This window comes from Myotis myotis, unplaced genomic scaffold (genome assembly GCF_014108235.1).
Source record: "Myotis myotis isolate mMyoMyo1 unplaced genomic scaffold, mMyoMyo1.p scaffold_m19_p_6, whole genome shotgun sequence".
NCBI classification, from domain to species: Eukaryota; Metazoa; Chordata; class Mammalia; order Chiroptera; family Vespertilionidae; genus Myotis; species Myotis myotis.
The window spans coordinates 99,655,016-99,941,453 of record NW_023416368.1 but is presented as its reverse complement, the minus strand read 5'-3'; the positions used below and the strand labels follow the sequence as shown (position 1 = coordinate 99,941,453).

The window sequence follows — 286,438 nt, the reverse complement described above, 5'->3', positions numbered from 1 at the left end:
ACAGCCTGCATTTTACTGTAATTGGCTGTTTCTTCCCATCTCAAATAAGAATAGATATAGATAGATATACTTGTAGATAGGAATAGAGATAGAGATAGAGATAGAGAGATAGACATATCTATACTAATAAAAGAGAAACATGCAAATTAACCACTCCATTACGCCGCCACTCTGCTACACCCACCAGCCAATAAGAACGACTATGCAAATTAACCCAACAAAGATGTTGGTTAATTTGCATACACAGGCAGGGAGTGAAGACTGAAAATGACTTTTTTTTTTTAATATATTTTATTGATTTTTTTACAGAGAGGAAGGGAGAGGGAGAGAGAGTTAGAAACATCGATGAGCGAGAAACATCAATCATCTGCCTCCTGCATGCCACCTACTGGGGATGTGCCCGCAGTCAAGATACATGCCCTTGACCGGAATCGAACCTGGGACCCTTGAGTCTGCAGGCCGACGGTCTATCCACTGAGCCAAACCGGTTAGGGCCTGAAGATTACTGAAGATGGTGGCGGCCATGGAGCTGGAGTGAGCAGGAGGCTTGGGTTGCTCCTGGCAATGGAGGAAGCCACGCTTCCCTCTGGCCCTGGACTCTGCTCAAGAAGCCAGCTCTGGCCTCTGCTGGAGGAGCTGGGGGGGGGGGGGCGCCACCTGGGAGCAGCTGGAGAGGAGAAGCCAAGTCTCGCTGCTGCGGCCCAACCAAAGGCCTGGGTCCCAGGTGCCAGAGGAAAACCGGTGCCGGCAGCCAGGGGAAGGAAGGCCTATTGTGCGAATCTTCGTGCAAAGGGCCACTAGTATCTATATATTATCGTACCCTTAGTTCAGTGAAATTCAAGAAGGACGTAACACAAAAATATTAATCACAGTTACCACTGGGATTATAATGAATTTTATCTCTTCTGTCATATCTGTATCTATTGTCTAGTTTTTCCCCTGTGAGTCTGTATTAATTTTGTCAAGATATTTTTAACTCTTCCCTGAATTGGTGAATCATCAAATAATAGTATTTTCATGTCATCTGTGGACCGTAATCATTTGTATTTTAAATTCTAGTCCCATCCTAATTGTAATTTACTTGCACAGGCTTCAAAATGAAGGGCTCACATATATAGGAAGCCAAGAAGCTGGTTAAATCCATAATATATTTTATAAAACTGTTCACATTGGACAATGTGGTAAATGGTTATTTCAAAAGGAGAGTTGCACACTAAAATGTTAGCAGCAGCTAGTTCTGATTGCTATCACTTCGAGTGAGTTTTATATCTACACTAGAGGCCCAGTGCACAGATTTGTGCACTGGTGGGATCTCTTGGCCTGGCCTGCACCCTCTCGCAATCCGGGACCCCTCGGGGGATGTTGGATAGCCGGTTTGGCCTAATCCCCACAGGCACAATCCAGATAGGAGGGAGCCCCATCCCCACAGGCCTAATCCAGACAGGAGGGAGCCTGATCCTGTGTGTTGAGCTTCTGTCCTCTGGTGGTCAGTACACATCATAGCAACCGGTCATTCGGTCACTTAGGCTTTTATATATAGAGATATTTCTATTTTTTTATTTTATTATCTTTCAAACGTGCTACCCTTACAATCCTTTCAAAAGCAGAAGACAATGAAACATTAGTGATATTATAATGTGCTCTTATTCCATGGAATTCTGGAGATGCAGAGTAAACAGGACGGCCTGGGCCAGGGCCCCCCGACAGCCCTTCTCCCACAGAGCTACCCAATGACCCACACTAACAGTCTCAGAGCCAAAGGCTGCACAGTAAATGCAACTCAAATGCAAACCACTGAGAGCAGGGACCACGCCTTAGCCCAGCCGTGGGCAAACTACGGTCCGAGGGCAGGATCCAGCCAGTTTGAAATGAATAAGACTATTGAAAAAAAAGACCGTACCCTTTTATGTAATGATGTTTACTTTGAATTTATATTAGTTCACACAAACACTCCATCCATGCTTTTGTTCCGGCCCTCTGGTCCAGTTTAAGAACCCATTGTGGCCCTCGAGTCAAAAAGTTTGCCCACCCATCTGCACCCAGAAAGTGCTCTGCATGGGGCAGGGACACAGGATTTTTGTTGCAAGTCATAATGAAGATCTCCACACTTAGAAGTTGCAGGAGACTGACAGTCACTGCATCCACATCAACAATCCCTGATGCATTGCTTCTCCCTTCCTGTCCTTACCCGTCTCAGTTCACAGAACAGGTGTCCAGCCCCCGGTAAGTCACCCAGTTCCTACCCAACCTGCACAGAGGGGGCTCAGCCCTCTGTCTCCAATATATGGTTGGGGCCTGCCTCCTTCCGGAGGACTCCATGACCTTTCACAAAGCATAAACCTCCCAAGTTCCAGAACTTGACCTCAACTTACGGGACCTGCAGGTGCAGTTTCATATGTAGCAGGTGTGGACTAAAGGGGACACATGTTGACCTGACAAGCTCAGGGGAGGCCTGCGTGGGGTCTTGCAAACTCAGAGACCTAAAGTAACCACAAGTGGTGGTCTGAAATTAGACTTTAACTAAAAGCAGTTGTGGTGGGTAGTCACCTCCTAGGCCAGTATCTACACTGACAAGGTCAACCTTTACCTTAACTGAGCCTATCTGTCTTTTTGCACCTATAATAACAGTAGAGGCCCAGTGCACAAATTTGTGCATGGGTAGGGTCCCTCGGTCTGGCCAGCTATCGGGGCTGATCAGGGCCATCTTGCCCAGTCCCAATCAGGCCAATCAGGGCCGGTCGGCCAGGGGGAAGGACCAACGGGAGGTTGGCCAGCTGGGGGGAAGGACCGCGGGAGGTTGGCTGGCCGTGGGAAGTTGGCTGTGGGAACACACTGACCACCAGGGGGCAGCTCCTGCATTGAGTGTCTCTCCCCTGGTGGTCAGTGCGTGTCATAGCTACTGGCCGGTCATCCAGTTTTAACGATTGCTTAGGCTTTTATATATATAGATACCCTTAAAATGCCTGGGAAACTTGTAACTTCCCTTTTACTGGACCCAGATTTAGTAGTCTTCTATAAGTGATAACAGCTGTTCTTAAACATTATGAAATTTTCGGACATTCTCTGTAAGAGGTCAGACTCTGTGGCCACTGTGAAAAAGGCCTGGTTGGCAGAAATAACACCCGAAATAAAATGGCAAGACAGGAAAAGAGCCAGAGAAGAGGATGCAGAGAAAGTAAATAGTAACACTTTTAATTCAAATATTCAATACCAGAGGTCATGTCCAAGGGAGAAAAGATCAGCATTGACATAACAAAAACCTGAGATCGGAGGGAGAGGACAGGTTTGAGATATTCTCAAAGCACAAGGAAACATGATAAAGAAATGAAAACCAAGGAGGACAAAGAAAAGAGACGCAACCTCCAAATTATATATTTTCCTCAGGAAGAGCAGAAAACATTCAAACCTATAATTACCAATTGTCTAAATTTTAAAAAGAGTCTCAGGTTCAGAGATTAAAACAGTTCATCTCATTCCAAGTAAAACCAACAAAAATAAATTCATAATTAGACACATCCTGATAAATTTTTCAATTAAAATAATAAAGGGAAAAAATCTCATAAACTTGGAGGCTGATGAGATGAAGGGGGGAGGGTTACACAGACTGGCCTCCGCCTTTTATTTCTACTAGCGCTAAGTGAAAAAGAAACATCCTCAGCTTTTGATGAAAGCAAATTTTATAAACAACCACATTGTTTTGCAGGGAGTAGACAACAAAATTATGTTCACAAATACCCTTTTTCCTATGCCAGCCATGAATAAGGTGAGTCAAAATAATAAACAGTCATATCAGAAAACCATACATGAAAGCCTGGGGAGTCCTTGCTGGTCAGGAACTGAGTTGGCTGACCTGCACTGGAGTGGATTCTGCCCCCTAGAGGTAGAGCCTGGAACTTCACTCTATGATTTCCTCTTCATTCACCTATATAATGTTATTAACCAACTAGAGGCCTGGTGCATGAATTCATGCACCAGTGGGGTCCCTCAGCCAGGTCTGCAGGATCGGGCCAAAACCAGCTCTCTGACATCCCTCAAGGGGTCCCAGATTGTGAGAGGGCACAGGCCAGGCCGAATTGTGAGAGGGACCCCACCAGTGCACCGTTGGGGCCAGGGAGGGACCATGGGAGGGCTCCAGGGTATGTCTGGCCCATCTTGCTTAGTCCCAATTGGCCGGATCCCAGCAGCAAGCTAACCTACCAGTCAGAGCATCTGCCCCCTGATAGTCAGTGCATGTCATAGTGATGGTCAACTGGTCGACTGTCTTCCCCGTGGTGGTCAATGCACATCATAGCAAGCGGTTGAGCAGCCTTAGCATATCATTAGCATATTATACTTTGATAGGTTGAATGGATGACTGGACGACTGGACACTTAGCATATTAGGATTTTATTATATAGGATGTTGCCTCCAATGAATTCAATTTAAAAATATAATTAAAAAAGAGCAACGATGTGTAAGCACCTCCTTTGTCCCAGGCACTGTGTTGGGCCCTGGGGATAGCAGTAAATCACATCATTGTAATCACTTCCCTAGAAGAGCTGGCATAGGAAAGCTAATTCTTGGGTCACATTCTTCACCCCACATTTAGCAAGGACCTCTTCTCAAATAGGCTGCCCACTTAAAACAATAACGGTGTTACTATGCCCCAGCACTCTCAGCGATTAAAGTGTCTATGGTCAGGACACAGCACGGGGAGATTTGTCCTGCAAAAGGTCCTCTGTTTCCCCTGCAGGACAGCAGAATTACACAAAGCGAAATAAGAGACTCAAGCCACAACTGTCTGTCTCTTTAACGATCCTACGTAATGAATAGGCTTTGGACTTTCCGGCTGGAAAACACTGCTATTATCTGTCACCAGCACATTGACATACCTGCTTCCAGCCAAGATTCGGCTGTCTGTGTGCTGACTACACAGTGGACATGAACCCTGGCAGCAAATTAGCACCTGACAGTGTCCGAGGGCTCACAGAGGGGCTATCTGGACCCTGCCCCCTCCTGGCACCTTCCCCCGTCACACCCGAGCCTGCTCCCAAGCCTGGGGTAGTGTCACCCACACTCTCCCTCTCTCCATAGCGTGCATTCCAGGGATTCCGGCTCTAATCAGACAATGCAGAAATGCCGAAACAGGGCACCAGAGAGTGTTCTGATACCTGCATAAAATCAACACTGAGGACCTAGCTGGTTTAGCTCAGTGGATAGAACATTGGCCTGGGGACTGAAGGGTCCCAGGTTTGATTCCAGTCAAGGGCACATGCCTGGGTTGCAGGCTTGATCCCCAGTAGGGGGTGTGCAGGAGGCAGCCTCTCAATGATTCTCTCTCATCATTGATGTTTCTCTCTCCCTCTCTCTCTCTCTCCTCTCTCTCTCTCTCTCTCTCTCTCTCTCTCCCTCCCTCCCTCCCCTTCCTCTCTGAAATCAATAACAATATATTCAATTAAAAAAAATTAACACTGAGATGGAGGGGAGCTCCACCTCCTCTTCCACTTCACAAATCTCTCTTCTTCTTAGAACCGTTAGACTGATTGCCCAAATAGATTTTGTGCCAAACATGTAGGCCTGTGGATGGTGCCTACCACCCCAGCGCAGTGCAGATGATGTTTACTCAAACCTGGAGGGCAGGAGCCCGAGGAGGCAGCTTGGCCCGCGTGAGGCAGGAGGAATTATTGATCAGGTTTGATCAGAGAAGCAGACCCACTACAGTGCTGTAGGGAGCGCCTTCGAGAGGCCCCTGAGCTGATTGTCTGAATCCAGTGGCGCCCGCAGAGCCACGCCCTGGAAACATACCTTGCCAGAGGCAGGTGTGTTGTCAGCCTGACCTTCAGCTCAGGTGCCAAGGGGTGGATTTCAATATCTAAATCCAGCCAGGCACCAGCAACAAACACAATTATCCAGGCTCAGCCAGGAGTGAGGATTACAAAGAAGTCACAAGAATGCACATATTTTCTTTATCTTAAACTTTAGTAAAACTTCCTGGTATCTTATTGTATAAAATAAACGCACTGTATCGGCTCTGGGTCCCTGTCTCTCCATCAGAGGACAACTGTCCCACCGGTCCCAGCTTTCCCTCCTGTCTTTGTGTCTGTCTCTTTCATTTTCTCAATGCCCCGTCACCCCTACTCAGGATTCCTGTCCGCTCTCTAGCTGTGCTGGTCACAAAAAAGAGAGAAATATTTATGCATTGTGACAGGTATTTATGGGGAAGGGGGTCCCAACAGCCGTGGGATCTGGTGAACCATGGAGGGGGGGCTGTGGTGTCCGTGTCTGGTGCCTCAGGTCCACAGGGCCACCGTCAGGAGGGACCACGAACACCAGGTGGGAGAAGGGGCAGAAGCGCCGATCCACTCGGATCGGAAGCTCCCACCGCACTAGTAAGTCAGCCTGTTACTGTTCAGGTTCCGGCAGAAGACACGGACCCTGTGCCCGAGACACAGCTCTCTGTTGCTCACAGCACAGGGGGCACACAGCATCCCCTTTGTCTCGGGTCCCTCCTCCTGGAGCCCCCGGGGCCGCCCTGCAGCGCGTTGGCACACAGCTGAGAAGCAGGTCTGGAAAATAGCCACAGGACACGCGTGGCGAGAGTGAGTGGCCTGTCCTCCGGCCACGAGAGTGAGCGGCCTGTCCCCGGCCACGAGAGTGAGCAGCCTGTCCTCCGGCCACGGAGAGTGAGCAGCCTGTCCTCCGGCCACGGAGAGTGAGCAGCCTGTCCTCCGGCCACGGAGAGTGAGCAGCCTGTCCCCGGCCACGGAGAGTGAGCAGCCTGTCCTCCGGCCACGGAGAGTGAGCAGCCTGTCCCCGGCCACGGAGAGTGAGCAGCCTGTCCTCCGGCCACGGAGGCGTCGGGGGCCGCAGCTGACGGAGCAAGAGGGCGTGTGGAATGGCCTAGCGTGGCCCCTTCAACCAGTGCCCAGCAGGGCCATGTGTTCACATCCGGAGGGCATGTTCCCGGCTCCCTGTCTGCCTTCATAATAGCATACACGGCAGCAGCCAGCTCTGAAGGAGGAAATGGTCTGAGTACAGTTGGAGCTACAGGTTTACAAAGCGATGTCTGTCATCAAAGGCGGACCCGCTCGGTCCTCCTGCTGTGACCGTGGCCCATAGGAAGCCGCCGAACCAACCGACATGCTTCTCGCCCACCGAGAGGCAGAGGTTCACGCTGGCCTCCATCTCAGACCCAATTAAATCTGCATCTGATTGCCCAGCTTCCACACAGGCAAGAATTTCCAATCGCATTGTTACTCTACCCACTGGAGGGCACATGAGAAACTAGGGGGATGGGGGGGGGGGGGCGCGGTTACACAACTCACAACACAAAGAGAAAATGGCTTCAGCTTCGGTGAGCATTCGCCTAGTTCTCCAGGACACAAATTTGGGGGCTCCTCTGAAGGGCAGCTCCAGGTCTCCTCCCTCTGCCAGCTGCCCCCGCTCCTCATGGGACCGGGACAGGAGTGGGGGACAAGCCCAGCCGCTCAGGAACCCCTGTCCCCCTCCCTGTGGCCCCTCCCTCACCAAAGCCTGCCCTCCACTCAGGGTTGAGCCCACCTTTGTGCCCGCCTCCCATGGAGACAAGCAGACCCCGAGGGGCCACCCCCACCCCAGGCCGCAGGGGAGGCCAGGTCTTCACCGCCTCAGGTGAGCCTCCAGCTGCAGCAGCGACAGGGGGAGTGAGGACGAGCAAGCATCCCCGTCACACACACTCAGAGGCAGGACCCAGCACAGACCCCACTAGCCTATGGCCACTCATTTCACCTGAGATCTCCGCTCCCTACAGAGTGGCGGGGTCAGGGCCACATCACTGTGCCAGCTCCCCTCTCAGGCCCAGCTCCTCGTCTCCCCACCCACCCTGTTCAGCAGACACTCACCACACCTTCCCACCTGCCAGCCAGTCACCCCCCCACCTCCCAGCCCCACCCCCACCGACCAGCCACCCCCCACACCTGCCAGCCTTACCCCCACCTGCCAGCCATCCCCCCAACACCCCCCCACACCTGCCAGCCAGACCCACCCCCACCTCCCGGCCCCACCCCCACCTCCCAGCCACCCCCCCACATCTGCCAGCCAGCCCCACCCCCACCTGCCAGCCAGCCCCAGGGGATAAACTCTGGTGCTCAGCATGGACTCTGCCCAGCGCACCTTTACTTAAATGAAGTACACACGCATCCTTGCTTTAGACACGAGGAAACTGAGTCAGGAGAACCAGTGCAGCGTCGAGCGCTGGTGGCTGGTGGAGGAGGGGTTCCGCTGGGCAGGCGGGCTCGGCAAGCCTCTCCCTGAGTCCCGAGATGGCAGGTGTCTCCCCAAGGCAGCACCCCAGCAGCAATGGGTGCAGAGCCTCATGGCCTCCCCGCTGTCCTGGGCCCCGGCAGCCCCAGCCCTCCTCCAGGCCCATGGACCTGAGGCCAGCCCTCCTCCAGGCTCCCCACCTGAAGGCCCCGCTCTTCACTCCCCCCGCAGCCCGGACATTTCCACCCAGCAAGTGCTGAAAACAGAAGCGTGTGCCTCAGAGATGACACCGTGCTTAGCCGCGCTGAGGAAGTCCTCTTGTTCTAAACTGGCAGGTACACAAGTTCATTGGTGTTGAGTGGCTATTCCCTCCCCTTTCCCTCTCCTCCCCCCTCTCTTGTCTGTTCTCTTCCTCACTCCCGACTCCCTCTCCCTGGCACCTTAATGAGCTTAGTCTTCAGGTGGGTAATCCAGTCCAGCCCAGCCTCAAAGGCGGGTCGGGTCGGTCGGACATGCTCACCCGCCAGGGACCCCCCATCGGACTGTAAACCCTCCTCAGCAGAGAAGAACGCTTCCCACAGGCAGGCGATCCTGGGCAGCTACGCTGAGTCCTAGACCATAAAGCGACTATGGTCTCTACAGCTCCGTGTGGCTCTACCCGTCAACGCCAGCTCAGCTGTGGCCATTTTTAAACAAAGAGAAATGAGGACGCCATAGCCTGTGGCTCCTGGACTCTTGGTTTCTGTCTGCCCCCCGCCCCCCCGTGCACAAATTTCATGCACTGGGCCTGTAGTGATAACAATGTTAAGGCTTGTGACACCCACCCCCAGGGGCATGGGGAAGTGAGAGGATAGGACTTCTATTCCTTACACTTTCATGCTATTTGATGTTTTACACTGGTGTCGTTATTGCTTTGATAAAAACAAGGAATTTTTCTTTAATAAAATGAAGTCATTTATTGTAGTCCAAATAAGGTCATTCCAGACACAGGCCCACAGCGGGAACGGAAAGGAGGGGCAGGTGGGACAGATATAATGAGGGAAGATGGTCTGGACTTGGTCATTAACAGAAAGGACAAAGGGAGGGGGGCTATGAAAACAATCCCAAAGCTTTGAAACTGATGAGGGGGGAGGAGAGGGAAAGGGGAGGATAGTAGAGCCACTACCAGAAACAGGAGGTTTGGGTGGGCACCATGCCTGTGGGTTTCAGGATGGAAGTAGCTTTAGACATCTGTAACAGCGGTTCTCAACCTGCAGGTCGCGACCCCTTTGGGGGTCGAACGACCCTTTCACAGGGGTCGCCTAAGACCATCGGAAAACACATATATAATTACATATTGTTTTTGTGATTAATCACTGTGCTTTAATTATGTTCAATTTGTAACAATGAAAATACATCCTGCATATCAGATATTTACATTAAGATTCATAACAGTAACAAAATTACAGTGATGAAGTAGCAACGAAAATAATTTTATGGTTGGGGGTCACCACAACATGAGGAACTGTATTAAAGGGCCACGGCATTAGGAAGGTTGAGAACCGCTGGAAGATAACAGGGAGAAAATGAATTTAAATGTTTTAAACATTCCTTCATTTCAAATATCAAAACCCAGGAGGCACACCCATTCTGCGAGGGGGATTTTCCCTACGGGCACGTCTGGCTGCTGTGTAATTGTTAGCAGGTTTTAAAAGAAGGAGAACGTAGACAAACCCCAAGACTTGGCCAGGGAAGGAGACGTGCCCGCCTGCTCCACACTCCACGGACGGGTGGGGAGCGGGAGGGCAGGTGGGAATTGATCCGACTATAAAACATCCTGGGGAAACAAGCCAGGGCTTTCAGGCCACGACTGACTACCCTAACCAGGGTCACGGGTGAGTGACCAAGTCGGGGATTAAAGCGGAGATTTCCTTTCTGTCCGGGGGTTGGGCTGAGTCAGATGGTGTAAGAATCTGGACACCGTGGTGCTGAAAATGTTTCAAGTTTCAATGTAAACACAGGTGCAGTTTGAATGTCATGGAAGTGAGTTTATGCCAACAGCACCACCTACTGGGCACGAGAGGCACTGCCGCCCACTTGATGGGCTGCCAGTATCATTACCACTAGGTATAAGCACAAACTCAAGTGATGGAACGGTTTTTCCCCATTCCCGCCAAATTAACTAGCTAGGGGCGTACGGTTTGGAAGTTCCCCTGACACCTCGGATGGAGAGCATCACTCCCACCCCAACAAGGAGAAAATGCTGTGCATACCACAAAGGCGCTTTCTCAACACCGCCTGGCGTAGGCAGAAAAATGCCTCGCTTCCCCCCCAGCACCAAAAGAAAGATGCCCACGTCTTAATCCCCGGCATCTGTGAATGCGTGGCCTCACGTGGCAACAGGGAGTTTGCATCCGTGACCCTCACATGCAGAGGGCACCTGGCTTATGCAGGTGGGCATCAGCAGGGTCCTTAAGAGGGAGCGTGCCAGGCCGAAGAGAGGGGAGGCCGGAAGGGGAGCTGGTGTGACCCGCGGGCCAGCTGGGTGGGGAGGAGGGGCTGGGAGCTGCGGGTGCAGAGCCTCCAGCCACGGGGACAGACAGGAGCCGCCTGCCCACACCTTCACTCCAGCCCCGAGGTGAGGCGGGCTTTGGACTCTGACCTCCAGAACGCTGAGATAACAATTTGTGTTATGTTAAGCCAATGAGTCTGTGATCGATGAATGTATACCTGATATCTATATGTTTTAAAGTGTGTATGTAATGTCCCAAAAATGTATATACACTTCAAATAATTATTAATTCCCATAGGTTAAATCTGAAAAGAAAGAAACATCAATTGAGCTATAAACTGTTAAAGTGTGGTTCTGGGGGGAAAAATGAAAAAAAAAGTGTGTTTTGAGGAACACCCAGCGTGTGTGTGTGTGTGTGTGTGTGTGTGTGTGTGTGTTTTAAATTGTAGTTTAAGGAGCTGCTGCACACACACACACACACACACACACACACACACACAACTGACTTCATGAGCAAATCTACCAAACACATAAGGAAATTTTCATGCCAAGTTGATAGAGACTCATGCACAGGATAGAACAAGAAGAAATACTGTTATGGGGTCAATTCATTTTATGCGGCCAGCATTACTCTGATGCCAGAGCTGAACAAAATATTTCAAGAAAAAAAATAACAACTGCAGACCAATATCCCTCATGAACATAGAAACGATAGTTTTCAAAAATATATCAGAAGTCATATCCAGCAACATACAGAAATGATACCACATCATGACAAAGTGCAGCTGTCCTGGGAACGCAACGTTGTGCCACATTTGAAAATCAACGGACGTGGCCCAGCCGGTGTGGCTCAGTGGTTGAGCATCATCCATACACCAGGAGGTCACGGCTTGATTCCCGGTCTGGGCACATGCCCGGGTTGTGGGCTTGATCCCCAGTGGGGGCCGTGCAGGAGGCAGCCAATCAATGATTCTCTCATTGATGTTTCTCTCCCTCTCCCTTCCGCTCTCTCTCTAAAATCAATAAAAATGTATTTTTTTAAAAAAAAAAATTTAAAGAAAATCAACTGATGTAATTCACCTTATCAGTAGGAAAAGAAGAAACGCAGAGTCCGGTTCAAGACGGAGACGCACGAGGACCTTGAACTCACCTCCTTCCCCGGCCGCACGGCCGCACAGCGAGTGCAGACACTTTCTTCTAAAATAAACTGCACCCCACGCCAGCGAGACACCCCCTACATTGACTCGGCGGGAAAGACACCTCACCATCAACTCCCCCAGCGCAGTGGTCCTCAGCATCTCCCTGAGGAGTGAAGGGCCTGAACCCCACACCTGGCGCCCCAACTTGTAAAACCTACACCTGAGATACAAGCCCCATAATATCTAGCTTTCAAATCCAGCAGGGCTGGCGTCCACGAGACCCCCAAGGCTCTGGCGAACTGAGAACAACTTAAAGGGCCGGCACAGACTCCCCGACCGGGGGGCCCAGCACAGAGGCAGCCCCTGAAAAGCGCCCCCACTGCCAGGAGGAGGGGCTTCTACGCTTATCTTTTTGTTTGTTTTAATCCTCACCCAAGGATATTTTTTCCATTAATTTTTTTTAAGGGAGTGGAGGGGAGGAAGGAACAGGAGAGGGGGTGAGAGGGGGAGAAAGCGCGAAACATCAATGTGCGAGACATCGATTGGTTGCCTCCCACATGCACCCCAACTGGGGCCAGGGATGGAGCCGGGCACACGCCCTTGCCCAGGAATCGAACCCATGACCCTTCAGTCTGTACGCCGACACTCTATCCACTGAACCGAACCAGCTAGGGCTTGTATGTTTATCTTTTTTTTTTTAATTGATTTCAGAGAGGAGGGGAGAGGGAGCAAGAGATATAAACATAGATGAGAGAGAGCACATTGATTGGCTATTTCCTGCACACACACACTGGGGATGGAGCCCGCAACCTGGGCATGTGCCCTGACTGGGAATCAAACCGTGATCGCCTGGTTCATAGGTCGAGGCCCCACCACTGAGCCACACCAGCGGACTTGTATGCTTATCCTGACGAGCCAGCACGAGGGCAGCTTCTCGTGGACACAGTCCCGGCCTCCGGAAACCCCCTGCAAGGCGGAGGCCACACTCAGCCGCTGGGCCTCCGGAAAGGAGCTGTACACCCTCTGCCGCCCTGCCTTTGGGACCCAGGAGACACCTGTCCTTTGCCTGCTCTGGGGCCGCGGGCGCATGCTCACGGGTCCCAGGAAACTGGACGGATGGAAGCGTTCCTGGCCGCCACCACCCCACAGTGGAGAGGCACCCAGTGTCCCGTATCTTCAGAGCAGTGGCCCAACACACGAAACACACCTGGAGGGCTGCCCGGAAGAGGCAGCATGGCCACGCTCTTCCCGCCATGCCCTCCCCGCCACATCCTCCCCGCCACGCCCAAGCGCCCCTCTCTGGGAGGGAGCCTGCCATGCACCTGGTGCCCCACTTGGTGGCTGCTACCCAGGGCCCTCCCGGCCCCCTGGCTGTGGAGGCCAGTGCAGCTTGGTTCCCAGGGCCCATGGGACACACCAAACCAGCAGTTCCTGGCAGAAGCCACCACGGGGACACTGCACAGAGACGGAACCAGTCCTCGTGGCATCCCTCCGGGAGAGTGGCCTACTGGCTTACTTGGGACGTTTACAGGGGACCCCCAGGGCGCCATCTGGGGATGGAGGGGGCGCCCCTCCGCCCTCTGCCTCCGCCTCCTGCAGGCGCCCAGGCCTGCACCTCCAGCAGCTCGTGTGCCTGTGTGGCAGAATTTCTGCACCTGCTGCCCAGGTACCCCTTCCTTCACCAGCTCAGCTGCCACCAGGCTGTGCTCCTGGCCCCGCGGGACTGGACCATTACAGGCAAGGACAGTTCTTCCCCACGCCCCGCCCCCCGCCCCCCCGTCCCCCAGGGCACAGCAGAGACCACACACAGAGACGCACCCATCTTCCTGGGAAAGGGCTACCGGCTTATCTTGATAGCTGCTGTTAATTAAACTAAACATGGAGGGGCTGCCTGCAGGCCTCTACAGGGACCAGGGGGGTTGGGGGTGCCATCGCCACGCTGCCCCGCCCCCCTGCCCACGGTGCCTGTGTCTCTGTGACTGAGAGGAGCCTGTGCACACGTCTGGGCCCCGGCTTTGGTGGCCGCCAGCAGAGGACACATCGTGACAGCCTGGCTCTAGCGGCCAATGGGAGGTCACAGGTTCAGCGAAATGCACACAAAGAAGCAGTTCTTCACTGGCCTTCACCCCAAGCTCAGCGCAGAGGGCGCAGCCCATCTCCCAGCCTTCCCCTCGAAGAGGTACACTTCATCCTTTAAAAGCTGCTGCCCGCCCTGGCTGGTTTGGCTCAGTGGATAGAGCATTGGCCTGCGGACTGAAGGGTCTCGGGTTCAATCCCAGTCAAGGGCACATGCCCGGGTTGCAGGCTCGATCCCCAGTAGGGGGCGTGCAGGAGGCAGCCGATCCATGATTCTCTCTCATCATTGATGTTTCTCTCTCTCTCCCTCTCCCTTCCTCTCTGAAATCAATAAAATTATATTTTTTAAAAATAAACAAAAGTCTAATCACTATGCTATACAGTTGAAACTAATATAATATTGAATGTCAGGTGTAATTGAAAATGTTTAAGTAAATAAATAGACTAGAAAAAAAGAAAATAGCAAACATGCGTGAATGATAGAAGAAAACTAGCTCTCTGAATGTTTCGGTGAAGTTTCAGCGTTTCTACGAAGCATCGTAAGCCTCGCGGAAATGGTGCCACAGGGACGCGCTGCCCGTGGGCCGAGACCTGGCCGCGAGCTCGGCTCCCGCTGCAGGGGACGTGGTTGGCCAGCTGCGTGTGGGCGTCTCACCCCCAGGCCCGCGGCACACCCCTCACCGTCAAACATGTTACATTCCCCAACACACACACCCACAGGCCGGGGAGGACATGTTTATTGCGCGGACCCTCTGAAGGCACCACACGATTCCCAGGTGTCACTCGGTGGCCCAGCGGCCGACGAGCCTCCAGGTTCCCAACTTGCAGCTGGGCGTCCAGTCCGGCCGCCTCTTCCAGGGACACGCGGGAGGCAGCTTTGGTCTGAGTGAGGGAGTGGCTTGAGGGGAGTCAGAGAGGAAGGATGAGCAAGAAGCCCCGTGCCCGCCTGCGTCTGCGACACGCGTGGGCCATGGGCGTGGGGACAAGGGCGGCGGGCAGGGGTAAGGCAGCGAGTGGCCTCGGGCAGCGGAGCGGCGAGCGGTGCTGAGGGCGGTGGCGGCACGGGCGGGCACAGCGGGGTCCCTGGTGGCACCTCAGTCATCTTCACCCCCGCAGAGCAGCAGGAGGGCTCTCTTGTAGTCCCCGGACGTGTCGCTCTGAAACCCAAAGGCTCTCCGTGAGCGACCCCCGCAGCGGCCGCGGGGAACAGAGAGAACCAGCCGGCAGGGAATTTCACCGGGACTTTTCCCCGAAGCGGTGACCCGACTGTCACACCGGGGATGTCACGGGGTTTCCTGCCGACACAGCCTCTCGCTCCCGGCTCTCCCCGCCACGGGTGCGCGTGGTCTGCGTGGATTTCTACACGGAGCATCGAGCAAGGCCCTCACCTTAATCATGGAGTAGAGCGAGGTGGCGAAGTTCTTCCGGAACTCCTTCCTGATGTTGAACAGGTCCACCTCGCTCCGGGACACGATGACCCTGATGAGGGTGTGGTCGTCGGTGCCGGCGCCCTGGAGAAGGACAGGCAGGCCCCGTTTACAGACCCGCACTCCCGAGCGGGGCGCACCCGCTGAGCAAAGCCAGGTAGTGACATGCAGCTACGAGCTTTAAGGAGAGAGGAAAGTCCCCAAGGCCACCGCCTAAACCGCAATCGCGGTCGCAGGGGGAGAAAGGACCAGAGAGAAGCGAGTGAGGGGGACTTGCCTTCATCGCGTAGTAGAGCGTTTCGGCCAGGTAGGCGGGGATGCTGCGGATGCACTTCACTAGGAGAGCAAGAACATCAGGTCAGAGGCTAATCTGGTAAGAAAGGGACCAAGAAGCCCTGGCTGGTTTGGCTCAGTGGGTAGAGCGTCGGCCTGCGGACTGAAGGGTTCCGGGTTCGATTCCCAGCGTGGGGAGTGCGGAAGGCAGCCGATCAATGATTCTCGCTCATCATGGATGTTTCTATCCCTCTCTCCCTCTCCCTTCCTCTCTGAGATCAATAAAAATATATTTATTTTTAAAAAGGGACTAATTAGAAGTCCCAGGCTGCCTCGCACGGAAGGCTGTCTATTCCCGAGGACAGAGCGACCTCCTGGGAGCTGAGCTGCAAGTATTTCCCCAGACGGGGACTCCCTCAGGCCCCGCTTCCCCAGCAGGGGGCGCAGCGCCGGGGGTGGGTCTGAGGCCACTGTTCCCAGCACCCTCCCTTCTGGCAGTTTCAGTAGCGTGGTTGTTATGGCACAACCTTCATCAGCCCCGAGAAAGTCTACAAGCATCCTGGAGGTCTCCTTCCAGTCTATGCCAGCCAGTAACACGGATTTCTCTTCTCCCTGACTGTCCCCCGCCATCATAACTGAGGTGTTCGGTCTGCACCCTGCACACCTGGGTGCCCAGGGACAGGGCCCAGTTCAGAAGGAACCAGGTAAACATGTGGCAGAAAAGGGCACCTCCCCTGGACGGGCACCTGCCCCCCCATCTCCTGGGGCGGCCGCTCGGCCCCCAGGCTGCTGCGCTGCAGAGCGCTTACATGAAAATCCCTCACGATACAAAAATCACCCTCCACGGGGCGGGGTAACTTTTCCAATGCTTAGAAAAAGCCCAGCCACCAGCGACTACACCCGTCACAATGCTCACGTGCAGCGGGCGCGCCACTCGAACCCGCGGGAAACTGGGCCGGGGCCCGGCCTCCTCGGCCTGCCCCGGATTTGGAGAACATGAGATACTGCAAGGAACTGCACCCACTCAGTTCCCCCCTTTTTCCGGATTATCCTGAATGTGCAGCTAAAACGAAATTCCAGTCATTTATCTGAAAACGACCGTGGTCACAGCTCCCGGTTCATCTAAGACACTTTTCCTACATCGGGCGCCGCGTCTCAGCCGCCACGGAGCCGGGAGGACAGTGCCGGGAGAGCATGGCGTCCCGCAGGCATCGGCCGTAACGGGGACCAGCCTCCAGGTGATGCCCACTTTCGGGGTGATCGGGGAACAGTAGGACTTTTAATGCCGCTTCAAAATGGTTTTTAGACAATTCCCTTTATGATCCCACAGGAGCTAACGAGATCATCAAGAATTTCCAACATCAGAGCAGGCATCCCATTGGACACGTAGGCGTTGGCGTCCTACAAGTTCTTCTTTTCCTAAGAAATCGGTGTTGATGTTCAGACACAGCCTGAGCTGAATGAACTCCGGAGCTCTCGATACCACGCGTGTCACGTACGCCGTACAGGTGCCTACCCACAGCCAGGAGCAGCTGCTCCAAGTTGCCCGAAGTCTCCCGGTCGATGGTCTCCTCGATCTGGAACCCCGAAATGGTCATGTACTTGTCAAACACTGAAGGAGAGAAAGATGAGCTCAACACCGGGGCTCACTCTCCACAGAGAAGGCCCTTCCCTCCCCGGCACTGCCCTTCCGGACGCAAAGCCCCCTTCTCCTTCCTGACGGAGCCCGACTGCGTCCGAGCCTCGAAGGGCCCCAAACACCTGCTGACAACGGTCCTGCTCCCTGATCCCCCGGCCCTGAGCTACGGGACCGACGGGGAAATCCGGAAGATTCGGAGACGCCTTCCTTTCCTTATAAAAGTCACGGAAGCGCGTTTCCATCTTCCTTTTCTTCTCGCTGTGAAAACGGTCGCTACGTTTGGGGCTACAGCCGCCATCCTGTGACATGGGACGGAGCGCGAGGGAGCGAGCCAAGCGCTGAGGACAGCGGAACAGAGATCAGGGGCCATGCTGCCGGCCACTGCGGCACGGTTTCCCGTCACCGGCCCCTGAACTCATTCCCGCCTGGCACCGTGGGTAACGGGGAGTATCCAACCTAATAAACTGTGGACAACTTATTAAAACCCGGAGAAGCAACCGAGCGCCGACCTATCCAGAGAAGAGGGGTGGTGACCGCTGTCCGGAGGGAATGCCTGCAGGGCCCACAGCTCAGGTCAGTGACTGAGCACGACAACCCAGAGCCTGCCTCTCCCTCGCAGAGCGAGAGTGGACAAGGAGCTCTCGCTTTTAAAAAGCTACGACAGCCGCGAAGAGAGCGATGCGAGTCCTCTGGGTCCCCAAGAAGCGAGTAGACGCGGACCCGCCCGCAGGTGCGCCCGCCGGCAGCCGAGGGCCTCCCCGCACCGCGTCCCCGCACTCACCCCTCCGCAGGTGGGACACGCTCCGCGTCCCGAAGATGGTGATGAACTTCTCCTCGTCCGTGCCCCACTTCAGCTCTCCCGCCTGGAACAGCGTCTGCGGAGAGTTCCACCCAGTCAGCCCCGCTCCGGCCTCTCGCTGGCATCACACCCGGCTCCACTCCCCGAACCGGAACCCGCCCAGTGCATCGTCGGACCCTTTTCCACCCTCATGGTTCCTATCCTGACCTCCGACCTGAGTCTGGGGCTACTTGGGGCCCCGAGGATGAACTGCCATGGAAGACGGGTGGGTCAGAGCTAAACGCAGCTCTGGCCCCGGGTGAGTGTCCCCAGTGTGGCCGTGACCGGTCTCTCCGGGGCCCCGGGGTGTGGGCCAAGTTCTGAGCGGCCACGCACAGGCTGGGAGGGAGTGGCCTGACCAGGGGCTGCGTCCTCTGCCTTTTCTGTTTTCCTGCTCTGGGTTCGCCTGGTAGAAAGTAGCTTCCTGTTTTCTCTTCACACCTGACAGTGAGCCCGAGCAAGCCTCAGACCGTCCTCGCGTGGCTCGGTCCTCGTGTGGCTGCGAGATGGGCCTCTGACAGGCCCTCCCGTGACTGACAGCTCAGTTCCACATGTGCCTTTTCACAGGGAAGGGATGTGTGCCCTCCGGTGCCCATGTAATTACGGGGGGCACGAAAGTATATGGACATCAGCACTCAACCGGAGGCCCCCTACTGCAATGTGGACGATTTACTGGAACCCAGAGGCGCAATCCTCACAATGTCTGTGCTACCCTTTCAGTTCCGCACTTCACGGCCAGCACGCCCAGGACGCCAAGGGGAAGGCAAGTGGCTGAGGCTGCGGCTGGGAGCCGCCCCGTCCCCCCAGTGGCAAACCAAACGGGGCCAGGCGGCGGTCGCGGCACATGGGCACGTGGGTGCGTGGGCATTTCAGCCACGCTGCGTTCAAGAATAGAGACTGCAGTTCATTTCCAGAACACGAGACAACGAGTTCCATCTTTACACTCAATTCTGAAATTATTTTAACGATAAAAATAAAAAGCATCAATCCTGGTCCTGTGAGCATGTGCTTTAACATGGGGAAGATCCGCCAGCCGGCGTGGCTCAGTGGTCGAGCGCCGACCTATGAACCTTGAGGCCACGGTTCGATCCCCAGTGTGGGGCTGGCAGGAGGGAGCTGATCCATGATTCTCTCTCATCACTGATGTTTCTATCTCTCCCTCTCCCTTTCTCTCTGAAATCAATAAAAAATATATATTAATTTTTAAAAAGTGAAGGAAATGTACACAGGCCTTGTGCTTTGAGAGAACAGACAGGCGCCATTGCAACACGGCACGGAGAACGCCATGAGCACGGACTCTCTTCGCTCGGGTGTCATACGCAGCCGCCACACACGGGGCCACTCACCTGGGCGTCCTGTTCAACCTGCGCCTCGTTGATCCCGGCGTCGGGGTCCCTATTCGCCTGCGAGAGAGAACAGACACCCCCAGCTACAGCGGTGTTTCCCCGGGAAAGGAAGCGGCGCCACCTGCTGGCTGTGCGCAGAAAGCTTTTCTCTCGGGAATAACGTACTTTTATTAAGATCCTATCAGTGTTTCCCCTTATTGCACAGCGCGGTCCAACCCCGACCCGATCCTCTTGGTTTTAAATTCTATGAGTAAAAGAGGACAGCGACACCCCAGAAAGCTGCCAGTCAGCTACGAGGCGTCCGCTCAGACCCGAGACAGACGGCCCCCACACAGCCAGCACCGAGCGGGCACCAGAAATGACTGACAGAATCGCGAGTGGCCTCGCTTCACGGGTCAGGCCAGTCTGGCTTGGGTTTCCTTTCGCACTGCCACGCCCACCCGGTACCTGCAGGAGGACCACCAGCATCCTCTGGTAGAACCCCGAGGTGTCCCCCACCACGTCGTCCTCCAGGCTCGAGCCGTATTCTGCAACAGAACAAGGTGAGACGTAGTCACAGCTCCGGCAGCGAGAAGAGACCCCGCCCCCTTCGCCAGCGGAGGACACAGAGGGAGAAGCTCCGCTCAGCCCAGCTGGCGGGACCCGTGAGCCAGGAGGTCGCGGTTCGACTCCCCGTCAGCGTCAGGGCACACGCCCGGTGGCGGCTCCATCCCCAGGACCACAGGAGCCCGCAGCCCTTGTTACTAACTTGCAGCCGCCACTGAAGGAAGGAGGTGCCTCCAAGGCATTTAAATATTTCATCGCTATTGGAAGGCAGACAGCATTTAAAAGCCTGAGACATCGGTTGGGATTGGCGTGCAGGAGGCAGACCATCAATGATTCGCTCATCACTGGTGTTTCTCTCTCTCTTTCCCTCTCCCTTCCTCTCTCTGAAATCAAGAACATTTTTTAAAAATTGATCTTAACTTTAAAAAAGAAGTATCTGATTGGCATAAACGTTCTCTGCTCTGAGTGCCCCAGAGTGTGACGCCAAGGCTCCGAGTGAGCGGCTGGACCGAGAGGCATTCGGTTCCCCAGCAGCACTGGGTCCCCGCCCGAACCGGGACTCAGCCGCTCACAAGCGCTCGGGCCAATGACACTGCGAGCCTGCGTGCACGGCGGCACGGGGACCCCAGCGCAGGCGCTCCCGGGCTGACTGCCTCCTCCTTCCAGATGTGTGCAGCACGGCCCCAAGGTCTCCCGCCCTCCGGACCAGCGACCTTCAACCTCTCCCATCTCACGGCATAAACGAACCACTGAACTCCTGCACGCCAGCACATAGGGTACTTTTTGCCAATGACACACACACAAAATGAGGCATCATTTTGATTCGTTCACACCAGACGGCTACTGTTGTGTTGGCTGCTGTCACTTTTTCCTTTGACAATCTAAGGCAGCGGTTCTCAACCTGTGGGTCGCGAACCGTTGGGGGGCCTGAACGACCCTTTCACAGGGGTTGCCTAAGACCATCCTGCATATCAGATATTTACATGACGATTCATAACAGTAGCAACATGACAGTTATGAAGTAGCAACGAAAATAATTTTATGGTTGGGTCACAACATGAGGAACTGTATTTAAAGGGCCAGAAGGTTGAGCACCACTGATCTAAGGGGAAAGGTCGGCGCCCCTGACTCAGCAGTCAGGGGCTGCATGTTTTAAACATTCATGCGGCACACCAGATGAAAACTGAGGCTCTGACAGTCTCAGTTGTCTTTCTTGGGGAACGGCCATCCTTCCACTAAAAGGGTCCTTTTCCTCCGCAGCAAATGCAGTTCACGCTGAGGGCAGCAGTGGCAGCTTAAACCAGGCCGCTGCCCGCCACACATTTCAGCTCTTCCTCCGCGGCCGAGGCAGGGAGACCAGACCGCAGGAGCCCGCAGCGCCGCCGAACGAAGGCGGCCGACCCAAGGCATTTAAATATTTCATCGTTATTTGAGAGCAGCCAACACTTACAAGCCTGAAACTTCTACAGTGGGGCCTTGACTTATGAGTGTCCTGACTAACGAGGTTTTTTTTGAGATACGAGCCGTCTCTTGGCCGATTTTTTGCTTTGAGTTGCAGCTCAAAAAAATTCGGGTTACGAGCCAGCTTCAGATACCCCACCACTAGTTGGCGCAGCGAACGTCACAGTGATTTGACAGACGAGTAATTTGAGTTATGAGCTCCGTCACAGAACGAATTAAACTCGTAAGTCAAGGCCCCACTGTATTTAAAAAGGTCCAAGAGCGTTGTATGTTTATTTCAATCAGTTACCCAAATACAAACCCTGAAGGAACCCTTCCTCGCTCCCTCCACTCAACACCTTTCACACGTGTCTCCTGCACGATTCATTCTGCGCACCTGCCACCCACCTGGACGGTCGGACCTGCCTGGCTTACCTCCCGCCCACACGCGGGCACCTGATCCGCCATTGATGCAGATCCTTCCTCCTGGTCCTTCAACACCCCTCGCCCACCGGGAAGCGCTGTGCCTTTAACCAAGGCCGACCTGCTGACCCGCCATGCGGATCCCCTGTGCCGGCCTAACTCGCCTGCTCAGGTTCTCGCCACCCGGACACACGCGTTTCCTCCCCACGGTCGGGCTCTGTCCCCTCCATACACTTTCCCCAGCCCGGTCTCCGTGGCTGCAGGCCGTGGGTGGGCGACCCAACTGCCTTCCTTCTCCCCCGACCCACCCCCTACTCCCCACCCGCCACCCCTGTCTCAAAACCCTGCTCAGCGCCTGACTATACCATGAAGACCCTCCCAACACCCAAAGCCTCTCTTCTCTGAGCGAATTCCTGCATAAAGGCTGTGGGTAATTGGCTTCAGTTTGAGGTTTCCGGTCCTGTAATTACTGCCGCTTCTCTAAGTCCCGTCACCCCTGAGTAGGCAGCAAATGCCCTGAGGGCACAAACCAGGCCTGGTGCATCTTCCCTGTCACTCATGACAGCCCACACGCTGCCCCTGCAGGGACCACACGCAGGCACCCGGCAGCCACCGGGGCACACTGGCTCACTCTTCCAGGTCAGAATGGGATACCTGACTGTGACCTGGGCACGGCTCTCAGGTGACCACAGGCCTCTGAGATGCACGTCCCACCTCTGCCTCGCGGTTGGGGCTGTCCAGCCGTAACAGCAGAAGCAGGCAGGAGTGTTACAGGGCCCCAGGGCAGGAGGACTAGGGAAACTGAGGCAGGGGAGTTAAAACAAGGCCAAACAGTGCAGCCAGCTTGTAACTAGCAAGCCATTATCTTCCCAGCCACAAACATGAGAGCAAATGGTGAAAAACCTTCGGAATGAGAGAATGCAGAGAGGAAGGGGGAGGAGAAAGGGGAAAAGGCAGTTCTACTCCCTTAGCAGGGAAGCCTGCAGTCTCAGGCTGGGCAAGATAAAGTTGCAGGTGCTTCTCATGAATTCTGGGAAGGTCACAACAAAGGAAAAAAAGGGCCTTGCACCAAATCACTCTGCACCAAAACAGCCAGCAGGGGAGTGTAGAAGCCTATGGACAGGAGGGTATATGACGCCTCAGACCCCACCCAACTCGCTCTTCAGTGAGCTGAAAGCCCGTCTGCACTTCATGGGCCAGATGCCTAGGTTTGCTGGCTTTGCTTTTGCTTCTTTCAATCGAGATGCAGCTTTAATTGCTTTAATAAATTGGCTTTTCACAAGGCAGTCAAGGTCCCTCGTATAAATCTACAATAATAAGAGCGTAATATGCTAATTAGACCGGACAGCCGAACAGCGGAACGACCCGGCTGCGAGGGCCGAGCCCCTCGCCTGAATTTCGTGCATCGGGCCTCTAGTTCATTTATAGGAGAAGATGAGGATGGAGGTTGGGGACAGCCTCTCCCCCTGGCGCAGGGGGCTGTCCTGTCCGGGAACCCCGCTCTGGTGTCAGTGAGAGGGGCCTATGACAGAGAGACCAGCACTTGGGAAGGTAGCTGTTCAGCTGCTGTAAACCCCACACTGTTCTGACTTGCTGGGTCCCAGCGGACATTCCTAAGATTAACAAACGAATGCTCCTGGCTGAGAGCAGCGGGCCTGGCGGCCTGAGGACTGGCCGCCATCCGGAGGACGGCTGGTCCCTCCGCCAGGCAGGGCGAGGCTGGTACAGGACATCTGACGGGGAAACTCTCTACTACCTTTACTTTTATTTTCATTTTCCTGGTTCCATTCACAGAATATGCTTCAGACCGGCAGACTTTTTTTCACAGGAAAAGTAAGGCCCGCCAGAAAGAGGAGCCAGCATGGAGCCCTCACACGCTGCCGTCGCCGAATGGCATGCCTGGCCGCGGACGCTCAGCCGGGTGAAATGTCTTTTTACCTTAGATAATTCTCAACTTTGCTAACAGAAAACTGAACTTTTATAAGGTCGAACAAACCCCTACATCTTTCCCTTTTGCTAATCCTCACCCAAGGATATATCTTTTTTTTAACACTGCTTTTACGGAGAGCGGGAGGGGGAGAGAGAGCAAAACACTGATGTGAGAGAAAACATCGACTGGTTGCCTCCTGCACGCACCCGACCAGGGGTTAGGGAGTGAACCCGCAACCCAGGTAAATGCCCTCGCAAGGAATCTAACCCTCACCCTCTGGTGCACAGGCTCACCCCCTAACCACTGAGCCACGCTGGCAGGGCCTGCTTACATCTTAAAGTGAATATGAAAGAAAGACCCACTGTGTATCCCTACGCTAGTGGCAGATCCTATCTAAACAGGAATGCCGTCTTCATCCAAAGCTCCTTATAAAACTAAAAGTTACCCACAAATAACTACATTAGCTATGGGTAAGGGGGTCGGGGGGAGAAAAGCAACTTGAATGGTTTCTCACTTATTCCCTCACGCATTCGTCCAGCAGTCACACGTGGCCTGCCTCCTGCAACCACGGACCTGCCTTCGCTCTAGAGCAGCGGTTCTCAACCTGTGGGTCGCGACCCCTCTGGCGGCCGAACGACCTTTTCACAGGGGTCGCCTAAGACCATCCTGCATATCAGATATTTACATGACGATTCATCACAGTAGCAACATGACAGCTATGAAGTAGCAACGACAATAATTTTATGGTTGGGTCACATGAGGAACTGTATTTAAAGGGCCAGAAGGTGGAGAACCACTGCTCGAGAGAAATGGAGGAGGGACGGGGGGGACGAGAAACGCAGGTTGAGCCTGTACCTTCCTCGTAGATGTTCTTTATGGCCGTGAGCTCCTCGGGGGTCCTGGAAGCAATGATCTCCGTTAGGACTTTCTCGTCCGTCCCCGCTCCCTGTGGAGATTAATTTTCAATAAAAAGGACATGTCAACAGACTAAAAAGGAAGCGATCCTCCTAGAACAGACGTTACCCAAATTGCAGGATCATACAAAGAGTGCCCAACATGACAGTCCCTTCTTTGCATGTGCGTCCCGTTAGTTACAGGAATAAGAAACTGCAAATTAAGACAATTTTACCCCTTGTTGTCTAATGAAAAACAATGTCCATTGTAAGTGTGCATACAGAGACAGCAGGTTATACAAACCTGTAATTTTATCAGCTTAATTCTAAATAGTTTAAAAGTAAAGCATTTTAATGAAACATGGAAAAATAAAAGAGGCTGAAATAGTGCAAATGTAACTCTAAATATGGATTTATATAGAGAAGCACTGACACTTAAACAATCGACCCAAAACATCAGCCCTGCCCCCACCTCAGGTCTCCGTGGGCGCACGGGGGCATCTGAGCAGAGGTGACAGGCAGTGTGGCTCAGTGAGCAGGAACTGAATCAGTCAAAGGATTGGGACCTGCTTTCTGGAGTTTTGAAAAATAATTGTAATCAGCCCTAACCGGTTTGGCTCAGTGGATAGAGCATCGGCCTGCGGACTCAAGGGTCCCCGGTTCGATTCCGGTCAGGGGCATGTACCTTGGTTGCGGGGACATCCCCAGTAGGGAGTGTGAAGGAGGCAGCTGATTGATGTTTCTCTCTCATCGATGTTTCTAACTCTCTATCCCTCTCCCTTCCTCTCTGTAAAAAAAAAATCAATAAAATATTTTTTTTTAAAAAAAGAAAAATACTTGTAATCAGTTTTCCTTTTATTGATGATAAAAGTCACAGCGACACTGATAAATTAGAAGATACAAGCAACGATATAACCTACCTCAAGTTTAAAAGGTAGTATGTGTAAGCATTATTCTCTTCATATCTCTGTTTCTTTACCCAAAATCAAGCCCTTGGAAGGCCTGGATGTACGCTCTGGCAGGACCTTAGCTGCTACCACTTCACAGCACGCCACCAAGACACCCCGTCTCCGGTGCCCTAAGACAGTGTTTGCTCCCAAAGAGTCGCTGTAGGAAAATGCAGGGCGTAGGCCCAGGAAGGCCCCTAACTTGGTACCCCTCCTCCCCCCACTCCCACGAGGAATCCCTGGGCCACATCATCTCTTTGTTATTCTATCTGTTTCCTTTTCCTCCGAACTCAAAACTGCTACTGAATGAAGTTTCCAGCGCCGTAGGTCCAACCACCGTTTCAGTGTCGCCAGACTTACACAGAAGTTCCAGCACCCGTGGGGGACACGCCGTTAGTTATCGGCTACAAGGAAAGTGTGACGAGTTCACCGGACTCTCCCAGGGAAGGGTGCAACAACACCACTCTGATCTGAAAATTCCCCGAAGCTTTATTGTTTAACCGCTAATGATTAACCATACTATTTTCCCCAACTCGCCAACTTCCTATTTTAGAAGATAAAACACCTAACCTGTAACATTTTAAAGACACATCTCAAAATTAGAAACAGGCTTAAAAGATCTAAAAGGCTGTAAAAAATGTTAAAAAATTTAAATAGCGCCCAGCTGGCGTAGCTCAGTGGTTGAACATCGACCTATGAACCAGGAGGTCGTGGTTCGATTCCCGGTCAGGGCACAGGCCTGGGGTGTGGGCTCCATCCCCGGTGTGGGGCGTGCAGGGGGCAGCCGATCAATGATTCTCTCATTGTTGATGTTTCTATCTCTCTCCCTCCCCCTTCCTCTCTGAAATCAATATATGTATGTGTGTATATATATATATACACACACACATATATATGGGTATATATATATGTATATATGCATATATGTATATATATGTGTATATATATGCATATGTGTGTGTGTGTGTGTGTGTGTGTGTGTGTGTGTGTGTGTGTGTATATATATATAGTAAATAGCCACTATTACTGAGTAAACTATACAAGAAGGATTAAATGATTAAATGACACGCCTGTAACTGCCTCCGCCTCTCCCCTGATTGCCCCCCACAGTTCTGCTCTCCAGGAAACCCTCGCAGGAATAACAGTATTTTTACGATGAAGGAGGGGAGGTCACGAGCACAGACCCACATGGGGAGGCGGGGCGCCCTGTACCTTGAGGGCGTGCTTCAGCTCGTAGGCGTCGTAGAGCCAGGAGGGCTTCATCAGGGCCACGATCAGCTTCTCGAACTTCCCCGTCAGCTCTGACTTCAGGTCGTCCAGCAGGTCCTGCTCAGAGAACACAGGCGCGTCACCAGGCGCACACGCCATCTTCGCCGGGAACGGCAGCCCTCGCTCTGAAGGGCACCCCTCGCTCTGAAGGGCGCCCCTCGCTCTGAAGGGCTCCCCTCGCTCTGAAGGGCTCCCCCGCAGGAGGCGCGGAGCGAAGCCAAAGCCAAAGCCAAAGCCGCGGCTCTGAGCGCTGCGCACGCCCCGGCCTGGGCTCGAGGGGAAGCAAGGCCTCCCTCCCTGTCAAGGTCGCTGTTCCAGAGATGTTTCTCTTCCTTCAGGAATTAAAAAAATGAAAACTTCAAAAGGACACAAAAAAATCTGTCTTACAAATACTGCTCTGAGAAACCTGTAGCTTTAAAAAAAAACTTCCCCCCAAAAAATCGTAAGTGTATGTTGACAAAGGGTAAAAACTGGCCCATCCTCTCTTTCCTCTGTGTCACGGAGGACGCGCTGTGCCCGACGGGGCCTGCACCGTGGAAAACGTGCTCGCGGGTGAGAAGGAGAGCGGATGCCCAGCCCCTCCACTGAGCCTCCTGACAGCTGGAAACTGGGTTGGAAGTGCCTGCTGCTGCTGCTGCTTCTTTTTTTTTTGCTTTGCATTTATTTCTAAATGAAAGGGCAAATGAAAATTTGCAGAATGATGGAATGACACCCAAGTTTTTATGGAGGCGCCCATTCATTTCGTAACAAATTTAATTTCCGTTTGAATTGTCAAAACACCCTCCCCATCTAGACTGTGCCTGTGTCCTGACGACACGCACCGTGGCCCAGGCCAACAGCTGGGAAACAGAAGCCGGGACCCCTAGGACACCCTGGGGAGGCCGGGACCCCATGGGACACCATGGGGAGGCCGAACCCCATGGGACACCCTGGGGAGGCTGGGACCCCGTGGGACACCCTGGGGAGGCCAGAGCCTGTGGGACACCCTGGGGAGGCCGGGACACCTGGGGAGGCACAGCAGGGCGGGGTCCAGCCTCACGCAGGAAGGGCAATGTGTGGGGACAAGCGGGTGAGCACTGTTCACCGACAGCTGCTAATTAAGCAAATGCGGGTCGGGGAGGAGGAAAGCTGGAATCGTTAAATACACGATTTCTGCCAAAATTTCAAACACATCTTAAACTCGCAGCTGCCGCAGTCGACGGGCGCGTCTTACCCGGCCAAACAGCGTCTTGAAGGCGGCCACGATCTCCTGGCGCTGCGCGTTGCTGCGGGCCGTCAGCAGCGTCAGGATGCTCTCCTCGTCGGTGCCTGCGGGGGGCGCTCGGTCAGGCCTGGCTGCACACCCACCGCCGCTCACCTCTGCAGCGGGGGCCCTCGGGGCCTCACCCCACACAACATGTCATGTTAGGAAACGCATTAAGCTAGAACGTGACCACATGCCCGATGTGGCACTGCCAGCACATCCACAGCCGCTGCTGCTCCGGGAAGCAGGCGGGAAGCCCTCCTGGCTTTCACACTGAGGGCACCGGTGTCCTCGCAGCAAACGGGGCTGTTCCCACGCACGAAGCCGTGGGGTTTCCAAGTAACGAGAGGGACAAAGAGGGAGACCTGGTTTCAAGTGGCAGACTGTTTAGGGAAAAAATACAGACACACACCACCCTGAGCTACGGCAGAACCGACAGGGCCCACGGGCGACCCAGGCACTAAGTGGGGCCCCAAGGAGGTTCTCGAAGTGAGAGGAGGTGGACGGGGTTTGGGAAAAGGTGCAGCCGTCAGTCTTGAAGGAACAAAGGCCAAGCAGAAAGAGGACGGGCTTTTGTTGGGATGAGAGGAAAGGGCAGCAGAGGGAACGCCAGGCGTTTGTGAACAGCAGGGACAGGGTGGCTCAGAAACCGGGGGGGAGTCAGACAGGCGGGCTGGGGTACCACGGAGGCCTGGCCAAGCCAGAGCCCCCCACTAGGAACCCTCCCCAAGGGCAGCCATGTCTGAGAAAGGTGGGTCCTAATACGGGGCCTGGGACAGGGGAGCACCTGGCGGAGGGGTCTGGGGAAGGGGAGCACCTGGTGCTGGGCCTGGGGAAGGGGAGCACCTGATGTTGGGCCTGGGGAAGGGGAGCACCTGGTGCAGGGTCTGGGGAAGGGGAGCACCTGGTGCAGGGCCTGGGGAAGGGGAGCACCTGGTGCTGGGCCTGGGGAAGGGGTGCACCTGGTGCTGGGCCTGGGAAAGGGGAGCCCCTGGTGCTGGGCCTGGGGAAGGGGAGCACCTGGTGCTGGGCCTGGGAAAGGGGAGCACCTGGTGCAGGGCCTGGGGAAGGGGAGCACCTGTTGCAGGGGCCTGGGGAAGGGGAGCACCTGGTGCAGGGCCTGGGGAAGGGGAGCACCTGGTGCTGGGCCTGGGGAAGGGGAGCACCTGGTGCAGGGTCTGGCGAAGGGGATCACCTGGTGCAGGGCCTGGGGGTGGGGAGCACCTGGTGCAGGGCTTGGAGGCTGGGAACAGTGTATGTGGAAATCCTCGAGGACAGAGGCTGCTAAGTGGCTGGGAAGGAGGCTGGGACAGAGGATACAGGCGTGGAGGAGGCGTGAAGCGGGTGTTGCTGGCAAGGACAGCAGAGACTGCAGACGGGGGCCCGGGAAGGTCTGCTCCCCTGGCCATCACCCGCCACAGGAATGGCCGACAGGCGGCTGCAGACCCAGGCTGGTCAGTCCAGACCCTGAGCCCTGGGTGGTCAGGCGATGATTCCATCATCTCAGTGCACCTCTCTCTCCAAATCAAAATATCCCAAAATTAGTCCTCCTGTGAATCAATGACGTTTTGTTTGGAAAAACAATGATCCCGTTTCTTTAGAACAAAACGCAGGGGGCCTTACCCAGGCCCTTCATGGCCTTCCGGAGGGTCTCCGCATCCGCCCGCTCGTCAAACCCGGGGAAGTCGGTTACGGTGCCTCTGAGAGCCTGAGGCAGGAACAGGGGCATTATTCACAGTGTGACTACCACACACACAGAGCACGCACATACACGCACACACAGCACGCACGTAACATGCACACACAGCACGCACATAACACACACAGCACGCACACAACACACGCAGCACGCACACAACATACACAGCACGCACGTAACATGCACACACAGCACGCACATAACACACACAGCACGCACACAACACACACAGCACGCACACAACATACACAGCACGCACGTAACATGCACACACAGCACGCACATACACACAGCATGCACATAACACGCACACACAGCACGCACATCAACAGTGAGCCCGGCTCTATCACATCCCGGCGCAAATCAGCTCCCCGTGATAAGCTGAGTCACCCTATTGAAATGGGTGGATCAGCAAGACCATTCAGTGCACGGACTACAAGCCCCTGCAGCACCTCTGGGACTCAGTGGGAGACCCGCTGGGGGGGCGGCCCTCTTCCCTCCGGCATGGCCTCTGTGAGGACCCCCCACCCCCACCCCCACCTCCTGACTCTCTTCCTCCCCGACCTTCTTCGCGGGAAGCCTCTGGCCCCTGGTCCAGGAGCCCTCGGAGCCCACGTTCTAGCTCAGGGGTGGGCAAACTTTTTGGCTCGAGGGCCACAATGGGTTCTTAAACTGGACCGGAGGCCGGAACAAAAGCATGGATGGAGTGTTTGTGTGAACTAATATAAATTCAAAGTTAACATCATTACATAAAAGGGTACGGTCTTTTTTTTTTTTAGTTTTATTCATTTCAAACGGGCCGGCCCGCGGGCCGTAGTTTGCCCACGGCTGTTGGAAGCCCTAACCCAGGTGCGCTATGCTCTCGTTCTTTGACTTTGCGTGTAGCCCTATTTCCGTTTGCTTATTAGTAACTGTACGGTAACCTGACAACATCTGGGAGGTATTGGAAATGTGTGCGCCAGGAGAAGACGATCTTTGAATGACAACGGTGCATTGTGGGAGATTCTCTCTACATTTCCTGCTACCCACCCTTTGATCACACACACAGCACTTACAGCATCAACACATTTCATGCTCGCAACTTCTTTAGATCTTTAGCTGAAGAAGGCTCCCAATACTGAGCCAAACATTTATCTCTGATAAAGGGGGCTGCCAGCATTTCCTTCCACCCACAAATGTCTTCAAAGCCCCTCCAAACTCCCGTTAGGATTCCATCTGAAACTGAGGGACCCTAAGGGGGGGGAGGATCCTGGCGGGTGTGCAGTCATGCGTGTTGGATTATGAACGCATGCAAGCCCGGTCACCGACGCCCCACCCTGCCTCCGACTGCAGCACTGGCCAGCAGCATCCGGCCACCAGCCAGACCAAAACAGATGCCAAGAGCAGCCACAGGACAGGCTTCCACAGGACACAGCGCCACGGCCAGCTGGCGGCTCTCCTCGGGGCCCTGAGCTGCGCCCCCTGAAAGAGCAGCACACGGATCCTTGACCCCCTTCAGGCAGCTCCTCTGAGCCCCTTAAGGGCGAGGCCTGGTCCCCCCCAGACCTGCGGGGTCAGCTGAGGGAGAGCCCCGCCCTCCACATCGGTCTGGTCCTCACGCCCCCCTCTGAGGAGTAAGTCGTGGGCTGCCTCCAGCAAGAACCCTCCTGGGCCAGGTTAGCGAGACCCCCTGCCCTGGATGTCCCCTCTCAGTAATTTCCACCCGCTGACCCCTCCCCTACTGATCCCCAGTGTCTTCGCTGTATTCAGACTTGAACCCACTCTCTCCCCATTGCAATCGTCGTGAATGAAGTCTTCCTCACCACCGTAACCGAGTCAGGATAACTCTCTCCTGTCCCTCCTCTCACTCAAGGAAAGAAGCAAGGCCCCTCGTCCTCCCTCGGAAAAGGAGTCACCCTGAGAGACCCTGAGAGGACCTCAGTGCTGTGCTCCTGGGCCCAAAGAACACAGCCCAGGAGGAAGGGCTGTTTCCCACGTGATTGCTCAGGGCCCTGTAGGCTGGCAGCAGCTCCTTCCTCTTCCCTGAGCTAAAGAAAGGGTGTGGTCAGCTAGGGAAGGGGAGGGGCAGCCCCATGCCCCCTGGTCTCATCCAGAGACCAGGAAGCTAAGTCAAAGCTCTCCGCTCCCCCCACCCTGCTCCCCCCACCCTGCTCCCCCCACCCTGCTCTCCCCACCCCGCTCGGGGAAATGCGCCCCCGCCAGGAGGTTGCCCCACCTGCCTCTAACACAGCAGATGCACGAAGAGCCACAGGCCCCTCCCCTGGTTCCACAGCTTGAGCCATGAGGACCAGGCGGCTGATACAGGCAACGTCCGGCGGTCCTACATCGTTACAGGGAGCACCGCTTGGGAGATAAGCTGGGAAGGTTGGGAAGATGGCCCGTCCGAACTGGGAGGAAAAGTGCTGCCTCTGGGGCCACATGCAGCCGACGCTTAGTGGGGCTTCTTCAAACCCTCTGCCGACGCCGCCAGCATCATCATAACAATGAGGAAACACACGCGTTCTCGCAGTGTGAGAACCTGGGGCCCACAGCTGCTGTAGTTTGCCAGTCTGTTTATTCATTCATTCGACAACCATTTTTCTTTTATATATTACTAGAGGCCCAGTGCATGAAATTCGTTCACTCAGGGGTGGGGGTCCCTCAGCTCGGCCTGTGCCCTCTCACTGTCCAGGACCCCTCAGGGAATGTCCACCTGCCAGCTTAGGCCCGATCCTTCCAGGGATATGGCCTAAGCTGACAGTCAGACATCCCTCTCGAAGTCCGGGACTCTAGCAATCTGGGACCCCTCCCTCCTTACCACCCACCTGCAGCAGAGGCAGGAGAGGCTCCCGCCACCGCCGCTGTGCTCACCAGCCATGAGCCTGGCTTCTGGCTGAGCAGTGCTCCCCCTGTGGAGAGCACTGACCTCCAGGGGGCAGCTCCTGCATTGAGCATCTGCCCCCTGGTGATTAGTGTGGGTCACAGCGATCGGTCGTTCTGCTGTTTGGTCGATTTGCATATTAGGCTTTTATTACATAGGATATATACTTTATATCAGAGAGGAAGGAAGAGGGAGAGATAGAAACATCAATGATGAGAGAGAATCATTGATCAGCTGCCTCCTGCTCACCCACACTGGGGGCCGAGCCCACAGCCAGGGCATGTGCCCTGACCGGGAATCGAACCCTGACCTCCTGGTTTGTAGGTCAATGCTCAACCACTGAGCCACATCTGCTGAGCAGCAACCATTTCTGAATGCGTCCCACATGCCAGGCACTGTACTCTCACTAGGAAAACGCCGAGACCTCGACCGCCAAGAGGGCACGGCTGCTGTGTAAGTGGAGGCCGGACGTGTGTACGTGTGTAGGGCACACACAGAGGGTTCTCCGGGGTGACATGAGCACTCGGGGGGGGGGGGGGGGGGACTGAGTGGGAAGAGTGGGAAGAAATGGGAAAAACTTCCCCGAAATGTCTTGAAAGTGGCCTGTGACGTCGCCAGGCAGGTTCTGGAAAGTGGAGAAGTGCAGAGAGGCGTGTCAGAAGCATAAACCCGGGAAGAATGCGGCTCTGGTGAAGGGTGAGTGTTTCAGCAGCCAGGGCGGTCCCGTGGGGGGCGCTAAAAGGTCAGCTCAGGAATGCTGGCCTCCTCCAGGCTCCAGGCCAGCCCTCAGGGCCACGGGAGGGGCAGCCACTCTGCACCCAGTTACCAGGGCAGCGGCGGAGACCACAAATCGGGCCCTGAAAACCTGGGAAGACTGCAGAGCTACCAGCACAGAAAGGTGCAAGACTCCAGGTCAGGAGCAGCTGAGGCGGAAAGGAACAGGCAGACAGGGTCAGGTCGGACAGACAGGGTCAGGGCCGGACAGACAGGGTCAGATCGGACAGATGGGGTCAGGTCGGACAGACGGGGTCAGGTCGGACAGACGGGGTCAAAGCCAGACAGACGGGGTCAAAGCCGGACAGACGGGGTCAGGTCGGACAGACGGGGTCAGATAGGACAGACGGGGTCAGATCGGACAGACGGGGTCAGGTCGGACAGACGGGGTCAGGGCCAGACAGACGGGGTCAGGGCCGGACAGACGGGGTCAGGTCGGACAGTTGGGGTCAGGGCCGACAGTCGGGGTCAGGGCCGGACAGATGGGGGCAGGGCGGACAGTCGGGGTCAGGGCTGGACAGACGGGGTCAGGGCTGGACAGAGGGGGTCAGGGCAGGACAGACGGGGTCAAGGACAGACAGACGGGGTCAGGTCGGACAGACGGGGTCAGGTCGGACAGATGGGATCAGACCTGGACAGACAGGGTCAGGTCGGACAGAAGGGGTCAGGGCTGGACAGACGGGGTCAGGGCCGGCAGAAGGAAGCAGGAGGCCAGCTCCTTGTTGGCAGGGGAACGGGTGGGCGGCTGCTTTCCTTTCCCCACAGCAGGCCTGTGAGTGGAAATTGGAGCCGGGAGGAGGCGGTCACCAAGGGCAGACACCGGAGATTGGGGTCGGAAACCAGAGCCAGAGGGCAGGGAGGTCACCTGCCCTTGGACGGCCGCCAGCACCTGCACCGGCTCACCAGGGCCCTGGCTCGGAGGCCGGAGGGAAACGTGTTCCGGAGGGAAGGAGGCAGGGGGAGTCCAAAACCAGGGGAAGGAAAGGAGGGGGGCTGGGGGAACAGGGCCCTGGGTTTGGAGGCTGGGTCCTGGCGGCGGAACAATGGGACTGGAGACACTGAGCAGTGAAGGGGGGGGACATCTCTGGGAACCCCCACCTTACAAACGGCGGTTTATTAAAGCTTCTAAGAACAGACCCGGGCCCTGGCCGGGTAGCTCAGCTGGCTGGAGCATCGTCCTAAGAAGTCGAGGTGGCAGGTTAGATGCCCTGTCAGGGCACATTCAAGAAGCAACCAATGAATGCATCAGTAAGTGGAACAGATCAATTCTCTCTCTCTCTCTCTCTCTCTCTCTCTCTCTCTCTCTCTCTCTCTCTCTCCTCCCTCCCTCTCATCAACAAGTAAGTAAAACATTAAAACACACTTAAAAAACACTTCTAGCCGTTTTGCAGGCTAGGGAGGAGCTGCCAACAGACGGAAAAGCAGGGGTGAGGTGAACAGCAGAGGAGACACAGAGATTTGCCTTAAAGAGAAGAGAACTGTGCCCCTGAGATGAAGGAAACCGGGCGAAAGCTGGAGAGCAGCGTCCTCAGAACCGCAGCCACCGCCTCTGAAGAGGGAATAAGTGCTGGCTGGAGAGCTTTCTAGAAATTGGAAAGTACTTGCTACATTCCATACGGCCAGAGTCACCGTCCCCGCTAGCAAAGCCCCGCGGGGACCAGACGTGAGTCACAGGCGTGAGTCAGAGGCCACAGCCCTCGTGTGGACATCCTGCCCACACCCGCCCGCCCACACGGAGGGGGCCGCGCTGGGCAGGGTGACTTCCCGTGATTCAGACAGGGCTTCCCTCGTCCTGTGCTCCCGCCCGCCCGGCCACGCATGGCGCCCCCTTCCCCCCCCCCCCCCCCCAGGGAGAATTCCACTGCACCAGGTGCTGTCACCCTCAGTCACCCTCGTCCCCTGCCACAATGCCTTCACAGGGAATTACACCTATTCTCAGGCAACACCTGGCCAAACATATAATCCACTCTAAACGCTCACCTTCAAAATTACCCACTCCTCCAGCTCTATCATTTTGTTGGCTTTTTTGGTTTGTTTGGACTAACTGAAGAAGTTCTTTACCTTCGAAGACCAGGCATGCCAATAAAATGGGTAAAATTAACCCAAAGAGCAAGAGAAGTGTTGCTCTTCTCTACACAGAATTTAAAGACACAGAAAGGCTGGGTCCGAAAACCACATAAAGCAAAGAAAGGTCTCAGGAATCCTCATTTATATTTTTAAATCAACGGCTGTGTTTGTAAAGTTTTAGAAAAGTATTCAGGCCATCCTATATAATAAAACCCAAATATGCACACTGACCGGTGGAACGACCGGTCGCTATGACGCACACTGACCACCAGGGGTCAGCTCCTGAATTGAGCGTCTGCCCCCTGGTGGTCAGTGTGCACCCAAAGCGGGAGTGCTGCTTAGCCAGAAGCCAGGCTCACAGCTGGTGAACGCAGCAGAGATGGTGGGAGCCTTTCCGGCCTTCAAAGCAGCGCTAAGGACCCCTTGGGGGTCCCAGACTGCGAGAGAGCATAGGCCGGGCTGAGGGACCCACCCCCACCCCCAGTGCATCAATGTCGTGCACCGGGCCTCTAGTAGGAATAGAATTTACTGCAGGAATGGATCTATGATGTAAAAATGCTGTGACATTTCTACCACATTAAACTTCTAAGTCGCTAAGAGAAGACACGGCCAACTGCCACCTCTAACTCGCCCGCCACGGGGCAGGTCTCCCAGGGCAGGAGCTGCCAGGAGGGAAGGGCAGACTGCCAGTGGACTCAGGGGCTTGCAACGCAGCCAAGCCCTTTTGGATCCAGTTCTTCCACAGGATCCAAAACAAAGACAAGAGTCAAAGGAACCGGGCCCTGAGTGAGGCTAGCCGGAAGCAGCACAGGCCAGGGGTATCGGGTAACCCTGACCTGAGACCCGAGGGGAAATCCCTCGCCACTGAGAGATCCGACCTCGGGTGCAGGGCCTGGACAGTGTACCAGATGGGGCACCGCCTCTGGACTGAGCCTGGTCGCAGCTTCACCGCTCACACTGACGCTGCCCCTGCCCCTGCCCCTGCCCCTGCGCCTGTGCCAGACCTTCGTAAATTACCCCGTAAATTACAGCTCAGGGACTGCAAACCAACCCCAGATTTCCTAATCCAACCTTCAGGTCAGGAGGTAACTCCTCCGATGTGCATGAAGTTTCTGGTGAAAAATTGTGGAGCCTGATTTTGCCTCGATGACATTCCTGCTGCCCCGAATGTGTTCACTCTTTATAAACAACCTTATAAATGAAACTAAGCTCAGGCGGCCCCAGGATGATATTTTCAGCTCCATCACCTTAAAGAAAATCCTATATAATAAAAGGCTAATATGCACATTGTCCCCTCGACCAGGAGTTCGACCAGGGGGCGAAGCCGGCCCGCCAACCTCCCTCGGCCCCTCCCCAGCCGGCCCAATCGGCCCTGATAGAGGCGGGCTGGCCACACCCCACCCATGCACAAATTCGTGCACCAGGCCTCTAGTTAAAGGTAAAAGCCTTACATTGAATGAAAATGTGTTAAATAGATCATTCATCTATGAAATACAGCCAAATCTTGATTTTTTTCCCCCCAAACCAAGAGTGCGGAATGTATTTAAAGTAACTTAGACTATCTGTGGAAAAAGTTGGCTCTAGCTAACGAGTGAGATGGAAAACCCATGGGAGCAAGTCGGGAGGTTCCCACGTTAAGTAGAAAGAGAAGACACTGGTACGGAAGACAGTTCATAAACATGAAAAATTGCCGCTGTGAGTGCCGGAATGCTTGAGCGTCAACCTACGGACCAGGAAGTCATGGTTCAATTCCAGGTCAGGGCACACGGCCTGGTTTCGGGCTCAATCCCTAGTGTGGGGTGTGCAGGAGGCAGCCGATTGATGGATGATTCTTTCTCACCGTTGATGTTTCTCTCTCTCTCTCTCTCCCTCTCCCTTCCTCTCTGAATGAATGTTTTAAAAAACTGCCACTGTGGAAGGCTACATATTAATTTTTCAATAGGAGGCACGGATTTTTAATAATACATTTTAAATTGCTAAATGTGCACTTGGAAGAGACTCAGGAATCTGATCGCGTGAGTCTACAGGTGGCCACAGAGTGAGGTCTCTGGTCCCCACACCCACAGGTCAACAGGAGGATCCGCCCTGGAATCCATCTGAACCTGACACGGACGCCCCTCCAGGTGCCCGGGGGGCCAGAGGACATGCAGACAGGAAGGTCAGTTCCATAACAGAAGTACAGACAAAGTCCATCGCAATATTAGATATTTCACCAAAATGTTTTGCTGGAATGGCTTCCAAGGATAACTAATGACAAAGCCAGTGCAAATTCAACATCGAATCTTTAACAGCTGTAACTTTCATGAAAACTAAAAACTGGCTTTGATTGGAAACAGGCCTGGTGTTATGGTGGCATAGAAATCACATACATAATCTTATAATACAAACCAGCATTCTCCCTTGTTCTGTACAGATAAGGGCCCTGACACTAGTTCCCTTCTTTGAAGGTATTAATGTCCGCACCGGAAAAAATTCCCTCACTGATGCTCTCTTGGGTCAAGTGTCTACATGATTAAAAGGCATTGATTGAAAAACTTCAGGCATCGCTGGGAAAACACACGGGAGAGATTCAAGAAACAGCCAAATGAGCCAGGATAAAGAAAATGATTCTTTGAAACTTGCTCACTCATCATTTACATCACCACACCAGCATATCAAGATAGGACACATTATTCTCAGGAAAGTTAATTCCACATAAAAGTATCCCTTCCAGGGGGAAGAACCTAAACCAAAGTTTCCACTGGAAGTAACATAAGAATCGGTTCATTGTAAGATTTCTCAAGAGCAAAAGAGGAAGTAAGAATGGAGCGCTGTCTGAATTTAATAGTTACCAACCCATCTTAATCCCCCACTTTCTCTTGGAAAGGACTGGGAAACCTTACTCAATTTTGATAAGTTAATCTGATAAAAAAGAACTCTCGGTGAGAAAGGGCATTGTTTGAGTAGTGAAAACCCTTGTTTAAAAAAATGACCTGGACCCTGACAAGCCATTTAGAAGGATAAGGTCTGTAAAATTAGTTCTGGGTGGAGCTGCCAGGCAGCGATGTTTAATTCACAAAGGACTGGATGTTTTATTCACAAAAGACTGCGCAACATGGTCCATGTTTACAGACTGCTCTGTAAATCACACCATTTTCTTTCCTGCATTTTTGATTAATGCTAAGGAGACAGCGAAAGCCAGTATTAGGCCATCCGGTTCTGAAACAGACCCAAGCGAAATTCAACTCAGAACTCGTTCCGCCACTTCATTGCTTAAGCGGCTTTTCTGTTTCATGTTTTGCATGAAAAGAAAAAAAGAAAAAAATCAGTGCCTAGGACGAACCATTCCTTTGAGTAAAACTGGGTTGAGCAACTGGGGAAAGCCGCGCGAGTTGCTCAGCGGAGAAAGCCGCCGCCCATCCACGGCATTAAAATGCAGGAAACCAGGCGGAAAAAAACGAAGGAAGCCAGAAAAAAGAAAAAAGTGCGTTCCCCTCACATGACCGCGCCGGGCTGTTCCTGCTCTGGTTCTAATTTTAGCGGCTCTTCGGATTTGGGGGAGGCCCCTTCTCCACGTTCACTCGCGACCAGGCAGAGCGCAAAGCCCGGCCACGTCACCTGGGCCGCGCCCGCAGGGCCGGGCAGGGCCGGGACACGCGCGAGGGGGCCCCGAGGGACCGGCGGGGGGCCGGGGACCGGCACATTCCCCGGGGCAGAGCCTCTTTGCTCCGAAACTTTCCCGGCTCAGACACGTCCTAGAGCCGCCCGGGCGCCGCTGACCGAGGCGCTGAACGGGGCGCACGGCCTTACCTGCGCCATGGCGACTGCTCAGGTCCGGAGAAGAGACCGAGGGGCGGGGGCCTGCAAGACAGGGGCCAGCGCTGGTTCCCGGAGGCAGACCCGCCCTCCCCGCGCCCGGGATCGCCCTCCTCCCCGGTCTGTGCCCCCCTCGCCCCCTCGGAGGGCCCCTCCCGGGCCAGGCGCGCACTCACCGAAGAGAGGGACTAGGAGCCGGAGCCTCCGGGAGAGCGGCGGGTGCGGGCGCGCAGCGAGGCGACAGGGATGCCAGCAGGGCGCTCGGACCGCTGCTCCAGCTCCAGGCAACGGAAACACCCGTCCGGCCCGCCCCCCCACCCCCCTGCCCCGCCCCGGCCCGCCCCGCCCCCGGCCTCCGTGCGCCTGCGTGGGGCGCGGCCAGGCAGCGGGTGGGGCCGGGGTTGCGGCTGCGGCTGCGGTGGCACCCAGGTGGGGCGCCACTCCCGAGGCGGGACGGGCGTGGGGAGCCGACCGGGACTCCCTGGCCTCCGCGGCCGCGGAACCGGGGGCCCCAGCCGGCTGCTCGGGCGCCGCCGCGCGTGGGTGTCTCTGCAGGGACAGCCGGTCACTGCGCCAGGGACACTTTGACCTTGGAATAGACAAAGTGTGAGGCTTGGAGGGCCGCTTCCCAACTTGTTTTTAAGTTATGAGTCTTTTCTTTTTCTTTTTCTAAGTGCCACTAGCCCGCTCTTAAATGTAGCGCCTTCGGTGGCTTAGGAGGGAAATTTCAAAACCTCTGCGCGGTCCGTTTCCTTTCCAGAACCAGCCGACGACTGTAATATCATTTAAACTTGATGGCTGTCCCCCATGAAGTCAACATGCCATGTGAGCACAGATGAGACAGACGAGGGGATGCCGTGGGAGGCGAGGCTGGCGTAGAAGGCAGAGCTGGGGAGGCAGCGCCAACTCAGACTCCGGTGCGGGGGAGGCACAGGGTGTGGCCACGCGCCGGGGACAGAAGCCTGCAAGGCCGCTAGGGGAGACGAGACGGATGCCCTGTGATCAGGAAACGCTGCGCGTCAGAGACAAGACTCTGCCTGGGGGGATACGGAAGGGGTTTGCCATCTTGAATGGAGAACTGGTGTGGTCCTTCGCCTGCAAGTTCTCCTTTGCTTGCGCGTGTGAGCACAGGCTCCAGGAGGCCGCGTGAGGGCCTGCGGCTCGCACCCCGCCCAGGTCGCCTCTCCAGTTCCCACCCGACCTCTTCTCACCAGCCCTGCCTCTGCCTCCTGCTGCGTGTCCTTTAAGTCCCGGGAGGTAGCGGCGTCCTACCTGCTCTTTAGATTTAAGTGGCTATAGAGCCCTTGGGGGAAATGGGTCCAGATTTCGTTCAGAACCTCCTCCTGCGCCAACAGTGCTGAACTACAGGGAGGCAACCTCCCCTTCCCGGGACCTCTGTGCCCACCAGAAATTACCTAAAAGCAGGCTCCTCGGGCTTTAGCTTTAGATGTCCTTCCCCTGTTTCTATTCGAAACAATATTTGCATTTATCCAGCGAAACATGAGCCATCCTCCCTAGCAGGTGGCGGACTGTGGGTCTTGGGTAAATAATCAGGAAGAAAGATTCTCCCAGGGCTCTTCAGGGCGGAATGTTCTGAGCCTGATGAAGATTCTGGGGCTGTGAGTGGAAGGAGCCACGGAAGTCCTCAGCCCTCGCACAGGCCGCGTGGGTCTGGCCTGTTGCTGCCTCCCCTGCCCGCCCCTGCCCGCCTGGTGCGGAGGCCAAGTCGCTGCCCCCTGAGTGTTTTAAATGGAAGAGCGAGGGGCGAACGCATCCACTGGGGTTGGTGCGCGGTTTTCATTTCGAACAGTGGCTGCTGTTAACTGCAAACCCCTGATCCTCAGAGCTGAGGAAGATACGCCAGCGGGTCCAAGGAAGCCCTGTGGGGAGCATGGCACCGGGGGGACAGACGCGCGTGCGCAGACAGGGCCTCGTGCTGGAGAGGACTCGTTCTGGGGGAGTAAAGTTTGCTTTATGGTCTGGCCAGCCTGCGGCCTGGACAGTGATCTGCTTTTTCCTGCTCCGGGTGGCGGTGGGGACTGCATGAGCTCACTTGTTTAAGGCCTAGAAATAACAGGAATGCTGGTCTCAATTGCTCATCCCGATAATTTCTCCGTCCAAACACTCTCACCACCAAACCCCACCCTCGATTCCATGCTGAGGATTCAGCCCCACCCACCCACTCAAACACCAGAAAGCAGGTCTGTGACCCCAGGGGCCATGCCACAGGCCTGCTTCCCAGCCCTGCCTCCCAGCCCTCACCCCCCCACCCCCCCCACCCCCCGCCCCGGGCCAGGCATGGTTCTCTGAGCACTGCTTCTTGACCTGGCACTTCTGCAGTCACTCAACAGCTTTATTGTGTCAGACCTGTGACCGCCACTGAGGACACAAAATAAAAAAGGTGCACATACTCTGCCCAGGAGGGCACCCAGCCTGCAGACTCAGTGGGTGTCAGCAGAGTCCTGGGAATTTATGTAAGGACTAGAGGCCTGGTGCACGAAATTCGTGCACTCAGGGGGGGGTCCCTCAGCCCAGCCTGCACCCTCTCACAGTCCAGGAGCCAGCAGTCACACATCCTTAGCGCTGCCACAGAGGTGGGAGAGGCTTCCGCCACCACCACTGTGCTCACCAAACATCAGCCTGGCTTCTGGCTGAGCAGCACGCCCCCTGTGGGAGCGCGCTGACCACCAGGGGGCAGCTCCTGCGTTGAGCGTCTGCTCCATGGTGTCAGTGCACCTCATAGCGAGTGGTTGAGCGGCCTTAGCATATCATTAGCATATTACGCTTCGATTGGTTGAATGGACGACCGGACGACCAGACACTTAGCATATTAGGCTTTTATTATATAGGATTCCTCATGGAGCCACAGCTCCAGCTCCGGTGTCACAGGGTCACCCAGCCTGCAGCAGGCCTGGCCATCGCAAAGGACAGCCCACTTCCCCTCCACTCAGACCCAGGCTCACTGCTCCCGCCCCGCTGCTCAGGTCTCAGCCAGGACACCCACAGTCAGCTGCACCCAGGACACCCACAGCCAGCTGCACCCAGGACACCCACAGCCAGCTGCACCCAGCGTGCTGAGCCTGCCCATCGTTTGGGCGCTAAGACCAGCGGCAACCATTGGACGTCCATATGCAAAGGATGAAAGACAACAATTGGACACAGACTCACACATTTCACAAAGTTAACTCACATTGGGGCACAGGAGGTGGAGCGCAACCCCTTATCCCTTGAGTGTGGGGTACAGAGTGACTTTGTCTCCCACATCACCGTCCTGGTTAAGCATCACGGTTAATGTGTGGCTCCTGCAGTCCCTACAGTCCCTGGTTCCCTCGGTTTCCCTCGCAGCCCCGCCCACCACGTGGAAGGGGAAGGTGGCAGATTCTAACAACGGGCTCCTGCCTTGCACTGGCCCCGGCTGGCCCACCTGCCAGGCACAGTCTGCCACCAGCCTCTTCGTTTCTCCTCCCTCTAACTTATCTTCACACCTGATTGTGTTACTCTGTGCTTATAATCAATAGATTTGTATGTTCGGCTCAATCTAAAAAAGACACTTAAAAAAATAGTGCATGCTGCCAAAACCAAGTTAGGTTTCCCGCTTGGAAGGATGGATAACTCCCTTTTAGAAGATGTAACAGGGGATTCAGGACACCAAACTGGAAGAGCTTTCACATCACACAAGCGAAACAGTATTTCCCAATATTTTCCAAGAACTACTTGAGAAAGTGCCCCTCGGCCCCTGAGCCCGATCATTACCCTCTGATTCTTAGCACAAGCAGCGCCCTTTCTCCATCTGGATTTGTGGGGGGAAACCACATTCGACTGTCCCCACACACACACCCACACACACACAGGGAGAGGCCAGGCAGCAGGCGAGGAGTCCAGGGCAGTGGGCAGAGGGCTCCGTGACTCAGGGTCTGGGAATCCCATGGGATGGAGGAGGAGGGGTTAAGAATAGAAAGAAGAGGAAAGGGAAAAACTTGACAAGGCCTCACAGCTGTGAGCCGGGGCCGCTCGGGGACAAGGACCAAGGGGGCAGAGGTTTGGCCCTACAGCAGGTAACCCAGGCACTCCCGCTGCGCAGGGAAGGCAGAAAAGGGAAAGCTGTGGCTCGAGGCCAAGGCATCCTGTGGGGAGAAACCTATACGTACAGAATTCAAGCTGCTACCAGTTAAATACAGACACGGAGGCCCAGACGGGAGGGACACGTGTGTAGGGTTCACTCTCTCCCCAGCTCACATCAGCAGTCCCTCCTCAGGGAATTTTAGCTCCACACCCTGGCCACCCGCAGCCGACCCGGGCCAAGGGTCCCTCGGGGTGTCGCCGGGATGCGATTGCCTTTCCGGGTGCACCGCCCTCTATCAGGGGCTTTCCATGGTCCCCAGGACCACGCGCCTTCCTCTGGGCAAGCCTTCCCTTCGTGTATGCAGCTGCCTGTCGATTTTTTTTTTTTGACTGTGGAACATCTTAAACTAGAGAAAAGTGAAAAAGATACTTTGTTACTAATTAAGTCTTCTTATAATTAATACCTCATTAAACAGATTTTAAAATAAATAGATAAGATGTTTCAGACACAGAATAGTATTATCAGTATTCCTCCTTAATAAGTTATTTATGTATCTAATAAAAAGCAATAGATACAGCATTGCTTGGCATGTTTCAAATTTCATATAATTAGTGAGGTACTATTCAGACTCTTTAGCAATTCTTTCACTCTACATTGTGTTTTGGTGTTATATTAATGAGGATATTAAGATCACTAACACATTTGACTACATTAAAATTAAAAAGTTATGATGATAAAATATTACATAAATGAAGCTAAAATACAATCTGCTGACTGTAGTTTATCTTTTTTTTCATTGATTTTAGAGAGAGAGTAAGGGGGAAAGAGAAACATTGATGTGAGGGAAACATCGATCAGCTGCCTCCTGTACAACCCCCAATCGAGATTGAACCCACAATCTAGGTATGTGCCCTGATGGGGAACTGAACCTGTGACCCTTTGGTAACAGATGACACCCCAACCAACGGAGCCACACTGGCCAGGACTGTAATTACTTCTTTTAAAAATATACTAGAGGCCCAGTGCACGACATTCGTGCACTGGGGAGGGTCCCTCAGCCTGACCCGAGCCCTCTCGCAGTCCAGGACCCCTCAAACGATGTCCGCCTGCCAGCTTAGGCCCACCATTTGGTTGATTTGCATACTAGGGTTTTATTATACAGGACTAGAGGCCCCATGCACGAAATTTGTGCACGGGGGGGGGGGGGGGTGGTTGTCCCTCAGCCCAGCCTGTGCCATCTTGTAATCTGAGACCCCTCAGGGGATGTCCGACTGCTGGTTTAGGCTAAACCAGCAGTCGGACATCCCTCTCACAATTTGGGACCCCTCACTCCTTACTGCCCACCTGCTCACTCCTTACTGCTTGGCTCACTACTCCTTAGTGCTGCCGCAGAGGCAGGAGAGGCTCCCACCACCGCCACTGCCCTAGCAAGCTGTGAGCCCAGCTTCTGGCTGAGCGGCACTCCCACTGTGGGAGCGCACGAACCACCAGGGGGCAGCTCCTGGTTTGAGCATCTGCCCCCTGGTGGTCAGGGTGCATCATAGCAACCAGTCATTCTGGTTATTCTGCGGTAATGGTCACTGGGCTTTCATATATATAGATAGATTATTCTTTCAAAGATGTTCTTGTTCACAATTTTAATAGTCAAGTTTTTCTAATATGTTTATCAATTTTAAAAGTCTCTTGTTGCCCTGGCTGGTTTGGCTCAGTGGATAGAGCGTCTCCCTGTGGACTGAAGGGTCCTGGGTTCAATTCCGGCCAAGGGCACATGCCTGGGTTGTGGGCTCAAGCCCCAGTAGGGGGTGTTCAGGAGGCAGCTGATCAATGATTCTCTCTCATCATTGATGTTTCTGTCTCTCTCTCCCTCTCCCTTCCTCTCTAAAATCAATAAAAATATATTTAAAATAAAAAAAAATTAAATTATAAAAAATAAATTAAAAAGTCTCTTGTCTTACTTGGTTCCAGTATTAATTTCAATTCTCCAGGTAGATTTTCTCAACTTTTTAAAAAATATTTTTTATTGATTTCAGAGGAAGGGAGAGAGAGAGAGGGAAAAAAAAATCAATGATGAGAGAGAATCATTGATCGGCCACCTCTTGCATGCCCCACACTGGGGATCGAGCCCGAAATCCAGACATGTATCCTGACCAGGAATCAAACTGTGACCTCCTGGTTCACAGGTCAACACTCAACTACTGAACCCCACTGGCTGGGTGACTTTCTCAACTTTTTAAACTTTTTTTTTTCTGGAATTGGCGTCCATGTTTTTAAATATCATCCTCTTTTTTTTCTCGTTAGGATAGCACCTATTGCCTCCATCCTGTGGGAGAAATGACTCATGATAATGGCCTGTGAGCTTTCTTCACAGGCTCCCTCTCCCCATGTCAGCTGCTCTCATTTCTGTGTGGAGCAATGCTCAGTGCTCACATGACCAGCACGTGGACAGTCACTCACGAAGGGCCACGTGGGGCCACTGTGCTCTGACCTCACTCTCCTCTATGGCTTGGTTCCCCCTGTCTTCCCACTACCCTCACTGGTTTCATCAACTGTGTGCCTACAACTCTTTGTCGTGAAACTCTCCCCCAAAACTCACCAGGAAACACACACACATAAACACACATGCACAGACGTGTGTGTGTATGTGTGTGTGTGTGTGTGTGTGTGTGTGTTCCCCTGGACGGATTTCCCAGGCCTCCCTCTGGCGCACTCTCTCCCTGTCTGGTCCAGTTGTTCTATATCTGCGGCCAGCTCTCCACGTGGGGGTCCCCTCGCTGCCATCCTGGTCACAGGGCGACCGATTCATCCCACTTGCCAGGGGTGGGCCCAGCTGCAACGCTGACAGCCCCACCTCTGGCCCCGCGGGCCCAGGCGGACTGGAACAACTGGTCCACCCACCAGGACGCCCTTCTCCGCATTCCGGTTTTAGGTCCCATTTCCTGGGTCCTCTTTTTTCTTGGCTCATCTCCGTATTTTGTGGATCCCTTTCTCCAGTGTTTTCCTGAAAAGGGGGTAAGGGCATTTTTAATTGTGTGTCGGGCGTGTCTTTGATTGGCTTTCACACTTGTCAGAAAACGTGACAGAGAACCGAGACCAAGGCCTGAAATCATTCTCCATCTGAACGGCTAAGGGACTGCGGCCTCGAGCTCCCATGGGGCTGCAGGGTGAGAAGCCTGGTGCCTCTGGCCTGGAGCTCAGGCCCTGACCTCTGGGAGTGCGGGACCTTCATCCCCGAGGCTCTGGCATGCCACATGCATGCCCTGGGGCGCTGTCTCTCTCTGCAGGCATGTGCAGGGCGCTGAGCGAGCTCTCCATGATAGACGCGCTCCTGCCGCTCAGGGAAACCATTCTTCAGAAATCCGGTGCCTCTCTGCCTGCCTTCCCTGGTTCTGGAGCTCCGGCTTATCAGGGTGTTGGGCCTCCTGCACGCTAACAGGGTCCTTTATCTTTGATTGGCTCTCTGGGAGAATTCCGCCAATATCTCCCCACTGGCTTGGGGGTCTCTCTGTTGCATGAAACCTGACTCTGAGTGTTCCACTCTGTAGCCTTCGCTGGTCCTTTCCCAGGTGGGTCTCTTCTTACGCGTGAGGACACCCACAGGGTGGCTTTGTCTGCACGTTTCCTTCTGCTCCGTAGGTCCTTCTAGCCTCCAACTGTTGGCTAGATTTGCCTCTGTCTGTCCTGGCACAGACTCTCTCCTTAGTGGCTGGCAACCCTTGGCTCGTATTTTAAAACAAAGCAATTTAAAAAGTGACTGGGACAGATGGGTACACGTGCCTGTAGGGCAGCGATTTCCAACTCATGTAGCACATAGACTAATTACTAAGATCCTGCTGCCCTCGGGCCGTCTGGCTGGGTTTTCCGCTGTTTCTTGCATCTTTGCTTCTGCTTTTCGCCAGCTCCCCACAGAGCAGGCCTCCGCCACACTCGCCTGGAAGCGAACTTTGGCCGCCTCGCCTCTCCTTACAGGCCTGAAGCTACTGCACCACCCGCCCCTGATGTTTCTAAATATCTCCCAGACCGTAGCTCGGTTGGGCCCTGCTGCAGCCTGCTGGTTCCGCTGTGAAGTCAGTTTGGCTGCCAGTCATCCGCCTCCCAGTTCCCAACATTCCGGGGCTGCCACAGCCTCTACTCATGAGTATCCCATTGTTTCCCCTGAAAAACCCTTTGCTGCCACTTGAATGTAGTTTGGGCGGGAGGCTAACTGGCGTGTTCGCTCTGCCCTATTTAACAGAAGCCTGGCCTCGCCTCCGTGTGTGTGTGTGTGTGTTCCCTGTTGCTCAGGAGGCGGCGAGGGGAGGACGGCCCCTGGGGTGACTGTCGGGGCCTCGCACGCTGCCTGGCACACACGCGGGGCTAATACGTCAGCGAGGGGTTTCGAACGGATGCTCACACGTAGACGGTCATTTTGTGAAATACTGTCAGTGTTTTGCTTCCTGTTTCCCTCCAGCATTTCACCATCCCCTTTGCAGTGAGGTTAACCTGCGACCACTGCTTCAGGGGACGCCTGGGACAACAGAAAGCAAACGACGCCAGGATTTTGTTTCAGAATCTTACTTCTTTAGTAACATTGACAGGGCTTGTGGCATAAGCAGAATATCGGGGCAGAAGCACTGACGCCCACATCTGCTGCCCCCGCACCCGGACGGCTGACCCTAAAGAGTTAGAGCTCAGCTCAGGGAAGCAGCAACATTTCAGAGAAGAACTAGTGGCCCGGTGCATGAAATTTCTGCACATTAAAAGGGGATTAATTAGAGGAAATATTTTAATATTGCTATTTGCCCTTTCTCTATAATAGAAGTGTCGGAGATGAAAGAAAATTAGTAAAATGTATATAAAAATCTTCCTCCTGTCAGAGTCTGGGGCGCATCACGGAACCCAGAGTCAAGTCCCCACCCACCCACATGCGCCTTGAAATTGCGTGAGACCCAGACCCGGAAAGCCCCACCCCCATTGGGCTAGATCAGTGATGGCGAACCTATGACAAGCTTGTCAGAGGTGACACGCAAACTCATTGTTTTGATTGATTTTTCTTTGTTAAATGGCATTTAAATATATAAAATAAATATCAAAAATATAAGTCTTTGTGTTACTATGGTTGCAAATATCAAAAAATTTCTATATGTGACATGGCACCAGAGTTAAGTTAGGGTTTTTCAAAATGCTAACACGCCGAGCTCAAAAGGTTCACCATCACTGGGCTAGATCCAGACCCAGCCAGTCCCAACCTTGTCAAGTCCTGCTGGGCGGGGTTGCAAGCCTCAGGTCCCCTGGCCTGGCACTGGGTGGGGGGCAGGGACTGAGGCCCCCCTTTCAAACCCTGCCAGGTGGGGGCAGGCTGAGGTCCACTGTCCAGCCCCACGGAGCGGGGGGGGGGGGGGGGGGGGTTGGGAGGGGCGCAGCCTCAGGTCCCTGCTGATTGCAGTTAAGGCTTTGTTATGGGAACTTGGCCTCTGCTGTGAGTGCAACCATCTTGTGTTACAGAAACTCCGCCTCCGATGTGGGTGCAGCCATCTTTGTGGTGAAGTGACGGTCAATTTGCATATTATTGTATAGGATAGAGCATGTGTCCCAGCACCATTTCAACTACAGGGATGGCTGGGAAGCACCGGAAAGCCTCCTTTGCATTCAAGAATGGGGATGTGGGACACGGATAGAACGGTGGGTCTAACGTGGCCTTGAGGGTAAGAATGAAGGTCAGGAGATGCCAGGCTGGGCCCCGGGTGGGAGACAGCACGAAGCCCCGTCGGCGGGTGCATCACAGACAGGGGACATTGAGCGTGATCCCTCCCCACCCTGACGCTTTGCACCACGTAAGCCCCTCGTTACTTACACACAGCTCTCAGGAGACCCCCCCAGACTGGTTGAGCTTAAGTTTCTGCCACTTAAGTAAAGGGGAGCTGAAGATTGAAGTTAAGGTGAGTTATAAAAAAATAAAATTAGCCAGGCTGGTGTGGCTCAGTGGTTGAGCATCAACCTATGAACCAGGAGGTCACGGTTCAATTCCCGGTCAGGGAACAGGCCCGGGTTGCGGGCTCCATCCCCAGTGTGGGGCGTGCAGGAGGCGGCCGATCCACGATTCCTTCTCAGCATTGATGCTTCTATCTCTCTCTCCCTCTTCCTTCCTCTCTGAAATCATTAAAATATTTTGTAAAAAAATAAATAAAATTACATTTCCCCAATGCCTCGGTTGGCTGGTTGAAAATCATATAAAGCAGATTGTATGAGCAGATAGTGATGTTAAATCTTATAAGCGATTCCTAAGTTTTACCAAAGATGACCGTGTGCTCACGGTGCTAGTGCATGGAAACGGCCCGGCCCGTGGAGAGACAGCAGGTGGGCGCTCGGCTGACGGCACCATTTGCTCATCTCAGCAGAACAAACGAGGAAAACACGTGTGGGGAGCGCCTGGCCGGACCTGTCTCCTTGGAGGCGAAGGCCAGGCCCTCACTGACGCTGGAGAAGCCGGATGAAGTGCACAAAACAGCATGAGGCTGCTGGGAGGGGATTGAGCAACAGGCCTGGGGGGAGCGCTGGGGGGTGGGCGCTCTGCAGGGACTTCTCCCTGGGGCTCTGGCCATCCACTCCTGGGCCGGAGCCCCGAACCCAGGCCGCAGATCTGGGCAGGAGGTCACTGAGGCAGAGGCAGCAGAATTCTGGGCAGTTTGGGGGGCTGGAGAGGAAAAGTGGAATCTGTGAGGCTGGGACGCCAGGGAAGGGGGTGCAAACCCGCGCCTGGCCCCTCCCTCCCCGCCCCCTTCCTGCCCCCCCAGTTCTCCCCAGTCCCAGGGCTGCGGAGCACGGTGTTAGAGGCTGAGGGGGGAGGGGGTCTGCATGGGGAGCTGGGAGTTTGGGGCTCAGACTCCCCTGGAAGGAGGGGAGCAGGCCGTCCTGGGAGGCTGGGAGTCCAAGGTCAGCGTGAGGCCCGGGCCTGGGAGGGCGCTCCCTGGTCGTGGGTGGCCGTGTCCCTGCTGTGTCCCCACCTGAGGGGAGGGGAAGGGAGCTCGGGGCCTCTGTTATCGGGGCACTGATCCACCCACGAGGACTCCTCCTGCTGACCCCGCGCCTCCCAGGGGCCTCACCTCTACATACCTCACACCAGGGGGCAGGGTTTCAAAGGGTGCATTTGGGGGGAACACAAGCATCTGGTCGGAATGGAAGGCTACCCCCTCGGATTGGGGAGGGTCCCACAGAAACGGCCTCAGGAAGACTGCGTGCACCGCGGACCTGCACCTGCGGACAGGCAGGGCCCTGGGACAGTGAGGTCAGTGTGGCTGGCACTGGGGGGGGGGGGGGGGAGCACGGGGTGCGGCATGTCTGCCCCTGGGGGGAGGGCAGTGGGGGGGGGACGGGGGGAGGCTGAGGGGGGGGGTGTTGAGGAGGAGCGGGGCTGTGGTGGGCTGGTGAGGGCCACACAGGACTCTACTTCCTGCTCACTGTTTCTGTGAACTTCAAGCTGCTCTAAAAAATAAAGGAAAAACAAAAGCCCTGCAATCAGCCCGGCCGGTGTGGCGCAGTAGTTGAGCATCAACCTATGAACCAGGAGGTCACAGTCCGATTCCTGGTCAGACCACATGCCCGGGTTGTGGGTTTCATCCCCAGCAGGGGGTGTGCAGGAGGCGGCCCATCAATGATCCTCTCTCATCATTGATGTTTCTATTTCTCTCTCTCCCTTATTCTCTGAAATCAATTTTAAAAATAAATAAATAAATAAATAAATAAATAAATAAACAATAAAAACCCTGCAATCCGCCTACAGTGCTCCATCTCCAACAGGATTGGGGTGACCAGCCCCCTGGCGGAGGAGGGGGTACAGCCCCTGGAGGAAGATTTCACCCCAAAGCCTCTATACATTTTGAACCACAATGTCTGGCATTGGTTCAACATCTACCAGGCACTCCAGGAGACAGGCACAATTACTAAGAACCCTAAAGAAAAAATATAAGCGGGTACATTGATACAGATGGTTAAGTTATTAGAAAACATTCACCCATGGTTAAGGTGCTCAGGAAAAATAGACGGAAAGAACGTATCAGCTAAGACTAAATGCAGGCATGAGCCCTGGAGTGCAGCGTGTATCAAAAAGGCCCTGCTAACCGCATTCCACGCTTACTGAACGCTGATTTGGGGCCAGGCAGGCATCGTTCCAGGTGATCATTTGATTTCTCACAACAATTCTGTGAAGGAAGGAGGATGATTGCCCTCCTCCCGCTGCACAAATGAGGAGAAACTTGTGCAGGAGGGTTAAGGACTCAAATACCTACTAAACGGCAGAGCGGGAATCTGAGCTCAGGTCCGCAACGCAGAGCCCTCGCTTCTAACGCTGCGCTTCTCGCCGACTGCCACAGCAGAGGCTCCTGGTGCCGTGGTCACCGGGACACGGGCCCCAGGCTGTTCAGATTATTTAGGTCACCACGGTGTTTGCTGTTTTCTCACAAGAGAAAGAGTTCCTTTCAGCCTAAGCTGTGCTCTTGACTGCACGCTGCCCAGTGTTTGCGGAAGGGGCCGAAGACCGAGAAGAGGGTGTGATTTTCAGCAGGCTGAAATAGAAATAGAAACAAGCATGTGACATTTGACCAAAACCATGCTCAGTACTGGCCGCGTCTAAGCTCTGCTCTGTACACTTCGGCCTGAACGCTGCGAGTATTAAAGCTGCCGCCTCACCTCTGAACTCCTGGCTGCAGCACCAACAGCTCATTCATTCACTATTCCGCCCCCGGGGGGGGGCGGGGGGGGTCACTGGCAGAAAGTTCCACCAGCGCTCCCAGAATAGCCCTCTCCACCCGAACACCCACTGTTCTTCGGGCGGCCATGCACGCCTGCTCCGCCATCTAGCCAGGCGCCTCCTGAGGGGGGTACTGAAAGGACAGGGGAGCCCGGCCGCCGTGGCTCAGTGGTTGAGTGTGGACCTATGAGCCAGGAGGTCCTGGCTCGATTCCTGGTCAGGGCACATGCCCTGTTGCAGGCTGGATCCCCAGTGTGGGGTGTGCAGGAGGCAGCGGATCCATGAGTCTCTCTCATCACTGATGTCTCTCTTTCGCTCTCCCTCCATCTCTGAAATCAATAAAAATATTTTTTTAAAAAGAAAGGACAGTGGTGTCCGCAGCAGGAAGCCCCCGTGTCTCCCACACCCCCTTTCCCAGCGACACCTGCTCACTGTCAGAAAAACCTACCTTCGGTTTCCCTTCTCCAAGCCCCTCTATAGGGAGAAAGCAAACACGGGCCATCATCCTTACCTCAGTGTGAGCTGATGCAAGACCACGTCTCTCGGGCAGCTCCCTGTGATCAGGGACATTGGTGGGGATGGGAAAAAAAGGCCACATGCTAACCCGACAAGCTCAGGGAAGGCCTGCATGGCGGTCTTGGACACTTAAAGACCTAAGGTAACCGCCAAGGATGCTCTGAAATTAAACTTTCACTAAAAGCAACTATGGTGGGTAGTCAGTCCTAGGCCCGTAGTTTCCCTGAGGGCAATTGTTTGCCTTAACTGAGCCTATTGTCTGTTTGCATCTAAGACAGTGGTTCTCAACCTTCCTAATGCCGCGACCCTTTAATACAGTTCCTCATGTTGTGGTGACCCCCAACCATAAAATTATTTTTGTTGCTACTTCATAACTGTAATTTTGCTACTGTTATGAATCATAATGTAAATATCTGATATGCTATATGTGTTTTCTGATGGTCTCGACCCACAGGTTGAGAACTGCTGATCTAAGATAACATACCTATGAAATGTAATGTCTCTTTTCCCCCCACCCCTGGGGCACAGCCACATGCCCTGGGCACCAGGACAGAGACCATAAATTCCTTCATTGTTATTGTTATCATGTGAATTGTTGACTGTTGACTATCCTGCACCCGCTTAAGTATGTGCCCATCATTTTACTTTTTATCCAATCCCAGGGATCCCCCGCTTTGCTTTCTCCCACCTCCCTAATCTATCACCAGTGGATTTCCGGTGGCCCGCCTCCATCCCCTCCTTCGACTGCAATGTATAAAACTAGATGAGAAAGGCCACCCTCTGGAGCTTTATCCCAGTCCACTGAGATTCTGCTCCCCGGCAGTTGTCGGCAGTTTGGCTCAAATAAACTCAAACATTCTTTACAGGTTTGGACGTCTTTCCGTTAGCACTGGGAGCTTGACGTTTTGACTGAGGTGCGGTAAGCACAAGTCATGACAATTTTTGAACATAAACCACAGGGTTGTTGCTTTCTTAATCACTACAAAGTGAAAACGATTATGTAGCCTACCTCGGAGGATTGCTGTGGAGATTGCGTGAGGATTACGAGCATAAAAATGCGAAGGATAATATCAGGCACGCCGCAGGTGCTAATAAATGAGCTGACTTCATAATGCACTGCAGTGGCTTTGGCAGTAATGGCGAAATTAAAGGGAATCAAATGCATTTGAAAAGAACCGGCAGGATGGTGATGGCGGTAGGTCCGAATAAAGTTGGTAAAAGAAAAAAATTAGCCCCTCAGCTCCCAGAGCTAGATTTCATCAGCACCTCTGCTGCTTCAGGCGATTTGGGAGCATCCTGTGAGCCGACTGTCTTGCCCGCAGGCCTAACTATTCACAATCGTACAAACCTACTTAGTGCATTAAGAAATCTGGTGAAAAAAAAAAAAAAAAAAAAAAGAAACCTGGTGGAATCGGAATGTCAAGTGTGTGGTTAAAATCTCTCTCCATTTCCTGAGCGATCCACAATCTCTGTCTATTTACTTGAGAACAAAGCAACCCCCTGGCACCATGCCCAGCACAGGGTTGGGTCTTTCTCAGATGAAACCCATCCTCCTGGCTCAGTGTCAGTAGGATGTGCCCACGGAGCAACTTTTTACAATAACCGCAGTGGGTTGTACATATAACCCAGCACTTTCTCACCGAGTTTCTTTTGTGACCAGAGTAAACCTTTCCAAGCTGGTGAAGAGGTTTTACAGGAACAGTCTGGCTATCGTTCAAAACTAAGGGCATTGGCTCCTGGGACGTGAGAACTCGGGAGTTGGCCTCATGAGTGCCCTGCTCTTGGCACTCTGATTCCCCTGGGGCTGGTTTTCTGCTCAGCCCTGTGGATGACACAGCACTCAGTCACCCCAGAAGGCTGGCAGCTCCAAGCTAGTGTGGCTGAGAGATCTAAAAGGGCAGGAGCTCTGTTTAAACTAGAGGCCACGTGGAGTGACACAGCCGGCTGGATTCCCCGGTGAGCACTGGCACCGAGCAGTGTGCCTGTCACTTACCTGGTGTGTGGCCTTGAGCAAGTCCCTCGCGTGCCCTGCCTTTTCTCTCAGGATGAGCAGTATGAACAGAGGAGGGCTTCGAATGCCCATCCTCACCCTGGTGTCTATTACTCTTGCCTTTGGTAGAAGAAAGTGAAGACTTTGTTTCTTACTGTTCCAGTTCAATTTTCAAGTTTGAATTTCTGATACAATTTGTCGAGAATGCTTTACCTCTGTGGTCTTCCTCCAAGAACCCATAAACCCAGTCTATCCACAAGGGTAAAATCAGGCAGTTCGCTCTGAGAGACAAAACCCGTGACCAATAATTCTCAAAGTGGTCACGGTCATAAAAAACGAGAAAAGGCTTTGAGACAGCATGGAGGGACCTGGAGAGCATCACGCTAAGTGAAACAAATCAGTCAGAGAAAGACAAGTACCACATGATCGCACTCAGATGTGGAATCTAAGTAACAAAATAAGTGCCACTTCTAACGGCTGAGATGACAGCTACATATGGAGATAGAAAACATTAATGAAATTGACTACACAAACTAGTGCAAGCAAAATCAAAGTCAACTAATTCTCTCAGGAATCACTCTCAGATGTACCCTCAATGTCAAATGAACTGCCCAAGCAAACATAGGGGACTGATTTTTACAAAGGCACAAAGGCAAGTTGATGGAGAAAGGGCAGTCTTTAAACGGAGCTGCAGCAATTGCACATCCGAATGCAAAAATAAATAAAATCAGACACAGACTTCACACATTTCACAAAAGGAACTCAAAGTGGGTCATGGGATCACCATAGGATCACCTGACGTATGGGCTACAGGTAGCGGCTTTCTCCTAAAGAATGCAGTATGGAAAGGGGGGAAGAGTAGCTTTATGGAGCAACTTGACAAACACAACCTCAGCTAGGTGCTCAAGGTCAACGTCAACAGTTGTAGTGAAGCACAGTAACCTCCATCTTGTATAAAAATTGCTGTTTGAAATTCTCTGCTATTGTTAGATAGTCCCTTGTTCTGTAAACTCTGTCATTTTTAGACAGTCTCTTATTCTATAAAATAACTGTTTTAGTTTGAATAATAGAAAAAGATAAAAACTTAACTGTCTGACCCAAGCTAGCCATCTAACGTAATGGACTAATACTGATAATAATTCCCATATTCTAATGCCAAATGTTTGTTCTTTATGTATCCAAGATTACAAACTGTCTGTAACAATAACTCACACAGAGCTTTGTAAAACCTGCAGACAAAGAAGCTCAAAAGGTATAAATACGGGAAACTTCCTCTGTGTCTTCGCTCAGAGATTTGGAAGAAACACCTCCCTCTAGGCCGCACACAATAAACAACTCCTAATTAATCGGCTCATTAAGGCGTCTTGTATCTCACTCCCTGATTTACGACACAACAGTAGGTCATGGAGATAGCATCGCTTTGAAAGGAGTTTTTAGGGGTAAGTTAGACAGGTTTAGGAAATTTTAGGAATGAAGGGGTCCATGAGAAAATCACAGGGCTGCAAAGCAGGGAGCTGCCAGAAGGTACACATTTACAGAATAAAGTTCCTCTCGTGAACTTTCCCTGTCTCTGTGTGTTCTTTCTCCTTCCTCTCCTGAACTTTCCCTGTCTCTCTGTGTTCTTTCTCCATTCCTCTCCTGAACTTTCCCTGTCTGTGTTCTTTCTCCATTCCTCTCCTGAACTTTCCCTGTCTGTGTTCTTTCTCCATTCCTCTCCTGAACTTTCCCTGTCTGTGTTCTTTCTCCATTCCTGTCCTGAACTTTCCCTGTCTCTGTGTGTTCTGTCTCCATTCCTGTCCTGAACTTTCCCTGTCTCTCTGTGTTCTGTCTCCTTCCTCTCCTGAACTTTCCCTGTCTCTGTGTGTGCTTTCTCTGTTCCTCTCCTGAACTTTCCCTGTCTCTCTGTGTTCTGTCTCCATTCCTCTCCTGAACTTTCCCTGTCTGTGTATTCTCCATTCCTGTCCTGAACTTTCCCTGTCTCTGTGTGTTCTGTCTCCATTCCTGTCCTGAACTTTCCCTGTCTCTCTGTGTTCTGTCTCCTTCCTCTCCTGAACTTTCCCTGTCTCTGTGGGTGCTTTCTCTGTTCCTCTCCTGAACTTTCCCTGTCTCTCTGTGTTCTGTCTCCATTCCTCTCCTGAACTTTCCCTGTTTCTGTGTTCTTTCTCCTTCCTCTCCTGAACTTTCCCTGTCTCTGTGTTCATACATCTTGTTCACCGCAGGCCCTCCCGTGGTTCCCATGCCTCCCTCCTTGAGTCCAGGAAGTTGATTATTCCTGCTTGGTTGGTTCCTGTGGTCAGGCTGCTCCAACTGCCCCCTCTGCCTGGCCTCTGCCTCACCTGCCTTTGTTCCCAGGGGACCCTGCCCTGTCTGCCTGTGTTTCATGCTAAACCTCTCGCTGTCATTATGGAAAGACTTACAACCTGGTGTCTGACACAATCTAGTCCCGGAGGCAACCGCCTTTGCAGCCCCCAGCGCCTCATTCTCCATTCACTCCCCTGGGACTGGGAAAACCGGTCTGGCTGCAGGGTAGCATTAAAATGAATGGTGCATTAACCAGTCAAACCTCCCCATTGTGCATTTTACAGTGGGGCCAGGTTACATTGCAAAAGATTAGCCTTTTTCTTGCGGGGACCCCGAGTCAAAGTTCTCCCAGCTGGAGAGTATGTACCCCCAGAAAGGGGACTCTCGAGGCACCGCGGCCTGGTTCCCCATCTGCAGAGACAGGGGCAGTGAGCCTAGAGTGAGAGGCGCCTCTGCCAGCCTCTGGCTCTTGGGCCATTCTGATGGGGCGGCCCCCACTGAGCAGTCTCTCAGGCTCTCCTGGAAGTTAATCGTGCAGAAACGGTGGTTAGCAAACCTTCGGTCAGCCTCAAAGTTAGTTTCCTCATGGGAGGTTCCCCTTTTAAAACCATCATTTTCCCTTTTGGTTCAGTATCTGGTTCATTTAGTTCTAATTACATATTATCCTTCTGGAAAAAAATGTTTGTGGGTGTGTGTGTGTGTGTGCATCAGTGATTAAAAAAACCAAAACCCTCTTCCTATCAAGTGAATTGGGGCCGATTTGACCAGTAAAATATCTGTTGTCCATAACATGCCCCAGCTGAAAGGTGACAGGTTCTGATTTTAAAACAGCATCGGTTGCTTAGATACCTCACCATTTGTACAGAAGCTTCACTCCGTGGACGAACGGGGGGCCGCAGGCTGACCTGACAAGCTCAGGGGAGGCCTGCATGGCAGTCTTGCAAACTCAGAGACCTAAAGTCACCACAAAGGATGGTCTGAAATTAAACTTTAACTAAAAGCAGTGATGGGGGGCAGTTACGTCCTAGGCCGGTATCTTCACTGACAAGGTCAACCTTTACCTTAACTGAGCCTATCTGTCTTTTTGCATCTATGATAACATACCCTTGAAATGTCTGGGTAACTTGTAACTTCCCTTTTTCTGGAGCCCCTGGGGCACAACCAAATGTGCTGGGCCCCAGGACAGATGCCACAAATTCCGTCATCATCATGTTAACTGATCCTGAACCCACCTAAGTGTGTGTCCATCATTTCACTTTTTATCCAATCCCAGGGGTTTCCCTGCTTTGCTTTCTCCCACCTCCTTAATCTATCACCAATGAATTTCATGTAACCCACCTACATCCCTCCTTTGATTCCAATGTATAAATACAGATGTAACCCGCCATTCTCCGGAGCATTATCTCAATTCATTGAGGTTCTGCTTCCCGACGTCGACAGTTTGGCTCAAATAAACTCACAAAAATTCTTTACGGGTTTCAGTGGTTTTTTACATTAACAACTCTGAGGGAGAGGGACCCTTAGGTGGGTATGGTTAATAACAGATAAAGTGTCTACAAGGGCCTTATTTACTTACCTTTTTATGATAAATTTCAATAAGCAAGGAGAAGGGAAAATACCTTCTCATAGTCCTGGAGCAGCCCTATGTTTGCTTCTGTTTTCTCTTTGTAAGTCACATTTCAGTTTTTCTACAATCTTTCTTATGGTGACCTGGCTTTTTACAGCAAAAGGCTCCGCTACAGGTGCACACAGGCCTTCCTGAGTATCTGCGGCCTTGCTCTCAGAAACCTGGAGGTGTATTCATTGGAACAGGTCAGAATAGCCAGGATCACATGTCCTAACAGTTACATTGTGTGAATCCATCAGGGATCGGGATAAAGTCGGGAGCAATTGCTGGTTCCCCTCTCGCTGAGACCAGCTTTTCCCAAAGGGAGCTGTTGGAATCCCTCTTCTCATTTTCCCTCAAGTTGGTGGTGGTAGAGGAGGCGGAAGGGGAGGGAAGAAGGGAGGGGAAAGGGCCAGTGTGGACAAGGAGCTCAGAGAGCAAAGGACATAGTGGAGGAGCCATAGAAGGGGGATGGGGTGTAGGCCTTCATTAGCTTCAGAACAGTCCCGAGACAGTCTCTAAAAACTCTTATTAACTTCCTTTTTTAAAAAATAACTTTTTCCTATGCTTCTCCTTGGAAGCTGTAATTTCCTACTTATTCACTCGGTTTCATTTTAGAGCAGGCATCTCTCTGGTTTCTGCAGGCAAAATATGAACGCAGGCGCCCAAAGACAGCTGCATTTGGGCCATTTTTTAAAGTTGATATTTCCTAGTTAAATCTTCCCATTTCTGTATAGCGCTTGCAAGTCGAGGCTTCCTATCAGGAGTATCGAATGAGGGCTGGGTTTGGGAGTTTCCGGCCTCACAGGCACAATGTCCCATGCTAATTTTTTTTTTTTTTTTTTTTGGATAGCTGCAGTCTGAGAACGTTTCCTAGGGATGTTACGTGGTGGGTTGAAGTGTGCTGCGCATGTGTTGAGCTCCACCAGGCTCTCACCCGTCAGTTCACATTCAACTCTTTCACGTGCCTCAGTTTCTCCCCCTGCTGTCTAAAACCCCTGGAAGGGCTCGGGGCCCCAGCAGACCAAGCCGTACGGGCCCCCGGAGCCAGCCAGCTAATTACAGTGGCATTGGGATTTCCCTATGGGGCTCCTGCACGTCGTTAGGAATGACCTATGACACTTCCACAGAGACTCTGAGTTGCCTAAGAACACCCGGGAATGGGCTGGCGGGAGGACGTGCCCCTTTATCTCTGGAGCTAAACGAGTGCAGCTCTCATTTATTCAGCAAAGGTGTTGTTATGGGGGTTTTTTGTTTGTCTTTATATTTGTTTTGCTCAGACTCTCGGAAAGCAATTCTAATTGAAAAGCCAAAATCAAATCCAGCCACCCATTTTTTTCCTCCACTCTCTTCTTAGTCTGGGTTCTGTCAGCCCTTAACCTTGCTTCTGTCAACCCTTAACCTTAGTTCCATCTCGAGGATTTTAAAATATAGCTCAGCCCAGCTTTTGTGAATCAGTGGTTGAGCTTCGACCTATGAACCAGGAGGGCATGATTCAATTCCCAGTCAGGGCACAAGCCTGGGTTGTGGGTTTGACCCCCAGTGTGGGGCATGCAGGGGGCGGGCAATCAATGGTTCTCGCTCATCATTGATATTTCTGTCTCTCTCTCTCTCTCTCCTTCCCTCTCTGAAATCAATTTTAAAAATACAGCTCAGATAGTCAGACCCTCTACCAAAAAGCAAGGGAAGGTCCTGGATCCAAGAAACAACTCAACAAAGTTCACCCAATGTGTGGAGAACCAGCGGGCTCAATGGACCCCTTGCTGGATCCTAGCACCGGGTTTGGGTCTGTGGGATGGTCCTGGGTGAGCTTCTTTGGAATCCTGCTGACTATGCCAAGTAATCTATATATAAAAAACCTAATATGCAAATAGACCAAACGGCAGAATAACAGAACTGAACAACTGGTCGCTATGATGTGCGTTGTCCACCAGGGGCACCCGCAGAACACGGTGGATGTTGGCCACAGCAGGATGGTGGAGCAAGTGAGAGGGGGCGCCAGACCAAGGCGGGGCACTGGTCACTGTCATTGGGGTGAGCCTCTAGTGGTTGCTGAAAATTCTTTCCTCCCATGCGCTGTGGTCCTGCCCGGCACTTACCTGCTGCCAACACCAGCCCTGCTCACACCACTGCCGGCATCTGTGCCGGCCCTGATCATTTGGTACCGTCAGCTGGTGTAAGCTGCAGCTGCTGGCCCCGATCGCCCCTGAGGGCTTCTCCACCTCCCCCTGCTCCTGAGGGGAAATCAGGGCTGGCAGCCACCTCTCGCACCCACTGCTGGCGCTGGCCCTGCTTGCACCTGCCAGTTCCGGAGCCACTGCTCACACCCGCTGCCGGCACCCGGCGCCAGTCCCAATCACTCGGCGCCATCAGTGGGTGTGAGCGGTGGCTGCGGGCTGATAGCCCCTGAGGGCGTCTCCACCTCTCTGTGCTCCTGAGGGGCGATCAGGGTAACAGCCGCAGCTCATGCCCACTGACAGCACCGGCCCCACTCGCACCTGCTGCTGGTGCCAGCCCCAATCACTCTGCACCGTTAGCGAGTGCGAGCGGGGCTGGCGCCATCAGCACCTGGGAGTGGCGGCGGGAGCTGGGCTGCCAGCAGACAGGAAACCGGGCTGAGGAGGGAGGGGCCGGGCAGGGGCTCGGAGGATGGGCCGAGACTCGCCCCTGTGCCCACTGCAGCCTCAAGGCCCATAGTTCCTTTCCAGGTGCATGAATTCATGTACTGGGCCCCTAGTGTTAACATAAAAACATTCAAACTTGTAAAGAATTTTTGTGAGTTTATTTGAGCCAAACTGTCAACAATTGCTGGGAAGCAGAATCTCAAGGTATTGAGATAATGCTCCGGAGAATGGCAGTTTTTTTACCTTGTTTTATAGATTACAATCAAAGGAGGAGCCGTAAGTGGGTTCCATGAAATCCATTGGTGATAGATTAGGGAGGTGGGAAAAAGCAAAGCAGGGAAACCTCTGGGATTGGATAGAGAGTAAAATGATAGACACCTGCTTCTTTTACACAGGTGGGTGCAGGGTAGTTAAGTCAACAATTAACATGATAACAATAACAATGAGGGAATTTGTGGTCCCCACCCTGGCGCCTCCGCCCTGGCACCCAGGCACATTGGTTGTGCCCTGAGGGGTCCAGAAAAAGGGAAGTTACAAGTGACCCTGACATTCCAACAGTATGTTATCATAGATGCAAAAAACAACAGACAGGCTCAGTTAAGGTAATGGTTCACTTTCCTCAGGGAAGACACTGACCTAGGACATGACTAGCCACCATAGGCTGCTTTTCAATTAAAAAGCTTTCATTTCAGCCCATCCTTGTGGTCACTGTAGGTCTCTGAGTTTGCAAGGTTGCTATGCAGGCCTCCCCTAAGCTAGTCAGGTTAGCATGTGGCCCCTTTTCGCCCACAAGGGGGACCTGCTCCAAATTGTTAACGTAAAAACCATTGAAACCTGTAAAGAATATTTGTGAGTTTATTTGAGCCAAATTGTCGACATATGCCGGGAAGCAGAACCTCAACAAATTGAGCTAATGCTTCGGAGAATGGCGGTTACATCTGTATTTATACATTTGCAATCAAAGGAGGGACGTAGGTGGGTTACATGAAATTCATTGGTGATAGACTAGAGAGGCGGGGGGGGGGGGGGGAGCAAAGGGGGTGGGTGGGGCGGGAAACCCCTGGGATTGGATAAAAAGTAAAGTGATAGACACATACCTAGGTGGGTGCAGGAACCATTAACATGATAATGAAGGAATTTGTGGTCTCTGTCCTGGCGCCCAGCACATTAGATTATGCCCCAAGGAGTCCAGAAAAAGGGAAGTTACAAGTTACCTAGACATGTCAAAGGGTATGTTATCTTATCATAGCTGCAAAAAGACAGACAGGCTCAGTTAAGGTAAAGGTTGACCTTGTTAGTGTAGATACCGGCCTAGGAGGTGACTACCCACCATCACTGCTCTTAGTTAAAGTTTAATTTCAGACCATCCACTTTAGGTCTCTGAGTTTGCAAGACTGCCATGCAGGCCTCCCCTGAGCTTGTCAGGTCAGCGTGTGGCCCCTTCGGTCCACAGAATATTTTTTTTTTTTTTTAATATTTGAAGAACCACCGTATGGGAAGGGAGAGCAGACAGGCCCTGGGAAATCCCAGAGGACAGGCCACTAGATATGCGGGAAGGTCCTCCTGTGAGCCAGCGTCCCCTGAGGGGTGGCCTCGGTCACAGGCGTCCCAACGGGAGTGGCCCAGGACAGTGGTGACTCCTGCTGGCTGAGGAGGTGAGTCCTGCTCACCTGGCAGGGCTGCTTCTGAGGGACGCTGCCCTGCCTCCCTTCCTCACCCCTTCCTTCTCTGCTCCCTCCTCTCCCCCTCCCCGCCTCCCAGGTTCCTGAAAGCTGGCCCTGCAACAGCTTCCACAACAAACATCCTGTGTCTGTCTGGGGCAGAGGGAAGAACAGGTGGCGCTGATCTGGATGCTGTCAAAGCCCTCGCAGTGCCAGGGTCTGTGAGGACGACAGGAAGTCCCGGCTTCCACAGTCCTCCTGTGCCCACAGCCCCGCTTCCAGTCTCACATCCCACCCGTGCACCGCCTCCTCTCACAACACTCCATACGGAGGCGATTGGGGCTTGCTGGGGTGGCTTTTCTAAATGCTTCAAACTCGCCTGGCCAGGGTGGCTCAGGGGTTGAGCATCAACCTATGAACCAGGAGGTCACAGTTCAGTTCCTGATCAGGGCACATGCCGGGGTTGTGGGCTCAATTCCCCGGTGTGGGGCGCGCAGGAGGCAGCCGATCCATAATTCTCTTATCATTGATGCTTCTCTCACTCTCCCTTCCTCTCTGGAATCAATAAAAATATATATATTTAAAAAAATAATAACATAAAATGCTTCAAATCCGCCGACACATTTTTTTTTTCAATTTTAAAGGACTCAGTTTATTAACTGACCAGATTATAAAAATAACCATGGTAGATACCTTAGCTCAGTGGTTCTCAACCTTCTAGCCCTTTAAATACAGTTCCTCATGTTGTGACCCAACCATAAAATTATTGTCGTTGCTACTTCATAACTGTCATGTTGATACTGTTGTGAATCGTCATGTAAATATCTGATCTGCAGGATGGTCTTAGGCAACCCCTGTGAAAGGGTCATTCGACCGCCAAAGGGGTCGCGACCCACAGGTTGAGAACCGCTGCTCGGCTCATCCTTCTAATCAGCCTATTGATCTGGTCCCCCTGTTCCCAGCATCTCCCCCTTCTACACAGTGGGTGGCCTCCTTCCTCCCCTCGTGGAGGAGAGAACTGGAAGGGCCACAGGAAGTTGTTCCCTCCTTTGAAGCGCTTTCCCACAGTGTGGGTCTCATGGATCAGAGCTTCCGTGCAGATGGTGCCATATTTACCAAGAGATCGAGCAATCAGTTATCTGGCAGGGCGATTCGTTTGTTGTTGATTTTGCCATAACCACGCTTGTAGATCAATTCGTTGACTGACTCCTGGTTTGGGTACCCCCATGCAATGCATGGCTGCACAGCCCGCAGCCTGCTCATGGAAGCCTTGTTGAGCCTAACCAAGGTGCCGTTGAAGATCTGGCGAAGGCAAAGAAGCGGCAGCACCTTTCGGACCCTTGGACTCACACCATCAATACCTCTGATCCTGAACAAATGCCAATTGGGTTCGGCAGGTAGGTAGACGTGGCCAGCTTTTCTTGCGGTCCAGGCCATTCGAATCCCCGTTCTGTATGTATCCCCGTTCTGTACGTCTGCCTGTGTTCCTTGGGATGGTGCTTAGCTTTCTCAGAGATGAGCTTCCTTGTTGCCTTTCGAAGCATCTTTTGGGCAAACTTCTCTCTCAAGCGCTTGATTGTCAGCTCTGCGCTGGCCATTCTTTCGCTTTTCCTTGAGGGTTTCTGGCACCGTAGGAACCTCCTTCTCTCCTGCACCCCCCATGGTTCCAGCTCCCAGGGGAGGTACATAGAAGTTCCTTCCACTCCCAGCCCTGGCTGCGGCCGCCCAGCTGCCACACTAACCCAGGGAGCGCCTTTCCTCCTGCAGCTGCGAAGGAGAAGGGCCGAGTGCTCCGTGCAGGTCCCCTAAGTGGCCTGCTGGTTGGAAGCCAGGGCACTGCAGACGGGCGGGGCGTCCGGGAACAAGGCTTTTTCTGGAGACCGCACTCCCCTCTGGGCGCCAGTGGGAAGGAGAGCGCACAAGCGCTCAGTGGGGCCTTCCCGGAGGCCCTGCCTTTCACATTTCCCCCAAACTCAGGACCCAGCACTCAGCATGGGAGGGGGCTGTGTACCCAGGACACAGCACTCAGCATGGGAGGGGGCTGTGCACCCAGGACACAGCACTCAGCATGGGAGGGGGCTGTGCACCCAGGACACAGCACTCAGCATGGGAGGGGGCTGTGCACTCACAGCACTCAGCATGGGAGGGGGCTGTGTACCCAGGACACAGCACTCAGCATGGGAGGGGGCTGTGCACCCAGGACACAGCACTCAGCATGGGAGGGGGCTGTGCACCCAGGACACAGCACTCAGCATGGGAGGGGGCTGTGCACTCAGGACACAGCACTCAGCATGGGAGGGGGCTGTGCACTCAGGACACAGCACTCAGCATGGGAGGCGGCCACGGGAGTGGCTGGCTCGGAGATGGTTCTTTCTAACTTCCTCCTGCTGCAGCTGGCCCAGGTCACGGCTGGCGGCCTGAGCCTGGGACACAGGCTCCTCAGAGAGCATGCGCACATCAGGGCAGGAGGCGCTCTACCCTTTAGAACAAGCTGATTGCCTGCCTCACAGTTCATCCGTTTTGTGTGGGTTTTTAAATCTTTGTATTGACTTTTAGAGAGAGAAGGAGTGAGAGGGAGAGGGAGAGAGCAAACGCCGATCAGCTGCCTCCTGCATGCCTCCTACTGGGCATCCAGTCCAACCAGGACATGTGCCCTGACGGGAAATCGAACCAGCAACCTTTCCATGCACAGGACACTGCCCAACCAAGCCACACCAGCCATGGCCACAGCTTATCCGTTTTATTGGTAACTAGAGGCCCAGTGCACAAAATTCATGCATGGAGGGGTGTCCCTCAGCCCGGCCTTCACCCTCTCCAATTTGGGATCCCTCTCACAATCCAGGACCGCTAGCTCCTAACCGCTCGCCTGCCTGCCAGCCCGATCGCCCCCTAACCGCTCCCCTGCGGCCTGATTGATGCCTAACTGCTCCGTTGCCGGCCTGATGGACCCCAACTGCCCTTCCCTGCTGGGACCCGCCTCCTCCGCTGGGACCAGCCTCCTCCATGCTGCACAGAGCAGTGGAACCCCCAGGCCTCACTGCAAGGAGTGGCCACTAGGCTTTGCCTCTGCTGTGCGTGCATCCATCTTGTGGCCGCAATCTTGTGGCAACGTCTCACGAGGGCGTGATGCTACCTAGGCTTTTATTCTATAGGATGAGAACACACAGAAGCAACAGCCTAGCTTCTAAGACACATAGTATTTTTTTAATATATTTTATTGACTTTTTACAGAGAGGAAGGGAGAGGGGTAGAGAGCTAGAAACATCGATGAGAGAGAAACATTGATCAGCTGACTCCTGCACACCCCCTACTGGGGATGTGCCCGCAACCAAGGCACATGCCCTTGGCCGGAATCGAACCTGGGACCCTTCAGTCCGCAGGCCGACGCTCTATCCACTGAGCCAAACCGGTTAGGGCGACATATAGTATTTTTATTATCATTCTTTTCCCAGACAGAGATGATAATTCAGGTGGTAAAATGATGGGCCCAGTGACTACTACAACCTTCTCATCTCTGAGTCGGTGTCACACTAGGCTGGTTGGGGTTACCTGTGTCTGAGAAGCCAGGCCAGCAGCTAGGTCCTCAGTGCTGGAGAGGCTGCTCATCTGTCCATTCATTCAAAGGGCCCCTTTCTCTCCTGGGGGGACATGATCCGGAGACAGGACTGCGACTTGGGTGCGAGGCTGTACCTGTCACCTCCGTCCAAGGTTGTTCTTATCTGTTTGCACGTCTGTCTGGCAACTGGACTGAATTCTGCGGAGGGGAAGCAGGCCGCTGCCTGGAACAATAACTAACTGTCCCTGTGTGTTTGCGGAGTGACTCGGCGAGGAGGCCGTCAGACAGCGAGGCGCGGTTGAGATGCGCTCTGGGGGCGGGGCTGTGTCTCCCAGGTCCCGCTCCCCCTCTCCAGCCGTGTGACATTGCAGTTAACCTGTTTGTGTTTCAGTCCATCTGCCAATGGGGTTAGTAACAGTCTTCCTTCCCAGAGTTACTGAATTGGTCCATGTGAAACATGGAGAGAAATGCAGGCACGCTACTGTTTAGCACGCGTTCACTGTGGTGGATGTTATTAGCATGATTGTCACTACTAGGCAACAAGAATACCCTATTAATAATAGTGCTGGAAGCCCTGCCGCAGTAGCTCAGTCATTGAGTGTCGACCTATGAACCAGGAGGTCACGGTTTAATTCCCCATCAGGGCACATGTCTGGGTTGTGGGCTCACTTCCCAGTGGGGGGTGTGCAGAAGGCAGCAGATCAATGATTCTCTCTCATCATTGGTGTTTCTATCTTTCTCTCCCTCTCTCTTCCTCTCTGAAATCAATTAATAATAATAATAATCCTATATAATAAAAGCCTAATATGCTAAATGTCCAACTGTTCATTTGACCGTTTGCCCAGCTGCTATGAAGTGCACTGACCAGGGGGCAGACACTCTGACCAGTAGGTTAGCTTGCTGCTAGGGTCCAGCCAATTGGGACTGGGTGAGATGGGCCAGACACGCCCTGGAGCCTTCTTGCAGACCCTCCCTGGCCCCAGTCATGCAACAGTGGGGTCCCTCAGCCTGGCCTGCGCCCTCTCGCAATCTGGGACCCCTCGGGAGAAGTCAGAGAGCCGGTTTCGGCCTGATCTCCGCAGGCCAGGCCAAGGGACGCCACCAGTGCACAAATCTATGCGCCAGGCCTCTAGTAATAATAATAATAATAATAATAATAATAATAATAATAATAATAGTGCTGGGAGAATTTCTGACATGGGGTCATGGCTCTTTGCACCACACCAGGTACTCACACACAGGGACACCTGAAATGCGCTGTATCATCTCCGAGCAGGATGTGGCTGATGCTGGGCCATGTTCTGCACACACAGAACATGGAACACATGCCTGGCCTGCAGAAAGCCTCCTTCCTCACAGACTACTGTGTAGAGCAGTTAGCCCACACCTCCTGCCCGCCCTCACCCAGAGCCCCCAGGACCAACATCCCCGCCTCACGGCACGTTCGCTGCCACCGATGGACCCGCTGTCACATCGCTTCAGCCTGAGCCCGGAGCTTGCCTTTGGGTTCGCTCGCGGAGCTGCCCATCCTTTGTGTCTGGGCAAATGTCCAACTGTTCATTTGACCGTTTGCCCAGCTGCTATGAAGTGCACTGACCAGGGGGCAGACACTCTGACCAGTAGGTTAGCTTGCTGCTAGGGTCCAGCCAATTGGGACTGTGTATCACGACAGGTACCCCCATTATAGCATCACACGGAGTAGTTTCACTGCCCTGAGAACCCACTGCATGTGACCTCTTTTCACTTTTGAAACAATTACGAGAGAGAGATCATTATTCCCGTTTTTAAAAGATGAGGGAAGTGGGGCTCAGCCTGGCTGAAGATTACACACCAACAAGCCGGTCACCTGGCCCCGAGCCCAGGACCTGTCTGCGCCCAGCTGCCTCCCCCGAACATGCCGGGCGCAGGTGGATCCCAGAAAGTGGGCACTGCTCCCCACAGCCGTGCCCAGCTCCGGAGGGTGCCAGCGCCCTGCAGCCTGTGGTGCGGTCCCAGGGACAGCAACTCCCAGCCACGGCGGGTCCCCGGCCTCCCTGCAGACACAGGAGGAAAGAACCTAAGCAGCAAACCCAAGGGACGCCGGGGGGACGTGCTTGCGAGCTTCCACACAGAGGCCACCGGCCTGGCTAGTCCACCCGGCCTCCCAGCAACCCCAGAGCGGGCTCCCATTGACCGAGGGACAAGGTCACGCTCCCAGCCACGCCCACGCTCCTTACCGACACTCTGTAATGAAAACCCCCACCCCTGCTGTGGAACACAAAGCAGATCCACACACTTCACAGGCCTGGGTTCTCCTGCGACCTCCAGGGCCTGAGGTGGCCCGCGGGCGTCCGGGGTGAGCCCGCCGGGCCTGGGGCACGTTTACCCCCTCCCTCCGCCCGGAGCAAGTGTGAGAAGTAGGAAATGCTACTCTAAGCATCTGCGTGAACCCTCAGAACAGACTGTAAGAACTCTGGGTCTGAAGTGTTTGTGTTAAAGCGCGGGCGGGGGTGGCGTTACCGCCAGAAAACCTTCAAAATGCCATCTTCCTATTCTGCACTCTTTGGTCCTGAAATAGCTGAGATGTGTTTTCACAGAAGCGTAACTGCCATCCTGACAGGCATCTTCACCCAGAAATTCCAAGCAACCTGCTGGGGGTGGGGCTCCTCGGTCACGCGGAGATCATTTGTGGAGTTTTTTACAATCCCGATGCTGCCCCCTGGTGGCCACAGGGCTCACGTGCCGGACAAAAAGTTTAGGTCAGGCTGGGAATGTGTTTCCCCAAATGGGGGGCAAAGGTGGGTACCCCCTTACCCTCCCCCAACCCCCGTGGACCTCCCGGGGCGGGGGCCAAGGCTGCGGTGAACTGGAGACGCCATGTGCATGACCTGGAAGGAATTCACCCTCAGCCCTTATTTCCAAAGGCAGGCAGAGCGGGTGGGTGAGGAGAGGCGTCTGGAAGCGAAAGGAAGCTTGATGTCAGTGCATCAGTGCACATCAAAATCCTACATTGAAAAACACAGTTTGCCTTGTTATATGAATAAAGTTTTATTGGGACACAAACATGAACATATTTGGGAGCATGAAGCCATCGGAAGACCATTCAACCAGACTGTGCATTTTGCCGGGTGCAGGGAATACTCTACAGGTGGGTCAGTGGTTTCCGGGTCCTTCACTCCGGCCTTTCCTGGCTGGCGTCTGTGCCCGCAGGTTAGAAAGTGTACCAGCCGCGCCAGCACTCTGGCAGAGTTGGCAGCGGGGAACCTGGAACCGGTCCTGTCCCCAGCCAGACATCAGGCGGCCTGAAGTAGCGTCTGCTCACAGCCTGCTTCTGCTCATCCCCGGGTTGACCTTAACCACACGACTAGCCTCTAACTCGGGGTCTCTGCCTTCGCGCTCTCTCACCCGCCGTGTCCTGGAGACGGCCCCTCGCTCAGGTCCACGGGGTGCAGCGTCCTGAAGCTCCAGCGGGGGGCCCACCGCAAGTGACCGACGGCCGATGCACAGGGCACCTCCTGCACGTCTGGGCGTTTCTCTGCAAGAGACAGGGAAAGACAGACTCACCACTTCTGTGAGTTTAACTTCATAGAAACTGCCAAGTTGCCCTCCTGTTCAAATCCACATGCCTACCGGAGGGGTGGGAGCACTGCTGCCCACGGCACGCCCACGCCCACGCCCACAGCCACGGTGGAACATGATCCAACCGGAGGGCGTCCAGGAGAGCAGACGGGTCGGCAGGGTGTGCCATCCTCTCAGGCTCTTCCTGTGTGTGACCCAGCAGGGAGACATTCTAAAGAGCTCTCGTGCGAAAGAAGAATCCACGTTATGCTTTGTCCCCTGGAGTGCGGGTCCAGTTCTGCTTCCCCAGGCGCACACCCCGGGCAAGCAGGCCCACACGCACCTGGTCTGATCTCCACGGCCCTACCTGGCCCTGAAGGGCGATCTGTGCCATGATTACCTGTGCCGTGACCGAGGGACAAAATAGCCACTGAAAATCTCTGTTTTGCTTGGTATTGTGTTTGCTAAGGAGCTGACACCATCCCATAAGGCAACTGTAACCATTTTTACTCATTTTTGTTTGTTTGTTTGGATCCCAATGTTAAGAATACGAACTAGGTAAAAACTGTCTAATACCAATTAACTTACAAAAAGACGTTCAATCTCATCAATAAGCTACAAATAGAGTTTGTTTTCATCTGTGAGATTGGAAAAGATACAAAAGACTAACAAAAGCTCTTTGCAAAGCTGTAAGGACATTGACACAGTCACGCCCTGTGGGGTAGAGCATCAACGGGTGTAAGATTTCCGTACATAAATCTAAGAATCACAGAAATAGTGTGTACATACTTTAGCCCAACAATCCTATTTCCTGGAATTGACCCTAAGACAGTGGTCGGCAGACTCATTAGTCAGCAGAGCCAAATAGCAACAGTACAACGATTGAAATTTGTTTTGAGAGCCAAATTTGTTAAACTTAAACTATATAGGTAGGTACATTGTTATTAACTTAATTAGGGTATTCCTCAGGCTTAGGAAGAGCCACACTCAAGGGGCCAAAGAGCCGCATGTGGCTCGCGAGCCGCAGTTTGCCGACCACGGCCCTAAGGGAACAATTATGGAATACGCCACTTAGCAGAGGGCCTCCGGAGTTACTCTGCTCACTTGTACTAAAGAAAAATTGGGAACAATCTAAACGTGCATCTGTGCGGGTTTGTGATGTAAATTGTGGCACCAGGTACAATGCAGTACGTGCAGCCATGTAAATCCTGAGGTAGATCTGTGTGCTGGGTTATAGCCCATTTGACCCTTCAGACCTATTTATTTTTAATATATATATATATTTTTTTTTTTAAAGAGAGAGAGGAAGGGAGAGGGATAGAAAGATAGAAACATCAATGAGAGAGGAAGTTATAAATTTCTGCCTCCTGCACAGCCTCCCACTGGGGATCAAGCCTGCAACCTGGGCATGTGCCCTGACCAGGAATCGAACCAGCGACTTCTTGGTACCTGGGTGAACGCTCATCCGCTGAGCCGCACCAGCCGGACCAGATCTATTCTTTACCCTTGAGGACCCCGCCTTGTGTCCCCAAAGGGCGCCAATGAGCTGCCTGGTCCTCCGGCTTCTGGCGGGATTGGCCACGGGGGTGGCGGGGGCACTGGTGAGAAATGCAGGGCTGAGAAGATGGTGCCATCTGAGTGTTCCTCCCCTTTCCCTGCGGAGTCACTGCGGTGGCTGTCCCTCTCCTGGTCCTACAACCACACTCCCGTCACCCCTGCAGACCTGGGAGGTGGCAGCTCCGGCTCCCACTGCTGCGTGCCTTGGGGGGGATGTGGGGGGTGTTCGCCAGCCTTTGTAGGGTCCCCTTAACCCTAGCGCAGTCCTGTAATACAGGCTCACTTCTGCCAGCCCTTAGTGAAAGCCCAAAGGCAAGGAGCCCAGAGATGCAGCATTTCATCCACCCCGTCCCAACTGCACAGCAAACACACGCTGCTGTGTGTGGCACACGGCACACCTAGCTGCACGCAGAACTTAAATGCCCCCAAACGTGCGCTTTTCTGTGTTAGCTATTGTGTCCCGTTTTAGAGCACCATTTTAAGAAATATTGTCATTGATTCCAGAGAGGAACGGAGAGGGAGAGATATAGAAACATCAGGGATGAGAGAGAATCATTGATCGCTGCCTCCTGCATACCCCCCACTGGGAAGCCCCCACACTGGGGATCGAGCTTGCAACCCCTGGCATGTGCCCTGACTGGGAATTGAAAGGGGACCTCCTGGTTCATAGGTTGACGCTCAACCACTAAGCCACGCTGGCGGGCTGAGGGTTGAAGAAGGAAAAGTAACCCGTTTCCTAATTCAATGCAAACATTCCGGAAGTGTCAGGTGATAGGAGCCACAGACAACCAGGGGTTAACTAAGGTAGTGTGACCCCGCAGGAGGGGAAATGGCAACGACCTACACTCGGTACAGTAGGGGCCTTACCTGCCTTATTCCCACTGCTTCCACAGCACCCAACACAGTAGGACAAAGGTAAGAAAATGGGCAGGTTAGTTTCAAACTAGGAGAAAGTCATGGCAGAGCATAGAGCTCGTAAAGGAATGGAGGCTAGGACACAGCAAGAACTCCGACAGCTCAATAGTAAAAGACAAGCACCCTCAAACAGGGCACGCGTGGAGAAGCAATATCAAGCAACGCCCAGTGTAGACAAACAACAGACACTTGTTACAAGAATGAGCCCACTACCATTACTACCCTCATGTTTTACCCAAACTCTGAATACAATGAATCATTTGGTATTTTTTAAAGAGACTTTAATCCGCATAGAGACATGCCCATTAAAAAGGAAGTCTGCCCTGGCCAGTGTGGTTCAGTTGGTTGGGCATCGTCTTGTGCATCAAAAGGTTGTCAGTTCGACTCCTAGTCAGGGCACGTGCCCCGGTTGTAGGCTCAATCCCTGGTAGGGGGCGGGCATGCAGGATGTAGCTGATTGATGTTCCACTCACACATTGATGTTTCTCTCTCTCTCTCTCTCCCTTCCTCTCTTTCTAAAATCAATACGAATATATATATATATATATATATATATATATATATATATATATATATATTAAAAGAGGAACTCTGATCTCCTGGCCTGGTGGCTCAGTTGGTTGGAGCATCGTCCCGTACACCAAAAGGCTGCAGGTTCAATTCCCCAGTTGGGGTGTGTGCAGAAGGCAACTGATCCAAGTTTCTCTTTCACACTTATGTTCCTCTCTCTCTCTCTCTCTCTCTCTCTCTCAAATCAATAAAAAAAAACAAAAAACACAATCCTCAAGTGAGGATTTTTTAAAAAGGAAATCTGATATAAAAATAAACATTTCCTTCTATCCATTAATCTCATCCTAATTAACTCCCTAAAAATATGGTTAATAATAATTCACACAAAAAACTGAGTTAAACATAATTATGTCTTTATTTCACAGCCTTTTAAAAAACATAAACCACTGAGTATTTTGAAAAGCATTCACAGAATAATCATGTCGCAGCCACATCACAAAATAAAGGGACAGAGAAGGACTGCAGAGCAGAACCCAGCGGCCTGGGCTGTCTGCCGCTGGCCCGGCGGGCAGGTGCTCACTGGGGGTGACGTGCAGACCCAGGACACAGGTCTCCCGTCAGCATCACTGATGCCAGTCACGGGACCGCCCCCAGGAGACCACTGTGCGCACCTGCCAGGTGCACAGCTGCCAGGTGCACAGCTGCCAGGTGCACAGCTGCCAGGTGCATAGCTGCCAGGTGCACAGCTGCGAGGTGCACACCTGCCAGGTGCACAGCTGCAGGCTAACCTGTCAGCATCTGGAATCAGCTCCGTTTCCTCCTTTCCCTCCAGAGACAAGGTCAAGGGCCAGCCTCCAGGAGCAGTGAGACCACGGGACACCAAGCCCAGACTTGGTCACACACACCCCCCCCCCCGCCCCCGCTAGTTCCACATGAGAAAGATGGAGACGTGCACCGTGTTGGCGGATGCAATAGCCACGAGCCACACGTGGCTGTTTAAATCATTTGGAAATTAAATACATTTTACCGAGAAATGGGATGAGATTGAAACTCCCTTCCCCGGTCACACACACAGGGGCCCGTGCTACCCGCCGGGAGGCGGACAGGACGGTCCTGTCCGCACAGAAAGCCCGGCCGCGCTGGGGGTGGGGAGGGATTCTTCTCCTTCGCGCAGCCAGGGTGTGGGCTGCGTGCGGAAGCAGCTCTGAGCAGCCACTTTCCTCCCAGAATAGCCCCGATTGGCGAAGGGCCACAGACGGGGGTAAAGTAGCTTTTCTTACATAGAACACCCCCCCCTGTGGTGAAGGGAGGGTCCTTGTTGGGGGTCGGCTACACCGGCCAGACTCCTCCCCAAATCTGTTGGGGAAACTGGAGCAGAGGTAAGTGAAGGGGATGGGGGAGTGGCCCAGGGCGGGGGGCGGGGGGGAAGGGTGCGGGGGGCTCTCCACCCCAGGCTCCATGAGGAGGCGATGCCCACATCCGCGGGTCCCCAGGCCCGCCTCCAGAAACCCTGGGTGGGCAGTGCACGGGCTGGGAGCCCGGGCGATGCTGGAGAGCAGGCGAGGGCGTCCTCCCCGCACACGCTCTGAGCAGAGCCTTGGTGCTGGATGCGTTGCCGGTTGTCAAACATTACGCTCCTTTACAACTGCGTTCCGTGGCCAGGCACAGACTGCGAGCTGTGCACCCCTGATCCACCATCACCTTCCTTATCAAGGCTCTGGCCAGTGTGGCTCAGTGGTTGGGCACCATTCCCATCACCCATCACCGAAGGGTTGCTGGTGCCATCCCCGGTGGGGGGCGTGCAGGAGCAGCCAATCCACGTTCTGCCCTCGCACTGCTGCTTCTCTCGCGCGCTCTCCCTCTCCCTTCCTCTCTCTAAAAATCAATTTTAAAAATCTTTAAAAAATAAAAATAAATAAAAAAGAGGACTCAGGTTTTCGTAGAAGGCAGTTCTGTGTCCAGCTACAAAACCTCCATTTCTCAGGCAGCTTTGCAGACGCCACGGGCACGGTCTGGCCCGGGAGATGGAAGCTAAGGCTGCTGGGCGGCTGAGGAAGCTTGAAAAGGAAGCCCACGCAAAGCGGCGTGTCCGTGTCCGTGGGCTTCCTCAGTCTTCTCCCGGGGCCCAAAGGAAAAGCAGGAGCCTCAGGGGCCGCCTTGACCTGACGTCTGTGAGCTGAAGCGACACCGCATGGCTCCCCCACTCCTCGTTTCCAGAGGACAGACAGAACCCCTGCTCAGTCCAGGGCCTGGGGGAGAGCAATCCACGTTGGCGCCAGGAGGAAAGCGAGACCTCCACCTGCAAGTCGAAGGCGCCTCCCTGAAGACCTGCACGGCCAGTGCGTGCCGGCGACTCCAGGGCCCTGGCAACACAGCCGGAGCGCAGCACATTGAACGCGAACCCACCGGAGTCCACAGCCCCAGCTGAGGAGACACTGGGCTCCTTACGTCAAGTAGCTGCGGCTGAGGGCAGCAGGCGGCTGTGGCTCAGGCCCGCAGGAAGCTTGTCCCGGTGCCTGTTGCGTCCTGGTGACTCTCACACCCAGGTCTGCCCGGCGCTCACCCCAACGCCGGCCTGTAACATGCTCCCCACTCAGACCATTCATGGACCGCCGTTTCCTGTATAACCTCATTCACTTTGTGTAAACAATGTAAGAAATGGAGAACTGAGAATTCATTTCACTGACTCCAACGAACAAACCAACCAACGCCAAGCTCTGCGCCTCGACTTTCCCCCTGGTGTGCGACACACACGCCTGGCGGTGATTCCCGCGATCCCGGAGTTTTAACTGAGGATTGAGCTTCAGGAAGCGCCTCGGGGAGCTGTGCACATTGGAAACAAAGCCCAGCAGATACCTCCCGGCACACGGAGCACCAGTGTCCAACCGCCCCTCGCTGCCGGCACGAGGCAGGAAAACCAGCCTTTCCCACGGTCCGACATGGTCCCGACGTTCACGAGGTTGAAAATGTGGCCATTTAAACCATGTAACGATTGCACGTGTGCAGACAAAGCTGGAAACATGAAAGTCAGGCTGCAGAGTCCCCCTCACCCACGTGCAGGCGCCCACCTGGGAGGGAAGCAAGCACAGGTCCCGGCACTGCGCCCGGGAAAGCCGGCGGCGCTCCGGTGACTCCGCTCTGACCGAGGGCGTCAGTCCTGCGCCTGCAGCGGCCCCACATCTGCCGTCCCATCCGGACCCCACTCCCCCGGACAGTGTAGATCCTGCAGGTGTGCAAGTGATGTCAGCGCGGAGGGGGTTCTTTCACGGAGAACTGCAGTTCGCTGCACTCGCAAATCTGGTGATCGGTGAGCACGCAAGGTCACCCTGGTAAGATGTAAGATGTGGAGTCATTTCAAGCAGCTGGAACGCAGAAACAGTCATGACAGAAGAACACTTGAAAGAAAATACTAGCATTACGAATTATGGCCCATTTCCTGATAAGGCAGGAAATTCAACGCAGCTTCTACCATTGCTGAAAACCTTTTATTGGAAATAAAGCATAGGGGTCTCCATGATTGGGGTACATGATATAATGAGCAGCTATGGGAAACGTGCCTGACTCTGCGGAGGTCTCGGTCCGAGCTCGTATGTACACCGTCTTCATACAGGCGCAGTGCTCATGTGGGACGCCGTGGGGCCGCTCCCTTATGCATTGTGCACACGCTGTGGCCGTGGCCTCTCTCACCCTCCGCCTACACGCCTCTGTGCCAGGGTCTTGGCTTAGTTAGTCTAAGCCAGGGGTGGGCAAACTTTTTGACTCGAGGGCCACAATGGGTTCTTAAACTGGACCGGAGGGCCGGAACAAAAGCATGGATGGAGTGTTTGTGTGAACTAATATAAATTCAAAGTAAACATCATTACATAAAATGGTACGGTCTTTTTTTTTTTTTTTTTTAGTTTTATTCATTTCAAACAGGCCGGATCCAGCCCGCTGGCCGTAGTTTGCCCACGGCTGGAAGCTGAGGCAAGTGAGTGAGTGAAAGACTGAGCCAGGGCGTGGCCAGGGCGGAGCCGCCACGGTGCAGCCTGGAGCGAGACCCTCCTGGGGGTCAGAGCTTTCCATGGAGAACGCACACAGGTAGCAAAGTGTGAGTTGAAGAGTAGTTCTAATCAGTCTACGTTGGGTTTTGGAAAAACCCTGATTGAAAAAATACTAGGAAAAGGCGGCTCCTACGCAGGAGTCAGAGTTTCAAAAGCAAGACAGGGACCCGCGCCCAGCTCGGAGAGCAAAGCCAGGAACCGGCCTCCCAGAGCGCGCCGGCTCCCGGCAGAGGCGGGTAGGTGGGCACTGCTAGCTAATGAATTAGATTACAGGGGGTCTAGCGTGGCGCTGGGCACAGACAGAAAGGCAACCAGTCCCTGCCTAGGAAACTGCATCAGCAGCACCAGCCCAGAGACAGGTCTAAACTCTCACTCCACCCTGACCTCTCTCCTCCACCCTGACCTCTCTCCTCCACCTGACCTCTCACTCCACCCTGCCCTCTCACTTCTTTAGACCCTGGTCTTCCTAAGTGTGGCGACAACAAAGGGACACAGGGAAACCAGTGTGCTTTCACCCCCACCCCCCGCCCCCCGCCCCGGCCCCGCTTACCATTGGAGGAAAACGGGTGGTTCCCACCCTTCGGTGCAGGTTCCCGGGTCACCGGCTGTAACTGAGGCTTGGTCCTGGGCGCACCTGCCCAGGCAGCAGCTTGGCTCTGGAGCGAGACCACAGAGCGCGAGGAAAAGGCCTCTGTAAGAGGAGGTGGTCATTTCCCAAATTAATGCTGGAGGGCGCCCAGGCTCACTGGAGGGCAGCCACTCCTCCCCCAACCTCCCCAATGCTCCGTCTTCCCCGGAGGGTCAGCCCGGCTGCCCTGGGCCTGTGGCCCCGCAGTGCGCCAGCCTCCTCCGCACCCTGTGCTCTCACTGTGCTCGGCCTCCAGACTCTAACCCACCGGCACCCAGGCGCCAATGGGCTGGCGGCTAGCGCAGGAGTAGGGACCAAGGGGAGGACAGGATCCCCATAGAAACCGGCCACCGACGCCCCTCTCCCCCACGAGCGCAGGGACGGGAAAGCAGCGCTGGAGATGCTTCCCCTGCCTCCCGCCCCCGAACCACATTCCTTCTGTAGCCTGGATACTAGATGGACGTTTGACTTCGTTTGGAAGTGGCTGCACTGAACTCTGGCTGTTCCCCGCCCCTTGGGCACAAGCTTCCTTCCAGTTGGACCTGGAGGAAGAGCTGGCAGGCGCCCAAAGCCATCTCGGCTCCAAAGGCATCGCTCCTCGCCCCGCCAAACGGAGATGCTCGGTCCACCCCTCAGCACAGCGCCCGCCCGGACCCCACGCACCTGCCCGGACCGCGCACCTGCTGCCCGCACCCAGCGGCCGGAGCCTGCGCCTCCCGGGGAGCGGAGCCGCCCGCCCCCCGCCCCCCGCCCCCGCCCGGCGCTGGAACAGACCTGCCCGCGGCAGGCGCAGGCCCCGGACCCGGCGGCCGAGCGCAGAGCCCGGGAGACCGGCGGCGCCCCAGCCCGGTCACATCTCCTGCTCGCGGGGGACGCCCCAAGGCTCGCGCAGCGAGGGGCGCCCGGGCTGCAGCGCCCCGGCCGTGCTGGCCGCCGAGTTCATGAGCTGCTGGATGAGCAGGAAGAGCAGGAGGAAGAGCAGGAAGAGCAGGAAGAAGAAGAGCGCCAGGTAGAGCAGGAAGTTGAGCTCCCACTCCATCCTGCGGGCGGGCGGCGCCGTGCGCTCCGCCAGGTGCCGCGGGCGGGCGGGCGGGGCGCGGGGCTCCCCCTCCGGCCTCCTCCGGCCGCGCGGGACAGACCCGCGAGCTGGTGCGATGCCGGCCCCGCGCTCCCAGCGGCTGAGCCTCCCGCCCGCCTCGCCGCGGTCCTCTCCCGAGCTCCTGGGGACGTCGGACTTCGCGGGCGGGGGCGCCGGAGGAGAGGTCCCGGCCCGGCTTCCCGGGGGTGCCGCGCTGGTGTTTGCAAGTAACCTTCAGATCCACCCCGGCAACCAGTGGGGTCCCCCCCCCACCCCGCTCTCCCCGAGGGCGGGCGATGCCGACAGCAGAGGGCTCCCCGGAGCGCACTCTTCTGGGCGCATTAACGGCAAAGCGCACTTCCAAAGGCTTGTTGTACCAGCTTCCAAGGTTGGCTTAAAATTCAATTTATTTGATGGAAGCAAAACCAAAACACAACGACAAACAACTTAGCGCTCCTTCCAGGCCCTGGCGCCTCTCTGTCCATGACGGTGGCCCGCGGCCCTCAGGGGCGGCTCCGAAAGAAGCCGGTTTACCCTTTGCTGTGTCACCAGTCACCCTGAACTTGGTGGCTTAAAACATCAACGCTGGTCACCCCCCGCCTCCCCCCCCCCGTTTCTGCGGTAAGAGTTTGGGGCACTCCGTAGCGATTCTGGCTTGGGGTGTCCCACGGGGTGACAGACGTCAGCGGGGCCCAGTGGTCTGGAGCCCGAGGACCCATTCCCAGGACTGGGGAGCAGTGCGGGCTGCTGGCGGTTCCCTCGGGGAGCCCCCCCCCAGCCCCCGGCTGTTTGGGCGCTGTCACGAGAAGCGCCCACCAGAACCAGGCAAAGCTTCGGCTGCTCCCGAAGCCACAGCCTCCCCCCGCCCCCCCTCCCCAATGTCCTGAGTCACACAGCCGCCTGGTCACTGCAGGGCCAGGCTGGCCGCTGCCCATCAAAGCCGCTACCACAACAGTATTCATGCCACGCCCGGTGGGTGGAGAAACAGCCTGGGGGCGCAGCGGCAGTCACAGCCCGCCCCTCACCCCCCACCCCCTCCCCCTCCGCCAGAGGCACCTGGGGAGACGTGATGCGGGCCCCACGGAGCCCCCCGGAGCCCGCACGCCTCGGCCACAGGGTCAGCGCTCTCTTCAGGGCCACACAGCTTCGCCTCCATTCCTGAGGGATCGCTGCAATGGCACCACTTCGTCCCCCGCCGCGACCAGGAAAGACAAGCTCAGGACGCGAAGGTTTCACAGACACCCTGACATTCTCCGTCATGGCGCTCCGGGTCCTGGGAGAAGGCGGGCGCTCCCTTCACGGCTGGTTCACAGGCCACAGCCTTGGAATTCCTGGAAACGCGTTGGAGCTCGCTGCCTCCATGGTGCCCACCACCTCGGTGTTCGTGTCCGATCCGCTGTGAGGAGAGGGTGGTGGACAGACGGCCTCTCCCGGCCAGCAGCCTCTCTGAGGCAGGACCTCGGGGGCAGGTTCCGGAGGACCCCTGGGCGATGCAGTGGCTTCAGACCGCTGGGACGGAGGCCAGGGCGCAGCCCTGCGCTGGGCGCAGCCATTCGCTGGCTTATGGAGGATGACAAAGGCCTTGGACCTCTCACCAGGAGTTTCTGTTGTAGATTCCAACCGTATTCATGACAGTGGGCCTCCAGTATGTCCGTGACGGAGGCAATAACACCAAACCCACACCTGAGCCGCGGGGAGTTGGCCCTGTAAATACGGGAACCCTGAGGAGGGGTGTTCCGCATGCTCAGCCGCAGGTGCTTTCTGCCGCGCAGAGTTCAGCTCTGCAGGAGCGGGTGTGCGCCTTCCTGACCCCACCGCCAAGTCGGCTGCTTACTGTTGCGGATCATACGGGGAAGCCCTGTTTGACTCAAAATAAGAGAAGGGCGTTGGCGAGCGGTGTATACATACCGTGGAATATTGTGGGGCCACCAGACCTCACAAGCCGGCATTTCACTGGGGGAGGATGCATCACAGACAAACCCTCCATGTTCCCAGCGCCTTTCCCGAGGCAGCCCGTGTGCGCAGGTCCACTCAGAGGAGAGACAAACATGCAGCCATGATACAAAGCTCAGCACCTGCCACCTGCATATTTTCTGGTTCTCGGTGTTTTTATTATATTGTAAATCAGAAGATGCCTTAACCAATAAGCCGAATTAATTTGGAGTCTTTTATTATTATGCTAGCACTAGCGGGCTCAGAGTAGAATGTCTCTGTCAAATTCTGGGCCCCGACATGATGGAAGTCTTCCCTATTTATACTTTTTTCAGCTCTTTGTCTTCCAAATTTGGAATGAGACTTCGGGACCTTCTGAGGAAGAAGGCCTGTGTGCTGGGACAGGGCGGTGAGACCGTATCTCAAGGCCTGGCCTGGCACCAACACTGACAACTCTGTCTGGGGCAGAGTTCACGGCCTCTCTGGAGTGGGGAGTGGTCTTATTTCCTTATTATTTAAGCAAGCAAGGGTTTACAGAAGCCAGAATAGCAGGGTTACAATTTCAAACAGCAGTTTTTTACACAAGATGGAGGTTACTCTGCTTCATTTTCATCTGCCTCATGTATTTTGTCAGATGAAAAATAAAGTCTGTTGCAAGAGGCAAACAGCTACCTGTCAGTTTCATCCTTTTGCCGACCCTGCACTGTGTTTGCCGGAATGATGTTTTCTCCTCTTCCCCAGGTTTCTTCCCTGCCCTGGGGTGTGGGAAGGCCGCAGAAGCTGGAAAGGCCGGGGTCCCCGTCCCCTGCAGCAGGAGCCCTGAGACACGGGCGTGGCTCTGACTTCCCTGTGCTGCCATTCCCTAGATTAGGAGAGTGAACGCAATCATCTCCACGACCCTCCTGGTCCCAAAACCCAAATGACTTCTCAGTTTCACTGTTAAAGCCAGGGTCAGGGGAGAGGGAGACAGCGGGGGTGGAGGGCTCCCAGCTGCCATAAGGACGGTTGGCTGGGACCCAGAGCATCTTCTTCAGGGAAGCAGTTTGCTGGGGAAGGGCCTCTGGCACCCGAAACGAAGCTCAGGCGACCCCTGCCCCCCGCTCCCCGCTCCCACCCAGCCACCACCTGGCTCCCTTTGAGGAAGCAGTTGTCACGGTTCACCCCATGTCTCTGCAACCCCCTTGGCGCTATGTGCAAACAGGGAAGCCCAACTCAGCAGAACATGGTTCCCCTAGGCCAGTGATGGTGAACCTATGACACGCGTGTCAGAGGTGACACGCGAACTCATTTTTTTGGTTGATTTTTCTTTGTTAAATGGCATTTAAATATATAAAATAAATATCAAAAATATAAGTGTTTGTTTTACTATGGTTGCAAATATCAAAAAATTTCTGTATGTAACACGGCACCAGAGTTAAGTTAGGGTTTTTCAAAATGCTGACACGCCAAGCTCAAAAGGTTTGCCATCACTGCTCTAGGCAGTGGTCGGCAAACTGTGGCTCAGCAAACTGCGGCTCGCGAGTCACATGCAGCTCTTTGGCCCCTTGAGTGTGGCTCTTCCACAAAATATCGGCTCTTCCACAAAATACCAACTTCTGCGCATGGGCCACGAAGCTCCAATCGCACTGTACATGCGCGCCCGCACGTGGTATTTTGTGGAAGAGCCACACTCAAGGGGCCAAAGAGTCGCATGTGGCTCGGCCAAGCCGCAGTTTGCCGACCACGGCTCTAGGGAAAGGACTCCACAGCAGGACTCAGCCCCACAGAAGTTCCAGAAGGAAGGCAGGAAGGCGAGTGTAGACCTCAGTGCAAACCTGTGTCCTCCAGCTGGTGCTGCTGCTCCACAGGCCCTGGGGCAACGTCGGGTGTTCTCTCCTTTAAACCTTCTCCCCAACAAAGGTATTATTTCCCTCCTTTACTTTCTTCTTTAAAAATATGTTTTTATTGATTTCAGAGAGGAAGGGAGAGGGAGAGAGAGAGAAACATCAATGATGAGAGAGAATCATGGATCGGCTGCCTCCTGCACGCCCCCCACCGGGGATCAAACCCACAACCCGGGCCTGTGCCCTGACTGGGAATCAACCGTAACCTCCTGGGTCATAAGTTGACACTCAACCACTGAGCCACACCAGCCCCAACCTGCGCTAGCTTCTACCAGTAGATTTATCCAATTCTCCCTTAAATTAAATGGACCCCCCACGGAATCCTCCTGAGTATTACGCACAACTCCTCGACCTCTCTGAGCAAGCCCGCATCTTCCTAAGTAAGAAAGAGGGTGAGGAAAGCTGCCCTGTTGGTCAGACCTCCGGGTGGGCCGCTGAAGACGGACTTCACGCACAGGGGCTGCAGCCCTGCCTGTCTTCTCTTCCAGACTAAGTCAAGCTCACGGCACAGGCTTAAAATGAAGCTTTCTTCCCCGCCCCCAGGGAAAGGCTTTGGTAGTTCCCATCTAATTTTGAACACAGATTGATCTTGCCTTAAAGATTATTTCATCCTAAGAGACTGTTTTTTGCTATCCAGCACTTGACAATCCATTATTTTATACCTCCCTGAACATCACAATGATTATTTCACGGCAGTACTGCAGTGCCAGCGCAGGAGGTGTCCTGTTCAGTAGCAGTGCTTGTGTCTAATGAGGTCGGCAGACTTACACCGCTAAGACAAAAATGTGACAACGCTGCTTCCAACTTCGACACCAGCAGAATATCAACGTAGAGGACAACTGTTTGCCCATCATTCCATGCTGAACTGTCGGCAATGCGTGCACAGTGCCCGTGTGTTTCTGAAGCCATGCTACACACTGCAATTTTTAAAAATAGCATAACATTAAATTGTGAAATAAGCCTTGAAAAGATGTCAAAATTATGCTCCCCAGCTGGCGGAGTACATGCGGGATAAAACACCCGTTTGTTCGGTGAGCTATTACATGAGAACGTCTCCCTCTAACCCAGCACGCCAAACGCGCGCCCGCGGGCTGCGTGCCTCCAGCGCGCGACCTCAGTGACCTCCTCTGTGACCCAAGGGCCTCGTCTGTACAACGGAGGCCATAACAGTAGCCTCGCCGCTGGGTCGTTGTGAGGGTGAACAGACTGATACGTGTAAAGAGCTGGGAACATTGCCGGCGCGGAATAAACGCTCACCACGATTCTCAGTATCATTTCACAACCCAAGGTACCTGCACCGATGGCGATGGCGATGGCGATGGCGATGGCAGCGCCCACCGAGCCTCCCACAGCACAGGAGCCGCAGCAGGTCAGCAGGTCTGGGGCTCCGCTGCGGGCTCCCGGTGGGGCAGCTTCCGGTACATCCTGCTCCGTGCCCCCTCTGGGTGTCGCTCTGGTATTTGTGCCAACCAACAGGCATATGATAACTGTCTTTCAAATACATAATTACGCTTTTCTGATCAAGTGTGTATTTCGTACTTCTAAGTCCATCCAGAATACTGCTTCACGCATGTGGTTATGGAACACGCGTCTGATGTGGAGAAGCAGGAGGAGGTGCCGTAAAAGACTAAAGCTTGAAGCCATGCGTGAGGTAAGCCGCGACGGGAGAGCGGGACAGAGACGGGAGTTGAGAGAGAGAGAAAGGAACAGCACGAAGTTCCTGAGTGTTGGGGGGGAGCTTGTTTACTGATGTTTTAAAAGGTTGAGTTCAATCACGGGGGTCCTTACACCATTGCGGTGATAAAATAGCTTTATTTTAAAGTATAGATACTTGCAATATGCCGTAACCACATCCTTAGCTACTATTTAAATTTCTAATAAAAATGTTTAGATGTCAATTTAAAGCATTTGGAAGGAATCGTTTTTCAAAAAGCTTTCAGGGGGACTGTGATAAAAACATCCTGAGGCGCACCCAGAGTGCTTGCTTTCACCCCCTCGCCGCCCCCCGCCCCCCCGCGCCCCCGCTCCCCCACACACACACCTGCCTCCATCTTCGCCCTTGGTTGGAATCCCTCAGCTGCCCAAGGGAGTGTGTGTATGTGTGTGTCTAGGAGCGCAAGGTACAAAGGGTATGTGATAGGACCCCAACTATCCCAGTAGTGGCTCTGTAAATGTTTCTTAAAATCAACAGAATTGAATTGAAAATAAAATGTTTAAAATGTAAAACAATGCACATAGGATCTACAGACAGAGGATCTACAGACAGGCTTCTCTCTCTCTCTCTCTCTCTCTCTCTCTCTCTCTGTTTTCATCCATGTGCTGCGATGGTGGATATGGGTGGTCGGCTCTCCAAAGAACAGTCCTTGGCCTCACCCTGCTCCCTCCTGCACCCTCTTTCTAACCAGCGAGCCGCACGAAGGCTGCTCCGTGTTCCTGTGGGTTGGCAGTTTGGCATCACCAGGACGCTTCTTGGAAACTAATGATACGAATGACATCTGTTTGTGGACCAATTAACAGGGCCCTTTCACCTACACCAGTGGTCGGCAAACTGCGGCTCGCGAGCCACGTGCGGCTCTTTGGCCCCTTGAGTGTGGCTCTTCCTAGGCCTTAGGAGCACCCTAATGAAGTTAATAACAATGTACCTACCTATGTAGTTTAAGTTTTAAAAATCTGGCTCTCCAAAGAAATTTCAATCGTTGTACTGTTGATATCTGGCTCTGTTGACTAATGAGTTTGCCGACCACTGACCGACACGATCTAATTTGACCCCAAGTACAGTCTTCAATTTAGGAACCAAGTGCTTTCTGCAAAGTGCACACATTCAGTTCCAACAACGCGAGAGACGCAAGCGCGGCTTCCTGAATTGTTCTCGAAGATGAGCTCCCTCTAAGTCCAAAGACCCGCTTGGAGTTATTTTCAAACTTAATTACATCAGATACATTTTCTTGTTACATTTCAGAAGACTGGGGGGGGTGGGGGGGAGAGACAGTACAGTAGTGCTTTCGGGAGGGGTTGGTTTCACTGTCATATGATACAAATCTTGATCTGGAAAGCATGTTAGGAAAACTGTGATGAGAGGGGTCAAACAGCTTGTCTAAGATGAGTCACAGTCAAAACCACCTCCCGGCTCTTCTCTCACAGCAGACAGGGTTAAGGTCTGACTGCATATGGACTGTCTCAGGCACCAAGAAAACGCAAGCCCTTGGTGTGAACTCTGCACGGCCCCCAGCTCTCCCTTCATGCATCAGAGGGACTGCCAGCAGGAAAAGACGTGTGTGAGGCCTGTCACTGTCTATGCAGGAAAGACCGCATGCAAAGACCAAAGACATAAATAACGATTACCCGGCAGAATGTGGAAAAGGGCTCACAGCTTAGTACTGTGTGTATCACAGTGACGCGAACCAGCAGAATGACATGGGCCTGGAAGGTAAAACCGAGAGAAAGGCCTTCTGGTCGGCGTCTTGTATGGGGCAGCCAGGAAGGCCAAGGGTGGAGCCATGCTTTTGCCAGGGGGCTGGGCAGTAAGCGACGGAGGTGCCGTGAGCCGGGCGTTACGGCAGGTCCGCATGGAGGGCGGCGAGCTGTGTTAGAGAACTGCAGGTCAGGAGCCACAGGCGAACTATTGAAACTCATCCCTCCTGCGGGAGGCCCGCTCCCACTTAGCCACGATCTCGCTGAGGGGGCACGTCTGCCTCATGGGGCTACCCCATCCGCCTTGGCAAGCCTGAGGCCCCTGGGGTTCTACCAACATGTCCCCTGGAACCCAAGAAGTGTCTTCGGCCCCGAAGTCAGCCCAGAGCCTGGCTAACGGTGGCTTCTTTGCGTGCAGACTGTCCTGTCAGAGAGGCGAGGAGCCCTGTCCCGCTCTCTCCAAACCTCCCGGTGGGCTCAGGGCTCAGACAAAGCCTGCCTTGGCTGCAGTGAAGCTGGTCACTGGGTGTCGGGGCACAGTCCTCAGGCCCGCCCACCTCACACGTCATGGCTGAGTGCAGACCCTCGCCACCACGCAGGCACCTGCTGTCACATCTCAGCAGGCTTCTCGGGACTCCCTTCCCAGCCCTCCTGGGACATGTGTGCTCATCATCCCCGTCTGCGTCCCCCCCCCCCCCCCAGTCCTCTCTTGTATTGGCGGCTCTGCAGGACCTGGCACTCCCAATGCCACTGCCAACGCAGCTCTGCTCTCAAGCTGAGACACCCACAGGGAGGGGAGGAGGAACGCAGCCCCTGCATCCTGCTTCTATCCCTGGGCTCTGCTCCTAGGGACCCGGCAGACCACATGCTACTGAGCACAGGGCTTGCACCAGTTTGGCTCACCAAGTGAGCAGTTCTTAACTGGTGTCACAGTCCTGAGCCAAAACAGCAGTCACAGCCTAAGGCAGCGGTTCTCAACCTGTGGGTCACGACCCCTTTGGGGGTCGAACGACCCTTTCACAGGGGTCGCCTAAGACCATCGGAAAAACACATATATAATTACATATTGTTTTTGTGATTAATCACTATGCTTTAATTATGTTCAATTTTTAACAATGAAATTGGGGGTCACCACAACATGAGGAACTGTATTAAAGGGTCGCTGCATTAGGAAGGTTGAGAACCACTGGCCTAAGGGGACTGGCCCCAGGTGAAGCCACCTCCTGCCGGTCCGCTTTATTTATTTATTTATTTACTTATTTATTTTTAATTGCTTTTTAGAGAGGAAGGGAGAGGAATAGGAAGGTAGAAACATTGATGAGAAACATCATCAATCGGCTGCCGCCTCCTACACGCCCCGACTAGGGATTGAGCCCGAAACCCAGGCATGTGCCCTGCCCAGGAATCGAACCAGTGATCTGTTGGTTCACAGGTTGACACTCAACTACTGAGCCACGCTGGCTGGGCCAGGGCTGCTTTCTGAGTCCAGATAGACAGGAATCGAAGATGGAGTCTGCCTCCGCTCTCGCTCCCCCAGTCTGAGTGGCAAGGCGAACACAGTATTTCTCCCTGATTTTTATCTGCGCCACAGATAGCATTTCCACAAAGTTAAGGGGGGAAACTTCTACCACTCAAATACGTTCACTGGTTTAAGTTTTATATAATTCTTTCCTGTGCTTTCTTTTACACAAAGCTAATCAGCTGCCTTGTAGTACTCTAGGACAAAGCTGAAAGTGTTGCATTTAAAACCACCAACAGCCCAGCTGGTGTGGCTCAGTGGTTGAGCATCAACGATTCCCGGTCAGGACACATGCTGGGATTGCTGACTCGGTCCGCAGTATGGGGCATGCAGGAGGAAGCCAGTCAATGATTCTCTCATCAATGATATTTCTATCTCTCTCTCCCTCTCCCTTCCTCATTCTGAAACCAATAAAAACATTAAAAAATATATAACTCCTTTGAAAAAATAAAAATATAAAGCCATCAACAGACACATCTCTGTGAAAAGTAGTTTCAAACTGCCTTCTGAAACCCAATTACCAAAATATTGACTCTCTTGTGGAAAAACAGGCACTGAGCAGCCTGTGAAATACACGTTGGACGGCTAAACACGCTGTGTGGCTGTTTGGATTCTGCAAAGTTTCCCCATTCTGAACACATTTCTTTTTTTAAAGTATGAGCACTTTTCCATTGATTGATTTGAGAGAGAAACATCGATTTGTTGTTCCACTCATTTATGCATTCACTGGAGGCCCAGTGCACGGAGTTCAGGCACTCCGGGAGGGGGTCCCTCAGCCCGGATTGTGAGAGGGTGCAGGTGCACAACTGGGGCCAGGGAGGGACACAGGAGGTTGGCCAGCCAGGGAGGGACTTCGGAGGGCTCCAGGGTGTGTCTGGCCTGTCTTGCTCAGTCCTGATTGGCCGGACCCCAGCAGCAAGCTAACCTACCGGTCAGAGCATCTTCCCCCTGGTGGTCAGTGCACGTCGTAGCAACTGGTTGACCAGTCGATTGTCTGCCTCCTGGTGGTCAGTGCAATTCATAGTGAGCAGTTGAGCGGCCTTAGCATATCATTAGCATATTAGGCTTTTATTATATAGGATTGGTTGATTCTTGTACGTGCCTGACTGGGCTCGAACCTGGAACCTTAGCGTAGCAGGATGATGCTCTAACCAGCTGGGCTACGGCCAGGGCTGAACACATTTCCTGATGCGCTGGCAGCAGCAGCCTGGAGTGATGGTGCCGCTGCTCCGGGTGCCTCGGCTGACTGTGGTGCCCTCCATCTGAGTGCAGACGACGAAAACACCATCTGTCCTTCCCAGGACGGCTTTGAACTATTTTGCATAAAGGAGAGCAGTTTCACTGAAGTTTTACATAATCTATATAATGTTGGCAAAGGTTCTGGAAAAGAATTTTGTTGGACAGTTTTCTCGTAACAAGGACGCACGGTAAAATGGCTTTCTAATTTAGAGGCTGAAGGTGTTTGGTGATTTGTTTCAGAGAACCTGGGGCTCCAGTCGGAAGGCTGTTGTAGTTGTTTTACTGGTACTTTTTTTTGCAAAACATGACCAATGACCTATGTTGTTAGACACTGTATACTCACGGCTCCCCTGACAGAGAGGGGAAAGCTTCACATTAACAAAGAGCTGAACTTGCCCGGCCGGTGTGGCTCTGTGGTCGAGGGTCGACCTCTGAACCAGGAGGTTGTGGTTCAATTCCTGCTCAGGACACATGCCCGGGTGTGAGCTCCATCCCCAGTGGGAGGCGTACAGCAGGCAGCTGACCAATGGTTCTCACCACTGATGTTTCTATCTCTCCTCCTCCCTTCCTCTCTGAAATCAATTTTTTAAAAAAATATTTAAAATAAATAAATGGCTGAAGTTTGGCAAGTTAACATATTTATCCAAGCATCAAAATCCTCATCTACTTAGGATTTTTGAAAAAAATTAAATGTCTGGCCCTAACCAGTTTGGCTCAGTGGATAGAGTGTCAGCCTGCGGACTGAAGGGTTCCAGGTTTGATGCCAGTCAAGGGCATGTACCTTGGTTGCAGGCACATCCCAAGTGGGGGTGTGCAGGAGGCAGCTGATCAATGTTTCTCTCTCATGGATGTTTCTCTCTCATGGGTGTTCCTCTCTATCCCTCTTCCTTACTCTCTGTAAACAAATCAATAAAATATATTTTAAAAAATTAAATGTCTGGAAGCTGCTTTGGACAGTGCCTGGGATGCAGTAGGGATGCAAGGTGACAGGGAGGTGACGTGGCCAGGCCTGTGACTGCAGGCAGACATGCTCATCTTCGTCCCATTCCTGCTCGCTCTCCTGTGTCAGTATTACCGCCGGGCACCTGCCATGGGCTGTGGGTAACAGCGAAGCACACAGACCCTCCCCTGGAGCCTGCAGACACACAGCCAGGCCAGCGAGCCCGCAGTGTCTGCCCCAGGTGCCCCGGGAGCACAGGGTCCTTGCCAGCCTGAGGTCTCAGGAAAGACTCCCTGCTCTGAGCGCGTGACGAATGGTTAGGAGTTGGCCAGACAGAAAATGCGGGGAAAGGTAGTATTTCAGGCTGGGGGAGAACCCAAAACGTGCCTGGAGGTGAGAACCTGGAGCCTTTGAGTCACTGAAGATTATTCAATGAAGCTGAAGAGTAGATGGGGACAGGAGTGTTTACAGATGCGACTGGGAAATCAACAGGGACTGGGTCACACGAGGCCCTGTAAACCACGGCGTAGAGTTTGTGATTCATCCGAAAAGCCACGGCGAGTCACGGAAGGCTGTATGTAAAGCAGCGCGGTTAGGCGTGTGTTTTAGGGGCATCACACATAATGTGGAAAATGACCGGAGACTGGGAGGCTGACACAATCATGTACAGAAGATGGTGACGTGGGCTGTGGCCATGGCGATGGGACTGGAGTTAGTCGGTGGCTGAGGGGTTAGTCGGTGGCCTCCAGAGGACATGGTGATTCACGCGAGGGGGGGTGTGGTGGCAAAGCCGTCAGGAATGATGGCCTGGCTGACTGACACGGGGTTTCTGTTCACCAGAAGGAACACAAGGAAGAAGGAATTTGGGGAGAAAGGTAGGAGTGAGTTTGCAATGCCCACAGAGCACCTGGAGACACCCAGAGTCCAGAAGGGCCTGGGTGGCACAGGACACTGGGGAGTAATCAGCACACAGCTGGTCATGAAAACCGTGGCAGTGAGAAACCAGGGACCGAGATAAGGAGACACTTTCTGGGTCAGAATCTCATGAAACTCTGACACTTAGGAGATGAACTGAGGAAGGTCCCCAACGGGACGGAAAAGGAATGGCCACACGGGAAACAGAGAGATTGGGGGAATCGGGTCACCAAGTCCAGGGAGAGGAGCATTCCAGGAAGGTCATGAAGTCGCAGGGAAAGTATGGTAATCAGACAAATGATGTCAAATGACGTTTAAAAGTCAAGTAAGAGACCCAATTATGGTTTCCGAGAACAAGGAGGCATAAGTGCATCTAAAGTCCACAAACATGCAGACACACGGACATGCTCACACACGTGCACAGACTTTACTCCTGACATAGCAGGTTAGTGTTCCTCTGAGATCCACCCAGGTCTGCTTGCTGTCTTCCTTCTTTCTGCCCACCCTTTGCCGCTCACCCGCTGCCCCCACCATGCCAGGTGCAAAGAGGAGAGAGGATGGGGAGCGGCGACTTCAGGTTCTGTGACGTTGGCTAAATCCACTTCAGAGGGACCCTGCTCCAAAACCTCCCAGTGGGATGTAAAATTACCATTTAAATGTAAGTTATAGATGAAATGCTAACTTGACCAAATGAAGTCATAAAGTTTAATTCTCATTTCCTAACAACTCAATTGACCTTGGAAAATTTAAGATCATGGACTATGCATTTTTTTCTTTAATTAAATCTTTATTGTTCAGATTATTACAGTTGTTCCTCTTCCCCCCCCCATAGCTCCCCTCCACCCGTTTCCCACCCCACCCTCCGCCCTCACTCCCCACCCACTGTCCTCATCCATAGGTGCACGATTTTTGTTCAGTCTCTTCCCGCATCCCCCACACCCCTTCTCCCCCCCCCCCCAAGAATAGTCAGTCCACTCCCTTTCTGCTGGGGTCCAACCCCAGCAGGTCCAGGGGTTCCCAAAGGTGTGGATGGAATCGGCGAAGAAAGAATGACACAGAGACAGCGTTCAGTTGATCAGCAGCCTAGCCAGGATCTCTAGCCAAGTTCTGGTCAGGATCTCCAGCGAAGTTCTGGTTAGGATCTCCAGCGAAGTTCTGGTTAGGATCTCCAGCCAGGTTCTGTGTCCATGTTCTCTTGCTAGGTTCTCCAGCCAGGTTCTCCAGCCAGGTTCTGTAGCCATGTTCCCTCGCTAGGTTCTCCAGCCAGGTTCTGTCCAGGTTCTCCAGCCAGGTTCTGTCCAGGTTCTCCAGCCAGGTTCAGTCGCCAGGTTCTAGTCAGGTTCTCTTGCCATGTTCTGTCCAGGTTCTGTAGCCAGGTTCTGTCTCTAGGTTCTTCAGCCAGGTTCTCTCGCTAGGTTCTGTGGCCAGTTTCTGTCCAGGATCTTTTGCCATGTTCTCTCGCTAGGTTCTGTCTCTAGGTTCTGTCTCTAGGTTCTGAGTCGGACTATGCATTTTAATACTTCAGAACTTTTACTACTAGCTTTGCTTTAGACAAACCATCTAGACCAGTGATGGCGAACCTTTTGAGCTCGGTGTGTCAGCATTTTGAAAAACCCTAACTCTGGCGCTGTGTCACATATAGAAATTTTTTGATATTTGCAACCATAGTAAAACAAAGACGTATATTTTTGATATTTATTTTATATATTTAAATGCCATTCAACAAAGAAAAATCAACCAAAAAAATGGGTTCACGTGTCACCTCTGACACGTGTGTCATAGGTTCGCCATCACTGATCTAGACAGAGAACAAAATAAAAATATGCATAGCTTAATTTCCTTGTATATTTAGGTGATCAAAAATTACTTAAGGAAAAATGCAGTTGGAAAGGTTTATTGCAAAGAAAATGACCGACCTATTTCAAAGTTCAAGTATAACTCAGAAATGCAAATGTATAAAGGTCTGATTGGTTAAGGGTTTCAATGTATAAAAATTTTACACTTCAGTTTTTTTATTCTTTAAAACATATGGTTTAGTTAAAAGAAATAGAACTTACTTGGACAGCAGAACAACATGAGATTATGTGACTCATATCCTAGCTAAATTTCTTCTAACTGATGAGTAATCTTATTTTATCTTGGATCAACCCCACAATCTGACACAGTTATGGGCTTGAAATAGGAGTTGCGAGTTGTATGATTCAAATGCTCTGTGAGTACAATGTAATCAACCCATTATTTTAATAAAAACCTGAAACTATGCAGACAATTTCTAATGGTCTCCATCACCAGTAACGTGAGCCAGGCTCCCATCCCAAAGAGGGCTGGGAGCTCCCCAAGTTCTAAAAATGCAAAGACGGAGAAGATGAGCTTGCCAGCAAAATCCTCCACCGGCTCCCCACACAGGTGGTCCGTGAGCACTTAGAGATGTAAGAGGTGACCAGCAGGAGCCGGCGTGGGCGGGGTGCAGACACATTTTGCTAGATAACCAATGTCCTATCAAAATAGGTTATTAACAGGTCATTAGACTATTGGGCTTACAGGGCTGATGGAATACAGGGACCCTAAAAAGGTGGAAAATAACTGAACTATTTAGCCGTAATGGTATGCAGGTATTCTATTTACAATGACATAATAAATGTAAATTATAGATGGGCCCATCTGCCCACTTCTACCCACTTCTCCATTTTATTGACTTTGCACAGTCAATCATTCAACAGATATTGATGGAGCTCTTTGTGTCTCGGGCTACGCTGAGGGCTTATGGCCTCCTCTTTCAATGTCGTGCTACCTGAGGCAGAAACTGTTATCAAGAAGCACCAGACAGCAACAGCATCGGTTCAGGTTCTGACACTGTCGCTCACATGGCTATGGGATGTTGAGGCAGCCACTTGCTCAGCTGTAAAATGAGGATGAAGAACAGCATCGGTTCAGGTTCTGACACTGTCGCTCACATGGCTATGGGATGTTGAGGCAGCCACTTGCTCAGCTGTAAAATGAGGATGAAGACGGAACCTGCCTTGAACAGGGGTTTGAAGATTAACTGCGCTGACGCATATAAACATCCCAGAGACGGCTGGGATGAGTGTCGGCTCTCACAGCTCATTTAGAGAGGTGAGTGATGGGCCCACACCTCAGGCTCCAGGCCAGGATCCCCCTCACCACGGCTGTCTGATTTCAAAGCCCCTGCATGATCCCCCACAAAATCACATTTTAAAAAGTAAGTGGCGCCCTCACTGGTTTGGCTCAGTGGATAGAGTGTCGGCCTGCGGACTGGAGGGTCCCGGGTTCGATTCTGGTCAAGGGCACATGCCTGGGTTGTGGGCTCGACCCAGTAGGGAGTGTGCAGGAGGCAGCCGATCAATGATTCTCTCTCATCATTGATGTTTCTATCTCTCTCTCCCCTGTCCCTTCCTCTCTGAAATCAATAAAAACATATTTTAAAAAAGAGTATTGAAATAGAGGAAACTCAGTAAGAACAGTACTGTTTATTATTGCTAAATATGGGCTGAGGCCTGTTCATTTTTTCTTTCTTTTCAGAGAGGTTTACAACTTGCCCAAGGCCACCCAGCTAGTACACTGCAGAGCTGGAATCTGAGCCAAGCCTGGCCTCTTCATCCATTAAATTCCCACTCATGAGACCATGTGCAGGTGTGACAAGTGTTTGCCAAAGAACCTCAAAAAGTCACCTATTGTCTCCAGTCACCTTGCTCACAGCCTCGGTGATCATTCTGAATCCTCAAGTCCACTTACTCAACCCTTCGTCCCCCCGCCCAGGTGTGCTCATCCGACTGGCTCCCCCCGGATTATGCTGTCTGCACAGGGACCTGCTGCCCCTCTCACCGCCTGGCTTGACTCTCCTCTGTATCACTCATCACAGCCAGGCATCAGTCGTTGCTTCTCTGTAGATCACTGTCCTCCACCGTCTCTATAACGTAAGCTTCGAGGACTCCGGCCCTTTTGTTTACTGCATTTTCCCGGCACATAGTGGGTTCACAGAAAACGCTTACAGAAGTGACTGGACTCGTACAGATTTTTACTCGTTATACAATGTGATCTGTATCAGTAACATCAGAAACAATAGTTAAAGAAAAATGGCACCGTCCGTCATAATCTATAATCTCTATTCATTTCAATCTTCCCTTTGGTCCACTTTTAATCAACGCCGGTATTTCTGTTTACAGATAAGTACTCATAACTGAGATTCTGATATGCATTCTTCCCGTAGATAGCACTATCAGATCAGATTTAAAAAGCCCATTGCTGAGTGGAATTCTGTTTGTTAATGACTTTCAACAAACTACTTGCAGGCTCAGTTTGTGGTGTTTTGTGTTTTTTTTTTAAAGGAAAAGCAAAGTTGATCCAGGCTTTTCCATTCGAACGTAGGCAGTCATTTTCCCTGCACTTTATACTCGCAGGGGTAGAAATCACAGTTCTAGTCCGGCAGCACTCAACGACAGCAAGATCCCTGAGATACAAATGATTTTCCTCTTTCAGGCAACCTCCTAGAGGCCATTTAAGTTTCCTGGTCACTAAAGAAAGCACACTTCATTGTTACCCATCTGGCATTTTGTGTGCTACCAATTCCTTCCCAAAGACGTTAGCAGCAGTCTGATGGATTCGGAGGTGCAAGAACGCAAACGGAGATTTTCTTTGCACTGACAACAAGCTGGGAATAGGCCAGTGAAGTGAGAACTCCAGAAATAACGCAGCCCCCGAAGAGCTGAACTGGTGCTGGAAACTGCGCTCGCTGCCCACTGCTTCTCAGCAGCGAAAACAACACACACGCACCATCTGTTTCTGAGCCAGGAACCAGGCACAGCCGCCGGGTCTGCCTGTGGGCCTCTTGGCAGGCCGCAGGGGAAGATGTCCGCTACCGCTGCGTCTCACCTGAAAGCTCAACCTGGAAGGCTGTGTCAAACTCCCCAGTGTGACACTGGCTGCACTCAATTCCGTTTGGGCTGTGGATCGTGGGCCTCAGTACCTACATGGCTGTTGGCTGGGGGTCACCCTTAGTTCCTTGCCAGGTGGGCCCCCCTAACATAGGAACTTGCTTCATCAAAGCCAGGAAGGGAGAGAATCTTCTAGCAAAATGGACGTTACATTCTCCTGGACTCTAACGCCTGGGGTGCCATCCTGCCAATGTTGAGGTGTCTACTGGTTACAGGCACATCACTAAAAGGGCGAGGCTCACAGAGGCCCTGACACCAGGAGGTGGGAGCCAGGGGGCCCAGCTCAGTGGCTGCCCACCATTGACTTCCGTTCTCGGGATAATACCGCGTGGCCTGTTAAAGAGGCGGGCCCACCCGGCACCAGCTCTGGCCTCGGCTGCCCACTGTGACCTCTCCAGAGTCCGCATCGTTGGCATCTGCCCACTTCTGCTGCCGCGGCCGCTTCTCAAACAACCTCAGCCTCCTTCCCGGGCACCTTTGGGGCAGGAAAACACGGACTAAAGTAACTTGAATGAAGAGCTGGTCGGCGAGAGCGATGCCGCGGCCTGGGCTTCGGGGCTGAAGGAGGATGGCCATGGTTGTTCTGATGACACATTCTGTGAGTCTGTCTCTCAGTCAAGAGCCAGCAGCACCTGTGCACGTGCAACCGCTATTGCTTTTAGTCAGAGCTCCATGCCGATCTCACTCCTGCCTGCGCGCAAGCTCTGGGGTCCCAGGTGGGCCTCCTGTTCTCTGCATTAATGAGCCCCGCATGGTGACTGTACGTCTAATTGCGCGTCAGGTCTCAGGACGAGAAATGGAGATGGGGCCCTGTAATAACAGCGATCTCCCTCTCTAAATAGATGTCAGTCACAAAGCATTCCAGAGAGGAGGCCACCACCCTCACCGAGAAAGGCCATGAGCTGCTTCCGTGTGAGGGCGAAGCTCATCCACTCGGCACAGAAGTGATTTCCCCTTTAAGAGAAGCAGCATAGTGTAGTGGTTATAAATAGTCTCTTTAAAAAATTTTTTTTAAATTTAAGTATAGCTGGTATACAACACAGTTGTGTTAGTTTCAGATGTATAATACAGTGATTTACTACCTTACAACGTGGTCACCCCACTAATCTACTAGTCATCTGTCCCCGTGTCATCTTACCACAATATGACTGACCATACTCCCCGCCCCTGAATTCAGTCCCCTGAGACCGGCTGCCTGGGTACGAGTGCTGCCCCTGTGACTACCGGCTGCAGGACCCCCAGCACACTGCTCAGTCCCTCTGTGCCGTGGGCTTTCCCATCCGTAAAATAACTGCCTACCTCACAGGGTAAGTATTAGGATGAATGGTCTACAGGTGCTTACGTCAGGGCCTGGCCCGCGGTGAGGGTTACATGCATGTTTGTTAAATAAGAGGATCGGTCTTAGGCCTTCACTTCATGCGACGTCCAGTTTCTGGCCCAGCGTGCAGTCGGCTTGGAGATGGTCATTCCTGTCCACACAACTGGGGCAAAACTGAACAAACTGCAGATCAACAGCTTTTCTTAGACCCGTCACAGGAGTGAGGTCGCAGCACGGACCACTGGCCAAGATGTGGAGAGGAGGCAGGCAGCGGGTCAGAAAACGCAACTCACCAGAGCAGGTCACGCACAGAAAGTTCTCCATGAACCAGGGCCAGGAAACCCAAGCCCAATGGACTAGTCGCTGGAGGTTCAGTGTAGACAAGTCAGTTATAACTCCAGTTGCGGGGCGTGGGGGGGTGGGGGTGGGGGTGGGGGCGGGGGGGGGTGGGGGTGGGGGGGGGGCGGCGGGAGAGACTCATAGGGCGGCTCCCACACTTTGTGAGCTTTATCTCCAAAAGGCTCTCACAGTGAAGATTGGGGGGGGGCGGGGGCGGATCTCCTCATGCTCTGGCAAAGGGAGGGGAAAGCATCATTCTGACACAGGGCCAGAGCACTCCTTCTTAAGGAGATCTGCCCTAAGAATCTGTTTCACCAGAACGCAGCAGGCTGGGGTTTACCAGAGCCTAACAGACCTGGGGAAGAGGAAGACCAACTCCATCTACACCACCCCTACTCCCCAGGCTTCCTGTCTCAGCCTACGGAAGGTGGCTGGGGAGACTAACAACAGCTTGTGAAGGTCACAGACCAAGAACCCAGGCTCCCCAAGGACTGAGCAAATCACAGGACTACAGAATCCGTCCCTGTCCCCGCACCCACCAGCACATCACCAGGGGCCATGTGCCCAGTCCCTTTTGTTCTGTACACTAGAGGCCCGATGCACGAAACTCGTGGAAGGGTAGGCCTTTCTTCCCCCGGCTGCAGGCTTCACAGCCCCGGCCCCGCCCCCCACCTGCACCCGCCCTGGCCTGGTGCTGCCCGCGTCTGCCGCCACACACCCCTGGTTCCCCGGAGGCCCCTTCCCACCCCCCCACCCCCCCTCTGCTGAGTGATCGTGGGGCAATGGCAGCCCCCCTCCCTGCCCCCACCCCAACCAACTGCATCGCACCCGCCTTGGCTGGCCTGACGCCAGTGCGTGTCAGAGCGTGCTCATCCGGACAGTCATTCTGCTGTTGGGTCGTTGGGTCGATTTGCATATCATGCTTTTATTATTATAGACGATGCCTGGTGTTCAACAAAAAATTGTGAGGCATACCAAAAGACAAAAAATACAGCTCAAAAAGATAGAGCAAACAGCAGAACCAGTCTCAGATACGGCAAGAATATTGGAATGATCAAACCAGAAATTTTTTAGTACAAACAGATCCCAGGCAATACTAGGAACAAAGGAGACATACTGAAGGAAAACGTGGCTGTTGATCTGAAATTCGCTGCAGCTTAGCACCCTGAGCTTTACCTGGCAGCCTCCTGTTGCTGCTGTAACAATGGCCACAGACTTAATGGCTCCGGGCACACAGCTCTATTGCCCTGCAGTTCTCGAGGTCGCCATCTGAAATGCGTTAGCAGCGCTGGTTCCTTTCGGAGGTCCTGGGAGGGCATCCGTTCCCTGCCTTTCCAGCTTCCGGAGGCTGCCTGCACTTCTTGGTTCGAGAACCCTTCCTGCCTCCAAGGCCAGCAGCATCGCGTCGTCTCTGCTCCCTGACCTCTGCTTCTGTGGTCACATCCTCACATTTTCCCTATCCCCGTGACTCTACCTGCACTGCCTCCCACTCCTGTGATTACATTGGTCCACTTGGATCATCTTCCCATCTCAAAATCCTCAACCACATCTGCAAAGGAATCTTTGCCCCACAAGGTTTTTTTTGTTTTGGATTTTTTAAAAATATATTTTATTGATTTTTTACAGAGAGGAAGGGAGAGGGACAGAGAGTTAGAAACATCGATGAGAAGCATCGATCAGCTGCCTCCTGCGCACTCCCTACTGGGGATGTGCCCGCAACCAAGGCACATGCCCTTAACCGGAATCGAACCTGGGACCCTTGAGTCCGCAGGCCGACGCTCTATCCACTGAGCCAAACTGGTTAGGGCAAGGTGTTTGTTTTGTTTTAAATCAGTCCCTGGGGTTAGGATGAGGACATCTTTCAGGAGGAGGCGTTATTCTGCCTGCAACACATCCCATAATAGTTACTTGCATGACGATGAGTTCAGCCCACAGTAACACATTCTACTTTTATTATTTATAATTCTATTTAAGGTAGGATTTTATTTGTAGAAACTAATGGGCACAGAACTTTTCTGGCACGTACTGTTTAGATACTAAATCAGATAATTTCCTGCAGATTTTTATCAATGCACCTCAATCTTCCCATGAGAATAGATCCAACGACTTCAGTCATGTGCCTGAGATAGAACCATGTGCCTAATTTTCTTTGTGTCCAGGATTATCATTCTACAACGGTCTGAGTGCAGAGGAAACCAAAATGTCCCCTGCTTCCCTGCCCCCTAATTCGCTGTATTTGTGAAAATCTGAATACTGATCATTTTTGTTCCTCTTAACCAGCGATCTTCAACCAATGAGCCTCAGCACACCGGTGTGTTGCAAGAATTTTCAAAACATGCAATACCTGGTTGGTCAGGGGCACCGACCTCTTTCCCCTTAGACTGTCAGATTAAAAAAACCAAAATATGGCAACAGCCAACATAACAATATCCGTCTTGTTACAGAAAAACCGGAGAAGAACCAAGCAACGCTTAGAGAGATGGTGTTACATTTATTACGCCCGGGCCCAGAGGAAAATGCTTCTCAAATTCTGGGTGAAATCACACACGAAGTTTCTCATATTTATACAATCTTACCCTCTTTGCCTCCCAAATATGGGTTTTTTCCGGTTCCCTTTGCAAGTTCTTAAAGGGCCCTATGTGCTGGCGCTTTGAGACCCTCGACCAAAGGCTTGGCCTGGTGCCAGCACTGATAACTCCGTCTGGAGAAGGTTTAATGGCCTCTCTGAAATGGGAGTAGTCTTATTTTCCTTATTATTTAAGCCAGCAAGCATCTACAGAAGCCAGAAATAGCAGGGTTAAAATTTCAAACAGCAGTTTTTATATAAGATGGATGCTTCAGTCTAGTGTGAATGAATCAAAATTATACCTTATTTTGGTCAGATTGGCAAAAAAATCTATTTTTTTGGTGTGCTGCAGAACTTCAGTAATTAGTCTGTGTGTGCCATGAGATGAAAAAGGTTGAAAATCACTGCTCTACACAAATAAGAAAAGCTTACTCATAGATCACATTCCTGAGCATAGCAAGTAAGATAAGAATGAAGAGGGAAGCTCTCAGTAGAAGCTAGACATGAACTAGATAATCTAGGGTATTAAAAATCTATTGTATGGCCCTAGCCAGTCTAGCAGAATGGACAGAGCATTGGCCAGAGGACCAAAGGGTTCAATTCCAGCCAAGGACAGGTACCTCGGTTGCAGGCTCCTCCCCAGCCCGGGCCCTGGTCAGGGCGCGTGCAGGAAGCAACCAATCGATGTGTTTCTCTCACATCAATATTTCTGTCTTTCCCTCTTCCACTCTCTCTAAAAATCAATGGGAAAATATCCGTGGGTGAGGATTAAAACACAAACAAAAAAACCCCACCAAAACAAAATATCTATTATATGAAGAGAAAATATGGAAGGGAAATATATACTACATCTAATTATCAGTGTTCAACTGTTGTTTTCTTGGTCCCTGGGGGATGCTAAAACCACATAACCACAGACCGGGTGGCTTATACACAACGGAAATGTATTGCTCACAGTTCTGGACGCTGCAGGTCGGAGACCAGGTTGCCAGCACCGCGGGGGGAGGGCTCTCCTTGGCGTAGCAGCCTTCTGGTGGTGCCCTCACCTGGCGGAAGCAGGGGCTGGGGAGCTCTGTGGGATGCCTTCACATCACTGATCCCACTCACGTAGGCTCCGCCCACCTCCCTAAGGCCCCACCCTCCTCATTCCATCACCTTTGGGGGTTAGGATTTCAGCATATGAATCAGGAGGAACACAGATATTCAGACCATAGTAACTGTCAATGTGTAAAACCTTTCACATCTTAATTATGTGGTTTCCAGTCTGAGTCTTAAAAAATGATTAAACAAATGTCTTTGTAAAAATGCAGTTGAAGTCAATTTTTTTTTTTATCTTTTAGAATTTATTTTCTTTTTTTTTAATATATTTTTTATTGATTAAGATATTACATATGTGTCCTGGGGAGAACCAAGATGGCGGCATAGGTTAATGCCGGAGTTTGCTGCCTTGAACAACTACTTCAAAAGTGAAACTAAAAGACGGAAGGGACATCACCCAGAACCACAGGAACGCTGGCTGAGTGGAAGTCCTACAACTAGGAGGAAAGAGAAACGCATATGGACACTCAGAGGAGGCGCAGTGCTGAAGTCAAATTCTGAGGTGCAGAGTGCGCGGAGCGGGCTGGCGGCGGAGGGCGCGGTTGGCGTTTTCAATCGGGAGGGAGTCGCAGACTCTGAGCTCCAGATCCGGGCGAGTCTTTAGCGACCCAGACTCAAACGGGAGAAGCGGGACTGTCTGGCTTTGGTCCGAGCGAGTGCAGCTTTCTCTCTGAGCTTTGCAGCGGGTGCTGGGACTCAGAGAGGCAGAGCCCCTGGGGACAGGACTGAGAGCCGCCATAACTGCTCTCTCCGGCCCACCCTGTTGATCCTGTGCGACCCGCCCGCCCAAGCCCTGCACACAGGCATTTGCCGGATAGCCTCAGGCAAAGGCTAGATTAGCACCTCCCTAGAGGACAGAAGTTCTCTCACTGCTGACACAGCTGATTCTCATAGCCACCTGGCCTGGAGGTCAAACCCTCCCTGGTATTAGCTCCAACAATCAAGGTTTAATTATAAGACTGCGAACAAAGACCACTAGGGGGTGCACCAAGGAAGCATAACAAAATGCGGAGACAAAGAAACAGGACAAAATTGTCAATGGAAGATATAGAGTTCAGAACCACACTTTTAAGGTCTCTCAAGAACTGTTTAGAAGCCGCCGATAAACTTAATGAGATCTACAAGAAAACTAATGAGACCCTCGATGTTATATTGGGGAACCAACTAGAAATTAAGCATACACGGACTGAAATAACGAATATTATACAGACTCCCGACAGCAGACCAGAGGAGCGCAAGAATCAAGTCAATGATTTGAAATGCGAGGAAGCAAAAAACACCCAACCGGAAAAGCAAAATGAGAAAAGAATCCAAAAATGCGAGGATAGTGTAAGGAGCCTCTGGGACAGCTTCAAGCGTACCAACATCAGAATTATAGGGGTGCCAGAAGATGAGAGAGAGCAAGATATTGAAAACCTATTTGAAGAAATAATGACAGAAAACTTCCCCCACCTGGTGAAAGAAATGGACTTACAGGTCCAAGAAGCGCGGAGAACCCCAAACAAAAGGAATCCAAAGAGGACCACACCAAGACACATCATAATTAAAATGCCAAGAGCAAAAGATAAAGAGAGAATCTTAAAAACAGCAAGAGAAAGAAACTCAGTTACCTACAAGGGAATACCCATACGACTGTCAGCTGATTTCTCAACAGAAACTTTGCAGGCCAGAAGGGAGTGGCAAGAAATATTCAAAGTGATGAATACCAAGAACCTACAACCAAGATTACTTTATCCAGCAAAGCTATCATTCAGAATTGAAGGTCAGATAAAGAGCTTCACGGATAAGGAAAAGCTAAAGGAGTTCATCACCACCAAACCAGGATTATATGAAATGCTGAAAGGTATCCTTTAAGAAGAGGAAGAGGAAGAAAAAGGTAAAGATACAAATATGAACAACAAACATGCATCTATCAACAAGTGAATCAAAGAATCAAGTGAATAAATAATCTGATGAACAGAATGAACTGGTGATTATAATAGAATCAGGGACATAGAAAGGGAATGGACTGACTATTCTTGGGGCGGGGAAGGGGTGTGGGAGATGCGGGAAGAGACTGGACAAAAATTTTGCACCTATGGATGAGGACAGTGGGTGGGGAGTGAGGGCGGAGGGTGGGGCGGGAACTGGGAGGAGGGGAGTTATGGGGGGGAAAAAGAGGAACAAATGTAATAATCTGAACAATAAAGATTAATTAAAAAAAAAAAAGATATTACATATGTGTCCTTGTCCCCACGTTACCCTCTACCCCCCCCCCCCCCGCTCATGCCCTCACCCCCCCGTTGTCCATGTCCATTGATTAGGCCTATATGCTTGCATACAAGTCCTTTGGTTGATCTTTCCCCCTTACCCCCACCCTCCCCTACCTTCCCTCCAAGGCCCAACAGTCCAATCAATGCCTCTCCGTCTCTGGATCAGTCCTTGTTCATCAGCTTATGTTGTTCATTATATTCCACAAATGAGTGAGATCCTGTGGTATTTATCCGCTCTCCAGTTCCATCCATGCTGTGGCAAATGGTAAGAGTTCCTTTTTCTTCTTCCTCTTCTTAAAGAATACCTTTCAGCATTTCATATAATGCTGGTTTGGTGGTGATGAACTCCTTTAGCTTTTTCTTATCCGTGAAGCTCTTTATCTGACCTTCTATTCTGAATGATAGCTTTGCTGGATAAAGTAATCTTGGTTGCAGATTCTTGCTATTCATCACTTTGAATATTTCTTGCCACTCTCTTCTGGCCTGCATGGTTTCTGTTGAGAAATCAGCTGACAGTCGTATGGGTACTCCCTTGTAGGTAACTGACTGTCTTTCTCTTGCTGCTTTTAAGATTCTCTCTTTATCTTTTGCTCTTGGCATTTTAATTATGATGTGTCTTGGTGTGGTCCTCTTTGGATTCCTTTTGTTTGGGGTTCTCTGCGCTTCCTGGACTTGTAAGTCTATTTCTTTACCAGGTAGGGGAAGTTTTCTGTCATTATTTCTTCAAAAAGGTTTTCAATATCTTGCCCTCTCTCTCCTTCTGGTACCCCTATAATTCTGATGTTGGTACGCTTGAAGTTGTCCCAGAGGTTCCTTACACTATCTTCATATTTTTGGAATCTCTTTTCTTTTTTCTTTTTCGGTTGGGTATTTTTTGTTTCTTTGTATTTCAAATCTTTGACTTGATTCTTGGGATCCTCTTGTCTGCTGTTGGATCTCTGTAAATTATTCTTTATTTCAGTCAGTGTATGCTTAATTTCTAGTTTGTCCTTTTTCATGTCCTCCATGGTCTCACTATACTTATTGAGGGATTCATTAAATTTATTGGCGGTTTCCATAAAATTCTTGAAAAACCTTATAAACGTGGCCTTGAACTCTATATCCAGTCGTTTGCTTTCCTCCATTTCTGTCACTTGTGACCTGTTTCTTTGTCTCCGCATTTTGGCAGCCTCCCTGTGTTGATAGAGTGGCCCTGCGCGCCAGGTGTCCTGTAGGGCCCAGTAGCTCAGCCTCCCCAGTTACCTGGGGTGGACACTCTTGGTGCCTTGGTTGTTGTAGGATCACTGGGAGGAATTGAACTCCAGGCCAATTGGCTGTGAGAATCAGCTGTGTCTAAAGTGGGAGAACTTCTGTGCTGAAGACACCCCTCTGGGGCAAGACTTGCTTCAGTGGGGCTTTGGTGCTCACTGAGTCTGCTCCCCGAGTGTGTCCCTTATGGATCTGAGGAGTTGAGGTCTGGATGGTCCCCCTCTGACCACTGGGTACAGTGGTTCCTGGATCTAAGGAGGTGCTAATTCAGCCTCTGCCTGAGGCCACACAGCAGGAGCCACGAAGAGGCTCAGCTGTGAAGCAATGCAAGCCGCTGCGGGGCCTTGGGCCTTCTCTTGGAAGTTCCGGGTCTGCCTGGCTTGGCTGCAGTTAGGTACATTCACATGCAAAAGCCTCTGCCGCAGCCTGGGTGGGGCGGGGTCTCAGGGAATCAAAGGGCGGATCAAGGAGCTATGGCTGATTCTCCGCCTGGAGTCGCGGGTCTCAGTGACCCGCTAATTGCTGCAAGCACCTCTGAGGGAAAGCCGCCTTCAAGTTCGCCTGCTGCCGGACAGACCAGCTTCTCCCCGTATGAGTCCTGGGTCCCCAGAGACTTCCCGGAACCGGAGTTCAGAGCAGTCGGGAGCTTGTGATTCAAAAAGACAGCCGCGTCCTCAGGTGCCACCCCCTTTCCTCGTGCGCGCGCGCTGCCGTACCTCTGCACTTCACCTCCGCAGCGCCTCTGGCTCTCAGCGTTCTTCTCTTTCCTTCTAGTTGTAGAATTTACACTCAGCCAGCCTTCCTGTTGTTCTGGATGATGTTTGCTCTGTCCTTTGCGGTAATTTTCTATTGTTGTGAGAGGCGGCAATTTCCCAGTGTTTACCTATGCCGCCATCTTAGTTTCTAGAGTCAAATTTTTTTTTAAAAAAGAAATAGTTAAATGTGTCAGAACAAGAAAGAGATTTTTTTTTTTTACATATTCTGATGATAAAGGGTATTTATATACCTTATAGAAGATTTAGGAAATTCATAAAGTTGAAAAATTCAAAAAGAAAAAAATTTCCCGGAATCCCACTACCCAGAGATAAACACGTTAACATTTTGCATTCTTTCTCTCCCGGATCATTTCTGGAAAACCAAATTCTATGTAGATAAACTGTATAGCGGACATGCTATCTGGCAAATAAAAGGCAAGCTCCCATTTGCTCATGGATTCATCCACCCATCAAGATCTTTCACCAGGTGCCGTCCTAGGCCATTCACTCTTTCATGCACAAGGTGCACAACCAGCCTCAGTGGCTGCTATGAAGGTTGGGGAGCTACGGACCACTGTACTGAAGCAGGAGTGCGCTGAGTCAGGCTTCCTTTGGATACACGTAACGAAGGACCAGCTCAGATGTGCTGCTTCACCAACTGGGAAGTCCAAGAACCTTTGCAAACTGCACCTACAGTAGGGCTCTCCTTTCTCTCCTATTTCTCCATCCTGCTGGCCTCTGTCTGATTTATCATCAAACAGGGTTTCTCCATGTGGTGGCAAGATGGCCCCTGGCAGTTCCAGACTCGTGTGGTCCTTCGGGTTTATAATCCTAGGAAAGGAGAGACCTATGCTCTCCCGGAGTTCACATGTCAAGACTGACGGGAGCTCTGTGTCTGGCCCTGCCTGGGTGAACAGTTAAAGAGGAGAGAGGGATGGGTGCCATGGCTGGCAAGGCCTGGTCATACCCATATCCACCGTTAACAGTGACATGAGAATCACATAGCATCAAAAAGGGGCATTTCTCCAAGAAACAGAAGGCGCTGGTCGAGACAAAGCAACAGAGGTCCAATAGAGAGACGTGTACTCGAATATTCTGTGGAAAACCAGGTTATGCTGCGACAGATCATCCGGGTTAATGTGCGGACTCAAACTGACTCTGTTAAAGAGCAGACTGTACATTCCCTGAACCTCCTGTCAAACTTCAAAAACTTTTCCCCCCGAAAGCATGAAACAAAGGCTCCTTTAGTGTTTCAGGTTTCTTACTGAAAACAAGGCTGTGAAGTAAATCTATTTTCTTTTTAAATATATTTTATTTTTTACAGAGAGGAAGGGAGTGGGATAGAGAGAAACATCGATGAGAGAGAAACATCGATCAGCTGCCTCCTGCACACCCCCCACTGGGGATGTGCCCGCAACCAAGGTACATGCCCCTGACCGGAATCGAACCTGGGACCCTTCAGTCCGCAGACCGACGCTCTATCCACTGAGCCAAACCAGTCAGGGCAGTAAGTCTATTTTCTGATGGTATGTAGACATGAGTGGGGATGGGCTATACACCTTTGGATTAACTTTAACAAGAGCCAAGTGCTACAGTGTTAAAATTATAATAGTGAAAGTAGGAAAGAACCGTGGAAATGCTACAAAAGTGGAAGGAAAGCCAGGGCAAGGTAATCAAGTGCAATCGCAGGACAGCAAACTGACTGACGTGGCGAACTCGGGCAGTTTCATGGGAAGCTTTGTAAAGCCAAAAATGGATGGAAACATTTCAATGGCTACTGTGTCTAGAACATTGTATTAGTTGCTTTCATTCGGACCACTTAACACAAAGTAATTATTTCCAACCTAAAGATACAGAAGCTAAAGCTCAAGATTATTTAATTCACCCACAGTCCACCTGCCTCCCAGGAAAGGACAGTGTTTCAATAAAGGCCTATTTCACTTTTTAAATATATATATATTTTGAATTAAAGAGTCACATTTATTGCAATCCGGGACTATGAGGGGCCATTCCCCAAATCTCATAGTAAAAATATATATTCTTTAAAAATATATATTTGTGTTGATTTCAGAGAGGGAGGGAGAGGGAGATTGAAACATCAATGATCAGAGAGAATCACTGACCTGCTGCCTCCTGCACGCCCCCTACTGGGGATTGAAACCGAAACCTGGGCATGTGCCTTTGACAGGAAAGCAACCCGGGACCCTTTAGTCAGCAGGCTGACGCTCTATCCCTGGCTAGGGTGGCCTATTTCATTTCTGAAGGGAAAGAGAAATTACCTAAGGGTGCACTGAAAGAACCCAAGGGTTTAAATGATGAATTTAGCCAGTTCTGTTGTGAAAATGCAACATAAATAGGAATGCATGTTGTTAAAGAACTGAAATGCCCTGTATCCCACAATCCCCTTGCTTATTTTGAACGTCAATCGAGCACGTGGACATAACTTCCGTGCACTCTCCTCCTCCTTGACAATGCCTCTCTCCAGGCCACGTGGAGCGCATCCTGTCTGTCTTGGCTCAGTAGCCTTTTCTGCTTGAAACATGTTTCCTCTCCTCCAGGTGATGTCATGCTTGCTCCTCAGAAAGGATTTACTGAATTCAAATGCCACCTCTACAAAGTGAGCTCTTCCTGCAAAAACGCCTATTAAAATAGCATCCCCTTCTCAGCACCTAGCATGGAACTTGGTTTATTCGTTTGTTTCTACTACTTGTCTCCTCCAAAGAGAACATACATACACTAGTGGCCCGGTGCACGGTTTTCATGCATGGGGGGGGGGGGGGAGGGGGGAGGTGTCCCTCAGCCCGGCCTGCACTCTCTCCAATCTGGGATCCCTCTCGCAATCCAGGACCACTGGCTCCTAACCGCTCACCTGCCTGTCTGATTGCCCCTAACCACTCTGCCTGCCAGCCTGATCACCTCCAACTGCCCCCTCCACCTGCTCCCCCCAACTGCCCTCCCAACCTGGCCTGATCACCCCCTAACCGCCTCTGCCTGCCACCATGGCTTTGTCCAGAAGGATATCCGGAAGGTCTCCCGGTCTAATTAGCATATTACCCTTTTATTAGTATAGATTCCTTAAGGAGCAGGATCTTGTTCACCTTGCTCCTCCAGCTCGTGAATTATTCTTAGGACACAGGAGGCCCTCACAAATAATGTAGGAAATTGCGAGCGGCACAGAGTGAGACCACACTGTCTTCGCAGCAGAGGGGGGAAAGTGTGAAGAGAGACCAAAGAAACGGAATGGAGCCGGTGTGGGCGGACCAGTGCCTATCACCCCTGAAGCAAATGGAAACAAAATAACAGTATGCAAACACTTCAGTGGTAGTGCTGACACCATGCCAGGCACTGCTCCGCATGGCACATCACCCCCTCATTCTCCCTCGGAGTAATGCTCCTGCCACTCCACCTCCGCAGGTGAGTCAAGGAAACCCCTGGGCAAACCGGCTGGGGTCACAGATCCCCCGCCCGGGGCAGAGTCTGAATCCGAGCCCAGGCGGCTGGAGCTCCTACTTCCAACCCGCAGGGTTCCATGCTCCTCCCCGGAAGCCCATGATGAGCGGCTCCCACACACCAAGGTCCCTCTGCGCCCACAGAAGTCCGTCTATCCAGCCCTGACCGGTAAGGCTCAGCGGGTAGAGCGCTGGCCTGCGGACTGAAGGGTCCCAGGTTCCATTCCAGCCAAGGGCATGCACCTTGGTTGCCCGCACATCCCCAGTGGGGAGTGTGCAGGAGGCAGCTGATTGATGTTTCTCTCTCATCCATGTTTCTAACTCTCTGTAAAACAATCAATTAAAAAAAAAAAAAAAGTCCGTCTATCTGTTCAAAATAACCCGCGAGCCCGCCAGCGTGGCTCCAACCGCACTGGAGGCAGTCGGCTCCAGCCCCCAGCAGGGGGAGTGCAGGAGGGAGCCCATCCACGTCGATGTTCTCTCTCAAATCAACAAAAACTTATTAAAAACAAACTAAAAAACAGGTAGCAATAACTATTATCAAAATAATAACTGGGGAGACCGGAAGACGTAACAGCCACGGGCAGTTCCGACACCACTGGTTGCGAAGTGGGGCGCTCTCAGTTCGCATCGCCCTCTCGGCCTCCGGGGTCCCACCCAGCGCACCTCCACCCCTCCCCACCCTCCGCCTCCGCCAGCTCCTGCGCCGCGTGGGCTGAACGCTGGGCCCCGCGCGCTCCGGCGGCCACCCCGCCTTCCCCGCCTGGGCGCAGGGACACCTGTCACCTGCCCCGCTAGAGCTGGGAAAGGGTGCGGGGCGAGAGCGCGGCCCTGACATTAACTTCTACGACTGGAGCTTACTTTGGGGTCCCCCCGCCCCTACACTTTTTGAGAAAAGAAGTAGCTATTTCCACTCCGAGAAGCGCAGCCCCGGCGGGTTCTCTCAGCCGCTTCCGCCCGCGCCGTCGCCGCTCCGCGCATGCGCAGTGGTGCCCCTCCGCGCCTGCTGTCGCACGCCCTGCCGCCGAGCCTGATGACGCCGGCGCCGGCGCCGCTCTGATGACGTCAAATACCTGCGCCGCCAGCGAGCGGGACGCGCGTGCCCAGGCTTGGGTTCCCTTTTCCCCACGGCTTCCCGCGCCCGTGGGTCCCGCGCTCCGGCGGCATGAAGGAGACGCCGCTTTCAAACTGCGAGCGCCGCTTCCTCCTCCGCGCCATCGAGGAGAGGAAGGTAGGCGGCCGGGAGCTGCGGGCCGCGTGGACCCGGCCCCCGCAGGGCCCGGAACCCCTGGGGGATGTGCCCCGTCTCCCAGGTTTTGTCCGTCTCCAGTGGGTCCTTCTCAAGGCTCCGAACTAGGATACGACCACTTCCCACGCGGGTGGTCAGACCCCCTTCCCTCCGTGGCCCAGCCCCGGGCCGCCCCGAGTGGCTGCTCCCTCCGTGCTGCTGAGGCTCTAAACCAGCGGTTCTCCACCTGTGGGTCGCGACCCCTCTGGTGGTCGTACGACCCTTTCACAGGGGTCGCCTAAGACCATCCTGCATATCAGATATTTACATTACGATTCATAACAGTAGCAACAATACAGTTATGAAGCAGCAACGAAAATAATTGTATGGTTGGGTCGCAACATGGGGAACTGTATTTAAAGGGCCAGAAGGTTGAGAACCGCTGAAAACGATGAATGTTGTGCTTTCAGCGGCTGGACGGCAGGCAGACCTACGATTACAGGAGCATCAGGATCTCGTTCGGGGCGGATTATGGCTGCTGTGTTGTGGAGCTCGGGAAGACCAGGTAGCAGCCTTCGCCTGAGAAGCTCGGTGGCGGGACGTTCAAAAGAACGTGACGGACGCAGTGGTTTCCGAGGAGCCGGAAAAGTCCGGACCGCGCTCTGCTCAGCTGCCAGAAATCAGTATAGTTCCTTCAATGCGAGATCTGCTTTTTATTTATAGTCACACTTACAATTTTTAATCATAACTATGTTTTCTGTCGCATGGGTATCACATAGTTCTTTTTTTAAAAATATTTTTTTATTGATTTCAGAGAAGAAGGGAGAGAGAAAGAGAGAGAGAGAGAGAGAGAGAAACAAACATCAGTGATGAGAGAGAATCAGGAATCGGGTGCCTCCTGCGCATCCCACACTGGGAATGGAGGCCGCAACCCAGGCGGGTGCCCTGGACAGGAATTGAACCTGGGACCCTTCAGTCTGCAGGCCGATGCTCTATCCACTGAGCCACACGGGCCAGGGCATGGGCCTCACATAGTTCTTGACAGCACCGAGTTTATTTCTTGCCCGTCGTGTCAGTAAGTACGGCCTACTTACCTGTTTTTCCTGAGTGATGTGAGCATTAGGTTTTTGGTTTTTAAATTTTTTTTTCTGGAGTGTTTTTAAAGGTGTGTATTGGTTTGCTAAGGCTGTCATAAAATGCCACTACCTGGTGGCTTAAATGACAGAGATGTATTGTCCCACGTTGGGGAGGCAAAAGTCCAGGGTCCAGGTGACAGCAGGGCTGGTTTCTCCTGAGCCCTTTCTTCTTGGCTGCAAATACATGCACCCTCCCTGTGTCTTCGCCCCGTCTCTCCTCCGAGAGCCTTCATGGCCCTGGTGAGCCCGAGAGTTCGGTTTTTAATATTCGTCTGGAAGTTGCGAGGACCTCGGTCAGATAATGTTGGTGAACCGGTGCCATAGGAAAATTCTTTCTTACGAAATCTCAAGTGTTCATGGTATCTTGTATCAATAGATACTTATTTTAGAAAAGAGAAGGTAAGGTCATTGATTTTTTTTTTTAAGGATCTGTGGAATAATCAGCTTAGTAAATAAGATGTTTTTTTCGTGTATCTCTTTGGGTACACCAATATGTACTTTTTTCCTGTCTGTATTCTACTACTATACTTTATATGTAATATAAAGCCTCTAATGATATATCTTGCTGAGTGTCTTATTACTCAGAGTAAGACTGATACTTAATTAGTATTTGTTTTAGATTTTGTTTAATTGGGAAGGAAATGTATTTCTCCAACAGATCTGTACTTTGTCTTTGCAGAGTTCTTGGACAGGTTTCCTGTGAACTTGTGTCTCCAAAACTCAATAGGGCAACAGAAGGTATACTCTTTTTTAACCTTGAGCTCTCTCAGATGGCTGCCCCGGCTTTTGAACCTGGCAGGTATTTAAATCTCCTCCTTAAGCTGCTTTCACCAGAGACGAGTGAGGCGTCCGGTATTGTTCTGGTGCCCTGTGTCATATTTCCTGACATCAGCCCATTCCTGTCCTCACAGGCAGTCAGACCTCTTGGTGAAGTTGAATCGTCTCTTGGAAAGATGTCTAAGGAATTCGAAGTGCATAGACACTGAGTCTCTCTGTGTTGTTGCTGGTGAAAAGGTGGGGAGTCTGCCCAGAACTCTGGATTAGGGTGAATATTGTTGATTCGTGGGTCCCTGGATCTCTACATTAATTCTGAGTTTCAGTTAACTTATTTTTATACTGGTTCCCTTTAGTTCAAATGTTCCTGGGTGCCACCTCTAGAACTTTGTGTCATCTCTTTCTGAAGGGACAAAAAACATTGTGAAACTAGCATCTTGAATTTGTGTAAAAATGTCTTATTAATAAATGTAGGTCCACATGTATCTGCCAAACCTGATGTCTCTCTTGGGAACTTCAGTTGCTGTCTGTGGGCACCCGGCCAAAGAACTGGTTTTTCATATATCTTTATTTCCTTATGTTATTTAAGTCATTGATGGAAGCAGGTGATGTTTTCCTTTTTGGATGAAGAACTGAAGAACAGATTCAGTCCTTCCTCTGGAAAGGCCGCACAGTGAGTCAGTGGCAGGCTGGCATTGGAAATCTTATGTGGTGCCTGATGGTATTAGAGCTTTAATCTTGATTAGAGCTTTAATTTTTGACCATCTTTTTTTTAAAATATATTTTTTATTGATTTTAAAGAGGAAGGGAGAGGGAAAGAGGGAGAAACACCCGTGATGAGAGAGAATCGTTGATGGGCTGCCTCCTGCATGTCCTTTACTGGGGACCAAGCTGGCAACCTGGGCATGTGCCCTTGACTGGCATCGTACCCGGGACCCTTCAGTCCTCAGGCCGATGCTCTATCCACTGAGCCAAACCAGCTAGGGGTTTTGACCATCATTTTTACTTCAGAAAAGTTCCTTAGCCTTTCCACATTCCAAGCTTGAATGTGACACTTACTACTTGCATTACTTGCAGTGTTATCATAAATATTATCAAGTAATACCTAAGAGGGTGAGGTTTTTGAGTTAGGAGACACAATAAAGATATGATTAGGCTTGTTAGGGAAATTTTAGTATTAAATGTAGAATGGTTTGTATATTTTGAGCATATATTTTACTGTTGTCAGATGACTCATAGAGGGTGAACTATTGGTATTTCAGATGTTGGTCTGACTTAAACATTTTTATAAATATAGTTTTATTGATAACAAGAGAAGAAGTAACCCTGTTTTAACAGCAAGAGAAAATTTGGCACATAGTGTTACTTTTAAATAGCCACTGGTTGTGATCAGTTAGGATTTATTTTTGTTTTAAATTCACATTCAGGTTTGGCAGATACGTGTGGACCTACATTTATTAAATCATGATGGAAATATTATTGATGCCGCCAGCATTGCTGCCATCGTAGCCTTGTGTCACTTCCGAAGACCTGACGTGTCCGTCCAAGGAGATGAAGTGACACTGGTAAGCGCCCACGATGTGAGCAGCAATGCTCCCCTCAGTGAGTGGGGAACATCCTCGATGTGCAGGCAGCTTGTTGGTCAGGTCTTGCTGTGGATGGAAATTAGGTAGATTCTAAAATTTGTTTGCAAGGCAAAAACTACATATCGTCAAAATTGTCCTTGAAATCTCTTAAATATCCTCTATTAAAGTGTCTGTTAGTAAAAGCACACTGTAGCCTGGCTTTCTAGAATAGAACTAGATGACTTCTTTGCATTGAGCATAGGGGAAATAGTTCTTTTTCGTTTAGACCATATGTGTGAAAAATACACGAGTCTCAGCACAGTGAGATGCTTGTGTTTACTTTGTGGCAAAGTCCATCAGAAATACCTGTAAGGCTTGTTCTGACTACTGCTAGGCTCCACCCTCAGAAGAGGATGCGGCCAAACCTAGGATAGTGCACTGCCATCAGCTCCTGATGCTGATACTGATGCTGCTGGTGCAAGGACCACATTTTGAAAACCACTGTTGAGTATGTCCATTTTAATTTATGTAAATTGCATGCTAAAGTAGTGAAAGTGCATGTGGTGGTAATTTGAGTCCTGGAGTTATGAAAGGAAACATCAGAGGCCCAGATTCTCTAAGCAGTTATTCATGATGCTGCTCTTAGGCATTGGAGGGGAGCAGACTCATTAGAGGCTTAGAGGTAGGGACAGTGGAGATGTGGTCTTTTAGAGGAGGGAGATGGTGTAAAGAAGTAAAAACAAGTAAGAGCAATTAGTAGAAAAAAAGGTATCAATTAAAAATACTGTAGAGGGGGATTAAAAGTGGCGGCAAGTGGATGCTGCACAGAGATGCTCCCAGGACCAAACTGGAATTACAACTAAAATACAGTGGAAGACTTGCAGGAGAGAACCCTAATACCTGAGGACCAAAGGTGAAGACCGCATAGAGCAGTGGTTCTCAACCTTCCTAATCCACGGCCCTTTAATACAGTTCCTTACGTTGTGGTGACCCCCAACCATAAAATTATTTTTTGTTGCTACTTAATAACTGTAATTTTGCTACTGTTATGAATCATAATGTAAATTTCTGATATGCAGGATGTATTTAGGTGACCCCTGTGAAAGGGTCGTTCGACCCCCAGGTTGAGAACCACTGGCATAGAGACTGACATAGGAGGGGCAGAGGCGCAAAAGGGCTGGCCGGGCACCCACACACAGCAACTGAGATTCCTGAGAGATACCTCAGCTGTGGGGGGTTGCCACTGAGAACTCTGGGATCTAATCCCCAAGTTGGACCCCCCTGCAAAGAGCCACAACTGAGAAGGTAACCACATAACATCTGGCTGTAAAAAGCAGTGGGGTTGCTATCTGCCAGGGAATGACAGCTGAAAATTCAGGCACCCTCTTAAAGGGCCAATGGACAAAATTCCCTGTGGAGCCACCCACCTTGTGCTCTGGCAGAGGGAGGGCAGAGTGGACTGGAGCAGTATGAGCAGAAGCCAGGACTGGGGACTCCAGGGTTAGAGCTCAGAAGGCAGACACCCCCAGTTTCCTGGGCTGGGTCATTCCCTCACACAGCAGAGGACATCTTTCCCACACAGACGGCTGCCTTGCTGGGGGGAAAACAGTTGACACACCTTTGGAAAACACCTTGCCCTGAAGCCACTTAAGAGATTAAAAGTAACAATTAGCCTCCAGGCGGAAGCAACTGCCCCACCCTGTTGGAAAAAACTTGCCACACCTGAGGACGATTGCCTGGGGGTAATTCAAGTTAGAATCCTATCAGTCTGAAGGTAGAGGTGATCTCTGGAGGCTTTGAGGCTTTGCCTGATCTAATTAGTCAGAATCAGTGTTTGACACTGTCCTGCACTAGAGATTGAGAGGCGAAGAAGATCTGCTTAATACATACGTAGTCACAAACCCAAACAAACAGCCAAAAGGAGACAAAGAAACAACCCAATGGAATAAGAGAATTCGCCAGAAGATAAATGAAGCAGAGAAAAGAAATTTATCTGAAACAGTTGAGGGTAATGATGGTAAAGATGGTCAACAGCATGAAAAAAGATACAGTAACTATGAAAAAGGAACAGTTGGAAATAAAGAATGACATAACACAAATAACACAATGGAAGGAATACACAGCAAATTAGGGGAAGCTAGGATCGAATCAGTGAATTAGAAACAAGGTTGAAAAAATCAATCAGAACCAAAAAGAAAAAACAATTAAAAAACAGGAGGACAGCTTAAGGGAGCTGTGGGATAAAGTGAAACATAACAATATTAGAATAGCAGGTGTGCCAGAAGAGGCAGAAAGGGATAGAGAACGTGTTTGAAGAAATAATGGCAGAAAACTTCCCTAACCTGGTAAAGGAAAAAGCCACACAAGTGCAGGAGGCACAGAGAACCCCAGCAAGAGGAACCCAAACAGATTCATGCCCAGACACATAATTAAAATGCCAAAAATTAAAGACAGAGAATCTTAAATGCAGCAAGAGAAAAACAAACTGGAGAGTTATTGTTGGTGGTAATATAAAATGGTACAGCCATGATGGAAAAGGTTGGCTGTTTCTTAAAAAGTGAAGTGTAAACGTATAGAGCCCAGAAATTCCATGCCTAGAAATCTACTCGAAGGAAAGGAAAGTGTACATTCACTCAAAGACTTTTATGTGAATGTTCGTAGCATATTTGTAATAGCCCAAAACTGGTAACAATCCAAATGCTTATCACGAGAACGGAGAAACAGAATGTGGTCTGTCCGTACCATGGACTACAATTCAGCAGTAGAGAGCACCAAGCTGCTGATACATACCACAGGGTGGGTGAAACATGCTAAGCTGAAAGGAGGCGGATGCGAAACTAAAACTTGTTTGATTCCACTTATAGGGAATGCCCAGAAAAGGCGGATTTATAGAGACAGAAAGTAGATCGATGGTTGCGTGGGGCTGGGAGTGAGAATTGACTGCAAACAGGCTCAAGGAAGGTTGCGGGGGGAGGGTGGTCATGGAAATGTTAACTGGATTGTGGTGATGGTTGCATAAATGTAAATGCATTAAAAATGCACTAAAACGTGAATCCTATCCTTCTGGTGAGTGTACTTATGGTATGTAAAGTATACCTCAATACAGCTTTTTGACAAATGCATAAAGTTTGAAGGAACACGAGCGACAAAGGCAGATAGGTAATTGTAAAAGGTTATTTAAGTGCTCATTGAGGATTGAGGGAAGTTCATTTTTTATTTGACTGTTTGATGCACCGGATGATTTTTGTATGTTCATGACTTATTTTCGAACAGTACACTCCGGAAGAGCGGGACCCCGTCCCGCTGAGCATCCACCACATGCCCATCTGCGTCAGCTTTGCCTTCTTCCAGCAGGGGTGAGTCTCCACGCGTGGGCCGAAGTGAGCAGCGCGGCTGGGGAGTGTGCTGTGGGCAAGTGAGCCAGCCCTCCTTCATGCTACAGCACCTCCCAGTCCAGGGAGAACTGTGCTTTTCTCACTTTAGCCCTTTCTTACAAGAGCTGTAGTTGACAAAGAGCTTTCTCCATAGAAGAGACATTTTTCTTTTCATGGCGTAGCATAGATTTATGAGTTTACTACCACGTGGTAAATGCTTCTGTTTCCTGGAGATGTGCAGGTGTTTAGAGAATTGTATGCTCAGCTCTGATTTGGGGGAGTCGGGGGAGAATCAGGATTAACGGAAGCAGGACTTTGGGACACGTTCAGTGGCATCATTCTAGGAGCAGGCACGAGAAATGGTTCTCGCCTGGGAAAGCCGGCTCCTTCGGCTCCCAGTTTCCTCACAATCCCTGCTTGTGAACAATCCCAGTTCCTCCCACGGCAGCAAACCTGGGGGTCTGGGGCCATGCCGGTGCCTTCACATGAAAGCCTGGGCCTTACATCTTTGAGAAACAAAGGGAGGTATACATATTTTAACAGTTTCATGAATGAGAACCAGAGGAAGCTTTCAGCTTTCAGTCATTGTAGTGTAGAATTTCATTAGAGGGAATGGACCGGCACCTTCAAGCAGAAATACGTGAGTCATGTATGCATTTTCCCAGACATTGAAAAGGTAGAAGTAGGTAAATTTAATTTTTATATATTTAATTTTACTTAATATATCTAAGGTATTAGCTTATTTTAATACGTAATCATTATCTTAAATTTGTTCATGAAATACATTTTATTTCTACTAAATCTTCGAACCCCAGTGTTGTGCACTTAGCTTGGCCTCACCACATTTGAAGGGCTCAGCAAACAAGTGACTGAGGCGACCATTAGACATACAGAATAGTGTCTAGGTGAGCCATTCCCAGAACCTGGAAGACATCCAGAGCACAGGCCATTAAGGAGACTAAGATTAACCAAGTATCAAGTTTTACTAATGAGGCACAAGTCACTTAATCCAAGTGATCGCATTAGATTTTGATTGTATGTTATTTAAATAAAAAACTATTATGAACTTGATTTTACTGGGATAGCTAGCAATATACACATAGCATTATTTTGGATTCATAAAAACAGACGTGCTCTTGTATCTTTTCCCATTAAAGTGACTCAAATTCACAGGCGTAGGCCTTTACTGTGTTGACTTTATTAATGCCATCTTTAAAAAATATCCATTATCTTAACATGGACATGATTTGTTCAGGTCCATTTCACATTCCTTTCAGAGCGTTTTTGTTGGTGGATCCCAGCGAGCGCGAGGAGCGTGTCATGGATGGCTTGCTGGTGATTGCCGTGAACAAGCACCGGGAGATTTGTACCATCCAGTCCAGCGGTGGGATAATGCTGCTAAATGAGCAAGTGAGTGCTGTGTTTAACATCCCCTCTAGAAGCTTTTTCTTATTTATTTATTTTTTAACTAAAATCCAACAAGGGCATTTCCAGTGATTCCTCCTCAGGTGTGTTGGAATCCGGTTTCAGTACTGTCATCACCTGATGAGACTAGTTACCTTCCCCCTTCCCTCTGCGCCCACGTATGGCCTCCAGAGTCTCACCCTCTAGGTACACTGTACTTTCCAGGGAGGAAAGAGGTTCATATTTCTATTAAAAAAAGTGTCACAAATGGGAATTGGGTTAAAAGTAAAGAACTTTTAGAATTTGGGTATAATAAGCAGTTCTCAAACCTAGCTCCCTCTCAGATTCCCACGGGCTTTTAGAAAAGAGATTGCCAGGTACCGTAGGTGCAGGTGCTGGAGCACCGTCTGCTTGGTTGGAGCTCCAGCTCTGCGTTAGCCTGGCCTTGGCGAATGATTTCCTATCTTCATGCCTCCGCTTCTTCATCTGTAACATAGGGAGTAAGTTCCTAGTGACCCCTAAGGTAGAAGAATATAAAGGTGAGTAGGTGTGTGGCACTGTAGCGTACGGTAAGTGTGCAGTACATGTAAGTTTTCTCATCACTGCATTCCCGGCTCCCTATCTCCAGAGACACATCCATTGGGCCCCGACGCCCGAGAACCTTGCCTTCTGAAAGCTCCAGGCATGCTCTGCGGCCTGGTGCCATGGCTCGCTCACAGGCAGTCTGTGCAGCGCGCACGTGTGCAGGCCAAATGGCCTCTCCGGGGTCTGTTGGTGCTGTGGGAATGTTTCTGGGTCTGTTCTCTTAATGTGAGAGTCCTTCAGATATTCTAAAACAACTCACAGCTTGTTTTATTTTATGTCTACATTACATTATATTTGGAAACAAAGGCAGGCTTAGGTTGTAAAGTTAGAAAAACTAATCTCGTTCTTGGTTTTCTTAGAGAAAGCTATTTGGTTAGTTGTCTTTAAATAACAGCTCATTTTTATGAACAGGTTTTGAGATGCAGTAAAATAGCTGGTGTGAAAGTAGCGGAAATCACAGAGCTAATCCAGAAGGCTTTGGAGAATGACCAGAAAGTTCGGTAAGTTTAATTTTGTTAGGACCAAGTGGTCTTTTTTAGATTTTTCTGTTAAGGATTCTTCTTGCACAGGGGTAACCACACACTTTCCTTATCTGTTAATCTCAGTTGAATATACTAAATGTTTTTTGAAAGTTGATTGAACTGTTCGTTGTATTGTATTCCAGCTTAAACAATCTGTATTGAAAAGCCACGTAATATTTTTCTTTAAAAAAATTAACATGTTCTTAGGAAAAAGAATCTGGTAACGCAAATTAACTGAGAGGACACACACTGGGTTGGTTCCCATCTTCTCCCCATGTGACATTACACAGGACCTGTAGCCAGCATCAGGTCTTCTACAACACAGGAGGTTAATGCTGGCCTGTATGCTGGTTTGAGGATTAGAAAATAACTTACTTTAAGCCCTTGGCAAGTGCCCAGCACATAGTTCAATACATGGTAATTACAGGCACTTGTATTATGTCTCTTGATAGGCATAATAAATTGTGAGGTTAAGTTACTCAAATAACTCTTCCAATATTTCTCACCAAAGGGTAAAATAGTTAACTTGTTTTCCTTTTTTGTCTTCTCGTCCATCTATCATCCACCCCCATCTCTTTCCTCCCCCCCCCCCCCCCCCCCCCCAATACCACACACAGGAAAGAAGGTGGAAAGTTTGGCTTTGCAGAGTCTATAGCAAAACAAAGGATCACAGCATTTAGAATGGAAAAGGCCCCTGTTGACACCTCTGACGTCGAGGAGAAAGCAGAAGAAGTCCTTACTGCAGCGGATCCTCCTCCAGACGTGTATCTTTCCTGGGTGCTGGGGTTTGCTTTTCCAGTAGCAACAAGATTCATTCCACTGCGGCATTCTTAGGCTGTGGAAGGGGTACATACTGACATTTCTCTGGAACACTGTATTTGTTAAAAAAAAACATTTAAGATACCAGATAGTGAAGAGTCAGTAAGTTGATGGTCTAAGGTCCACCTTCTCTTCAGCTGTCCTACAAAATCCAGAAAATTCTCTAACGAACCAATTCATAGCGTTTCATTTTCTTTTGAAAAATTAGTCTTTAATCTCAATGGCATGGTCAAGCACTCTACACTATTACACATTGTTCTTGAATTTTTTCTGCATTCACCAAATTTATTAGTATACAACTAACATGTTCAGAGCCAGTCTCTTGATGTTCCTCACCATTATGTCCATAACAATCTTGAGTTACGCTTTTTCTTCATTGTTCAGCCACCCATAGTATAACTACTAGTAAATTTCTTCTCCTGAGACTTTGAGGCACACTTCTGTCTTAAGAAGAAAACTTCCTTTAACTGTTAAGTGTTTCTAAACCTGTGCTCTGGACTCCTGGTACTGCCCAGATTGGAGAAGGAGTGGAGAACTCCTGGGGTGACCTTGAAGACTCTGAGAAGGAGGATGAGGATGAAGGTGGCAGCGATGAAGCCATCATTCTCGATGGTGTGAGGACGGACGTGGGAATGGAAGTCTCCAATACTGGAAGCCAAGGTGGGTGTACTTTATGGTAGACTAGAGGCCCAGTGCACGAAAATCGTGCAAGGGTAGGCCTTCCTTCCCCCGGCTGCTGGCACTGGCTTTGCTCTGGTTGCCAGCAGGCATCTGGGACCCAGGCTTCCCTCCAGGACCCAGGTGTCCCTATGACCCTGGCTTTGTCCAGAATGATGTCGGGTCTAATTAGCATATTATCCTTTTATTATAGATATTATGTAGACATGTAAATTATATATGTAGTCATATGTGAATAGAATCTGTCCCTATTTATAGATTAAATTACCACTAAGATAGGGATTTATTTTTATATTAGCAGTTCCTGTTTTTAGAGGAACTGAATTTCAACTAAACTGTTGAAGCTAACTGCATTAACTCCAATTCTTATGCTTATGTTTGTGGAGTAGTGGTAGCTCTTTGGTATGTAAATGTAGTTGCATTTTTAATGTTTTGTTCTCTTTTCTTTTATGTGTACCTATCTGGGCCAGTTTTAAGGAGGTTTCTTAAAGATCTTATTCCTGCATGCTAATTTTTCTTTGTAGTTTTTAGAGTGAAACGTAAAGCCTATAACGTAAGAGTGCATTCAAATAGAACTTCCTACAGGACCAGAATGTCCTACATCTACACCGTCTAATACGACAGGTCCACTAGCCACCCACACGCAGCTGTTGAGCACTGAAATGTTGGCTTGTGTGACCGAGGAACTGAATTCTAAATTTTACTTATTTTTTTGTTAATCCTCACCTGAGGATATTTTTTCCATTGATTTTTAGAGTAGAAGGAAGGGAGGGAGAGAGAGACAGAGACATAGATGTGAAAGAGACACATCGATTGGTTGCTTCCTGCACCAACTGGGGCTGAGGATCGAATTTGGAACCCAGGTACGTGCCCTTGACCGGGAACACTTAATCCTGGCTCCTACATTGGTACAAAATCCTAGGATTACCTGGAAAACGTGTAGTCCTAGGTGTTTCTTGCATTCTGAAATACGTAGAACTGGAGAAATGGTTTCTTCTTTCAAGAAAACCAACTTCAGCCCTAACCGGTTTGGCTCAGTGGATAGAGCGTTCGCCTGCGGACTCAAGGGTCCCAGGTTCGATTCCGGTCAAGGGCATGTACCTGGGTTGCGGGCACATCCCCAGTAGGGAGTGTGCAGGAGGCAGCTGATCGATGTTTCTCTCTCATCAATGTTTCTCTCTATCCCTCTCCCTTCCTCTCTGTAAAAAATCAATAAAATATATTAAAAACAAAAAAAAGAAAACTAACTTCATGCTTGGCCCGCACTAGAAAATAAACATGACTTGTTGTTCATATAGTAAAAACAAATCATATGAGGAAGAATCTAGGCATTAGGTGGGCAGGGAACTAAAGGATGCACTTATGGCATCTGTGATGCACAGGCCGGCCTGCCCTTCAGGAATTTAGTGCCTGTGAGCATGACTGAGCTTGCTGGGGTTTTGTAGAAAAACATTCCCATTGACTGAGATCTTTATTCACTGTCCCGGGGGTCACTGTTTGGCATCACTCTTCCAGAGCTTGGTCCAGATATTTACTACTAGAGGCCCGATGCACAAAAATCGTGCACTTGGGGAGGGTCCCTCAGTCTGGCCTGTGCCCTCTTGCAGTCTGGGAGCCCTTGGGGGATGTCCAGCTGATGGCTTAGGCCCACTCCCTAAGCCGGCAGTTGGACATCTTTAGTGCTGCTGCAGAGGTGGAAGAGGCTCCTGCCACCGCTGCTGTGCTTGAGCCCGACTTCTGGCTGAGCGGCACTCCTCATGTGTTGAGCATCTGCCCCCTGGTGGTTAGTGCGCATCATAGCGACCGGTTGTTCTGCCATCCGGTCAATTTGCATATTAACCTTTTATTATATAGGATATAACTTCAGCATATAAGCTGCTTCCACAGTGAGACCATAAATGAAGCTTTAGACTCCATATAATTACATATGCATCAGCCAGTCTTTAATGCTGCATAGAATTCTGTAGTGTTGAATGTTACTGGTTGGTTTAGTTATTCTCTTATTGATATACTGTTTCAGTGCAACAGTGAGCATCCTTTCATATGTCCCTTTATATATTTGTGAACTGTTTTTCTAAGATTAATAAGACTAATTGCTAGAATATTCAATTGCTAGCTTCAAGAGTAATATTTTCAACTGAATGATAAAAGTGGACCTGAGACAGTTTGGAGGACAGAGCAGGTAAAGCCCTTTGAAAGCATATAAACAAAGTGAGAAACTAACTGAAAACTCAAAACATAAAGACCTGATAACCAGCAACCAACTGGGAAAAGGGATAATTCACATTATATATCATTAATGAAGGCTCAGGAGAAACTACAAAGTAATTCTCACATATAAATGGCCAGTTACATAGGCCAACCCTGGTAGTAATGAAGGAAATGAATTCAAAGCAAAAGGATGAGAGCATTTTTGGACTGCTGTATTGGGCAATATTAAAAATACCAGCATTGGCAAGGTTGTATGGGAAAGTGGGTTCTTCATAGACTATTTCTTGGAATGTAAATTGGAACAATATTTATGGAGGGGCTTGGCAGTATTTTGGAGGATGTATAAATACCTTTTGACCCAACTATGTTTCTAGGTATTTCCTTTACAGTGTTTATAATAGGGAGAAATGAAAAATTTACATCTCTAAAATTAGCAAATTCTAAGATAAATTGTGGTACCTTATAGAGTGGCACGGGCACTTTGATGGCATCTTGTTTCCAAATTGGTTCTACAAGATGATACACACACACACACACACACACACACCCCTATAGATAGAGATTTCCCCTAACTTTTCTATTATGAATGTACTGAATGGTGATGTAATTGAACACGTTTGGGGAATCAAGCACATACTGTTTCAAAGCTCCAGGAAGTTACCTGAGGGAAGGAAAGAACCAAGTAGGCCTGGCAGCCCACACCCAGAGTAGCCCGGGCTCTAGTTGTATGGAAGTTTTAGAATTGCTGCTATGGAAACTTTTAAAGAGATTACAGGCCCACTTCAGAGATACTGAGGGTTTGCTTCCAGACCTTCCCAATACAGCGAGTTACTAATTTTTTTGTTTCTCAGTAAATAAACAATGTACATACCTTAATTTAAAAACAATTTATTGCTCAGAAATGCTAACCATCATCTGTGCCTGTACTCACATTGCTTCCTGAACATTTTCTTAAAGAGGCCCCTATTGTGCTGTCAGACAGTGAAGAAGAAGAAACGATCATTTTAGAACCAGACAAGAATCCGAAGAAAATAAGGTAACGGTTTCTGGCTTGTTTTTCTCTCTACTGTAAACAGAGATGTCTCTTTCTCATTAGAAATCTGGCTGTTCTTTGGTTTCTTAACCTGAAGTCTATAAACATTAGGACCTAATTCTATAGAATTGTTTGGATGCCTTTCAGAGTCACTATTTTACTGTCATAGTCAGCAAGTGTTATATCCTACTGGGAAAAAGGCAGGCCTCCTATTTTTGTGCACAGTGGGGTGAAGCAACTTCTAGTACTAGTGCTGTTCGTAAACTCTTAATTGACTTTATTCACAGAACACAGACCATCAGTGCAAAACAAGAGAAAGCACCAAGTACAACACCAGTGAAAAAGAGAAGAAAGAAGAGAACTGCAAATTAAAGCTCACGTGGTTGTATCTGTGTACAGAACTATTAAAAGGATATTTATTTAAGTGCTAGCAACCTGGAACGTTTTTTATTCACAAATCCATTATAAAATCTAGTCACTTCCTTCGTTTTTACATTATGCTCTTGACCAACCTTCTGGAAAACTTAGCAGGTTTTAAGTAACTGCCACTTCAGCCGTGTCCAGGTGAGCGTCCAGGTGAGCGAGGAGTGGAGGGCCTTCCCTGGCGTGCACCAAGGACCACGACTGGTCAGCAAGCATATCCACTCCCGACACCTGGGTTGTGCGAGCCAGCAACTGGTCAGAACTACTGTCTGTTTTCCCGAAACTATAAGGTAGTTGAAGTCTTTTAAATTTCAGGAGAACCCTTTCCAGTCCCCATCGGAGAAATTAACTTTTCGGTGAAACCCTGAAGTCAAATTTTCACCTCAAATTAAAATTGACTTACAAACTAAGTTTTCCAGATCAATTTATTAATTCTTATTCTTATTATCCTGACAGCTGGCATCATTAATACTTTAACAAAACCACTCATAATCAGCCACATATCTAAGATACGCTAGTACATGTACAAAAGATATACAAATTAAAACCATTAAAAAGGAATAGAGACCATAATTTGTACTTGACCATAACTTCTGTATTCAGAAATGATTGTAAAATTAAAACTTTAAAAACTGTACACATATACGTTGATTTAACTCTTAGAAAACAAAGTCAGTCTTTCACTGTTACACATGTAGTGTCTCTGGTGGGATGAGGAGAGAAACACCGTGGTACCTGTAAGCAGGAAAAAATCCACTTTTAGTAAACGTTCACTGAGTGAAGGAATATACTAGGAACTAAAAAATGCTACTTCTACCTGAGTAAGCAAATGATGACAAAACACATACACGCATGCCCCTTCCCTCTTCTCCCTCAAATCCAGGACAGACAGCCCCTACGGAGGCTGTGCCCAATTTGAGGACCCTTTCATAAAGGTCAAATGCCATGGATCTCGGAACCATACGGCCCTGGGAAAGCCAGCTCCTTTAAATCCTGTTGCCCTAGCCGGTTGCTCTGGATAGAGCGTTGGCTGCTCGGAAGGGTCACGGGTTCATTCCAGTTAAGCGCATGTGCCTCAGTAATAGGCTCAGTCCTGGCCCATGTGGGAGGCAACCAGTCAATGTGTCTCACATCAGTGTTTCTCCATCTCTCCCCCTCCCTTGACTCTCTAAAAACCATGGAAAAAATATCCTCTGGTGAGGATTAACAACAAGGTTTGGCTCAGTGGATAGTGTTGGCCTATGGACTGAAGGCTCCTGGGCTCGATTCTGGTCAAGGGCACATGCCTGGATTGCAGGCTCGATCCCCAGTAGGGGGTGTGCCGGAGGCGGCCGATCAGCGATTCTCATCATTGATTGAATGTCACGTCTTACTTGGAGTGCTTGTACTTTTCCCTGACGGACTGCTGCGCGTGCTGCGGCGCTCTGAGGTAGGTCTGGTGCAGGTCCAGGAGGCAGGGCTTCAGACTCTCCAGGGTGTAGCCAGTCTTCTGTGCCAGAGACTCAGGCTGCAGAGGGAGCGGAACACGGCGGAGTTGATTTCAGGAGCAACACAAGTTAACAGCTGGCACTGAGCTGGAGTTCCGTTTCAGTACTAACAGCACCTGACAGTCTACCAGTGTTCTAAGCCAGCACTGCAACACTTTTATGCTGACTTGGATCGAGTTCGACTACTTTCCCTGCAGCAGGTTGGGAGGCAATGCTTTCAGCACACCTTTGAAATCCAAGCAACAACACAGCTTTCCACCTAACAAACACGCCTAAACTTGAACAGTTTCCCAGGTCAGTCAGTTAATGGCAAAAGCGGTTAAGACCCAAAGTAGGTGTGTGATGATGTGATACATACCCAGCTTTGTCCTGTGACTGTGTAGAGTGCTAGATGAAAGGCCGCTCCGGCAATAACTGACGGCAAATACTTAAGGTAGGGGTCAGCATCTATCAAACTTAACTCTCCCAGAAACTGGAATGAAAAGTAATACGCTTTATAGTCAGAAGAGCTCTAGAATTCAAACCACATCTCTGCCTTCTGACCTATTTTCCCCTCAAGACTGGTTGTAGAGCAACCACAGGGAAAAAAATTCCCATCGCCTCGTCTTTTAGATACATTCACTATCTTCCTCTTTCCTCTTAATAACTTTTTATAATCCCCACCCAAATAAAATATACTATATATTTTAGAGAGGAAGGGAGAGAGAGAAACATCTATGCGAGAGAAACATCAATCGGTTGTATTCCCTATGTGCCCCGACGGGATCAAACTCAAAACAAGTGTGTGCCCTGGCTGGGGATTGAACCCCCAACCTTTTGGTGTTCGGGACGAGATCCAAGCCCCTGAGACACCCAGCCAGAGCACTTTTAATAACTTTAAAAATAATCTTCTGGCTACCATTTCCCAAGACTTTATTTCTATTATCTTTTGCCAATGGTAGTCTTTCTTCCATACTCCAGCATGAATCTGTCCCTGGAATATTAAATCCCTTGACCAGAGCTGCATAATAAAACCAGGGCTTGTCCCTAATTGTGACCTAACAATCTTGCATCAACAAAATGAACTTACCATCGCTAAACTTTCAACCTTGCAGTTGGAAGGCTGCTGGTGCAGAAAGTACTGGGTGAGGAACTGATTGACAGTTGGTGCCGCTAAGTCAAAAGAAAGGACTTTCAGAACGAGGTGCTCCATTCGCAGAACTTGTTTCTTGGTGTAGGTGTCATCTGTAATGTACACAAACTCTGCTACCTCTGGGGGGTATATTTCTTCAAACTTTCTACAAGGAAAAAAGTTTTAAGTAAATCAGTCCTAAAAGAGAAGCAAGCGTGAATATCCCAATTCTGAAATCCCTCTAGCACAGTGGTTCTCAACCTTCCTAATGCCGCGACCCTTTAATACAGTTCCTCATGTTGTAGTGACCCCCAATTTCATTGTTACAAATTGAACATAATTAAAGCAGTGATTAATCACAAAAGCAATATGTAATTATCTGTGTGTTTTCCGATGGTCTTAGGCGACCCCTGTGAAAGGGTCGTTCGACCCCCAAAGGGGTCACGACCCACACGTTGAGAACCGCTGCTATAGCAGATCACACAGAATGAATCCAATTGCCTGTTTTTGTGGAGACTGGGTAAATGCTAATTAGAAGACCCAGATCAATGAAGGACTTTTAAGATCTTTCTCCCAGTGCAGTCAAAGGAAATAAATGAGAAGCATGAGACTTCCCAAGACAGGAACAATGCTCAAGGACACCAGGTAACTGAAAATTTAGGAAACTTCCTTAGAAAAATAAACATTTTATCTTTTAGCTTTAAAATTTAGTTTTCATGTCTTAATGAGAGTTTGCTCATATGCTGGAAAGCACTTTTGAAGGGAAGGGACCACACTTTAAAACTTTGTAATCTGGTATTCAAATGTAGCCAGTCCACAAGTTCATTCAACAAGGGACCCTGTGACCCAGATCTGGAAAAGTAATGTCCTAAGTTAGGCAAGTCTCACCCACACCTGTCACCACGGAAGTAGTCACCGACTCTGCCTTGTGTAATGTTGTCACACTGTTAAAATCGGGTTAGTTCCCTACGTAGAAAGGTACCGATCCGTTAGCCGAACGAACCAGGCTGACTTACGAGGCTAGCAGCATGGCAGCAGTGCCCACCAGCTGAAGTTTCCCTCTCAGCACAGACATGGAGGAAAGGAACCTGTCGATGTAGTTCACAGCCAAGTGCAGGGTCTCGTTCTGTAGCTTATACTCTTCTCCGACTTCCACTAACCAGTCCACGAGGATAGCCCTCATGCTGTTGTTGATGTCCGGCTGCTTCTTCATGTAGCCCGCTTTAGGCTTACATTTAATCTGTGGAGAGAGTCACTTGGCACAGTGGTAATGCAGTTGGATTACTCTACGCTAGCAAAGCAGCTAGAATATGCTAGAAGCCCAAGTACAGCATTGGGGTACAGCACGGGCAGTTAACAACGCTCACCAACGCCATCCCACCCACTGAGTAAACAACAGGATGGCAGTGGGTCCTGCGGCCTTACCTCCATCTCCCTGAGGTACGTGTGAATGTCCTCGTGGTAGTCCGGGACTTCAGTCACACTCACTGGCCTCTCCTCTTCCAACACAATGGACACGTCCATAGCGTGTGGCGACTCTGGGAGAATTCAAAAGTACGATTAAGTTCCTCGTTCAATTTTCTTTGGTCATATTTTCATTTATTTCAGAGAGGAAGGGAGAGGGAGAGAGAGATTGAAACATCAATGATGAGAGAGAATAATTGATTGGCTGCCTCCTGCACGCCCCCTACTGGAGATTGAGCCTGCAACTGGAGCATGTGTCTGACAGGAATCGAACCTGAACCCTTTAGTCTGCTGGCTGATGTTCTATCCACTGAACCAAACTGGCTAGGGCCCTCGTTTAATTTTCTATTTAATTGCCAAAAGTGATTGCCTTTATAGGCGTCCACACTACCAAAGCAATTATTTCACCGAGGACAAAGTATACAGCCTACTTCACTCTGGTTTTAGTACCTGTCCACTTAGCTTTAGAATGAATTTACTAAACAAGAAAAAATACTGATAGGCCAATCACAGGAGCATAAGTATGAGGATCAGGTATTATGTTAGAGTATCACTCATCTTCGAGACAGTGGCACGGTGGTTCCATTAGGACAGGATTAAAACCCAAGTTCTAAGATAACACACAGGATTTGCTCTAAGAATTTGCAGACCCCCCAAGTCTGATGTATTTGAAGAAGAATCTAGGCAATTGCCAGAAGCAGGGCTAACACTACGTTCAACAAGTGATTCATCTTTTGCAATTTTAAATTATCTTTTGAAGCAAAGAATATCATCCATTATTGTTTTCACTTCAAGGTTCACCGTGAGGTTAAAATTTATTGCAAATTTTAGATAAAAACAATTTTTCTTAAAATTCTTTTTATTGATTTCAGAGAGGAAGGGAGAGGGAGAGAGAGATAGAAACATCAATGATGAGAGAGAATCGTTGATCGGCTGCTTCCTGCATGCCCCCCACTGGGGATTGAGCCTGCAACCCTGGCATGTGTTCTGACCAGGAATTGAACCTGGGACCCTTCAATCTGGAGATCGACGCTCTATTCATTGAGCCAAACCGGCTAGGGCCACATAAATTATTTTAATCCCAATTGACTTTCCTGACCATCTCTCACCAGCAGAACTAAAAGTGAAACGAGTTTGCCCTAACAGGTTTGGCTCTGGATAGAGCGTCGGCCTGAAGGGTCCCAGGTTCGATTCCGGCCAAGGGCATGTACCTTGACTGCGGGCGGGCACATCCCCAGTAGGGGGTGTGCAGGAGGCAGCTGATCGATGTTTCTCTTTCATTGATGTTTCTAACTCTCTATCCCTCTCCCTTCCTCTCTGTAAAAAAAAAATCAATAACATATATTTAAAAAAAAAGTGAAACGAGTTTGGATTTAGTGAGCTGTCCAGTGACTCAACAGCCCCGCGGTACAGGAGCAGTCCACTGTGGGCACAGCTGCCTAGATCTGCTCCTCTCTACAGGGGTTACGGACGAATACCTGTGGCTCGACCGACTCACAGGACAGCGTTCCTCTCTGGTGCCAGAGGACGGCTCAGACTGGTCTCACAGAAACAGTTTAAAGCCGGCAGAGCTTTAGGTGTCAGGGCAGGTCAAGCTGCACGCTCACACAGCCCTCGCTGGAGAGGAAGGCACCACGGGAGTCTTTGGAGCGAACAGGACTGAAATCTCTTCTCCCCACCCCGGGGGCATCTCCAGGGTCCGATGAAAACCAGGGGTGGAGATCCAGTTAAACTGCGAGGCTGGCAGTGCGCTGGAAGGAGCACCCACTCTGGATCCGGGTCTCTGGGCCACTGGGTCATGTATGAGCTGTGAGGTCTGCGATAAGTCACGCCCTTTCTAAACCCGTGACATTAAACCTAACTCACTGTGTAGTCAGGATGAGATGAGATAATCCCTTACCATGCAAAATGTCACTAACCCGACCTACTTAGCAGTCATGATGACACTGATTTGATCCGGAGGTTCGGTGAGACTTACCCAAACTAGCATCCATTGGGTAATCAAGAGGGACCAGCGGTTCCCTGGGCTCAGGTAGAGCCATAGCGGAATTAAAGGCCAGCACATGGCCGCACTCTGCTTCTTTCGATTCGCCTGGGTTCTTCTGGGGCTCTTCCGGCCCGTCCACATGGATGGTGAAGGCGGGCTGCTTGCCGTGCGCCTTCCAGGGAGGCGCAATGACCCGCTCATCGTTGACGGGGAGGTCCTTCAGAGGTGCAGCCTAAAGAGAAGCCAGTGAGGGCTTTGGGCTTATCGAAGGGAGGCGGGCCTTCTTCCCCTGTGGGTCTGGCCGCGGCTTGTACCCCCAGCTACTCCATCGGGAAAAGACACTTCCTGGGCCAAAATCCAGGCGGGGAAGTGGGGGTAGTCAAGGAAAAGAAGGGGTGGTTCAGTTGGCCACAGGCACGTCTACAAAGGTTAGAGCGAGTCTTACTGAGCGTAAATATGAAAAACCAGTCAAGGCCACAAGAGGGACGGAGGGCCCAAAAGATGACAAGCTTAGGAAAGAGACGGCAAAAACTTGGTGCACCACGTTCACCCCGGGGTGGAGCAACAGAGCAAATCCGGGAAAATGGCGGCATTTACCAAAAACAAAGTATTTTTATATCCTTTCCTGAAGTAGAGGTGACCTCCTAACTTCCCTCTATTGGCGGGAGGGGGAGGGGGCAGGAGGTCCTAGGGTTTAAAAGCTAAGAGTGAGGCGTGGTGGCGGGCAAAGCCCACGCATGCGGCAGGGCTTGGTTTGACCCCATTATCTGCAGAAAAACAACCCGACAGAGAGCAGAGCAGACGGGCAGCACATGCGGTGCGGCCGGAGGGCGATGGAGAACCTCCCCGCGGCATCCCAACGCGCCAGAAACCAGGGATCGGGGGCCGCCGACCAGACCTCCCCCAAGACCAGCGTGCCCCCCAAGCCCAGCGCGCTCCCCCAAAGCCCAGCGAGCCCCCCAAGCCCAGCGCGCTCCCCCAAGCCCAGCGCGCTCCCCCAAGCCCAGCGCGCCCTCTCGCCCCTCTCCCCGCCCAGCCCCGAGCAGAACCACGCTCGTCTTTACCCGCCGCGTCTTGGGCCTCTGCGGCGGCGCCGGGGCCCGCTGGTTCCCGGCCTTGAGGACCGCCAGCCGGGCCCGGGTGCGGGGCTGCTGGGCGGGAGACGCCTTCTCGGGGTTGATGTTCTCCTGGTCCTCGTGGGGCGCCGTCTGCTGCAAGGTGAGCGGCGCCGAGCCCGCCTCGCGGGCCGCAGAGGAGCCCAACATCCCTGCTCCGAGGCCGCGGCGGGGTCCGCCGGCGGCGCCAAGCAGCGTGCACTCGCTCCCGCCGACCGGCCGCGCTGAGGACGCTCCCGCCGTGGGCGCCCGCCGCAGCCCGGCCCGCCCGCACGCCGCCCGCCGGGATCGCCCAGAGCCGAGAGCTGCGAAAGCGCAGGCACGGCCGGGGTGCAGGGCCAGCGACCCCTGAAATCAAGCGAGCTGCCCGCGGAGCGGCGGCTGTTCGAGCAGTTCAAGTAGCCCGCGACTATTGAAATGGGCCAATGGCAAGGCCCGCAGCCCGTGACGTCATCCGGGCGACCCGGCGCCGCAGTGAAGGCGGCAGCGCCCGCAGAGCAGCAGGGGCGTGGCAGGGCGTGGCGGAGGGCAGCGCCTGCGCGGGGGGCGGGTCCTGCGCGGGCGGGGCGGGGCCTGCCTTGGGCGGGAGGCGGAGCCTGGTTTAGGCGGGTCCTGCTTTAGGCGGGAGGCGGGTCCTGCGCGGGCGGGGCGGGGCCTGCCTTAGGCGGGAGGCGGGGCCTGCGCGGGCGGGGCGGGGCGGGGCGGGGCCTGCTTTAGGCGGACTTTAACGGAGCCCGCCGGGCCGACTCCGCGCCGCGGGCCAGTTAGATGCCAGCGATGAGCGGCGGCCAGGACGTGCTTCCCCAGCTCTGACTGGCCGGGCCCTCACTGGCCGCTGGTCTCGGTCACGTCAGTCCCAGTTTCCCTGACCTGTTCCTTGTTAGTATCTGCATGTCATGCACTTGTCAGGGTTAGATGATGTTTACAAGCTCCCGCTGCGGTGGCAGACTGTCATCTACCATTTAGGTGTTTCTTCAGCCTCAGCCTTTCCATTTTCCTAGTGAAGAGGCAATTAATAGGCGGTGCCACCTTGAACTACTGTCGATCTGTGTAACAGATAGGAATGTTCTGCGCGAAATTCCACTAGACGGCCATTCACTCCCATTTCCCCCGCAGCTCCGACCGCCAGTACACAGCACCCAGGGACCTACATAGAACTGTGTTCCACTCAGAAATGAAGGTTGTTTGGATATAGTAAAATGTATGACTTTATTAAAATAAAACTCTTAGAGATAGGTGCCTTTAACGAATTTCCACATTTAATATACAATCAGGCTCACACATAACAGATATAATGGCATATAATTAAGAAGCATGTTTTCTGACAAATTCATGGGTGTGCCCTTCTTAAAAACATAAATAGCTTATTTTCCATTATAATCTTTATGCCATCTTAAAGCAACCTTTAAATACAACACTCCCCTCGGATATGAATCAATCTCAATTAGGTTTAATAAACAAAATCCCCAGAGCCTTTAAGTCTTATTCCCCTTCACACATGATATGAAGGAAATGGTGGATGCTCGTGCAGAAACGCCAGGAAGCCACCCCTGTTCCTGACTAGTCACTCGGAGACTCGGTAACCACTGGTTACAGAGCGTCACCTTAAACCACCCCACCCTCCGTCTGTGCACACTGCTCATCTCTGTCCACACTTTATACCAAACAACCTGGTCACAATGCTCATTATCAAGCAAGAATGAAATCAGGTGCAAATCAATCTCAACTCCTAGAAAAAATAATTGGTAGGTTATATCCACTGGCTGGCGACCTACATAATTAACTAGGACACAAACCAGGCACCAAAATGCGGTTCTAGTCCCCGATTTACAAAATAACAGCAAGCCCTCTTCATCACTTAACCTCAGTGAAAAGGAGCTTTCTTATATGATTTGAGAAAATAACATGTTGTGAAAGTCAAATGAGTTAACGAATATAAATACATTCTGAAAAATGTAAAGCTGTTTATACATACACTGGGAGGAGCTTAAATATTTAAATACAGAGTGGGGCAAAAGTAGGCTTACAGTTGTGAGTATGCAAGTTTATTCTTGTGTTACATTTTTAATATATTTTTATTGATTTCAGAGATGAAGGGAGGAGAGATCGAAATATCAATGAGAGAACTGATTAGCTGCCTCCTGCACGCCCCCTACTGGGGATTGAGCCTGAAACCTGGGCATGTGCCCAGAGCCAGAATTAAACCATGACTTCCTGGTTCATAGGTTGACACTCAACCACTGAGCACAGCGGCAGGGGTCTTGTGTTGTTATTTATTATTACAATTTTCCATGCAAACTGTAAACCTACTTTAGTCCACACACTATATATTTTTATTTTTCAAATATTATTTTTCAGTATAAAATTTAAAACACCACTTGCAAAAGAATTCATTAAAATCCCTTATAATCATTCTACTTGTATTTTAACACCTTTCCTGCCGCTCACGAGCTTTCTCCTGTTTCGCACGCCATCTGTTAAGGACCTTAGATGTCAACACACTGTCCTGTCCACAGCGAATGAAGCGATCTCATTGGTGGAAACCGTGCAGGTCAGTCTACGAAAAACTATATCATTGCACGGACCCATAAAGCATTGCAGTTACATTGTATTTTGGTCATTCGAATAGTCTTCGTCTTCAAGTTCCTGGCGCTTTTAGAAAATGTTTTACGCAGTACCATACGTTAAAAAAGTACTAGGAACTTTAATTGTTTGTTTAATTGCTTTTGTAAATAAAAATGTTATAATTATTGAAAAACAACACCTAAAGTGCATTATGATCTGTAGTTATGATGATTTAAATAACGTGCAGTTTGCCCAAAAACGTGCAGTCCCTGGCGTATGTCTTAGAGATTTCTATGCGGTACGAAAGGTGTTAAGAATAAAAATGCTATTTATTTTTAAAAGGTTGCATTCATCAAAAGAAATGAAGCATTACTAAAAAAAATCAAGTATCTCAAATATTTTTAGATAATATTTAAAAGTATCCTATATAATAAAAACCTAATATGCTTATTGTCTCTCCGGCAGTCAATGATCGGAAGTTCAACCGCTCGCTATGACGTACACTGACCACCAGGGAGCGGCACGGTACATGGCGGCCATTGATGACATGGTGCTGGCAGTGGGCGGCAGTGGAGGTGCTGCCGGCCCCTACGGCCCTGATGACAGTGGGAGTGCGGCGGGATGGTGGAGCAGGCGAGCAGGTGGCGCCAGGCCAAGGCGGGGTGCCAGATAGGGCTGCGGGGCTGGGGGTGCAAGCTAGGACCCAATCTCCGCAGGCCACCCCCAGGGTCCCCACCTATGCACAAATTTTGTGCACCGGCCTGTAGTTTGAAATAAAGTATGCACAGTTAGCTTGTAGTTCTGTTTTAACATTTTCATTTAAAGAGACAACTTCCCCAGAACTTTACCTTACTTTCATGCAGCATCAAAGAAAGCAATCAGTGTGTTTTGGTCATAACTGTCCAGAATCTCCAGTAAAAGAGGTACTTTGGTTTTTACATTGGTGCCTTTGAACTTGAACTTATCTATAAAAAGATCGGTGATCATCCCTATAAAGAAAATGTTAATTTCCTGTCATTGAGTAGTTCTAATTAATGACACAGTATTTAATGAAAGTAAATGATCGCTTGGTATCTATTTCTAATCACCTGTAATTCCATTATTTATAAACAAATCTAAAAGGGTTGGTGCTTTAAAAAATACTTATTTTGGAGAGATTTTAAGGCAAGTTTTAAAATATAAATCATTTGGCTAATAACTCTCTTAACAACTGGCTGTGGCTATGGCTTCAGGCAGTCCACTGCGGACCAGCTCTGAAATGCTCTTGGCACACAGGGCATCACAGGTGTTTGCCTTTCACTCGGGCTGACCAGATGACATAGTGCAGAGCAAGCAGGTCAAACTCGCGGCCCAGCCGCATGCGGCCCACAACGAATATTTTTGCAGCCTAGCCAATATAACGGTATGTAAGAAACGTGTTCATAAAAATTTCATAACTTAATTTTTACAATATCCTGTTATACATAATTACTAATAACGAACTACAACGTTCACTAATGACTGATGACTATCATCGTGTTGCATTCATTCCCTTACGCACAGGCGCACCATTTCTCTCCACTAATACCAGCAGTGAATATTTTAGCGGCCGATGGCCACGTCATTAGTCTTGTACTGACTTGTTGGGTGTGCGTAATAGGAAATATTTCACTTTCAGAGAACAAGGAAAAATAGGTTTATTTGCGTTACGCTTATTAATTAGTGTAGTTATTCCGTGTCTGGTAAGTTAATGTTCAAGAAAAAATATTAATTTTTATTAAAATGTATTATTTTATGTTAATGATGACTCATTTATTTCAGCCCTTTGTATTCAGCAGGTCTCTATCGAAATAAACATACGTTTCTATGAAAATTGAAGCTTTTGTTTTTTTGTGGCCACATACACTTAAACCTTGTTTATTGGGCCCGTGTTAGCCTTTGAGTTTGACATGCTTGCTGTAGAGATTCAGTTCTCAACAGGTTTATTTAGATTAAAATATTCCACCCTGGCCAGTGTGGTTAAGTGATTAGAGTGTCAGCCTGTGCACCAAAGGGTTGTGGGTTCGATTCCCAGTCAAGAGCATGTACCTGGTTTGCGGGTTTGCTCCCTGCCCCCAGTTTGGGATTGTGTGGGAGACAACCAAACTATGTCTCTCTCTCTCTCCTTCCTTCCCTTCCTCCCTCTTTCCCTTCTACTTTCTCTGAAAAAAGGAGTGGAAAAAATATCCTTGGGCGAGATTAACTAACTAACTAACTAACTAACTAACTCAATTTCCATCTACTAGTATATGTGGACCTTTCTTGGGATTTGACCTAAAGGCAAACATTTCTAGGTTCAAAGACCTGGGCACATTATTGCACCTGTAAGTTCTCTCATATGTACAATGGGGTTAACTCAAGCTGCCAGTCCTTTATCCAAAACCCCAGCTACAAGAGATATTTGAGAATTTTTCAGTTTAGAAAGACAATAAAAGGAATACAGCATAGATGGCGTAACATCCAAGGGGTAAACAGAGCAACGTTTCTGCAATAAAATACATGGATAAGCAGCCACACTAAGTGGAATAAAAGAGACTGTAAATAACCTCATGCCAGTTTAAGTGAAGTTCTGCCATTACATTAATTCAGACCAGGTCAGATTTGATGCAAAATTAATTATGAAAAAGCTTTGCTTTTCAAAGCTTTCTGGGTTTTGGATTGGTGATGAGCGATGCATCTGCTAAGCGGCTATAAGGATGAACGATCGTGTGCCTGCCAGTTAGTAAATACTAAGATATTAGGTCTTATTATTACAGCTTGTGAGCAAGTCTCTGGGTATAAAATGAACTCATTGCGCAGGCTGAAGGGTCAGGTAGGCTGATGACACCAATTAACTACAGAAGACTTGACACAGAGCAAAAAGCAGGCACCGGGGGAGAGGCGGGGCGCGAGGAGGCCCTGCAGGCTGTGCCGCTTCCTACCATGTGACAGCAAATGCTTTGGTCTCAGACTTCCCGCTTAAAAATGAGAAATGGAGACATCATCTACCTTGCAAAGCTGTGCGAAGGATTAAATATGCCACCTGATTACGAAGATGCTATAGGTAAACTGGCGTGCTATGCACAGATCTCATGTAATGATGGCAAAACAAAAGTTTTCTTAAGCTCCTCCTTCCAACCCACTCCCGCTCTCTTTCAATGTAGTCTGTGAAACACCCAATTTCTACCACCAAAGCAAAATGAGTTTTGGGTTGACATAGCACATATATATCCCTTATTATGCTATAATTATTAAATGTTGCATGTTGATTTTCACAATAGCAACAAAGCCTGAAAATTACTGGTGTGAATTATAGCCTAAACTATAATGCTTCATAAGTTATATTCATTTCACACGAGGTTCCTTCATATATGTAAGTCTATTGCATCAAACTTATTTTACTTCCTAATTTTACTTGCATTTTATCGAGTAAAAATATTAAATAGTAGGTCCAGCTGGTATGGTCCAGTGGTTGAGTGTTGACCCATGAACCAAAAGGTCACGGTTCAATTCCCGGTCAGGGCACCTGCCTGGGTTTCGGGCTCGATCCCTAGTAGGGTGTGTGCAGGAGGCAGCCAATCAACGACTCTCTCTCATCCTATCTCTCCCCCTTCTCCCTTCCCCTCTGAAATCAATAAGAAAGTATTTAAAAATAGTAAATATTAGAACAAACTTGACAAAATTAATATTGTAAGCAACAAATTGGCTGTCATAGGTTCGTGATTGCTGTAATCTTTGCTTCTCCCCTGCCCAGCTTCTCTCAAACAGCCAGGAGAACAGAGGCATGGCAGGTATTCTAACAGCCCACTAACCATAGAGCCTCTCCAGGTGTGCCGGCTGCTTCTTGTACTCCTCCTGCAGGCGCTCTGCCTCCTCCAGAATGCAGCGATATTCTGGTATCAGGAAGTCTGTATTTCCTTCATGAACCTGCAATTCCTTATTTTAAATTAAAAACAGAAGACACTTAATGTTTAAATTCAAGCCAGTGTAGCTTTAAAGTCTTTACAACTTTAAAAATCCCATCACAACAGAATAATGATCATGAGTCCAAGACACATACACTTACTTTTAAAGCATCAATTAGCTGCACTTTCTTAGCCAAAAGCAGCTGGTCCTCCAGCTTTGGGTGGATGAGCGCCAGAGTGTGCTTAACTGACATCTCATTGATCTCTACAAGGAGTCGAGCCAGACGCAGTTAGAAAGTCATTTTGATTAGAAACATTCTTATTGTAACAACAACCAAAAAAAAAAAAAAAAAAAGATTTTTCTTTCTTTACCGTATGAAATGTTGAGGTTAATTTTCTTTTTTGTAGCTTCTTTAGAGAGCACATCTTTTAGGATGGATATAGTTGAAATGTTGTCAGATTTAAAAACTCCTTCTCCTTTTCTACAAAATTTATATTTTTAAAAAGACAGCTTTAGAAGGAAATACACCCAGTTAATACATATTTTGTAACTAGTGTTTAAATTTCATTTGATTATAGATTTCTCTCTATATACATCTCATTAATAGAAAGCATATTTAAATGTGTAAACTTTTACTGTTATATTAATTCAAGTTCTGACATACTTGTAAAACTTAAGCTGTCAGATATGTCTCCTAAAGATAGGTGACGTCATAATATGTCCTTCATTTAAAACAGCTTTTGTGTTTTCACAAATAAAATTCCAACAGCTGAGCCTTCATGTATGTGAACTGGAGGTGCTTACTTGCACGGGTACGTTTTCTCTCATGTGCTCACGTCCATGACAGCATGCCCACAGCCGCATCCTGAGGCGGACAGCAAACCTACGAGTAGCCTCTTCTGTCGGTCAGGCCGCGGGGCATCCAGCCCACGTCTACCGTCGCAGGACCCACTCCCTCTCTCTCACCTTCTCACCCCATGGACTTCGCTGGCCCTGGCCCAGCCCGTTTCTGGGACTTCAGGAGGAGCGGTTAGCAGTGCATTCCACACCACGGACCACGCAGGTCACGGCGCAGCAATGGCACTCAATCCTGGGACTTTTCTTACTGGAACTAGTGGGAGAGAGACTCCATGGGAGCTGACAAGATACGAAGCCGGATGGCACTGCTGCCACCAGGCTGCACAGGACGGCCCAGGGGACAACACAGAGCCGCGCAGCGGGGAGAGCCACCTCCGTGACGCCAGTGAGGGCGCTGGCCGCGTCCTGAGGTCCTGAGGCCCAGGGCTGCGCTCTCACAGTACAGGCGCTGGGAATTCCCGTTTCCAGGTTAAGCCCTTTGTGCTGGTTCTTTTTTCTGATGACCAAACATTTCCGTTTCCTAGTTAACATCTACCATTTTCATCATTTAATGTGCCCTCTGGTTTGGCTTTCATACACACAAATAGTTTGCATTGACTGGTTATAGGCAAAGACTGACTTCTTTCTTCTAGAAAGATGAGTAATACATACAATTTGGATCCCAATTATAGTTTAGAAATCATGAGACTTTTCACTGGTCTTTAATTTTAACTGATGATATTTACTACTTAACACACAGCACCTGGCCCTGTGGGTGACTTGCATGGCTTGTTTTCTTTTAATCACCACAATTCAGTGAACATGGGCTATTATTGCCACTCCTCAGAAGAGAGAACTACAGGTCAGCGAGGGAAGTAATCTCAACAAGGTCACAGAGCCAAGAGTCACACCCAGGTAGGGCCGCTCCCTCCATACATACGCATTTCACTCAGATCCCTAAAAACACGCACTGAGAACCACTATGCTCGGCCAGGTGTGAGGCGCTTGGAGGGTTCATACAAAAATAATTAAGAAATAGACTCTGGCCCTGGCTGGGTAGCTCAGTTGGTTAGAGCATTGTCCCGATACTCTAAGGTTGTGGGTTCGATCCTGGTCAGAGCACATATAAGAATCAACCAATGAATGTATAAATAAGTGGAACAACAAATCAGTCTTCCTTCCTTCCTTCCTTCCTTCCTTCCTTCCTTCCTTCCTTCCTTCCTTCCTTCCTTCCCCTCTCTCTCTCTCTCTCTCTCCCTCCCCTGCCCCTCCCTCTCTGAAATCAATAAAAATACAAAAATTAAAAGAAAAGAAATAGACTCTGCCCATGAGGAGCTTATAGTCCAATTTAGAGATACAAGCTCACATAAAAACATTATTATATACTTCAAATAAATAACAATAAAGACCTAAGGAAGGTAAGAATAAAATGCCATGGGAATAGAGAAGAGAATCAAGAAAAACTTGAAAGCGTAGCTGTGAGTTGGGCCTTGAAGAATAAGTAGAGTGTGACTGATAAGGGGCGAATATTAAAGGATGCAGAGTGGTAAAGGGCAAAGATATGCTATGACACAGACATACGCGCTGCTGGCCTCGGCAGCACATAGGCCAAAAACATGCACTATGCCAGGCACGTGGAACTGTCGGCTAGGCCTGAGCGTGAGGTTCGCTGTAGGACTTCAAACAGGCGCCATTCATTGTTCCAGGTCTGGACACAGATGAGGTCCTGGAAGGTACAGTGAAACAGCTCCGAGGACTGATCTAAAACCAGTTAGATTTCCGGAGAGCTCCAGCTCCCAAAGGGCAGTTTCCAGAATCAGCATGCTACAGCTCAGCTGGGAAGCAGAACAGTTCAAGAACCTGCTTAGGAAAAGAACCCCTAAGAACAGAGACCAGGAGAGGAGAAGCCACCCAGCCCCTCCACATAAAACAAAATTAAAAACAAAAAACAAAAGATCAAACAAACTAAGAACAGCTACAGCTGAAGTGGGGTGAGGCTCAGAGGACAGAGGAGAAATCCCGAGAGAAGGCAGTCACCTCACGCTCAGCAGAGGAGCGAAGGAGAGGAAGGTCGGCTGCTCTGTGCTCAGACCAGGCCCTGAGGGAGCCCCGCAGAGGAGCGGGAGGGAAGGCAAGGCGTGCAGCCAGCCACGGCCCCTCCCGTCACACCGGCTTCAAAAGCCTCATGGTCTCAGCTGCCAAGTTCTGAGCCATTTCCTCTCTTTGCATACATTTGGGAAGGACTGTCACACTTGCAGTGTCTTCCTATTGAGGACTGTGCAATATATTAATTACCCCATTGAATCTCAAGTCTTTTATGTCAATAACATTTCAAAGTTTCATCAAGTAACTTCTGCATATTTCTTTTTTTAAAAATATTTTTTATTGATTTTTTACAGAGAGGAAGGGAGAGGGCAAGAGAGTTAGACACATGCATCGGCTGCCTCCTGCACACTCCCCACTGGGGATGTGCCTGCAACCAAGGTACATGCCCTTGACCAGAATCGAACCTGGGACCCTTCAGTCCGCAGCCGACACTCTATCCACTGAGCAAAACCAGCTAGGGCTATTCCTTTTTTTTTAATTTAATTAATTTATTTATTCATTTCAAAGAGAGAGGAAGGGAGTGAGAAAGAGAAATATTGATTTGTTGTTCCACTCGTTTCTGCATTCATTGGTTGACTCTTGCATGTGCCCTGACCAGGGATCAAACTCGCAACGTTGGAGCGACAGGGCAACCCTCTAACCAACTGAGCTGCTGGTCCAGGGCCATGGGAATCTTTATTCAATCATTTTTAAAAATTCATTAATTCTGCTTGTTTTTCAATAAATTCTCTTGAATAGTATAGGTTTCAAATCTATTATTTACAAATTGTTCCTGCTTTAAAACGAAGAAAATGTAGAAGCTCATTTATAGCAAAACGCTTGTGGCCTGGCTGGCTTAGCTCAGTGCTGAGTGTGGATCCACGCACCAAGAGGCCAGGGCACAGGCCCAGGTTTCCGGCTTGATCCCCAGTAGGGGGCGTGCAGGAGGCAGCCGATCGGTGATTCTTTCTCATCATTGATGTTTCTCTCTCTCCCTCTCCCTTCCTCTCTCTCTAAAAATCAATTAAAAAACATACTTAAAACTCCCCACACACTTGTGAACCAGTAACAAGCTGCATTACCTGTAGGTGCTTTCCAGCTGTGTGTCCAGAAAGGTGTTCTGGAAGTAGAATGTCACGCATTCTCCGGCCGGAGGTTTCTCGGGAACCTCAGGAAGGCAAAACACCACCCAGGAGTGAACTTCCGCAAAACTGAACTGGCCCGTTAAAGTCAGTGTGTTCACGGGCCTGTAATTCACAGCAGAGGACACATCTGCGTGCGGAAGTGTATCTGATGTACACAACACATTAACAAACAGAATTCTGCAATAACAGCTAATCAAATATAAACTTCTTTACATTTGTTTAATTTTTCTCAGATTAATCTTACCTATCCGATGAATGAACATTCCGATTTCATGAAAGAAAGAGTATCTACACCTCTGCTTTTACCAGCCAGCGGACAAATAGCTTGTTTTTATTATAACATCTTTACAAATAAAATCCAGTTTATTCAGGCATATTTCATTTTTTAAAAGTTCACCTAATACCCCTACTGTACAAACTATCAAAATATACAAGAATCTCCTTAGAGAAATAATGAGGTCATGTGACAGCACAGGACTGGGCTTCTGAGTAAGATGGACAAGGGCTTGAAACCCACTCCACGGCTTACCAGCTGCAGGCCACGGGGCCAGGGAGGGGTAGTACCTCTATCTTGCAGGGATGTGGAATGATTTGTTCTATCTTGTGAAATCGCACACACATACAAGGGAGTGAAATAGATTTTAAATAAATCAAGTGGATAATTATAAAGATTTTAAAAATGTAAATTTGTGGAATTAAAGGCTCTGAGGAATTCTGAGAAGACACAGAAATAAGGAACCTAAAACTAGAAGAGATTTTGAGGTCATCCAGGCCACCGTCTCATTTGCAGATAAGAAAACCAAAGCCCAGAGAGATTATGTTATGTCCCCCACAGTCACACAGGAACAGAGGCAAGATTCCGAGCCGGCCGCTCGCTCCCCTGTGCTGCTCTCGCCGCACGCCATGCCACACCATCCGCAACTTCGGCTGCGGAGCAGGAAGACACACCCAAAGAACCTACCCTCTTGAATGCTTTAGAGGACCCCTTAGGGACACGTCTCCTCGCATCTTGTTTAAATCACCGCCTTTACCGTTACAGGCTGCGCGGGAAAACGGGCTGTGGGCTCACATTACAGCCGTTTCTTATGTCAGCCAGTGGCCTCTCCCAGGCTTCCCGGCCTCATTGGTACAATGGAGACACGGCCACCTGACTTGCTGTACGGCCTGAACGATACCTACGCCCCTGCACAATGCAAGGCACAGGGAAGTACTCAGTGCCCCATGTCTTCCCCTTCTCCGTTTCAGCATGCCTCTCCCCTTCAGGAAGTGAAAAGCTACCCGCGGGAGGATGCTTACGCTATAGGGGAAGTGGGAAACAGCCGATTAGCGCTGTCAATGGCTCGAGGATTTCCTGAGGTGGAACAGAGAGGAAATAGGATGTTTGAGGCCAACGCACCAAAGGCCCGTTCACAGGAAGCGCAAAAGCGAAACGGTGACTGCTGATCGCGGGACGGGTCCAAGCGAAAGAGAAGTGCCGCTCCAGGCAGCCTCCGGCAGCAGACACAGGCCTAGCATCAGCAGGAATGCCACTCCACAGCCTTTCAATGAAATGGACACACCTCTACCAGAATTTACACCGCGACAATGAAAGGCAAGCTGCCCTGGCCGGTGTGGCTCAGTTGGTTGAGCGCCGTCCCAGGCACAGATAGGTCACCGGTCCGATTCCCAGTTCAGGGCACACACCCAGGTTGCACGTTCAATCCCTGGTGGGGCGCGTGCGGGAGGTAAAAGACGGATGCTGCTCTCTCACACTGATCTCTCTCCTTCCTTCCGTCTCTCTCTCCCTTCCTTTCTCTCCAAAACATCAATAAAAACACATTTTAAAAATATAGGCAAGTGTCTCTGCATCATGTAATGCCCTAAACGTAAATGCTCCTGCCTTGGTCCTACCTGTCGCGATCGATACTGTGGCTTCTCTGATGGAGTGAAAGGGGTTTGATAAGGTACTGGCGGACCTGGCAGGTTTTGGGTTGGATTCTTGGAGTCACGTATGCTTGGAGCGTGCCGTACTGGCCTTCAATGGAGCGGATCTGATTCAACACAGAGAGGAAAGAGAATGAGACTGACCCAGCGATGTCAGCATTGTCTCTAGAACGGTCAACACAAGCACTCAAGCACGGAGGCCTTCGTCTCTTCTGTAATATGTTGAAGAAAATAATGACATTCTGTTAAACAGCTACTTTTTATCACTAGAGTAAAGGAAGGTTTTGGTAGGGGAAAGCAAAATTAACCCACACGTCTTCAGGCCATCTGTCTACCATTCCAAAAAACACGCATTGCCACGTACTACCCGAGCCCATTTAGAAACACTGTGCTCTAGCCCTGGTCGGTTTGGCTCCGGGGATAGAGCATCAGCCTGTGCTAAAATCAATATTTAATTATAGAAGTAATTATGTTGCTAAAATACTTTAAAAGATTTTCTCTAGAATAAATAGTAACAAATGATATCACCGGAATGGAACCAGAAAAATCCAGGTAGTAGGAAAATACAGATACTTCAAAAACCAAACGACCTGACCTGGCCAGTTTGGCTCAGTGGTAGAGCGTCAGCCTGTGGACTGAGGGGCCGTGGTTTCGATTCTGGTCGAGGGCATGGAACTCGGTCGCAGGCTCGGTCCTCGGCCCTGGTCGGGGCACATGTGGGAGGTAACCACTGATCTCTCTCACATCAGTGTTTCTCTCTCTGTCTCTCCCCCTCCCTTCCATTCTCTCTAAAAAAATCAATGAAAAAAATCCTTGGGAACAAAAATCATCCCGGCTGGGTGGCTCAGCTGGTTGCACCGTCCTGTGCACCGAAAGATCTGCAGTTGGATTCCCGGTTAGGGCACATACCTAGGCTGCCAGTTCCAGCACCAGCCAGGGCTCATACGGGAGGCAACAGACTGATGTTTCTCTCTCTCCCTTCCTCTCTCTAAAACCTATAAAACACAGCCTCCAGTGAGGATTAAGAAGAAGTTAGTGAAATTTTTCACTAACATAACGTAATTTTTCTTACGTTATGTTTTCTCGTGGTTATATGTGTTTTTTTTGTTTTTTTTAAAAAATATATTTTATTGATTTTTTTTTACAGAGAAGAAGGGAGAGGGATAGAGAGTTAGAGACATCGATGAGAGAGATCGATCAGCTGCCTCCTGCACGCCCCCTACTGGGGATGTGCCCGCAACCAAGGTACATGCCTTTGACCGGAATCGAACCCGGGACCCCTCAGTCCGCAGGCCGACGCTCTATCCACTGAGCCAAACCGGTTCGGCGGTTATATGTTTTTTTAAAAAATATATTTTAATTTATTTCAGAGAGGAAGAGAGGAGAGACAGAAACATCAATGATGAGAGAATCATTGATCAGCTGCCTCCTGCCTGCCCCCCACTGGGGATCACACCCACAACTCGGACATGTGCCCTTGACCGGAATTGAACATGGGACCTTCAGTCCGCAGGCTGATGCTCTATCCACTGAGCCAAACCGGCTAGGGCTTGTGGTTATGTTTTTAAAATAAGCGTTATCTTTTAAACATATGCACCAAAATATGTATTTACAAGTGAAATGATAAAATAGCCTTCAAAATATTTGCTTCAAAATGCTTTGCAATGGAGAGTGAGAGTGAGAGGATAAACAGGCTGCTGCGAGGGGGACACCGGGGGGCTGGGGTCCCCACGTTTACATGTTTGAAACTTTCCGTAAGAGAAAATTAGAAGACAAATGCCCAGCGGGAGGAAATGAAGGGCTGGGAATTTCAGCGACGCTGCTTGGTTAAGTGACACCAGCAGACAGAGTGGTCTGGGCTGAATTAAAGCCTAAGAGAGTATTCAAAAGTTACTCAAAAATGACTCATTTCAGGGAGAAATTTAATGCAAAGAAATTATATCTTATGTTGTAAAATATACCGATACAAAAAAACAAAGTTCAGACTTTCCAGTAAAGGTAACTTCGAACATTTACCTTGAGCTCCAGCCTCGTGGTGTTTGCCTGGCACCGGTAAGTGGCGAGAAGGAAGTTGTCACCGGACTGGGGAGAATTCAAAGTGAAGGAAAAGGGTGAATCCTCGTTTTTAACAGGACAAACAGCATCAATAACGGTCACCGTCTGCCAAGCACTCACTCTCCTGTGGGTGGCGCTGTGCTAAAGGCTTCTGGCTTATTCCTACGCCGTCCGTTTTACAGATGAAGAGACGGAGGCATGCGGGGCTGGGTTATCCCCCAAAGCCAGTCGGTAATAAAACTGGAATTCAAATTCAGTTTTGAAGACTCTAAAGCTCCTGCTCTTTCCATCTTGAATATCTACAATAACATTTTAAAATATTGTTTTCTAAAAATGTAATGGATAGTAAAAACTCCTAATGTTTATGTTATAAACACAAAGACATCAATGTTTGATATAGGATGTCTTTGATTTTCACAAACACAGAGGACTGAGAAATAACTCATCTCTGTATTTCCACCAATGGCTTACTGCAGGAATTCAATGTTTGCTGAATTAAGTTGCTCAGATAACTTCAAGTATTATAACTTCTTGAAATTAAATATTAAATGACTAAAATAGCACAAAATAAGACTGGCCATATGTTGAAGTCGGTGATGAGTATATGAAGATAATGCTACTATTCTTCCACTGCTGTATGTACTTGAAATCCCCACAGTAAGGTTTTTATAAAGCTATCGTGCCAGAAAGCAGGTTTTAAATTAGTATAAAATACTCATTCCCAAGAATCCAGCAGTGATGTAAATAAGGTTACTCTTTCACAGTAATTTACAAATGAAAGATCTTATGTTTATATTGATTTTTAAAATGATGATAAAAATGTAGACCCTAATGTTTTATGTTGTAATTTGCAACCAGGGATGACAAACCGTATATAACACAATACAACTGTTACAAAATTTCTTATCAAGAAAAAAAGCTTTACTATGAAACTATGTTATGTTGAAAATTATCCCCTAATATAGCCATCAACTTTGTTCTTTATCTGTTCTTCTTACTCCTCCCTTTTGTCTGTGTAGAACCACATGCCCGCTGCGGCCCCGTCTGCTGCTCGGCTGCTGGGCACACAGCCATGGCAGCCCTTGCTTCCCCCCCTCCTCCTCAGGAGCCCGCCCGCTCAGGCCGCTCCCCAGGGGTACAGTACGTCCAGAAGCTCCAACACAATCTCATCCTTGGTACTTTGCACACAGTAAGTGCTCAATAAATGTCTGCTGAATGAACAATAAGCAAGATTCAACAAGCCCAGAGAGAGCGAGGAAGGGCTGGCAGGGAACTAGGAACGTGTAAGACTACATCGCAGTTTCAAGAAATGTGGAGCACTTCAGCGAGGCAGGAATAATGGGCAGGAGGAAGGTCGAGCTGTGAGACAGTGGGAGCTGGAAGCTGGGTGAATCCTGGAGGAATCTAGCTCACACGCCACAGGACACAAGGCGGCTCTGACAGGTTTAGGAGGACATGGTGATGTCTGCGTTTTAGGGAGAGCTGTGAGGACAGTGGGAGCTGGAAGCTGGGTGAATCCTGGAGGAGTCTAGCTCACACGCCACAGGACACAAGGCGGCTCTGACAGGTTTAGGAGGACATGGTGTTGTCTGCGTTTTAGGGAGAGCTGTGAGACAGTGGGAGCTGGAAGCTGGGTGAATCCTGGAGGAGTCTAGCTCACACGCCACAGGACACAAGGCGGCTCTGACAGGTTTAGGAGGACATGGTGATGTCTGCGTTTTAGGGAGAGCTGTGAGACAGTGGGAGCTGGAAGCTGGGTGAATCCTGGAGGAATCTAGCTCACACGCCACAGGACACAAGGCGGCTCTGACAGGTTTAGGAGGACATGGTGATGTCTGCGTTTTAGGGAGAGCTGTGAGACAGTGGGAGCTGGAAGCTGGGTGAATCCTGGAGGAGTCTAGCTCACACGCCACAGGACACAAGGCGGCTCAGACAGGTTTAGGAGGACATGGTGATGTCTGCGTTTTAGGGAGAGCTGTGAGACAGTGGGAGCTGGAAGCTGGGTGAATCCTGGAGGAATCTAGCTCACACGCCACAGGACACAAGGCGGCTCTGACAGGTTTAGGAGGACATGGTGATGTCTGCGTTTTAGGGAGAGCTGTGAGACAGTGGGAGCTGGAAGCTGGGTGAATCCTGGAGGAGTCTAGCTCACACGCCACAGGACACAAGGCGGCTCTGACAGGTTTAGGAGGACATGGTGATGTCTGCGTTTTAGGGAGAGCTGTGAGACAGTGGGAGCTGGAAGCTGGGTGAATCCTGGAGGAGTCTAGCTCACACGCCACAGGACACAAGGCGGCTCTGACAGGTTTAGAAGGACTTGGTGTTGTCTGCGTTTTAGGGAGAGCTGTCACCACAGTGCACAGCACAGCTGGGAGCGGGGCATCCTGGCGACAGAGAAAGGGGATGAGGGAGTGGTTCAGGCAAGCAGGGGGCGGGCTGGACGGCTGAGAGCAGTGGAGGGAAGCAGAGGGGGCAGGACAGCGGGAGGACTGGCAGGAACTAATCGGATTTCAGGGTCAGAGAAGGGAAGGATCTAGGACAGCTGGTTTCTGGATTACCTGGGGATGAAGAAAGGGCAGAAGCAGGTTTTGAGGGGAAGGTTATGAAATGAGAAACTGATGAAGAAATGTAGGACCTAGTGGTGTTTGTAGACTTTATTCAAAATAGCAAAATAGGAATGAAGCCGCCGGAGGAATTCCTTATCCTCACTCACCTCAGCGTCACAGCTGCTGAAGCTGACAACAGCGGAATTCTTGTCCACATCAAGTAGGTCTATGGGGACATCACTCTGCAGCCAACATTAAAAAAGGTTCAGGTGGGAAATTAAAACTTTTCTCAAAGCCTATTTTCTTTAAGGGTTTTTCTTACGTTCATCTTCAAAGTTGAGAGTATAAATTCTCTTATATCTGATAATACGTACTTCTAGAAAATAAGTAGAGAATAATAATAAAGAATAAGTGTTATAATGACCTATTGTTTTCTAATTTGGAAGATCAGAAGTCATGGAATATCATCTCACTCTCCCCTTAAAAGTATAATCTTCGCCCTAGCCGGTTTGGCTCAGCGGATAGAGCGTCGGCCTGCGGACTCAAGGGTCCCAGGTTCGATTCTGGTCAAGGGCATGTACCTTGGTTGCGGGCATATCCCCAGTAGGGAGTGTGCAGGAGGCAGCTGATCGATGTTTCTCTCTCATCGATGTTTCTAACTCTCTATACCTCTCCCTTCCTCTCTGTAAAAAAATCAATAAAAATATATTTTAAAAAAAGTATAATCTTCCTGTCTATTTCTGTCAGTGCTAAAATGTTACCAGAGGCTGCAAATACTCACATGGGCTTCTGACTATATGAGTTCATTTTTATTGATTTTAACCTCAGCTATAACACAGACAGGAGAGAATTTTTGGTGGTCTCTCAAGAGGTAGTTTCTTTTTTTAACTTTATTTTTCAATTACAGTTTACATTCCAAATTATTTAGTACTAGAGGCCTGACGCACAAAATCTGTGCATGGGTACGGTCCCTAGCCCTGGCCTGCAATGAGGGCCATCTTCCCCGGCTGCCTGCAGCCGGCCCCGCCCCCCGCTGCCACTGACCCCTGGTCCCCTGTTCACAATTGGGCAATCGGAACCTGCTGGCTTGGGGTCGGCATTTGCCCCTGCTCGCCGTCCCTGCCCCCATCGTGGGTCACCCTCTGTGTGTGGGGCGACTTGTCAGGCGGGGGCCTTGACCTGGCGCCACCGGCATCCCCCACTACCCACCCCCAGTTCCCCGTTCGCCATCAGGCATTGGAGCCTGCTGGCTGGGGAAAGGGACCTAGAGGTGGTCAGTGCACCTCATAGTGACTGACTGAGTGGTCATTCTGCCATTAGGGTCAATTTGCATATTACCCTTTTGTTATATAGGATTATATAGGATAGAAGCCCAGTGCACGGGTGGGGGCCAACTGGCCTGCCCTGATGGGGGCCCTGGATCGGGGTGGGGGTCTTCGCTGGGTGGCGGTGCTGGCCGGGGTGAGGGGCCAAGGGTGATTTGCAGGCTGGCCACGCCCCCAGTAAGGGTGAGGGGGGGTCCCTGCCAAGGGGCGGGGCTGCGGGCGGATTGCAGGCCAGCCATGCCCCTGATCAGGGTAGGGGTCCCTGCTGGGGTTTGGGGCTGGCCGGGCCATGGTTGTTCCATTTTGGTCACTGGGCTTTTATTATATAGGATGAGCTTCAGGTGTACAGCACAGTGGTTAGACAATCATATACAATACATACTGTTCCCCCCAACATTCCCAGTACCCACCGGGCATGCCACATACTTAGAACATTATTGGCTATATTCCCTACACTGTGCTTTACATCCTGTGACTGTTTTGCGACTACCAGTCTGTACTTCTCATCCCCCTTCCCCATCCAGCCCCCGCAGGCAGTCTCAAGGCCGATGCCTGCACTGTGCTCTGTGTATGTGGTTCCGAGGTGTTCCAGGCGGCAGTCCTGAGCTAGAGTTAGGAGAGATTTCTGTCTTTACGTTTTGATGGATAATCTGACCTCTCATCCACGTCTTTTAAAGCTTATCTTCCTCCCCTTAGTCTTTTCTCATTTTCTGATGGGTTTTCTAACATTTCCTTGTTTTCCATTCTTTGTACTATCATCCTTGTCACTCCAACTAAAGAATTCATTAAATATATTGAAGCATGAAGTTGTACGTTATTATCCCTACATTTCACCTTCAGGATTATGTTCTTTGCCTACTGACCTCCCTAAGAACTGGTAATGCAAGCTGTACTGCGGGCTATTTATTTCAGTATTTGAAGCTTACAGGTTCTAATAAGGGCATTAAACGCTGCAGTTTTCTAAGTTGCATCTCTGTTACGATTCTCTTAAAGGTTAGCCAAAGTACAAAATCCTTAGTGTGCTTTCTGACTCATCCTCAAACTTAAGTGCCTCAGCCTTTTGTTAAATATGCACAGGATAAAGTAAAGCTATAATTTTGGTAATTTATGAGCAAACTGATAATCTAATGGGAGACTAAAATAAGCCTTTAAAAGTACTATCTAAACTAAATATAACATTTAAAAGACCAACATTCACATTACAGGTTTGACATTTTGCTTACCTGCACTAAGACATTGTCTATCGCGGTCTGCACTTCCAAGATAAGGCTGTAGCTGGCATCGTCTTTATTTAATGTAAACTTGTCATTTATGCTAAAGGAAGGGACCGCTGATTTTGCTTGGCTTGACTGCGAAGACTGTTGATACCTCTCTCTTTCCTGTGCTACCTTAAGTTGCAGCTGCTCCAACTCACTCCTGGAGGAAAACAGATACAACTCTGTCACCTGTAAGTATAAACATCTGAGGTCCTTAAAATGTTTATAAAAATTTGAGACATTTACTTCTGCAAAATGGATTCTTTTAACCCTCACCTGAGGACCTATTTAGAGAGAGGAAGGGAGAGAGGAAGGGTGAGAGAGAGGGGGGAAGAATGAGAGAGAAAAATCGATGCACCCTGACCAGGGATAGAAACTGCAACCTTTTTGCTGTGCGGGACGACACTCCAAGCACCTGGGCCACCCAGCCGGGGCAGCGAATGGATTTTTTGGGTTGAGCTAGACTGTAACACTAATAGGAACAGAATTTTTGCTTAGAGGACTCACTTAACGGTTCCATATTATTTATCTCTAATCTAAAAATCAAAACATCTACTCAGTCCCACACGAGCCGGATTAATACAAAGCTGTCAGTGTCGAGGCAGCCGCAGACGCCCACGCTCACACGCCGACCTGGTCACGGTACCTACGCACCGCGCGGAGGAGAGCCTGCCTGTCCGGGCGCAGGAACACCTCAGCCCTGAGCAGAAGAAACCAGTGAACACGCACCTTTCGGTAAGACGTGAGGGAGACAGACACAGAGGAGGAGGCTGCAGAGCTCTCACACCTGGGCCCACGGGGTGACCGTGAGGCGTGGAGCAGCAGACACCAGGCCCGGTGCTGGGGAGGGTGCGGGGACTGAGCTGCACGGGCAGGGCAGGCAGAGGCTCCCGTTACCGGGAAAGGCCATACGCAAATAGAGCACAGTCACGGGGGGCTGAACACGGGCTTAGCCACCCAGCTCCGGCGGAAATCTGGGGGGAGCAGGAGGGCACCTGCGCAGTGAGCCAAGGGAAAGGCGGCTGCTGAGTGTGCCGCGCGCACCCACGTCCCAGGTGCTGAGTGAGCGGAGCGGGCAGGGCGCCCCGTGCTGTCAGGAGGGGCAGCCTGGCTGTAAACATACGGCACGGGGAGCGCGGGAGCTGGTCATGAGCTCTGCTTGCTCGCCCGCTGCCCGCACAGCACAGCTGCTGTCCTGGCGGCTTTGGTGCACGGGCGTGAGAACTGTGGTGTGGCCTTAGGGGACCAGACACTTCTGAACTCTCAACTGCCAGCCAACAAATACTGGCCCTCACTCCCCCCAAGATGGCAAGGGTGGGAGCAGGAAGAGCAGTCACTAAGTTTCAGCCCCTCCCGCCTCTTCAAAGGAACTGGTTACAAAGCAGCCCCTGGGTCTAAGGAAGTCAACATTATTCATTTCCACTAAGAAAATGCATAAGCCAGCCCTGACCGGTTTGGCTCAGTGGACAGAGCGTCGGCCTGCGGACTGAAGGGTCCCGGGTTCGATTCCGGTCAAGGGCATGTACCTTGGTTGCGGGCACATCCCCAGTAGGAGGTGTGCAGGAGGCGGCTGATCGATGTTTCTCTCTCATCAATGTTTCTAACTCTCTATCCCTCTCCCTTCCTCTCTGTAAAAAATCAATAAAATATTTTTAAAAAAAGAAAACGTATAAGCCAGAGTCAGAGTTTCAGAGAGGCCCGCAGGAGCAGTGAGCATTAGAATGAGTGAGAGCAGAGCCATGGGTGAGAGCTGCTTTCATGCCCGTAAGAAGCAAAACATAAAAACGATATTCTTCTCCGTCTAAGAAGCAGCCAATACACAGTACAGCACACTCCAAATATTTCTCACTCCAAAATATTCATCAGCATTTACCGCTGATTTTCTCAAACTGATAAGCTTTCATTTAAAAAGTGATAAATGACTGTGTAATGCCTTCCAATATAATACACTGCATCTATCAGTAACCAAAACAGCAACCACTGCGCACGTCATGAGATGAAGACTGACAGGCAAACGAATGCAACGTTACCGCAGGCAGGCGAGTTTGTGCTGCGTCTCCTGGTTGAGCCGGAGCTCCTCGCCGGGCCCGCCCTCCTTGTGCACTGGCTCCGTGGTCAGCCCGGTCACCCAGCCTGCGGGAGGGATGCAACCCGCACCGTGAGCGCTGACGGCTACGGAAACCCAGCCCACTGCCCCTCCACCAGCATCAGCCTCACTCCAGCACACACTCCCCTCCAAACCCCAAACAGAACAAGAACTAAAAGGAATGAAGCTGGAAAATATTCAAACCACAAGGAAATTACATAAGCATTTTGTGATACCATTTTTGCTTTGCCTGAAATACTATCAAACTATGATTAAGGAGATCTTTCATTTAATTTACAGTTTTAGGTTCGAGTATGAAATAAGTCAACACATTCTAACAAATGCAAAAATAGAATCGTTTTTAAAAAATTATTTTCATGTTGTTAAACTCTTGTATAACATTGTGAGAATGTAAAAATGATCTAGTTAAAAGCAAGCAAGATTTTATAACAAATGTGTATCTTATATTAATGTATATTAAATAATAAAACATACACTAAATTTCTTTTTAAACCAAAGAATATTATTTAACTTTCAAAGATACTAGTGATAGACCAAACATTTTTAAAAATATTTTTATTGATTTTAGAGAGTATGGGAGATGGGGAGAGAGACAGAAATATCAATGATGAGAATCGCTGATTGGCTGCCTCCTGCACGCCCCACGCTGGAGATCAAGCCCACAACCCAGGCATGTGCCTTGACTGGGAATCAAACAGTGATCTCCTGATTCATAGCTCAATACTCAGACACTGAGCCACACTGGCCAGGCTTAAAAAGTATTATTTAAATATTAACTGTTTTATAAATCAATATACCCTTATTTTTTAACCAATAATTTTTTTAAATCTATAAATAAGAGTGACTTACTATTTGGGATAAAGAACACACAGTACAATGCACAGATGATATACTAATATTATAGAATTGTACACCCAAAACCTATATAATCTTATTAACCAATGTCACCTCAATAAATTCAATAAAAAAACGTAAAAAATAACTAAATGAAAATGAAAAATTTTAAAAATGTTAAAAAGAGGGACTTACTAATAACACATTAAAAAACAGGTGTCAAAAGCAATTTATTAAATTTATATTTTTATTGTCCATTCTTCCTTCAACTGCCTACTACCCTTCACCTTACCTGAATATGTGGATACTACGATTTCGTCATAGCCATCTTTCCCCACACAACCTCCCTGGATAGATGTGACGCTTTCAGACAGCGCCTAGAAGAAATTTAAGATCAAGCACGTCCTTAGTAACGAAACATTTCACAGATATGTTACAGTATGCCCCAAAACTTACTTCCTGTCTCCAGACATTCCACATGTTTATTGAACACTTGGTACATGTAGACACTGAGACTGGAAAGGCAAAAACCTTGCACTAATGTCAGAAAATTCCAGTGTGTTTTTTTTTTGTTGTTGTTGTTATTGTTAATCCTCACCCAAAGATATTCTCTCTATTGATTTATTTTTTCTTTTTAGAGAATGGGCGGGGGTGAGGGGGGCAGAGAGAGAGAGAGAGAGAGAGACATCGCTTGGTTGCCTTCTGAACACACCCAACCAGGAGGCCAGGAACCTGGGCAGGGAATGAACCTGCAACCCAGGCACACACCCATGACGGGAAATTGAGCCCAAGCCCTTTGGTGCCTGGGCCAAGCACTGATCCACACGGGCCAGGGCAAATTCCAGTGTTTTTAAATTTGAGGAAAGATTGAAATGACTCACATATTTGCATGTACCACTCAACTACAATAGTCATCTAATGAGCAAATATCATTTATTAACATAAAAAGTTTTAAAAATTGTATAAGCAAAACTCTCAAAACATGTTTAGTCTATTATCTGAATTCCATAGATCACGTCTTATGTGTTTTCTCCAAATAGCTTTTTAGATGAATAAAAAAGATGATGGAATCGATGAAACCTTTGGGGAATTTGCTACTATGGCGAGAAAGCAAGCTTTTCCGAAAGTTCAGGGTTTACATCTTTTTAAAGCAATACTTCCCCAAACTTTCTGATAATAATCACTTGGGTGAGTCAACTAGCAATCTGTATTTTCAACCAGCACTCTAGGTCAGTAGCCTTTTAAAAAGAAACTTTTTACTTATTGATTAATTTTAGAAAAGGAGGAAGGGGGAGACAGAGAGAGATTTGTTGTTCCACTTATTTATGCATTCATTGGCTGATTCTTGTTTGTGCCCTGACCAGGAATCGAACCCGCAACCTTGGTGTATCGGGGCGATGTTCTAACCAGCTGAACTACCCAGCCAGGGCTAAGTGAATAGCTTTTGAGCTATTTGAAAGCAAGCAATGTATTTTATATTGCAATCTAGTATACATTCACACATGAAAATATACAACAGATACAACTTAAAAGGTTTGTGTTTCACTCTGACATAGTCTAGTCTATTCTAATTAATTTAAAAAATGTGTTAGCACCCCTGCTGGCGTGGCTCAGTCGTTGAGCTTTGACCTCTGAACCAGGAGATCATGGTTCGATTCCCGGTCAGAGCACATGCCTGGGATGTGTGCATGATCCTCAGTGGGGGGCGTACAGGAGGCAGCTGATCAGTGATTCTCTCATTGATGTTTCTCTCTCTCCCTCTTCCTTCCTCTCTGAAATCAATAAAAAATTATTTTAAAAAAATGTGTTGGCAACCCACTAATGGGTTTTGACCGGTAGTTTGAAAAACCCTGCTAGGGCCTGGTTGGTGTGGTTTAGTGGTTCAGTATTGACCCATGAACCAGGAGGTCGTGGTTCAATTCCTGGTCAAAGCAAATGCCAGGGTTTTAGGCTTCATTCCGCCACCCCACCATCCCTCTGCCCCGGGGCACGCGAGAGGCAGCCAATCGGTGATTCTCTCTCATCATTGATGTTTCTATCTCTCCCTCTCCCTTCCTCTCTGAAATCAATAGAAATATATATTAAATAAATAACAAATTTTTAAAAATGCTAGTGACTGCAGGGAGAAAGGGTTTAGGTGGGATAAATGGTGGGAGGTGGAGGGTCTAGGTGGGATAAATGGTGATGGCTGGAGACTTGACCTGGGGTTGTGAAATTTAACCAGTGTCACCCCAATAAATTCAATATAAAAAGAAAAAAATAAAATCCAAAAATAAATAAATATACCCACTTTTTAATTTTTTCTTAAAGTTAGTTTTTTTCACCCTCCCTATCAGAGCTACCCTTCAAATCAGGCGCTTCTTAGCCTTTCCTGAGACCTGAGACCTGAGGAAGTCAGGTTACAAAGGTTTGATTACAAGTTTGCATAAAGTTAGGTCCACAGGTGCATTTTATTTATTTATTTATTATTTTAAAATACTTTAAAAAAAAAATATGGAACACTTCAGGAATTTTCATGTCATCCTTGCGCAGGGGCCACGCTAATCTCTGTATCGTTCCAATTTTAGTCTATGTGCTGCCGAAGCGGGCACTAAAATACATTTTTATTGATTTCAGAGAGTAAGGGAGAGGCGAGAGGGAGAGAGACATCAATGATGAGAGAGTATCATTGATCAGCTGCCTCCTGCACACTCCCTATTGGGGAATGAGCCCACAACCCCGGGCATGTGCCCTTGACTGGAATCAAACCCAGGACCCTTCAGTCTGCAGGCCGATGCTCTATCCACTGAGCAAACCAGCTAGGGCCACAGGTGCATTTTAAACAAGCAGATCTCTCACACAATAGAAGTCTTCAAAACTTTTTGTTCATGTTCCCACTAAAGTAATTCTGAAAAAAACTATGCACCCCCACTTCCCATACATTTTTAAGTTGCCTTTTAGAGTTTTCATCACAACTTTAAATAGTTACAAAGAAAGTTGTTATTAGAAGTTTTAAAGATTATCATTTTAAAATAAAATTGTCACTCTTTAATTAAACCTAATAAATCTAAATACCAGAACTTCATATACACAATCATTGACTTAAAAAATGGAGAAATCAATCCTTCTTTAACAGTTGGAAATTTTGCATTATTCCTTTTTCTCCTTGAACTCTTATTTTCATTGCATTTCCATTATATATATTTATTTTTTGTTGTTGTTGTTGTTAATTAATCCTCACCCGAGGATATTTTTTCCACTGATTTTTAGAGAGAGTGGAAGGTAGGGAGGAAGGGGTGAGAGAGAGAGAGAGAGAGAGAGAGAGAGAGAGAAAGAGAGAAACAGATGTGAGAGAGATACATCAATTGGTTGCCTCCTGCCCTCACTCCCACAGGGCCAAAATCAAACCGGCAACCCAGGTATGTATGTGCTCTTGACCCAGAATCAAACCCGAGACCCTCAGTCCCTGGGCCAATGCTCTAAACATTGAGCAAACCGGCGAGGGCCACATATATTTATCTTAATGAAACATAGTCACATGCTTGAAATTCTTTTATACTTCTTGCAACCAAGAAAAATAAATGGAAATGTTTTATCTTCTGTGATCATAAAACTCTAAGCATTAGAAATTTCTATCATTTTAATTAGTATTACATAATTGATTGAAATGAATAGACAAGATTTAGTAAATAATGACTGATACAAAAGCAAACTTCTATAGGAACTGTATTTCATGAGATGAATAAAACATTATTTTCTTCCAAATTACTCATGTAGCACAATGAACATTATTTACATACTAGAGGCCTGTTGCACAAAGAGATTCGTGCAATAGCCCTTCCTTTCCCCGGCTACTGGCACCGGTTTTCCTCCGGCACCCGGCACCCAGGCCTTCGCTCTGGCCGGGCTCCAGCCGGAGCCGGCCCCGGGGCCAGCGGTGCAGCAAAGCCTCATGGCCCCAGGGCTGTCAGGCTTCGCTCCACTGCTTGGAGCCCACATATGCAAATTAACCACCATCGTTGTTAGGTTAATTTGCATACTCTCCTGATTGGCTGGTTAGCGTAGTGAAGGTCTGGTCAATTTACATGTTTGTCTATTATTAGGTAAGATTAGTGGCACAGTGTATGAATTTGTGCACAGGTGGGGTGTCCAGCTGAATCAGGGCTGGGCCAGCTGGGGGGAGGGGCTGAGGGCAATTGGCCAGCAGGTCCTGCCCCTGAATGGGGTGGGGGCCAATCAGGGGCCAGAGGCCTAGGGGAGGGGCCATGGGTGATTGGCCACTGGTCCTGCCCCTGATCAGAGTGGGGGGGTCAATTGGGGGTGGAGCTGACTAGGGGGAGGGGCCACAGGCTGATCAGGGTGGGGGGGGGGGCCCATCAGGAGTGGGGCTGGCCCAGGGGAGGAGCTGCAGGCGGCTGGCCAGTGGCCCTGCCCCTGATAGGGGTAGGGGGGTCAATCTGGGGTGGGGCTGGGCAGGAGGAGAGGCTGCAGGAGGTTAGCCATCCAGCTCCACCCCCTATTGGGGTGGTGGGGGCCCATCAGGGGCAGGGCTGGCCAGGGGAAGGGCCTGCAGGGGGTTGGCCAGCTGCCCTTCCCTCAATTGGGGTAGGAAAGGCTGATCAGGGGCAGGGATGGCCAGGGGAAGGGGCTGTGGGAGGTTGGCCGCCAGCCCCAACCCTGGATCGGGCTTATTTGCTGACAGTAGTGGGCGTCATAGTGACTGGTCGTTCTGGTCGTTATGGCATTCCGGTTGCTGGCTTTATGTGTGTGTGTGTGTGTGTGTGTGTGTGTGTGTGTGTGTGTGTGTGTCTCTGTGTGTGTGTGTGTGTATGGCTAGAATAAGACTGGATTCAATATCAGCTCTAGTCCTATTTTTCATTTTCATAGATATAAGCACTAATTAACCTTAGTCACATAAAGATGCTGATGAAAATAAAAGAAACTTTGTTATAGAAAGTTCATTTAATTATTTAAACATCTTCCAAGTTACATACCTAAAATCACCAGCTGATCTAGCACCAAAAATGTTTTTAATGACATAGCATCTGCAACTGTACCAGGTCCTCCTTCAATTTACTGAGAGCAAAACCTGGAAACCATCTGACCTACAGGAGATGTTTCACCAGTCAAAAGTCGCACTTTCTCACCTCCTCAGTGGTTTATCGGGGTGACTGTTAACTGTAACTTATTCTTTCATTCATTTAGAAGTACCTTAACTAACCCACTATACTAAAAAGTTACAAAAATAAAAGAAACTGTGAATTTCTATATATATTTTGCCAATACAGCATTTTTGAAATTCGCTTACCTTATGTACTTCAAGTACATTTTTTTATTTTTTAAATGCTTTTTTTGTTGTTTTTAAATCCTCACATTGATTTTTTATATAGAGAGAGACACTGATGTGAGAGACGTATTGACTGGTTGCCTCCTGCACCTGCCCTGCAACATGCCCTTGCCCGAATCGAACCTGAGATCCTGCAGTCTGCAGACCAGTGCTCTATCCATCGGGCCAAACCAGCTAGGGCTTCAAGTACATTTCTGTACAAGTCTTAAGAGTTGTAGATTTATCTGATTCAACTTATATTTAAAAAAACCAAACACAAATTAAGAGGCCCAGCCTGCATGGCTCAGTGGTTGAACGTTGACATGAAATCAATAAAATATATATATATAATTTTTTTAAAATATATTTTTATTGATTTTAGAGAGGGAGGGAGAGGGAGAGAGATAGAAACATCAATGATCAGAGAAAATCATTGATCAGCTGCCTCCTGCACACCCCCTACTGGGGATCAAGCCTGCAACCCAGGCATGTGCCCTTGACCGGAATTGAACCTGGGACTCTTCAGTCCACAGGCCAACTCTCTATCCACTGAGCCAAACCAACTAGGGCAGTGGTCGGCAAACTCATTAGTCAACAGAGCCAAATATCAACAGTACCATGATTGAAATTTCTTTTGAGAGCCAAATTTTTTAAACTTAAACTATATAGGTAGGTATATTGTTATTAACTTAATTAGGGTACTCCTAAGGCTTAGGAAGAGCCACACTCAAGGGGCCAAAGAGTCTCATGTGGCTCACGAGCCGCAGTTTGCCGACCACGGAACTAGGGCAATAACAAAATATTTTTTAAAAAATGTGTCAGGGCACATGCCCAGGTTGCGGGCTGGATCCCCAGTGTGGGGCGTGCAGCCGATCAATGAGTCTCTCATCACTGATGTTTCTATCTCTCTCTCCCTCTCCCTTGCTCTCTGAAATCAATAAAAATATATTAAAAAAATAAAAAAACCAAATAAGAGTAAAATCGGAGATGCTAGATAATACAGTATAGATACTGTGTGTGTAAATAACAACATGGAATGCCAGTCAGGGAAATAAACTCACAAAGACCTTGCTCATTCCTCAAAATACCAGCAAATGAACAGGTAAGTTAACTAAAAGTATCACACTGAAGGTGTATGTATGTATTCTTTCTCTGGTTGGCTCCTTAACCAGCGCAGGTAAGAGCCTCTCCCGACAGGAAAGCGATGAGGAGAGTGACGACACGGATGCAAGCGAGGCAGCTCATGTGCGGCCTCAGCGCGCCCCGAGAGCCGCGCCCGCCGCAGATGGACAGGAGGGAGTGGGAGGCAGGCCTCCCGGTGCCGGGCCCGCTGGAGGGAATCGCTGTCCGCACCGGGATTTGGGCAGAAGTCACAGGGAGACTCAGGCCCAAACGGGAAAGTTTCCGGGGGGTTGAGAAAAAAACAGGACGACAACAACAAAGAATTAGTATATATTTTTAAGCCTAAACTATTTTTTGCATCATTAGCAAGAGGAGTTTTTACACCAAAGATGAACAAATAGGAAATAAATCTAGAAACTCAGTTGTACAGTACTTCTATCTCTATTACCTCTACAATACACTTTATCTATACACCAAAACGTTTGTATTTGCTGATGGACTTGAAGCTGAGACCAGGAGGTACCACTGGGAGACACAGAAAAGCTGATGCTGAGCTGTGGCCGAGGCAGGAGGGAGGCCCCGGACGAGAGAAACCGCTTCATGAACACGAAAGAGGCGTTTATGCGAGAACGCTTCTCCTGCGCCTCTGTGCCCTGGGACGACAGGCTTGATGACGTGTGCAAGTTGTGAACTAAACGCTCTTACCTGGTCGTCCTTCTTCCCCAGCGGAGCCTCGGGGAGACCCCAGGGGAGGGGCTGCTCTTCCCTCTGCTTACATCGTCCTCACAACCCGAAGCTCCCCCTGCAGCCTCACTGCTTCCCGACAACAGCCTCATTTATGTTACCAAACACATTACTCCTTAACCTATTTTGCATTATAGAAACGAAGGCAACATATTTAATACTTAGATATGAAATATTTAGAAACCAAATGAAGAGTAATTTATTATTCAGCTGGAAGGCAACACAGGAGTAGCCTAGAGAAGAGTTTGTAGCATCTCAAAACAGCAATATTTTTATTTTTTTTAATATATTTTATTGGTTTTTTACAGAGAGGAAGAGAGAGGGATAGAGAGTTAGAAACATTGATCAGCTGCCTCCTGCACACCCCGCACCGGGGATGTGCCCGCAACCAAGGTACATGCCCTTGGCCAGAATCGAACCTGGGACCCTTCAGTCCGCAGGCCGACGCTCCATCCACTGAACCAAACCGGCCAGGGCAATATTTTTAAAGCAGCAATATTTCAAGTCAAACACAAGATTTTAATGTGTTTCATTTAAGAAAACCCAACCATCACCGTCATGTCTATAATTAGTGATTTGATTAGTAAGAAGCACATAGTCTTGAACAATGAACTTACTTGATCAAAGCGCAGAACAGGTTCACTTGCATTATTGAAACTGTACACTTCCACCATTCCGTCATCTCTCCCAACAAGTAAATCTTTAACTCCATCACCCATAATGTCAAAGCTGTCAACACACAAAATACCTTTAAAAATGAAAAGAGAAGTTATTAATAATACTATATTATAGTTAAGTTTATGCCAAGTAAGAATTAAAAATAGAATGGAGAAAAACACACTGAATCAGGTACCCATCCTTTTCATTTCTCCCCATTCGTCTATTTCTAAGGCTTTAAATATAGTCCACACGGCAATGGCGTCCCAATTTCCACCCCCAGCTCTGCCTCTCTCCAGACTTACATAGCAAAGTCCCTCCTCAGCCTCTTCTCTGAGACATCATTTGCACCTCAAACTTTCCAAGCCCCCGACAAAACTCTCCTGGCACCCCTTTGTCACACGCCAGTAATAATGCTCTTTCTCTAGCCTCTCCTCATCTCGGTCTGATACCACCTCGTTGCTCAGGCCAAAAATCTAGACTACATCTCTAACTCCTCTCTTTTTTCTCACTTCCACAACAAACACATTAGCAAATTCTATGACCTCTACCTACAACTTTCCATTTGCAACTACCATTAGCCTAGTCCAGGCTACTGTATCTCGAGCCTAGACCAGGAGAAATTATAACAGCAACAACAGTAATTTCCAAACTGACTTCCGTGCTTCCAATTTTCACCTGCTTCCTTCGAAATCCATTCTCCATGGAGCGTTTTTTTGTTTGACGTCCCACTGCACTTAGATTAAAATTCAAACCCTTTTCCAAGACTCACAAAGACCTACATGACTTGGCCCTTCCCTACCTCTCTGATTTCATCTAGGCCATGCTAAGGCGTGTGGTCACACTGGTCTTCCGAATGCTTTTCAAACGAACCATGTTGACCTCTGCCTCAAGTCTTCTGACCAACTCCTCCTCTTATCAATCAGATCTGAGCTCAAATTTCACCTCTTACAAGACACCTCCCGTGACCACCCACTCAGTCTAAAGGACGCCCTCCTCCTTCTACCCATCATCATTCTCTGTTACATTTTCTGCAGGGACTACTTGAAGCTATCTAATTTGTTTATCCTTTGTCTTCCCTAACAAGTGTTTGTTGAAGGAATAAATACATGAATGGACGTGCTGTCCTTATCAACAGCCATCCCACTACCTGTCAAGTCAGACACAAGTTACCCGTAGAATGTATAGATTCCTGAGAAAACAGGAATAGTTCCCTCATGCACTTCTTCCTTGCTTCAAACCAGTACTCCCAAATTCCAATTTATTCCCTACACCAAACAATGCTGAGCACAAAATGACGTTATCGATGGACACTAGCCCATAAGAGCCGGTCCATTCCAAATCACTATTAGCAAGACTTATTTTTAACAAATTATACCAAAAATATGATAGACCCGATAAATAAACAAACAGTAAATACAGCTGAGGTAGCTCTGTGAATTGCCAGGTCTTCTATATACATACTCTGCATGAATAAAAGAGAATGAATTATATAATCTAAGATACTTTATTCAATAATTACCAAAATTTCAGAATCTGAACAACATAAAAAACATACCTCCCCTCTTTTTCTCATTTTGGATTTCCCACTTGTGTGTTGGCGTGGGTGCAGTGATCTGAATGAGCCCAAGTTTTCCATCTGACGTTCCAAACAAAACGTCTTCTCCAGAGTCACCTAGTCACAGGTACAGCCAACATAAGCTTACCCACAACTCATCTCTTTAAAATTAAAATAGTTTCACATATATTGCCTTTCAGGTAAAAGTCTCATTTAAAAAATAATATACAGAGACAGAAAACTTAATTGGGGAGGATGGTTATATACTCATATCATTTTATAACCATTAGAGGTGAGACTCTTCCTTATCTAATTTTAAGATGTGAACACTCAAAATTCAGTGCAATAACTCATTACTGTTAGTGGCTGGCAAGTTGTCAGAAACCACCATCTCAGTTCCAGTTCATGTTCCTTCCACGAGCTCCCATTTTCACTTTATATATGGTTAAATGATTAATACCTCAAATGTCTTGACTTCACATAAGGCACTCCCTTATCTGACCGTGAAAAATGAAATGCTAATTACCGCCATTTCCATTGTGTAGAGCTAAGACAGTAGGTGGGCCAGAAACTTCAATTTCAAATACCACGTCTGATCCCTGGAGGAGAACAAGTATTTTAAAACAAACAGAATACAATTTTTAAAAAATTTTTTTTCTTTATTTTAAATCTTCATCTGAGGGTATGTTCTTTTTTTTTTTTTTTAATTGATTTTGAGAGAGAGGAAGGGAGAGAGAAAGAAACATCAACTAGCTCCCTCTCATACGCACCTGACCGGGGTCGAACCAGCAACCTTTGGTGTACGGGATGACACTAACCAACTAAGCCACCCGGCCAGGGCCAGAGCACAAATTTACAAGAGTACAGGCACTCAGAGACAACACCAATGCTCCTAGTGAGCTCTGGGATAAAACTGCAGAAAAAATTAGGCTGCGAATATTAACTTGCATGTTAGCAATTTGGCATGTGTTAATTTGTTTTATTTTATTTTTTAAGTATTTTCTTTATTGATTTCAGAGAGGAAGGGAGAGGGAGAGATAGAAACATCAATGATAAGAGATAATCACTGATTGGCTGCCTCCCCTCTTTTTCTCATTTTGGGGATTGAGCCAGCCACTTGGGCATGTGCCCTGACCAGGAATCAAACGGTGACCTCCTGGTTCATTTTAAAGTAAAATCTATATAAAGTGTAAAGTTCAAAAAGATAAATATTTAAAATATCCTCCACTTTCAATGCTTTTCATTTTAACTCCTCTGTTTGTCTGAAAGCCTGTCACTGGTCAGTTTCCTAACAAAACTACCAGGAACAGTTTGCTTCTCTCCTTTAACAAAGAGCACATTCGAACGTGCGGACAGGCCCGCAGTTACTTCCTAGGAAAAGTTCTGGCCTTGCCTTTGGGCATTTCCAAAACCCGTCCAGTGAGAGGCAGGAGGACCTGCTATTTAGACAAGGAAACAAGTTAGGTCCTTTGTCTCTTTTTCCATTTTTTCACTTGGAATGCTTTTATTAAGTGCATAGTATTTGTGAAACTATAAAGAATGAGGCAGAAGTACTCATACTCACATGGAAAGAACATCTACGATAAATCACTCAAGGACAAGAATTTGCAAAATTAGAGGAAAAAGTTTAACTACATTTAGAATATACAAGAGAGCCATATGCTTTAGCTTTTATTTAAAACTAGAGGCCTGGTGCACGAATTCGTGCATCAGTGGGGTCCCTCGGCCTGGCCTGTGGGATCGGGCCAAAACCAGCTCTCCGACATCCCCTGAGGGGCCCCGGATTGCGAGAGGGTGCAGGCCAGGCCAAGGGACCCCACCGGTGCATGATCAGGACTGGGGAGGGACACGGGAGGTTGACCAGCCAGGGAGGGGACCGCAGGAGAGCTCCAGGGCATGTCCGGCCCATCTTGCTCAGTCCCAATCGGCCAGACCCCAGCAGTAAGCTAACCTACCAGTCGGAGCATCTGCCCCCTGGTGGTCAGTGCACATCATAGCGAGTGGTTGAGTGGCCTTAGCATATCATTAGCATATTACGCTTTAATTGGTTGAACAGATGACTGGACAATTAGCATATTAGGCTTTCATTATATAGGATAACATTAAAAAATTTACAGACACCTACATCCTATATAATAAAAGGCTAATATGCAAATCACCCGAATGGCGGAATGACTGGTCGCTATGACGCGCACTGACCACCAGCAGAAGATGCTCAATGCAGGAGCTGTGCCCCAGTGGTCAGTGCGCTCCCACAAGGGAGCGCTGCTCAGCCAGAATTCGGACATCCCCCGAGGACTCTCAGACTGCGAGAGGGTGCAGGCCGGGCTGAGGGGCCCCCCTGCCCCCTCCGAGTGCACAAATTTTGTGCACTAGGCCTCTAGTAACTATATAAACACAAAAGGTACCTCTGGCGCAGCAGCCGCCTAGCAAGGCAGATGGGGATCAGGGAGAAATGTGCAGGGCAGAGGGAAGACTACAAATTTTTGCTTTCCATAAACCATTGGGGATTTTTTTCCCTCTCCAATAAGCATATGGAGCTCTTCTTGTAAACAGAGCAGAATCCTAGAATTCAGCCACATCGGTCTCTAATCGAGTGCCAGCCAGCTCCTAAAAAGCCTTATTCAAATGACTCCCATCTGGGAGCACAGGCGAGGGAGAAATGAATCTCTCCTGTCTCTAGAATGAGCCTTCAGCATTACTTTAATTCACCTTAGGGAAAAAATTAAATCTCACAGAACCACTGAACTTTCCCTTTTATAAAAGGGCTGATGCCGAGAAATGGCCATCTGGCTATGAAATCCCAGGGGTGGCACAGAATAAACAGCTCGACTTTCATTCAACTGCACTATCATCGGCCTGTTTCTGAACCAGTTAATCCACCTGTTACATGTTATTTGCACTTAAACTTTATTTTATGGGTCTTGGTGTGTGTATTTTATTGAAAAAGTTACTTTCTTTTCTAAAAAATATTTTTATTGATTTTTAGAGAGAGAGAGGGATGGAGAAAGAGTGAGAAAGAGAAACATCAATGTGAGAGCGGCTGCTACCTCCTACGGGGGATCGAGCCCACAACCTGGGCATGTGCACTGACCCAGAATCGAACCAGCAACCTTTCGTGCACGGGACAACGCCCAACCAACGAGGCCACACCGGCCAGGGCTGAAAAGTTACTTTCAAGAAGACATAGTGGACATGGTTCTAGCAGTCATGACGAGTAACAATGGCCTCAAGCAGTTGTTTTAGCCAATTATGGCTTTTAATTGTCCCTCTATCACTCACTCGTCTAACCAGTATTTGCTGAGTGCTTATTCTGTTCCACACACTGTCATAAACAGTGGATCAACTCAAATGACGCAGCCCTGATCTCAATATCCCTTTAAAGCCCAAAACCTCTCCCCAAACCAATTTCCTCCTTTAATTTTATTTGTCAGGAGAGGGGAGAGTGATGGGAAAAGAAAAAAAAAGGAAAAGAAAAACTGGGAAGGGTTTTCGTAGTTAAGGTACTCCATTCTGACTGTATTAGCTCAAAGTCATGCGGGGGCGGGAAATTATCCTTTTTTCCATATATGCCTCTCTAAAAACTTGCCAAAGATCTGAACACATTTGCCTCAAGTAAACAAAATTAGTTATAAATTAAAACATTCCTAAAAAACTTCCAGATACAATTTTAAGTAGGGCATTTAAAATGGTAGTAACCACTAAAATAATTTATCTTAAGTAGACATTGTTTATCAATATTCATTTACCTAAAAGATGAAAAATTATAAAGATGCAAATAATAGCAACCTGTAGCACGCGCAGAAGCCGGTCCTGGCAGGCCAGCACCGGCGTCAGGTGAGGCAGTCGCTCCACCGGAAGGCAGATGACGTCATTGATTCTGTCCCCGGAAAGGTAATAGTGCTGGTCTTTGCAGTCACAATAATGGCTGTAGATGTAACTCGCACTGAGAAGGAGGTCTGAGCCAGATATGTGCCTGAGAACATGAAAAGTACTTTAAAACATCCATCTTTTAAAACATAAGCATAAAAAACTAATTTTTTGCACATGTAAAAATAAAAGCTTCTTTATACAGTGTTACTATCATTTTATCACAAACTTAAACAGGTTTTTTCATCTCTCCCCACTTAATTTCTAGCTTTTTGGTATGACGCTGATTTTGAAAACTGAAAACAAAGACAAGATAATGACAATCATCTATATCTGAAGATGAATAATGTGTCAAAAGTACTGTGTTTGAATGCGTACTCTGCGCGAGCACTGCCCTGAGCGATTCACACGGACTGGCTCAGTCCTCGACCTGTGTGAATGAGGACATGACCACCCCTTTTCACAGGTGAAAATAAAATGTTAACTAACTTGCCTCGTGGCGCACAACCAGCAGGCAGCGGAGTGGACTGCCACTCAGGTGGTTTTAACTCTAGCGTCAGCTGTCTTACCACAACACGGTAACGCCCAGAAAAGGCTATTTGAAGTGACTCTACTTTAAATGATAACAGTGGGAAAAATGCCTTCATCAGAATTTTATCTAAAAAAAGAAATGAAAACAAGTGCAATTCAAACTATATTGAGTACAGTTTAGGCAAAATCACAACTACGTTCTAAACTGCAAGACTGAATCCGGTTCTCAGTGGAGCAGCTCAAGTTTTTTGAAAAAATTTATAGACGAGTGTGTATCTTCCACTCCTGCTATTACCATGCGATCATAAAGAGGTTACTGAGGTTTGTTTTAAATTATATTTTTAAAATATATTTTTATTGATTTCAGAGAGGAAGGAGAGGAAGAGAGATAGAAACATCAATGATGAGAGAGAATCATTGACCACTGCCCCTTGCACGCCCCCTACTGGGGAATTGGGCCCACAGCCCAGGCCTGTGCCCTGAACAGGAATTAAACCTGGGACCCTTCAGTCTGCAGGCTGATGCTCTATCCATTGAGCCAAACCAGTTAGGCCTACTGAGGTTTTACTTGAAGGATTCAGTTATTCACCTCTAAGGTGTACTTAGAACATTTTGACACTAAGATTATTCCTTATCCTATAATAATCCTCATTGATTTTCTCTTCTTTAATTATTGCTCAGGTGACCTTACTTTGTGACGCTGCATATCATGTCTATCCACCTAATGAAATTCCACATCTTCTTTTATTATTTGTAATTTCATTTTGAAATTCATCTGTATTATATTTGCATTGCATTGTCCAAAGTACTACTTGGCAACCACTATTGTTGACAAAAGTGAGATACATGGAAACGTTAAGCCAGAAAGCATGTGAGAGTGGTAACCCATTTATAGGTGTCAATTTCCTTATTGAATATTTTTAAGTTATAACCTTGTTTTCTTATGCAACCTTATAAAAATGTGGATTTTCAGGTAATTTTTTAAAAATTAAGTAAACAGCCTTTTCATCCACCTCTGCCACTCCAGTAAAAACAGTTTAAAAACCAGACTCCTAGCCCTAACCGGTTTGGCTCAGTGGATAGAGCGTCAACCTGCAGACCAAAGGGTCCCAGGTTTGATTCCAGCAAGGGCATGTACCTTGGTTGCGGGCACATCCCCAGTGGGGAGTGTGCAGGAGGCAGTTGATTGATGTTTCTCTCATTGATGTTTCTAACTCTCTATCCCTCTCCCTTCTTCTCTGTAAACAATAAACAAAATATATTAAAAAATAAAAAATAAAAACCAGACTCCTAGCCCCGGCCAGTATGGCTCAATGGTTGAGTGTCAGCCCGTGGACTGAAGGGTCCCTGGATCTATTCCAGTCAGGGGCACATACTTCGGATGCAGGTCCAATCGCAGGCCTGGTCAGGGTGTGGGCAGAAGGCAACCAATTAATGTGTCTCTCTCATATCGATATTTCTCTCTCTGTATCTCCCCCTCCCTTCCACTCTCTCTAAAAAAGAAATGCCCAGCTGGTGTGGCTCCGTGGTTGGGCGTGGACCCATGAACCAGGAAGTCATGGTTTGATTCCTGGTCAGGGCACATGCACGGGTTGCAGGCTCCATCCCCAGTAGGAAGCGTGCAGGAGGCAGCCGATCCATGATTGTCTCTCATCATTGATGTTTCTCACTCTCCTTTTCCCTTCCTCTCTGAAACCAATAAAAATATATTTAAAAAAATAAAAACTAGACTCTTTATTGCAAAATAGTCATGGGTATATAAAGTACAGCATAGGGAATGTAGTCAGTAATATTGTAAGAACTATGCATCGTCCCAGGTGGGTACTAGAAATATTGGGGCGAACACTCTGTCTATATACCTTTTTTAAAAATATATATTTTTTATTGATTTCAGAGAGGAAGGGAGAGGGAGAGATAGAAACATCAATGATGAGAGAGGATCACTGACTGGCTGCCTCCTGCCCCCCCCACCCCCCCACCGGGGATTGAGCCCACAATCCGGGCATGTGCCCTTGACCGGAATCAAACCTGGGACCCTTCAGTCCACAGGCCGACGCTCTATCCACTGAGCCAAACCAGATAGGGCTCCACATACCTTTCTAAATGTGGAGGCCTGTTCATAATTACTGTATTACTTTGATTGTAGTATTTCACAATCCTCATTGGCTATGTCTATCTACAAAAGCATTTCAAAAGTACTATATTTTTGCAAAAGCTCTGAATGTACTTCCACTTGCCATTGTTTAATTCTAATCTAATCTCACCAAGCTCTGGTTTTGCAGCCCTGAAGTCAGGCATGTGCGTGCATGGATCAGAGAGCTGTGCATACACAGAACCCTGGACTGAATCAGTACTTTTCCAACCGAGGCCTGGCTGCTGAGACATCGTGGCTGTAGCAGATTCAGATGAAGGACTGTCTTCTTCTAACCTACTCCTGATGATTCTGATTCTGCAGGTACAACATAGGACAAGGAATTGCTCTTTCTAAGATAATTAATTAACTAATTTAAAATATATTTTAAAAATTAATTTCAGAGAGGAAAGGAGAGGGAGGGAGACAGAAACATCAATGATGAGAGAGAATCACTGATTGGCTGCCTTCTGCACGCCCCCTAGTGGGGATCGAACTGCAATCTAGGCAACCAGGGCATGTGCTTGATGGGAATTGAACCCCAACCTCCTAGTTCAAAGATCAAAGCTCAACCACTGGCCATGCCGGCCAGGCAAGGAATCTCTTGATTCAGGCTTCTAGGCGCTTCTCCTAAGTAGCAGGTTTGAGAAACAGATGAGTTGAACTTTAAAGCCCTTTCCAAGATTCAAAACCTAACGTTTTAACTGCATCAGGGAACCACTGAAAGAGCTATTTTTCACTTAGAGTCTTACCTGGTCCACCTGAAATTATACCCTATTGGTAGTCATCAACTCTCATGGCTAGCCTTCTGAGAAAAGGATGCTACCTTGAAACTGGAACTCTCAGATAGCAAAGAAACAGAAACTTAAACATCGAGAGATTTCTTCCACTTTTTTCTTTTATCCCTTGATTATAAATCATAACTGAGTCAACCAGTCAAAAATAAATGTAGTCCAGCTGGCATTGCTTAGTGGTTGAGCATCGACCTATGAACCAGGGGGTCACAGTTCAATTCTTGGTCAGGCACGTGCCTGGGTTATAGGCTCAATCCCCAGTGTGGGGTGTGCAGGAGGCAGCCGATCAATGATACTCTCTCATCACTGAGGTTTCTATCTCTTCCCTCTCCCTCCTATTCTGAAATCAATAAAATATATTAAAAGAAAATAGAATAAATGTATAAATACTATAAAAGCCTTAACAAGAAAACATTTCAATAACCCATTGATTTTATATTGATTCTAGGTCAAATTTAATTTCCGAATAATAAAATACCTTTAGACAATTTTATTTCCCAGAAAACCTGTTACGGTATGATACTTAATCAAATGTTTGTCACCTTTCCAAAATGTTAAAAATGTAAAAAGAAATATTAAAAAAGAGAATAAACATACATAGCTTTAATGCTTTCAGTAAGGTTTGTTTCAAAAGAGAGGAACTGCTTTCCTCTTTTTGTGAAACCTCGAATCTCAGATCCTGCAGCAACAAAAATTTTCTCCTGGGGTGTGTTGAGAATGCCTCCTAGCTCCAGTCTTGCGATCTTCTGCCCCGGTAAAGTCTTGAACACTGCCTGCAGGAATCATGGGGTGAAATTAAGTAGACAAAGTTACTAAGAGCATTTTCCTTTACTGTAAAAAAGCTGGCATTTTAAGTTTACAAAAATACTATAGTTCTACTATATAGAAATACTTTTAGATACAAACAAATTTATTTCAGTAGGTCTTCTGGGTTTTGTGCTAAATATCTTGAAATTCTGGAATACTTTTCCCACACATATTTCAGTGACATCATTAAAACCTAAACCCTTGCAACCCAGAGCAGAGCTCACTGAACAGGCATTACATCACTACTTTGTAAAAATGCAGAGCCGCAGGCCAACCCCAGGTCTGCAGAGTGAGAATCTGCACTTTTTCACAAGATTCCCCGCCTGGTTCCAACGGACATGTCGTTACACTGAATCTTCTTTTTAAAACTAACCTCTCCTAGTTTCTCTATAATTTTTATAAATGTCAGTAGTGTAACTAACTACATAATTTACTGGAAACCTTGACTTACTACTTCCTATTGAATGGGAAACAACATTGGTATTAATTTCTTCCTGCTTATTTTCCATTTTATTACTGACATCAGATTCTTCTCTTCTGTGACTTTAAAATATCTGAGAGGAAGCCCTAGCTGGTTTGGCTCAGTGGACAGAGCGTCAGCCTACAGACCAAAGGGTCCCAGGTTCGATTCTGATCAAGGGCACGTACCTCGGTTGCAGGCTCCTCACTGGCCCAGGCCCTGGTCGGGGCAAGTGCAGGAGGCAACCAATCAATGTGTTTCTCTCACATCGATATTTCTCCCTGTCTTTCCCTCTCTCTTCCACTCTTTCTAAACAGCAATGGAAAAATATCCTCAGGTGAGGATTTAAATAATAATAAAAATAAAATATCTGAGAGGATATACGAATAATGGAAATATTAATTTTCTGATAGTTTTCACTTTCTTATCTTTTTGTAAATCCCATATAAAGTATAACGAATATTAGAGTTCCCATCTCAGACCCAGTCCTTGTAAATCATGGTCTGTGCTATGATGCTGTAATAACCACTTCCTTGATTCGGTTACATGAAGTGGCAAAGGTGAGGGACAGTCACCTCCATGGGACACTGTGCTATGTGAGCCTGGCAGGTTTTCCTGCTGGTCCGAGCAGTAGGTCACAATGCTGTGAGGGCCTCGGAGAGAACCCCCAGCAAGGAACTGTGGGGGCTCCAGAGGCTGAGACCCACCCTGGCTGACAGACAGCAATAAAGAGGGGACCTCAGTCCTTCAACAGCAAGGAACTGAATTATGCCGAAAACCATGTGAGTTTAGAACAGGATTTTGAGCTCCGGAAGGGAATAGGGCCTGGCTGGCGTCTGCATTGCAGCCATGTGAAAATTTGAGCCCAGACTCCTGGCCCAGAGAAACTGAGATAATAAACGTGTGTTGTGTTAAGCCCCTAAGTTTGAGGTAATTTGCTACTCAGCACACAAAACTGATAAATCACCGTAGGCTGCCAAAGGTGTTTCACAAATAGCTGGCAAATGACTCTTGTGCTGTCTGTAGCCTCGTACTTCATATAACTATTTCCCGCACAACCCATTTTTCACTGAATTTTAGAAAATTTTTAACGTAGGATTATTCAATAAGTGGTGTGTTTCTCTTAGAAATTCTTGTTTTCCCCTCTAAATGCTGTACATACCACTGCTTCTCCTTTCTTCATGCCAAAGCACAAAACTACCCCTTCATGATCTCCAATAACCACCTGTAACAGATGGAAGAGAATCTACAATTATTATTATTATACCCTATTAACTATATGTGGAGAAAACAATATTCTCAATATATAAATTGTGATTTTAAAAGCAGAAATCAGAAAATCTGGGACACCCCCTCAAAAATTAATCCTCCAAAGAATTATAGAATTATCAAAATGACTGATTTGATATTTTTAAACTTGTTTAATGGAAAACTTTTAACATATGCAAATGTACACAGAATATCAGAATGAATTCCCATGTATCCATCACCTAGCTTTAACAATGACTGATTATCCAATGTGGCCAATGAATTACTCTGAAATAAATAGAAAGGGAGACTTTAACATCTCTTTCTCAGAAATTGATCAAGAAGACAAAAGAAATAGATTAGAAAAACAATTACCTTTGATCTAATATATATAAGCATCCTATCTAATAAAAGAGAAACATGGTAATTAGCGTACGACTGCTACCCTTCCCATTGGCTAATCAGGGCGATATGCAAATTAACTGCCAGCCAAGATGGCAGCCGGCAGCCAGGCAGCTGACGCGAACAGGGAGGCTTGCTTGCTTCAGTGACGGAGGAAGCCAAGCTTCCCCGCCTGCCTTGCCGGCCTCTCAGCTGCACTCTAAGCAACATTGTAACACATATAGAAGCTAAACAAAACCCCAGGCTTCAGCCAGCAGGACCGCAACATTGTTTCAAACACAGAAGGTAAACAAAGGCCAGAAAGCTGCTTTCAGCAGCGGAGGTCTCATAGCTGGAGCCGAGCCTCAGAGCTAAAGCTGGCCCAGAATAAAAAAAAAGGAAAAAAGGACAGGTTGGGAGCTTCAGTCACCCGCCAGCCTGAAAACGGCCCTCAGCCCCTCACCCAGGCTGGCCAGGCACCCCAGTGGGGACCCCCACCCTAAAGGGTGTGTGACCAGATGCAAACAGCCATCATCCCCTCACCCAGGCTGGCCAGGCACCCCAGTGGGGACCCCCACCCTGATCCAGGACACCCTTCAGGGCAAAACAGTCGGCCCCTACCCGTGCACCAGGCTTCTATCCTATATAGTAAAAGGGTAATATGCCTCCCAGCACCGGGATCAGCGGAGCCGCGAGGCCTCCCAGCACCGGGATCAGTGTGACAGGGGGCAGCGCCCAAACCCCCTGATCGCCCTGCGGCTCTGTGTGTGACAGGGGGCGGGGCCACAACCTCCCTATTCACCCTGCTCTGTTCGTGACAGGGGGGAGCTCCTCAACCCCCTGATCGCCCTGTGGCTCTGTGTGTGACAGGGGGTGGGGCCACAACCTCCCTATCGGCCCTGCTCTGTGAGTGACAGGGGGGAGCTCCCCAACCCCCTGATGGGCCCTCCTCTGTGCATGACAGGGGGGAGCTCCCCAAGCCCCTGATAGGCCCTGCTCTGTGCGTGACAGGGGGGAGCTCCTCAATCCACTGATCGGCCCTGCTCTGTGTGTGACAGGGTACGGAGCCCCAACCCCCCTGATGGGCCCTGCTCTGTGCCTGATAGGGGGCAGCGCCCCAACCCCCTGATTGGCCCTGCTCTGTGCGTGACAGGGGGTGGCGCCGCAACCTCCCTATCGACACTGCCTTGAGTGTGACAGGGGGCGGTGTCCCAACCCCCCAATCGGCCCTACCCTGAGCGTGACTAGGGGTGGCATCGCAACCTCCCGATCCGCCCTGTTCTGTGCATGACAGGGGGCGGCGCCCCAACTCCCCAATCGGCCCTGCTCTGAGCCCGACCAGGGGCTGCACCTAGGGATTGGGCCTGCCCTCTGCCACCCAGGAGCAGGCCTAAGCCAGCAGGTCGTTATCTCCCAAGGGGTCCCAGACTGCAAGAGGGCACAGGCCGGGCTGAGGAATCCCCTCTCCCCCCCGAGTGCACAAATTTTTGTGCACCGGGCCTCTAGTACTATATAATAAAACCCTAATATGCAAATCGACCAAAGAGTGGAACGACCTGTAGAATGACGGGTTGCTATGATATGCACTGACCACCAGGGGGCAGATGCTCAACACAGGAGCTGCCCCCAGCCCATAAACCCTGACCCATTGGCAGCAGGGGGGGGGGGGGGGGGCGGGCGCTGGTGACTGGGTGGCGCCAGGCCAGCTAAGGTGGGTGCGAGCGGGGGTCCCGATCATCCCGCTGGTCACCCCACAGATCGATCCTGATCACTGGCCAGGTCTAGGGACCCTACCCATGCATGAATTTCGTGCACTGGCCTCTAGTATATATATGGGAGGGTGTGTGTGTGTAAATAAGGCACTCATCCCAAGAATCAAAGTATAAATGTTCTTTTCAAGCACAAAATTGGCCTACCATTAGGATATAAAACAAGTCTCAAATATAATAACATTGATATTGTGCAGACTTTGTTTTTAGGCCACTGATTCTTAACTTTCTACAGGGGATCACAAACCCCCTTGTGTATTTGATGAAAATTGTGGACTTTCTCCCTAGAACAATGAGCATTCACAAATAATTATGTTCACATTTCCAGATTCATTGATCTTTGAAAAGCTGAAAAAAGACATAGTTAAGGTTTTGATTTTTTGACAATACACTACGCAATAATTTGTAAAACAATCTATTACAGGGATTGCCAAAATGGGTTCCTAGACATACGGAAGTCAACGAGAACCTTTTAGGGAATCTGCCCAGTCAACACATTTTTCTAAGAAAGACTTTATTTTCCATTTTATTAGGTTGGTATTTGCAATGATGATACAGAATTGATGGGCAAAGTTAACGGTATCTGACCAGAAATAAAACAATGACACCAAACAACCAGTAACCTGTAATCTTCATCATCAAGTGAGAGTTAAGGGAAAAACAATCGAGTTTCATCTAAGAATGTCCTTGATGAAGCAATAAAAATTATTAATCTTATTAAATCTTGACCCCTGAATACATGTCTTTTTAATACTTAGTGTGAAAAAAATAGGAAGTGTGCATTAAACACGTCTGCTGTATACCCAAAAAAGCACTTGTATCATTGTCTGAGTGATGAGTGACACTATCCATTTTTTTCAAGAAACAACATTTTTAACAATGAAAGAATAACCAGCAACTATTGCTGTTAACACATGAATATTTCGTGGACTTTAAGAAAAAACTGGAGGAAGTGAGCTTATTATTTCAAAGGAAAGCCACTGACAGTATTTGCTAATAGGGTAAAGTCTGAGCTTTCAAGTGAAAATCAGTACAGTAGGTCCTCAGGTTACGTCGGAGATCCGTTCCTATGGCAAAACGCAATGCGATTTTCGCTGTAAGTCAGAACCCACCTACATAAGCACCTATGTCACTCACATGGAGCACATACACAGCAGTAATGAAGTGAAACAGTAAAAAAATTATAAAAGAAAGATAACAATTCCTGACATTTACTTGTGTAAATAAATAAAAAAACAAACAAACATAAAGCACATATGTACATATGTCGAAATGACGGGACTTTTTTTTTTTAATAAATACTCTAAATGGGAGATGGCGACGTAACCAGAAACGACATAAGTTGAGTCCGACGTAACCCGAGGACTGTGTATTTTGGAAAACTTGTATCTGCCACTGTGAGGCTGACAGCTTCAGAATTCTTAACTTTTCTGATGAGACCAGCAACACTAATAAATGCGACATGTTGTGTTTTTTAACTGATTTTTAGAGAGAGGAAGGAGAGAGAGAGAAACATTGACCTGCTGTGAACCGGGGACCTTTAGGTGCATGGGGCAACGTTCAACCAACTAAACCACACCGGCCAGGGCCAAATGTGATGTCTGATATTCTACAGTAAAACGTGTTACCCTGGCAGACACATACAATCTGGTACACACAAATACATGCATACGTTATTTCCAGAAAAATAGAATATGATTTTAATAAGTTTGCTTATACTAATTGTGCATAACCTATATATATAAAAGGCTAATATGCTAACTGTCTGACCGACCGACCAACTGGCCGCTAGGATGCACACTGTCCACCAGGGGGCAGACGCTCAATGCAGGAGCTACACTGACTTGGCAGTGGCAGTTCTCAGGTGACGCACCCCGAAACCAGAGAGGAGGGAACCCGATTCCTCGCGGGGCTGCACAATTCCACCTTTGGCCATGGGTTATGTTGTTGCTGGGGCACTGTCGCCCCGAATCTGGTTTACTGCACGCTTGCGTTTGCGTTCCACAACCTGTACCACAGCAACTTTGCAGAATGCCCTCTCACACTCTGGGACCCCTTGGGGGATGTCAGAGAGCCAGTTTCGGCCGGATCCCCGCAGGCCAGGCCAAGGGACCCCACCTGCCGGAGGGACCCGGCTCACTCTGCAGATGCTGGGGAGGGACTGCGGGCGGTTGGCTCCAGGGCATGTCCGGCCCATCTAGCCCAGTCCCGCCCCACCGGCCACCTTCTAATTAATTTCCTTTCAATGTGCACGAATCCATGCACTGGGCCACTAGTAAGATTATAATGTTCTAGAAAATGACTGTAAATGTCACTTGGTATCATTGCCCCTCTCACATTCGCACTGTAGAAAGAATAGCTCGTTGCTAAGGAAGGACACACAAACCCCCCTCTGCTGCAGCTGAGGAGACGTGCAGAAATCGCATCTCTACTGTACCTTTTGTGTGGCGCTGCCTCTGGTCGCCGGAAGCAGCTTCATGGTCTTCTGAGCTGTCACTCCCACCTGGAAACACAGCAGCACCCAGTGAACGTCCTCTCTCCACCGTCCTCTCAGTCACTACATCAGAAATTAGCAGGACCAGCAGAGGCTGCCCACAGTGAGTTTAGTTTTCGCTGCGAGTGTTAGTGATACAAGGTAATTATTACTATCAGCGATGAACTGGTTATCTAATGAAATATGTCACAAAAGTCGGAAGACAGGAAACAACTCCCAAACAATAAAATTTACCTTTGTCAAAATGTATGCTGTCAAGCCGAAAAATAAAAAAAAATTGTGACCTTACTGACAAGCTACTTCATGAAAAAATATTTCTAGAAGCCTTCTTTTACAAGTTCATACAGTTGTGAAAAAGGTTTTTTTGTTTTGTTTTTTTCGTAAAGGAATTTTAAAAATCTTTATTGGACACAGAGTAATTATTAAAAAGGCAACAAAGAAGATTTTTGCTAAAACACCAAATATCTTGATGGCCATGATGTCCGATAAAACTGACGCTGAAGATGGTTTGGCAAAAGGGACAGAAGAGGAAGAGTGGCTTGTTCCCCCGGGGAACTGTCACAGCGGTGCACTGCCAGCTAGGGGAGGAGGGCCAGAGGCAAGCTGGAGACAACAACCCAGCCAGAAGGCATTCCCAGGCAGTGCACGTCTGTTATTCTGCATGCTGGGGAGTGGCATTACAGTTTAAGAGCAGGTCCTTGGGCCCTAGCCAGTTTGGCTCAGTGGATAGAGCGTCGGCCTGCAGACTGAAGGGTCAGGACTGAAGGGTCCCAGTTCGATTCCGGTCAAGGGCATGTACCTTGGTTGCGGGCACATCCCCAGTGGGAGTGTGCAGGAGGCAGCTGATCGATGTTTCTCTCTCATGGATGTTTCTAACTCTCTATCCCTCTCCCTTCCTCTCTGTAAAAAAAAAAATCAATAAAATAAAAATATATTTTAAAAAAATAAAAGCATGTCCTTGGATTTGGACTTTGAAGCATCAGTCTAGGAAGGGACGTGGGGCTGGAGGCTGGAGGCTGGAGGCTGGGAGCCCAATCCGGAGGCTGTTTCTAGTACCCGAGCAACGGGGGGCAATGAAGACAGAAATGGGACCTACTCCAGAGGCGTTTAATTTGATGAGCAAAGCGGGGCGCGGTGACAGCGGGAGGCGGGCAGGAGCCGGTGGGGGCGCCCAGCACAGCGCCCTGGCAGGTGACCGGCCACACGTGCACCCCGGCCCGACGCGCTGGCCGAGCCCCCGGACCCTCCTCCGTCCCAGGACCATTCGAATGTCCATGGGGATCGGAACTCGGCTGCGGTCTGGCCGCAGGGCCGCTCCGGGGAGGGGACGGGGAGACGGGGACTCGGGGTCAGAGGGATCCGGGGTCGCGTCGGAGCCCGAGGCGCCGGCTTCCTTTCCAGGCGCCTTGGACATTCGCGGACGAGCCGGAGCTGCCCGGGAGGAGGGCGACCCGAGGGCAGCGCCCCGCCCCGCAGTCGCCACCGGCCCCGCTCCCGCGCACCGACGTGGAAGTGGAGGACCGAGAGCGGCCTCCCGGAGCGGCCCACCGTCCGGCCCCGCCCCGCCCCGCCCCCTCGCGGTTACCTGTACGTAATCCGCTCGGTGCAAATGCAGGTCCATGGCGGCGGCGGGGACGCGGCGGGCAGCGCCGGGCCGGGACCGGACGGACAGATGCCGGACCCCAGGCCTCGGAGGCGAAACAGTTCAACCGCTCAGCGCGCGGCCCTCGGAGGGCGATCCCAGTGCGGCGGCCGCAGCGGGGGATGCAACCTCGGGCTCGGGGCGACGGCGTCCGGTGTGACGTCAACACGTTCCTGCGAGTGGGCCACGGACGAAGGGAAAGCCACGCCCCTTTCCAACCTGCTCCAATCAGAGGTGCAGAGAGACGGAGCGCGCAAGGGTGGTTTCCAGGGAGACCGGAGACGCAGTCTTGGCTCCACCCCGCCGCTGCCCTGAGCTGCACTTCTAGAGTCTTTTTGAATTAAAAGGATTGATGCGAAGACGCGTACATTCCGATCTATTTCCCTCAGCGAATTTTCACCGTTATAGGCGTTAGCTACCGCAGCAGTTCTCAAACTTTTGGCCTTAGGACCCCTTTACAATATTCTTACAAACTGAAGAATAAACTGTTTTTTAATTTGGTTTGAATTCTTTTTCCCCCCTTTGTTGATTAAGGTATTACAAATGTGTGCTTACCACCTTTTGAGGGCCACACAGACCTTTTGTTTATATGTTACCTGTTGATATTTACCGTATTAGAAATTAGAACTGAAACTTTAAAAAATGTTTACAATAAAATCATTAAATATTTTAATGAAAATGTTTTGCAAATCTATTTACTGTCCACCAGGATAGTAAATAGGGAAATCCCAATTCTACTGCTGCATTCAATCTATTGGTATATGTGTGTGGTTTTTTTAAGTATATGAAGAAAATGTGATCCAAACTCAAGAAGTGGTAGTTTTTGGAACGTTGGTTGCAGTGTGGCTTCATCATACAACATTCAAAAATCCCATTTATTAATATCACCATGGATTTCGTCAGAAAATACTTTAAGTATCAGAAAGCTGTCAACCTCAGATGGTGCATACAAATTTTGCCAAACTCTAACTTGTGCATAAAGGCTCAACTTTAAGCATTGGTAACATAGCCATTGTTTTCCTTGAAATGATAGGGTCACTTCTTCAATTCACAAGAAAGTGAATTGAATGCCAAATATCCAAATCCAAATAATAATTTAATTGTGCTTTCAAAAAAAAAAAATGTTCCATGAAAAAAAACAACGAGTTCAGCTAGCAACCCAAGTATAATCACACCAGTGTTTTTCCTTGAGAGAACTGATGTGCTTTGGTATTCCATAGAAATGATGAATGCATATTGCCCATATCACCACCCAGAATACTTAAAGACACTCAAGAGTAAAGACTTAAAATTAACAATTTTTACTGCTTCATAATGCACATTTTTATAGGAAACGCTTGTTTCCTGACAATGTGGGCGTGATGAGTAAGAGATTACTGCTACAGTGTGAAGCCACTGCTTTGACTCAGGCATAAGAATCAGCGGTATTAACCTCCAAGGCTTTTGTACCATCAGTGCAAATGTCAACACAGTGAGAGAGGCAAATAACATTTTAGTGTTATGAAAACACAGTTTCAAAATCACAGACCTCCTGAAAAGGCCACAGGGCCCCTGAAACTACTGCTGGCCTATGGTGACCCAGGATGTGACCTAGAGCTGACATTCCTTGACTCTTGTCCATCAGTCCCTCCTTAGTGGACACAGTATGGTCCGCCTACAGAAATACTGTTGGTGAGTAAGACACTGTGCCTTTCCTAGTTTCTGTGGTTTTCTAGGGAAGAGAGTACAATGATAGTGGATCAAGAATTAAACCCCCGAGCCTGACCAGAGTGGCTCAGTGGTTGAGCGTTGACCTATGAAGTTGGAGGTCACCGTTCAATTCCCAGGTTGTGGGCTTGATCCCAGTGTGGGGTATGCAGGAGGCAGCTGATCAATGATTATCTCACATCATTGATGCTTCCATCTCTCCCTCTCCCTTCCTCTCTGAAATCAATAAAAAAAAAAAAATTGACCAGAATTGAACCCAGGACCCTTCAGTCGGAAGGCTGATGCTCTATCCACTGAGCCAAACCAGCTAGGGTTTAATATATATATTAAACCCCTGAGAAGGGGTGCTTCTTAGGAAGATAAATCATTTCTAACAGAAGGATCTGAGGTTTTGCCCAGGTTCCAAGCTGCTCCAGATAATTCTTTTTTCTGAGGCTAATATAACCACATTAAAATAAACAGGAATGTCTTGAGATGGGTTGGCTCTATAACAATTTGGGAAAATCTATATTAATTTAGACTCAACAAAAATACAGATAGATTTTAGAAGTAAGTTGAAAAATAGACATAGAGGAGCTAGGCTAAAACAGAATTGTATAGAATTTAGGGGGTTGGAAGGTGTATTAGAAAGCTAGGGCCCCCCCTAACAAAGTACCGCCAGCTGGGTGGCTTCAGCAACAGAAATTCATTTTCTCACAGGGTCTCACTGGCTTAGGAGTACATGAACAAGGTGTCAGCAGGGAACCAAACCAATCTCCCAAGGCATCTCTCCATGGCCATCCTCAAACTGTGACCTCACCTGTCTTCCCTCTGTGTCTGTGTCCTCACCTCCTCTTCTAATAAGGGCACCTGTCCTATCAGAGTCGGCGCTACTCTAGTGACTTCATTGTAATGTAATTATCTCTTAAAGCCCCATCTCCAAATTCCGTCACATTCTGAGGTCCTGGGGGTTAAGACTTCAGCAAGTGAATTTGGGGTGGGGGGGTGGGGGGGACGACACACAATTCGGCCCATAACAGAAAGGAAGGTGTTTAACCTGTGTTGAGAGTTCTACAGTTGGGGAGGCACGGACTTAAGCCATGCTGTTAGCTGATCTTTACTCAGGACTCCGAGGACCCTAGGCTGAATGTCTCCAGCTGAATCGGACACGTTTCCACTCAACGTTTCCCCAACCCCCAAATGGGAGTATTACGAAACATTCCATTCAAAACGTCCACACTTGGAATCCTAGACAACACTGTAAGACTGAGAGTATTGTAATATAGTAGAGAAACATATGACAATGAAAAAATTCAGTATTTTATTCAGTTCTGAGGCATAACATTAAATACACCAAGTTTGAAAAACATTTAAGACAAAGTACTATTAGAATAGCATAAAAGTTAGTGAAATAGTCTACAATGGTAGCAAAAATGTATAAAGTTCTTTTCTTAATATTTTTTGTCCCAAGAATTAGAAATTAAGAAATCATCTGTAAAGAGCTTTATGTGGTTCTGCTTAATGGTCGTTTTGTCTTCATGTCTAGAAAGGCTTGATGTGTGAGAGCAATTATTTTAAAGTATCATGTACTAAACCAGTGCCTAAGGCCTATAAAACTACCCTTGAGTTGTGGTCACAATTCGTAATCCTCTAAGTCTTGATGCGAACAGATGGAACAGGAGCTTAAGCGTAACTCTATGGGCCATTTACACCTACCCGGAGTAACGTATTCGAGTGTCTCGTGGTCTGTGAAGAGATGAGGGAACGTACTGGCCTGTATCCCCTCTCCTGGTAAAGCCCTGAGGCATCGCAGGTATCACCGGTATTCAGCTCAGTTACACAATAAGCTGAGAACAGACACATCGCAATCTGTTTTGTGTAGAAAGTATAAGTGAAATGCTCCGATCAGAAAATGGATGCCAAGCACTGTGAGCACAGAGAGGCCTCACAGGGAAACGACACCCGCCCGGCGATGCCTGGACAGACCCCGCCAGGTCCCCAGCCGCTGCTCTGCCCTGTTTCTCCCCCTCAGCAGGCCCTCCAAACGGCAGAGGCCGAAGTCAGGAGGTCCTAACAAAACGACCACCCCCAAAGCCCCCTTAAAAAACCCACCGTCCTGCCGACTAAATTCACATGACTGAGAAGCAACAAATGAGCATCTAAGACAGAAAACAAACAGCATATCCTCCAGGAAAACCTTTAAAAAACCTTTAATGACTTACTCTGAACAAGTCTATGAAACTTTAACATAATGATATTTTCCATTAACCCATTTCGCTGTTAAATTCTTCCTCAGGGCGCGAAGGTTCTAGGATCATTAGTGATGCCAAAAATTCTAAGAAAAAAATCTGAGCAAGTCATGGCTGCTTGTCAGTTGTCTTCAGTTTCTATTTTTTAAAAAACCGCTTCAGCACTTGGACAAGAGAAGGTGTGCTGCGTCGTGATGGCCCTGTTATTTGTATTTGTACTTTATTGGCAGTTCCGTTCAGGGGGTTTCAACATTTACTGCGCACCTCCCTCCTTTGTCCCAGGCACTGGACTAGACGCTGGAGACACAAAGATGAATAAGACATAGTCCCTGTCCCCAAGGAGCTCACAGTCTCTTGGAGGCCCCCAGAGAGTGCAAAGATGTAGTGGAGTTCATTCCAAAATGGACAAGACGGCCAGCAATCGGGCCTTTCCGTACACTGCCGTGCCATTGTTTGTCATGTCAAGGCAGACAAGGCAAACGAAGACCATTTACAGGGGATGAAACAGTAAAATCATGAAGACCTCACTTTGAAAGATTCACATGTAAAGGCAGTTAACACTAGGAAATGTACACCGTGGTTTTTCAAGTACTTCGTCCTTGGAAATCTTATTGCCCACGTTTGCGCTGCAGTCCAGGCCGCCGTCCAGGCTCCGCTCACTCACACCGCGGCGAGCTGGGGCTCAGCTTCTCACTGAGCTTGTGAATGAGGGCGGCCAGCTCCTCCGTGGCCTGGCTCTTGTCCTCCAGCAGCTCGTAGCGAAGGCTGGAGATGTCCTGCTTGATTTCTTTTAATTCACCTGAAGTATTGGCATTAAAGAAACACATACTCGGTCATTTTTCTTTGGATTTAGGAGAGGACCAAAGTGAAATGCCTACGCTATAAATACATTGGCCCCATCACATCACCAAAATAGATTTTTCCCTTTAAGAAATGTCTGTCTTTAAAAATATGATGACCTTTGTAAGTAGCTATAAAAGCTGTCCAGCTATGTTTTTTAATAGGAAAGCTCAGTGCAAGTATCGTCCTGTGGCTCAGCCAACGCTGAATGCAGGGTGGCTTCCCTGTCATTGGCCTACAGGCAGGGGCCTCCTTCCTGTCTGTAGGGGGCTCTTGGGTCCCTCAGCCATGCAGGGCAGCACCTACGGAGATGCGCCCCCGTGGCTAGTGTGGAAGGGAATCCTAGCAAAACAAAAGGTTACTAACAATGACTCAATCTATTTAACAGGCAAAGACAAGGGAGAAGTAAATTTAGGTCAAGTTTGAAGCAAGGGGAAGGAAGGAAGAAGAAAGAGCGTGTTTATTAAGGAAGGCAGTGGCAACGAAGGTGGAGTCAAGGAACAGACAGATTCGTCTGTGGTGCACAGAGGGCGGACATGCAAGCAAGCGAGGAGCAACGGTGAATTAAGGGGTTCGGCTGGGACGCCACTGGCTGTGTGGGCATCACGGGCGCGCCCACAGCAGATTTGTGGCGATTAAAACACAACTATTCCCAGAACTCAGCGTGGCAGTATTTGGTGCATATGTCAATTGCAACGAAAAACTGATTCTCTTGCAAATGATTGTAATGGAGATGAGCCCTTGGTCTTGGAAGGTGAACTTTGAAGCAGGTATTTATCTCAAATCCAAGAAATGATTCTTCAAATCACTGGCACTTTAACAGCTTTTTAGGAGAATCACATGTCAAACCCACCTTTCCTGGTCTTTCCTGGTATCTTTATGCTGTTTGTAAAGTCTCATTTCTACATTCTTTCATTATATAAAGGTCAGAACCTTTTCATTGTTTAGGAATTCTAACTCTTCCCCAAGAATACACACAAGACATTTCCAGGTTCCTTCGTGACAGAAAAAAAAAAAAAGTGATTCTTCCTTTTTGCATCAGGCAGCCCAGAGGGAAGGAGCTGATCTCGTCAGAAACCCAGGCCAGGCTTTGGTGGAGGAAACGGATTCTCACACCCTTCAGTGTCACATTTGGCCGGTAAGCCCAGTGAGCCCACCATCGCCTCCCTACAGGATCCTTGTCCCTTGTTTCTGGGTTACGGGGTACTGAACACTAAGTGTATTCATTCTGCCAACTCTGAATTGGGAAACAAATTACCCAACCTCTTTTGACTTTAGTTTCCTCGTTTATAACGGGAGGTGGTTACGATACGTGATGCACTTTCTTAGTTAGAACTTTGTTCAAAACGCCGATTCTCGTTCATCCAGGCTCCTCTGCTGGGGTCCAACCCCAGCAGGTCCAGGGGTTCCCAAAGGTGTGGACGGAGTCGGTGAAGAAGGAACGACACAGAGGCAGTGTTCAGTTGATCAGCATGGTTGGGTTCTCTTGCCTGGTTCTATTGCCAGGTTCTGTCCAAGATCTTTTGCCATGTTCTCTCCAGCGAAGTTCTTCTGTCTCTAGGTTCTGTGTAGGTTCTGTCTTCTTGGTTCTGTTTTCTAAGTTCTGTGTTCTAAGTTCTGTATTCTAAGTTCTGTGTCTTGTTGTCTTGTTACATCTGTATTTATACCAGTTGATTCCAATCCTATCAATCTCTATTCCAAAGGTTAGGGCGTTTCTTATCTCCATTCCAGGGAGTAAAGATTATGTAGCTTAAGCATGATTGTTCGTAGTTAAAGTGATTAATTACCCGCCTGGCACTTAGTTAAAAGGTTTTATTCCCTCCCTAACTTCAGGGGAAAATCCCTACCTGGGGAAACAACCTTTCTCAGAGACCTTGGTTAAAACACATAGCGCCAAGAAGGTGAGCAAACATATTAAGAACAGTATGCCATATATGCCAGGTCCCTTGAAACAGCAAGCATGGACTGGCTCCCGGCACTCCTCCTTGGTGCAGGCTGCAGGAGGTGGCCCCTTGTTTCTGATGCTGCCCTGGCCATCCACGTTCCCCAGCACTTAGCTGTGTTTTGTTTTCAGGGAGCGACGGAACTGATCAGATGTCCCACTCCAGGCCTGTCTCCTTCCCACTGTCCCCGCGCCTGGAGGTTGCTGGCTGTCACTCACATCTCTACAGATTTCTTCTCTACAGATGCACACCGCTGGATTGACTGAGATTTGCAAGGGTTTCCTTGCCTTAATCAAATACTGGTTTCAAAGCTCAGCGACAGTTTTGTTGAGTTTAGCTCTTTTTTCTCTGAACAGTGCCAACAGGTCTCTTGGCATCTGATTGGTGTTGTAAACTATAGTTTTGAACTTATTTCTCCAGGTTGGTTTTTTTCCAACTGCGAGCGGGTGGGTTGGCCTACACCCCTGTCTTTGATGAAAACGTTTACATATAGTTCACAACGGATGCCCTGCCTGGGATTTACCTGGAAAAATAGGCCCGTTGAAGTAAGGGGCCAAGGAGAAAGGTGGAAGGCAAGAGAAAAACAGACGGGGAAAATGGGCTAGAGGTTTCTCTTTGGACAACAAAATAAAGATTTGTCTGGAGAAGTGTGGGTTCTGTCTCCGGCAACCATTATTTCACCTGCATCCCTGGGGAAATGTTAACCCGCGTGTGAACTCACTGAGACTCCTGACCGTCTTACGTTAACAGGAAATTAAAAGACAGACGGCGGTCTTCACATGCGAAGAATCAGGGCACTTGGAGTAGAGAGAAATTGTCACTGACTGCCATGTTAAAAACTGTTTCTTTAAAAAGATAGAATTTTAGAAATGTAACGTAAGATTCTCCTGTCCGTCTTGGAAGGACCCAAACTGTTCCCTGAGGTTGGATTTTTAAAGGATCCTTCGCTATGCAGTTTCTCAGGCCCGTGCAGTTACTTGTAAAAGGATGTTTCTCGGTTTGGGGATGCTTACCTTCGTTCACCTCGTCATTCTCTTTGTCTACTTGTGCTTTCAGAACATAGCGCTTTATGAGTCTTTTCATTATCTGCTGTTGGGAAAGGAGAAATGATTCCGTCACCGACACCCTGTTCTCCAAGGAGCCTCACATGCCTTAAAGCAAAGGGCTCAGGGGAGAGGCGTTTATGTGACTGTTTGCGGGGCCCCTCAGGTTTCAGAATGCAGCCCTTCTCCACCTTTCACGGAGGCTGACCGCATAACTCACATCATGTCCCCCCGCCCCCGCCCCCAGGGATAGAGGGGCTTTTAAAAAAGGTTCAGTTGGAAGATTTCAATTCATGGTTTCTCTTTCCGACACGATTTATCTTTAAGGTGTGCGGGCACTACATTGCCATCTATACACACTACCTTCTTTCTCAATGCTGTGGTTTCTTTTTTTTAAAACAAAACCAAATCCATGCTCAATAAAGAGAATTTAGGAAATACAGAGAAGAACAGCAAAGAAATAGACAAAGTCATCAATGATCCCACCATCCGAAGAGAATCGCTGTTGGTATTTTGGCGTAGGTCCTTCCAATACCTTTTCTTTAAGTTTTGTACATAGACTCATTCCTACAGAGATTGTGTTTTATGTTTTTGAAAAACCATATATTCTGTTATATTGTATGCTCTCCTCTCCTAGCAATACACAGTGTAAATATACTCAATCTAAACATATGCCCTTCCAGGATAATTGTTTTCCTATATGGAAAAAATCACACTGAAGCCCTACTTCATGGCATGTGCACAAAATTGACTCCACGTGCATCTTAAATGCGAATTCCACATGCATTTTAAATTCCTCAACAGACAGTATAGGAGAATCTGTTTGCAAATTCAGTGTAGAGCTGTAAGTTTTTCAATAAGATAAAAATTCTAATTACAGTAGAAAAGATTGATAAATTCAACTTCATTGCAATTAAAACTTCTGTTAATAAAGACACCATGAAGAAAGTAGAAAGTCAAGCCACAAACTGGGAGAAGATATAGGCAATACTTGTAACTGATGATGAATTTAGATCCAAAATATATGAAGAACTTTAATCCAATAGGAAAAACTCAACCCAACAGAAAAATGGGCACAAAGAGACATTCACAGAAAAGGAACCGTGAATGGTCAATAAGCACGTAAAACAATCCTCAACTATTTTCTTGGGAAAATGCAAATTACAATGGAAAGGAGATATAATTTTACATCTAAAAAGGGAAAAATTAACACATTTCATAATGGCAAGTGCTGGAGAGGATAGGGACCAATGGAATTTTATACTTTAGTGCAGCCATTTTTCAACCTGTTCCATCTCATGGCACACATAAACTAATTACTAAAATAGGTATGATTTTGATTCATTCACACCAGAGCCCTACTTCAGACCATGCACACAAAAATTAATTCCACATTTATTTTAAATGCGAATTCCACATGTATTTAAATTCTTCAAACGATAATATAGGAGAATATGTTTATAAATTCAGTGTACAGCTGTAAGTTTTTCAATGAGATAAAAACTTTTGATTTTGTTGTTATTGCTATTATTGTGTTGGCTATTACCATTTTTTAATTTGACGATCTAAGGGAAAAGACATCACTGCCCCTGACTAAGTAGTCAGGTATTCCATGTTTTACCCATTCTTGCAGCACACAGGCTGAAAATCGCTGCTTTAGGGGAATGCGTATAAATAGACCCATTTGACAAACAATTTTAGAGTTGAACTTTTGCATAGCCTTTCACCCAGAAAGTCCACTCCTTGGTCTAGTACCTAGAGAAGCTTCATACATGTATGTGGACCAGGAGGCACTGAAGCATAGTAATGATCCCTCCTTTGGGAAAAACTGCTGTTTGAAATTCTCTGCTATTGTTAGATAGTCCCTTGTCCTGTAAACTCTGTCGTTGTAAACTCTGTCATTTTTAGACCGTCTCATATTCTGTAAAAATAACTGTTTTAGTTTGAATAATAGAAAAAGATAAACGTAACTGTCTGACCTTGCAAGCTAACCATCTAACGTAACAGACTAATACCGATAATCATTCCCATATTCTTATGCCAAGTGTTTGTTCATTACGTATCCAAGGTTACAAACTGTCTGCAAAAATAACTTACACAGAGCTCTTTGTAAAATCTGCAGACAAAGAGCTCAAAGAGGTATAAATAGAGAGAACTTCCTCTATGTGTTGGTTCAGAATTTGACAGAGGTATTCTGCTCTGAACCCATGCGCAATAAAGATGACTCCTAACTAATTGGCTCATTAAGGTGTCTTGTCTAGCTGGCTGATTTATGAAACAACAGCATAAATAACAATGTTTATTGCAATCTTATCCAAAATATCAAAATAAAACAGAAAACAATCTAAACAAATATCAACAGGAGACCAGACAAATCACAGTGTGTTACACAATATAATGTCGCTGTGGTCACTAATAAAAGTGATGAACCATAGCCACACACAGCAATAGAGATGAACCTTAGAAGCATAAATGTTGAATGGAAAATTCAAACTGAATTCACGAAGTATGAAATCATCCTTCCAAAGCTCAATAAGAAGCCCACCCAGTGCATTTTGGGGATTATCTATATGTGCAATAAGCACATATTTGGAAAGAAAACCAGTTGAGAGGATGAGAAACCCCGACGTCAGGCTAGAGTTACCTGGCGGCAAGGTGTGGGCCAGGGAGGAGCACCCACTGTGGGGCTGGTCAGGTCACGTTGTCAGGGAGGCGGTGGCTTCACAGGTGTGCAGCGAGTTATACCTCATACCTGACTATGTTACACCTATTCTTCTGCTTATATCAAATATCACACAAGATAACGAAGGAAGGAGAAACATGGCCTGAACTAAAATGCAGACACAGTAGGCCCCCCTTATCCGTGGGTGATGGCCTCCAAGACCGCCCACTGGAGGCCTGAAACCACAGATAGTGCTAAACTGAAGATATACTGTTTTCTCCTCGACATGAAAACCTACAATAAAGTTTAACTTATAAACTAGACCATTTCACGGAGAGAAGACTCATTCTTGCCGTGGACCTTGGCAACCTCAGCATATGATTTTTTTTCTTTACTTATAAAGTGGAGAACTTCCACATTTTCCCTTTACAGCTTCTCTCTGTCATATCCAATTGCCAGCATCACTACTCTTGCGCTTTGGGCCGTTATAAAATCAGGGTGACTTGCACACAGGCACCGTGACACCTCCACAGTCCATCTGATGACGGTGGCGGCCACTGAAAGACTTAAGGGTGAGACGTCTATCCTGGACAGAGAGGTGAGTGATGTCCTGGGGGGACGGAGCAAAATGGCGAGAGAGTTCATCATGCTACTCGGAACACACACAACTCAATTTATGGCTTGTTTATTTCTGGAATTTTCCATATAATATTTTTGGACTGCAGTTGATGGCAGGCAACAGAAACCTCAGAAAGTGAAACCACTGATGAGGAGGGAGAATGAAAAATGTACCTCAGGTTTAAGGAAGCAGAAATTATGAACCTAAGTGACCTGTTAGAGGCCAAGGTCAAGTAAAAGGATGTGGGATGATCCAAAGTGTCTGTCACAGAGAATAATGACAGATCAAGAAGCGCTCATGCTAGGGAGCAGGAAAAGCCCACCTTCCAGTCCCAGTGAAATATAAAACCAGTTGAGCTCTGAGGACTCCGGACTCCAGGATAGATTCACAGCTGGGTGGGCATAAGCCTGAACTCACTCATTCAAGTACCAAATATTTACTGAAAACCAACTCTGCGCCAGGTAGAGTCAGGTACTGAGCCTGGTACTGAGCCTGGTACTGAGCCTGGTAATGAGCCTGGTAGTGAGCCTGGTAGTGAGCCTGGTAATGAGCCTGGTAATAAGCCTGGTAATGAGCCTGGTAGTGAGTCAGGTAGTGAGCCAGGTAGTGAGCCTGGTACTGAGCCAGGTACTGAGCCAGGTAGTGAGAGTGGTACTGAGCCTGGTACTGAGCCTGGTAGTGAGCTAGGGAGTCAGGATGCAGCAATGAACACAGCCCTTACTCCAGTGAAGCTTGACTGGAAGCAACGGTTCACTCTGACAGGCGAACATATCGGGGGTAAAATTAAGTTTAGGGGCCAGTGGAGGCAGATTCCTATATAAAGAAATGTTTATCCGTTAAAGCAGCTTGAAGAGTGAACTATTTTCGACAAATAGTGCTGAGACAATGGACTATCTCTGAGGGAAAGTGAAATTTAGGTCTCTACCTCACGCCACAGACCACAAAGAAAAAGGAGCCAAATGGACAGAAGATCTAAATGTGACGAGGCCGCCACTAGCAGGTGCGGCAGCCTCCGCTCCTCAGGGCGTAGTGCCAATCATAAACCAGTACTGAACTCACACATACTGCCTCCTTACCCCCACCAGGAAAACGACTGAGGCATGGGAGGTGGGGAGAGAGGGTATTCTCTCCCTTCCCTGTAGAAAGGAGGGGGTGCCCCCCAGCCTAGGGAAGGGGGAGATCCAAGGCAATTACTCATAGAGACCAGGGTTGCCTAAACCAAAGGGAGCCTGGCACCCCTCTCCCCATTAAATGTCCGTCCCAGCAGACCTGCTCCTGGCAACTGTCAGGGAGAAAAAAGGATCCAAGGTAAGAGAGAAACAGCCACCGGGTTAGCCTGTGCTTTCATTACTTGTCAAACACGCATCTCCACTGTGTTGCATGGAAGACAGTCATGCCCATCAGTGCGAAAGGACAGTCTGTCCATAAATGGGACCAGGACAACGGCTAACCCAATGGGAAGGGGGCAATTGGATCCATGTCCGGTCAGAGCCGGATTTCCAGGCCAGGGAGGCAGCCCACAGGGCACTGCAAGCCTTCGCCCCGCCCCTCGTGGCCGGCACCCGAGCAGCACCATGGTGTCTGCCACCCAGGGGACATGGCAATGTGGTCACTGCTGGGGCAGTGGTGACGCCTCAGGGACGCAGCCACCACCACAGCTGGCTCCAGGGAAGGGATGTCGCCCTTGGGCTCCTTCCTGGAGACAGGCCTTTCTTCTCTAGCTGAGTGAACGGAAGTTGCTTCAACTTGTAAAGCTTCCGTTTCCTCATCTATTTAATGGGGGTAATAAACTCAGCTCACAAAGTGTGCAGATTGAGTAATCGAATGCATGGAAAAGCAACAGTTCCTGCTTAGAAAAGGTCAGCTTGCCCAACTGGTGTGGCTCAGTGCTTGAGCATTGACCCATAAACCAGGATGTCATGGTTCAATTCCTGGTCAGGGCACATGTCCGGGTTGCAGGCTTGATCCCCATTAGGGGGCATGCAGGAGGCAGCCGGTCCATGATTCTCTCTCATCATTGATGCTTCTATCTCTCTCTCCCTCTCCCTTCCTCTCTCTCTAATATCAATAAGAACATTTTTTTTTTAAAAAAAGGAAAGGTTAGCTCTTGTTAGCATTATTTGTAAAGATAAAAATTGAAGATAAAGATGTCTACATTCCCTGGCACAATCTCTCTAAAATATTTATGTAATGTTATCTGAAACCATGCTGGAAAAAGTCTATGAAAACTAACATTTCTGGCCAGAAGGGATGATAATAGGAAAAGAAAATGTTGTTGTTTTTTTTAAATTCAGGCTCCCTAGAAACACCCTGGACAAAGCCACTCAGATTAAATGCTCTCCTTGAAGGGAAAACAGGAAGCCCATTATCTCCATTTCATCTTTAAGCTGCAGGGAAACTATGGCTACAAGCGGACATTTTCCCCTTCAAAATTTGATGTGTTTTCAGCTTTCCACAAAAATTTCCACCTTAGTATTTGCAGCTTAAATATACTCATCCACCAAGTCTGAGCCTCTCTGTGAGGCAAGAAGACACCTCATGGGGGACTGAAATCAGGTTCCCCACATGTGACGCGACCTGGAAATAGTCCATCCCTTGTTCATGTTGGAAAGATAATTCATGTGAATTCCAAAACGATATGCAGCTCTAACTAGCGGCCAAGTTTAGCCATTTCCACTGTTAGTTAACTCTTTAGAGATATTCCAAAAATGCTCTGAATTGTGGCAGCAACATTAGAATTAGTGTCTCCTAAAGGTGACCACTTTAAAGGAAAAATCCCCACCTAGCAGATTAAGACCTGGAATTTCTTAGGTAAGTCATCCATATATATATAAAAACCCAGTGACGGGAACGGCAGAATGACCAGAATGACTGGTGGCTATGACGCGAACTGTGGCAGCCAACCAGCCTGATCTGGGCCCGACTGCCCCCTACCCCGGCCGGCCCGGTCCCTGATTGGCCCCCAACACCCTGATTGGGGGCAGGGCCACCGGCCAACCACCTGCGGTCCCTCCTCCCCCTCCCCCCCTCCCCCCGCCAGCCTGACCTGACTGCACCCATGCATGAATTTGTGCACCGGGCCTCTAGTCTATTATAATCACACTGCATAAAACAAAAATCCATAACAACTAAACCAACTGTTGCTATCACTCATGGAGTCCATAATAAAGAGATTTTATCTAAATACAATCGAGTCCTTTCTGTCAAGTTTGGTTTGTGTCTGTCAAGCTGACTGAGGCTTTTTTCTCAGTTTCTCTTTTTCTACTATCCCTTTTGGGAGGCACTGGAGATTACGCCACAGGCACAGGGAATTCTTCTCCTTAGAAAATATGAAATGTACAGGATTCTGGAGTCGGCGTTTAGCAAGGATCATCTCACTTAGAAGCATAACAACTTTCAGCTGCAAGAAGCTTGAGTTTGACAGTGAATTTTGGAATTTCTCTACTTCTTCCAAATTACTCAAGAGCAACGAGGAAAATAATACACACACAAAAAAAACCAACAAGCTCCTTCTTTCATGGAGCTTAGGGGCATTCTTGCCTTTTTTTTAGAAAGGCTACATGAAAGGGTCGCCAGGGGTGGGGGTGGAGGCAATGTTAAGAGCAGACAGTCATGGCTGAGAACTACTCTTGACCTCATGATATCAATTCTACAGAAGCTTGGACCACTGGGTTGAAGGAGAAATTAGAGAAAAATCATGTTTGCCAGAAGTACTCAGGGAGACAGAGATGACACATAAGCTGAAAATTTTCAAGAAGGGAAGAATAAAATCATCATAGCAATGAAAGGTATATTAGAAGTAGCATACATGAAGATAGGCAGGATACAATACAATATGAGAATAAAAGAGAAGCCAAAAGGAGAAAGGGATGGACATTCAAAAGGAACAGAGGAAGAAATGGTAGCTCTGGAAGACGGGCAAAGAAGATTCAGTGGGCATCTAATTGGTATCTTTGAAGAAGGAACCCCAAAATAATGGAACAGAAACAATATTTCAAGGTACAATTCAAGAAAATTATTCAGACATAAAAGGAGACTTGAATGTGCAGACTGAATGGCCTTACTGTGTGCCAGAAAAATTCACACAGATCTACCTACAGAACAATCAATAGCAAGTTATTCGATTTAAAAGGAAAAAAAAAATCTGGGTCATTCAAACACAACCTGGGTCAACTATAAGCCAACTATAGGCCAAAAAACAATCAAGCTGGCCTCCAACTCTTTCCCATGAACATTCCATTGTGGGGACAGGGGGACGATGTTTACAAAGACATTAAGAAAATAAAGTCATGTCTAAGAGTGTTCCAGCCAGTCAATATAAACACATAGAAAATAGGAAACAGCTGAGAACGTGAAATAACTCAGAAAACATCATTTCCATGGCTCCCCTTGAAGAAGCTACAAGAAACAAATTGACAACAGAGAGATTAATAGAAAACTATGGCCAAAATAAATAAATGGTGGTGAGTAGTGACTGCGTAATTGTGGGACAAAAACGAAAACAAATGTGGGTTGTAATCCTGACAAGGTAGTGAAGGGGATCAGAACATGCCACCCCAAATATGTCACGTGGGCATAAGGATTATTTTGAGCTAAAGGCGACTGAGAAGCAGAAAGAGCTCTCTGCCCTCCTCCTGTCGCCTAACAGCAGGACGGGCATGTCCTTTCTGGAGGCCTGGCCCTCCACTCGCCCGCATCCTCACTAAGACAGGAAGCTGCCCGGAGACGGGTCTGCACAAACAAGCCTTCCCAAAGCCACCTGCCTCTTCCATTACTTCCCCATAGACTTACCTTCCCATGATTCCCCCCAGCCCCCTGCCCTGCTCCGGCTTGGAGCCCAACCTCCTTTCCTTTGTCCTGTCACTTCCCAAGAGGGTATATAAGCCCCACCTTCTCACTGCCTCTTTGAGTTACTGGTCACCGAGTTCTCCCGTGTGTATGGGCTCTGCGTGTGTAAAGAAGCTGTTTATATCCCACCCACCCCGCCCCGCCATTAAGCTGTCTTCTGGTAGTTCAATTCACAGGCCTTAGCTGCTGAACCTAATGGGTAGAGGAAAGTGTTTTTTGGTTGGTTGTATGTTTTTTAACTCTCCTATAGTTCTAGTGACTTAACTAGCAAAAGCTGGGAGGAGAAGGCGAACATGATAAAAGATAAAATAAGCTCATTGATTTTCTCATATTTTACAGTGGAGGGCCAAAAGGCAATACTTGAAAACCAAGTAACAGAGCTATCAGTAGGTGTAAAGACGTACAGATAAGCACCAACACAAATAACATACTCCACTTCAGCAGGGACGGTCAGTTCTCGTTCCTCTTTTTATTTATTTTTTTTAGCTTGGCACAAGGCCACTTGGAATTAAAACCTCATTTGCTAGTTTCCATTGCAGATAAGTTATCTGTGTAGCTTTAATAGAAGTTCCTTCCGGGAAGGAGGCATGTCTTTCTTCCCTATTGCCTTCTAATTGTATTGTGGAGGTGGAAATAGTGGCCAGGCTCCCGCTGGCTGTCTTGGACCATGCGGTCATGTGAGACTGAGAGATGTGCACGCAGAGTGTATGATAGGAGAGGCCTGGGTCCCTGGCCTTGTTAGTATCATCCCAGCCCGGGATTCATCACCTCCTGACTTCTTCACGAGAGAAAGAAATCTCTATCTTCTTTTAGCCACTTAGTGGCTGGTATTTGGTGGGTCTGTGTGATTTGCAGCAAACTTTAATCCTAATTAATATGAACATTAGGAGGATTATTTTGAAATGATACCAAGTACACCAAAGATCTGAACACTTGGAAAGGTATACCATGTTCATGAAAAGAAAGACAGAACATTATAACTATGTCAGTTCTTAGATTAACACAATCACAATAAAAATATCAACAGGAGGGACAACCAAGATGGCAGCATAGGTAAATACCTGTACTTGCTGCCACACCAAAATTACAATTAAAAGACAGAACAACTATCATCCAGAACTGCGGGAAAGCTGGCTGAGTGGAAGTTCTACAACTAGAAGGAAAGAAGAAAGCGCATTGAGACTGGTAAGAGGTGCAGAGGTGTGCAAGGAACAGGCTGGCAACCAGATGTGCTGCTTTTTTAATCGGGAGGGAGATACAAGCTCCTGATTGCTCTGAACTCCAGTTCTAGGTGAGACTCTGGGGACCCAGACACATACGGGTAAAAACTGGACTGTGGCATCAGCCGGAATGTGAGGGTGGCTTTCTTTCAGAAGGAAGGTGCTTGCAGTGGTCATTGTTCCTGTGCTGGGACCTCTCTGGTGCAGGGCTGACCAGCAGCTATTGCTGTTTGCTCCGCCCTGGTGAGTCCCTGAGACCGCCCCACCCAATTTACAACCCCACCTAAGCTGTGCGCAGTGGCTTTTGCATATGAATGGCCTATCCTTTCTCAGCCTAAAACCTGTCAAACAAGCTGCAGCTGGGTCAGGGAGCCCTAAAGCTATCAATAAAAGGCCCAAGGCAAGCACCAGCACCAGCCTACCTTGCTTCACAGCTGTGCCTCATCTGAGCACTTCCAAACCCAATACAAAGAGGAGGAATCTGCAGATCTCTCTATAGCTCCTACTGGGTGGCTGACTTTGCACCTCCTTGGAGATCCAAGAGCCAGTGTACCCAGTGGTCAGTGTGAGACCATACCAGATTACAACTCTTCACATCCATAAGCGACACACTCAAGGGGCAGACTCAGTGAGCACCAAAGCCCCACTGGAGCACATCCTGCCCCATAAGGGTGTCTCCTGTATAGCAGCTCTTCCATTGTAGACACAGCTGGCCCTCACAGCCAATTGGCCTGGAGGTCAATTCCTCCCAGTGATACCAACAGCAATCAAGGCTCAACTACAACAAGACTGTACACACACCCCACAAAGTGATGCACCAAGAGTCTACCTCAGGTGATAGGGGAGGCTGAGCCACTGGGCCCTATAGGACACCTATTACACAAGGCCACTCTATCAACTCAAGGAGACTTAGCAGCTACCTAGTACATAGAAACAAACACAGGGAAGCAGCCAAAATGCAGAGATAAAGCAACATGTCACAAATGAAAGAAATGGAAGAAAGCAAAATACTGGATATAGAGTTCAAAGCCACAGTTATAAGGTTACTCAAGAATCTTCTAGAAACCTCTGAGGAACTTAGTGAGACCTTCAAGGATCTTAGTAAGAATGCCAAAAAAAAAAAAAAAAAAAAAAAAAGAAGAAAGAAAGAAAGAAAAAGGACTAGTCAGAAATTAAGCATACATGGACTGAAATAAAGAATATTACACAGAGATTCAACAGTAGACTAGAGGATCCCAAGAATCAAGTCAAAGATTTGAAATATTGAGGAAGCAAAAAACACCCAACCAGAAGAGCAAAAAGAAAAAAGAATCCAAAAATACGAAGATAGTGTAAGGAGCCTCTGGGACAACTTCAAGCGTACCAGCATCCGAATTATGGAGGTGACAGAAGAAGAGAGAGAGCAAGAAATTGAAAACCTAGTTGAAGAAATAATGACAGAAAACTTCCCCTAGCTAGTGAAAGAAATAGACTTATAAGTCCAGGAAGTGCAGAGAACCCCAAATAAGAGGAATCCAAAGAGGACCACACCAAGACACATCATAGTTAAAATGCCAAGGGCAAAAGACAAAGAGAGAATTTTAAAGAGAAAAAGTTAGTTACCTACAAGGGAGTACCCATACGACTGTCAGCTGATTTCTCAACAGAAACTTTGCAGGCCAGAAGGGAGTGGCAAGAAATATTCAACGTGATGAATAGCAAGAACCTACAACCAAGATTACTCTACCCAGCAAAGCTATCATTCAGAATTGAAGGTCAGATAAAGAGCTTCACAGACAAGAAAAAGCTAAAGGAGTTCACCACCACCAAACCAGTATTACATGAAATTAGTGGCCTGGTGCACAAAATTCGTGCACATTAAAAGGGAATTAATGAGAGAAAATATTTTAATATTGCTATTTGCACTTTCTCTATAATAGAAATGTCAGAGATGAAAAAAAATTAGTAAAATGTATATGAAAATCTTCCTCCTGTCAGAGTCTGGGGCATGCCACAGGACCCAGAGTCAAGCCCCTGCCCACCTGAGTGCACCCCGAAATCACGTGAGACCCAGACCCGGCCAGCCCCACCCCCATTGGGCAAGATCCAGACCTGGCCAGCCTCACCCCTGTCAAGCCCCACTGGGTGGGGTGGGCACAGCCTTAGGTCCCCTGGTGCATCCTCAGGTCCCCTGGCCTGGCGCCGACCGGGGTGTGTGGCCTGAGGTCCCCCAGCCCAGTGCTGGGGCAGGGGGCATGGCTTGAGGTCCCCCTTCAATCCCTGCCAGGTAGGAGGCATGGCCTGAGGTCCCCCGTCATGCCCCCCTGGGCAGGGGGGCACAGCCTCAGGTCACCCGCCCTGATCCGGCACCACGCAGCCTCAGGTCCCTGCTGATGGCTCGTTATGGGAACCCCACCTCTGCTGTGGGTTCAGCCATCTTATGCCGGCCTGATGGAGTGAGGGTCAATTTGCATATTACCTCTTTATTATATAGGATACTGAAGAGTGTTCTTTAAGAAGAGGAAGAAGAAGAAAAAGGTAAAGATAAATTATAAACAACAGAGTGACAACAAATACATATCTATCAACAAGTGAATCTAAAAATCAAATGAATAAAAAATCTGATGAACAGAATAAACTGGTGAATGGAATAAAATCAGGGGCGAGGAAAAGAGAGGACTGGAAATTCTCGGGGGGAAGGGGGTGCGGGGGGTGCGGGAAGAGATTGGACAAAAATCTTACACCTATGGATGAGGACAGTGAGGGGTGAGGGCATGGGGTGGGGTGGGAAGCGGGTGGAGGGGAGCTATGGGGAAAAAAGAGGAACATCTGTAATAATCTGAACAATAAAGATTAAAAATAAATAAATAAAATAAATAAAGAGAAAACAGATGCACTGTAAAAAAAAATCAACAGGATATTGTGCAAACTGGACAGGCTGACTCTAAAGTTCAAATAAATAAACAAGGAGAAAAAAAACAGGAAAATTATGCAAAATAAGAGTCCTAAAGGAAGGACATAAGAGTGTTTGTATTTTATGTGTTTTATTTTGTTTTCAACGGTAATATTTAAAATAATGTGGTTCTACAGCATCAAAAACCTAGAAATATATCTAAATAGATATAATAATTTAGTAAATAATAAAACTGGTATTTTAAATCAGTAGAAAAGATGCCCAGGGGTGTAATCATCTGGAAAAAAATAAATTAGAATCCCCACCTCACATGTTGCATCAAAATATATTCTATGTGGATCAAATATCTTCAGGTAAAAAGTTAAAACCATGAAAATACTAAAAGAAAATATAGGTTAAAGGAAATTCTCATATGGTGAAAGATCTTTCTAAAAAGGACACAATACCTGAAGTCATACAACATTTGTAAAGTTGACTACACAAAACTAAAAGAGTTGGGAAAAAACACCCATAAACATTAAAAAGACACACAACACACTGGGGTGGGTGGGGGGGGGGAATTCAATTCATATCACAGACAATGGACTGATTTTCTTAAAAGAATCACTTGATTCCTAAAAGAATTCCTCTTAATGTACTAGCATAGCAAAAAGCCCATCGAGAAAGGCAAATGAATATTGGGCCTTAAGCATATAGAACACTAACAGTAAAAAAGATGGTCAAGTTCACTCATGATCAAGAATGCAAAGCAAAACTGCACTGTATTGCCGTTTTCACCCGTCTGGGCAAGGTAAGAACCACTGGCAACAAGCACACTGTTGGAAAATTAAGGAGGATGCGGGCACTCTCAAACACTTATTCTCAGAATATAAATTTGGTCCCACCAAAATCAGTTCGGTAATAGTTGAACAATTAGAATGCACTTGTTCGTTAGCCAGTGCTGCAGATCCGCACAGTTACAATGCCACGTATGCAAGGTGGCTTGCTGTGATGGCTCATAGTGGCAGAGCCTCACTTTCCACCAAAATGATAAATGAAGTTAACCATATAACGGAATATAATATGACCATTAAAAAGTCAGACTTTGGCAATCCGTGTGCCAAGCAATGTTGGGATTTGCTGCTTCCAAGGAAACTGTATTAAGAGAACTATCATCATTGACTGTCATCACCACATATTATGAAACTCCTTGCTCCTCATTCTTGCCATCTTGTACACATCAGAAATCTAAAGACTGAATAATCAAAATGGAAAACGGAGAGCTACAACCTGCTGTGAGTTGGAGAATAGTGTTCAAATGTCACATCCAAGGTCAAGATGCAAAACGTATTTTAAAGTAGCGCGGACGAGACAGGAGAGCCTACGAAGCCAGCCGACACACGGACCGCCCGACAGGGAGACCCGGAGAAACGAATCAGAGCCTGTTTTCCAAATGCACCGTCTCTCCCTGCTTTCCCCAGCTCACGGTACACGTGGCCTCTGCAAACTGTGGCCACACTTTGCTTTCAATATAGCAAAACACTCTCCCTCCTCAGCCAAAAAAATAGTAATAAAGAACTTGGACTCTGAATTATAAAATTCCCTCCATAACTGAACCTACTTTGTTCTGTTCTATCCTGATAGTACATTTGGATGATCTGATTCTCCTCACTAAACACACACACGCACGCACGCACACACACACGCACGCACACAGAGATGGAATTACAGACATAGAGAGATATGTCTGATGAACGCTTACCTGATAACGTGTTGGCTGATTGAGAATGCTGTTAAAACTGTGTGATTCAAAAACTCTGGAGTTAGACTGAGTGAAGAGGTTTAACTAGGAAAAAATACAATTAACCTAGTGAATTAGAATACATTCATTTGGAAATAACAAATATAATCTACTTTATTCTCCTTGCTACCGTTTCTGGAGCCAGCCCTTCTGAGGGGCGTGTGGTGGAAGTTGAGTCTGAGACGTGGTTTAATACATTTCCGAGGGGAAACGTCACTGGAGCAGCGTGCTCACATCACTGGCCTGCTGGCAGCAGGAACGGTCACAGAGCTGATTAACTGAAACATTCTTTTAATAGTCGGCTCGGGCTAAGCCTTCCTGATCCTGGGGACCGTGATCACTTCATCCACATGTACCCGGGGCGCCCAGCAGGCGAAGCTGCACAGAAGCGATTCTACCTGCTCCGCGCCTGGTTTCTGCTCGGCGCGCACAGATGGCATCGTTTAGCATTTTCCTAAAATACCTGCCCAAATAGCATGTCTTCCCGAGCATCTTGGCCTTCCAGGGGTCCTCAAACTACGGCCCGCGGGCCACACGCGGCCCGCCGAAAACATGTATCCGGCCCGCCGGGTGTTTTTGCCGCCGCTGCCTGTCCTGCTTAGCAGCCGACTGTCCCGGCCCGCAGTGCGCATGTGTGCGATGTCTGAGGGACAGGGAACTGGCCCCGTTTAAAAAGTGTGAGGACCTCTGCCTTAGACTGAGTCAGGGTCACAACTTGGAGGCAATTGGGCGAAAGAATTTAGGTTTCCTTTCCTTTCCTCTCTTTCTTTTCCAGGTTTAATTTGGGGGGACACAGTGGGGGCGGAGGAGGAACAGGAGGCAGAGGCACACGTGGTCACCGCCCACTCCTGTGTGCAGCCTCTTCCCCACGGGGTGAGCTTCACAGGCGGGGCCCGCCACCCACGGTCCATGGCCGGCTCAGGCAGGGACCCTGCTCACTACCCGTCACCGGGGCCCGCCACCCGCCGTCCATGGCCGGCTCAGGCAGGGACCCTGCTCACTACCCGTCACCGGGGCCCGCCACCCGCCGTCCATGGCCGGCTCAGGCAGGGACCCTGCGCACTACCCGTCACCGGGGCCCGCCACCCGCCGTCCATGGCCGGCTCAGGCAGGGACCCTGCTCACTACCCGTCACCGGGGTCCGCCACCCGCCGTCCACGGCCGGCTCAGGCAGGGACCCTGCTCACTACCCCGTCACCGCGGTGCCAGCACAAAGCCTGGCGGGCAGGGGACCGCTCCTGTGAGCCCCGGTCAGTGCCTGGCCGCTGGCCCCGGCTGCTGTGTTACAAACGGGGTCTGGAGGCGCCTTGCTCTCTTCTACAAAAGAAAAGCAGAAACATGATTTCTCCAAATGTTCCCTAAATTCAGCACACAGCGCATACCTGTGGCTGGGAGAGTCAAGCAGCTCCCGCACAATTTACAAAATAAAATCAAAATGGCAGTTTGAAGCGGATGTGAGAGCCTGGGAGGCTGAGGGGTGGGCTCAGCCTTCCTTCCGCCTCAGCAGCCTCCCCAGGACAGCTGCTCTTCCTGCCGGCACCCCTCTTCCCCCTCGTGCAGCACGCCCGCCCCTCGCGGTCCTGGGCACACCCTGCCTCTCCCTCGCGGGGTCCAGGTGGCCACGTGCGCCTCAATGCCCTCTCTGCTAGCACCGTCCCTCCTCCATCATGACGCCATCAGGCACCAAGTCGGTGGCTGAGCAGCTGCCTACGGAAAGACGATGCTAGGGTGTGAAGTGTAAGGGCTTGCACTCCCATCCCAGAGAGGCTTTCTATGAGAAGAATAAAGCCTCGGGTACTAAATGCCCAGAGAAGCAAAGTCAATTTCAGCCGTAGCAGAATTTGCCCAAGATGGTGAGTAGAGATTGGCCCCTTTAAGAGAGCGGCCACCCTGCAGCTGAAGGTGCAGCTGGCGGGGAGAGGGTGGGCAGCAGCCAAGCCGGAGCACAGCTGTGAGCAGGAGGCAGACAGGTGCAGGGCCGGTGGGTGCAGGGCCGGTGGGTGCAGCGGGCCCGGTGGGTGGAGGGCCAGTGGGTGCAGGGCCGGTGGGTGCAGCGGCCCGGTGGGTGCAGGGCCGGTGGGTGCAGGGCCGGTGGGTGCAGGGCCCGGTGGGTGCAGCAGAAAGAGCGAGGCATCTGATGCCACCTTCAGTCCCACGCCTGCCCCGCTCGGCCAGCACCGTGCCCTTGCGCAAGTGAGTGACTTCAGCCGTCGTAGCTATGAAGTGGGGACAGTCGTCGTACCTACCTCACAGTGTTGCATGAGGGTCAGATGTACAGCAAAGCACTTTGCAAACTGCGGATGAGGAAGGGCACTGCTGTTTGTCGAGGCTGGAACTTCGTGCGTCTCGTGTCATTCCCACTAGAACTCTACAGGGTCTCCTCCTTCAGCTGCGACACTCAGGGCTCAGAGTGACGGAGCACTTCTCCCAGGGGACTCGCTCACGGGCCATAAGCCCGGAGCTCAAACCCGGGCCCAACGCCCAGGCGCTCTTCCTGACATTAAACTGCCTCTCCGTGGGCACATGCGAGCTATTACTTGAACTCATGGGATGTCGCAACCGACCACTGCCTTGCAAACGCACGGCCTTAAGAGTCCATGCCCAGGTCTAAAGGCCTAAAAGGTCACCTTCGTAAAAACCGAGCTGCCAGGGAATTACAAGACCTGGAAAGCACCTCTGTTTCCAAAGGTGAGAAGCTAAATCGCACGAATCCGCGCCATGGCCAGCGTCACCTGAGAACCAGGTCCAGCTCTGCTCAGAGGCCTGGATTTCCCGGAGGTAATATTGCTGCCTTGCGGCTCCCAGCTGCAGGCCGTTCTTACAATGTCAGGCCCCTCCTCCCTGCCTTGCTCACTATTATTTGAGGTTCTGCCCTATCTTCCTGTGTTCTACGACAATTCTGACTCTGAAAACTGCATTCATGGTAATAAACTGTTAACATGCCACTCGAGGACACACCGTTCTTGATTATTTCTGAAAGGGGCATTGATGATTAGTTCTTGAGGACGCTCTTAGGTCTGCATCGATTTTATAATATTGGAGGAAAAAGGAGTGTTTAGCCCAATAAAGGGTCTGGACAAATAAGAAGACTACAGTGGTGTTGAACATACATACAGCCATGAGGAAATGAGCAGTGAAAACTCTTTAACTTTGGAAGAACAGTTGAGAAGCATGGAACACAGGGAACCAAGTGTTCTGTTTACCTTTCATGAGTTAAAGAATTTCTCATTTGATTTTAATCCGGTGGTTTACGTGAAATTATGACCCAAAGCAAGGCATAGATTAAGGGACCTCTTGACACATTAGGAAAGTATTCATTATTCGTCTATGAAAGACTGTGGGATGGACAATACTTTCGACATCTTCTAAGTTCACATATAAAAATTATTGAACGCACATCAAAAGACGAGGAGGAAGACACCCCATTCCCCGAAAGGCCGCAGTGAGCGCCGGATACCTACCCTGGACTTTGAATTCCCCAGCCCCATTTCGATGTCTTTCTGAAGCCTTCTCCTTCTGCATTTGGAAAAGTTAATGATCCGCATGATGAAATAAACAAATGACTTTGGACTAGGAACTAGACTGAAGGGTGGAGGTAATGTTTTTCCATCATCAAAATAAGATAACCAAAGTTTCGAGCGAGCAAACTTCCATTCGACATCGCTGTCGTCCTGTGTCACAAGACAGAAAAGACAGAACTCATTTCAAAAACTAGAAATTCTAGTAATTGATTCCATAGGGTGTTACAATGAACCTAAATTATGCTTTTGAAATAGAGAAGTGATTTATATACAATTGTCTGCTTATAATCCCTATTGTTCTACATAATATTCTATCACTTTCTTGATACTCATTTTTTTCTCTTCCATATGCTTCTGTGTGTACCCACTGAAATTTAACAAGAATTTCTGTCCCCCACCCAAGACACAAAGCAAAGCACAAGAAAAAGTCAGGGTCAAGGAAGGATGGGAAGATTATCCTCTCTCCCTGCCAATTCTGTGTATCCATCAATAGTTCCCCACTCTCTGGCCACCCTCCCTCCCATCCAATAGGCTGTAGACACCGCATACTATACCCCCAGGGCAAAGGGGGAAATTGCACTTTGGCGTTTATGTGTCTGCCATCTGTCCTCAAATGTCACCTGAGGCCCTCAGTGGCCTATTCCCGTTTTGTATCTCCTCTGGTCCTCAGAGCTGCCCCTGGTGATGGGCGTGACCATCCTACTGGAGAAATGATGGGGAGGAGAAACGACGAGGAGGGGGTCCAGAGCGGAGGAAGGTGGCTCACTCGGCTCACACTCGCTAGACAAGCAGGAGTGCAAAGTCCCACAGTCCTCCCACCTGGAGGACCTCGCTTCGGCTTTGATAACACTATCTTGTGTGTCTCTAACGCACACAGAGACACGCAATGGACTTAACAAACAGCAAAGCCCTAAGAAGATCCTTAACACTGAACCGGAGGACAGAGAAAACATATATGCAGCCGTGAAGAAAGGCTCCAACCAGCCCATCCAACACCAAAAGTAGACTGATCTCCAGAACAGTGAAAATTCCGACTGGATAGAACATCAGCACCGTCTGCCAGTTGCCTCACAACTCCCCTGCGGGACCTTTCACAGCTGGCTGGCTAACGGGGAGCGGGCAGCCTCCCCATGCCTAGCACTTCTGCCAGCCGCTAATTTCACAACTTCGGAAACAGACCCGAGAGTGATGATAAAGCCATGGAGCCCCACTGTGCTCCTAGAAGACGCGGAAGGCGTAGGCTGTCTGTCCCGGGGGAAAACCCAGCGGACGGCCTGGGCGCACCCCGCCTCTTCGCCTCCAGGAGCTGGGCCACCCACAGGGCACCAAGCAGAGGTGCTGTGTTATTAGAACGACGGCAAGGACAGAGCCACGGGTAGGAGTCTGCTTACCTCAATTTCTTGGTACGAGCTGTTAATCATGGCAATTAACATGTTGAGCAAAACGACCACCATAGTCACATTGTAGATTCCATACAGCACGTATCCAATATTCTCGATGAACTTGTGATCATACTTGAGGACAACTGAAGTCACTTCAGACAATCCGAATATGGACCAAAACAGAGTCTTGAAGCTTTCTTCCACCCTGTCGAAAGGTTAAGGCACACACTCAGCAAGCGAACAGTTTTCCGTGTTGAAAAGTCAGAAGTAAAAACAAGTTAGGGTATAGTCCAACGTCATCATAAAGTACCATCATAAACCCCAGAATGGAAGTATCTATATATATAAAACCCTAAGCGACCGTTCAACCATTGGACCAGTTGCTATGACATACTGACCACCAGGGGGCAGAGACACTCAACTCAGGAGCTGCCCCCTGGTGGTCAGTGCGCTCCAACAGCCGAGCAGCGACTGATGGGTGCCAGACACGATGCTCTCAGCTGGCGAGCGCGGCTGCAGTGGTGCAAGCCTCTCCTTCCTCTGCAGCAGCGCTTCTGAGCAGCCACAGAGGCAGCAGGCACTGCGGGACCGCGGACCGGGATGAGCGGGACTGGCGAGGCACCCGGCCGGCCAGGGCTTGGGTTTCTCCTGGCCTCCTGCCACTTTGGGCACTACTGCATCCCTAGGGATGTAGCCTGAATGTCAGCCGGATCCCAGAGGGGTCCCAGATTGTGAGAGGGCATAGGCCAGGCTGAGGGACTCCACCAGGCTGAGGGCCCCGGATTCGTGCACCAGGCCTCTAGCTTTACTATAATGTTTAACAGAAGTTATTCTGGAGTTTCGGTGCCGACGCCCAGCTGTTCTGTAAGTTATCCAGGGAAAAGTCTCCAGAGTCATTTTGGGGAAACAAGTTCTACCACGTTGCCATTCCTGTCTCCTAGAAGGATGGATGTTTGGGGTGTGATCTTGTAGGTGGTTTAGAATCTCAATCAGGTTTTCTGACGTAGAACCAGGTAGGGATTAAAATTACATGCCCACTTCCAGAAAACTACGCACAGACATCTTCCTTGCAGCGAGCCAGTGGGGCAGGAGCACCCTGACACCCACCCATAGGGCGGGGTAAACAGTTCTGTACATCCATAGGCGGAACGCTATGACACGGATCTATCCTCCTGTGTCTATATACAATGACATCAGCGATATATTCCTAAGTTAAAAAAGTAAGATGTAGCAAGTGTGAAATAGTCTGCAATTTGAGTAAAAAGAGGGGCATACAAGTGCTTATATTCTTGTTTATGCAAAAAAATCTCTGAAAGTCCCCGACAGAAACCCTTGCCCCTGGGAACTGGGGGGCACTCAGGTCCAAGGTGAGGGGTCGGGCTTCCACAGCAGACACTGCTCCTGGGAGTTGCGTCACAGGGATTAGCACCTGCTAGGAGGCATGCTTGGCTGCAAACGAAGAGGAGGCAGCAGAAGGAAAGATTCCCCTTCTTTTCTCTCAATTTAAATAATCTGCTTCCTGACTCCTGGTCCCCTGCAACAGTTAGCACATCCCCCCCGCCACCCCCCAGACGAAGGCCCCAGTTTATCCCTTAAATGGGCTTTGCCAGGTGTCATCATATGACCCAGTGTAACTGGTGGTCTGTGAGCAGCAAGAATAACCTTAAATAGTTACACACGTAGACGTCCATCGCAAAGGAGAGGTGGAGGGTGAGTCCTACACGAACACCGAGTGTGTTTTCATTGCTGCAGTGCTATCCCAAAGCACACTGGGCTGCCTTTTTCCTGAGTAACAATATCCTCTTATTATGAATTCTGTATTTCATTTGGACCATAGCATTTGTATTCCTCTGTACAACTTGTTCTGGGAAACTGCGCAAATACCAATATGGAGGTGAATAAAATTCTTTCTTACTATCTTAAAAAAAAAGTGAGACCTTTTTCCAAACAAAGATTTATGAGAACTTTTTAAAATTTCCTATAACCGATTCTAAATAACAATTCTATAGATTCATAGGTTTTAGTACTAGTTTATTCATTCAACCAATATTGCTGGAGCACCTATTATGTTCTGGAAGTTGTGCTGGGCCCTGGGGGGAGGGGGCGGAAAAAAAGTGTTCTCTGTTATAGAACACTAGAGGCCCGGTGCATGAAATTCGTGCACTTGGGTGGGGTGGGGGGGGCGTCCCTCAGCCTGGCCTGTGCCCTCTTGCAGGCAGGAGCCCTTGGGGAATGTCCAACTGCAGTTGGACATCCTTAGCGCTGCCGCAGAGGCAGAGAGGCTCTGGCCACCACCATTGCCAGCCATGAGCCTGGCTTCTGGCTGAGCAGCGCTCCCCCTGTGGGAGCGCACTGACCACCAGGGGGCAACTCCTGCATTGATCATTTGCCCCCAGGTGGTCAGTGAATGTCATAGTGACCAGTTGTTCTGCCTTTTGGTCAATTTCCATATTAGCCTTTTATTATATAGGATTTGACCGTGTGCTGTCATAGCGCGCCTGCTAGGAGACAGAAAACTACAGCCTCCTTGTTCCTGCCATTAATTTTACGGCATCAAGGAATTCCCACCTTCTTCCTCTTGCTCCTTGTGAGCCTCTCCCTCCCCGTTCATTCTCTCTGACTCTGTGTGAATCTAGCTGGTGGGGAGGGGACAAGGAAACAAGAGGGCGCTGGTGGGTCCTAGCTCCCACTGTGGCGAGAGGCTTTCTATAAATTCCCTACGTAACCCGCACGACGACCTGCCTTGAGCCTTTTTGTGCTTATTTTTAAAATAAGGAAACTAACACAGGGACATGTTAACTTGGCCAGAGACCACAGCTGCAGGCCAGCAGGCCACACTGGCAGCCGGACCGCCCGGTTTCCGAGCCGCGTTCTCCCACGGTGCTCAGGTGCCCGTCCTCAATAGCCGAGGAGAAAACCGCAGGGCCAAAGCGCCTTCTGAGCTCCAGTTCTGTGTGCCTCCCACTGGGTTCAGACAGAGATTTTCTTCATTGAAAGCAAGCGCTTCAGGTCTTGTCCACCCCTGAGACCTGCTCTATATTAATAATTTGAAAGAATTCATTTCTGAACAACGTGATGCCTGGCAGGGCACGAGGTTCTGTCTTAGTCTATAGGGAACGTGCTGACTGTCTAGCTCAGGGGTGGGCAAACTTTTTGACTCGAGGGCCACAATGGGTTCTTAAACTGGACCGGAGGGCCGGAACAAAAGCATGGATGGAGTGTTTGTGTGAACTAATATAAATTCAAAGTAAACATCATTACATAAAAGGGTACGGTCTTTTTTTTTTTTTAGTTTTATTCATTTCAAACGGGCCGGATCTGGTCCGGGGGCCGTAGTTTGCCCACGGCTGGTAGCTGGTGTCAGTGGGAGATGGCAGGACACAAAGGGAGGTGGAGGGCATGACCTCCCCATCGCCAGGCCCGCAGTACAGAGGGAGAGCCACCCCCACGACAGACAAAGCCCGATGGGTAACTGCTGAGAACCAAGATCAACAGTAATTAATATAAATGAGAAAAATCCGGACAGAAGGCTGAATTTGGGCTCTTTGATATTCACAGGGTGAATATTTGCATTTTATTACCTACTGCTGACTCAATGGCCTAAAGCAAACTCCCCCAACCTGATCATCTTACTGTTTACTAAACATTACCCTAGGGAGGGCACGAGTCTCACAGTCTGGATGTCTTCATGCTGACAGAATTTAAGAGGACAAAGACTAAGGGAGCTCAATCCAGGAAGACTTCCTGGGACAGGTGAGTCTGCACTGCGGAAACCAGTCTGACCAGAGGAAGGGCACGCTATTACCGTTCTCGTGGGCTGTATACATTGAGCGATAATTTCGCTTGCTTGATCCCCTCTACTTTTTTGAAATAACAGTAACGGCTACAAAATGATGAAACTAAATTTAATGTCATACATAATGTAAGAGACATCCAGTATTAAAATTTTACTACTCAACTCTCTCCAAATAGCCCATTTTGTCTCGGATTTTTCCGAATTCTGACTCATCCTGTGGTCACCTGCTCACTGAGCTCAAAGGGAGGAATGTGCAGAGCAACGTCATCACACAGGCGCCGTTTCCCATGGATTTGTTCCTTCTCTTAAAAACATCGTTATTACAATCACCAGAAGTTTTCCTTTGCTTCGTCTAGACCAGTGGTTCTCAACCTTCCTAACGCTGCGACCCTTTAATACAGTTCCTCATGTTGTGGTGACCCCCAACCATAACATTATTTTCGTTGCTACTTCAAAACTGTAATGTTGCTACTGTTATGAATCGTCATGTAAACATCTGATGTGCAGGATGTATTTTCATTGTTACAAATTGAACATCATTAAAGCACAGTGATTCATCACAAAAACAATATGTAATTGTATATGTGTTCTCCGATGGTCTTAGGCGACCCCTGTGAAAGGGTCGTTTGACCCCCAAAGGGGTCGCGACCCACAGGTTGAGAACCGGTGGGCTAGACGGTTTGGAATTTCTCCTCATCGTGCCACGTCGGCAGGACATCTTACTCACGTGGTGAAAGCAGCGTTCACTTTAGCCCCGAGGTAGTAAGAGTACAGGATGAACATGCCGATCATAAAAGCGAGGAACACCATGATGAAGAGGACCATGAACTTGAAGATGTCCTTCACGGTCCTGCCCAGGGAGATCTGCAAGGGGCCGAAGCTCTCGTTGGCCGGGAGGATGTAGGCGATGCGGGAGAAGCTGAGCACCACGGCGATGGCGTAGAGCCCTTCCGATATGATCTGAGGGTCGGAGGGGAGCCACTTGTCTCTGGCTGGAAACAGAGAGGGAGGTTAAACGGGCCTTTCCATTCCTGGCTACCTGTGCAAAGCCGAGGCCTCCAATAGGATCGACCTTGTAGGTAGGTGGTTCACGTCTCCGTCGAAACCCTTCTAGATTTAATGAACGGTCTGGGCTCTATTTGACGTGTTAAAGCAGAAACTGGAGAGTTCCTTAGGAAGGCACGTGAGCATTTCTTTAATTATTGTCAGCTGAGCCCAGTGGCGTTGGCAGAGCCCCGTCCTGGAAACACACCTTGCCAGAGGCAGGTATGTTGTCAGCCTGACTCTTTAGCTCAGGTGCCAGGGGGTGGGGTTCATTATTTAAGTTCAGCCAGGCACCAGGAACGGACACAATTATCCGGGCTCAGCCAGGAGTGAGGATTACAAAGAAGCCACAAGAATGAAAAATTACAGCTTGATCTTTAACCATGATTGTAGCTGATCTTTAACCATGATTTCTCACAATTTCCTTTGTTTTAAACTCTAGTAAAACTTCCTGGAATCATGCTGTATAAAATAAATGCGCTGCACCGGCTCCGGGTCCCTGTCTCTCCATCAGAGGGCAGCGTCCCACCCCGTCCCAGCTTTCCCCTCTGTCTCCGCGCCTGTCTCTTTCATTTTCTCATTCCCCCGTCGCCCCTCTCAGGACTCGTGTCCGCTCTCTAGCCGCGCTGGTCTCAGTCCAAGAGAGAAATAATTATAAGAAATGCATGAATCCTACACTCAAGCGAGTTATTCCCGTGGAGAGGACACTGGGGAGGGACTCAGCTGACTTCGCGTCGAGCAGAAACAGAATTAAGTGCGAAGGATGAAGGGGTTCAAGGCTTCATGAGACACAGGCGGCCAGGATGACGAAGCGACAGGCCTGACCAATGCCCCCCAGTTACCAGGTTTACCGGCCAACAAGCCTGTCAGCCTATAAACTCGGGGCACAGAGCTTCTGTATACCGTGGGCGTTAGTTCATCTCGAAGTTAACGAAGTAAAACGTCGTAATAAGAGACCTGAGACTGTCCCGATCACAGTGGTACTGTCGGCGCGGTATCTGAGCACGATACCGTGTTCCTGGAAAACGAAAACTGCTACTGAGCCACAGAGGTTCGAACGAGGCCCCCAGCACCCTTCCAAGGTCACTTCTCAAGGTCACAGCAGACTATGTCCCTGGAAGGCCGATGAAGTGCGATGCGGCTGATTGTGTGTGAACCGGGTCGTTCCCGGAAGAAGGCAGGCATCACACACATTTGCAACAACAATAAAAATGGCCTTTTATTGAATGTTTACTGCGCACCAGGCACTGAGATTTCAACAGCCCCACAGACCTGGTGTTGTTATTACCCTCCTTTCCGAGATGCAGACACCAAGGCGTGGAAAGGTGAAAAACTTGATCAAGCCCTGACCAGTTTGGCTCAGTGGCTAGAGCGTCGGCCTGTGGACTGAAGAGTCCCAGGTTCAATTCCGATCAAGGGCATGTACCTTGGTTGCGGGCACATTCCCAGTAGGGGGTGTGCAGGAGGCAGCTGATCGATGTTTCTCTCATCGATGTTTCTAACTCTCTCCCTTCCTGTCTGTAAAAAATCAATAAAATATATTTTGAAAAAAAAATTGATCAAAATCACACACATAATGGGCAGTGTGGTCTGAATTCACAAATCTCCCCTCAGATGACAGCCACTAACAACAGATGAATACATGTAAAGAAAAGGGTGATCGTGAACTGAAGTATGTATTACACAAAAATACACCAAGTTAATTACAAATGGTGATCGTTTGTTTCTTTGATCTGGTCTCCCTGGTACAGAAACCTCTTTGCTCCCCGACTCCAAGGCAGCGCGCTTACATGTCACAGGGTGTAAACGTACATCTCGCTCTGGAGCCGACGCTCAGCCCCCTTCAGGGCTGTTAACATGCCCCACACTGCAAGGCAGCCGACAGGCTACGCTTACAGGCTACGCTTCACGTCGGAACATGCGTGAACTCTGTGCCTGAGTTTCCTTAGCTGTAAAACGAAGGCGGGACCGTAATTCCTAAAGACTTTTCCAGATTTGAGATTTTGCAACGATGGGAACATCTGCTCGTTTCGGGGGCCTGATCCCGCCTCAGGGGGAGGGAGGCTGCGGTTCACTAAGGTGGCGCGTGCTGGGAGGGCAGGCGTCGGGTCCTCGCGCGCTGGGCATTGGCCGGCCGCGCTGCTCTGTGACACAGGTGTGTGGCACCACCGCTCCCCGCGCCACCGGGAGGAGGGCACGGCCTCCTCTCCGAGACTCTGCCGGTTCTCAGAGCCTGTGACCTGGTGGCCACTCTGTGCAGCTCACCTGTACAGGTCAGACCTCAGAGACATGCTCTCAGGGACTCCTCTCCCACATCCATCACTTTCTCCAGCTAGTCCCCTCGTCAAACAGGCTCATGTCCTCAGAGGCCCTGAGGGCAAACTGTGTTCTTAGACTTAAAGGTAATTTTTCTCCTCCTGCAGCACCTTCTTATTATAGATCTGAAAACTAAGGCACAGGGAAGCAAATGACTTGAACACAGTCACCCAGCCCTGGAGCATCAGCCTGGACAGGAACCCGGCTCTGAAGCTCATGCTGTCTCCACCGTCCAGAACTGCTCAACTCACCTCTTCCATACACATCCCCTTCCGAAGGCGGTTCCCAGCGCCTCCGGAAGCACGAGGACCCTGCAGCGAGGGACTCACCGTAAGTGAAATACTGTATCTCCGGGGGCAGAGTGACTTCGCTGAGGTCGCTCTCTTGGACGTAGCTGTCCACATACTGCTGCGCTTTCGTCGCCTGGAGGAAAGCCAGGAACCTGGCCGTGAACGCGGCGATGAAGATGGACAGCATCCCGAAGTCCAGCACGTTCCAGAGCTGCACGATGTACTCCCTCGGGCCTTCCAGCCAGAGCTCCTTGCACTCGGACCACATCATTCCTGCCAGGACACACGGGGGACTGTGAGGCTTGGTGGCTCAGCCTGAGCCGCTCCTGTCGGACCCACCATCAGCCCCATCTCTCCACCCACCCCATCTGCAAAGCACCGTGCTGGGGGCCACGAAGCAGATGCCCTGCTCACTGAGAAGAGGTGATGGAGGAAGGTCCCACAGGAATGACTCCCTCCCCCAAGTTAGAATCTGGTGAAACACACCTCCACCCATGGTCCCAGCAACACTGCCACTCAGATAGAGGGGCGGGGCCGGCAGGAGGAAACACACCAGGAAGGCTCTGCAAGTCACCGGATTTCACCCCAGGAGGATTTTGGAGGAGGAAGAATCCTATATAATAAAAGCCTAATATACAAATCAACCGAACGGCAGAATGACTAGTGGGTCTGGCGAGCGGGCAGCACCAGGCCAGCCAAGGCGGGTGCCAGCAGGCAGAGGGAGGGGACGGCAATCAGGGGGCGGCAGTGACCGGCAGTGGTGACGGCGGGCAATGGGAGCCAGGGCCAGTGCATGAATTTTCGTGCACCGGGCCTCTAGTTCATCTTTATAAAATGACATTGGCTCATTATCAAGCCCTAGTGATTAGGGGAGAAAGAGCCCCCACATGAGCATCGTACTGTAGACTTTTAACAAGAACAGCTCCTCCACCCCACCACCTGCCGTAGCCGGTTTGACTCGGTGGAAAGAGTGTTAGCCTGCGAACTGACGGGCCCCAGGTTCAATGCTGGTGTAGGGCATGGGCCTCGGTTGCAGGCTTGATCCCTGGTCCTGGTCTAGGTGTGCGTGAAGGCAACCAATCGTTGGAAAAATATCCTCAGGTGAGGATTAACAGAAGGACAGCCTCCCCATCATGCCTCCCTCACTCCCTACCCCTCCTCCTTCCAGCTCCACGCCGGGGAGGGCAGGGGTCGCTGGGGAAAAAAGCCCTTCAGCAGGGAAGCCTGGAGGCTATGAGGAAACTAAAGGCAGAAAAGGCCGCCCTCGGAGAAGAGGACACACTACTCCTCGTCTTGACTATAAGGGGAAACTACTGTGGAGCTTTTAAAGGAAAGTCAGTGGCTCAAAATAAAATGTGTAAGAGAACTACTTGTCCCAGATCGAGGCCACAGGAGTGAATGAGAGGGAGGAAGCGACCTCTTAAATCAGGAACTGAGAAGACACCAAGAAACTTGCTGGGGGAAAGAGAGCGGGCACATGAAAAGGACTTTGGATTAGCGGTCAATAAACTGGCTCTAACCTCCATTGTTTCTCGTGTTGCCTAAGATTTTTACTCTAACACAGCTAGCTATCCACAAGGGCCACTGTGAGACAAGTAACTGCACTCTGAAAATGGACTCTCCTATCAGCTCTGAGACGGAAATGATATCCATGTTCTTCAGCATCAGCTAATAGCCACCTGAGGGGGGGTGGGGGGTTACACCACAAGAATTTCAGTGAAATATTGGATCATCACAGTGAGTCACATTAAAAAAACTTCCATTTTACTCAATAATCGAAGTTAGATTTCAGGAACATAGTATATTAATATTTTCATGTTACTCACGAAAATTTTAAATTTAGTATTAGGATACCTGATGGCATTATCAAGCTGTCAAATTACTGGATGATTTTGCTATTCTGCTAATCCAACGATGGTGATACTGCCACCATATATGTAAAATAACATTTTTAATAGAAGATGACATTGGGGTGGTGAACACGCAACACAATACACAGATGATGTGTTATAGAATTGTATACCTGAAGCCTATATCATTTTATTAACCAATGTCACCACAATGAATTTAGTAAAAAAAGAAAGATAATGATGATCATTATGTAGATATTGGTTTTTGTTTGTTGGTTGGTTAATCCTCACCCGAGGATATTTTTTCCATTGATTTTTTTTTTTTAAGTGGAAGGGAGGGAGGGGAAGAGCCAGAGAGAGAAACATCCATGTGAGAGAGGCACATTGATTGGTTGCCTCCCGCACATGCCCTGGACCAGGATTTGAACCTGAGACCCTTCGCTGCTTAGGCAGGTGCTCTAACCACTGAGCTAGATAATGTTTTTGATAGAAATCAGAGCCCTTAAAATCCAAGGCTTACCAAGGACCCAAACCATTATTAGCATCTCGGTCCACGTGAACTGGGTGGTCTTGACCCTGAAGATCTGCTTGGGGTAGTCGAGGACCGTGACGTTGGGCAGCGTGCTGACGCCTTCGAACCTGTCCGAGGCGTTGAACACCAGCAGGCCCAGGAAGAGGATGAAGGAGGCCGCGTGCGCCACGAACTTCATGAAGGGGCTGCGCAGGACCTTGCCCAGCTGCGGGGAAATAAAAATAAATACAAGAAAACTGACTTTTGCAAATCTGGCTCCTCCTTATGAAAATGACTCTACAGGATAAAAAAACAACAACAACCAACAGATGAAATGAGAACACTTTCAAAGCTTTGCTTCTGCGTCCGACAAGCTGTCCGTTATAAAAAGGACTCCTTTTTGGGGACGCCTCCTCCAAAAAATGACTTAGAAGTCTTCACACTTCCCTGTTTCTAAATATCCCATTGTCTCAGGACAGGCCCCAGTCGCAGGCGCATTTCTGAAGTCACAGGGCGCGCCCTGGTGATTCTTGTTTCTGCACGGAAAGACTGTGCAGCGTCAGGGCTCTCGGAGTCCGGGAAAAGCAGGCCCAAGTGTGGAGTGGGTAAGCCTTTACTGTGGTGCCGTCGAAAGGTTGTGATAAATTCGTAGACTCGTTCATTTACAACCGAAATGTTATGACGTATCTGTCGCACAGTAATAACACTTGGAAGATTAAAAAGTCTTCCTACTGCAGAAGTAAAGTTTAGTCCCCTTTTCTAAATGTCCCGAAATCAAGCTGTGCTCCGTGTGATAGAAAAAAAAAAGCAAAAACACGTTATAATCGGGATAAATATCTGTTTCTATCCCAATTAGAAGAGGGAGATACACAATAATTAACCCTCTACGTGGGTTAATTTAACTGAAAGTCACCCATCCCCGAGTTTGGAAAATCATATAAATAGTGCAAGAGCACCTTTTATAACTTTCATTTAGAACTACTTTAAGGTCGCTCCTTTCAAACCCCATGTGACAGGATGTCCTGGGAAGCCCCATGTTCTGGGAGAAATGAAAACAATTCGCCCTGTCCCCAGGGCCTCCGCGGTCGGCGGACAGGGAACACTTGGTAGGTTTAGCAGAGAAGCTCTCCATCCTTCACACTCAAACCCTGCGTTCCAACTCAGTCTGTGGCCTCAGGAAGCCCCAAGTTCACGTTTAAAGGACTGCAGACTCCAACCGATGTTTTCGTACATCCATGGCCTTAACTTGACGTCAACAACCAACCAAGAACTGGCCAGCGCTGCTGGGGCCGACCACGAAGGCACGCAGACCCCTGTTTCCTACAGGGGAATGGACACGACTCTCACACGTCACTGTGCTGCTGGGCGGCTGCGCCTTAGGGGGTGGGCAGGTGAGGGGGGTACAGCTCCTTTCCTTGGGCGTAGCCAAGTCTCCACAAGTTTGGTCTTTAAAAACTTCAACTAACATGAAAGGGAAGCCGCAGGCCTGCACTGCAGATGGGGTGTGTGCAGAGAATTCTTGCCAGGCTGTCTTGTCACCATGAGGTGATGGTAGGTGGCAGGTATAAATGCGGGTAGGAACCACTCTGTCCCCTCCCCCCCCTCCCCACTGAATGGCGTTCCCACGCGGGGAGCTGGGCTTCTATGAGTGAAGAGGAAAGGGGGAGTGGACTGCGGGCGCCCACTCGGACCTGAAGCAAGTTCCCACGATCGAGCCGCCCTGAGGGACAAACACGTATGAACCTGAGCTCCCGCTCCTTTGCCCCAGAAAGGGCAGCTATTTGGGTGGGATGTGACTCTCGCTTTAAGGCATGCTCTCTCACAGTATTTATAGTTTTTAGTCTTAAGCGCTCGTGCATTTGAGGGATCGTAAGAGACTTTTCCATGATACATAACCAAGGAACTCAGTCGAGCCACCGAAACGGATCAAAATGACAAACTTTCTGCCCTGAATCACGAGGGCAGCTCCAGCATGATGAGGTGGATGGATACCCGCCCCCCCCCCCGCCTCCCCCCTACCCGAGCGCATAAAGGTGCCGCAGAGCAGGACTGTGCCGGGAGGCTGCTGAGCCAGAGGGATGACGGATTTCCAGGGTCGCTCGCTCGTCAGTGGCCTTGACTCATTCTGCCTGAAACTGCCTCTGATTTAAACAAAACCAGATTTGGGAATGTAAAAACAGGATTACGGCATCTCAGAACAGCGCCTGACCCTGGCAGTGGCCTCTATGTGCCTAAGGCAGATGCCCTAAGCTGCCCAGCACTCCTTCCCCGTCTGGCTCAGTGGTCCTCGGGCACAGTCAGATGAGCTCTACACTGGCACGTGGGAGAGGGAGAAAAGTCGTGAACAAAACGATTCAAGCAAAATAAACAAACCATCTAAAATTCCCAGTCCCCAAGCCCCCATGCTACACTTTCCCTCCTTCTGAAGAACAAAGAGCTTGGGGAGCCTGCGTGCACTTTCTTGGACTCTGGATAACACCACGTCGGCAACTGCGCTTAATACACTCAGCCACGTGGCGTGGACAGGCCCAGGCAGCGCCGCCCGCCGGCTGTCAGGCTGGTGGGCCGTGGTCCCCCTGCCGCCGGGCCGCCCCCTGCCCGCCCACGGCTGGCCCGGCGGCTCTCTATGCATTAAGCTGCCAACAGAATGAGAGCATACGCAGCTTCACTCCAGCAGCAATTTTATCGTAAAAGCCAGAGCATCACGTGCCTGCAAAGGCCATCCATCCCCCTGCACCGCGTCCTCTCTCACCCCTCAGTGGAGCTGACCCAGTGACTCAAAAGCAGCATCCTGTTCTGGAGGCAATTAACACCGAGGGTGAGACTGACAAGAGCCTTAAGCAGGACGCCTTTTCCTTTCAAGAGGACGTGCACACCAACCACAGAGGAAAGGGGTCGGTCGGGGAGCTGTACCCGGCTGCACGGCGCGATCCAGTAGCCGACGGCGAGGAACGGAAGGCCCAAGGCCACCACCAGCACCACCAGACACTTGATGGCTATGGTCTGCTCCCGCAGTCCTGACAGGTTCTCGTACCAGATGGTGAGGAGCTGCTGCTGGCAGTTGGGGTGAGCCACAAACTGGGGGGAGAGAGAGGGAGGCGGGTTACCACACATCGTCCGCAGGGCAACTGCTGGAGGCTAAGATGAACATCCTAGACCTTAGTGCACATGTTCCAGAAGGTACGCACTGCAGGGCTCAGTCCCATTCCGCTCACCTTCCCAATGGCTTTTCCAAATTGCTTTGGAACTAACACAGTGGTTCTCAACCTTCCTAATGCCGCGGCCCTTTCATACAGTTCCTCATGTTGTGGTGACCCCCCACCATAACATTATTTTCGTTGCTATTTCATAACTGTAATGTTGCTACTGTTATGAATCGTCATGTAAATATCTGATATGCAGGATGTATTTTCATTGTTACAAATTGAACCTAATTAACGCATAGTGATTAATCACAAAAATAATATGTAATTATATATGTGTTTTCCGATGGTCTTAGGCGACCCCTATAAAAGGGTCATTCGACCCCCAAAGGGGTCGCGACCCACAGGTTGAGAACCGCTGCTCTAGAAGAACTGGGACTCCTTGCAGGCCCTGTCCTTCTTCAGGGAGCAGAACGGACTAGTCATCAGGCCGACACCAAAGGGTGCCCTTTGGAACTGGGTCTGTCCTTTGAATGGCCAGGTGCAGTTTGCCCAGGCTCAGGAATTATTCAGGGTCATTCACAAGTCAACTATAAGAGCCAAGATATTTTTGTATTGATTTCAGAGAGGAAGGGAAAGGGAGAGATAGAAACATCCATGATGAGAGAGAATCATCGATTGGCTGCCTCCTCCATACCCTGACTGGGGATTAAGCCCGCATCCTGGGCATGTGCCCTTGACTGGAATTGAACCCAGGACCCTCCAGTCCGCAGAATGATGCTCTATCCACTGGGCCAAACCAGCTAGGGCAGGGGTGGGCAAACTTTTTGTGAGTGCGTGCCAAAACCAGCAAAATCTCTGACTCAAAATCCTTCTGCGTGCCAACCCTAATTTTTTGAGAACATGTTACGCCTACTTGATATCTCTTATAAAGTGTACGTATGTGAAGAACTTTGAAGAAATAATAAAATTCATTAGAGCGACAAAAACACCGTATATGATGATGAAAAATACATTTATTTTTAATGTATACATGTACACCGATAGTCCGACAGAAAACTTTCTGACTCCGTTTGATATTATCAGTGGGACTTTTGCTGCTGCATCACTGATGACAGAGATTTTACATCAGGTTTCTATTTCGTGACCTTCAGGGATATGCACGAGCTACTACTGTCATCCGTCAGGCTACTCCTATTAGGAGACTTAGCAAAATTCATCACTGAGAACAGATTCACAATTATAAATGGAAGATTATAAGAGAGGGTTTCGCGTGCCAGCAAAAGTTACTGGCACTCATGCCAGGGGTTGCCCACCCCTGACCTAGGGCAAGTGCCAACATATTTTAAAAAAAGAGTCTTTAGTGCTGCTGAAGTCAAAGTATCGCTGTCTTCTACAAAACAGAATAAACAGTAACAGTGAACCAGGTGGGACGCACCGTGAGATGTTTGTGCGAACTCTGAGAGGAAAAGGGAGCAGCCCCAGCCCCACCAGGCAGAGGGCTCATCTCTAATCAAGTCCTAGTTCCTGATCCTAAAGCTCCGTAGTGGCTCTAGGCCCATGGTTGGCAAACCGAGCCACATGAGGCTCTTTGGCCCCTTGACTGTGGCTCTTCCACAAAATACCACGTGCAGGCGCGCACGTACAGTGCGATTGAAACTTCGTGGCCCATGCGCAGAAGTCGGTATTTTGTGGAAGAGCCACACTGAAGGGGCCAAAAGAGCCGCATGTGGCTCGCGAGCCACGGTTTGCCGACCACTGCTCTAGGCCATTCCGAACGTTATTTGACTCTTTATCAAGAGCACGCCTACAGGGCAGTGGAGAGGTTTCCACCTCCCGGTTTTTAGTTTCTTTTCATTGAAAAAATAAAATAAAATAAAACCTCACCCCCCAGGGTGGGCAATGAGCCCCCTCTCGCCTGCCCTCTGGAAGCCCGTGGTGGCCACTCTGGCGGCAGCCACGGTGCTGCTTTGCAGGGAGACAGATGTGGCTGACAGATGTGGTTGAGGATGAGTCTCCAAACACTAGATTTGAAATACTTAACGGAGTTTTTTTCAGTAATATAAACTGGCAGGATTTGGGAGAGTCAGAAGTACGAAAAAGAAGACGCTAGCTTTTCTTGTTTGATGAGCTCAATGTGAAAAAGAGTATTTGAACTTGCACGTTCCTCTCAATTCACTTATAAAAATCCCAGGTCCCGAGGGTCAGTGGGCACTGCCAGCCCCGAAGTAAATATGAGACCTTCTTTCCAAACTCAAGATTCTGTCACTTTTCCAACGTTCTGATTTTTGAAAATAGCATTTCAAGGTCAATGCAGACATTATTTGAACTCATGATACATGTGCAGATATATTCAAGGTTGATGGCTTCTGGAGGTCTTTGTGGCAATTTCCCAGGATTCTTGAGAACTCCAAATTTCCACTTCTGCCCTGTGTCTGTTGGATCACTTCCTTCCTGCTTCACCCCTCCTTCTGTGAGAAATCCTCACCCCTCTACAGTCCCTGTCTGTCTCATTCACTCACTCACTCACTCACTCACTCACTCACTCACTCACTCACCCTTCAACATGTCATAAGTCCCTCCCATGAGCTTAGGCCTTTGGTAGAAGGAGATGAAAATGGAAGCATTCAGCATTGCCTTAAGGCAGGGGTGGGCAAACTTTTTGACTCGAGGGCCACAATGGGTTCTTAAACTGGACTGGAGGGCCGGAACAAAAGCATGGATGGAGTGTTTGTGTGAACTAATATAAATTCAAAGTAAACATCATTACATAAAAGGGTACGGTCTTTTTTTTTTTTTTTTTTTAGTTTTATTCATTTCAAACGGGCTGGATCCGGCCCGCGGGCCGTAGTTTGCCCACGGCTGCCTTAAGGGATGAGTGGTCCTGATCTGAGGCACACAGCAAGCTATCAATAAATGTGAGAAAAGCAGAGATTAAAAATGGCGGTGGAGTAAATGGATGCTACACAGACACACTCCCAGGACCAAAGTGGAATTACAACTAAAATACAAAAAAAACCCATCTTGAATAATCAGCTGAAGACTAGTTAGAGAGAACCCTGATAACCACGGACTTAAAGTGGAGACCTCATAGAGACTGGTAGAAGGGGCAGAGGCGTGAAAGGGCTGGCCAGGTTCAACAAACAGCAACTGAAGTTCCGGAGAGATATCTCAGCTGTGGGGGTTCCACTGAAAACTCTGGGGTCTAATCCCCAAGCTGGGCCCCCCAGCAGAGAGCACCAGAATTGAGAAGGGTACCCACACAACATCTGGCTGTGAAGAGCAGCACATGGGGTTGCTGTCTGCCAGGGGGAGAAACGGTTGGAAATTCAGGCACCCTCTTAAAGGGCTAACACACAAAATTTTCTGTGCAGCCACCCACCTTGTGCTCTAGCAGAGGGAAGGGCAAAAGTGGACTGGAGTTGTGTGAGCAGAAGCCAGGATTGGGGGCTCCGGAGTTAGAGCTTGGAAAGCAGACACCCTAGTTTCCTGTGCTGAATCATTCCCTCACGCTGGGGAGGTCATCTTTCCCACGCAGACCTTTGCTATGCAGGTGGTTTTTGCCTGGGGGTAATACAGTTGCCCCACCCTATTAGAAAACACCTTGCCCCAGCACTTGGAGTTTCTGAGGCCCATTAAGAGACTGAGAATAACAGCCTCCAGGCAGAAGCAATTGCCCCACCCTGTTGAAAAACACTCTTGCCACACCTGTGGACGATTGCCTGAGGGCAACTCAAGACACAATTCTATCAGTCTGTAGACAGAGGTGGTCTCTGGAGGCTTTGAGTCTTTGCCTGACCTAATTAGTCAAAAGCAGCGTTTGATACTGTCCTGCACTAGAGATTGAGATAGGTAGCAGATCTACCTAATAAATGTGAGAAAAGCTATTAGAATGGAGACCTGGACTCATATGCTTGTCAAGATAGTCAGCATTTAACACAGTCTTAATTTGAATGTTGGTCCAAATGCCTTGATGTTTAGAGGGTCTGCATTTGTGGGAAGTTGGATGGATGCAAATAAAAGGCAGACCTGTGACTGCAGCCAGGCTTGGCTTGGCATGGGGTGTGGTGCATCCTGGGAAATCCACAGGTAGAGGATGTGATGTCAGCAGATCAGATTACCGCTTGGGAAGCACTTTTTTATAGGCTGAGGGTTTGCTCAAGTCAGAAAATGCCTACTGAGTTAAAAGACAGGTGACGTGTCCGTATGGAATTGGTGGACAAATGTCCCTCTTATAAGTGTCCTTGGTAGGTTTTGAATTCTCAAGGGTCTTTCATAGCTTTTGAACTCTCAAGGACAGAAGTACTCATGTTGTAGTATGGCTCCCTCTTCCCACTCCTGCTCCTCCTCTGCTCTTTAAACTTGAAGATGTGCTTTATGGCATTAATTACACTGTATAAGGTTACATAGCCTCAAGACTTGATGGAAATCCATCCTTTCCACGTGGCACAAGGGGGTGATCCATCTTTGACTCACTGTGACTTGTTCACATAGTGCAGATCCTTAACAGGTACACTTCCTGTATCACTAATTTTTCCCTCTTCTTAATTGAGATAATAAACACCACTATATGGTACCTGTTGACTCCCCCTCCCCCATTTATTTTTAGAGAGAGTGGAAGGAAGGGGGAGAGACAGAGAGAGAAACATCAATGTGAGAGACACACATTAATTGGTTGCTTCCGCACATGCCCCAATCGGGGCCAGGGATTGAGCCTGCCCTTGAACCGAGGTACATGCCCTTGACTGGAATCAAACCTGAGACCCTTCAGTCAGTGGGCCAATGCTCCACAGGCCGACACTCTAACCACTGAGCAAAACCAGTCAGGGCTGTTGACTTTTCTTAATCCACGGGAAAAAAGCAAACAGGTATTTTCCCCCGTGATTTTAAATCCTACCACGAGCATACCAGGACCATTTGAAAAAGAAAATGAAACTGATGCAACAGTCACAAGTGAGGGCGGAAAAGCTAATCCCTCTCAGGGATGAGTTTTGCTCTGTTTAATGACTTCAAAACAGGGCGTGACCTTTCTCTCTGGACTGGTTTTCCTCCTAAAGCACCCCTGCCGCCGCCCGCCAGTCCTAGTGGCTGGAGAGAACGCGTATGTTGTTTCCTAACGTCAGTGGACCAGCAAACCAAAATCTTTCCAAAAATAATGCCCTTATTCGAGGTTTCCTGATTTAAAGGAACAATGATTGACACAGAAAATCTCAGTCTTTCCATGGCACAAAACGACTGTGGCATGAGAAAACGCCTTTTTCCTGCCAAGTTGACTAATAGGTTGTAAACCGAACCCCCATTTGTGGCAGACTATTAAGAAAAAATTCACGGTACACTATGTTTTCATGAAATCTGTCTTTACCAGAACTACCTTCGTGGGGACACTGCGTGGCAGAACATGGTGGGAATGTTCCGTTTTGCTTTTAATTTCATTGTTGGAGCCTCAGTTCATACAATTTAAAAGAAAATATTCCTGTGGATACAACCTAGATCAGGGGTGGGCAACCTTTTTGTGAGTGCGTGCCAAAACCAGCAAAATCTCTGACTCAAAATTCTTCTGCGTGCCAACCCTAATTTTTTGAGAACATGTTACGCCTACTTGATATCGCTTAAGGTGTACGTATGTGAAGAACCTTGAAGAAATAATAAAATTCATTCAAGCGACAAAAACACAGTATATGATGATGAAAAATACATTTATTTTTAATGTATACATGTACACGGATAGTCCGACAGAAAACTGTATGACTCCGTTTGATATTATCAGTGGGACTTTTGCTGCTGCATCACTGATGACAGAGATTTTACATCAGGTTTCTATTTCGTGACCTTCAGAGATGTGCACGAGCTACTACTTTCATCCGTCAGGCTACTCCTATTACGAGACAACAAAATTCATCACTGAGAACAAAGATTCACAAACGTATGTGGATGAAACCAAAACACTGGTCGGCTCTAGGAAGGCAGGGAAGGTTAAGGCAGAGGCATAGAAATTGCTCTCCCCCTCTCTCGTCAATCCATGTCTATGGTCTTTAAGATAACTTGTTATGTAAAATCATTTATTTATCTAAGATGCACCTACACTGAATTTGTCTGAAAAATAAAAAAGTCGGTATTAAGAAAAAAGTTGTAAATGGAAGCTTATAAGAGAGGGTTTTGCGTGCCAGCAAAAGTTACTGCGTGCCATGTTTGGCACATGTGCCAGGGTTGCCCACCCCTGACCTAGATCATTCCATCTTCCTTTTAAAGTTGTTGAGTTGTGATGTATAAACGGAAAACTTACATGGTTCGAGTTTTCTGGATTTCGAACCCACCGGGTGTGAACTGCTCTGCTACCTCCCTGTGCCTGGGCACAGACTGGCGGAGGCTCCCCGGTGTGGGGTCGGGGCCTCGCTGGCACGGGCGCCCCAGAGTCTCTGCCGCATGTGTGTCCCCCGGTGTCTCGCTGCGAGGCTCCACCGCTGAGCTTTCTCTGCAGGTGCTGGGAATAACTTTATGTCTATATGTTGCTGCATGTCTCTTTTCCGGGTGGCTGTCTCCAGTCACACTTAAGCCCACCATGGAGGAGAAAGGAGAGCGGACAGGGAGCGGTGGAGATGTCCCTGCCTCCTCAGAGCCCTTTTTATGAAGATCTGGCGTCTCTTATCTTTGTCAAGGGCTTTCTTACAATAGACGGAGTTACTAGCAGTAGGCAGAAGGCTTGGTATTTCTGTGGGTGCAGGGGACTGGCATTCCTCTTTAAGGCACACGGAAGATGGATGGAGAGTCAGAACTAGAACTCCGGACTTTGGGGGGGAGGGGCAAATAGTCCCTTATTCTAATTAAAAAATAATTCGTGTTTTTTTTTCTTGTATGCATTTTCAAAAAATCAAATTTCATCTTCCATTCTCTTGAAGTAGCAGAATGTAGGTAGCCCTACGAACAGTAACAGTATTTACCATCTTTCCAGTTGTGTTATTTCCCTTAGAGAGTCCTTAGAAATGATGACTGGTCTTCAAAATTCCTGATAAAAAGCATGATTGTTTCCTGCCAGCAGCATTTGATAGCCCGTTTCATCAGAAGTATTAAGAATCATAAGTTTTTATTATTTAATAATTTAAGAGAGGTGAAATAGTATCTGTATTGTAATACGCATTTCCTTTGTTACCAAGGTGCTTGAAAATTTTAAATGTTTGTTAGACATTTGGATTTTCTCTTCCGTGAATTACCTGTTTAAGCTCTTAGCTTATTTTTCTATAGAGCTCTGGAAATTTTTCTCATAAATTTATTTGAGCTTGTTTGATATTAAGAATACCAATCAATTATCCTATACAATAAAAGGCTAATATGCAAATCGACCAAACAGCAGAACAGCCGGTCGCTATGATGCACACTGACCACCAGGTGGCAGATGCTCAATGCAGGAGCTGCCCCCTGGTTGTCAGTGCGCTCCCACAGGGGGAGCACCACTCAGCCAGAAGCTGGGCTCATGGCTGGCAAGTGCAGCGGCAGTAGCAGAAGCCTCTCTCACCTCCGCAGCAACGCTAAGGATGTCCGACTATCAGCTTAGGGGTGTCCATGGGAAGCAGGCCTAAGCCATCAGTCGGACATCCCCCAAGGGCTCCCGGACTGCGAGAGAGCACAGGCCAGGCTGAGGGACCTCCCCCCTTCCCCAGTGCACAAATTTTGTACACCGGGCCCCTAGTAAGTTATAATTGAGAAAAAATATTTCTCCCAGATCTTTCTAATGTACAAGGTTTTAGGCTGCATGTGAGCGAACTATTTATATTTTTGCGTTGTTATTCCCTCTACTGCTTTTATTTTGGAAAGTTCTTTCCCACATAATCATTACATTCATGTGGAGACCCCTGCTATGCAGATCTTTCATATTTTCGTTTTCTTGATTAACTGCCATCGAGTCCCTAAGGCCTGTTCGAACCCGTGGTGCGATTCCCGAGCTCTGGCAGCTCCGAGCCCAGAGAGGAGTCGTAGACTCAGAACCAGAGCCGGGGGAGAGATCTGGGCAGATGGCAGAAGACACTTCCTGAGTCTCCTATGGAACCTAACAGCCTGCCGTCACATAAAACTGGTTTCCTTGGTGGAATTATGGGCTGCTGTGACTAAATAGGAGTGTATATTTTTATGAGGGGAAAATTCTATAACATAAAGTTACCTTGAAATCCCAGTGCCTTTCATGTAGCCACAGGCACCTCAGAGCCACAGTGTGTGTGTGGCGGGGGGGACGGGGTGGGACGTGCATCCTTATAATCTGAGAGGAGATTTTTCTTGGGAAATAGAAAGGAGATGGGGGAAAGGGCGTCAGGAGTGGGTGGGTATTCTCCCTTTTTGCTGGAGTGGAGCTGGGTGAGTGCTGAGAACAATTCAGGAAGCCTTTGAGAGGGAAAAAAACAGAACTTGAGGCTTTGGGGGCATTCCAGAATAGAGCTCTTCTTTACATTTTCCAAATGAACCTTCCAAATCAAAGACTTTAACTAATGTTCATTGTATAGCAAACCAGAACATCTCAAAGTCTTAACTCTCCTTTCAGTTCCACATATATTACTTTTAATTATAGATATATATTTTAAATATATACATATTTAATATATCTTTTCTAAAATATATTTTTATTGATTTCAGAGAGGGAGAGGGAAAGAGAGATAGAAACATCAATGATGAGAGAGAATCATTGACAGGCTGCCTCCTGCACGCCCCCACTGGGGAGTGAGCCCACAACCCAGGCATGTGCCCTTGACCGGAATAGAACCCTCAGTCTGCAGGCCGATGCTCTGTCCACTGAGCCATCCCGAGTAGGGCCACATGCATTCTTTTGGTTGCTGTTTCCTGATAGTTGACTGACAGCACGTGTATTGTTGCTAATGACACCTCCTACGCTGTGGTCTCCACACCCATTCATTTAAAATGGACACGCAGGGACTTGCACTCTGTGAGACAGGGGGTGACAGACGCACATCTGCAGATGAGCTGTCTCTGTTCACAGGACACTTTCAAAGCCAAGATCGAGAACCTGTGACAAGTGGAATCACTGCTCCCCTCTCGGGTGCTCACGGGAAGAGGTGCGCACTTCGAGACCAGCATAAATCCAGGCATATTTCCAAAAGCATCTTAAGGTCCATCTAATTCAAAATGACCTTATCTTGTCACTGACAATGCCTTGAGAATGATTTCACTGCCAGCCTCACTGTCCTGGTACATAGAGGGGCGACCTGCCACCGATGGCCGGCCAGGATCTCGTGAAAACCACATGTGGAAGCTCTCTACACTGTGGTAGCATTGCACGCATGCGTGTGTGTGCGTGCACATGTGTGTGCATGTGTGTACGAGTGCGCGCACATGTGTATGTGTGTGCATGTGAGTGCGTGTGTGTACGTGTGTGTGCATGTGTGTATGTGTATATGTGTGTGTGTGTGTGTGTGTATGGAGAGTGATCCTCACTTGCTGCCAGGGGACCGCCTGGCCTCGCCCCGCTGTGAGAGGCGTGTGGGTGCCTCGGTGTGACAGGGGCCTCATCTGTCAGGCAGGACTCGCATCCACCTGCAGCCGAGGCGGGATTGCTCTGCTTGGGCCACAGACAGTCCCTCAGGGCGTCAGCCCTGGAAGCACAGCTGAGAGAAGCTTGTCCCCCAGGTCTCCTAGACTCCTGACCCTCCTCCTAGACCAGTGATGGCGAACATTTTGAGCTCGGCGTGTCAGCATTTTGAAAAACCCTAACTTAACTCTGGTGCCCTGTCACATATAGAAATTTTTTGGTATTTGCAACCATAGTAAAACAAAGACTTATATTTTTGATATTTATTTTATATATTTAAGTGCCATTTAACAAAGAAAAATAAAAAAAAAATGAGTTCACGTGTCACCTCTGACACGCGTGTCATAGGTTCGCCATCGCTGTCCTAGCCCTTACTCAATTCCTTTCGGCTTAAACTAGAACCAGTGCAGTGAACACGAAAGCCGCCTGTGATGACTAATAACAGAACCTGCTTAAGAGCCATCGTCCTGAGAATGAGCTGCCATAACGCAGAACGCTATTAGCTACTGCTTTCTGAGCAATCACCGTGTCCCACGCCTGTGCTGGTTACCCCACCTGCAGCAGCTCGTGTAATCCCGGAACCCGCTGAACAAGCAGGTACTGCCGCTGTCCGCACTGTACTAACAAGCACACCAGGCGTGGACTGGTGAGGGGACGTGCCCGCGGTCACACGGGGGCCGGAACCCTGGCAGGCTGGCTCCAGAGCCTGCCCTCCTCAGCTCCCTGCCACACCGCATGACCCCAGCTCTACTGATAACAGCTTACATCTTTGTGATTTATCAGCGTCTCTTAAAAGCACAAAATTTCATTGATCTAACACATATAAGCTGGGAGATTCTGGGTAAGACATTTTTATTACAGTAAAAGATCATAACCTCAGTTTTCATGAATTATTTAAAAGCCCCATACAAGTAGCAGACAGATTCACATAACAGTTTATCTCAAGTAACCAGATTAAAAAAAAAATCATAATTTTACTTTTGGCAACGGCATGACCAACTCCGTAGCGATGTGATCTCAGACCTGTCATTGAAGCTGGGAGGACCTTCGTTTCCTTGCAGAATAAAAATCTCATCATCTATCTGATCTGTACTGTAGGCGAAATGGATAATGACATAGGTCTGGTGCAAGGATTAACGTGAGGATGTACGTAACAGTCCCTTCCAAAAGCGTGTACAAGCAACAGATTTTACTGTGATCAGCTGCATCGTGACGGGCAGTTAGAGTGCTTTGTCATAGCTCAATCCACTGAAATCCCACCCAAACCCTGAGACAGAGGAAATATTACCGCCTTTTATAGAGGAAACCGGAATGTAAAGAAGTCCCAGGACTCATCCCAGGTCTCACAGCCCACAGAGAGTGGCGAGGGCCAGAAGCTCGGTGTCTGACTCCCCACTTTGCCAGGATACGTCACTCATTCCTTTCAGAAGGAAAAGGCACCTTTTACCACAACATCTGCCCTCATTACGGGGAGGTGTCCCGGGGTCGCAGCCGGGGGTGTTGCGTGTGTTCCCAACGCGCTGGTGGGAGCAGCCACTCACCTTCTTGACCTCGTACTTGATGGCCAGCTTGACGCGGCTCAGGGAGGCCTTGTGCTTGGGCGCCTCCGCCGCCTCCGCCTCCAGGTCCCCGTTCAGGATGGCCTCCACCTCCTCCGAGTCCCGGCACAGGTCCAGCACTCCCACCACGAAGTCTTTGCACTGCATGGACAGCTTCCGGTAGTCGTTCTGAGAAGGAGAGGTTTGGCGTTTAATGCAGAGAACTCGCTCTAAGGCCCTGGGAAGGGTGTAGGGTCCTCTGTGCACGAGGAGGAGACGTGCCTTCCTCTGGTCGGAGGCTGCGGCCCCCCGGGGATGCCAGGCTGGACTCGCCCCCACCCGCCCGCAGCCAGGACCTCCTGCGACCTGCCCACCGTGAGTCACCCCTGAAAGCGCTGCGCACCGCAGTCCCTGGTTTTATTACGAGCTGTTGCCTAGATGCCGATGCTGAAGGGACAAAGCGTCAAAAAGAGCCGCATCTCTCTGGTGCAGGCACCTGATCGGTTTTCTTAAAGCCCAAGCAAAACCATTTCTATACTGAAAAAACATTTTTACACCAGTAATTTTATTCTACTTATTTTTAGTTGATGTACAACAAAAATTTTTTTTTAAATGGGGATTTTCCTAAAGCGGCGATTTGACATGGAAGATGGAGCACGTGCGGAAATAGCGTGTCCAGGTTACTATCTCCCGCCGTGGTGGCGACGCGGCTGCTCCAAGTGCAGCCAGGCCTCACCCAGCGGCCTCAACGCGCCTGGCCATGCGCCAGGACGGCCATCCCCACCAGCCCGAGGCCCTCATGTGTTTCTGACCCACGTCATCTCCGGGAATGACTGGCGTGCAGGACGTGTGGGGAAGGACAGGTGCCAGCAGAGAGGGGTTTCCCTGGTTGGTCTGCAGGGCACGTGCCCACGTCCGGGGGAAGACAAGTGTCTGATTTATAGTCACTGAAGTCCCAAGGGGTGCAGAGTACCCGTACCTGAGAGGAAAGATCCCAGGCCACTGGAACGAACGCCTCGCTAGAAATGACTTGCGAACCTCTCCTTCCATTCGCATGTGTGTGTGGCGCATGGACTGGCATGAGGAAGTCAGCAGGCAACCTCCCGTTACCTCCTGATTGCAGCTCTATTTCTCACCCTCTGGTTCCTGTCAAGGTGTCAACGACCATCATAGGAAAGTGTCTCACTTCCGGAAGCCCAGTTCCACTGCTATGGCTCTCACTAAAATGACAGCCTGTTAAGAAAGTTAGCCAGATGATCATCGAATGTGGTGCGCTTGCAGAAAATGGATTCCTCATTTCGACATGTCCGGAGACACTGTGTGTCTAGTAACTAAGCAATACTTTGCCCAGCAGAATTTCCTAATTCTGGGCTTCTGAAAATCACACCTTAAAAAAAGGCATGGCCCTAGGTCGTTTGGCTCAGTAGATAGAGCCTTAGCCTGGGAACTGAAGGGGCCCGGGTTTGATTCTGGTCAAGGGCACATGCCTGGATTGTGGGCTTGATCCCCAGGAGGGGGCATGTCGGAGGCAGCTGATCAATGATCCTTTCTCATCATTTATGTTTCTCTCTCTCTCTCTCTCTCTCTCTCTCTCTCTCTCTCTCTCTCCCCCTTTCTCTCTGGAATCAATAAAAATATACTTTAAAAAAAAAAGGCATGAGGGCCCAGCTGGCATGGCTCAGTGGTTGAGCATTGACCTATGAGCCAGGAGGTCACGGTTCGATTCCCGGTCAGGACACATGCCTAGGTTGTGAGCTCGATCCCCAGTGTGGGGTGTGCAGGAGGCAGCTGATCAATGATTCTCTCGCATCATTGATGTTTCTATCTCTCTCTCCCTCTCCCTTCCTCTCTGACATCAATAAAATATTACTTTAAAAAAGGTATTCTAATTTCATTTTTTAAAAAGGCATGAGGAATTCCACTTTCCCTCCTTAAATAATTAATTTATATGATGTGATGGGCAAAAATCACATCACCAACCAAAATAAACAAGAGGAGGAGAGAATGTGTAGAGGCTACCCAGACTAGAGGAGTTTCCATTTCAGACATCAGAAACCCAGCTAAAGGACAGTTACACTTAATCCTCTTCCTCTCATAAGGGAACAGATAAAATGAATAAAAACTTCAATCTTTGGTTTCCATTCAAATTGGGGCCAGGCGACTGATAAAATTAATAAAATGTTCAGCCGCTGGTTTCTATGCGGAGCGTCTGCCTTCCATGCTTGGAAGACTAATGAAATATTTTATTATAGCATCCAGAAGTATTAAATCCATGTCTGTTTCCATAGAAAGCTCCCCTTTTAATACAATTTTTTAGATGAAATTTCCTCATGTGCCTCTTCAGTTCAGACTGTTCTATAAGATTTGGTACAACACAGGACGGCCATTGCTCCATTGAGCAGAAATAAGAGAGACGATTTCCTACGCTTGACGAAAATGTGGGAACCACTCTGCAGTAACACCTAAATAATGACTCGTTATCTTACAACATTGTCGTCTGTAAATTGCCCAGTCCCAAAGAAAGCCATGTGGGCTGTTCACGTCCACTGAAAGATCAGTCACCCACGTGGCCAGGACAACACTCTGTTTTCATAACTACGGAAACCTTTCCTGGGGGGGAGTCTGCTCCCCCAGCACAGAAAGCAGTCAGAGCTGGAGATAATGGGCGTTTCTTTCACTGTGGTCATGGGGTGGCATTTGTCATTATTTGCAGGGCTCCCCGGGAACATGGGGGTGCAGACCGCCCTTCCCGGGTGCCAAAGGAACCGCCTACAGCGGCACCGACCACCAGGAGGTCCTGCCTCGTGTTCCTCCCGGGGACCATTTGTCTGCTCTGCATTTCCTGGTAATTTCCCCCTAATTTAGTTTTGCTTAATCGTCTTTATAAGCCGCTCATCCGTCACCTGGGCCTGCCACAAAGTTATGGGATGGACCTGCTGCCCACTTGGCAGAGCAGGAACTCAAAAGCCCAAGGACCCCCCTGGCCGGTGGCTTAGTTGGTTGGAGCATCGTGTCATCCACCAAAAGGGTTCGGGCTCTATCCCCAGTCGGGGCACGTCCAGGAGGCAACCGATCGATGTTTGTCTCTCTCACTCTCCCTTCCTCTCTCTCTAAAATCAATAAAAACATATCCTTGGGTGAAGGGAATTAAACAAAAACGCCCAAGGCCCCGCACAAGCCAGAGGAAGAAAAATGGCGCTCCATCGTCATCACGCCCTGTCTCCAGGTCTCAGCACGCAGATCAGCGCTTACTCAGCATTCCAATTCTCTTCCATCCTTTTTCAAATCCCTTTTATCCGTAAGAGGAAAACGGAAATTCAGTTCTAAGTAGGCTGGGCCCTGTCCGATCCTTTCCCTAGTAACAAAGAGAGGGTAGCGGTCGAAGCATCAATCTGAAGCCAGACTTCTTCGGTTCAGATAGTGCTTCTGCCACTCACTGCTGTGCGATCTTGAGGAGTGACTCGGCCTCTCTGAGGAGAATAAGCCTACCCAATCGTGCTGCTGTGGGGCTTACGTGCTCAGGGGGCTAGCACACGTCAAGTACTACAGAGGCTTCGATAGTGCCACGTACAGCATGTGAGACAGAATACTGAGGCTGGCCCCACGACTCCCACTCTGGGCCTGGCAGCTGGAAGCTTGGCCATCGGCCTTGTTTTCTCTGTAAGGTGAGAGGTCTGTCTACTTAGATGATTCCTAGAACCTCTTCCTGCTGTAAAATGCTACCTTGCTCCAGGATTATATTCATGCTCCTCTTCCCGGCAGCCCTGCTGTGGGGATAGCTGACATTGCTCTTCTGCGTTAAAGAGCGGAAAACTGAGGCAAGGGAGGGCAAAAGGCTTTTTCCCCCTTTTTTCAAAAATGTGCACCTCTGACTCAGCTTTAGGAAATTCCACTTTGCGTTCCCTCAGCCTAATAAATGACGAGCCCACTTGCCTCTGACCCGCGGAGCATTGGACCCGGAGGCCATCCTGTCCAGGATCCTGTCCCGGGAATAGCTCCGGCAGCGTTTGCACACCCACAATACGCCCGTAATAGCCCGTCACCACGCCGTCCTCCCTTCATTTATCTTAGTCTATATCGAGCGTGGCCGGCCTCCTGGGGTAATGACCTTCACGTGTTTTCGGCACCGGGCCTCCTGCAGTCTTCAAGGACAGCGGTTCTCAACCTGTGGGTCGCGACCCCTTTGGGGGTTGAACGACCCTTTCACAGGGGTCGCCTAAGGCCATGGGAAAACACATATATAATTACATATTGTTTTTGTGATTAATCACTATGCTTTAATTATGTTCAATTTGCAACAATGAAAATACATCCTGCATATCAGATATTTACATGACGATTCATAACAGTAGCAAAATTACAGTGATGAAGTAGCAACAAAGGTAATGTTATGGTTGGGGGTCACCACAACATGAGGAACTGTATTAAAGGGCCGCGGCATTAGGAAGGTTGAGAACCGCTGTTCAAGGAGCTTTGGAAACGGCAAGGTGGCCGGGCACCTGCTGTCAAGCACCCGAGTGATGGCGATGTGAGGGGCGAGAGGCTCCGTCTCCCGGGCATTCAGAGGGTGAAGCCGGGAAGGTGCCCGCACAGGGAAAGCCGCCTCTTTTTCGCGAGGCAGCACATTGTCTATGTTTTCATTTCAAAGCCGGGACTGTGAGCTCAGAGTCTCTGTGGAAAGGACGCAGAGGACACCACGAAACAGGGCAAACGAGGTGAGCTGCCTGGCTCCGCCACGAGCAGAGTGCCACCCGCCGCCCCTTCCAGCCAGGCCTGGGTCAGGGCGGTGAGAGCTGTTTTCTCCTCTAAGGCCCTGACAGATGGGCATGCGTGTGGGGCAGGAGGGCAAGGAGGGGAGGCGAGGGCAGGTAACCAGGCAACAGCAGGACAGGGAAGAATAAGCAAGAAAAGGACTATGCCATCAGGGGAGGGGACTTGTGGTCCCTGAACACCATGACTCAGAGAAGGCTGTGCCCCCAAGGGCTTTCCATAGAATTCAGATCGAGGGACAGTGAGATTTAGATGATTTCTGCATGTTCTTAGATATCTGGTAGCTTTTATGCATGCCCTCTTAAACTCAATTGTGTTCTCTCTCTTTCTTTCTCTCTCTCTCTCTCTCTCTCTCTCTCTCTCTCTCTCCCTCTCCCTCTCCCTCTCCCTCTCCCTCTCCCTCTCCCTCTCTCCCTCTTTACTTGCAATATTTCCCCACCTTTGAAAGGTTACCAGAGGGGACTCTGTGGTCACAGTGAAGAGGAGTCTAAGTATTATCAATATAGATTTAGCCAGCTTCAGGGGAAAACAAAAAATGACGGACTTTTCAATCATGGCTCTACTGAGACAACTTCTCTGGGCAGAACTGCATACATCATCATCTTCTGCAAATTATTAAAACATATTCCCTTTTGTAGAAGCTCCTTTATAAACTTTCGATATATAATAAGCAAAATGCATTAAAAAAAGGTTGAGTGATACTTGAAAATTGGCAAACAAATTTAGAATTATATTTTTATTACTATGCCAAAATAAAGAAGTAATATTTAGAACTATTTTACCTGAATGTTTTTCTATTCTCTCTAAAGAGATTGGAGGCTTTCAATTTGTTCTGAGTTCTGTCTAAAAGCAAATTCATTTGGGGCCCAAGGAAATGAATCTTTCAAATATTATATAACGAATTTCCTTAAAGGGACCAGATATAAGGTAAAAGTTTATTTTATTCTTTGTATTTTCGCACATTTTCCAAAACTTTTATAATAAATGTATAGCTTTTCTATCAGGAAAATATTTTAATGGAATAACAAATAAAAGTACCCTACAGCCAGAGCTCCACCAGCACGAGACAGGGTTGACCGATAAGGAGGAATGGGAGGGGAAAAAGGCCCACAAAACTTTCCATTTTCTTGCAACCCCTTGGCCTGAATTATGTTGCTAGTTGCATTTGTGTAAATCTCACTTAAGCATGAAAAAATGTAATAAGATCTGGAAGACAGAATAACCTCTCTTCCTCAGTCTGACCTCACAACACTGAACTGAAAAGCCGATGGGCTCAGCGTCCAGAAAACAATTCAAGGAGCTGATGTGGACAATCACCTCCGGCGGAGAGCGGGCGACAGGGTCCTGCCGCAAACCCGCCTGCTGACCCCCTCCGCCCCTAACGCACTATCCTTTCACCGGGTTAACAGGTAGGTCCGTCCCAAACGCCCAGGAGGACGGAGCAACCGAGTGAGCAGTAACGATGTTCTCCATTACTGTCTACTTTTTATAAAAATGAAGAACACTGGAAGGCTGGGGAGTGTTGGGGGGCGGGGTAAGAGATCAATCAAAGGACTTGTATGCATGCATATAAGCATGACCAATGGACACAAGACACTGGGGGGTGGGGTGAAGGTATGTGCCAGGGGGTAGGGGAGGCCAGGGGAAGGTCAACGGGGGGAAAAGGAGACATATGTATTACTATTTGTAATACTTTAAGCAAGAAAATAAAATTTAAAAAATAACACTGATTGATTAGAGATGATGTCCAGGACCAAAAAAAAAAAAATCCATTAAAGCAAAACAGTGGCTCGCCCTCACATTTCTGGTTGCCCTGCTGTCTGTGGTCCACATTCGCCAGGCTGAACACACACTTGTGGGTTGGGGAGAGGCATTCTGGTCAGATTAATGAAATGACTCTGGCAGCATTGAGATTAGCCTCTGACTTTCAATCTAAATGTTTGGGCCAATAAGCAGTGAACTCATCCTATCTGCATGCTGGGTCCCACCGCACAACTAACGGCAAAAGAGGGGGAAGGGTTCGGAAGGGAGACAGGCTCGCCAAATCCCTCCTTTTGACAAAAGCGGACCTAATGGTTCTCCAGACAAATTCTAGTTCTCGGATCCAGCCTACCCCAGTCCAGAGAACAAGTTTTCCACAGCGCCACGCTGAGCAGGGAAAAGCATCGGATCGATTCTGAACGTCGCTCCCGACCCCTGGTGACTTAAAATCCCCGGGGCCACACCGGTTGGGGAGCACAGCAGGGCAGGCGCCCAGCTTACCTTGAACTCCTTCTCGATGTTGGCCAGCTTGGCCAGCTCGTTGCTGAGCTCCAGGGCGGTGAGCACGGGGTCCTCGCTGGACAGGGACAGGTAGGCCGGGCTGGCCAGCCCGCGGTAGGCGTTGATCCGGGAGCGCGAGTGGCTGAAGGCGTCGCGCCGCTGCTTGTCGGCGCAGTCGCCGCACTTGCAGAAGTAGTCGTGCGGCCGCTCGATGCGCGCGCCGCGCCGCAGCAGCATGTGCACCACCTCGTACTTGTGGCAGTGCGCCGCCAGGATGACCGGCGTGATGTCGGGCGAGAAGCGCGTGCCGTCCTCGTCGTAGGCGTAGAAGTCGTCGTCCTGCAGCTCCTGCTCGCAGGGGCTGCGCGTCAGGCGCCCGCTGGCCGCGAAGCCCGGGTGGTTGAGGATGGCCTCCACGATGCGCACGTAGCCCTTGCTGATGGCCAGCAGCAGCGCGTCGCCGATGCGCGCCAGGTTCTCCTTCTTGAGCAGCAGCTCCGTCACCTCCAGGTGCTCGTTGCCCACGGCCAGCTGCAGCGCGTTCTGGCCCATGTAGTCCACGCAGTTGACGTTGAGCGTGCGGGACTCCTCCAGCATCTTGCGCACCACCGGGATGTTGCCGTACTCGGCCGCGTCCAGGAAGCGCTCCTCCTCGGCCGTCAGGCTGGTGCCGCGGTCGTTGAACATGAAGGCCGGGCCCCGCACGGCCTGGCGCCGGCCCTTCTCCCGCATCCCCGTCTTGCGCCGCAGGGATGGGCTTTCATCCATGGACCTGCGCGGCGGCAAAGAAAACAGAGCTGGGGCGCAGCGGGGCGAATGGCTCCCTCCAGGCGCCGCGCCCGGGGCAGCGCTAATGCGCCCCGAAATGCACACCTGCACCCGGGCGGCCTGAGCCGGGGAGCAGCCGCCAGCCCCGCCGCCAAGAGCTCCTTCCCACAGACACGGCAGCAGAAGGGGCAGTGACAGAAACACTTGCCAGGCACCGCGCCGCCCTGCGCCCCTGGCTGAGCGGGACTCGGGGGCCTGTGGAAATAGCCTTACCCTGCCCAGCGGCCTGGAAATACAGGCTAGCAGGTGCCTGAGGGCGGGAGAAAGTACGTTTCTCAAGACGTAGGCCAGGACCTGCTCTCAAGTCATTGCACATTTTTTCTTTATTGATTAAGATATTACATATGTGTCCTTATCTCCCCATTGTGCCCCCACCCCCCACCCCCACTCATGCCCTCACCCCCCTGGTGTCTGCGTCCATTGGTTAGGCTTATATGCATGCATACAAGTCCTTTGGTTGACCTCTGCCTCTTACCCCCATCTTCCCTCTGAGGTTTGATGGTCTGATCGATGCTTCTGTGTCACTGGATCATTGCACATTTTTAACTAAATACAGTAATTCATCGGTTCTCAACCTGTGGGTCGCGACCCCTTTGGTGGTCGAATGACCCTTTCACAGGGGCCACCTAAGACCATCCTGCATATCAGATATTTACATGACGATTCATAACAGTAGCAACATTACAGTTATGAAGTAGCAACGAAAATAATTTTATGGCTGGCTCACAACATGAGGAACTGTATTTAAAGGGCCAGAAGATTGAGAAACACTGCAATAATTGATTGAAAAGGGGGGGGGGGGGAAGAAAAACCTCAGTATTTAGGCCAAGTGTCATCTTTCAGGATCTTAGGGTATCCTGCCCCCCTCTCCCCCAAAAAACCGTATAAGATTAATTTTTTCAATACTACAGACAAGATTTATCAATTATAAAGTTAGAGCATCAATCTAGATATATGTTACTGAAAATAATTGTGCCTTTATAACGAGTTGCTTAATTACCAATATTATATACTAGTAGTTGCCTCTCTGAACTAAAAGGCTGGTACGTTATGGTTTAAAAATCACTTGCATTCCTTGTGAATAAAGCCCCTGACACTAATGCACATCCCGGGCCGTGTGCACCGGCCCTAACACCCGTCACATGGCTGTGTCAGCTGCCCTACAGTCATGCTAGTGACCCATGTGCAGCGGCTGGAGTTCGCGTTCCAGTTGCTGTGTTGCTGGGCAGAGAACTTCACCGCCCTGGGTCCCCCTGCCCAGGGCTCACAGGGGCTGTTACAAAGCACTCCCGGTTGATTGGCCTCATGAGCTCATGAAGAAAAAAGCTTTTTTAGAAGTTCAGAGCCTCTGAAAAATGATGTTAAATAATATCACTTTTAACATTTCAATGGTTATTATAAGTACAAACCTGCATCTTTACCTTGGCCCAGTTCTAATATTCTTGCTGACTGAAGTGCTTAATATAGCTTCCTTTTTAAAAAGTCTGTGATTTTTGTTGTGTGTGTGTGTGTGTGTGAGTTGCACCAGATAAAGCTCTTCTCACATTACTGACTTTTGAAGCAAATATGAGTGACGAGTTAAAAGTGAATGGCCGGGGGAAAACGCTTTCCTTCCACAATATGTGTTCCTGAAATACCTCCTACTATTGACAAGACAGTATTTGCAGGGTCAGGAGTTGAACACCAACTAGAGAGGACACTGGCCTCCCCAGCGGCTGGAGGGGGTCACTGGGCGCCTCTCCAGCAGAACACAGGCGGTGACAGCCTCCATTCAGCACTCAGTCTGCAGCCTCAACCAAGGGCCGGGCTCAGAGGCCACCACAGAGGTTTCCAGACAGAGAGCAAGGGCCGGGGCCAGGCACACCGGCTCTGCAGAGTGAGGAAAGCAGAGGCCCCAGAGAGGCTTGTTAGCTAGTCCAGGGCAGAGAGGGCTGTGCCTGGCACCCATTCTAACAGCTCAACTAGTGTTGGGTGGTCAACCTTAAAAATTAAACATAGTATTTATATACAGGGTGGGGCAAAAGTAGGTTTACAGTTGTTGAGATGAAAAGTCTATATATATATAAAAGGCTAAGCGACCGGCTGACTGGCCGGTAGCTATGACGCGCACAGACCACCATGGGTCAGACACTCAACACAGGAACTGCCGAGCAACAACAACTTTGCAGAGTGCCCTCTCACATTCCAGGACCCCTCGCCGATCCCCACAGGCCAAGCTGAGGGACCCCACCAGCCAGAGGGACCCCACTCACTCTGCAGATGCCCTTCCAGCCCCAGGTGCGCCAGCCAGGGAGGGACTGTGAGAGGTTGGCTCCAGGGCATGTCCGGCCAGTCTTGCCCAGTCCTGCCCCACTGGCCACCTGCTAATTAATTTCCTTTCAATGTGCACAAATCCATGCACTGGGCCTATAGTAACACAATAATTAATAAATAATAATACAAGAATAAACTGTTTCATGTCTGCACAACTGTAAACCTACTTTTGCCCCATCCTGTATACACACACACACACACACACACACACACACACACATATACTGTATATACACATATCTATGCACACATATAAATGTATTTTCTGCAATTTCTAGAAAGCAACCGAAGACTCTTGGGGAGTGGAACTGAGTATCCACAGGGGAAGGGAGATTTTTACTTTTTACTTATAGCCTTTAGCACATTTTGAATAGTTTTAACCACAGTTTGACTATTTTTACTAAAAAATAAAATTCATGTTTTCAATTTTTATTTATTTTAATCCCTTAGGTACTTATTGGCAATCATTGCAGTGAATCTTTCTGAAGCTAAATAAAGGCCCTATGTTTGACTATTATTCGTAGGGTATGGATGTGCAGTGTGTGGGATAGTGTGTAGTTACTGGGTGTGTGTGTGTGCTGTGTGTACATCTGTGTGTGTCTATGTGTGCTGGTATGATGATGATTTTTAAGTGGGAAACAGCATTCACTGAGTTGCCCAGAAGAGAACTGTGTTTCATGACCAAACTCGATGACAAAGGTCTTAAACAAATCCCAGAAATGTTGTCAGTGTAAAAGTGAGCATGTTTTCTTATTATTAACTAGTGACCCAGTGCACGGATTCATGCACATTGAAAGGAAATTAATTAGAAGGTGTCTGGTGGGGTGAGACTGGGTGACACGCCCTGGAGTCAACTTCCTGTGGTCCCTCCCCAGCCGGCTGTACCTGGGGTGGCACTGTGGCTCGAAGGGCATCTGCAGAGTGAGTGGGGTCCCTATAGCAGGTGGGGTCCCAAGGCCTGGCCTGTGGGGGTCTGGCCTAAACCAGCTCTCCAACATCCCCCGAGGGGTCCCGGAGTGTGAGAGGGCACTCGGCAAAGTTGCTGTTATACAGGGTATGGAATGCAAATGCAAGTGTGCAGTAAACCAGATTCAGGGCCAACAGTGTCCCAGCAACAACATAACCCATGGCTGAAGGTGGAATCATGTGGCCCCACAAGGAATCGGGCTCCCTCCTGTTTGGTTTCAAAGCCTGTCACCTGAGAACCGCTGCTGCCAAGTCATTGCAGCTTGGCAGCTCCTGCGTTGAGCGTCTGCCCCCTGGTGGTCAGTGTGCATCATAGTTACCAGTCGGACAGACACTTAGCATATTAGCCTTTTATATATATAGACTAGAGGTCCAATGCACAAAATTTGTGCAAGGGGCTTGGCCCTAGCAGCCACAGTGGCTTGCTTCAGTCCTCACAGCCCTGGCTTCATCAGGAAGGTCATCCGGAAGGACGTCCGGAAGGTCATTTGGCTGTCTGGTCTAATTAGCATATTATGCTTTTATTATTATAGATAGTATGGACTTCATTGGTTAATATTTAGCATTAAGCTATATACTGGTACTCTTCAAATGGCTAGAATTTCCATATTGTGTAAAAGATGGATTTTGTACTAACCATTGATATGTTGACATTATCTATGACAACAGAATATATATACAGAGTATATGCCTGCAATTTCAATCTAAACTCAGATGGGTTATCTTTGGGGAAATAAACTCATTATTAGTTAGTGTTACATCTTAGTGGAAAGGGCTTTTTATCTAGTGTTGCTACCTACAAAGAACATCACTTAAAAAAACAAAAACAAAAACCACTTTTTCTCCCAAAAGAGAAAAACAAAAACACTTAAAAAAACACTTAAAACACTTAAAAATACAAAAAAAAAAACTTAAAAAAAACAAAAACCACCTTTTCTCCCAAAAGAGAAAAAATACTATAAAATACTTTTATAAATTTTTTCTTTATATATGTCAGTATCTAAAATTTTTTTCTTAGTATTTCTTCATTTTGGGGAACTTATACCTCCATATTGTATATTTCAGTTGAAATGTGGAATTTTAGTACTATACAACACAAATCCCATGAGTCATTTTGATTTTGTCTTTAAAGGATTCTAACACTGAGTTAAGTGTGAAGTGAGATTTCTCAATCAGAACAAATTATACTGCAATCCTATATAATAAAAGCCTAAAATGCAAATCGACTGAACGGCAGAACAATCAGCGAACAACTGGTGGAACGACCGGATGCTATGACATGCACTGACCACCAGGGGGCAGACTGTCAACGCAAGAGCTGCTCCCAGTCCACAGGCCCCAGGCCAGCCAAGGCAGGTGCCAGAGGGGACCCCTTGATCGCCCTGCCAGTCGCCCTGCAGAGGGAGGCAACCAGTGGTGGCAGTGGGGGGCAGGGCTGGCCAGTGAGCGGGCTGGCACCATCCCTGATTTCCCTGCCTGTTGCCCCACAGATTGGCCCTGATCACTGGCCACGCCTAGGGACCCTACCCGTGCACGAATTTCATGCACTAGGCCTCTAGTTTCAAAATAAAAGAGCCAACTTAATGCTACTTATCTTCATAGTGAATCCACATAGAACGTGCCTTTTGTAAAAAACTTTCCTTACAGTATGAAGGTAAGCTTCACTAATCTGGACTCATAGAATGGCATGAGCCACATTCAATTCATCCATGATGCATAAACCCGGTGCCAATCTCAACTGGTCTGGGTAAGCCTCTCCTCTAGCAGGAGAAATTAGGAAGGAGAGAGGGTGAACGGGAGAGGATGCTTAACTTTGGTCATGCCAACACTAACATCATTTTGCCCGACAGTTTATCCTCAGATCTGCACCCAGTGGGCGGACGCATTCACCGCTGCTGGGGCCTTCCTTCTGGTAGAGCATCAGAGGGCCTCTCGCCTAAATCAGACGCTCGACAAGAGCCACGTGCAGGCTCCTTCGTGGCTCAGACGGATGCTGGGAACATCTGATGGCTACGGACTGAACTGTGTCCCTCCCACAGATCCCTGTGTTGAAGCTCTGACCCCCAGTGAGGTGGTACTGGGGATGGAGGGAATTAGGGTTAGATGAGATCATGAGGGGAGAGACCTCCTGCTGGGATCAGCGCCCTTGTAAGGAAAGATACCAGAAAGCTTGCTCATTCTCCTCCCAGCTCCTCCCCCCATGTGAGGACGCGGAGGGAAGTCAGCAGCCTGCAAGCCAGGAGGAGAGCTCACAGAACCTGGCCGTGCTGGCACCCTGGCCTCGGACTTCAGGCCCCAAACCTGTGAGAAAGCGCACAGCTGCTGTTTAAGTACCAGGTCTATGATGGCGCTTTGTCACAGCAGCCCGAGCTGAGGAAGACACTGACCATGCATCTTAAGGCAAAAAAACCCCAAACAAACCCAACTTTTTCACGCTTTATGAAACAAACCTTGGGCTCTTAGTACGAGTTCAAACACTGACACAGATAAAAAGTTCTCCCTGAGAAATATTTTGGTGAACCCAAAGGCAACCCTTTTCTCCACTCTATTCAGAATCAAAAGCACAAGTAACACTCCGCAGTGCTCATAACTTTGCCATCAACTCCTCTGACCTCTGTCAGCGTCTCTGTCAGCACGCCTTGAGGACCACCTGCCTCCAGACCACTTGGAATGCCTGTTAAACTGTAGATTTCTAGGCCCTGTTCTAGAAGACATGAATCAGAATCTCTCAGGAGAAGGTCCCTGGAATATCTGTTTCATATGAGCCTCCACACTAACTGTGGGGACTCTCCCGTATAAATACAGTGGGCTACCCTGCACCAATGACCTCCGACTGTGAGGCCCTCGAACGCTTGGCACACCGTCCCTGCCAGATGTAAAGCGGAAATAATAGAATTGAGCGCAGGGCCAAGCAGCCTATGTTCACTGCGGTCCTCTAGGCTTTACTGCTATTTAACATTTGATCTCCAGGGAGCAACTGACTTGAGCCATAATAATAAGCCTGCAGAAATGCCTTCACCAGTGACCCCTTGTTTTTGTTTTTTTGTTTTTTTTATCAAGGATTGATCTTGTTTAAAAGATTTTCTTCAATGTGGCATTGAAAGGGTTAAAGAGGCTGTCCATTATAGTATTCATTGCACCTTTTATGGGGGTTCAAGTTCTAACATCATCCTAGAATTGTGTAGCAAGAAGCCTCTCTAGGTGAGTTTGCTTCCTTTAATCTAATAATACTGAGATGTAATCCTGGCCTCTGTGGGGTTTTTTGCCCACGGAATCCAGGAACTTAGTTTTGATCTAAAAATGCTCAATTCCCATCACATTTCTAACCCAGACTTCAGTCTCTCCCCTCAACCAAAATGATTTCTCACCTAGATTTTAAATCAATGATCCTATATTCCATGTGTTTTAAAGCTATTTTATAGTTATCTAAATTCTTTTTTAAAAAATAAATTTTATTGATTTTACAGAGAGGAAGGAAGAGGGAGAGTTAGAAACATCAATGAGAGAGAAACATCGATCAGCTGCCTCCTGCACATCTCCCACTGGGGATGTGCCCGCAACCAAGGCACATGCCCTTGACCGGAATTGAACCTGGGACCCTTTCGTCTGCAGGCCGATGCTCTATCCACTGAGCCAAACTGGTTAGGGCTTATATAAATTCTTTTTTAAAAACAGAGTATTAATAAATACCTCCTCACAAATGCCCCACTGCCAATCCCTGGATGGAAAGGCCATGCTTTATATATCATTACCCTGTGCCCCACAGGGAGTACATACTCAATAAACACCTGTCCGGTTGAGTTCCCAAATCTCTTCCCAGGTCCTGTCCTCTCACTTGACCTCAGGTCCCACATGGACAGCCCCCTGTCCCCTGGTCACCCTAAAACGCCCCTCTCCCTGAAGCCAGCGCCCATCATCTCGGGCTGCTTACTCAGGGTTAGCAAGTTCGGACCTGTGACTCACTGTTTCCATCCTGTCTGTCACTACATTCTTAAGCTTCCCCTTGGGAATGTTTCTCATCTTGGGCCCTTTCTCCTAGGTCTCACTGCCTGACCCCTCCTCCAGATGCTTCAGAGGTCAACGCTGGATCCGAACAAGAGGTCAAGGCTGAGCCGTAACCGGTTTGGCTCAGTGGCTAGACCATCGGCCTGCAGACTGAAAGGTCCCAGGTTCGATTCCGGTCAAGGGCATGTACTTTGGTTGCGGGCACATCCCCAGTAGGGGGCGTGCAGGAGGCAGCTAATCGATGTTTCTCTCTCATTGATGTTTCTAACTCTCTATCCCTCTCCCTTCCTCTCTGTAAAAAAATCAATAAAATATATTTTTTTAAAAAAGAGGTCAAGGCTGGGTCCTTGTTACAGGTCAAGGCTGGGTCCTTACAAGAGGTGCAGCCTGGGTCCCTACAACAGGTGCAGGCTGGGTCCTTACAACAGGTGCAGGCTGAATCCTTACAACAGGTGCAGGCTGGGTCCTTACAACAGGTGCAGGCTGGGTCCCTACAACAGGTGCAGGCTGGGTCCCTACAACAGGTGCAGGCTAGGTCCCTACAACAGGTGCAGGCTGGGTCCTTACAACAGGTGCAGGCTGGGTCCTTACAACAGGTGCAGGCTGGGTCCCTACAACAGGTGCAGGCTGGGTTCTTACAACAGGTGCAGGCTGGGTTCTTACAACAGGTGCAGGCTGGGTCCTTACAACAGGTGCAGGCTGGGTTCTTACAACAGGTGCAGGCTGGGTCCTTACAACAGGTGCAGGCTGGGTTCTTACAACAGCTCTCCCTCAGAGATGGCGTGAGGGAAGGCAATTGCCCGGTGCTGTGCGCTGGACCTGGGACATGTCCTGCAGGCGCCTGGCTCTGCAGCCCGTGGGAGCTGAGCGGAAACCGCGGACACTGGGGAGCCCAGCTGGGTCCTGACAAAGGCAGGTCAGCCAAGATCAAGTCACTTCCGCTGACAGGCAGCACCGAGCAGACAGGAACATCGCCCAGAGATCAGAAGTCGGAGGACAACAACCCTGCCCCTCCAGGAACACACGTGGCCCCTTCCTCAATGCCCAGATGCTGCGGACACAGCAGAGGGAGGAGCAGCTTTCCAAAAGCCTGAGCGATTTCATCCAAGTGAGAGACGATTTCCTTAAAAAGAAAATGCACTTTATCGCATCAAACTAAGATCAGTGAAATCAGCCTCAGAGCATCTCTCCGGGGGGTCCTAACCAGGGTGGACACTTGGACCATGAGGAGACTCCGACCCCTGGTGAGGAATCAGGAACAAAGACACAGCTACAGGCCCAGGAGACACTGTCCTGGCAGAGCAAGTCCCTTGGGAACGCAGGGCCAGCCTTCCCTCCTGGTTCACATGCATAACTGCCTAATTGCTTAATTGGCCTAATTGCCTAATGTATTGATTGCTTAATCACTTGTGGAAGGAGAATAGTGTCTGTTGAGCAAGCAAAACACAAAACACAATTTAAAAAACTAACTTAAACCGCAGATTGGACATTTGGTTCATTTTCTCTCCCCGCCAGCAGGCGGTGGCGCCGGAGAAAGGCCTGCCAGAGGCGGTGGGTCGCAGGGGCGCCTCGGTGTTGCTCACCCGGGCGGGCGGGAGCCGTGCTGCGGCCCACGCAGGTGGCTGCTTCCTGGACCTGCCCCACCTGCTGCGGGGATGCTTCCTCTGCCCCACCGGGGCACACGCTTACTCCTGCCACTCGCCGCCTCAGAGCCTTCCTACCCGCCGTGGCCCGGCCGCATTACCCGCCTGACCACCAGGACACCTGCGAGATTCTGCTCACCCTGCAACGCTGAGCCTTCGGCCTTTCTGAAACCCGTCCTGACCCTGCAGCCTGAGCTTGTCATCCTGCTGGTCTGCCCTGAATCTGTGCACTTGGCTTTATTTCGTCTCCTTAACGATCGTCTCCTGGGACACTCATGTCCCCTAAGGTCAACTGAAGAAAAATGCTTCCTGCTCCCTGTTTCGTCTCAGGCTTATTTACGTCGTCTCAACAGAGCCAAACACATGCAGCAGAGCAGCGGTTCTCAACCTTTAAAACAGCTCCTCATGTGGTGACCCAACCATAAAATTATGTTTGTTGCTACTTCATAACTGTCATGTTGCTACTGTGATGAATCGTCATGTAAATATCTGATCTGCAGGATGGTCTTAGGCGACCCCTGTGAAAGGGTCGTTCGACCGCCAAAGGGGCCGCGACCCACAGGTTGAGAACCGCTGCAGTGGAGGCTCACGCTCCTGTGCGCTGATACGAACTCTACAGAGGAAGAGCCCTGGTAGAAGGACACCTTCCGGAAGGTCGCTGAACGGTAGAGAATTAGGAGATGAGACTCGGGGGAGCCGTGCCAGGAGGAAGAAAAGTGATAGCAGTTTGCAGCGTAACAGCGTCACTCCATGTTTAGCTTATGTGTCGGGACGTTCGGTTCTATAAGGAGCAGTTTCTGAAATGGCTCTCTGGATGGAGTCACAAGGTCTCCCGCACTCAGCAGCAACTGACACTCGCAAAGTCACCTTGTCCCATGTTGGAAGGAGGCGAAGAACTAATCAGCCACTCCGTGCATCTAGCAAGGAAGCGGGCCAAGTAATAACACCGCCGCGTGGGCCAAAGCAGGGGGAATCACACCCAAATTGTTGGGACTAATCCGCTCACACGCCGGAGAAAGTACATGTGCCAACGGGCCAGGACTTGGTCTGTCCTCCTGTGAAGGGCAAGGAGAGCAGACGGAGCCACAGAAGAGAAGCGGTGAGGGAAGCACAGAAGAGGGGACAGGGTGAGAGCGACCCATGCTGGCTACGGTGCTGGACGGGGACACGGAAGCGGTGATGGCCGTGCACAGCAGGCGCTGACAAAGGGCAAGGGCGGCGTAGAGGAAAAGTCAAAAATAAAAAGCCCACTGCCCCCTGGCAAGCAGGCACCTGCCGGTCAACGTGGCCATCTCTGGGCACATCTGCCATCGGCGCACCTTAGCCATGGGAGGAGGGAAGGGCATCTGACCAAGGGCCTCAATCGTGTCATCAAAACACACGTGTAGACTGCCTGTCAATATAGGTGTTTGTGGGGTGGGAGCTGGCGGACGCTCAGGGGCCCCTAAATGTGCAACGTGCAAGGATGCAGGACGGCGCCCCATCAGCGCCACTGTCTGGGGGAAGGGATGGGGGCTTCAGCAGGGCCATGGCCCACAGCCCTGCCCCTGAGCCTGCACCCCGGCAGCACGAGCAAGTGGTAAGGCACAGGCTGGCACAGGAGCGACCAAACAGCAGGTCCAGCGCTCCCGTTAAACAGGAGAGCGAGCATTCGTTCCTAAAGACTCTCATCGGACAAAAGCCTAGAACAGCGGTTCTCAACCTGTGGGTCCCGACCCCTTTGGCGGTTGAACGGCCCTTTCACAGGGGTCGCCTAAGACCATCCTGCATATCAGATATTTACATGACGATTCATAACAGTAGCAACATTACAGTTATGAAGCAGCAACGAAAATAATTTTATGGTTGGGTCACAACATGAGGAACTGTATTTAAAGGGCCATAGGGTTGAGAACCACTGGCATAGAAGGTAGAGATTCCAGCACTTCCAGGTCTAGAAGGTCCCGGGCTCCGCAGCCGTGAATCCCGAGAGGTTCTGCTGGCCTGTGGTCCAGGACTCTCCACGCATCGGTGGGTACACCTGTTGGATCCCGCCTCCCTGTCACCTGCTCAGGGAAGCGGTGCCAGGCCCCCAGCAGCGGAACAGAGAACAAGCCAGTCGCAGTGCACTCCCTCTGGAGGTCCCAGGGCGGCAGGAGGGCCCCTGGCCTTTGCCCGCAGACTTCTCCATAATGTTTCCTATATGTACGTGCCCAAGAAAGTGCTCGCACAAATGCTTTCTAGAACTTCATGTTCCTGCTTCCAGAAATGGCATTTGGGGTGTCGCTCCATCAAGCCCCCCATCGCGCACCCTGGCATCGCTGCTCTCCTGCCCGTGTCCTCGACAACCCGTCAGCGCCCTGGGGAGCAGGGGCCGTCTCTCTCCAGCTCCCAGGGTCTGCCTCTTAGCACATGGCCGGTGAGGATCTAAGCGAGATGGACGGACGCACAGAGGACGCGTGCTGAACCTGGAGATGGGAGGCCCGGGAACAGGCGATTTTCCCGTCCAGATCAAAGAACACCCTTGGTCACATATGATTATGTGTGGAAGGGGTGATGGAGGGGAATTAGAGCAATTCTTCTATTAAAAAGAATGTCACGAGTACTTGGGTATAAATCAATAATCATAAATTAAAGTAATGTAAACAGCCATTCTCCTTGCAAAGCAGATTTCGGCTTAATTCCACTTAGTTCTTTGTTATGCCACAAAAAGTAACAGACGGATTCTGAATCTCTTGATTTTGATCTTTCATAAAGTTATGTTTTGCCAGAATAATTTGGGGGCAAATGGAGGATTAATCTCAGAATTAATAAGATCTAATAATTATTACTTAAACTTACTTTTGAAAATAAACTAATTTTCACAATACTTCCTAAAATTAATTTTTGTTATTTCAGGAAGATTAGTGACAATGAAATTAGAAGTCAAATACAAGTTCAGTCTGTAATTAAACAAGAATTGAGACACAATGAACTCAAAAAATAAAAAACTTTTTATCCAAGAGAGGCTCATATTTGGCTATTTAAATATATTAGTCATTATCAAATATATATATATATATACATATATATATATATATATACATACACATACATACAGATACACACACACACATATATATTAGTGGCACAATGCACAAAATTTGTGCACAGGCCGGGGCGGGGGGGAGAGTCCCTCAGCCCAGCCTGCACCCTTTCCAATCTGGGACCCCTTGGGGGACTGCTTGTCCCCAACTGCCCCCCCTTGCTGGCCTGATTGCCCCCAACTGCCACCCCTGCCAGCCTGCTCACCCCCAACTGCCCCCCCCCCGCCAGCCTGCTCACCCCCAATTGCCCCCCTGCTGGCCTGCTCGCCCCCAACTGCCACCCCCCCCCACTGGCCTGATCACCCCCAACTGCCCTCCCCTCCTGGCCGTATCGCCCCTAACTGCCTCTGCCTCTACCTTGGCCCTGCCACCATGGCTTTGTCCGGAAGGACATCTGGAAGGTCTCCTGGTCTAATTAGCATATTACCCTTTTATTTATATATATAAATAATATATATAATAATGTTATTAGAAGCCAAGGGATCTGGTTTTCTATCATTATCATCCATATCCAAGGTCAAAAGTCTGAGGTCTGAAGATGCTTGCTCACGTCTCATCACCCTGTGATCTACTTTTCAACAGAGAATCCAGACCCATCAGTCCTACTTGACAAAATGTATTTAGAAATGCAAAAGAATCTTACCACCGCCGTGCTCTCTCCTTAGTGGGTCGCACACTTGTGGATACTGAAACCTCTTTGTGTAAAAAGAGCTAGGACCAAACCCATATCATCATCTATTATTTGAATAGTGCAAAGGAAAAAGGGGGATTTTTTTTAACTAGATAATTATAGACAAATATCCCTGACCTAGATGCTGAATTAAGGACAAAATGCTATGAAATCCTAATTATTCTCCTAAAGCCACCGCTGAGGCCCTTATGCACAGGTGTGAAGCTAGCAACCCCACAGCTCACAGCTCCAGACCTTCTACCCAGCCAGACGCCTGCGTGTCCACCCTGCCAGGCCCCTACTCCGGTCCGCTGCCAGTGGTGCCACGGGCATGTGGAGAAGGAGACTGCCCAACGGCCCTTCATTGTCACTTGAGCAGGCGCCTAAGGGGCAGTCATCTGAGGGTGGGACTTGGTGGCTTTACATGGGGGACTTCAGATGGCCCTCCTATCACACTATATTGGTCACTATCTATGGGGACTTCGGATGGCCCTCCTATCACAATGTACAGGTCACTATCTATGGGGACTTCGGATGGCCCTCCTATCACACTATATAGGTCACTATCTATGGGGACTTCGGATGGCCCTCCTATCACAATGTACAGGTCACTATCTATGGGGACTTCATATCACAATGTACAGGCTACTATCTACTCCATTTGCCTAATAAGATCACTCATGATTCAGAATTTTCTTCCTTCTGTGATCTTGGTTCAGTTAATAATACTCTCTTCATGAGGGCCTAAGTGAATGCCTAAAACCCAATCACAGGGTGTCTGGTTTCAAGACAATGGAATAAAGGCCTTTCCTGCCCCATCTCCTCTTCAAAATTACCTCCTAAACAACAAGGAAAGCAAAGAACAGTAACACAGATTTCATCTTTCTGAAACCCAAGGGCGTTTGGGACCCGCCCACAGTACGTGAGGACAGGAAGGAGAGGAGTTGACAGACTGGTGAGGACTTAGCAGAGAGGAGGGAGGTCCAGCCACGGTGCCGGTAATAAGAAGTTGATCCACCTGCTCGGCACCAGAAAAGACCCAGAAATTGGAGGCCAAAGATATTCCAGAAAGTAGAGATGGGGCAGGAGCCAAAAATGGGGGAATTGGCTGAAAACCTGTATAAGGGGTAGGTAGAAACCCTTCCCCCAGATCTCCAACCCCCAACTGATATGATCAAGTGAAAACTCTCACCCCTGCAGGAAACAGGATATAAAATACCTGGAGAAATAGGAACAGAGATGCTCTAGATGTGGGGATACCAGGCCCAGGGAAGCGCAGGACCAAGAACAGGGGGATCCCTGCCCAGTTCCAGAGTAATAGCAGCAGGTTTATTGTTTTAAAATACTGCATTTCTGAAATAAGACAAAATGCTACAACACGGAATACTCACAAAACGAGGAAGAACTCTTAGAGATAAAACAACAACAACAACAAACACTATATAATAGTTAAAATGGAAAAAAATCATGAGAGAATTGGGGGACAGAGTCAAGGGAACATTTTTCCCCTTTTTTAAAAATTGTTTAAAGTATTACATGTGTCTCCTTTTCCCCCCCATTGACCCCGACCACCACTCCCCCCCCCCCCCAGGACAAGGCCCCACCACCCAGTGTCCCTGTCCATTGGTTATGCTAATATGCATGTATACAAGTCCTTTGGTTGATCTCTTACCCCACCCCTCCCCTGCCTTCTCTCTGAGGTTAGACGGACTGTTCAGTGTTTCTTTGTCTCTGAAGGGAACATTTCAGGAAGAAGAAGAGAAAAGACAAGTGTTGGAAAACGGGAGAAAAGAGAGAAAAATCAGGGGTCAGTCCAGGAGGTCCAACATCCAAATAATAGGAATTCCAGAAAGACAGACTGAACATAGTGGGTAGGAAATAATAAAAGAAATAATACAAGAAAACTTCCCAGACTGTAGAACAGGGGTCCTCAAACTACGGCCCGCGGGCCATATGCAAATACAAATATTGTATTTGTTCCCGTTTTGTTTTTTTACTTCAAAATAAGATATGTGCAGTGTGCATAGGAATTTGTTCATAGTTTTTTTTTTAAACTATAGTCCGGCCCTCCAACGGTCTGAGGGACAGTGAACTGGCCCCCTGTTTAAAAAGTTTGAGGACCCCTGCTGTAGAGCATAATCTTCAGATATTGAAAAGGTTCATCTAGTGTCTGGCTCTCGTAATGAACTTAGAGTGATCGCATTTATATGTGGAATCTAATGAACAAAATAACTTGATGAACAAAATAGGACTAGAGGCATGGATATATGGAACCATTTCAGAGGGAAGGCGGTGGGGAGGACTGGAAGAGATTGGCCAAAGAACATGGACACAGACAATAGTGTGGTGAAGGCCTGGGCTGGGGGGCAGTGGCTGGGTGGAGCGGGGCAAACGGGGAGGGGGAGGAAGGGGGGACATCTGTAACAGTGTCAACAATAAAAAAAAAAAAGAACAAAGACTGACACCAATGCATATCATCCTGAAATTTCAGAATAGCTCTAATGAAGAAACAATTCTTTTCATTTTTCCTAAAAGCTTCCTGAAGAAAAAAATAATAATTGAAAACCACATTCATAGGAAGTCGGAGGGTTTTAGAAGGGATGTCTCCAGGAAACCGTACAAAGGCTGCAGAAGATTTAGCTAAAGAAGTGAGAACAGATGAGACCAATATTTACTCCAAGAAAAACAAGTAATTAAAAAAGAAATGCAATCTTACTATGCCACCTGACTCAGCAGTGAACAATAGTGACATGGTCGTCACAATGAAGGCTTTAGATCAGTGGTTCTCAACCTTCCTAATGCCGCGACCCTTTAATACAGTTCCTCATGTTGTGGTGACCCCCGACCATAACATTATTTTCGTTGCTACTTCCTAACTGTAATTTTGCTACTGTTATGAATCATAATGTAATATCTGATATGCAGGATGTATTTTCATTGTTACAAATTGAACATAATTAAAGCATAGTGATTAATCACAAAAACAATATGTAATGATATATGTGTTTTCCGATGGTCTTCGGTGACCCCTGTGAAAGGGTCGTTCAACCCCCAAAGGGGTCCCGCTGCTTTAGATATTAACCAGAAACTGTGAAAGGAGGTGCAGGAGAGAATGGAGGGAGAATGAGAGGTATGAGTGAGTGAAAACTCCCACCTGAGACTACTGCTAACCCCTAAAGTGTATGACTAGCCAGAGGGTAGTAGTTAAAGGAGCTGAAAGTGGGCAGGAAGGGAACCAGGGAACTAAGGGGGGGAGTGCTGCTATTGTTCTTTAAGCCTTTTTAGCATGAGCTAACTTACAAAACAATATCCCTGTATTACTTCGATAGTATGTAGAATACCTTAAAACAACCAACAAAAATAACAGCTCTATATTGTACATAGAGAAATTACTCCTCTGAGGGATAAACTAATATTACAATGAACAGGTTCAGATGATTGAAGGTCTCACGTCTAATGCTGTGCTAGTCTTCAAAACGAAACCCGAACTGTGGGGAAACCCGCCTCCTCCTTAGTAACCCCAGAGTGACCTCAGTCCTCAACGTCCAAACTCCTGCCCCTGGAGACCTAACAGGCCCTTAGAGAATCTGAGTTCTGTCCCGGGGGCGGGAGGAGGGTGCCACTTCCAATCGGATGCCCAAGCCGCGCACCCCACTGCACAGCCCGCTGCGCTCAGTCCCGCCGCCGAGCTAAGCCTGGGCCCGGACTTAGATGAAGCCAGTGCCGCAGACGTGACCTCCAACTAGGTCCTCTGGGTGACAAGGCCGAGGGCCCTCCTCTTCAGCTCCCCCGCCACAGAACTGAGCCTATTGTTTTAACCTTCCAATCACTCTGTGACTTCATTTTTTAATAACTTTTTAAAAATAATAATTGAATGTCAGGTGTAAACTACGATGATTTGATATACATAGTGAAAAAGGTTATTAACATATCCACCTCCTCATAAAACTCCTGTTTTTCGTTTTTCTTCTTGATGAGAGCATCTGAAATCTACTCTCTCAGCAAGTAGCCAAGATCCAAGATGTGAAAACAACCGAAGTGTTCATTGGCAAATGAGTGGACAGAGAAATTGACATATGTATCGAAATCACACTGGAATATCATTCAGCTCAACAAAGGAGACCCTGCCATTTGTGACAACACAGATAAGCCTGGAAGACGTTGTACAAAGTGAAATAAGCCAGACGCAGGAAGGAAAACAGCGTGTGATCTCGCTTCTGTGTGGGATCTGGAAACATCAGGTACATGGGAACAGAGAGCAGATAGGTGGCTCGGGTGTGGGAAATGCGAGGAGAGGTTGGTCGAAGGAGGCAAAGCTGTGGGACAGGTGAGCCCAGAGCTCCCATGGCCAGCAGGACGACTCCGGTTAATAATTCTGTATTGAATACGGAAGCTGTCCGTCTGCCGAGTAGCCCTCAGAAAATGGCGTTGCTTCTCCGTGTACCCATGTCCTCCTTTCCAAATGATAAAACCTGCGTGGAGGAGGTGTGATTCAGGCTAGTGGGTACAAATGACAGCCCGAAGTATTATGTAAACACAAGTACTGCTTTTATTAAGAAAGCACCTCCTCCAGGGAAACCCGAAACGGAATTCTCTTTCCGAGACGCCCTTCTCCGCGAAGACGATGCTGCAGAGATCTAAGGTTCCGTGCCCCTGTGTTACCACAAGGACCCAGCCTTCTTACAAAGCCACCCCGAAGTTCCTCTCTGGGTTTATCGCGTATTTGACAACCGTGGGCCAATTCTTCCCTCTTCTTGAAACTCCCCTCTCTAGGCAGCCTGGCCTTGGTACCACCAGCCCCTTCCTCATTTTCTGTGTCCTTGCTTCTCTCTCCCTCGCTGTCTCCCTCTCTCTCTCTCCTCTCACAAAAATATTTTCCCTTAGATAAGAGAGCCTGGGCGCCTTTGTTTTTCCCATCACATTTCTTCTTTGGTGATGCCATACACTCTGCAACCATTCCCATCAGATAGTCAGGAGACTCTCAGATTCTTTGAGCTTTAAACTTGCATTTCCGTCTTTCTGTTTGACAAACCCTCCTCTCTGTCCTTTTCTTTTCAACGAAGACATCAATAATCTCTCAGTTATCTAGGTTTAAATCACCAAGTCCTCTCTGACCCTGCTTTCTCTGTAAACCATGGAGAAAGCAGCTGCCAATTCCCAAAGATTCCATCTGTATTCTCTCTTCTAATCTCTCCTCCTTCCATGACATCAGTACCACACAGTTACAGATCCTGACCTCAGCCTGGCTAGCCACAATAGCCCCTAATTTATTTATTCACAGTCTGCCAATTGCCACTTCAATCCATCCTGCTCTCAGAGTGGCTTTGATCAAATTGCTGCTGCTTTGAAACAATCAATGACTTCCTATTGCTTCTTCCTGGCATACAGATCCTCCACATTAATGCCCCAAACCAACACATCCCGCTCCATCTCACTGTTTTCCTACACATGTCTATGTTCCAACCAAACTCAGCTAATATTCCCTAGACAGGCCTGGCATTTGGGGAGGGGAGAGGGGGGCGGGGGAGAGAAGGCTTGAATTAATTACCCGTTCGGTCTCTGCCTCATAGCCTATGCATTTTTTTCTAAAATATGTTTTTATTGATTTCAGAGAGAGGAAGGGAGAGGGAGAGAGGGATGGAAACATCAATGGTGAGAATCATTGGTTGGCTGCCTCCTGCACGCTCCATACTGGGGATCGAGCTGACACTGGGGCATGTGCCCTGACCAGGAATCTCACCGTGACCTCCTGGTTTACGTGTGAGGCTCAACCACTGGGCAACACTGGCCAGGCACATCTTTTAAGGCCCACAAAGGTTTCCTCAATTTCTCCACAACCTTAAGTTGTCCGTCTCCCCTTTGCACTTGACCCTACATAGCTCTATCCTTGTGTGTGTGTGTGTGTGTGTGTGTGTGTGTGTGTGTGTGTGTTTATGCTGCTTAATCTACTCTAACTTGTAGCATAATTGCTCCATTTCCACCTCTCCCTCGTGAGAGTTTAAGTTTCTTTCTTGAGTGCAGACAAGTTGTGATACCCATCTTTGCGGCTTGCTGTGCTTAGCCTGCGCTTTGCGCATGTGAGTGCTTAAGAAGTGTCTTTGAATTGGAATTCATGAGAATGCCGCCAAATGCCTTTTGGAGTTCATCAGATACATTGCAACCAAACAGGTTTCAGGAATGAGGCCATCTTGCCAATGATGTATGACTTCGTCCTAGGCTGGCAAATAATTAAGATGAAGGAAGTTTCCATTTGAATCGTGGTTGAAGCAAGAGTTCTATTAAAGGTTTTTTTTAAAGTCTTGTTAGTGATATAACAGATGTCATTCTTCCTCCTAAGAAGTGTGTTTAAAATTTCCAAACAGCCCAGCCGGCGTGGCTCAGTGGTGAGCATCGACCTATGACCTATGAACCAGGAGGCAGCAGTTCGATTCCCAGTCAGGGCATCTGCCTGGGTTGTGGGCTCGATTCCTAGTGGGGGTCATAGAGGGGACAGCCGATCAACGATTCTCTCTTCTCATTGATGTTTCTGTCTCTCTCTCTCCCTCGCCCTTCCTCTCTGAAATCAATCTATACTAATAAAAAGTCAATATGCTAATTAGACCAGATGTCTTCTGGGCATCCTTCCAGACAAAGCCACGGTGGCAAGGGCCGAGGCAGAGGTGGTTAGGGGCAATCAGGCCGGCAGGGGAGGGTAGTTAGGGGGAGATCAGGCCGGCAGGGGAGGGCAGTTATAGGGCGATTAGGTAGGCAGGCAGAGGCAGTTAGGGGTGATCAGGCAGGTGGGAGAGTGGTTAGGAGTCAGTGGTTCCAGATTGTGAGAGGGATGTCTGACTGCCAGCAGTCGGACATCCCCCAAGGGGTCCCAGCTTGGAGAGGGGTGCAGGCTGGGCTGAGTGAAACCCCACCCCCCATGCACAAATTTTGTGCACCAGGCATCTAGTATATATATAAAATTCCAAATAGACTCCTGGGGCATGGAGCCATGGAATGAACCCCAGGACTGCCCTGAGGAGTCTTCTTGGTGGAAGTGGCTCCACCCTTAACATCCCTTCTATTCTGCCTTCTATGGGTGACCTGGGGCCATCCTGTCCCATTCCATCCTAGGGTAGGGCTGTTTGTTCCCCGCTCTGAAACTGGGCATGTTCTACTCAGATGGCACACAGAGCTAATCTCTGCCGGACATCAAGAGATGGATACCAAGCTAGTCTCTGACGTTCCCCAGACACAGGCCTCAGATAAACACGGAGAGCTGGCTGCCCTGCCGCCAGAAGAAATGTCTCTTCATGTCTATCTCCTCAAAATGACCCCGTCTTCTCACCCGCTTGCTGAGTTACATAACCCCACAGACAGAAGCTGTTCCATTAGCAGCTGGACGGCAGTCTGCAGCGGCGCTTGCCCCGCGCGCGCTTGGGCAGTGGACCTCCAACTCGGAAAGGCAGGGCGAGGCTCTCCGCTCCGCCCGCTTTCTCCGCTAAGAGTGCTCTGGCGTCCAATTTAGTTTTAAAGAATCAAGAAACGGAGCAGGGTTCTAAAACCCAAATGGACAAAAGGGAAAAAACGTCTAAAACCCTAGGGAGGCAGGGGGGCGAGCGGGCGGCGCTCGAATCCCAGCGGATCCCATGACTTCCCTCCGTTTCCTGGGCCAGTTCCCTGGGGCCAATCGTCAGCAACAGCCGAACCCCGCGGAGTGCGACGCTCATTTAGCAGCAGAGCCTTCCCCGGGCCACCTACTCCGGCCTCTGGTGTCTGTTTTCTGGGGTGGCTGGTGGGTCCCGGTGGCCCCAGCGGCTGAGACCCGGCAGCCGGCCGCCCCCGACAGCAGGGGGCGCTGCAGAGCCACCTCCCCGGGCCCTCCGACCCTCGCTTCCCACCTCGATCTGAGGTTCTTCCTAAAAAAGACAGTAAACCCCGGGGTACGTGACAGCAGCACGAGGGAGTCTGCGCCCTGGAAGAGGAGCGCCCTCTTTTCCATCCGCTCCGCGTCTCGCAGACCCGGGCACGAAGCGAAGGTGCTCCTTCCACACTCGGCGCGCCGACCCCGCCTTCCAGGCTCCCGGCCGCCCCCTCCCGGGGACCCGCAGGGCTCCGGTGCAGGCTCCCTGGGAGCGGGCCGTCGGGAAACGCGCGGCCGGGCACACCGTCCGCCACACTCTGTCGCACACGGTCCCCTCCCTTCGCCCCGACGGCCCGCGCCTCCGAGGGGACCCGCGTTCCCCGGTGGCTCACGCTGGGACGCGGGCGAGTCGGAGGTGCGCGCGCCGGGTCAGTGGGCACCTGGCCTTCCTCGACCCCCACCCCGAGGTGCGCATCGTCCCGGGGTCCCGTCCACGGCGCCACGCGCGCCCCCGGCTGCCGGCGAGGACCCGTCCACGGGCTGGGAGCGCGCCCGGCGTCCGCGGTGCCGGCTCGCGGGGCAGGTCCGCGCGCTTCGGCCGGGACAGGGCCCCGCCATGCCGTCCGCGCCCCGGAAGTCCCCCCGGGACGGGTCCCCGAATCAAACCGGCTGGGGCCTGAGGTCCCGGGCCCGTCGCGGGATGGCGGGGCGCCTCCCTCCGGGCCGCTGCGGCCGGTACTTACAGATCGGGCTCCGGCGACCAGGGCGGCGGGCGGTGGCCGTGCGGTTCCCGCGACGAGGTCTCCGAGCGCAGCTCCAGGCCCCCGTTGACGCCCCTCCAGCCCCGCCGGCGGCTCTGCGGCTCGGCGCCCGAGTCCTCGCCCTCCTCCTCCTCCTCCTCCTCCTCCTCCTCCTCCTCCTCCTCCTCCTCCTCCTCCTCCTCCTCCTCGGGCGCGGGGAAGGTCACCCTCGCCGGCTCCTGGCACTTCCTGACCTTGGTGGACATCGCGCCGGCCGCGGTGCGAGCGCGGGGACGCCAGCCGCCGGCCTCCGCCTCCGCCGCGCCGTGTCCCCGCCGCGCCCCCGGCCCGCCTCCCGCCTCCCGCGCCCCGCGCAGCCCCGGACGGGGAGCGAGGCGGAGACCGCGGCGCCGCCGCCCACCATCCACCCGCGGCAGCTGCGGCGCGGCTGCGAGGACTCAGCCCGGGCCGAGCGGGGCGCGCAGGCTGCCTGCTCCCCCAGCATCGCTCGCTGGGATGGAGCGGCGCTCGGGGCCAGGGCGCTGGAGGGGGCGGGGACCAGCTCCTCCGACTGGCGCTGGAGAGGAGTCGGGCCGGCAGGTGGGGAGGCGGAGGTCAGAGAAACTCCCCCCTCCCCTCCGCCACCCCTGCCAGAGGCCCCACCGCCTCCCCTGCAGACGCGAGTTCCCTGAAGGAGGGAGAAGAGAAATCGGCCGCCACTGGCTCATTGACCTGCAGCCCGGTTCACCCCTGGACTGCGGAGCGTCACTTTTCCTGGTTCCTCACTGAGGCCTAAGGGAACCCGCGGAGTTCAAGTGCATGTCCCGAGGGCCTCTGAGCCCGGGATGGCGATGCTTTGAATGCGCATGATGCTTGGGGTTGTGGGGTTTTAAAAATGAATCTCAGAGGCATCTGACAGGATATCTATACTTTCCAAGGAATATCTTCCAGCAAAATTTAAAGTCTCCTTTTTTTTTAAAAAAAAAAAAAGCATTTTAAAATACAAGAGCAGTATTTCTTCTAGGAGAAAAGACTCGTGGAATTTTAGTCCGAAGGAGTTTTAAGGATCCAGGAACTTATCCCCACTTTAGAAATAAGGAAACGGGGGCCTAGGGAGACTGAGGAAACAAACAAGGCGGCCGCTAGTGGGGAGACTCAGACCAGACGCAGGCCTGTGTGTCTTCCACGGTTCCTGTTGCCTCCAGTAGGCAGCCCTCCAGCAAGTCCAACTTGGAAGAATCACAGAAATACCAGACGCGCTGTGATGAGATAAAAAGATAATTCATTTCTTATTGTGTCCAATTTTACCGTATTTCTTTGAGGAGCAGTTCTTCCCAAAGTTAAACAAAACACACATAAGGAAATGTAGCTCTTTGGAACTTAATTCTTCTCAAGTCAATAAAACATTGTGTGTTTTATTCAGATGATAATGAGTCTGTGTCTTCAGGAAGCAATGATATGTACACGCCTGATAGAGAAGAAAACAATGCGATCTGGTGCTTTATGGCCGAAGCACTTTTCCGCAGGAGCACAGATGGAAGTGAGCGTGCAGAGCTGCACCATGGAGTTCACAGCCCCCTGCACCACCCCCCCATCGCCCCCCATTATCTCTTCTCAGGTTGACATTTGGCCGCCCAGCCCTCCAGGTCTGACCTCACCTTCCACCTCGCCTCCCGTCCTCCCCCATTCCACACCCTAACTTGGTCACCACGCCTTTCATTCATTGCCTGGCATTCTCAGGCCTCCCCACGCCCCTGCCTTTGTCCGTGGCATTCCTGTCACTAAACTGACTCTCTCTTCCCCCCTCCACCTGCGCGGTTCTACTTTCCCTAAGACCCAGCTGCCACGTGCCTCTCAGCTGACATCCCTGGATGTCCCAGTGGGGCTCACATGGCCCCTGGTCCTCACTGTATTGGCTCTGTGGTACCACAGCCTCACCACTGGTCACACTGAAATGACTCTGTGTGTCTGGCTCCTCTTCAGACTGTGAACTCCTTGAGGATGGTCTGGGACCTTCTTTCCTTGGAGGTAGTTGGGGGCCCATCTTTTTGCCTTTGACATTAGCTCAGCATCTGATGATGTGAAGTGCAGGACAAGCTCAATGCACGTCTGCTGAGTGGATTCAGGGAGTCTGCAGGTTCTTTATAATTATGTTAACACATGGACACGCTGCTCTACGCGGTTCCGGGGAGCAGCGCTGCAGGAAGCCTGCAGTCACGGGGTCTCCTCCTGCACGCTGGACTGGTTGCCGGGGCTGCCCTACAAGTGTCGCAGGCTGGCTGGCTTAAAGGACAGAATCATTTCCTAACAGTTCTGGAGGCTGGGACCCTGGATCCAGAGGGTAGTAGGGTTGGTTTCTGCTGAGGCCTCTCTCCTTCACTCGTAGAGGGCCACTCCTGGTCCTCACAGGCCCTTCCCTCTGTGTCTCTGTCCTAATCTCATTTCCTTCTAAGGACACCTGTCACATGCGGTTAGGGACCACCCTTATGACCTCACTTTTAACTTAATTACCCTTTTCAAGTACCCATTTCCAGATAGAGTCACATTCTGAGGTCCTGGGGCTTAGGACATCAACACATGATTTTGTAAGGGGGCGGGGCACAGTTCAGCCCATAACACATTTTATTTATTTTCATTTTAGAGACAATGGAAGAGAGAGGGAAAAAACAGAGAGATACATAGATGTGAGAGAAACACATCAATTGGTTGCCTCCTGCACGTGTCCCGACCAGGGCCGGGCCAGGGAGGAGCTGCAACCAAAGTACATGCCCTTGACCAGAATCAAAGCTGGGAACCTTTGGCCCACAGGCCAATGCTCTATGCACTGAGCCAAATCGGCTGGGGCCATAACACTGATTTAAAAAAATAATCTCTACAGTTTTGCCTTTTCCAGAATGTCATAGATGGAATCGTACAGGACGTAGCCTTTTCAGTTGGGCTTCTTTCACTGAGTGATGTGCATTTAAGGGCCCTCCATGTCCATTCATGGATTGCTATAGTTCCTTTCTTTTCAGCACCGATAATACTCCATTGTCTGCATAGCTACAGTTTCTTTATCTATCACCTACTGAAGGACAGCTTGCTTGCTTCCAAGTTTGGCAATTATGAATAAAGCTGTTATAAACATCCATGTGCAGGTTTTTGTGCGGACAGACTTTCAGCTTCTTTAGGAAAACACCAAGGATCACAGTTGTGGTCAGCAGCCTCTCCAGCACTTGGTGTTGTCTGTGTTCTGGATTTTGTCTATATTAATAGGTACACAGTGGCACCCATTGTTGTTTTAATTTGCATTTCCCTGATGACATATGCTGATTTGCCACCTGTAGATCTTCCTTGGTGAGGTGTTTGCTAAGGTCTTAGACCTAGTGTTATAAATTTGCTTGTTGGTTTACTTACTGAGTTTTAAGAGTTCTTTGAATAATTTGGGTAACAGTGCTTTATCACACTCACACACACACACACACACACACACACACACACATAATATTTTGTCCTAGTCTGTGGCTTGTTTTCTTATTCTCTTGATTCTTTGCTTTTTTGTTATTGTTGCTGTTCCTACCTGAGGAGATTTTTCCATTGCTTTTCAGAGAGACTGGAAGGGAGGGAGGGAGGGAGGAGTGGGGCAGGGATTGAGCCTGCAACTGAGGTAGGTGGCCTTGATCACAATTGAACCCACGGAGATTAAAAATGGCGGCAGAGTAGGCGGATGCTGCACGGACATGCTCCCAGTAACAAGCTGGAATTATAACTGAAATACGGAAAAGCTTCCTAAATAATCAACTGAGAACTCACAGAGAGAACCCTGATACCCGAGGACCGAAGGTGGAGACCGCATCGGGACTGGTAGGAGGGGCAGAGGCATGAAAGGCCTGGCTGGGCACCCACAGATGGCAACTGAAGTCCCGGAGAGATATCTCAGCTGTGCACTGAGAGCTCTGGGATTAATCCTTAACCTGGGCTCCTCAGCAGAGAGCACCAACTCTGAGGAGGGTACCACATAACACCTGGCTGTGAAAAGCAGCAGGTGCTGTCTGCCAGGGAGTGGCAGCTGCAGGTTCAGGCACCCTCTTGAAGGGCCAATGCACAAAATTCCCCTGTGGAGCCACCCACCTTGTGCTCCAGCAGAGGGAGGGTGAAGTGGACTGGAGCTGTGAGAGCAGAAGCCAGGACTGGGGACGCAGGGGATAGAGCTCAGAAGGCAGACACCCCAAGTTTCCTGGGCTGGGTCATTCCCTCACGCAGCAAAGGACATCTTTCCCACACAGACGTCTGCCTTGTCTGGGGGGGAGACAGTTGGCACACCTTTGGAAAACACCTTGCCCTGAGGCCACTTAAGAGATTAAAAGTAACAATTAGCCTCCAGGCAGAAGCAACTGGCCCGCCCTGTTGGAAAAATCTCTGTACCTGAGGATGATTGCCTGGGGGCAATTCAAGTTGGAATCCTATTAGTCTGTAGACAGAAACGGTCTCTAGAGGCTTTGAGTCTTTGCCTGATCCAACTTGTCAGAAAGAGCCTTTTTTACACTGTCCTGCATTAGAGATTGAAAGGTGTAGAGGATCTACCTAAAACATAGTCACAAACAGACAACCAAAATGAGGAAACAAAGAAACAACCCCCAAATGAAAGAACTAGAGAATTCTCCAGAAGAAGAGATAAATGAAACAGAGATAAGACATTTATCTGAAACAGAGTTCAGAGTAATGATGGCAAAAAATGCTCAACAGTATGAAGAAAGATATAGTAGCTATGAAAAACAACAGTCTGAGTTAAAGAATGACATAACACAAATAAAGAACACAGTGGAAGGAATACACAGCAGATTAGGGGAAGCTGAGAATTGAATCAATGAATTAGGAGACAGAGTTGAAAATATCACTCAATCAGAGAACCAAAAAGAAAAAACAAGTAAAAAAACAGGAGGACAGCTTAAGGGAACTGTGGGACAATGTGAAACATAACAATATTAGAATAGTAGCTGTTCCAGAAGAGGCAGAAAGGGAGAAAGGAATAGAGAAGGTGTTTGAAGAAATAATGGCAGAAAACTCCCCTAACCTGGAAAAGGAAAAAGTCCCACCCATGTGTGCCTCAAAATCGCGTGAGACCCAGACCCAGCTGGCCCCACCCATTGGGCTAGATCCAGACCCGACGGGTCTCACCCTTGTCAAGCCCCGCCAGGTGGGGGGCACAGCCTCAGGTTCCCTGGCCAAGTGCTAGGGTGGGGCGAGGGGGGGAGCGGAGCAGCCTGAGATCTCCCAGCCCAGGCCAGGGTGGGGGGCACATCTTGAGGTCCTCTGTCAAGCCCACTGGGCAGGGGGTTCATCCTGAGGTCCCCCCGCCGGGGGTGAGGAGAACAGCCTGAGGTTCCCTGGCTCAGCACTGGGGCGGGAGGGCCCACCTTGAGGTCCCCCGTCAAGCCCCACCAGGTAGGGGGCATGGCCTGAGGCCCCCTGTCAAGCCCCATGGGGGCAGCAGGGTAGGGGGGTGCAGACTCAGGTCCCTGCTAATTGCTCGTTAAGGCTCGTTACAGGAACTCAGCCTCCACTGTGGGTGCTGCCATCTTTGTGGCGGAGTGAGGTAAATGTGTATATTCCCTCTTTATTATATAGGATTGTTAGGATCGCCCTACTTTGTTACTAGTCATTGTTGTGAATCTCTTGCTGTGCCTAACTTCTACACTACACCTCATCATCGTATGTACAACAGGAAAAACCATACTGCATAGAGGGCTGGGTACTCTGATCTCAGGCATCCATTCGGGGGTCTTGGGGCGCATCCCCATGGATAAGGGGGCTACGATGTATGTAAGAATTAGCTCCTACTAGATCACTGTTGGGAACTGTAGAACTAACAGCACAGGGCTGAAGTCTGGGTCCTCAGGCGAGGACCTGCCTGCCTAACTCAGCTGCCCCTCTAAGTTGTACAAGGGTGGGCTTGCTTGTCTGTCTTGCCCACTGGACCTCCAGGTCTACGCGGGCAGGGACAGTCTCATCTGACCTTGTCACGCCTGTGTAATCGTAAAGCTGGAAACAAAGGTGGTGTTCAATAAATGGTCACTAGTTACAGCAGCAGCAGGGACAGCAGATACTCGATAACTGTTTATGGAATGAGGACCCGGGGGTGAGGAGAAGGAGGGAGAGAAGGTTCTTCTGCTTTGGACATTGTGCCAACGTCAAGTGAAATCTGAGAATGGTGGCATTTTGGGGGTGCCTTCCCATTCTCCCTCGCACACCTTTCCCCGTGTTCTGGTGCCCAGCTTCCCTGGCACCTACGGACTTGGGGACTTCGTATGGTTCTACTTCTCCCGCGATGTTCTCTCTCTGGCCTGCCATGTCCCAAAAGGCCTCACAATCCCCCTCTCCCCCGCCAGTCAAAACTGCAGGGCCACCGCAGCGAGCTGCTAAAGGGATCGTGTCTTACATGAATTGCACGTGTATGAATAACTAAGAGTCCGCAGTGATCCAAGACATTTACATTTTTAAAAAACGGCAATGAACATCCATTTAGTGGAAGTGTTAGCTGTGTGTTAAAATGAAGTGAAAGGAAGACGCTTTGGGGCGGGGGAGAGGGGGGGCTGGGGCGGGTGGGCTACCAAGGAGCAAGCCAGCCTTGGGGTAACTTTCCTACAGGCTCCTTTCATCTTCCCAGCCATGGAGGTTGCAGTTCCAAAGGGCTTGCGCTTCCTCCCAACCCCCGCGGTGGTCAGGAAGGGCTGCCTGCCTGAGGAGAGCCGAACCTGGGCCAAGGGGCAGAGCCAGCAGCTTTAGGCACAGTCCTGACCTTGAGAAAATAGGGACAGAAGTGTACTCCTATTGGGCGGCAATTCTCCAGGAGCGCCTCACGTTCCTGCACATCTTGCAGGGGAGACAGTGGCGGCCTTTGTTCTGACGTATCTTTTCAGGGGAGTTTGGACGGCAAGCAGCCTTGGGAGGCAGAGAGAATGTCTCTCTAGAGCAGCGGTTCTCAACCTGTGGGTCGCGACCCCTTTGGCGATCGAATGACCCTTTCACAGGGGTCGCCTAAGACCATCCTGCATATCAGATATTTACATGATGATTCATAACAGTAGCAACATTACAGTGATGAAGCAGCAACGAAAATAATTTTATGGTTGGGTCACAACATGAGGAGCTGTATTTAAAGGGCCAGAAGGTTGAACCACTGCTCTAGAGCAAAGAGCAGGGGGGTGTACTGTCCAGTATAGCAAAGGGACTGCTCCCCTGGGTCGTTATAAGAGTCGTTACCTAAGCTCGGGGTTCCTCTCTCTGGTGATGCACCCACAGCACGTGCAGGTACCACCGGGCCCCCTCCCTGTCCCTCTGGGAACCGGGGCTCAGGGAGCTGGGACAAGTGGTGACGCTGGCTGCTGCCACCGCTGGGAGGAAACCCTGTCCTTTGTCTCTGACCCGGGACTTTCGTGCCTCCTGCCGATATCCATGAAACTGTAACTACCTTGTCAGCTTGCAAATAGTGTCAAATCTCAGACCCTTCGTAGTTCTTGACAATTATCACAATTTACAGATGAGAAAATTCTCAGCTGCCCCCAGAGCAGGTATCTCCAGGAGTAAACTGGGTTCTCCAAGGGGTTATGGCAACTTTCCCATGGGACTGGATGCATCATTAATTAATGTTTCTGTGCCCAAGTACTCTTTTGCGCCCTTGCTAATAATGATTGTTTTTTTTTAACGTGAAAACAGTACCAAAGGAAACCAGTGACTTAGTGAGACACAGACCTGCCGATGCTGCGTTTGGTATTGAGCGAGTGAGGAGTGGGCTGGCACTGCCCCCGCCCGCACGGAGATCACACTGGCCGTGAAGGAGAGCGAGTGGCTGGCTTCGTTTCCTCTGCATGTACCTACAGAAACCAAATCTGCCCGGCCTCTATTTTTGGCAAGAACAACTCTGCTTTATCCTAATTCCTACTCCTGCCCACCCCCCTCCAAAGCCTATTTAAAGACATGTTCCTCAAAGTTATATTTGTCCTTCCTCGAGGGAGGAAAGAAGTCCTGACCGCTTACCAGTGGGAAACTGGCAGGAACATGTCGTGTAAGTCACCTGTCAGAAAGGGAGTTTGAGAAATAGAGGAGTTTCACCTCCCCAGTATTTTTACTCATAGTGAAATGAGCTGAAATAATTTCTTATTCACATGATTCCTATGCAGGGTGAATCCTTAGGACATATTAAAAATGGTGATAAAAACTAAAGTGTAATTCTCTCCCGCCCGCCCCCCACCACAACCCCACTTGTTTTTCTAGCCTTTAATGTCCAATTTATTCTGTGCTGCAGGCACATCTCTTGCAGCTGCAAATGCAGGCCCGCCCTGAGCCCGAGTGGCCCAGGAGTAGAGTTGGGGTAGCCTCCACACGACCAGGTTGCCTTCCTCTGCTTTGTTTAAAAGCACAGGCATCGCCTCACCACCAATGGATGGGCAGAGACCTGGCCTGCTCACCCCCATGTCTAACCAGGTAGGGATTTAGGGAGGGGAAGGGGCCTCACTTAAACACTCGAGATACAAAGGACAGTGCACCCCCATTGCTTTCCGCCATGACCTTCCCACCCCTCCCCATTAGCCATCTGAATCCTCAAAGGTGACTCCTTTATCTTGTCATTCTTCACTTCAGGCAGAAATGTTGAGAGAGAGCAAAAGGGCAGAGAAACAGGAGAGAAGACACATGAAGTCCTCTGCTTCTCCCTGTAGTCACCTGGAATAAACGACCTTGAAAATGTATGAAGCATCCGTAGATACAGGGCTGCTCAATGGTCTTATTTTAATGCAAATGTCATTAAAAACTAAAATGGCAAGATAGTCATACAGCAACATAAACTAACTTTATTCACATTTTTAAATGATAGAATCATAATGCCTTTAAGGATTTTAGGGGTAAGGGGAAGAGTGGAGGTTATAGTGCCTGGAAAATCATGAACTGTGTGGATCTGAAGCCTATCTTAAAGGACATCTAATCTGATCGCCTTCTAATCCTTCAGTCCTTGGGCACTGACCCCCTAAATGTTCGTACATATACATTGACACGTTTATCGTGTAAACTGTATTTAAAAATGTGATCCACTTGGCCCTGTAGATTCTTTTTTAAAGCAGTAAATCTTTTCTTAGATGAGGTTTAGATGGCAGGGGGGAAAATCAATGGTGTGGCTTACGTCTTAATCAATGAATCAGATTGATGAGTAACTGCCCTTATAAGGAAAATGGTTGTGTCTCTCAGTGGTGGACTAAGTTGAAAGGGCGACTTCAGGTGATGTGTATGAGGGTCCTGGGGAGCACTGATGTCCAGGGCCAAGCTTATCTACAAGGCCTGGAAAAGCCCACCTGGACACGTACAGATCAAAGTCAGTAAATGTCTCTATAATTATGAGCTGGGGATGGGAATGGAGCGCAATCAGTAAGGGTCTACATTATCATATACCAAACAGAAGACAGGTTATAGAAGTTTGCATACAATAGATTTAGGCTTGACTTCCAAACAGGAGCATGTTGTAAGATACAATTTGAAAGTGGATGCCTCGAATCTTGGCTTAAGCTTGATTTCTCCTGGAAAGGGGGCTTGGGCCTAGGGACTTGGCTGGCGCCGTGAGGTGCTGCTTGCTGCAGGGCCCAGGCACGGTCACCAGAGAGTCGGTATCTGCATCAAGCAAGCAAGTCCCGCACACAGAAGTCTCTCTCTCACGCATTAGTGTTGCTACTGAGCAACAGAAAGGACTCATTTCTTTAGGATGTTTTGTTTGCTTTGTGAGGGTTCCCCGCTAGTCAACTATTTCGCCACCAGCTCTCCCAAAGGGAGAGACAGGCTTCTCACACACAGAAAGGACAGGGCAGGCTCCCAAACCATCAATGGCTTCAGTTCTCCTGTAAAGCCAGCTTAGCGAGGCACAGATGGATCTTTACCAAAAATGCACGGAAGGGCCTATGCTGCCAATATCTTATTAAAAAAGAATCAGCTCATCCTTGGCTAGATACATTCTGTGTGCTATAGCCAAATGCATTAAAGCATCAACAAAGACACCTTTGGAGATAACTTGGCAAAAACCCAGTATCCTCAAGTGGATTGATTTCAGGAGGAATAATGAAAGTGCATAAGGAGCACAGCATGCATTAAGGATTTATGTGTTACTACTGTTAAGAGGGAAAAATGGAATAGTTTATTAGGATGACTTTTGTGAGAACATGTAGGATCTTATTTCTCAGATTAGATCTGCTTTTGAAGCTACTTTTATTTAAATGCAAAATATAATGCGGCGATGAATGACATGATCTTAAACATGGAAAATGTAAGACTGGTGTATCATGTGAGACAGTCATGATCAGAGTCCACATACTTGATTTCCCAGAATCTCAAATCATCATCATCATCTACTCTTTTCTGCTATTCCTTTCTGTTTAATGTGGAGTGAGCACTTATAGAATGATGCACTAGAAACCTAGATTAAATCCATCACCATAGGACTTAAAACCCTGCAGTCTCCTCATTGTCTCCAGATAATGTCCTTTACTTAACACATAAGACCTTTGGTGATCTGGCCTTTGTCCATCTTTCTGCCCTTATCAACTGCCACCTTCCCTTTGAGACTTTGTATATGTGTTTCCTATGCCTAGAATATATTGATTCAAAAAAGTTATTTGAAGGTTTTTTAGAAGCTATATAGAATTTTGCATATGACACAAGTCAAGATTGAAATTGACCAATGATCACATATCAGTGCATTCAGTGTTTATGTAATTTATCTACAATGCACTGTCTTCAAGCTTTTCTGAATTTAGCAAAAATTCTTCCCATATTTCCATTATTTAGTAACTCACTGAGATAGGTAAATGGTGCAGAAAATAGATGCTAAGCCTTTTGTTTGCTCTAATGTTAAATGATTTAAGGCTTTATTATCTAATCATTTTATACTCTCAAAAAGGTATTAGTCACTAAATCTTAGTATCTTATTTCTTAGTCACACTTCAAGACTCAAGAGATTAGTAATTTTTCTACGTGAAAATGTTAAGTATACATGATTGTACAAACCCATTTAATTCCATTCTTTATCTCCTTTCAATCAAACATTCTCCCTTATCAGAGTTCAATCATTATTTGGTTAATTATTAATAGCTATGTGCATTTTATATGATGTGGACATGGATAGTCACAGTAAAATTATATATAGATATATATAAAAGCCTAATATGCAAAGTGTCCCTTCAGGAGTTCAACCAGGAGTTCGATCGCTCACTATGACGTGTGCTGACCACCAGGGGGCGGTTCAGAATGAAGGAAGGCCCCGGCTGGCAGCCAGCAGCTGGGGAAGGGAGGCCCTGACTGGTAGCGGAAGGAAGGCCCTGATTGGCCCTGATCGCTGGCCAGGCCTAGGGACCCTACCCATGCATCATTTTCATGCACCAGGTCTCTAGTTTATAATAAAAAAAATTAAAAATTGGATTTTGTAAAGAATTATCATTCCCCATGCAATAGAATACTATGCTGGTATAAAAGCCATGCTGTAGAAAAATATTTGTAGGAAAAAGTTCATGATATACATTAAGTAAAAATTGCGGGCTATTGAATTTTATGTATGGCATTTCCTCCCCATACAAACCAACATAGTAAAAAACCTGAGAATTTTCACCTACTTCTGGGGACAGAAGAGTGGGGAGAGGTGTTTAGGATTTGTGATGACTTTTAAATTTTCCCTTACGTTTTCTGTGCTTTTTAAATTTTATGCACCAACCATGTGTTACCTGTATAAGTAGAAAAAAATATTTAAAAGTGAATTGCTCAAATAAAAAGTAGTTTTTGTTTAATTTCATTATCTAAATCAACCAATATTTTTTAACATAACCTGGTGCAAGATACTGTAGAAGATATTTTAAAAATACATTTTTTCATAGAATCAACATCATCAAAATGCCCATACTACCCAAAACAATCTATAAATTTAATGCAATCCCCATTAAAATACCAATGGCATACTTCAAAGACCTAAAACAAACTCTCCAAAAATTCATCCAGTATAAAAAGTGACCCCAAATAGCTCCAGCAATCCTGAGAAAGAAGAACAAAGTAGGAGGGATCACAATACCAGATGTACGGCTATATTACAAAGCCACTGTTCTCAAAACTGCCTGATATTGGCACAAAGACAGACATATAGACCAATGGAACCAAACAGAGAACGCAGAAATCAACCCAAGCCATTATGCTCAATTAATATTAACAAATGAGGCAAGAGCATACAATGAAGTCAAGACAGTCTCTTCAATAAATGGTATTGAGAAAACTGGACAGATACTTGCAAAAAAATGAAACTAGACCGCCAACTTACACCACACACAAAAATAAACTCAAAATAGATAAAGGACTTAAACGTAAGATAGGAAACCATAAAAATACTAGAGGAATCCAAAGGCAACAAAATCTCAGACATATGCTGAAGCAATTTCTTCACTGATAACAGCTCCTAGGGCAATGGAAACTAAAGAGAAAATAAACAAATGGGACTACATCAAAATAAACAGCTTCTGCACAGCAAAAGAAACCATCAACAAAACAACAAGAAAGCCCACTGCATGGGAGAACATATATGCCAATATTATCTCTGATAAGGGTTTAATCTCCAAAATTTACAGGGAACTCATAAAACTTAACAAAAGGAAGATAAACAATCCAATCAAAACCTGGGCAAAGGACCTAAATAGACACTTTTTGAAAGAGGACATACAGAAGGCCTAGAGACATATGAAAACATGCTCAAAGTCACTAATCATCTGAGAGATGCAAATCAAAACAGCAATGAGGTACCATCTCACACCTACCAGAATGGTTATCATCAATAAATCAACAAATGACAAGTGCTGGCAAGGATGCGGAGAAAAAGGAACCCTTGTACACTGCTGGTGGAAATGCAGATTGGTGCAGCCACTATGGAAGACAGTATGGAGTTTCCTCAAAAAATTAAAAATGGTACTGCCATTTGACCCAGTGATCCCACTTCTGGGAATTTATCCTAAGAAAACAGAAACACCAGTCAGAACGGATATATGCACCCCTATGTTCATAGCAGCACAATTTACAAAAGTTAAGATTTGGAAATAGCCTAAGTGCCCATCAGCTGATGAGTGGATTAAAAAACTGTGGTACATCTACACAATGGAATACTATGCTGCGGTAAAAAAGAAGGAATTCTTACCATTTGCAAGAGCATGGATGGAACTGGAGAGCATTATGCTAAGCGAAATAAGCCAGTTGGAGAAAGATAAATACCACATGATCTCACTCATTTATAGATAATAAAGAACTGAGGAACAAAAATAGATACAGAGGCAAAGAAGCATCGAACAGACTGTCAAACTACAGTGGGAAGGCAGGGGAGGGTTGGGGGGGTGGTAAGAGATCAACTGAAGGACTTGGTATGCATGCATATAAGCATAACCAATGGACACAAGACAACGGGAGGGGGGAGGATGAGGGCATGTGTGGGTGGGAGGGAGTGTAGTGGAGGCCAGGGGGAGATCAATGGGGGAAAAAGGAGACATATGTACTACTATTTGTAATACTTTAAACAATAAAATAAAATTTTAAAAAATACTTTTTTCTCCCTTGCAGTCAAAGAACTTCAGCCACGTTTTAGAAGAATTGGATGTAAAAATATAAGATGTTGCCTGGACAGCGTGGCTCAGTGGTTGAGTGTCGCCCTCATGCCCAGGTTGTGGACTCAATCCCCAGTAAGGTGCATGCAGGAGGCAGCCAATAGATGATTCTCTCTCATCATTGATGTTTCTCTCTCTCTCTCCCTCTCCCATCCTCTCGGAAATCAATAAAAATATATTTAACACATATATAAGATGTTTAAAAAATCAATAAGATTTAAATAACAAGTCAAGCCAGGAATAGCAAGGTAATGAGCACATATGAATCATATGAGAAATATTGCTATGAGGAGAATCACTTCTCTGCTTGACATTCCTGTGTTAATCTGAAACACTGTGACTCTAACCAGCCCGTGCCTTTTTCATTCCCATTTGCTGTGTTCCACTGCAGACTTCATCGTCTGTAAATAATCCTGTTCCTGAGTTCAGTTTTGGTGGCATTTAGCAAAGCGTGGTTCTGAAACTCCCTGGTTCCCCTCCTGCAGGCCCCTTGGTCACACAGAGGAACTTTACAGGATACAGTGGCCATTTCAACCCCTCTCCCTTGGTTTAGATTTCCATCTAATCTAATAAAAGAGAAACATGCAAATTGACCCCACCTCCGCTATGCCCAAACCATGCCCACCAGCCAATCAGAGTGACTATATGCAAATTAACCCAACCAAGATGGCGGTGGCAGCCACGGAGTTGGAGCAAGCAGGAGGCTTCGTTGCCCGGCAATGGAGGAAGCCAAGCTTCCCGCCTGCCCTGGCCGGCTGTGGCCTCAGCTCAAGGCAACAAAGTTTCAATTATAGAAGATAAATAAATCCCAGATACCTGCTTCCAGCAAGCCTCCACTGGGAGCTTGGGTGGCTGGGGGCCGTGGCCAGCCTGCAAACAGCCATCAGCCCCTCACCCAGGCTGGCCAGGCACCCCAGTGGGGACCCCCACCCTGAAGGGGCTGTGGCCAGCCTGCAAACAGCCATCAGCCCCTCACCCAGGCTGGCCAGGCACCCCAGTGGGACCCCCCACCCTGAAGGGGCTGTGGCCAGCCTGCAAACAGCCATCAGCCCCTCATCCAAGCTGGCCAGGCACCCCAGTAAGGACCCCCATCCTGAAGGGGCTGTGGCCAGCCTGCAAACAGCCATCAACCTCTCACCCATCCTGGTCAGGCACCCCAGCTGGACCCCCACCCTGATCCAGAACACCCTTCAGCGCAAACCAGCCAGCCCCCACCCATGCACCAGGCCTTTATCCTATATAATAAAAGGGTAATATGCAAATTGACCCTAACAGCAGAACAACTGGGAATGACTGGTCACTATGACACATACTGACCACCAGGGGGCAGACGCTCAATGCAGAAGCTGCCCCCTGGTGGTCAGTGTGCTCCCACAGGGGGAGCTCTGCTCAGCCACAAGCCAGGCTGATGGCTGCCAGTACAGCGGTGGTGGTGGGAGCCTCTCCCGCCTCCTCAGCAGTGCTAAGGATGTCCGACTGCAGCTTAGGCCTGCTCCCTGCTGGCAAGTGGACATCCCCCGAGGGCTCCTGGTCTGCAGAGGGATGTCTGACTGCCAGCTTAGGCCCAATCCCCCGGGGAGCGGGCCTAAGCCAGCAGGTGGTCATCCCCCAAGGGGTCCCAGACTGCGAGAGGGGAAAGGCCAGGCTGAGGGATTACCCCCCCCCCACCCCCACCTGAGTGCACAAATTTTTGTGCCCCAGGTCTCTAGTTTAGATATAACATCGAAAACTTCCTTCCCTGTCTCCTGATGTGGATTGAAAGGTAGGGGAAAAAAACTGTCCCATCTTTTCACTCTGGGGCTCTTGACACCTCTTCCCAGGTAGAGAAGGGAGTGTGCTCTTTCCCTGGGAGGGTCAGGGGGAGGGAGGTGGACCGAGGCATTGAACCACACACCTGCTGTGGGTGGGGCGGTACAAGGAGGGCGGGACCCAGGGCTCCTAAATGTGTTGCACATGAGGACCCTTACCTTGGGTGTTTCTCTCCCTTGGTATTTAACTGTTTGTTCATTCTTCCCCTGGAAAGACTGGGAATGAATTGTTGTCATTCAGAGAAGCTAAGTCCACCGTAAAGTAATATATTACTTAGCACCAAAAGAAAATCCACATTCTTACCTATAACAGTGGAAGCTGAGGGCTTCAATTCCCCTGAATGCTATCTGTGGGGTCAGTGAGACAAGTAAGTATTGAGTCAGTGCTTCTGTTGTTCAGCGTCGATTTTCACAGGTTCCCTCTAGAGCGGTTTGATGAGAATCTGTGTCTCCCCCAGAGGGAGCTGAAGATGGGATAAATTTAAAAAGTGTGCACTTCAAAGTGATAGCAGGGTCTTCATGGCATAGCTTCATCCCTGATAAGTGAGAGAGATGTGGGGATAAATATTTCCCCATAGCCCTTGTGAATAAATTTGTCTAATGAAAATTTTAATTTTTCCTTCTTATTATTTTTAAAATATCTTATTGATTTTTACAGAGGGGAAGGGAGAGGGATAGAGAGTTAGAAACATTGATGAGAGAGAAATATCAATCAGCTGCCTCCTGCACACCTCCTACTGGGGATGTGCCCGCAACCAAGGTACATGCCCTTGACCGGAATCAAACCTGGGACCCTTGAGTCCGCAGGCCGACACTCTATCCACTGAGCCAAACTGGTTATGGCTTCCTTCTTATTATTGATTTCTCCTTCCCTCTCTCCTTCCTGAACTCCTATTTTCTTTAATAAATTATATACGCGTGTTTGAAGCTAGCTTCCCATAGCTGGTGCTGAGGAGTGAGTGTGTCTTTTCTCATTGATTTAATGAATTCAAACGTTTATAAGTCCTCTTCCCCGGGGGCAAAGCGCTGATGAAAAACAACAGTAGCCTCCGTATTGAAACACAACTGCTCAACAGCTCCTGTAGAAGCTGAAAATAATTTCTTTGAAATTAAAAAAGCATAACCAAATGAAGGCTTCATTCAAGTAACGTATTTGATATAAAGGAAGTTTAGATCACTGTTTCCCCATTATACTGGAAAGCTGTTTCCCTGAAATAAAAATCTCTACTAAAGGCTGACTTCCTAACATCACACTCACTCTCACATAATTACACGCCTGTTAAAAGACACAGACTGCTCATTAAACAGAGATTACCATTTCCAAAAGTAAGATTTATTGAGCAATTTCCTGTACCTGAAGCTAGAAATTCTGCTAATAAAAGTATTGGTGGAATAGAGAGAAAAATTCTCCTCTGTGTTTTTATTTTTCTTCCTGGTAGTCACTGTTGGCATGATTCACTTTATGTGAGGAGAATTAGGATTTGTAAAAATGCAAGGGCGGTTGCTTTTTCTCTGCCGCTTTTAGCCTGTTGACTATTCTTGATATTTTATTTTTACCTGAAAATTAAAAAGTCCTGAATACTTGGTTAGGCTCTACATTTCCGGAGGCCGAGAATAGAAGGAGGAAAGTGATCTTTCCCAGGGCCCTGGCTGCTCGCGGAGGTCCGAGTGGAAAATGCCACGTGTGCCTGAAGGCTCGGGAGGAAAAGCAGCTGCTGCATGGTCAGAACCAAGAGCCGCACCCAGCCATCCCCTGGCCCGGCACCATACTCACCTGTGGGGAGCACGAGGTAAAAAGAAGCCAGGTGACGCCCCCAAGGTGGCTCTGCCGGCCAGTTCCCTTCAAGCCTGCCCTTTCTCCTTCCTCATCCTCCCAGGCACTTGAGTAAGATGGCCGTAGGCTGCTTGCCTTGATTTCTTGAGCAGAGCAGCTCTTTAAAAGGCAGGGTATTTTACATTTGTTAAGGAATTGGCAGTATGTTCATGGGCACCATTCAGAGTATCTGGTCTACCACACCCCAGGCTTGAACTCCACTGCCCTTTGCAGCTCTATCTGCTGCTTCTCCCTAACCCAGCGAAACCCCCACCACACTCCCACTTCTGCCACCACCTCACCCAGTGCTGCCTCTGTGCCTGTGCCTGTACCTTCACCTTCCCTCCTCCTCCTCCTCCTCCTCCTCCTCCTCCTCCTCCTCCTCCTCTCCCAAGAATGCATTTGCCTACTTTCTTTTCTGTCTGGAGAAATCCTACCTGTCCTTTAGGCCCAGGGTAAAGTCACCTGCTCTGTAAACCTTCCCTGGCCACCCCTCATGGCACCCTGGGCACAATTAATCCCTCCCTCCTTTGTGCACTAACAGCATTAGCCTGGGTAGAGATCAGCTGCCAATTTGGTATTAAAGGACCCTATCTCATTCATCTGTGTGTCCCTAAAGCACTGTGGCCACTCAAGAAGTCTTTTGAGAACGACATCTAATCATGGGAATCTTGGTGGCCCACCTTCCATTTCACTGCTCTGGGGCCTTGCTCCAATCACTCAGAGGAGATTTTCTTGGCTTTAGGGACCAGCTTTGTTTCTGTCGTTGTCCTTCATGCTTACAGAGAATCTTCTAATAGAGGTGTTTCATTGTCACTCTCCTTCCTGTCCGTAGTGTTTAAACTCTTTAAAGAAAATAAGATTCTCAGGGTAAAACACCATTATTGTAGAGAATGTCCATAAAACATGTAATTATTTTTATTTAATTATAAGACTCCATTATTGGCCTGCACATTTTAAAAATATTTTTATTGATTTCAGAGAGGAAGGGAGAGGGGGAGAGGGATTGAAACATCAATGATGAGAGAGAATCATTAATGGGCTGGATAGAGCCTGCAACCCAGGCATATGCCCTGACCAGGAATTGAACCATGACCTCCTGTTTCATAGGTCAATGCTCAACCACTGAGCCATGCCGGCCGGGCTTGGCCTGTGCAGTTTTTCAGAATGATTTGATTCTTAAGAATTGTGAAAGCTAGGAAGGTGGTAGTTTTTATTTTTAAAAAATTATACATGTAATATAAGAAAATATTTTAACTGTACAAAAATTTATTCTAATGATACCCATGTCTACTATTTCATACTCCTTTTCCCAGAATACCACATCCTCCTCATGGGCACCACTGGTAACAATTTAGTGTGCATCATTCAGATATGGGTTTAGATTATGTAAATGGAGCCTTTGGGTTACGGTATTGGTTCCTTTACCAGAAAGAAAAAGATCAGATTGCGGGCAGTCTCTTGGTTCTTCAAACTGTAATTTCATCTTTAACTTTTTAACTGAAGTAGAACATACATTCCAAAAAAGTACATAAATCACAGATGTTCAGCTGGGTGAATTTTCATGAATGGAACTCATGCTGTTTAACCAGACAAATCAAGAAACAGAACACTACCCAGGTCTCTATGCCCTCTCCATTGTTACCTCTCATTTCTTTTTCTTTTTTTAATTTGATGAGGAATATGTAACCAAATAGGAAACTGTCCCTATTGAATGCATTTCCTTTTTTAAAAATATATTTTTGTTCATTTTAGAGAGAGGAAGGGAGGGAGAGAGAAAGATAGGAGAAATATTAATGATGAGAGAGGATCCTTGATGGGCTGCCTTCTGCAGGCCCCACACTGGGGACTGAGCTCTCAACCCTGGGCATGTGCCCTGACCTGGAATCAAACGTGCCCTCCTGGTTCATGGGTGGACACTCAACCACTGAACAACACCACTGAGTACCTCTCTTATTTCTAATACAATGACGTGTTGCCTGTTTTTGAACTTTATATAAATGGAATCACACGGTACACATTCTCTTTCGTATCTGCCTTCTTTTGATCAATATTATGTTTGTAAGATTCTAAAAGCTGTTTAAAAATTAGCAATATTAAAAAAATGAGCAATATTGCAGTGTCTGCGATTTTAATCAATGTATATGAGATGTTTTCATGTCACCAGTTCAGAAAGAAGGCAGCTACGACAAGGCATGCATGGGACTCCTCTCTAGGGGATGCCTGCTCAGCATTCATCCCTGTCATTCCTGATAGGAACCCAGGTTTATTAGGGTGTTTGCACACCCCTTTCCTGTGCAATCCCTGTGATTTATGGTGGATGAGCCGGATTAGGATTCCTGCTCATCATCATCAGGGATTGGCTGAGGAATGGGAGTCCCCATTTTGACCAATGAAACCTGAAGAGAAGTCTGCTGGGGCTCCTGGGACATATTCTGCCCACTCGTCAAGAGAGGCCAGCAGGAGGGACCCTCTAGCTCTTCTTCTGGATGTGGTCATGTGTGTGTGTGAGGTTCAGCCCTCCAAGGCTACCCCATCACCAGGGTTGAAGTCAATACAAGGAGGAAGAGAGCCGAGAATCACGGGAAATGGGGCCACCACTGGACTGAGCCATCCTTAAGCCCATCCCGCCTCCAAATGTCCAGTTAGATCAGCGGTTCTCAACCTGTGGGTCGCGACCCCTTTGGGGGTCGAACAACCCTTTCACAGGGGTCGCCTAAGACCATCCTGCATATCAGATATTTACATTATGATTCATAACAGTAGCAACATTACAGTTATGAAGTAGCAACGAAAATAATTTTATGGTTGGGTCACAACATGAGGAACTGTATTTAAAGGGCCAGAAGGTAGAGAACCACTGAGTTAGATCATTCAGCACATCTCATCATCGTTTAATACAGGTTGGGATTTCTTGTTTGCTCATTTTTAAAAAATACTTAACACTAAAGGCATTTTAACCAACACATCTCTTAAGGACTTGGAGGAAGACCTGGAAGTGAGTCCAACTGGAGTTCATGGTGTGTTTTTTTTTTAAAATAGTTTTTCAGAATTTGATGGCTAGAGTGAATTCATTTTCTAAGCTGGAAAACTCACTTGGAATTTGATTCCAAAGCATAATTCTCGATATTAATAAAAGGGAGGAATTGTGAATGTGCTTCTTAAGAAATGGATGCTTGCTTGCCTTACCAGCATGGCTCAGTGGTTGAGCATCAACCTATGAACCAGGAGGTCACTTGCTTTTTATAATCTAAAGTTGTTATGGCACATAATAGTTAGAATGACTAGCTGATACTCAAAGGATGATCTTGAGTATTCGAGTTATATTTTACTTTAGTGCAAAAAAATCAGTATTTAATGCAGAGCAATTAGTAGCACCTACTAAAAATGAAAAGCATTGAGTAGTAATGAGATAGTGTGCCCAAATCATCCTTCCAATACCATCATTTGCTGGAAATTTTCCAAAAGGAAATGGAAATAGAGGGATTCTACTAGTATTTTTACTTGCATACAACAAGGGGGAAGCGTGTTCAACTGCCATAAATAAGAACATGTTGGGTGTAGATGGAATTTGAACCAAAAAAAATGAAGGTAATAGTATGCCTTTGGAAAGCCGAGGTCTCCGCTGTGATTTAAAGTGTTGTTGTTTATAGTAAGCATCTTGGCAAAAGCAGAACATGAGTAAGAAGCCCGAGTCATTATCATGAATCTAGTTGTCAAGCTGTGAGTAAGGAAAAAGGGCATAAACAAGCTAAAATCCTCCTTCAAGCCAGTGTTCGTAACTGCACCAAGGCATTCTTAGAAATAATGTCATCAGTAGAAGAGTAGCAAAGCATCATTGCCCTGAGTCTGACCTAAAAATCAATAATAAAAGCTTTTATCCATGTAAAATAATTATTTCATTATGTGTTTCCCTTGGTCACCAATCAGAAATTTAATAGTGAACTGGATGTAACCTGGACTCTTTTCCTCTTTCTCCATCCCTTCCTCCCTAACTTATTTCCTTCCTTATTTTGAATGGAAGGGATGAAATAGTTAGAAGTTATCATTTCCAAAACCAAGGAAATCAACTGAAGAATTTCATGGACTTGCTAGCTATTGTCGCACAACCAACAATCTCAAAACGTTATGACTTCCAACAATCATTTATATGGTTCATGATACTGACAGTCAAGTCGGCCATTAGGCTGGTCTCGCCCAGGCTCCCTCGCCTGTCTGCAGGCAGCCGTGTGGTGGTGCGGGAACTCTGGTTCCAGGGCTGGGCGGACACCTCTTGGCTCTCCTCCATGTGACCTCTCATCCTCCAGCAGGCTAGCCAAAGTCTGTGCTCAAGGTGGAGGCAGAGGGCCAGCACAAAAAAAGGAAGCATGCAAAGCTCTTGAGGCCCAGGCTTAAAACTGGCACAGGCTCACGGCTGCCACATCCTCTCAGTCTAAACCAGTCACCAGGCCAACTCAGATGTAAGACGTGGGGAATGGTCTCTACCTCTTGACAGGAGGAGATGCAAAGGGATGAATACAGGAAGGTTGTTAATTGGGACCTTCAAGTGCTCCATCTGCCATATTAGCTACTGTTCTCCTCACACTTGAAAACAAGCCTGTCAAACTCAAAGGCTAACACAGGCCAAATAAACAAGGTGTAAGTGTATGTGGGCCGCAAAAAAACAAAAGCTTCAATTTTCATAGAAACATAAGTTTATTTCGATAGAGACACGCTGAATACAAAGGGCTGAAATAAATGAGTAACCCTTCCTTCCTCCTACATAATGAAAGGGTAATATGCAAATTGACCCTAACAGCAGAATGACCAGTCGCTATGACACGCACTGACCACCAGGGGGCAGACGCTCAATGCAGGAGCTGCCCCCTGGTGGTCAGTGCACTTCCACAGGGGAAGTGCCACTCAGCCAGAAGCCAGCTCATGACTGGCCAGTGCAGAGGTGGTAGTGGGAGACTCTCCTGCCTCTGTGGCAGTGCTAAGGATGTCCAACTAAGGGCTTAGGCCTGCTCCCCAGTGCGAGAGGGCCTAAGCCTTTAGTCAGACATCCCCCGAGTGCTCCCAGGCTGCCAGAGGGATGTTTGACTGCCAACTGAGTGGAAGGGATGAAATAGTCAGAAGTTATCCCAGGGGATCAGGCCTTAGCCAGCAGGTGGACATCCCTCGAGAGGGCATGGACCAGGCTGAGGGAATCACCCCCCCCCCCCCCCCCCCCACACACACAGAGTGCACAAATTTTCATGCACTGGGCCTCTAGTCATTAACATAAAATAATAGAACATTTTAATAAAAGTTAATATTTGTACTTACCAGACACTGAATGACTGCACAAATTAATAAGCATAACGCAAATAAACCTATTTTTCTCGTTCTCCAAAAGTGAAATATTTCCTGTTCAGCACACCAAAAAAGTCAATATAAGACTAATGACATGGCAATTGGCTGCTAAATTTTCGCTGCTAGTATTAGTGGAGAGAAAAGGTGTGCCTGTACGTAAGACATGTAAGGGAAATGAATGCAACACGATTATAGTAATCAGTCATTAGCGAATGTTGTAGTTCATCCTCCTATCTAATAATAGAGAAACACGGTAATTAACCGTAACTTTGCTACCCTTCCCATTGGCTAATCAGGGTGATATGCAAATTAACTGTCAACTAAGATGGTGGTTAACCGCCAACAAAGATGGCGGTTAATTTGCATATGTAGGCACAATGCTGGGAGGCGAAAGGGAAAGGATGGAAGAAGCTCCCTGCCACTGATGGTGATCGGAAACCCAGGGGGGCCCTAAGAGCTGGGGGGCAGGGCAAAGGTGGCCCTGGAGGCCGCCTTTGCCCTGCCCCCCAGCCATGATCAGAGAACTGGGTGCCTTTGCCACCCCTGCCAGTGATAGTGGGAAGCAGGGGTGGAGTTGGCAATAGGAGCTGGGCAGAGGCAGTGCCGGCAGTCCAGGGAGCTAGGGGTCCCTTGCCCAGGCCTAAAGCCTTGGCCAAAAACGTTAGGCCTGGGCAGGGGTGGAGCCTGCAATAGCAGGGACCTGGGGGTCCCCTGCACAGACCTAATGCCTTGGCCAGAGGCATTACGCCAGGGCAGGGGTGGAGCCTGAAATTGCAGGGAGCTGGGGTTACCCTTCCAGGCCTAACTCCTGGGTGGGGGGCAGAGCCAGTGACCGGGGGGAAATGAGGGTCCCCTGCCCAGGCCTGACGCCTCTGGCAGAGGCATCAGGCCTGGGCAAGGGGCCAATCTGGCGATCAGAGTGTGATGGGGTCGACACCTCTGGCCAAGGGGTCAGGCCAGGGCAAGGGTGGAGCCCCTGATCGGGGGAGATGGGGTTCCCCTGCCCAGCCTGAAGCCTGGGCCAGAGGCATCAAGCCTGGGGCAGGGGTGGGTGGGGTGCCAAGCCACTGATTGGTGTGAACTACAGAGGAAGCACCTTTTCTGACCACTCATTGGTTAAGCTCCCTGTATGCCACTGGTAATATTCTTAGTAACTTAGGTAATAAGAATCCAAAACGGTGATCTAGGGTTTTTCACCACACTCCTGGTGAAAAAAAACGAAGGTCCGCTGCTGGAGGGCTAAGAAATGTCATATCCTGCCCTAGCCACTTTGGCTCAGTGGATAATGCCTTGGCCTGCCGATGGCAGGGTCTGGGTTCAATTCTGACCAAGGGCATGTACCTAGGTTGCAGGCTCCTCCCTGGCCGGGGCCCAGGTCAGGGCTCATGCAGGCGGCAACCAATCAAAGTGTTCCTCTCACTTTGATGTTGCTCTCTGTCTTTCCCTTTCTCTTTCACATTCTCTAAAAATCAATGGAAACATATCCTCAGGTGAGGATAAAAAAATAATAAAGAAATTATTATTATATGAAAGACACATCTTGAAAATGCCTAAAGAAAGTTGTCATTTTTTCATGGTGATGGGACTGGAGTCCGTGTTGATGAAAACACCTTGCTGGCTGTGGTGACTGGCAGTGGCTGCAGCAGCGGGGTGATGGGGCTGGTGCCTTCCCTTGATCAGCCCGGTCACCTCCCACAAAGGGAGGCCAGATTGCAGCTTAGGCCCGCTCCCCAAGGGGAGCAGGGAGCGGGCCTAAGCCGTCAATAGGACATCCCCTGAGGGCTCCCAGTATGTGAGAGGGGGCAGGCTGGGCTGAGGGACACCCCCCCCCCAGTGCACAAATTTCGTGCACCGGGCCCTAGTTATTAATAATCCTAATAAAGAGGGAATATGCTAATTGACTGCCACACCCTCAAAGATGGCGGCACCCAGTCCCCTCAGCCCTGCCAGGGCAGCAGGTGCATGGCAAGGCCCGGCCCGCTCCGCATGCCTGCCTCTGGAGACCCCCAGTCCCCTTAGCCCCCCAGCTGCCCAGGGCCAGCCCGAGGCGCAGGCAAGCCTCAGATGGCAGCTACCCAGCCGCTCAGGTTGAGCCGAGGTACAGGCAAGCCTTGGATGGCAGCTGCCCAGCCTCCCAGGGCTGCCCAAGGCTCAGGTAACCAGGGCTGGCCAAGACTTGCACTGCCAGCAGTGGCAGCAGCAGAGGTGTGATGGGGCGTCGCCTTCCCCTGATCACCGGATCGCCTCCCACACCTGAGGGCTCCTGGATTGTGAGAGGGGGCAGGCCAGGCTGAGGGGACCCCCTCAGCCCCCGTGCATGAATTTTCATGCACCAGGCCTCTAGTTATTTATAACAGGATATTGTCAAAATTAAGTTACAAAGTTTTGATTAAAATGTTTCTTACATACTGTTATATTGGCTGGGCCCCAAAAATATTCGTTGTGGGCCACGTGCTGCCCATGGGGCACAAGTTTGACAGGCTTGCTTTAAAACATTTATTAAATAAATATATTTTTTTATTCCTATGTTACCAAGAATTTTTTTTTAATATATTTTATTGATTTTTTACAGAGAGGAAGGGAGAAGGAGAGAGATAGAGTTAGAAACATCGATGAGAGAGAAACATCGATTCAGCTGCCTCCTGCACACTCCCCACTGGGGATGTGTCCGCAACCAAGGTACATGCCCTTAACCGGAATCGAACCTGGGACCCTTCAGTCCGCAGGCTGATGCTCTATCCACTGAGCCAAACCGGTCAGGGCAGTTACCAAGAATTTTTATTCAGGAGTGAATATTCAATGTTATTAAATGTTCCCCCCTACCTTTGCATGTGTAAGGATGATCATGGGTTGGAGTTTTCCTCCTTTGAACCATGTGATGGATTACCTTAATAGATTTTCTAATATTGAACTTTCCTTGTTTGCTTGGAAAGCACCTTACTCAGTTGTGGCTATTGTTCTTTTATTACACTTATTAATCTCATTGTCACTATTAAAATTTGATAGCTTATGAATGGCCTGTAGTTTTCTTTTTTGTGCTAGATTTGGTATTAGAGTTATAATTCTCTGTCAGAGCGAAATTTCCAGATTCTGTCCTAAAGATTATCTCGTAGGTTGCTAAATTCTGGCTAGATTTTTCATTCTGTTGCTCAATCCCTTTATTCTTTACCAAATGACTCACTCTGCTTCCCCTAAATTCTACTTCCTCAAGCCTCCAAACCTCTTTTATTTATTCATTGTGTGATACAGGCAGTTTCTGACTTGCGTAATCCCCTCACTTTGTGTGATCCCCTCACTTGGACGTGAGAAGGACCTGGGACTTGTTTCCAACCAGTAGAACACGGCAAAGATAATGGGATGCCACTTCCATGGTGAGGTGATGTAAGACAGTGACTTCTGTCTCATTAACAGACTCTCTCCCTTGCAGACTGATCAGGTAGGTTCCCGTGTTGGAGAGGCCCCCGTGGTGAGGAGAGGAGGGTGACCCGTGGCCAACAGCCCTTGAAAACTAATTCTTCCAACAGCCAGGGCCTTCCCCAGGTGAGACCTGAGCCCTGGCCAAGCCCCACCCGCCCCTGTGAGACGCAGGAGGCGGAGGTGCCTGCATTCCGGTTCCTCAGAAACTGCGAGGTTGTGTCCACTGTTCTAAGCTACGGAGCTTGTGGTCATGTGTGCCCACTCCGAAATGTGGGGCTGGCTGTGGGGCCGGCCACGTGGCCAGCGGCAACCAGTGTGTGTGGCATTCCTGTGTTAGGTCGGAGGGTTTCATGACGGCTCGGCTCAGGCCCCGTGTTCTCACCCAGCCTTTGCACATGTGGGCAAGGCGGCCCCCTGGAAACTGTTCTTGAAAATGGGAAAGAGGTGGTGACTGAGGGCATCTGCTCCCTAACAGAAAAAAATGAGAGAGAGAGAGAGAGAGAGAGAGAGAGAGAGAGAGAGAGAGAGGTTTAAAATAAAAACAAATATACCTATAAGCAAATATAAGGATCATTGAACAGCTATGAAGTGGATTACAGCTTTGCTTGGCTCCTTCCTGTAGACCTCAGCCGCCTTTGCAATAAGCTCTGAGAGTGAGCTGTGTGGACCTGTTTGGCTCATCTTGGGGGCACATCTTTCCTGTCTGTTCCTGCCTTCTCCTCTCCATCTTCCCTCCCTCTGCCCTCTTTCTGGCCGCTTGCCTGTGTGCAGACAGCTTCCCCCTTACATCAGTAGCTACTGGCTTCCACCTTGTTTTGCCTGATTTTGCTTCCCCCTTGCAGGGCAAAATTTCACTTCTCATTCCTCCGAGGAGAGAAGGGAAAGAAAAAGGCAAAGAAGACACTGCCCAGGCCCTGGCATAGTTATTCAAGGTGTCCGAACTAAGACAGGCTGCATCGTTTTCAGTGCCCTTGTTCAGAATTTATTAAGAATTTCATGCTGGCAGAGCTGGCCTGTCTGGGGGTGGGCTGTGAGCAGCTGCCCGTCTGGGCTGGTCTCTGAGCAGCTGCCCGTCTGGGCTGGGCTCTGAGCAGCTGCCCGTCTGGGGCTGGGCCGTGAGCAGCTGCCCGTCTGGGGCTGGGCCGTGAGCAGCTGCCCGT

At 49.2% G+C, this 286,438-nt stretch overlaps 6 protein-coding genes, 1 non-coding gene and 1 pseudogene across 16 annotated transcripts; 1 reads left to right on the top strand and 7 right to left on the bottom strand.

The window, feature by feature from the left end:
- Window positions 1-14,645: 14,645 nt before the first annotated feature.
- Window positions 14,646-39,661, bottom strand: ANXA5 (annexin A5). The gene is made up of 13 exons (XM_036312683.1): window positions 39,512-39,661; window positions 39,330-39,380; window positions 29,764-29,848; window positions 28,111-28,205; window positions 26,841-26,954; window positions 24,644-24,734; window positions 19,897-19,976; window positions 19,450-19,506; window positions 18,047-18,140; window positions 17,143-17,238; window positions 15,631-15,689; window positions 15,315-15,437; window positions 14,646-15,083 (listed from the first exon to the last, which is right to left on the bottom strand). Exons 2-13 carry the CDS (start codon window positions 39,336-39,338, stop codon window positions 15,021-15,023), a joined length of 966 nt encoding a protein of 321 aa, XP_036168576.1. The 5' UTR covers window positions 39,339-39,380; window positions 39,512-39,661; the 3' UTR covers window positions 14,646-15,020.
- A 17,575-nt stretch (window positions 39,662-57,236) lies between these two features.
- LOC118658598 lies at window positions 57,237-64,483 on the bottom strand (annotated as a pseudogene).
- A 13,861-nt stretch (window positions 64,484-78,344) lies between these two features.
- Window positions 78,345-78,603, bottom strand: SMIM43 (small integral membrane protein 43). Its single transcript, XM_036313141.1, has one exon. The coding sequence runs from the start codon at window positions 78,601-78,603 to the stop codon at window positions 78,415-78,417; it is 189 nt and encodes a 62-aa protein (XP_036169034.1). The 3' UTR covers window positions 78,345-78,414.
- A 30,925-nt stretch (window positions 78,604-109,528) lies between these two features.
- EXOSC9 (exosome component 9) lies at window positions 109,529-124,210 on the top strand. Its single transcript, XM_036313431.1, has 12 exons — window positions 109,529-109,689; window positions 110,157-110,251; window positions 111,502-111,621; window positions 111,734-111,836; window positions 113,024-113,161; window positions 116,435-116,517; window positions 117,813-117,945; window positions 118,936-119,024; window positions 119,663-119,809; window positions 120,340-120,524; window positions 123,711-123,789; window positions 124,074-124,210. Exons 1-12 carry the CDS (start codon window positions 109,624-109,626, stop codon window positions 124,156-124,158), a joined length of 1,323 nt encoding a protein of 440 aa, XP_036169324.1. The 5' UTR covers window positions 109,529-109,623; the 3' UTR covers window positions 124,159-124,210.
- A 406-nt stretch (window positions 124,211-124,616) lies between these two features.
- On the bottom strand, window positions 124,617-131,739 carry CCNA2 (cyclin A2). Of its 2 annotated transcripts, XM_036313432.1 has the most exons (8): window positions 131,323-131,722; window positions 130,250-130,490; window positions 128,233-128,345; window positions 127,824-128,047; window positions 126,766-126,973; window positions 126,055-126,168; window positions 125,583-125,716; window positions 124,617-124,944 (listed from the first exon to the last, which is right to left on the bottom strand). In XM_036313432.1, exons 1-8 carry the CDS (start codon window positions 131,521-131,523, stop codon window positions 124,896-124,898), a joined length of 1,284 nt encoding a protein of 427 aa, XP_036169325.1. In that variant the 5' UTR covers window positions 131,524-131,722; the 3' UTR covers window positions 124,617-124,895. The 2 variants fall into 2 exon arrangements, with proteins under 2 accessions (XP_036169325.1, XP_036169326.1); XM_036313433.1 differs by lacking the exon at window positions 126,055-126,168 and having other exon boundaries at window positions 131,323-131,739.
- Window positions 131,740-134,287: 2,548 nt separating this feature from the next.
- BBS7 (Bardet-Biedl syndrome 7) lies at window positions 134,288-179,634 on the bottom strand. Of its 2 annotated transcripts, XM_036314998.1 has the most exons (20): window positions 179,411-179,634; window positions 177,769-177,834; window positions 173,096-173,158; window positions 171,264-171,439; window positions 167,130-167,316; window positions 163,867-163,939; window positions 163,341-163,457; window positions 161,743-161,873; window positions 154,247-154,331; window positions 153,044-153,146; window positions 150,981-151,173; window positions 148,600-148,674; window positions 145,848-145,913; window positions 143,799-143,938; window positions 141,846-142,010; window positions 138,213-138,322; window positions 138,002-138,105; window positions 137,748-137,871; window positions 134,787-134,927; window positions 134,288-134,699 (listed from the first exon to the last, which is right to left on the bottom strand). In XM_036314998.1, exons 1-19 carry the CDS (start codon window positions 179,444-179,446, stop codon window positions 134,794-134,796), a joined length of 2,148 nt encoding a protein of 715 aa, XP_036170891.1. In that variant the 5' UTR covers window positions 179,447-179,634; the 3' UTR covers window positions 134,288-134,699; window positions 134,787-134,793. The 2 variants fall into 2 exon arrangements, with proteins under 2 accessions (XP_036170891.1, XP_036170892.1); XM_036314999.1 differs by lacking the exon at window positions 163,341-163,457 and having other exon boundaries at window positions 134,288-134,927.
- Window positions 156,442-156,545, bottom strand: LOC118659394. The gene has a single exon (XR_004968528.1). It is a non-coding gene; the product is annotated as a U6 spliceosomal RNA (small nuclear RNA).
- Window positions 179,635-182,451: 2,817 nt separating the features above from the next.
- On the bottom strand, window positions 182,452-259,787 carry TRPC3 (transient receptor potential cation channel subfamily C member 3). Of its 8 annotated transcripts, none has more exons than XM_036314869.1 (13): window positions 259,270-259,787; window positions 237,203-237,974; window positions 230,174-230,359; window positions 218,874-219,038; window positions 215,970-216,186; window positions 213,639-213,872; window positions 210,677-210,941; window positions 206,163-206,358; window positions 204,712-204,921; window positions 203,497-203,544; window positions 201,212-201,295; window positions 187,199-187,274; window positions 182,452-184,201 (listed from the first exon to the last, which is right to left on the bottom strand). In XM_036314869.1, the coding sequence occupies exons 1-13, from the start codon at window positions 259,530-259,532 to the stop codon at window positions 184,059-184,061; spliced, it is 2,859 nt and encodes a 952-aa protein (XP_036170762.1). In that variant the 5' UTR covers window positions 259,533-259,787; the 3' UTR covers window positions 182,452-184,058. The 8 variants fall into 8 exon arrangements, 7 of the variants coding, with proteins under 7 accessions (XP_036170762.1, XP_036170763.1, XP_036170764.1 ...); XM_036314870.1 differs by having other exon boundaries at window positions 187,199-187,271; XM_036314871.1 differs by lacking the exon at window positions 203,497-203,544.
- Window positions 259,788-286,438: the final 26,651 nt, after the last annotated feature.

Excerpts from the sequence above, each read along its gene's own strand:
- ANXA5 (XM_036312683.1), bottom strand. Across the intron at positions 28,206-29,763 it reads GAAGGCCATGAAGGGCCTGG|GCACCGACGAGGAGAGCATC; the intron begins GTAAGGCCCCCT and ends CGCCCCCCGCAG. Across the intron at positions 17,239-18,046 it reads CGTGTCCCACCTGCGGAGGG|TGTTTGACAAGTACATGACC; the intron begins GTGAGTGCGGGG and ends TCTCTCCTTCAG.
- SMIM43 (XM_036313141.1), bottom strand. The coding sequence starts at position 78,603 with ATGGAGTGGGAGCTCAACTTCCTGCTCTACCTGGCGCTCTTCTTCTTC.
- EXOSC9 (XM_036313431.1), top strand. The coding sequence starts at position 109,624 with ATGAAGGAGACGCCGCTTTCAAACTGCGAGCGCCGCTTCCTCCTCCGC. Across the intron at positions 120,525-123,710 it reads CTCCAATACTGGAAGCCAAG|AGGCCCCTATTGTGCTGTCA; the intron begins GTGGGTGTACTT and ends ATTTTCTTAAAG. Across the intron at positions 123,790-124,073 it reads AAGAATCCGAAGAAAATAAG|AACACAGACCATCAGTGCAA; the intron begins GTAACGGTTTCT and ends CTTTATTCACAG.
- CCNA2 (XM_036313432.1), bottom strand. The coding sequence starts at position 131,523 with ATGTTGGGCTCCTCTGCGGCCCGCGAGGCGGGCTCGGCGCCGCTCACC. Across the intron at positions 126,974-127,823 it reads GCTGCCATGCTGCTAGCCTC|AAAGTTTGAAGAAATATACC; the intron begins GTAAGTCAGCCT and ends TTTTCCTTGTAG. Across the intron at positions 126,169-126,765 it reads AGGTTGAAAGTTTAGCGATG|TTTCTGGGAGAGTTAAGTTT; the intron begins GTAAGTTCATTT and ends TTTTCATTCCAG.
- BBS7 (XM_036314998.1), bottom strand. The coding sequence starts at position 179,446 with ATGGACCTGCATTTGCACCGAGCGGATTACGTACAG. Across the intron at positions 171,440-173,095 it reads TGAAGAAAGGAGAAGCAGTG|GCAGTGTTCAAGACTTTACC; the intron begins GTATGTACAGCA and ends TGATTCCTGCAG. Across the intron at positions 145,914-148,599 it reads TCAGCAGCTGTGACGCTGAG|TCCGGTGACAACTTCCTTCT; the intron begins GTGAGTGAGGAT and ends AATTCTCCCCAG.
- TRPC3 (XM_036314869.1), bottom strand. The coding sequence starts at position 259,532 with ATGTCCACCAAGGTCAGGAAGTGCCAGGAGCCGGCGAGGGTGACCTTC. Across the intron at positions 204,922-206,162 it reads GCTCGTACCAAGAAATTGAG|GACGACAGCGATGTCGAATG; the intron begins GTAAGCAGACTC and ends CTTGTGACACAG. Across the intron at positions 184,202-187,198 it reads GAATGACGAGGTGAACGAAG|GTGAATTAAAAGAAATCAAG; the intron begins GTAAGCATCCCC and ends CCAATACTTCAG.